Here is a 288,358-nt window from a genome sequence, read left to right on the forward strand (position 1 = left end):
TAAGCTTCAACAACAATGAGAGAATGTTAAGAGTGCAATAAAAATTAGGAGCAGGATCGTTTTAATAGCTGAAGGTAATTATACGGAGGGCTTGATTTTGAAGCTAGCGAATGGATGAACGATGTGTATTGTATGTGTTGCTCCAAGATGACACGCAATACGTGAGGTGACTATGAATGAAGAAAAAATGCAACATCCAAAGGGTGCGGAGTTCAAAGGAAAGCCGGGCTTTAATTATCACATGAATACCAAAAGTTGTATTAAACTTAATGAGTTTGGGATGATGATGAAGTTTTAATTTATGATTGAAAACTACACAAAGAAATATAGAATCCGACGGATATATAGTATGCGTGCCTAAGCAGTACTGAGGGACAGGAATTAGTTCTTTGCTGCGGGAAAGAAAAACTATAAAGGCGGCCTTTTTTGGGTTAATTTATATTTGGTTGCTTTGGCAGCAATCATGAATATTCAGGAGGTCAGTGTTAAAATTGGGAGTCAGCGTATGTACATCACTAGCAGTCAAAAATGGTAGTGTTGTCATATGTCTGTATAAAAAAACTGAACTAGAGTAGTTAAGTTATTTTGGCATTTAAATATGAATATATAAATGCGCATTTAAAACCTCGTTTGAGTTGATTTTCTCGCTTTGCACATTTATAAAATGGCGTCACTGCGCACGGTATCTTCAGCGAAATCAAGTTAACTTCTACTACATCACCAAATACAAACAAACAACGTCTGTATTTGACGCATAAGAAATCCAAGTGAAGCCATTATATAAACATGCAGTGCGCGAACTCAACAATCTTTGAAATGAACATTTCGGCGTTCGATATTTCAAAACATGTTGCCATTAAAAAAATTTCAATTTGAAAACGGGGCCGATTTTAAAAATTTTATTTCGATACATTCTAGAGGCAATGGTTAGGTCCGGTTAGGAAGGGCACATAAATACAATGTAAAATCACAGCAACAAAAAATACACTATTTGTGAAAAATATCAGCGGGAAACTATATAAATACAGTAACTGATGTTGATGTTGACGGCCTTTAATTTTGCAATATGAGCTTGCCCCTTAAAAAAAATTGATTAGTAAACTTAAGATGAATAATTGTCTAATTACAGATGCAACAGGTACCTTATGTTCGCGTTGCTGCACTATATAGGTGCACAAACCACACCGACGTGTCTCTCACATTTTCTAAAGCGGTCACTGAAGTCTAGCATGCGGCCTAATTGTCATCGAACAACTTTACATCAGGACTAGCCGCCGCGGTGGCTCATGTGTTATGGTGCTCGGCTGTTGATCCGAAATATGCGGGTTTGATCCCATTTCAATAGAGGTGAAAGGCTCTAGAGGCCCATGTACTGTGCGATGTTATTGGATGTTGAAGAACCCCAAGTGGTATAAATTATCCTGAAGCCCTCCACACCAGCGTCCGCCATAGTCTGAGTAGCTTCGAGATGTTAACCTCATAAAACTAAACGAAACCAACCATAAAGGTGATCTCCCTTCGGCCATCAGGTTAATACTGCTCGTACAACATAAGAAATCGCGGCCAGTGCCCTTAGTAACGAACTATGTAAAGATACTGCGGTCCCGGAAATCGCTTTCAGCCGCGTAAGGTCCCCACTCACATTGCCACCCTTTATGCCTTATTTATAAAATTTATGACAGGTATTTGAGCCCTCTGTGTGCCACCTTTAGAACCAGTCGATTTTGTAGTCTTCGAAAATGCCGACAGATGGCGGCAGGCAATTGCAAAACTCCTTGCGGGCGCCTTCCGCGCCGAGCGCGCGAACGGTGATCCTTGGCTTCCCGCGGGCGCTTGTCCCGACACTGAACTTCCCGATCGACACTGAGCCGAGCCACAGTGTTACGCCGGAGGCGCTCATCGATGCAGGCCGTGGAGTTGGTGAGCCGTTGTCAGCGGCGCTATGGCGCAGAAACGCCTTTGATCAGCGACACCGAGCCATGCGGCGCGCAACAGATGACTCGAGTCGCCGGCGCGTGAAGCTGTCAGCGGGACACTCGGAGGTGTCCGACACGGGACGGTTATGAGCTGTGCGAGCCGATGCTCGTTCTGGTGAGGAGGAGGACGATGACACTCGGACGCGGTCTTCGACGGCGAAGTGATTGGACTTGGCTCGTTCTAGCGGCACTCTTCCTACGTGGGACTGTCGTGTTGGGCCGCTATCAATCCCTGACAGGTAGATTATGCCTTTCTGGATGTTTGCGTCTTACCTGCAGCGAGTATATTTAAATGTTAGAAGTCAAAATTCCGCTGTGAATGCTGGCGAAGATGCGCGAAACCTCTTTTAGGGACAAGCGTAACATTGGTGCGGGGTTACGCAGTTTTCAAGACAAAGTTATTGAAAATTTACTTCACTATTTTTTTTTTTGCAGAGGTTTTCGTTGCGAAATCACAGCGAGAAAGCTGCTGAATGGATGTGTTTGTTTATAACTTTCAGATCGAAAAGGCAAAGCGAGATCTCCCGAATCGCGAGCACTTATGGGCTCCGCTGTCACTTTTTCGCTGTCTCGTAAAAAAACGAAAAATGGAAGCCATATTCGATGATAAGTGGCGAGGCTCAGCTTAGCTATTTGATGAGGTTGTTTTGAGGTAGTTGTTTTATTTAATAAGACACAGTGAAGGTGTAATGCTCTAACAACTGGTTTTAGGAATAATGAAACGGTTCCGGCACTTTTGCTGGCCTACAGTATTTACCACATCACTGATACTTTATTGCGTACCAGTTCAGGGTGGAAGGCCTTGAGATAATTTGAGGCATCAGACCTTGCATTGATAAAAATTGCTCGTTGTTGCTGAACAAAAATTGGAACAAGGGGGAGGGGGGGGGAGGGTTTTGCACCTTCGAGAAGTCTACAATAAGGGACATTCCTCAACGAAATATAGAAATGCTTTTGCGAAGTATTTTTATCTTAACGTTCAGCATATATTAACTAACGCCTATTACACGCCACTTGGGTACCACTTTAAGGCGTGCATTCATGATAACTATGCATGACGCGATATTTTTTGGATACACCGACAGCCGGAAAACTGCATCGAAGACATCGAGATCTGCGGAAGCCGGCTGTCGTTTTAGCATGAATATCACGCGTGGTGTCTCACTGCGAATGCAAGGTCTGGCGCTCAGCGCTTTATTGCCTCATCGTGTATCTAAAAGAGGTGCCATTCGCTTGTTCACCCGAGATGTGTTTCGCGTACTCGTTCAGTTCTCCTGCTTGGTGAGAATTTCGAACTCGCTTTGGCGTAGTGGCAGTGAAAAGAGTGAATGCGCAGCTCGGTAAAATTGCTAAATTGTTCATTGTGACATCCTCAGCCGAAAGTGCGCAGAGGCTTTGTACTATTCCACAGAAGCGGCTTACTTCTCAGAAGAGCATGCGAAAGATATTGATGAGTGACTCTTCTCCTGTTTTTGGTTTGCCATTTCAGTGGTTTAATACTTTTATCGCCAGCCTGTGCGGCAGTTATGACACGACTTTGTAAGCGATGTTTCTTGCCGACAGGGGCCCCGCGGCCACTCAGTTGTTGCGCAAGCCATTCGTTTCGACCAGCTCGAGGCTTAATGTGTGCTGTGTCGAAGAGAGTGCTTCGCTCGAACAAGCACTCGACATCTGCGCTCTAATGCGTGGCTGTGTATAGCTGCGCCGTGTTTCGATATAGAAGTAATGGGTGTCTCTGCCCGTTTCATTGCTTTCCCTTGTACAAGCGGTCCTGGCTTCGTTATTCTTTTGTGAGTAGTTTCGTTAGGTGTCTCCCACACGCAGTACTTTTAACGGGTCACAAATAACAGCCGCATTACGTGAGGCGACAACAGAAAAAGAGGCATGGTTTTATACAGCCGAGCAGCCGAGAGCAACGAGAGGAATTACACCCGGGCGGCCACTACAACGATTTCAGACAGGAAAAAGGCGGATCGCAGTGCAGGGTATTGCACGACTCGTATGTATTAAACCATTCACAGTGGCAAAGGCAAAACGCTTTGCGTTTCATGTCCATGATCATGTGCGTCCGCCTAGCCTAAAAGTTACGGTTGAACTTTATATCACTTCCGTCAGCAGTGCAACAAAAAAGATCTTTCTGTGTATTCTCTGAACATTGTATAAATTTACCGTCCGTGGTCATAGCCTTTTCATAGCATTCGGATGGAGGTTGAACTTAAGTCCACGTTATAGCGTGAAACGTTGAGCTTAGCGCCACATTTAACATTTTATTTTCCCATCAGTTCAGGCTGTGTGTCTCTTCCGCTGGTACCAAGAAACGGAATCAGCTTTAGGTCACGAGTGCACCTCGGGTCACGAAAAATAAGGGCCCGTGTGGAAGCCGAACCTGCCGACATTGCTAGCAAGTTCTCTGCCTCCGCGTTTAAACATTACACTGCAACGTATGCTTATTTACTGAACGAACTCAGAAGACGGTCGAAGTATTTCGAACGCAACAGAAAACCTTACGCTGGAATCAGCCGTTAAATTGTCTGCTCGTGTAAATGAAGGTATTCCTGAGTGTTCGAGTTCTCTTTATTCACTGCGTCAAATGTGTCACATCTGGGTGTAGTTTTAACATGAGTGCTAGCATCAGAGAGCACAGTTCATTTCAACAAGCTGGGATTACGGCACACGCGCCTAGTGACATTATCGCTACGGATAAGTGCGGTAGGTAGACTCCTCAAATACGGAAATAGAAAGAAGACCACGATTTTCTGAAAACAATTCGGCCCCTGTAGTATAAATTTTGGCAGAGGCCTTTGAAAGCAAATTACCTGAGAAGTTACCTGAGAAAAATTACCTGAGAAATTACTTGAGAACTACCCAAGGAACCACCCTTTTTCTTTTCTCTTGGCGACTACTGTTAATGCCAGATTGGTGCCAGTACATGGTCGAGTACTATACTGGAGAAGACACATCTTCGACAATACCGCATCCTGGTTAGCCAAATGCAGGATTTGTGATAAAACTACGTCGCGCATTTCATTGCACCGCAGAGGTAAGCTCCTTCAACTGAAATTTCGGGTCGATTGCATTATTACGGCTGGTTACTTGCAGCCATCTCAAAGAAAAACTATTACCAGAAATGCGCTTTCCGAACAGGAAGAAAAAAGGAAACAGGGCTGCGTCGGAGACTGATAATTCCTCACATGTGAAGCAGAACTTGTACAACGCTTAACTTTTCTTTAAGAGTACAATGAGACAGCATAAGAGATCCCTCCCGTACGAGTACTCCTTTTCTTTAATAGATCCACAGATCGCCAGGTGCCCTCATATCGTACTGTCGGGCGCAGTGGTGTTGCGGTTAAGCGGTTAAGCCCCTGCAGGTGGCTGTTTAAAACGCTGCCACAGATGGGGCTTATGGGACCCAGGTTGCTCGTCCTGAGCTCACCTAAGGCTTGTTCATGCTTGTTCTTCGTGAGGCTGTCTCTCTCTCAACTAATGAACTGATGCTCAGTGGCATGGTGGGCAGGTTGCAATCGCATTCAGTTTGTTTGAATTAAGTTCATTTCCACCTGCCATGAGTGGCAGGTTTCCTAGAACCCCGTGGACAAGTGGGTCATTTGCTTTTTCCTGACGTGGACAGTTGGATGGCGGCTTTTCTCACGAACGCGACCTCTAATGCTGTCGAATTACACTTCTTTCAAATTTTAGGAATTTCGGGAATCTCTTGCGGGCACTCTGAACAGGAACAATGACGACTGAGCACTTTACTGCGTTTTTAAAGCGATAGCGTTAAGGGTCCCATTCAGCGGAATTCCCGGCGTCATCGTTGTTCCCAAAGACAAAAAATACATATCGATAAAAAAATAGGTTTGGTTTGGTTTAAGGGGTTTAACGTCCCAAAACGACTAAGGCTATGAGAGACGCCGTAGCGAAGGGCTCCGGAAATTTCGACCACCTGGGGTTCTTTAACGTGCACTGACATCGCACAGTACACGGGCCTCTAGAATTTCTCCTCCAAAGAAATTCTAGCCGCCGCGGTCGGGATCGAACCCGCGTCTTTCGGGTCAGCAGCCGAGCACCATAACCACTGAGCCACCGCGGCGGCGATAAAAAAAAATAATAAAGAAAAGAAGGGCAAAGTGGCCGGCCAGAAAGGTAGATATCTGGCCTGCTACATCTCCACTGGAGAAGGAGAAGAGTAGAATAAAGAAGGTCGTTATGGTTGACGATGGGGTGCGAAGGAAGATGAGAATATGTGCACGCACATTTCATGGCATCACAGCCGCGAATAGAGACCCGTGTCGCTCACAAAACGTGAAAATGCCCGCATTGCCTGGACTGCTTTCTAACTCTGCGACCAAGTGCCTAGCACTAAGTCCTCAGAGAGTGGTTTCCTGTCCAAGCGCTTCAAAGAAGCAGTCACCGCTAGTCTTTCGCGCACATATAGTGCACACACCACTAGTATATGCTCCAGAGTCTCGGTTATGCCGCCAGTGGAACAGTCGAGGGTGTGTGCTAGTTCAAATAAATGTAAGTGCTATCACTTGAAAACAGTATGTAAACGAAGGTTATGCATCAAGCATGCATGAGGCCAATTCCGCGTGGCATCCAAAATTTGATTGCCAGATCTAGTCTTTTAAGGCGGATTTGCCGAGCGTCTGGCTTGGCCCAGTATCTCGCCGTCGCACTCTTCATAAAGTCCGAAAGAAGACGAGTGGTGCTCGGTCTTGAGAAAGGCACAACTGTATGGAGGCCATTGCTGAAAGCTCTTTGCTTCAGCATCGGCCTTCTCATTTCCATCTAGCCCGCTGTGTCCAGGAATTCAATGAAAAAATATTCGGTGATCTTGTCCTTGTGTAGATGAAATGAGCTCAGTTATCTCTAGTGCTGGAGACTTGTAGGCGGTGTGGCATAGAAAATGTTCTAAAATTAGTAGCGCGGGCTTGGAGTCCTTGAGTATATATCACTTTTGAAGTTCTTCCCCACAGAGGTGTCAATTCGCTTCCTTAAGAGCCATCAGCTCAGCAGCGGTTGATGTTGAATTGTGTCCTAGAACGAATTTCAGAGTCATCTGCCGAGCGGGTATCACTAAAGGTGCTGTCGATGCCACTGGCGCTACAGGTCCATGTGTACTGACAGCGTATACGTGAACATAGTTTTGATATTCGGACCAGATATCCTTTCGCGGTCAAAATTATATGGAACGCGTGTTCTCGAAAAAGCGTTCATTTCAGCTCTACCTCCCGACACAGTCGCGTGGTATAGTTGTCAAGAGAGGCTACTTGTCCCCTGATACTATGACGCATTTCAAGCGACTGGATTACGTGACTGAGCCGGAAAATTTTTTTTTTTTCCATGGATTTCTTTAGTATTCCGTGAACATGCAGACATACTGAAGGCTGAGGCATCACCCACGGTGGCTGATTCTGATGGGATTTGATACTGATGGCGAAAATGTCATATGGCTGGGCATGTCATATGAGACTCAAATAACCGACGGCCGTTAAGGGTAACGGACTGAACAAGCGTAACAGGGTGAGCAAGAAAGTCAGGAGGGCGCACGAGTTTAGGAAGTTTGCCGTGACTCATTTGCCGCAGGTAGCACAGCAGCGAATTAATTGGGGAGATATAGAAGAGGTCTTTGCCCTGTAGCGGGCTTTGTCAGGCTAATGATGATGACGATAATGTATTCGCGCCTTTCAGTCAATGTACACCAAAACATTCGCTAGCACAAAATCTCCTAACTTGGTGCAAAACTGCACACAGTGTTTAGGAAGGGTAAGGAACTTCTGCACTATTCTGATTTTTTCGGAGCCTCCATGAAACTACCGCGTATATGCAGAATTTTTGGCGAGTCTTTTATTTGCTTCAACTGCGAGTCTAGGAAATAATGCCGGCATCATGACATCAGGATTTCGTACCAAGTGGAAGATTATGAGCGCAACTTAGTTCAGTTCTTCGCACAAGTATGGTCCACAGCACAGCTGCGGAATGTGTTGTTTTTTACGAATGGACAAACAGAGAGCACTGAGGTAGTATTACAGGTTCAAGTCAAAGTGTTAGCCAACATTTGTTTCTTTTGAGTTTACGCCTGCTCTTGCACCCGTGGTCCTTTACGCAGTACAAATGCGAACGAGCAATAAACGAAAAAGGAATATTCAGCGAAGCAAACTCAGCAACAGTACAAGTATTACCTTTTCCATTCACTTTCACCGTTTATATGAGTTTAATTACAGCATTTCATTTTTTTTTTCAGAACGGCATCATACAGTCGTGAGCTGCTGCAAATCGGAGGTCAAAACCGCGAGGTGTATTCTTGAAGCGTTCGTAACTTTGCCATTTGGATCCTTAGTGCACAAGTTAAGATTGCGTAACATTCACCACGAAATAATGGAGTTGTTCTTGGCCGCTTCGAAGCAAATGGCCGCAAATTATATTAGCGTGCCTTTATCAGTCCCGAAGAGTGACATAATTATTCCAGGTGTCGTAACCGCTGCACTCGCTGTACTTCTATCATTAGCTTATATTTTTATGTTCCGTCTTTTCTTATGCAACCGACACATGTCCATTTGAATGAGAAATGAGGAAGTCGTCATATCGTGTCTTATGTTGTGCGTTCGAGTGTTATCTGTTACTAAGCGATCTTTTCTTGCGTTCAGTGGGACCGAAATTCGTATTAAGACTGCATAATTTGAGCATAAGTTCATCTACTACCTAATGAGTTCTTGCTTGGCTGGCTCATACCTAATGATAGGGGAAGCATAATTCAGCTCTGCGAAAAGAAAACAGGATGCAGACCAACAGCACACATACGATAAAAGACGCAACTTGTAGCGCTTGGACGACAAGGACAGATATGAAGCATGCAACACGCGTGTCATCTTCGTATCTGTCCGTGTCTTCCAAGCACTACAAATTTCGTCAGGACGACCTAACTCGCCCGAAGAGCCACCCTGAGAGAAAAAGAAAATGAAGTCTTTTAAAATGGATGGAGTTTTCATGTTTCGTTTCAAATACACTGCAACTGAACATAACCGTGCATTAATAAGGGCCATCGATCTATTGATTACGTTCCCAGGAACGCGACATTAAGCCTACGCTCTCTGGCCGTGCTCCAAGCTTTCCGGCATTCTGGCTTTCGCAGGCCAGAAAGCGTGCCTTACCATTGTACAGTCTTTGTCAAAAGTAACTAGGCTGCATAGTTTGCTTCTAGTTTGTATAGTGGAGCCCTTGTGGCTTTCCTAAAGAACAAAAGGTGTTGGAAGGTAAGAAGACCCCCAGTCCTTACCTTTGACGACCATTTCAGCTTCAGGGAAGCTGTAAGGGCTCCACTTTACGAGCTAGAAGCAAACCATGCAGCCTGGTTACTTTTGACAAAGACTGTACGTCTTTGCCAAAAGTAACCCGGCAGCTATGGTTTGTTTCTAAGCGTCGTAGCGAGGCACCTATGGCAGCCCTTAATCTCCGAATCTGTGCAAAGTAAGGTGAACCCTTGTCATGACGTTCTGGCACCTTTCGGCCTTTAGGGGTGCCGTAAAGGCTCCATTATACGGTTGAGAAGCGAAAACCTGTTGCGCGGTTACTTTTGGCTAAGGGGGTACCTGTAGGCCGCTTGTAGCACTCAGTGCTATCTAGGAAAAAGAAATCGGAGTAGGGTCTGTCGCACTGAAAATGGAATGGGTGAGGAAACCAGATCTGGCGTCAGTAAGTGAGCTGTTGAGGAGTTCTCAAAGCCTCAATCGAAAGCTGGACTGGCAAGCGCATCGCCTGTATTACTTTTGGCTAACGTGGCTGCGTATGCCACGTGCTTAAACCAGGTCCCTCGTTTTTTTTTTTTTTTTTGCTGACCGCCAGCTGTAGCTTTTGTAATATTTTGAATTAAACGCCTCGAAAAAAGTACGACGAACCGAGAAGAGAAGAAACGACACCGGCGCTGTGCTTTCTATATGATTACACTTAGGAGAGCAGAAAGTTGGGCTAGTTGGCTGATATGCATACTGAAAAAAATGCGCAGAAACACGAAGACTAAGCGCTCGTCCTTGTGTTTGTCTTTGCTTTGTCCTCGTGTTTCTGAGCAATTTTTTCAGTATGCATATCAAACAACTAGCCCAACTTTCTGCTTTCCTAAGTGTCATTTCTAGTATAACAGGCTCTTTTTTATTTACTTCTTTAACTTTAACGACCCGGCAGTTATTGTTGCAGCCGTTTCTGTGTGCGCGTGCAAGGCGAGGACCTTTTCAAGCGCTTGTCCTTGTGTTTGTCTCTGCTTAGTCCTCGTGTTTCTGCGCACTTTTTTCATTTGTGCCCTAGCGCATAGCCCGTGTTGTGTGTTTTAGCTTACCGCTATTAATTATTAATTTAATGGCCACTTGTCTCGGTGGGCAGGTTGTGAAGAAACCGCAAGGTGGCGTTATCTAGGTGTCTCACCTGCCTCCTAGGCTGCCTTCTGGGGAGCACATGCGCAGGTGATTTTTCGATCACCACGTTGTTTCAACGCTGTCGCGTTACAGTACGTTAAAATAGGCCATGGCCTTGAAGTAGAGCACCAGATTAGGTTTCGGAGGGCAGTGGGTTCGACTTCCGCTGCGAGCCGAGTGCCCACTGGTTTCTTAAAATGGGCACAAGCCGCTCCCTGGCCTGGTGCTCAAGATGGCTTGAGAAAGGAGCCTGCGACTCCAAAGGCCGCATTAGTGAGTTGAGGCAAATAGAAAAACGTGCCGCAATCGGGCTTTAACGCACAAGGCGGATATAGGTCATTCTAGGGTCTACGATGTGTCGAGGAGGGATTAAAAAGTATACATGCCGGCAAAAAAATATTCCCTTCTGTACACTGAGTAGGACGGGGTCGGGCCAGTTCCGAAGAACTCTCACACTAGGATAGACACATACTAGACACCCCCTCTTGTCTCAGTCTGAGTCTGTCCATCTCCGGCCCAGGAAGGCCATTCGGCGAATGTGGCGGTCTAGTCTACTAATGCCTCCTCGTTGGTCGTGTTGTGGGTCAAATCCACGTGCACCGGAAAAGCAGTGGCGGAACTCCCCGAATGGTCTCCGTGCTGTGCCTCTCTGCTAGGCGCCGCAGCATCCTCGAGCTCGGGTACTGCCTTGGCGCCACGGTTCAAGCGACAGCCCGTCTACGCCTGTTTTGTTTAAGCGTCTTTGACGCCGGCCCGAGTATGGACTTCATCCGGCACCCATATCCTCTCACGGAGGTACGACGCGCAGACGCCCCGAGGAAGCGGGTACCAGTTCTGCTATCCGTTCGCCCCTGCCTTTCTTAGCATGCTGAGACGCCCACACGTAAGCCTCAGCGTTGCCTAGGGACGGACCTGGTTTTGTAGCGAGAGCTACACTACGCTACCCAGTCGAGCATTTCGCCGTGAGCCTGGGAGGCCTATAGTGCGCATGCGCTTCGCCGCCGCCGCCGCGCGTGAATGCGCATGCGCGGCAACCGGAGAAGGGCAGCAGGTGCGCGGCGCATGACGTCAGAGAACTGTAGCTCTTCTTACGTATATCCTGACATAGGTGAGCTAAGCTATTGCCAATTTTTCTTTTTTGCCCCGGCATGCCCCTACTTTTGATGACTTCAGAGAGCGGAGATTTATTTCGCTGCACCGAATACCTGCCCGAGAATTAGCCGAAGCAGCCCATCCTAGGACTGCAGTGGCGTATGAGCCCTCGTGCTGCCTGTCCTGCAAAGATGATTTCCAGCGGTCCTTCCCTATGATATCATTGGCGTCGCCTCCAATTCTCTGAACTACAGGAGAGCGCAGCATCTCTCAGCCTTACAGCTAGGGCCTCATCGCCATTGCCGCACTCCGCTTAGTTACAAGAGGAGGCATTCTCTTCCGATGATAACCGAGCAAACGTCAGTCCAACCCATTAGCAGTGAAGTCACTGCAGCGCCTCGTTAGATAACAGCGGTTCACCATCCCTCGCGGAGATTCCGCGCAGGTCAAATTCAGCGCACCATGCGGTAGGGGCCACGGTGAATCACAATCTGAACTGCCTAACTTCATGTAATTGTGCCCCCTTTAGGGGCACAGGCTCTGCCTTGAGGTTAGACAAGGTTTTCTGGAGTGAGTGTTAACGGAAGACCAGCTAGCCTTCGGCTTTCAAATTTTAGAGCCTCACTTACGTTCTCTCAGTCCGGCAATTGGTTTGGAGATCGTGTGCAGCACAACTGTCCATACCCGATCATTTCATTCCCCGATCACAACCACCTTCGCTGTATCCGGTATATTTCCTCGTTATGTCAGTTAATAAATCTTATAAACGTGTGCACCACAACACTACAAATCGTTTGACACCATCAGGAACCCCTTGCAACAAATGGTTAGGCTGTAATGGCCGTCTGAAGGTCCTAGGAATGCACAGTTTTGGGGAAGGAAAGGTCGTCAGTGTGAATCCACACATATTTTGGGCTTCATCTCAAGTAGTAATTTCATGCTCAGGGACATGAAAAGTCATTTGACACCACTTCAAGCATTCTGTGTCAAACGGGTGGCCCCGAATATTATGCAAATAATAGTCCCCGTGGGGGGGGGGGGGGGGGGGGGGGGGGAGTGCGGTCTCACTTTGATAGCCGCTACACTGGAACATATATAACGAATCGAAAGCTTAGGTATGAACTGAAGCGCTACGCACCCACTGTTGCTATGTGATATAGTGTCGTCACGTGGTGACTGCTTTGGTCAATTTGACCTTCATTGTAGACCAACGCGTCCTTGACAAACGTAAGTAGTAAGGGCTAACGCTCTTAAAAACACGCATGCCTGGTCGATATTGCAATCTATAATCACTTTCAATAGGTTAGCATCGCCGGAAGCTCACTGCGGGGCCACGCCGTACCGAAGAAAATTTAATTGTGGGCCACCGGTTGACCACGATGGACCGGAATTAGGGCTCTGAAAATCACTAGCAGTGAGTATTCTAAAGGAATTAAGAATTCTTAGAGCAGCTGCGAATGGAACAGAAATAAGAACGGAGTTAATTAATTAAATAACGGAGCTAAGGAATTATACGCTAGAAGCGCCACAGCCTGCCACTTCTACTTTATCTCAAGTTGTTACTTTACCTTATGCCCCAGGGATAGCTTTCATCTTTTTTCTCATTACATTTTTAAGAAAAATGACTACTCCTGGGTTATCGTTAACTATTTCTAAGAGAGCTAACAAAACCGGGAATAATTCCTTGGTTATAAGCACCCTCCAGCAGTAAAGCGTGCTGTGAGAGCAATACAAATATTAATATTATACTTTTCTTTCTTACTTGCAGGAACGGTTTGCAGAAACGGTATGCACTATGGGCAGAAACCATCTATCGAAAAAATATCATTTAGAAAAGTTATATGTGGTAGTCGTACTATATTCCCCCGAGCAGCACGTCTTCATTAATGAAAGTTAAGCAGAGCGTCTAATCAGGGCAGTGTGTTCGCTTAGAGTCTTCATAATTAATCTCTTTAACATGACAGTTTGTTCCCGTCCCTTTTTATGCTTTTGTCCTTTTCAGTTTCGCCTCAGGGAGGTCTTCTCCGAAGAAATAGATTAGCGGGACAACGCAGCAGCTAAGGCGGTCTTCAGTCTGCCTTTAAGTGATGTGGTTGGTACTGGTATTGCTGCTCTCAGCATAACATAGAACGGCCTGCAACTTTATTTATGGACGGGGATTTCTTCTGAGAAAAATTTGCCCTTGTTTACGGGGAAAGCAGAAATGATTTTCGGAACATACCTCTGAATTTCCACCTTCAACGCTGTTCTGTTCTTTCCGTAATATAATAAAACGAGAGTCCTTTTTTTTTCTTCCTTTACTATTGCGCCAGAAAGGTTTGTTCTAATGGAGCATTTATTTCGCTTAAAGGGACTAAGCAATAAATAATTGAGATTAAGTAAAGCAGACGGGAGATAGGCATTCCATCACTCGTCACCCCAGAACAAAAATTTTTCAGCTGGCATCAATAACAACTAAGTTATAGACGATTAAAAATTACGCTCCTCTTCTCCCCCCTCAGCTCGTACACACGGACCACCACAAAAAAAAAAAAAAAAAAACAGCTCTACGACTGGGCCCCGCCTATGAATACGTCATTCGCTGACGTTCGGTTTGCGACTTCCGGTTGTCGCACCCAGCACCCCAGCAGTAGCGTCGGCAGCGTCTCTCCGTTCTCTCTTCGCCTTCCTGGATTACGGTGCGCATGTATTTTTTTTTTTTTTTTTTAGGATTTATTCCTGCGACAAAGGCACTGCCAGTGGCTCCCGAACTTCTGACAGAAAGAGGCGGCAGAGGTAAACTGAAACCATATGCGCGAAGGCAATGCCGAGCTGGCTCGCGCTTGCCCGAGGGGGTCGCGCGGCGGCACGAGCAGACGATTTTCACCGCTACCGGAAGTGTGCCCGTGACGTCGTGGCTGCCGTGGCTCCGGCGAATGACAGCGTGTGGTGGCCTGCTGACGTCACGGGACTAGTGACGTCTATTTTCACGATTTTAGTTTCAAAATCGGTCACTACGAAGACACCAATCGGCCCGAAAATTAAAAAAAAAACACGGTTTTTAAAAATTCCTAATAAATTGCCAGCTCAGCTCTGAAGACTCACACTTGGTGAGAATGCTTCTTAGCATCATTTCGTAGCACTGAAAACATTGACAAGCGACTTTTAATGCGCTGCACAGTCCCTTTAACTCTGACACGACTAGCTTCAGAACCGTAGCGACACGAGCCATGACGGCAAAGAGTTCAGGTTGTAAGGGTAGTCATAATTCGGCATTTTTGGACACCGTCTTCTGATGGGCAGGGCACCCTAATAAAGGGCACTTGAGAAATTTGCAGTCGTTTTACTGTTTTGACATCATTTTCCTGATCCATCCTTTAGCGAGCCAACAACTGCAGATATTCCGCCACGCGCACTTTCGTCAACGTTTACACCAGGTATAAATCACCGCATACCATTAACCTATGCTATATATGCAAGCTATGGAAAGAAAAATGATAGGTGCAACGTTAAGAGATCGGAAGTGGCCGGAGTGGGTAAGAGAACAAACGCGGGTTAATGACATCTTAGTTAAAATCAAGAGGAAGAAGTGGGCATGGGCACGGCATGTAATGCGAAGGCAAGATAACCGTTGGTTCTTAAGGGTAACGGAGTGGATACCAAGAGAAGGCAAGCGTAGCAGGGGGCGGCAGAAAGTTAGGTGGGCGGATGAGATTAAGAAATTTGCGGGAATACGGTGGCCGCAACTGGCGAAGGACAGGGTTAATTGGAGAGTCATGGTAGAGGCCTTTGCCCTGCACTGGGCGTAGTCAGGCTGATGATGATGTTGATGATCATGACCATTAACATATAGCATGGGAAGTGATGCAATGAGTCCCACACTTGTTCAGTATCGAATTTCCTGCAATACTGAGCCCTGAAAGTGTATGCCAGTAGAGCGTGGCATATATACCCATGGTAGAACGTACGTGTAAGGGCGCTCGAGAGCAACCATTATCAAAATGTAACAGCAGGCTCGTGCGCTTGCCGAAAGAATTCAGAAAATTCACTTTTGGCGAGCATAAAAGGTTTGAAAACTGGGTTTTACTGGCCGACACAGAGCACAATTTTATGGCTCCTCCCTACAAACTTCAGCCTGCTGCTCTCGCATAGCACGCGGCTGTGGGCGGCCAACCTAAAGGACATAACCGGAGGACGTGAGTGGAAGAGCGACGGACCTTGGTATAGGTTGGGAAATTGCAAGGCCAGTCACTGCGACGTCGCCTATCTTTGTTAGTGCTTAAAATATGCAGTGTACACAAGAGTCTACAGAGACGCTCCTTCGCAAACTCGCAACGCTCACGCAGCCCCTAAGGATATACGAGCAGGTAGGATGTAAGTGTACACACTACAGAAACATATTGCGGCTGCATACTATTGCACAGGGACGACATGATGCTTTCCTGAAGCTGGTAAGCACACCGCAGCTGTTTGTAATATGAAAGAGATAGAAATTTAGGCGCTGGATCGAAGGGCTGTACAGAGTACAGGGATAACATATGGAGTTTCCGAAAGGTTTCTTCGTGCATCTCGTAAAGTTTCCTTCTTAAACTCTCCGGCATAACACGAGCAAGGCTATGGAATTTGGTGATAATACTGGAGGCGACAAAAGGAAAAGAAAGTATAAATAAAGCTTGGTAAGGAAACCTCCGAACTCCTGGCGCTCTGCAGCTTATGGTGTTAGAAACCTCGGTCGTTGATATTTGTTCTTTCAGCATAATCATGCTGCACCAATTGTTAATTCAATAGTACTCTGGACTGCCATATAACGGTTCTGGTAGCTGGCGCTGCGGCTTGCAAGGTGCATGCAAATAAAATAGAGGCAAAAAGAGCGAGACCAAGGTGAGATGAGACTCTTATGCAACAAGGCGCTTCACGCAGCTATGCTTCATATCAACTGGCATTAAAGAGTTCGATAGGACTTACCATCGATGCTCCAGTGCTCTAGGTTATTACGTGATCTGAAAAATATCTTTCGTGCAACATTCCTGAGGACAGCCGACGTGTTCACATATTGTAGCCCATGCAGGTAAGTATACAAAGGGTGCATTACAACATGCAGCGAACCCGAATAGTTTGGTTTATGGGCTTTAACACTCCAAAGAGACTCAGGTTATGAGGAACACCGTACTGGAGCGCTCTGGTTAATTTCTACCATCTTTGACTATTTACCGTGCTTTGATATCGGAAAGTACGCGGGCCTTGAGCATTTCGCCTCGATTGAAATGCGACCACCGCGGTTGGGGTCGAACCCGCGTCTTTCTGGTCGGCAGCCAAGTACCATAAGCGCTGAGCAACCATGGCAGCTCGTCGACACCAAATGCCCTTCTTATTTGCAGCACATTCAGAGCAGTGGAAAAAAGACCGCACTCTAAAATGGAATTCGCGTTGTTTTGTTGGTACGAATTTATCCCTTGAACATTTTATGCTAAGCTGCAAGGAACGGAAAGAGCGAAGAGATGAAGCACGACCGAGCTCATTTGAAACTCTTGTGCACGGTGTCCTGTTTTATGCTTTTTTCGGTTTTTCTAAAATAAAACTTTTCCCATTTCTTGATTACTTGAAGTAAGCATACTCCCATGGTGCAAGCATGTAAATATATTTGCTGGTTCATGCGAATGGCTCTTACAGCCTGGTGCAGGCGAGCTGCAGCGGAGTACTAGGGGTTCCGTGAACAATTTTAGCACAGACGCGTCATGTATTTCGTTTCATCTTTCTTTGTTTTCAATTTAACGAACACGATTACATGATTCGAGTGGCGGAAGGGGTAAGTGGGTTCGTGGCCCCTCCCACGAGATCTGCTTAAGTCCCACGGCCATTAAAGGGCTAAGAATTATTTGAGGTTTTTGCTCTTTATTAAATTCGATGGGACAGTGCGTAATTATCAGGCACCTCTCTGAATTCCGCACTTCGTTTCGTGGATTTATTTTATGAGACGCCAGCGTATTTCATCACAGCTGATATTCGCTCTTTTGTACCTGTCGTCTTAGGGAGTGCAAGCGCTTCAACCACTCGTAATGACTGTCCTGGGCCGACATGAAAAAAAATATAATGAATAATAGTAAGATTAAAAATGAAACAAAGGCTGCACTTTTAATTGAATTATAAGTCAATAAATACAAAACACGTAGTTTGTAACTTTGTGCAGGATAACAATAGACTATGTAGCGGCCTACCATGCGCTTGCTACGATGGTCCGGCCGAAAAAGAAGACTAGCGACAGCTTACGCGTGCGCGCGGGCAGAAGATATTCAGCACACAGTCTTGTGTTCCGCCTGGCGAAGTGGGCATAAAAATATGTATTTGTGGACACGGGGCAACGATTTCTGCCTGGTTCTCATACGCCACAAACTGGTGACCCGAACGTGATTCGAACACGCAACCTTCTCCGCCGAGGCGTCTTCGATGCTCTTCATTCTTTAGCTCATCCTGGAATTCGAGCGACTCAGCGGCTAGTCACGTGTGGCTGCGTTTGGCCCAGCATCAATGTAGACGTTCGTCGCTGGTCGCGCGCTTGCCTCCGCTGTCAGCAAGCTAAGGTGCATCGCCACACTACGAGTCCTCTGTGTGAATTCCCGACCCCGGACGCCCGCTTCAGCAATCTTCACGTTAATATTGTCGGTCCTCTTCTTCCCTGCCAGAGTCATCGATTCCTACTAACCTGCATTGACAGATATACCCACTGGCCCGAAGCGATGCCCCTCAAGGACGTCATAGCGGAGTCGATAGCTCAAGCGCTACTCACTCTCTGGATCAGCCGCTATGGTGTTCCTTCCACCATTACGACTGACTGTGGTCGTCAGTTTGACTCCGCATTGTTAGCTAACCTCTCTCGGCTGTTCGGCGTGAACCACATCAAAACAACCTCTTACCATCCGATATCAAATAGCGTCATCGAACGTTTTCACCGACAACTGAAGGCTTCACTTTTGTCTTCGACTTTCCCTACAACATGGCTTGAGCGTCTTCTTTTCGTCATGCTTGGCATCTGCACCACTCTTCCTCCAGTGCCGCCGAGCTTACGTTCGGTACCACTCTTCGCGTCTTAGGAAATTCTTCGAGCCCTCCCTAACACTTCCTACTGACATATCGAACTACGCCTGCTGTCTACGCAGCGCTATGCGTGACGTCGTTTCTCCTCATCCAAGACAGTCTACTCGTAGTGTGCACGTCAACCCCGACCTTCAGAGCTGCCCGCACGTTTTTGTGCAAAACGACGCCGTGCGTCCTCCCTTACGTCCCCCTTACGCCGGCAATTTCAATGTCCTCAGGCGGCACAGCAAGTACTTTCTGCTGCTTCTATACGGCCGGGAGGACAATATCTCCATTGATCGCCTGAAGCCCGCTTACTTCGACTCTGAAGACTCATATAATTGTGCTGCCGCATCCCTTCCTGACCGGGCCGGTGCATCTCGCCCTGTTTCCCACTCGACACTCTCACGGCTTCCTCGCTAGACGGGGAGCCCTTTGGCGGCCTTCCAGGCATTTGCTACGACGATCCGGCCCGAAAAAGAAGATGAGCGACAACTTACGCGTGCGCGTGGGCAGAAGAGATTCGGCTCACAGTCTGGTTTTCCGCCTGGCGAAGTGGGCCAAAAAAATGTATATTTGTGGACACCGGGCAATGATGCCTGCCTGGTTCTCATACGCCACAACTACAACTGCGCCGTTTCAAATGCGCGAAGAGTAGCTTTGGCGAAGTCATGTGGCAGCTTACTGATTTCAACTGGTTGGAGACAAGCATTGCGGTGTTTGTTCCAATCTCTCAATAATTTGTCTATCCATCCGTCGGTCCTTGCGTCCACCTGTCGGTCGGTCGGTCGGTCGGTCGGTCGGTCGGTCGGTCGGTCGGTCGGTCAAAATGCGGTTTTATGTGGAGGAAGATTTCAAGGAAATAGGTCACCGGTAGGCTTGTGTCTTGCCGAAACGAATTGAGTGGCTCAGCTAGTCGGAAGGCTAAGTTTGGCTGACCGCAATATTTCTTCAAAAATGCATCTCAGATTAGCGTGCACTTGAAGTATTTTCATTCCACGCGTGAAAGGAACATTAAAGCAGAATCAACTAGACCACGTAAATTGAAAACTAGACCTTGAGTTTTGTTCCACAGGAAGACTCACGCACCTCAAAACTCGCCCGTCGGTTCGCAACGGGACATTAAAATGGCTGCGAAACCTGCAGTGACGGATATGCCACCGCAAGCCTAAGCTGGTACTTCCGGGGCGCACGTGTTGTGATCGATGTTGCTAACAAGCAAGCTTTAGATTTGTTTTGCAGTTTAATTTATTATTTGGCTGCGGAACGTTTGCTAATTAATTACGTCCGTACTGAACAAAAAGAAAATTCCATTTGATGATGGCCTGTGTATACGGCTCCAAAGTGAGAAGGCACAAATTCCAATGGGAAGAATCGCTAGTGCTTGGTCATACACAAAGAAGCGCCCCAAGCACGCACACGCACGATTGCGCAGAAATAATAAAAAAAACGAAAGAAAACGCAAACAGTCGCGCGTGAAGGGACGAGCACGCATGGCAAGAACACGCTGGAGCTTTCCATCAAAAGGTATCAGGCTAGGCCGGTTAACTCGCGGGGACCCAAATAACAAGCTTCCGGGACTCGCAAACCAATACCGATAGAAACCCGCTTTCCAGCACCCATACACACGCAGACACACACACACAAATGCGCAAGATGAAAGACCGCAAGAGAGAGGCGGAGTTGAGTGAGGTAGAAAGCGGCGCATCAAAGGCAGGCGGCGGAAACGTATTGCTGGATACCGACCGAGATTATACGAGTCGAGGGAGGCACAGCCGCGTGCTTCCGGCAAGGAGGCCGTGTTAGCGGCACGAATTCGCGGCCTTTCTTTTCCCTTACTTTTCCTGCCGGGAGCTTCCCCTTTTGGGGAACATTCCAGGCCCGCGAGCGAGGGAAGGAAAGCCCGGGACAAGAGCGCTGCCTGGGCTACGCGCAATGGCGGCAGGAATCAGAGGCGTATAATGGGGCGGCACGCTGTTCGGTAACAACCGCGCGTCCGCGCTGATCTCCGCGGAGACGGACCAGCTGATTAAAAGGCCGCCGGCGGCGGATGGCGAAACAAACGCGAGGCCGTAACAATCGGGCCCGCGGGCGGGGAGTTGCTCCGTCTTGCTCCTTAAGGCTTGCTCCCTTGCTCCGTCTTGCTCCTGTGTAGCGGACGGCCAGGAATCCTCTCTTGTTTGTCGGCGCTACGCTGGTGCTTCAGTTTTGGAGAAAAGGGCATTAAGGGCGTCGTCCTTAGAGGCCTTTTATCCCTCTGGCTGTTATCGTACGAGATCATCAAAAGTAGCGGTTTATATCGATTTGCAACTGCCTTATCTCGTAATTTTATTCTGCTGCGGTTGAACCTTGTTATTACGAAGCTGAAATGGCCCGACGATTACTTCGGTACAGCCGTAGATTCGTTATAGCCCGTGTATGACCGAGCTTTCAAGAGGAATCGTCATTCCTCAGAAGGAATCGTCATTCCTTCGTTATATCCATCATTTCGCTATAAATAGTTTCGTTGAAACGAGATTCGACTAGTTTATTTCACCTGCGATTGTTTCTCCCGGTGCCTCATAATGTAGTAATGACAAAACGTGGCACAGCAGGAAATAAAAAGGATAAACTGTAAAAATTATGATCTGTGCTGTTGATCATGCAACGCGTGCGGTACGCCATAAACACAGTTCAGTGTGACATGTAACTATATACATTTCATAGAGAAGCTGAGCCTAGTTTGCGTTGTTAGCACTCCAAGTTGCTTTGCTAGTTCTGCTACAAGATCGAGCAAAGAGAAATCCACTTCATAGCACGTAGGAAACCACTGCTATAGCAAATTCATATACCAGCATGACCAAGATTGCTCATTTTTCTTATGAGCTCCTGCACTGCTCGTCAACATGATGTGCGCAATGCGCGCAGCTTGGAACTCTCTAAAAATTTGAAGCGTGGTCTCTCTTCCCTGCTTCACCATGCCTTGTTTTCTGTTGAGCCAATTTTAAATAACCACAGCTCACTGACTGCACCACCCTTTTGTTTTTCTTCCTTATTACTCAGAAATTTTCTGGTTGTCATCTCATCCAGTATCTCCCCGAGTAGCCAGCTTGCCTGGAACAAAATATTGTGATCTGAGTGAAATGCGTTTCCGGGAAGAAACAGACTGTTTAGCTCTTTTTTCAACGCAGCGGCTCTGTCTCACCAAACACATCTCATGATTTGTAGCAAGCTAGCATTTACCAAGAAATTTGCAAGATAGCGCATTTTTTTCTTTTTTTTGTGCAACACTGTACCGAATATTAGCCACACTATTTCAATATTCTCATTTTAAAGGAGCACAACCTTTTTCTCTGACGTGCACACAATGTTACAAGAGCAGAGCTGACTTTTGTCAAACCATTCCCATGCTTACACTACGTTCAGCTTCTCCCACCTCCTGCAACTTAACACAAGCTCACAAGCCCGAACCCATGTAGCAGCAACTACGTTCCCTTGCGCGACATCATTCCAGTATTCTTCTGTAGAAAACCTTCTTCCAGCACGCGTCAGTTAACGTACGTCAAATGGCTGAAACCACTCTGTCGCAACCCTCTCCACAAAGACGTCGTTGCAGGCCAGAGTTCATTTAAGACTCAAATTCCGCACCGATTGTTTATTCCTCCCCCGTTTAGAACACATATTGTATCTACAAATGACAATCGCTTGCGGCCTTTTCAGAATGTAGTAGCCGCTACAAAGACATGTTCTGGACTCGCTTAACGACCGAGCGTCCCGGGCTCCTAAACTGCGCTTTTCGACGATCTAAATTGCGGAGTCTTGGTAAACTGGGCAATGAGGAAAGAACTGCGGCGAAACGAACGTTGCCGTTCCGGCCGCTTCTAACGTGGAGTGGTTTATCGGTTATGCCCAACAACACGAAAAGAGCCGTTGCTCTCAGTGATGGCGCACAAGAGGGCGTTTAATTAGGGCCGCTTCAGGATGGAAGGGAGAACGGCGCGATTCAGGTCGGTGAATAAGTTTATTTTTTTTTTTATTTCCCTGTTCTTGTAAAGATGCCCTGAACGGAAGGGAACGTAACGGCGATAATAACGTACCAGGAAGAGGCAGAATAAAAACGGTTGCGAGAAAAATCAACGACCATCGTCTGCCCTTTCTCTTCCAGGATCGCTGGCCTAGCCTTTAGTGCATTCGCGCAACAGAGTCATTCCACGGGACATGACGAGACCAGAAGCGGGTAGTTTATGAATTATGGAGCGGGAATGCATCTTTTGCTTCGATTAGTTAGGGGTTGACTGCTGGGAACCTAGTGTACCCTTCCGCGTTTCGAGTGGAGGACATCGTGGTTTTCCTATTGCAGCTAATGTACTGTAGCTTGTGAGGATTGGCGCTTACGAAGAGAAGCACTACGTTGGGAGGAGAGCCGAAAATTAATAAAAAAACAAATTGTTCCGATTAGTATAAATATATGGGACATTTCACGATTATGCGAGTGATCTTTGAGTAGGATTAATCGTAACCTTCTCGGTACACTTAAAATTTCAGCATATGAAGTTTGGAATTTGCTTGCGAAGGCAGTGAGTGATTTTATCCTAGTTAATACTACCTAATCAGTGGCACACATAATCACAGGCACAATCCAAAAAAAAAAAATGAAAGCAAGCCCACGAAGGAAATTTAATGCTGCGACGATCTTATATCCCGTGTGGTTAGCAAGACAAGGTATGGTTCTTATGGAAAGATATTACGGAGGCGTTAAGTTAATGTATAAAATATATTCTAAAAAACCCTCGAAAAAGCTTTTTTCTAGAACTCTGGAGGCTCCAACTAGGACGGAATGCTTAAAGAAAAATAGCGTATTCACACGCGCTTTAGTGGTTCTCTCTCTTTTCTGAGTTTTCTTACCGCCCACCACTAGAGAAACCACTCGATAAAAAAAAACAAAAACGTACCAATGTTACGTGAAAGTCAGCGCTAATACGGCCTTTAATCGAAGTTAAGAACACGTCAGAGATTTATCCTTCACTTGGCACAATTTTCTTTCTAACTATCTTATCGGTCAATCAACTTAATCGCTAATAAGTTCAGGAGCCTTATCGAACACTCTTTTTTAAGTAAGCTATTTGCGCCGTAAAGAAGGATAACTCATGCGACAAGCCTGACAGCAACCATAAGACGAGGTGGCTAACCACCAGTGTAGCGGTGGGTATAAATGGCGGCTACGCAGGCCGCTGTAGGACCCCGCAAAGACAAGGGTATACTGATGGGAGGGCGGCTGCACTGCACATACACTATCTTTCTTTATTGTTTCCTTGGACACAGTCAAGGAGGGGGCCGAGGCTGAAGGCGACAAAGCACCTGGCAAGGGTCCCAGCCCCCTTCACCAATATACGTAAAACACAAATAGCGTAAGAAAGTTCCTTCAAGCAGTGGCAGGCAATGGGAACCAATACAAAAAGAGACTAGCTACTGTCAGAATAAGATATCATTACAAACATTCACCCTTTCTATACAATAAGATAATAAGTGCAAAATAAAACAAAACCGAACGGTAACCAAAGTAATATTCAACAGGCTAGCAAGAGAGCAGTTCGCAATTGATGGCGTGGTGCCGGAAGTAGTAAGAGAATATGTCTGTTTAGGGCAGGTAGTGGCAGCTGATCCGGATCATGAGAGGGAAAGAGCTAGAAGAATATGAATGGGATGAAGCGCATATGGCAGGTTCTCTGAGATCATGAATGGCAGTTTACCAATATCCCTCAAGAGAGAAGTATACAACAGCTGTGTCTTACCGGCACTCACCTATGGGACAGAAACGTGGAGGCTAACAAAGAGGGTTCAGCTTAAGTTAAGGAGAACGCAGCGAGCTATGGAAAGGAAAATGATAGGTGTAACGTTAAGAGATCGGAAGCGGGCGGAGTGGGTGAGAGAACAAACGTGGGTTAATGACATCCTAGTTAAAATCAAGAGGATGAAGTGGGCTTGGGCAGGGCATCTAATATGAAGGCGAGATAACTGCTGGTCCTTAATGGTAACGGAGTAGATTCCAAGAGAAGGCAAGCGTAGCAGGGGGTGGCAGAAAGTTAGGTGGCCGGATGAGATTAACAAATTTGCGGGAATACGGTGGCCGCAACTGGCGAAGGACAGGGTTAATTCTAGAGACATGGGAGAGACCTTTGCCCTGCAGTGGGCGTAGTCAGGTTGACGATGATGATGATGATGATGTATAGAACATCAAACCAAAGCACGCACCATACAACAGTTTTGAATCAGCATTTTCTGCTCCATCAGGCGCGACCATGACATTCATCGCGAAGCTAAGAGGGTAGATCAGATCACAATTACCAAGATATGGTAATACTTGTGAGCGAGAGAATATAGTTACACTTTTTGGAATAATTACAGTAATGAAAATTTAAGACTGCTATTTACAAGAAATTTCTGGCAGTATTTCTTAGAAGTTCGTGCAGCTTTATAAAAGTCCATATGCATATCTTTTCTGTTCAAAGCACTCGTTATTTGAAAAGGTAATGCTTGCCTTCCGTAGTTAGTTTTAACTTGCGGTATTTTTCTTTTTGGGTTTATAAAGCTGTATGAGCTTAAACTGTGCACCGGAGAATTATGTAGCCTGTATCTATGTACCCCTGCAATAAATTAAAGAAGTACACCTGGTTAGCCTTCAACATATTATATTTGACACATAATGGTCGTGTTCTAAGAGACCGCTTATTTCCTTTATAGTATTCGAGTATGCGTAATATTTTCTTTTGTAATACATTAAGTCTGTGGTAATTAGAGTCTGTTGTCGTTTCCCAAATAAGGATTCATATCAGCATTCGTGTCTACTTTTTTAAATGGTTAAAATTAGAACGCTGAGATGGTGTTCAAAGAGTGCCTTTGTAAGGCGAACGCGTCTCATAAATATTTGCCAGCAGTGATCCCATGACGAAGTACGCGTGTAAAACATCCGACACCTAACTGCAGTTAATAATGTGTTATCTCTTTAAAGCATTGAAGATTAGGCATCTTCGACCTTAGCGGTTATCAGAAGCCTCCAGCCAGAAATTTCATACTGAGGACGCCTGTAGTTGAAACACCAAGACGGGCAGACAACGCATAGATTAGTAAATATCCACACCATCCCGAAGCATACAACGCGTACCTCAAGGGCGTCACTTAATGCAGCCAAATCCTTGAATTCACGGAAGTGATCGTTTTTTTTTTTTGTTCAGTGGACTCATGTTAATAGTATCAGCACAGATTACCTATTCGTATTCTATGAGGGCTCGAAAGAGGGTCGATTGCTCAGTATCTCCTGCCAATTTTGCTTTGTATTGTGGAAACTTTACATTTGTTTTAGAGATTGCGTTTCTGCGCCTTTTCACGTTTATTTTTACAGTACAACGCAGCACTAGATGGCGGCATGGTTTCATTTCTGAGAAGTGATCGTCGACTTAATCTTGGCGTGGCTTATTGTCCCTGGAAATCAATCAACAAAGATTATTCTGTTAAACACAATTTTCATGCGTTAATGAGTGTTCAGAAACAAATCAAAGTGTTGAATTTGTCGTTAGTAGTAATATAATAACGGAACTAAGCCAAGAAATAAAAAGGCATAAACATTCAGAGCTATGGCAAATTCACTTGCTCCATTGGCTTTTCTAGATTTTTGATACACAAATCAATCAATCAATCAATCAATCAATCAATCAATCAATCAATCACTTTTTGCCATTTATTCCTCTTAAAAATTGTTCATTCCTGAGATGGCACGCGTTTCTTTGGTTGTACACCACATGCGCTGCATTGAATGTTTCCTTTAAAATGTTAGCAAAAAGTAGATCAAACTCACTTTTTTCAAATTAAAGAGCAATGTGGTCTTGGCCAGTGCGTTAAATTTAACTTGACGAAGTTGAAACCACCACTCCTGCGAAACCACCACTCTGTCTGTGAAACGAGACAGCTAAAGGGTCTGCATACACTCTGAATAATCTTTTTCCGAGTTATTAGCACTTTATTTGAATTCGTATCGGTGTAACGCGCAATCATATACTCCTTGAAGACTCGTGCGTGCTTTCACGAGGATGAGACAAAAGTGGGGGCGAAAGCTGCTCCACCGTAATCAATCAATCAATCAATCAATCAATCAATCAATCAATCAATCAATCAATCAATCAATCAATCAATCAATCAATCAATCAATCAATCAATCAATCAATCAATCAATCAATCAATCAATCAATCACTTTTTGCCATTTATTCCTCTTAAAAATTGTTCATTCCTGAGATGGCACGCGTTTCTTTGGTTGTACACCACATGCGCTGCATTGAATGTTTCCTTTAAAATGTTAGCAAAAAGTAGATCAAACTCACTTTTTTCAAATTAAAGAGCAATGTGGTCTTGGCCAGTGCGTTAAATTTAACTTGACGAAGTTGAAACCACCACTCCTGCGAAACCACCACTCTGTCTGTGAAACGAGACAGCTAAAGGGTCTGCATACACTCTGAATAATCTTTTTCCCAGTTATTAGCACTTTATTTGAATTCGTATCGGTGTAACGCGCAATCATATACTCCTTGAAGACTCGTGCGTGCTTTCACGAGGATGAGACAAAAGTGGGGGCGAAAGCTGCTCCACCGTAATCAATATTTCCATCACGTAGAGCAAACAGGTCAGACTGAGCAACACTCCAGGCTCGTCAGAGAGCTTTGCTTCAGCACGTGGAGCACCGCCTACCATTCCATTTATCTTTTTGACTCTGTCCTGCCTATTCCTTCTTTCTCCTTCTTTCTTAAGAGCCATGAAAGACTGAAGATGATCTCCACCATTTGCCAATAATGTTTTCTATCGTAGTCCCCTTTTCCTTTCGAGCAATCTGAACGCATGTGGGTCGTGTGCTTGTAAACCAGCCGAGTTCAGTAGTGGTCCCTTATTTGTGATTGGATCTTCGCAGCCAGGAACTCCATTGTGCTTCAAGCGAAGTACCTTCGCGCGTATCCCTGTATCCCGTCTTTCCTTCTTCTCGAATTGTCTCGCGCGCTTTCCGCTGTTCCCGTCGCGGCGCGTCTCTTTATTCCGTGAAAGAGAATGTCATCCCTAGTCGCTTTCCGGCGAGAGCTTCGCGACAATGGCACTTCCCAATGATTTCACTATCGATAATTTGCGCTGGAAGGGAGGAGGACAAGACGTAAATGTAGCGAGGAAAAAAATGCAAAAACTAAACATACGCATGATAGCAAGGTTTGAAACAAACGGCAACAATCAGGAAGCCGACGTGAAGTGGGGAGCGCTAGTGGGCTTAGGCCGCACTTCTTTCTCGCCTTTTCTTTTTTTTTTTCTGGCTGTTTCCGCACGCATTCGGCGCCCGCTCGCTCGCAGCGCCGCGGGTGGCGACGCCCGGCGCGGCTTTCAAGAAAGAAGGTTTTCCGCTGATAGCCATTCGCTGATACTCGCACCCGGTGCGGCTGAAAGGACCCCGTCGAATCAATCATGGCGGCCCATGGAGAAGATGAACCAGCAAGTAGATGGGAGAGAGGAGTTGGAGGGGGGGGGGGGCGGAGGGAGTGGGGGGGGGGGGGGGAGGTCAACGCAACGCATGGCCATCTCGTCAGCAGCGTTCGGCCATTCTGGGGCTTTTCTTGGAGGAGGACCACTGTTTCGGCTTCGTGCAGAGATTTCTTTCTTTCTTTCTTTCTTTCTTTCTTTCTTTATTTAAGACATTCCGTTACAGAAATGCCTTAGGGGACGCGACAAAAGGCAATAGACATGCCTGACGGGGCCGCGCCCCCCTTGGCTGCGGCGGAAACAACATAGCATAAGCACAATAATTACAAAGCAAAAGGAACAACAATACTGCATGATATGAAGGTGCATGAAAAAACACAAAAAAATACAGGTACATAAAAACAATAAGTTGGGTCAGTGGTACGGTGTTATGAAAAACAGTGATGTATGTGCGCACGTCTTCAATCATCAGAGTGAAGGTAAAGATCCGGAGTGAAGGCGAACGAAGTTATCAACACAGCATGGTCTTTAGTTTTCATTTAAGAAAAAATCTCTAAGTGTTCTCCTCAGTCGTTGCACCTTGGTGGCAGTAAACAGTATCTCAGCTAATTCAGGGTGCGCATTGAGGAAATCTGGAATCAAATAACTTAGTTTTTGATCACCGTATGTTGTACGCGAACGGGGCCTTGGTATTAAGTTTTGTCGTAGATAATAAGGACCAGGTTGCGCATGATATTTAGTTTGAAATGTTATATCTGTTTGGTGATGACGCGAAATTTCCAGGGCCAGTTTGTGTTTATGGAGTTTGTGAATGGGCATTATTTTATTACCTTTAAAATGAGGTGCAGTGTCCTCCGAAAGATCCAAATTGCCTATTGCTCTCACTGCTCGCTTTTGCAAAGAGAAAAGACGATCCAAATTTGTCTTAGTCGTTGTAGCCCATACTAGGAAGCAGTAACAGAAGCGTGAATGTAAAAGCGCATAGTAGATTTGCTTTTTTACAGCAGACGGAACATGGTATCTTATCTTGTTCAAAATTCCCACGGCTCGCCCAAGGTCCCTACGCAGTGCGTCAACGTGAGGCGTCCATGAAAGGTTCTCTTGGAATATTACCCCCAAAAATCTAACTGTAGTCGATTGTTCGATAGTAATGTTATGAAATTTTAAGTGCAAGTTCGTGGGTGGATGGATTCCCCTCGGTCTAAACAGTATGTATTTAGTTTTACTTGTGTTTAATTGGAGTCTGTTCGAATGAAGCCATAAGTTCAGTCCAGTTAACCATTCGTTGGCCTGATGAAACACGTCCACAACGTCAGCGCCCGAGAAAAACACATTCGTGTCATCTGCATATAAAATTAACTTAGTGTTATTTATTATGTTTACAATGTCGTTTATATATAGTAAAAATAATGTCGGACCAAGTAATGACCCTTGAGGTACGCCCTGTTTTAGAAGTCTGCTGTCGGATTTTGCGCCATTTATACATGTGAACTGGGATCTAGATGTTAAGTAGCTTTTTATTAAAGACCATGCGTTGCCACGAAAGCCATACAATGGCAACTTCTTTAAAAGCACGTCGTGTTGGACACAGTCGAAAGCCTTTCTAAAATCCAGAAATATTCCGAGGGTAAATATTTTCCTTTCAATGTTTTCGAGTATATGTTCTTTCACTTCAAGAAGGGCCATTTCGGATGACTTCGCCTCCTTGTCCCCATTCCTTCGTCTTTCTTTGGTTTTGTTTTCTCTGAGTCCCCCTTGCCGATACGTTATGTTTGGTTTTCGGTTTTTCGCCGCGGACATTTTCCCGCCAACTCCACTGAATTTTTGTATCTCTTTTTTTTTCGCATTCTTCGCTTTCACCGTGGCCCTGTTCGGATCTCCCTCTCGTACTCACGCTGAACTTTTCTTGCCCCCATTTTTTTTTCATCTCTCGGTCTCTCACTCTTCTGTTCGCGCTCCGTTCATAACGCGTCGGACTCTTTTCAAATTTCTCTGCCTTAGGACCCGGCGTATTGACCTGGCCCGTAGTGCTCTTCTGGTCTCCGGATTGGTTCGTTTGTTTACTTCGAAGTCCAGGAGAGCTGGCACCGCGACGACAAGGCGTCCGAGTATATTTTTTCACGCTCTTCTTTGTCATCTTTCTCTTTTCATTCCTTCTGGGTCGACGCAGTGTGTCCTCCGGTGTGTTTAGGAGGAAATGGTGCGCGAGCATTGGTGGCCTCGGCAGTGTTCGTTGCTTAGCGAAGAAGAAAGAAAGAGTGGAAAGAAGCAAAACTCTTTCAAGAGTGCGCGACGCGCGCGCACTTGAAGCCGTGCACATATCAAAACAACACGACGACTCGGGGGCGACGCAATAAATGCCGGCCGAGATTGCGGCGCCTGCGCTGACAGGGGCTTTCGCTTTACGACTTGGGCGTTGTCTTTCCCTCTCTCTTTTTCTCTTTTTGTTTGTCTCTCCTCCTCTATGCTCTATATACTCGAAAGGGTGCCCGCATGGCACCGCATTTGCGAAGTGTTACTGTTCGATGACCTTCCCATGGTTCTTCTGCCCTGGCCTCTGTCATGATGCTAGTGGAATGTCCAGTGTGTGCAAAATGCTTTTCGCTTACTGCTTTTGTGTAAAGGGGAGAGGGGAGAGAAGAAGGCGCCAGTAAGCACGCCTTGAGTCGATATACGTACAGGCCTATGTTTGTCTCTAAGGATCAGCACTGTGCGTTGGCGAGAGAAATACGACGCCTACTTAGATCGCTGCTTGAGAGACAAATGACCACGGTTTTGTGACAAACGATCCGGAATCATTGGCACTTGAACGTCAATACAGCCTATGGTCTTTCTTCAAGAAACGAAACATGAAAGCCCCAGATGGAGTTGGTAACTTTGGCGAAAGCGCGATAAGAGAGTGTTCGATGAACAGCGAAGCTGTGCTGCATTATCCAGCAGTCAGAAGCACGAAGTCAGCAGTTATAGGAAGGAAGGCGAGTGCTTTTATTTGGTCGGGCTCCATACGGCAGGTGTCGACCGACACTAACGAAAAGGGTGCGGTCGAATAATATTGTGTCTTTCAAGCCCCTAAACGTATACAGAGGAAAGTCGCTAAAGTAAGTCTGTAGTTTTGAGCCTCAAAACTTTTGAGGAAATGATTGCCTGGGCCATCGGGTCCGTACACTGCGCACTCAATAAACACGCGATGATCGACAGCACAACGCGCCATTGGATAACCAATGCGCGTGCAAGTTTTCACTTGGACCTGTCGTCGAATTAAAGATGTTAAAGCGCTACTGCTGCTCGCATGCTTTTGAGAATACCTATAAGCTCGCGTGTAATCTGCACGGCAGCACACACCTCACCGAAAACCAACCCGCTCGTTCCATCGTCGCCCATGCGTGAACGTGTTTAGCAGTTTGTTCTGCAGTCCGCGGCTACTTTCTATAACTTCACATAGTTTATTTCGCAAGCACCTAGTTTGTTTTTGCAGTACACGTGTTTCAACGAAACGCAGACGAGTCTTAGAGCATCTGCATATGAGAAGGGGGGGGGGGGGGGGGGGGGGAGTGGTAGGGCGCACGGTTGCGTCTCGCACCCTGCCGCCTTGACGGGTGACTCGGCGGTCGTGCTACAGTTCCGGTTTCCAGCCATGTCTCTGGTCTTTGCAAGTGGCCTCTCTGATTGGGCAAAGAGCTCCATCGCAAGCGTGTCATAGACAGAAAGCAACTGCTCGCTTTTCGCGGATGGTTTGAACCTGGAGTGCAAGAGAGCATGCTGCCGGGCTAGTTGGTGCTGCATGATGGGAAGAAGTCAGCGTGAAATTTAGACTGTCTTATGTGTATTCCTGTGTCCTTCGTCTGGTTTTCGCGTTGACATCTTCCCATAATGTGGAGGGGTTTCGGGAGTTTCATTTTTGCGATTTTGTCAGCAACACAGCCACATTTCCACACATAAAAATCGTCGGTAATGTTCCGACAGCAATGTTCCGACCCTATAATTCCCTTCTACTCGTGCTTATTGTGCCCCTTTTGGAATTTAGCAATTATACGAATATTTGCACGAAGAACAGCTTTCAAACTTTTATCACTGGTTTTTAGATTATGGCATGTTCGAATACCGTGTCCAGGAACTCATTTCAACTTCTGTCAGTATCTCAGCACTAATTCGGCAGAGAGTTGCTGGCGCCCCGACGCGCCTCTGTTTGTAGCTTTGCAACCTTTCGAACATTGCTTGCGTACCGTCAACCGCATTTGCGGCGATATCAGCAACAGGTCTAGCTCTTATACACCCCTGGATTAAACTAGCACGTCTTTACTTTCTCTCACCGTGCGTGAAAAATTCTCAGAATGTTTGTCGTGTTGGGTATCGTTTAAAGTGTCACGTTCTTCGGTAGATGCCGGCAAAGATACTCTACTTTCACCGTGTGGAAGCACGCTTCGCCGATTTGCCGAAAGTGCTCCCAGGATAGTGTTTCCTGTCAAGGTTGCTAAGCGCCGCGGCAAGCCGCGTCATAAGCCGGGGAAGTTTGGCGCTCTCCAGAGATTAGGTGAAGCGCGCAAGCTCGCATCGCATGCGTGTCGCGACCCAGCTAGCCTAGCGTTTCATAACTTGTCCGAAACAGAGACGAAGCTACGAGCGCGCTCGCTAGCCATCCACCCGTATCTGGGAGACATCGCCTCCCGAGCTCCGTGCTTCCACTCACTATAGAGCAGTCCTTACACGAACTGTACTGCGAACACGTTGTGCGACGGTGTACGTCACTGAGATGCATAGTATTTTGAGTAGGCCTCGCTGCAAACTACAGCGCAGTGTTCATGCGTGAACTTATGACATTACAGCAGATTCTTATCTATACGCATGAGCCAGAAAACGCGTTCACCTCGTGCTGTGCACAAGGACTGTAAAGATAGAAACCCAGCATGCGTGTCAGTATCTTTTCATCTTGATTTTTTACCCCATAGCTCGATGTGGCACAGCGGGCAACAAATGCCACAAGCAGCGCAATGTGGCGCTTCTAACTCTATCCCTGTAAAGTCAGCACTAGCGATGGATAGCCTTGTCACAAAAGAGCCATTTACTCGCGTGTTTTCAGGACAGTCAGTTTATTATTGCGTAACTGTCTTTTTTTATTATCGTTTTTAAAATTTTGCCTTTGCGGATTTTTTTTATATTGCTATTGACATTTCTAGCAATGCAGCCAATATATATCCTGGTATTTCTGTCACCGCCTGGCAGCATATGTGTTTTATGGAGCTTTATCCTTTACTTCCTTGCGTGAGTACCTTTACCAAAACACTTTTTTAGAGTGTCGTTCTGCGTTCCACCCTCTCAGTTGCTCCTTTTATTTCCCGCTTTCTGACTCTCACCCTGCCTTCTTCTCAGCCTCTCACTACGCCCAAACGCGGCGTAGTCTATTTTTGACGCAACGGGCAGTCTATATCGACAAAGAAAGAAGCCAATTTCTCCAACTCCGCGCCTTGTCTCAATAAATCTTTCCACCCTTTCTCTTCCTTTCCTCCCTCTATGACTTGGAGATTCAGCGTGCAGCGTCTCGCTTTGCAGCGTTGGCTCCGCCAGCCTTCCTCGGGCGTACACAGTTCGTGCCGCTCCAACCAGCACAGCAGCTTCGGTTGGGAAACCTCATTTTTAGGCGATGGTGGTCGCGACTTCGCCGCGACGCATTGGGTGACGCAAGCAGTGTGCGTGCGTGTATGTGTGTGTCTGTCACCGTGAAGCGTATCGAGCCGCTACTGTCACTTTTGGATCCTGTTGTCGGAGAGGATATTGCCTCTCTGGAAATCGATCGCGGCGCCGGAGGCGGGTAGCGGCGGCAGCAGAAGCATCTCGTCGCCACCGCGGCCACTGCGCGGTGGTTGGCGGTCGCCGCTATGTGTACTACTCGGAGGAGAGTATGAAGTGTACACCCTTCCGGCGACTGCAGCAACTTGGTAGCGTAAAGTACAGACACCACCGGTCGGAAGCGCGCCGTCTGTCGGCGTTGCGCACTCTCCGCACTCGTCCCAGCCAGCCGTCAACTTCGTGGAGTGCCGTGCCGTCACCGTCGATTTTCGGTGCGCGGAAGCGGCTCTCCGCGAAAAAAAAACCGCTCTCCTCGGGCAGTGATTGATGCGCTCCATGCGTGCGCCGATGGTTTATGTGTGCGCTTTCTTGCTTTTCTTGTTTCCGCGTTTTTTTTTTTTTCATTTTTAGCGGTCAGGCGTAGGGTGGAAGCGGCCTGCGTAATGATATCTCGTGGTGAGATGACAATTTCATTGAGTGGCAGGACGGCGCACCGAACGGAGAGAAAACCCAATCTAGAACGATTTCTCCCCCCCCTCTCCCGTATATAGAACACCAGCGTGCCGCGCCGCCCGAAACATATGCAGATGGGTTTGTGCTGCCCAGTAGGTGTACGGCTCGTATGTTCCGGCGGCCGCGGGTGATGCCCAATTTTGCGCGGGCGCGGTGTGTTCTTTTCCGCGAGATGGCGAGATCTGTCACGTTTTTCGTGAGATGGCAAATATGTGCCACATTTTCCGGCATCGACGCACGACCGGCGGAGCCAATATGAAAATCTGAAAGCCTGGCGTAACATATTTTTCTGGTACTCCGTCCTGGCTGCCCAGCGACGTTCGTATTGATTAGGCTGCAACTGGGATGTAAAAGTAAGCACCCTCCTCTGCTGATGTACCAGCAATCGACTGTTGGTGTTGCCACTATGCCCAAACACAGCGATAGGCCGTAGCTAAAAAGAAAAAAATGCAGCCTATCTCGTCGTCAAGATCAGGTGGAAGCATGAAATGCATTGCAGGAAAGGCGTGGCATAATATATGACGGCCTCCTGTTGAAAACGGCCTCCAGAGTGGGACGTCCTTTCACAGTGGTGGAGAGAAAGGCGATGGGGGGGGTGACATATTGAGTGCCAGAGACACCTACCGGAGTTGTGGTTGTTCGAACCTCGCACAATGAATCTACTGCACGAACTATTTAACAACGCTAAGTACCCTTCTTTTGTAGACGTGCGGGGTGTGTTCGTTGTTAAGACCCAAGCGTAAACGTAGTCGTCCTCTCACCCTCCAGTTGAAACCAGAGTCGTCTTGGGGCCCCGAAATCAGTGCCTTTTTGTTCGTTGTTCAAGCTGGTGCAGCGAGCGCCCAACTGCATACCGTTCGGAAGGAAAAATTCCGGAAAGTTTGATTTTGTCTTCTGCGTCTGGTTCGGATGATGTTCGCCTGAACCTGCTTCAAACTGCTGCTAAATGCGCTTCATGCTGAAACTCGCACACATCAGACACGGCGTTTTTGCAATACACTGCTCTGCCAGTTATAAAGGCTGCTTAAAGTAGAGTCAGTATAGATAGGTATATTACCTACAAAGCACACTATCAAAAATTTTTTTCTCTCTCTTGCAGTGAGGAGAAGTGTTTAAAAAAAATACATTCTTAAGATGACTTGGCTGCATCCTTTCTTTACAACGAAGGGTCAAAGATTCCTGTACAGCCAGCTTATTCCTGGTGTCCTGCGCCCCTAGCGTTTTATTGCTGTTCGTTCACAACGGCTAGAACCATACCATCTTCATAGTCGCTTTTCTGAACACAGAAACTATGGCTCACAAAGAAATAGCAATCGGTCGGCTCCACATGACGAGTCAAGAAATATAGGCTGAAAAGCTTCGCAAATCGTAGCGAAAAGCGTTGAAAAAATTAAGCTTAAGCTGTAGAATTTTCAAGAAAAACAGTGTTCAAGAAACAGTTATCGCTTGGAATAACTATCTCCAGCGATTGGATGCATCTGAATCCCTTGCGATGACATTGCAGCACCCAGTAGTCTCCACACATGGCCCCGGAGGGCAGCGTTTACGGAAGCCGATTCCGAACGTTCCATAGCTCTCCGCAGGCCTCATTCCTTTCAAATCAAAAGCGCATTAGTCCCCCGTTTCCCCAGTTTTTTTTTTTCTCTCTCTCTCACCGCCTCTAAAAAATCTCGAGCTCGCGGGAGAAGGGTAGCGAAATGGAGTTGTCCGCCGCGGGGCAAGAAAAAATAAAAGCGACGTTTCATTCTTCCTAAGCGCACTCGCGTGCCTCTCGCGAATGCCACCACCCGCCACTTTCTGGCCATCACTTTCGAAATATACACACACGATGATGAGAGAGAGCGCAGCCGTCCGAGCCACGCTCGCCGCGCTTGCGCTATGCGCTTAGGCAACCAGGACATATCGAGCATAATTAATGACACCCAGGACAGGAGTCAGAAGAAGAAAACAAAAAAAAAAGAGACGGGAGACATTATCGACAACATACACACACAAAAAAAGTCGCTCGACGGCGCTTGAGAACATAAAAGGGAGTTTGGAGGGGGGAAAGGGGGGGGTAGGAAATTCGATCGCACACCACCAAGCTTATGTATCGCGTCTAAGTAAGTAGTTCGTGTGTGTTCCCATCGGCCGTTTGTCTTTGCTTTGCCACACCGCCGCACTAGTGTTATTAATGGTCGCCGCTCGAGCCGGTACCGAATGAAAGGAGAGAGAGAAAGGAGGAGGTGAAGGCTGGCAACCTTCGCTTTGCTTCGTTTGTTAACAGCGCGGGACAGCCTGCGTCATTCGCTTTTCATTAAAAGGTCAACACGGTCCTCGCGCGCGGTTGATAAAGAGAACTGCCACCACTGTCGTCAGAATCCATGAGAAACTGAAACGATCAAAATATGTTGTTGCACTTGCCACCACTGCTCGGTCACGTGCATTTCTCACACCCAAGATCGCACAGGCGTACTTGTTATGTTTCTGGGCTCTCTCGGCGTATAATTTTTCAGGACGCTTCTCTGCAGGAAGAGACACGGTGTCGCGAAGTATAAGTATTGCGAGTAAGCCAACATTCGAAAGGAATCAAGCGACAAAATCTCTTCCGTATTTCCAATGTGATCGTAGATCACTAATCTATTTTTAATTTTCTTGGACACTAGTGCCTTCTATACGTGTGCGCAGGAATACTAATTTGAATAACGCCCGCATAATAGCTGCATCGTTCATATACAAGTGGTATACAAATATGCGGTCACTACCACCTTTCCCTTTTGTAAAGAATACAGTCATATATATAGACACACTAGTGATGCAAAGCTATCGATAGTACTATTGATACTATCGATAGTTGATTCACTATCGAACTATCAATAGTACTTTCGATAGTACTTTCGACAGTACTTTCGACAGTTCTACTGATAGTACGATCGATAGCCCAATCGATACTACTTGTTATATATAGTTCTATTGATTATATAAAATTAACCACGCGTACCCACTGCATCCTAAACTTGGTTTCCTGAGTCTGTGGTATGGAGGTGATGGTATGAGTATCTGACAGGACTCGCCCGTTTTCGCGGCCTATGCGTCACCTAGCTCTGCAGACGTTCCCTACGTAAAGTTGCTGGATAAAATGTTAGCGTGCGAATGTCCTAGTTGCGAAGCATGTGTGCGAAAAGCATTTCTGCAGGGGTTACGTCAGCAAAACGACGTCTACTGTGCACGATGTCGTCGTGTAAGCCAGCGCAAGCAACTTGTGCTGTTTGTTCTTTTATCGGATGCAGTTCCAGGCATTCTTCCGAACTGTCCCTGTGCATGTTAAAAAACCACAGCTGGTCTTAATTTACCCGGAGACCTCCACTATGGCATCCCTCATAGCTTGAGTCTACCTCTTAGAAACTTTAATTCTCATAAGACAATGAAACCAATCAGGTATCGCAAATGTTTTGGTTATATCGGTGGCCAACAAATGCATAATATCAGTATTGTTACTATCGATAGTGTTACTAGCGATAGTACCGCTATCGACAGCAAGACTATTGATAGCGGTACTATCGCGAGTAATACTATCGATAGGAACATTATCGATAGTAATACTATCGATAGTAGCCTATAGATAATACTATCGATAGTCTATCGATAGTAGTAGCACTATCGTTAGTTTATTTACACTATCGATAGTTTCAAAAAAACTATCGTTACTATCGATAGTCAATTTTCCGATAGGTTTGCATCACTAAGAGACACTGAATAGCCCATACATGAAGTCGGAGGTGTTGCAGACGCATAAATTTTCTGTATCATGTTTTCTGGAGTTCAAAACAAATTTAAGAGACTCTTCTCGTCCGCACAACTTTGTATTGACGTTCCGACGCCAGTCCTCGCTAACGAAGAGGCAGTTCAGGTCACTTCGATGTACATTGCGGGTCAAATTGAACAGGAACAAAATAACTGAAACGTGAAAAGCAGGAGGATATCTGAGATGAGGCAGACACCAAATTACATCACTAGATTTGAACGAGCATTTTCAGTCCGGGAGGACACATTTATGTGTTTTTATAAGTCTTGTTTCCTTTCATGGCCACTGTATACAATACACCTCGGCTTTGTGTAGGGCGCTCCAGTGGCTCACTTCTGTGCTAATTTCATTTCATTTCATTTCATTTTATTACCTTAAAGGCCCCTTAAAAGGGGTGTTACATAAGGGGTGGCAAGAGTAAAAACACAAATTCACAATGACAGGAAAGTTTCTACGTTATCGGTGAAAAGACTTGGGCAAGTGATGATGGCAACGTTGTTCGGAAGGCCGTTCCAGTCTGCGGCTGCACGAGGAAAGAAGGAATTAGAAAAAGTGACGGTGCGTGATCGTGGACGGGCAACTTGTAGGCGATGGCTGGTGCGGTGAGATATGCGTGCGGGTGGAAGAATATAAGGTACGATGTGCATAGGGCTGTGGAAGAATTTGTGAAATAAAGACATGCTGGCAATGCGACGGCGGAGCGATAAGGGTGACAATCCGGATGCTGTTTTTAAGGACGAAACACTGATGTCATAAGAGTAGGATGAGTGAATGAAACGAGCAGCGCGATTCTGAACAGATTCGAGGGCATTGATGAGATATGCTTGATGAGGATTCCAGATGGGCGACGCAAATTCTAGTTTGGACCTGACTAATGACTTGTAAGCTAATAACTTGACATGATGGGGAGCATGATGAAGATGGCGCTTTAGGAAACCTAATGTCTTGTTTGCTGACGATATTATATTAGTAACATGCAGGCTCCAAGAAAGATCGCTAGAAATAGTTATGCCTAGATACTTGTATGATTGAACTAGTTGTACGGGAACTTCAGATATTACGTAAGAGAAGGTTAAAGGATTACGGCGACGGCTAATGGACAAAAGTTTACACTTACATGGGTTAAGTTCCATTAGCCATTTATTACACCACTCCTGAACGGCATTAAGATCATTTTTAAGAGAAGATTGGTCAGCGGTGGTAAGAATAGCACGATAAAGTACACAGTCGTCAGCGAACATGCGTATGTTAGATGTTACATTTGAAGGCAGATCATTAATGTATATAAGAAATAGTAGTGGGCCAAGCACAGATCCCTGTGGGACGCCCGACGTTACTGAGAGTGAGTTAGAGTTCTTATTGTTAACGGAGACAAACTGCGAACGATTAGTCAAAAATTCTTCGATCCACTTCAAAATATGGGGGTGCAAATTTAATCGAGAAAGTTTTATCAGCAGGCGTTTATGGGGTACTTTATCAAATGCTTTGGCGAAATCTAGAAAAATGATATCAGTCTGTAGATTAGAATCAAGGTTAGCATGCAGGTCATGAATGAATGTGGCAAGTTGGGTAATAAAGCGACACCTAGAAAAAAAAAAAGCTACTCTCCTTAGCGGCAACGCTTGAGCAAGCTTGAAGTCACAAAAGTCAAGAAGTCCGATGACCACGAGTGCACATGCGGATAACATCAGTGGCTGTCTAATTCTGCTTTTTTCAGTCCACTGTGCGCCACTATATTGCCTTACACAATTCTAACGCCGACCGCACCGTCAGCCTGATGGTCAGCTGTGGTCAGCTTAGGTTGATCATGCTAATCACATCAGCGGGCATTAAACTAGGCTAGTTAGTAAAAGCTAACCAGGCTGTAACAATAGCCCGAAAATACATGGCAGTATATGACGGAGTGCGCACGGTCACGGTAAAGTCGAAAAATTTCCCCTTTTCAGAATGCGCTTAAACTTCAGCGCGTTGTTCTTTTTGAACTGATGTCTCGCATTACGTGGCCCTCCCCGTATAAGAAAGAATCCTGCACTCTCCTTTGCGCGTCAGATGGGACGCAGTGCTTCTGATGCTCTCAAAACGTGATTAGAAGACGAAGCGTCAATAGTGCTGCCTGAGATGGTAACAAAAGGCCGAGTGTAAAGAAATTACTCTGTTCGTTCAGCGACACGTGAGAGCGGCGCACCGTGTGGCCAGCGTATTGCCGTAGACAAGACGAATTTTGTAAGTACCATTTCCGTCATATGTTAATTTTGCAAAATACTTATATTTGTCACATCGGCCTTTTTTTGAACTAGCGGCTTTTGAACTAAAATGACGCTAAGCGCTCGCATGCTTACCCAATGGCATGTAAGCTCGCTCGTTTTACGGTGATAGCAGTAAGAGTGTGGCACTTGGCGAAAATGTCAAGTGAAGGCAAGAGTGAAGACAATAAATTTTTTTGTGTGTGTCAAAGCGCGGCGAGTGAAACCCCGACCTCCACAAGCTCCACCCAACACCACCCCACCTACCACTACCCTGCATAAGGTCTCCAGGCAGTAGAAACCCACGCAGCAGCAGGGCGAAAAGGAGACGGCAAAATCAAATTCAAAGGCGCAGTGGAAAGGCCAGCTACTTTCCTGAAGCACCAGCCATCTCAAAAAACCACCCTGTGACAGGGGAGCTGCACGCCTACAACCACCACCCTGGATAAACCTCCAAACCCCACCTTCACCACCCAGAATCACTACACACCATCCACTCTCTAACCTCCGCCCACCCTCACCCTTCAGAAAAATTCTGTCACTGTGTGAAGCCTGTACTTAGTAGAACCCGTCAGAAGAATGAAAACATCAATCATCGAGGATAAATTAAACTGGTATCGCAGCTTTCACACACTTGTTTCACGAATGCCCTGTTAATGCCTTTTTTTTTAAAATAAAATGCACTTGAAGTTGTCTTTCACATTTCTCTGGCACCAGTCTCTTTCAGCACCAATTTTTCTGTGTGGTAAAATTGGGAACTTTTCAGCCGACGCGAAGGAACACTCCATAATTGCCACGCCCATGTGATACATTGCATCCATGTTAGACACTCTTTGATGATTCTGTGTGCGTGTGAGTGCGCGAGTGTTGTGTATGCCTAATTTCACCTTCCACCTTTTCTTTTCTCCCTTTTTTCCTCTCTTTTTCACTCTTTTCCTTCACCGTCATCTATTGTAGCATGCCAGACTAACAAGCAGACAGACCTCTTCCGTATTCATTAAAATCTCTCTCTATTTCCATAGTGAACGTGACAGTATATTGTTTTTAAAAAGATAACGACACAAAAGTTTTGGGTTTTTCGTTTTTTTTTTGCTTTGAATTGAGCTTGCGGACGTAGCAGTCATGAAAATGAGCTCAGAACACCAATGCGCAGCATTAATATTTGATTGCAAACGATCTTCACTGGCCGTTTCTGTCTCAGTCCGCGCCAGCGTTGAAGGGCACCTTGTCCTCACCGTCGACCAACTAACCTGAGCTACCACATAACGGTGACGTCGGCGTCGCCAAGAAGCACAGGTTTCTCCTGTAAACAGCGACAGGGTTTGGTGACGTCACAATAATTGGTGCAAAAGTGTACGTTGACATCACTAGATGTAGGTGGAAATGCCACGCAGCTCCTCGGACAACATTCAGTATCGTATTAAATTCCGTTCCACTCAACGTCTGTGACTGAACCTTGCTGTAAGGCATCTCCTTACGCCTATGGAAACAAATTCTATGGTTTGTTTGCGTTCTAAATTTTGTTTTCTTGCCCCTTTAACGATCGTCTTTGCCAGGATCGTCAATCGATGTATCGGCTTCACGGGGGAGCAAGCTGTTTAGTATGTCGAAGCGTCTTTTCGCTTTGAGGTTGTTAGCATACGTCCCGTTTTGAAGGCGTCGATAAAACACAAGCGCTCACTTGAAAAGCAATACAGCTGCAGTCTACCGAGCAGCAATGTCAAGGGCATCATCGGCAGATCAACATCAATACTGCACTAATGTTCTGAGCTCGGAGAGAAAGTGACTTGAAGGACGTTGAGGTCGTAGCTTTTTAGCCATCATCGGTAAGTCGACGTGGTTTTTCCTGTTATTGTTGCGTGCTATGAGGCCTAAGAGAAAAACATTATGCGTGTCACGAAACGATGCCCTGAATTTGGGAGCTGCGACAAGATAAAAAAAATTGAAATCAAACTGAATAAGAAGCATAGTGCGACGGCAACCTTTCGTGTTTTTGTTATAGCTCGTATTCATTGGAAAGAAGTGTGCAGCATGCTGTGAACGTGGTTGTTTTCACGACGTGTTCAGAAAGACGACGAACGTGGGGGCAATTATCGACTTGAACCGAAAGAAACCCGCTGATTTTTTTGTTTCTGATGAGAATACGATCGAAGCCAGCACAGTGGTAAAAAAAAAAAATAGATATTTCCCAACGTTGAAAGCTCATGCGTGGGGACTATAAAAGGGAGCAGACATTCAATTCTCGCATGTCCTCAGGGTGGACTCGGTAGTTATCGATATTAAAAAGTAAGTTTTCTTTTAATGGTCTCGCAGTTCGGCGAGATAGCTATAATAGTATTACAAAGGTTTGGCTGTGTCACATCAGTGGCGCTACTGTTTGCGCTGAAATTTGGAAACCTAGTTCTGGATAAGGTGGATTCATAAAACTGGCGAAGTTTACGCCATAAAGCCATTGCTCAATAAGAGGTGCTGTCGACAGATTAGAAAGCCTACCTTTTTCTACCTTTTTTTTTGCCTTTCAGCAGACTTAAATAAGAAAAGTGCGTAAAAATAATGTAATATATAACGCGCAGTGGCCGTTACACTTGTGCACTAACACTTGTGGGTGCTTTCAGCGAATTGAAAGCGCCAGCTTGCCGCAGTTTCTCGCTTCGAGGGGCACAGTTTACGCGAAAGTAAAGACACATAGACTTATGAGTCAGGAGGGCGCAATCATGGCACCTGAAGACCAGGGGCTGTTCTCTTTTCGCTCGTTACAGCTCACTGCGTACTTCTGCTCAAGCCCGACGCACTCTGAGAGCGAGCCCTTATGAATCGCCTGGATTTTTTTTTTTTTTCACAAAAAACGACGTATTTGCGCATTTGAGTTTCGCTTGGGCAACCAGAACCCTTTGATAACACCAACTGGGAAACTACCATAAATACAGTTCACCTCTCAAAATGCAGTATTCTAATTGGTCCATAGCTAGGAGGTCTGCAGATTGTCACGACATTCATATGGCATTGAGATGAACACTTCAGAGTCGCTAAAAATCTGCGAGTGCCGTGCGGATAGGTGAACGTCTAGCATTTAGTTAACTGATTTTTCTTCTAACCACCAAAAAAAGGCGGCAGGTCATGCCCTAATTTTTGTTCATAGTTCTGAAACTGGTCGAATTCCAAACATCTAGTGAAGATAGCTAGGCGAATGCACTTATTAGAAGTCGGCGATCAGGCTGCACTAAATAAGCATGCCTTGTCTTGCGCAACACCGGATATCAGATAAGAGTGACTCCGCTGTTAAATGCTATGAGATATCAGGCTGGTGTGATGCACAGGGCTTCTCAAAAGTCATCAGGCTACACGGTCTGCCTTTAAGGAATGTAATATAGCATTTACGACACTCCCGACCCTCAAAATCTCTCTATTCCTACGAACTTTCATAGCCTATCGATGTACTGCATAACTTACAATAGAGGCCGCATTGAAGAGCTTAGGATCACCTTTAGATCACCTTGGGTTTTTTAACGCACACTGATATCACAGAGCACAAGAATCTTGTTTGCATTCAGCATCTTTTTAAATGTAGTTGTCAAAGCCAGGATTCCAACCCACATCATTGAACTCGGCAGAAGAACGCCACAGCCATGAGCCTTCACTGCGAGCCTTTACGGTTAAGTTAGTGTATTTTTTAGCCCGGTAGGTCACTTCGAGTGCGCAGCCCAAGTTCTAGTCACACAATCGGGCAAGTAGCGCTCAAAGCAAATCTAAAAGACAGAGAGAGTGATCACATTTTGTGAAATGCCCTATGTCAGAATTTCAGAGCCGTAAGTCAGAATAACCAATAGAATGGAAAGATGGAGAATTCAAATAAAACTTTGCAACGTCCTGTTTTCCAATTCGAGTAGCTCTTTGCGTTTAGGCACACCACCAGGGCAGGTAATGCGCTATAGCCAGCTGTGGTCTATGAAGTTTTCTGCATGCCATCGAAGACGGAATTTTGCCTCACCCCCCTTATACTGGCCTGACGCCACTGGACTTTTGGCTGTTGCCCAAGATGATGGAAGGCCTGGTTATTACGCGTTTGCCGTGTGACGACGCCCTTGTTAGTGCGGTTTTGTGCAGTTTATGCAGTCAGCAACCACCCTCATTATTTTACGCTGACATGACTTGACTAGCGTTTCGGTAATGGAAGTGCTTGGGCGCTTTTTGGCACTCTATCAAACGATGATGTAGCGCTGTGAACAAAGCTCTTGAAGCATCCATTTAAGTGCTACATATTTTTGGTATAACTCTTCCTAAACACGTTACACATGTGCTGGAAAAAATTGTCGAAAACATGTCGTAACACGGTTTCAAAGTTAAATAAGTAGTTATAACGATCAACCATGTTGAATTTAAGATGCAGACTGTGTGAATGTATGCGTGTTGCAATGGTGCCGTTGTGTGCCCACACGCTACACCACCTTAAAGGCCAACACCAATGTTTTCTTTTTTTAACATTTTGAGTTGGTAATAACTTTACCTTCCTTAACGTCCCCTCTCTCCGCCAGGAAAAAAACGACCTTTAAAATACAGATTAGAAGTATATTAGAAGAGCAAAAACAAATAGCGAAAGCGAAACTGGGTTTCGACTAACCAATGGCGTCACCATAGACCAACCTATAACGTCACCGATACTGTTACAAAATGTTACAAAATGTATAGTGTACGCGTTCATTTGCTGAATTGGAGACTAAAAGACAGCTCAAAATGAAGCTCGCAATTTGCTCTTTTTGCAAATGCAGATGAAATATCGACGGCCATGCGTCCAGTGACGTCACACACGCAAGGTTGTCCGCAGAAATTCCCCGAATTGAGGCAACGAAATAGAAAAAATATAAAATTCATTTTCGCTGCAACAAAACGCCATCTCGCTGCGAAATTTGACACAAAGGACCAGAACACTGCGGAGAGAGTACCGTGGAAGTTTCATAAAGTTCGAAGATATAGAAAAAACGGTGGAGTTGCTCTTTAATCCCCTTATCCTGCTCGCCAGCGCAACAAGATCACAGCAGCCTGTTCCGTTAACTTCTGACTACAGTAGTACGGGCGCAGGTTTTGAGACTCCCGCCCCCCAACCATCCAGTCTAGACATCTTAGTCAGCCTCTATACTCAAGCTCAGCACATCTTCTAGGTGGTCGACCAGCAAGTTTGCGAAGCGCGCCCAAAGGCCGGCCGTCCCTCTGCGGATTCAATGGCGTACACCCCCATAGGCACGCAGGCACTCTTGAACCCCGCAAAAGTGCGGCGTTCCCTCTTAAGACTAGTGGCATAGTCATCACCAGAGAGGCACTTCAAGCTCCCCGCTATTCCAGGGGCACCTCGCGATAGCTGTTGGAGCATAACGCGCTGCCTGATGTGAAGCGGTGACCGCGGCGAAAACTGCCGCCCGCCCGCTCTCTCGATGACGTGCTCCTAACGATAACGACGTGACGCTCGCCACCGCAATTGGAGGTGCTTTCTACGCAGTAGTGCGCGGGGCGCATTTTCGAGACGGTTCAATGCGGGGCTTGCGTGCTATACCGTTACTTGCGAAATTACAAGCGTGCGCTGCCTTCTCGCGTGGAGGGCGTCTTCCCGTGATGACAGCTATGCATGTTATACATGCGTGGAGGCTATTTGTGTGCAAACGTGCAGGGAGAAGGGCGTGAGCAAAGGAGCTCTGGGCTTCCACTTCGGGCACACTAGAGTATGCTAAGCACCGTGCAATCATCTGACGAATGAATGGGGCTGGCCAAAAGTCCCCAGACTACAGGTGCGCCTATGAGCCTTATAGTAAAACATTCACGACTTTCTCCTGTTCTGATTATCCCCTATAGGCGAGTAAGGGACGCATACCCGACCATACGTGGGCCTTGGTAGCTTCGCAAGCTCAGTGAGTGACCTAATATGCTGCTTAGAAGGAGCTAGCAGCCTGCGCACCCTGGATCAACCGTGTATATGTAATGCAGCCGTATTTGATGAAAGCTCTTGCCAGAAAGAAAAATAAAGGAAATGTGTTGGGCGCAAGAGAATACTGTAGTAAGTGTATGACCCAATTGATTTCGGCTGCTGCTCGTTTTAGGTGAAGTAAACTCACTGGCTAGTGAACAATACTACGGCGAAGCGCTTGAGTGCAAATGAAGGCATAGTACTTGCGTTTTTTTAGCTGCCTAAGAAGGCACCGCATTCAAGACGGTAAACAAACATCGTTTCCAGCGCTCCTTGCGGCTGTTTCCCCATCGCAGTAGCAGTTCTAAGGGCGATTCGACAATCCAGATCATCGCATTAACACTCTGTATTATTTTGATACTTCTCTTAGCGGGCGCTCTTACTAAAGGTGCGATTCCTTGAGTGCCTGCTTGCGGGGAAATTTGGGCCAGTTATAAGTAGGTCACGGGCAAGTACAGCAGCTATCTTCGCGCACAAGACACCGCGCATTCCACTGTTCCGAAAATAACCAAAAGAAGCAATATAGCGGGGCTCTCTGGTTGTTGTCTAGTGGGGCCATATCTTCTTTCAGAAGCAGTAATGAACACTGAGCGTGTGAGAGAGAATCCAGGATTATATTATAGTCTTTCGCCAAGGAACGGAGGAAGCGTGTATATATATACGCTTGGTGGGATGAGGGCACCCGAACTATGCGGGCCCGGGGGGTTCCGAAACCGCGGATGGCTTTCGGACGAGGACCATCGCGGATCGATTATTGACCCATCTGGGCCGCTTTTGTTCGCGATCAATGCGCGCCAGGCCGGTGAAGCTCCCCTCCTCGAGTGCGCGAAACTGAAAGCAAAAAAAGAATAGGGAAAAGGAACAAAACAAAGAACCCAAAAAAGCGCGAACAATGTCCGAAGCTCGGATCGGGAAGGGGCGGCGGCAGAAAAAAAAAAAAAGAAAGGAAGTTTAAGTGGAGACGTCCCGGCGTAACATTACATAGAGAAGAGGAGAAGCCTCGGAAACTGGCGGAGGGAAACAAGGCCGTTTCAGAACGACAAGGAAAAAAAAGAGGGAAGTTCGCACCTAATTCGCGAGAGATGGCGCTTCCTCTTCGCTGCGTTTCATTTGCCCCTTAATTGCGGAAGCCTGTACTAATATCGCGGCAGCAATATATTTTTACATTTCATTGTTTATTCCAGCCTATTAGCGCGAAGCTTTAGCAGCGTGGAGTGCATAAAGGGTGAATGTAGTGAGGACACCACCTTATTTGCCCTTTTCTTTTTGTCATTTTTTTTCCCGGCGCACCAGAAAGAGCTCGTTGCAGGTTTAATGACAGAAGGATATGGGAGACAACCGCTCGTTAGTGCGTGTTTACGATACACTCGATTCATTCACTTTCTTTTTGTGTGCTATTTGGCGTGGACGAGCACAACATGGGGAGGCTGTAGCCAATACCGTTATGAACAGAGGTTTATGATACAAAGTCCCACTCAAGGCCATAAAGTGCGCTTTCAGTACAGCACATTGTATTAATTTTAACCACCTTGGCTGCTATAACTTGCCCCGAAACTCCGGCACATAGTGTTGTATATATTTTTTTTCTCTTTCCAGTAAGTTTTGCGTCCAACTCAAGTGGCACAGACGCGGATGCTGTCAGAGGTAAATGCCTTTGTAATTATCATCAACTGGCGATCAGTACAAATACTTTGCGCTAACTGCTTCTTCGCGCAGTACAACTTGTTAATTTGCTCTCCATTAATAGCGAGGTTCATCTACACAACAATCTGAAACGTAGTGTCAGTTAACTGAAAAACCAAATATTCTGATACAATCATGTGCCGCAAATTGCGATAACAGGACATGCGGCATTTCAACAATGCAGTTAGTGAACTTACGCACCATCATCGCTGGTTTTGACTTCGTAAAAGCATAATGAACTGCCATTGTTCAAGCTATTGTTTAGACATAGTCAAGTGCGAAACTGCGCGGAGCAAAGTGCGTTCGCCGAAATATTATTGCGTAAGCAATACTACTTGCACTTTCTAGCCTTTGCCGCGCCGCGGCGGTGACCACAATTGACCTTCATTTGACCTTGATTGCATTAGATTGGATTAGATTCGATTGGACTGGACTGGACTGGACTGCATTGGATTGGATTGGATTAAATTAGATTAGATTACATTGGATTGGATTGGATTGGATAGTAGTGGATTGGATTGGATTGGATTGGAATGGATTGGTTTGGTTTGGATTGGATTGGATTCGATTGTACAACCGATGCATCACCACAAATCTAACCACAAGCACCACCACCAGCTACACTACCAGCTGAACCATGGCGTAGGTACGGATATTGCTTTCGCAATTACCGGGCTTAACTAAGCTAAGCCACAGCGAATTTTTGATCTTACGCGCACTTGACATCATGCGTTATATGTCTGGCGGCATTGCTTCACCCACGCAGCCTGTTTATTTAAGCCTATTCGCATGACAGCGGGAGAGTGTCAGGATAACGACGTCATATTTTCTTTCCTTTCATGTTTCTTCATTTTCTAACACCACCGCCTAAGGTGACAGTCCACCTTTTTCTATTTTTACTCCTGGTCTTCATAAGACGCCTCTGGAAAGTAAACTTTACTGCTGCTTTCGGTGGGCGGTGCGTAGGAGGAGAAAGATATTCGAAACTTCGCTCTTTACATGAAAGAAGACAAACAGAAAAAATTAAGCACACAAAAAAGCAGGAACATCTGCTGCAGTTACGCATCCGTATCACTTTTCATTTGGAAATCGCAGGCGCTTGCTTCTGGTACGCCTTTCACATTTCTTCTCTGTTCTTGTTTCTTATTTCGTTGTCGTGTCACTACGTTGCGTTGATTAGCTCTTATTGCGTTCGTAATGAAGAAACGAACGTGACAAGCCCCCGCCTCGAACCTCTCTCTTTTTCTGTCACCATCACTTTCTATATATTTTTTTGTTCGTCTTGCGTCGCGCCTTGGTTGACCAACCGCATAGGCTTCACTTCACTGTCACTCTCTAATTCTCGTTCCCTTCTTTCTCGGGATGTCTTGCGTTCCTTCCTGCGGCTTCTCCAGACCGCGCAGTGGTGTCAGGGCTGCAATTTCCGCTGGAAATTTGCTCCCGTCGCTACCCCTGGGGGCGAGCCAGCCAAACTGAGAAGTTCTCGCCCCGCTCCCAGAGCGTAGGCGAGACTCTGAAGAATACTGGGGCCTGTGTACACGGCGAGCCTGTCAGAAGCGGCAACGGCGAATGCCAACGCTTACTGCGATGATTAACCGCTGGAAAGCGGCGCTCCGAGTCCTCGCAAGAGCGCTCTGTGCGGGCGGATGGAAGAAAAATTGTGTTCGCAAGCAAATGATGGTCGGGCCTGTAATCAAATTCACTGGGTCGACCAGCAGGCGGGTGCTGAGAGCTCGTTTTGTATATAGGTGGCCCGGAATGGCCGCCCGCCGCTGGCGAGATAAGTTGTTTCTCCTTTCAAGAGATGACTTATGCCGAACAGAAGCAGTTCCGGTGCACCGAGCCTGGGCAAATGGCAGAATAATTGTAGTTGTAATAATAGAAGAAGGGCGTTTTGTTTGTAAAAGTACCCTACCTTTGCGGTCGTATTTCCAGCAGGACCCATACTCGCGTATGGGTCCTTGTGGTAGCCGCTTCTGCGGCACAGTCGCCCCATGGCATCTTATACGCCCCGCCGCGGTGGCTCAGTGGTTACGGCGCTCGGCTGCTGACCCGAAAGACGCGGGTTCGATCCCGACCGCGGCGGCTGAATTTCGATGAAGGCGAAATTCTGGAGGCCCGTGTACTGTGCGATGTCAGTGCACGTTAAAGATCCCCAGGTGGTCGAAATTTCCGGAGCCCTTCACTACGGCGTCCCTCATAGCCTGAGTTGCTTTGAGACGTTAAACCCCAACAAACCAAGCATCTTATACGACATACACGTCTTGAAGAAATGAAAATGAAAATTAGTTTCCAGGAAAGGAAATGACGCAATAACTGCCTCACATATCCCGGTTTACACCCGAACCGTGCCGTAAGGCAACGAATGATGGAGGGGGCGAAATAAGAAAGAGGTGCCCTAGTGGAGGGCTCCGGAAAAATTTGTACCACTGAGGATCTTAAACGTGCACTGACATCGCACAGCACGCGGGCGCCTTTGCGTTTTGCCTCCATCGAAACGCGGTCGCCGCGATAGGGTTCGAACCCAGGTACTACAGCTCAGTAGAAGAGCGCCTTAATCATTGAGCCACCGTGGCGGGTTATATACGTCTTGTGGCCCAGGCCGTATTGCAACCAACTCCACCTAGTCATGCAAGTATACAGCGTACGATTAACTGTGGCTCTGCCCAGTCGCACTTCGTGGCGTTTTCAAGTCATGAAGAGACTCAGCTACCGTCTTGATTTATTTTATTTTTTTTGCAGTTACTTCGGCGACGAGTTTCTACCGATGTCGCAGTGGTTTCGATGCATCGTCGCCTTACCCTATAACACGCTTCATTACATGATCAGAAGCGTGCCAAATTAGACCACCTTTTCCAAATATGAATTTTACCGCCATGCTTTCACATGGTGAGAAAAGAAGTAAATTGTTTTTCTACGCAACTTAGCTTTGGGGTCTGCTTGTGTTCCTATAATGACAGTCGTGTCAGGTAAAGTGCGTGTCAAACGAGCGTATTGCGGACATTTCATTTGTATTCATTTCTTTTTATGTACGCCCTCTTTTCTTTGTAGACTGAGCTAAGACGTCGCAGCCAAAAAACGATACAAATATAGTTGCATGAGTTCTTCGCGCAGACACCATTCATCGGTGTGGTAACGTATAGAGACGTGGTAACATACCGAAGGCTCATTATTTCACCATGCCCGCTGGCGAAAATGACGCTATAAACCTCTCGCTGAACTTCCATTAAGGCTAGAAAAAAAAAATTTATTCGTACGATTCGTGATTTTCTCTACAGCGCTTGGTTAGCACGACGACTTGCTATTAGGGCACTGGGGAGAGACTCGGGGTTTATACCGACATCTGCAGCCAGGGTATACGTTGTGCATTCGTAAACGTTAGGTGCGTAATAATAGGCACCGCTGCTTCGAACAAAAAGTCAGTGATTGGAAGCAGCAATCAGCGTTTATGGCGATGCCGGAAGCCACAAGCGCATATTGATGGAAAAATAAATGTTTATCTTATCTTACAGCTACTAGCGTGAAATAGTACATAAGATGGGCAAACAGTCGTAAGGCGTTGTGTGGCGCTCCCTTTCGTATCTGTCGCAAACACGAATGCCCAGGTTTGACAAATGTGCCTAGTGCTCACAGATGTAGAGGGAATGTAAATTGTCGCAGTGTTTGCTTTTATGGCGAACGAGGCATTTCTTTAGCAAGCCCACACATTCAGATATAGAGTGGGGACTGAATGACTAATCGCATGATGCTCAATACAAGCGCCGTCCTCATGGGTCGACAAATGGCGATATGTATTGCTCTACCGGGTATACTTTCCGATAGCCTTGTTTGCTACTTTCGGATCGTTAGCTGCCCATGTGCCTCCGTAAAGACGGACGTGATTTATCGCACTGGGCGAACTGCGAGTCTGGTGTACGAGAAACATACGCGAGTTGTCGGGAAGTCGACAAGCAGAAAAGAAAACAGCTCCCTGCGGGAACGTGCGAAATCTTTGTTACTTATCAGGCCCATGAAGCAATTGCAGGAAGTGGTTTGGTTTGGTTTATGGGGTTTAACGTCCCAAAGCGACTGAGGCTATGAGAGAAGCCGTAGTGAAGGGCTCCGGAAATTTCGACCACCTGGGGTTCTTTAACGTGCATTGACATCGCACAGTACACGGGCCTCAAGAATTTCTCCTCCAAAGAAATTCTAGCCGCCGCGGCCGGGATTGATTCCGCGTCTTTCGGGTCAGCAGCCGAGCACCATAACCACTGAGCCACCGCGGAGGCCAATTGCAGGAAATAGCTGTCATAATATTTGGAAGCCTAATACAAAGAGAACACGCTATGCAAAGAGCGACGTAATATATGCGTTCCGTACTGCTGTAATAAGAGCCACGCGCCATCGTAAATCTGCGATTAAATGTCCACAACATAACGCAACATCTTCATAACGTGTCCCGAATATGCCCCGTGAACGCAGCATTAGTGTGAAATGGTCTTCAAAGGACTTCAGAATGTATTCTATTTGGGAAAAAAGGTTGGGTACTTTTGGTGCATTTTGTGAATTGCATTTTTTCTTTCTTTTCGTGACGTTCGATCGTTCGCACTTATCAACGCCGCCTTTACTTTCACTGCCAGTGTTTTATCGCGGTGCTTTGCATTTCGAAGAAAGCATCGTGTCGAATTTGTCAATTTCATCTGCGACGCATTTTAAGAGGATTGGAGAGAGCGCTTGCTACACTTTTCTCATTTGTGTATTAACTACCATCGCGACCATCGCAGTACGTGTTTCCGTAGTCTGTTCTTCAATGCGCAGGTTAAGAAAAATATTGAGGTATATGATCCGGAAATAATCTTCGCCCAATGACCAGAGCGTCTTGACACCGAGTGAACATGCTTTGAACTAGCTATATCCTTTTAGCGTGCAGTGTCTTACGTATTCCAAGACTTCTTGTTTCTTCACTACAAACCATCATAATTGGCCCACCTACATCAAACGCACGATAAACGTATCTACCATTGATCACCAAATGACCACATCTTGCACTAGCTGCAGCCACCTTATCGTATCTAACTTAACCTCATAACTCCCAACGTTATTATAGGCACTATAGAGTGCAAAAACTTGGAAGATTTTCATTTCATCTCGGAGAACTACACGAATTTCTTACATAACCTTGAAAAAGCTATTTTACAACATTTTTATCAAATAAAAGTGAAAGTTTCAGCTGCTAGAGAGGCAGGAGGCTGGCTGACAGACAAACTTATGCATGATCGAACCCTTAACTCCTAGCCGAAACCCTACGCCTAAAATTTCCGCTGACGTAACGCTGCACTGGCAGCAGGTGGAGTAGTTTTTAATAGTGTTCTTGATTTACTGCATGCGCCTGCAAATTTGCGCGGAGTTTTACCGTCCCTAGACATCCACAAATCAACAAAATTAGCTAAAATTAGGCTTCAGCGATCTCTTCTCTTAATAAATCTCTCAGGTTTTCACATTTTTTTCACTGAAGGGACCATCATTGATGAAATCCTCGAATTTCGCAACTTTTGTCAGCCGTTTGCAATGGCTGAGTATTACAAGATTAGAAATCTCATGTTTCCTGTTGACTCTATACCGCCCCTGCCAGAGTAACCTTATCCGAGAATGTATTCCGTTAGCCTAATAACATTTTCGCTAACCGGCACCGGTTTGCACTGGTGCGCCCCAGTGCGAATGAAGGGCAATATAATCTTCGATAAATGCTACTTGAGCACATAGCGCTACATTACCATGCGCTTGACCGTTGCTATTACGCGCCGCACCGGTGACGGGGCAACTCCGATCGAAGTTTATTGAAGACGCCATAAGAGACGATAAGCTCTCCGCATTAGGAGCTCTGCCCGTGTCCATTTCTCCTTCTTGATTCTAGCTAGGAGATCATTAATTCTCGTTTTCTCCTCAACCCTGCTGTTTTCCTGGCCCTTGACGTTACTCCTCTCATACTTAATCATATATATACCATTGTAGGTATTGAGGTAGTTAGAAAGCATTGAATACAATGGTTTGCTTTCTGTGCTTTAACATCCAAAGGCCGCTCAGGCTAATAGGGACTCCGGAATAATTTCGGCCACGTGGGATTGCTTAACGTGTGCTGATATCGCACAGCACACGGGCCTCTAGCATTTCGCCTATTATTAAATGTGGCCGCCGCGGCCGGAATCACACACGTGTCTTTCGGGCCAGCAGCCAAGCACCATAACCACTTTGTCACTGCCGCGTTGAAGCGAGCATTAAATAGTTTGTCGAGTAAGAGGCAATATATATACCTATGTACAGTACAGTCCACTGTTAAAGGGAACATGCGATCGCTTGGACTCCGCGCTTCGCTGATCGCTGCTGCCAAGAACTTGTGGGAATTGTCGGCACAAGACGCATGCGCAGTAAGCATGAAGGCTGGTCATTCCGCGCATGCGCCTGATGCCGCATATTCTGGCCGCATCTAGGCGGCACGGCTTCGTGAAGCGCGGAGGGCACTCGATCGCATGTTCCCTTTAACAATGGAACGTACTGTACGATCATCTTGAAATGAAACGCCAACAAAGTAACCGAAACATGAGCACAAATAAGATAAAATGGCTGGAGAGAAAACACAAGCGTTGTCTATTAGCGCTTGCAAATAGAGCTTTTTAAGCCTTCAGTGCGAAAATATACCGCCATGAAAGTCTGCCTCTTTAGTGTAATGTACTCCAGTTTTATAGCTCGAGCTTCAATTCTCCTGTTCGCGTTTCATTTGACGCTGATAGTTCGTGTGCTATGGCTCGACGATTTTCGAACGTTAATCTCGTGGCTTTTATCGACGTGAGTGAGATTAACTTTTTTAGCCTGAATGTATAGCCGGTGTTTCAGAGAATGCTGTAAGTAATTTTCACAAATAATGCTTTGGGGGCTACAAATATGGCTTTTGAGGTATAACATTACAAGCGTTGGCGGACATCGGAGCCGGAGAATTGTAAGTTGTAAGCTTATAATAATTAACTTTTTAACTGTCACAACTAGGCAGCTGGTTGAAATTAGGGATTTGTAGCCGATCATTAGAAATAGCATTATCGGTTTTTAGAATTTCGAAAACGCGATTATCCTCGGCGCTGCGGCTCAACAAAGTCTGGCTGCATCGTGCCAAAATTCATGCGCTTTCAAAAAGCATACAGGCAAAGTAGCCTTTCTAGGGCACGTAATTAGTAAAAAAAAAAAAAGTCAAATTTTGCCTAGCCACAGCGCCAAAGGTAATCGCGTTTTGTAAATTCTAAAAACTGAGATGTCTATTACTGACGACTGGCTCCAAATCTCTAATTGCTACTAAGCGTCTAACTCTAATAGTTGAGCTGAGAGTCCTTTATTAAGTAAGGCAAGCGCATAACCATTGAGGGCGGGTGGGGGGCAAACAGTTAAGGAGTTAATTATTAAAAATTAATCAAGAAGCTTGCTACTTAAAAACTATTGGTTTGGTTTATGGGGTTTAACGTCCCAAAGCGACTAAGGCTATGAGAGACGCCGTAGTGGAGGGCGCCGGAAATTTCGACCACCTGGGGTTCTTTAACGTGCACTGACATCGCACAGTACACGGGCCTCGAATTTCTCCTCCAAAGAAATTCAGCCGCCGCGGCCGGGATCGAACCCGCGTCTTTCGGGCCAGCAGCCGAGCACCATAGCCACTGAGCCACCGCGGCGGCTATTACTCACCGATTCGCCGGTTTTCTGGTGTCCGCCAACGCTCGTACTACTATGCTGAAAAATCTATATTTTTACCTCAGAAAGCATATTTTTGAGAATTCCTTAAGTTCTTCTTTGAAACGCCTGTTATATGAGTGGCTTTTAACCAAACCGGCCAAGGCATTGCGCATTCTATCTTTTCATGCAGAAGTGCTTCATTAAGCATTTTTATTTTATTTTCGGACATGATTTCGTTTGTGAAGCGTATTAGCTTAGCTTATGTCAAGTCCTAGTCACTTCAAGCAGGTTTGACATTCTTCATCACTTTTCTTCTGAAAACCAAGCAACGATGTCCGGGCTGTAGTCCCCTGAGGGCAGATAATCCGATGCTTCTTTTTATTCCATTTATTGCACAAAGCTGTCATTAGAGGGAGGGCCGCTGAGCCTCCCTTCCTATCAGACACCACTATTCGCTTCAGTATATAATAAAAGCAGTTTATATAATATATCAGTATGTATAATAAAATAAACTGAAACGAGTACAAATCTGAGTTTTCGGTTATCTGTGCAAGTGTACTTCGCCTAACAAAGACTAACTTTGTGGTGAAGCCTATACCTTCTTCACTGTGAAGGTGCGATTGTGGGCGAGTTATGCTAGCGTCGGGCTGTGTAAGAAATGATGAAATCATGTAGAGACGTCGGCCAAGTGTTCAGGAGACGCCCCAGCGTCAAGCTGTTGAATTTACCGGCGGCGAACTGCAGAGCAAACTGCATGAGTTTGCATGAGCTATGTTCAAGTCTCGCAGTGTCAGTAAAGGCAGCAGTTACCTACTTGCATCGTTCCCACATCTTAACGGCGTATTAGCATTCAAAAGTATCTAGTGTTCTGGGCGGAAGCCGCATAAAATATTGTGCCAGTACGTACGGACCCGCACGATACTGAAAGCATCATTCCACAGAGCAGGTGTATATTAGCTAGAACTCCCTCTTTCGCGCTGCTTTTTCGGTCATTGCATAGTAATGGGGTTTTAATCTTTTTATAGCACTGTACACTGAATTTGGATTTTGAATAGTACTTTCATTGTATTTTTTGTGTGTACCGCTCCCCCTGTGTACTGCTTTTGATCCTGAGATGTAAAATAAATGAAATTAACTACTCATCTGCTAGATTGTAAGTGGTTACAAAAGGCAAAACGGGCCAGAATCCCGAAATGACTTTTTTTTTTCGTTTAGCCACTGCTTCAGTTGCACGAAACTCCAAACGAATGCCAAATAAAAAAAAAAGAGAGAAAGGGTGGTTAGAAGGAGTCCAAAAAGAAAAGCTTGACCATATTATTCAAAGAACGCACTAACCACGAAAAGCAAGACACCGTATTGCACATGTTCTCCAGAGCAAAAACAACTGAACACGCTTGGCGTGGCCCTTTTCACGCCACCACGCGCCACAGTTAGGCAGCTGGGAAACAGGTGCGTACGCACAAGTATGAGACGCACAGGGGCGTACCGCGCCACTTTCCCACGCTACAAGAAAGCGAAAAAAAAAAAGAAATAGAAAGCGGCTGTCCCGCTAATCAAATCTGAAGCGACGTGCACGCCAGCCAGCAGATTGCCTCACGACACGGCGTTCCGATAGCGCCGGTAACAACAAAACACGTCGAAAGAGACAGAGCGATGCAGCGACGATACGCTATCGTCCCAACGAGTTGAGGCATACCGCACTGCTACGGCAGCGGGAAAAGCGTCTGCGGAGCAGCGCAAATTATTTAGAGCAGCTGTTCGGGAGGAGGCGAAAAAGAACGGGATAAAAGGGAAAAGAATGGGAGGCGAGGACGGGAGGGGGGGAGGGCAGGTAAAGCGTGGTTTGTGGCCGCAACGCGGCGGTCGTGTCGAGGTGAAGATAAACTGGTCCCACGAGGCAATTACGCCTAATGGCAAGAGAAAGCAAGTGTCAGCGAATGTAGACGGTGGATGAGCGATGGCGGCGAGCGGCGGGCACGATCATGTAATAACGAGCGGCGAAGAAAAAGCGAGGTCGTTCAGCTTGGCCGCCCGAGCGCGATCGGAGAATCGCCACGTGAACGGGGAAGGGAGGGGTGGAAAGGTATCTGGGGGTTGACTGCCCCGCAGGCGCGCTCGGGGTTTTGACTCCACTTTCTTCTTCTTCCTTTTGTTCTGGTTCCCGTGCTTCAATACTCTGAGTAATTGAGTTATAACGGGATGAAAACTGGAGGCGTGGGCCGGCGCGGGGCCTTTCGCGGCGTGCGTTACTGAACACATGTCGCGGAGCCGCCGGCTCATTTTTTTTATTGTTTTACTCCGACCGAGCCTTTCCGTATCTGCTAGCGTGGGTGTGCCCGTCGGACTTATCGGGCCGCGTCTTTAGATGTTTCGGATCACAATGGCATGTTCACTTCCCCGCTCCAAAAAGGTAGCAGAAAGGAAGGAAGGAGACGGTTTTGTTATGACTTTAGAGGAACACTAAAACTTTGTTTTTGTTTGGCTTAGTGCTCTTGCTTTAGGCATCGTCTTAGCCAGAATTTCACTCGGGTTGGCTTTATTTTTGAGGTGTATACGGGCTGGTTTTGATGCTCTTCTGAGCATGGCCCACTTAGCGGACCTCTGCCTGACATCAGGCATAAACGTAAGTAAAGCTGAGATGCAACAAACGTTTTAACGACTGATCTCTTTCATTACTGAGATGGAAATATTTAAACATACAACACGGCGCTCCAGTTGCTACGTGCTACGTCAACGTGCATAAGTTTCAATGCTGCAAGAAAATAGGTCTCAACGACGAAATAAGCATCTCACGAAAAAAATAAAAAAGCTGATTTTTTCAACAGCTGACCTCTAGCCGTTGGAGCCAACATCTTCGTCTTCGTTTTCGCTAGCTCGGGGTATGGCCGAAAAGGGCCTTTCTTATGCCCGGCTATTTATCCTGCATGTTCTTAAAGCGCTCGTCTCCCGCTCCCCCGCCCCTTACCTCTTCTCTTTTTTTTCTTGCGCATCATTTACAGTACTATCAAATCAAATAGTTTATTTGCATCAAAGAGATGGATGGGGCTGATAGTAAAAGCTGCACGAAGGAACGGTAGCTTGTCAAAAGCCCACAGCCCCCTCTTACAAGTGGACAGTAAGCAAAAGAAAATAGTCAAAATACATTATTCATAGCTTCTGCATCACACACACAAATTTTCGATATTTACAACTTCTGCGATGGAAATATAACCTAGGTGTAAAAGCCATAATAAATATGCAAGCCTTCACAAGAAATGTACACATGCAATGGAAACAAAAAGCCAATAGGATAGTTTTGGCATGATTGCATAGTACTCGCATATCTCTTGTTTAGTTTTTGTGAAGAGGTCAATATAAGTTTTACAGCAACGATTAAGGAGTGTTCGCAGAGTGAACGACAATTTTCCATAAGGCAATTAGTGCGAGGTGTCATAACATTCAATTTTTCTTTGTGACTGGTAATTTATGTTGCAATGCTCTCTTCTAACCGTGATAATTCTTGTAGAAACATTTCATTTTCTATTATTTCTCGTTTGAAGGCAACAGTTAACTTGTATTTATATAGAGATTTTGCTCTAGAATTATTCCTACTTTTTGGGAAAAGCTTGGTGTGTGGTTGTTTTATGGCAAGTCATAAAGGATCCTGAAGTACTTTTTGCGAGAACAAATATCTTTTGTAGGTTTGTGTGCTCGTGGTGCCTAGAACCAGAACCTAGTTATTCATATATGAGCAAGAAACACATTTATAGAGAATAACTTTTACTTGAAATGGAAAACACGTTCTAAGCCGTGATATGACTTCAACTAAACGAGTCTACCATGGTTGTCGCATTGTTGTCGATGGTTGTCCCATAAGATGTTTGAAAAAAAATTTATTTCCAGGATTTTGATCTTATCGACTATTTGTATTTTTTCTCCGTATTTTAAACTTAGAGGAATGTTTGTTTTCATTTCTGCCTAAATAATTATAGCTTTTGTTTTATTAACGTTAATTTTTAACTGGTTTCATACTGACCACATTCGAAGGCTTGTAAGAAAAGAGTTTGCTTCGTTTACGAGTGCATTACAATCAGGAGCGCCTGGTCATCGAAACATGGAACTCACTTCCGCATAAAACTGGGAATACCAGATCCGTCGATGTATTCACCGACAAAACTGAAATGTTATTTCAGACATGAAACGTTCCTGTAGCCTTTGTTGCTTTTCTCTCACAATGTATACCGATTGTCATTGGTTCCGAATCTCTGTGAATGTTTGTTTTTGAATTCCCTTGAATTTTGAATTGTTGACTTTCTGTGCTTGTGTCTACGTCAGCCCACTCCTGGATGGGCCTGTAGTCGCCTACTTGAGTTAATAAATAAAAATAAACAAATAAAAATGACATTAGCGCATTCCGCATATAGAACATGATTTCATGCTTAAGCAGAGCAGAAAACAGCACAAAAGGGAGACGGGAGAGGAGGTGAGCGCTCGTGTCGCCTCCCGTCTCCCTTTTGTCCTGTTTTCTGCTCTGCTTAAGCATGGACCCATACCAGCTTGCCCAGTTTTCCGTTCTCGTGAACATGATTTCGCTTAATAGAAGTGTTTGTGTGGTCAATAATTTAAATATTGAATAGTAGTGGACCCAAAGTACTGCCCTTGGGAACACATCTTTTTATTTTTCCTAATTCAGATTGATAGGATTAAGTTTTAACAAATACACAACAGCGTGCTTGCTCATTTGGAACCACACTCTACACTGGCGTTAGCCTGTTAACCAAAGTGTCGGAGAAACGTGCGCGCACTGGGAGGGGCAGTCAAAGTGGACGAAAGCCGCCTGGCGATGTCGAGGTGTGGTGTCGCAACGCGTTCCCCTATGAACTTCCAGTGCAAACCTTTTGTCTGCTTCATCACTGCGCCATCACCAAGTAGTTGCAGAGCCCTTATCCTCCTCACCCTTACTTTTACCGCCTGATGTGCATGCGCTATTCACGCAACAGTCGCGCACAGCCGGCGACGCCTGTGTGCGCACATAGCGCGGAAAGAGAGAGAGAGACAAAGAGAGATTGAAAGAGGAGGGAAAGGAAAAGCGGCGCAGAAATGGCTGTCAAACTTTGTGCCCGAGTCGGATTAGCGGGGCGCGCCAGAGAAAAGCGTTCCGAAAGGAGAGTAATCCACACTGAAGGGGATTAACCCTCCGGGTCGCCGGGTCGTTGCATAGCTTTCGCTACGACTGCATGCACAAGCGAGCGCACGCGCAACGCTGCCTAACTGCTCTCCTTTGTGAGCGCCACAAAAATTCGGAGCGCGCTCGTTCGCTCAAGCGATGGGCTGGCTGGCGCATTGTATAGGAGGCAGGAGTTTGTGTGTACACCCCCCCTACCCCCCCTAACCCCCCCCCCCCCCCCCCTTCCCGTTTTTCCCGCTCGGGGCGGGGATTGGGGAGGGCAGGGGACGTGGAAGAGAAAGTGTTTTGGATGCCAAGCGGACTTTCTGCCCACACTTCGCCATTTTCACTAACTGGCTGCCCGCCGCCCCCGCCGTTCTCGTGCAATGCCGTATTCCGGTCTCGTAATGCGGCCGGTGACTGCACGAGTTTGGCCCGGTCGAGGTCCGCCTATTTTCGACAGCTCGAATGTCGAGGTTGTTCTTCTACGCACTCTCGTGGCAAGCTTCTGCAAACGCTGATGGCCGCGTGGCAATTGTAGCCGCTGGCTTTATAGCGTTTAGTCGGGGCTGCGTCCGTCGAACTTCGCAACCCTCGTTCACGGGACTGACGTTAAGTGGAAGCTTTAATTTGTACTGTTCCCCGCGCGCGTTACTTTACTTTAGGAGCAAATAAATAAAATAAAAGCGGGAGCGGGTGTGCTGTGTTGCGCGACAAGTCAGTATGCGCCTGCCCAAACTACTTTGTGACGCAGTCCAACGGCGCGCTGGAGCGCAGACCACTCTAGCACGCTTCGAAATTTTAACTCAACTAGACCAAGGCAACCTATTCGTTTTTAACTGCCACTTTGGCAGCCTATAGAATGGGTATTACAGGTCCGAAACTGAGCAGGCAGGATTTGTTCGACACTGTGTTCATTTGAGGCGTGGTGGAAAAAACAGCGCAAACTAAGACAGAAAATACAGAAAAGAGGGGAGACACGACAAGCGCTGAAGCGTCTTAGTTTGCGCTGTTTTTTCCACCATGAATTCACACCAACTAGCCCAAATGTCTGCCTTGCTTCCCCGCCAATGCGCGAAAGATTAAAAAAAGAAAAAAAAACAAGGCTTTTCTGTGACGAGCGAACACCGTCCTTCTCATACCAGAAGTTGACCAAAAAGCTGGTGCCTGCGTGACACTTCTATATCCAACTCGAGCTCCTACTGCAGCACGACCGAAGCGCCCAAATTTCCCTAGAAAAGCCACACTTTACTAGACGAATGTTCTCATTTTTTGTTAAGCTCAGAGATTACCGCTGGGTGCAGCAGTAATTGATAATATGAATGCAGTCTGTGGCTCTAAAAAAATGAATCGAATAACGGACCTCAGAGGTGTTGCACTCTTCGGAAACGACCCACCGCGGTCGTTTAGTGGATATGGAGTTGAGCAATAGTGCACAATCTCGCGGGAGCGACTTTCTGCCTGGAGGTGAAATTCAAAAACGTAAACGTGCTTTGTGATGTAAGTTCACAATAAAAAATTCAGGCGGTCAAAATTAATCTGAAGCACTCTCCTATAGCATTGCTCATAGCGCCTGTACACTTTGAGACATTGATCATCACATAACACAACATACGTTTAACGTGACAACGGACGTTCGGAGGAAAAGCCGCGCCCGTTGTCACACTAGTTCAGGATTGGTCGAGAGAACTGTGACGTCACACGTTGAGCTGCGGAATGGAAATGATCAAAACTCCAGTTAAATAATGACTCTTAGGTCGTAGCATGACTCAATTGAAATTACCTCATGTAAGGATGTAAATTAGTTAGTTCGCTGAAAAGAATGCTGGGATAATTAGCTGCGATTAGTCGGACACGTTACTCCTAGTCCACTGAGGCGCATTCCTTCGACTGGGCTAAAGGAAGAACTTGTGTGTCTTGTGGAGAATCACGTGGTCTAGTATGCATATTAATTTATGCTAATTAGTGCTTATAATAAGAGAAGTATTATTTAGTACAGGAAGTAGCAAACAACCGTTAACGCTGTCGCCTCATACCCTTAAGTCGGAGCTTATGTCCCCCTAATATTTTTCATTAAACACTATCTAACCGCGGCGGAACACTACCGCTTCGTTCCCTTCAGCGACTTAGAACCATTTTGTCTCCCCAAACTCATTAAAGCACCCCACCAAAGATAAAAAAGCGTGGACGATGCAATACAGCAAACACATGGGAGCAAGACCAAGGTAAAATTTTTAGGCAAAAGCCTTTAATGACTGATACTGTCATGCGTCTGTTGACAAAGCGTGTCACACGCATTAAACGGGAACTAAAAAAGATAGAATAAAACCAATAGTTGCTTCAGATAGAGAAGAAAAAAATGAAATTACAAGCCAAGTTTGATGAGTATAGATTAGTTGATTAACTATAGGCAAACATGTTGAAATTGTGTTGAAATAGCGCGGACGTCGATATAGCCACGGGCACGGTGTGGTATCCACGGAAGTCGTCACGGCATAGTGAAAATTGTCACAGAATGGTCGGAAAAACGTCGGATTTGTGTCAAATTAGATGAAAAGATGTGCAATTAAGCGTAATTAACACTTAGGATCCCTGAAAGATGCATAATTTGGGCATCGATATAGCCACAGGAACGGTGTGACGTCACATCCACCAGAAGTCGTCACGGCATAATGCCCTCGGCTTTCTCCTCTAAACACTTTAGTTGCCAAAGTGTCGTCGCAATTTTTTCAGGTTTCCTTATCGTCATCGGTTTCTAAAGGCCTATCCTTAGCCCACTTTTTCAAACACTCTCAAACATCGCCGCTCGACAGCGATCATCTCCGGTATTAAAATCAACGACAAGCGTTTCTCCCTCGGATCTTCGTCTATTCTTTCCGCGTTCGCGGCCGCTCCGCATCAACGCACACGGAATCCGCTCAAGTGCTCACAACGAAGCAAGCGGCGCGCACCGGCGCCTCTTCTGACAAGGCACGTCGCGCCGAGCGTCAAGCGTTCGCCGGGTTGCGCGTCCTTCGGTGCATCGACCTGTTTTGTCGAGAGCCAGCCAGGAACAGCGGCGGCAGCACCAGCGGCAACATTTCCAAGTCGACGCCGCACAAGATTTATTTTTGTTTTCTCCTTCTTTCTTCCCGTTCTTCTAGTTCGCTCCAGTGTTCTGCGCCGAGCTGCGAATCCTGCTGGGGTAGAGAAACCAAAGACGGCGAGGCCGCAAGAGGAGAGATCGCAAGCTGTGCTAGGGTATACTGCCTCCACCTCCTCCGCACTCTAAACACTCGCCGCTCCTTCCCAAGCGGCGCAGTCAGTAGAGAGGAGCAGCGAAGAATACACAGACCGACGAGACGACGACGAGTAGAAAGTAACTCCGGACAGGGACACAAAGCAGAAGCTCCGCGGTGCGTTCTTGAAAGATGACGCTGTTTTTTAGATGAGCTCAAGATGCGATAGATCCATATATTATATATAAAAAAAAACCCTCCTGCATCACGCTACACCTCTCAGTCATCACTTCTCTAGTTGCCTTGTGTTCGTATTTTTTCGAGCGGAAGAATAAAGATACTGAAATAAGGGCGTACGAACGAAGAGAGGAAATTGATGCGGGACTCGTGCAACTGAGAGATGAATTCTTTCGCGGAGACTGTATACGTTACACTCGCATAAAGTGTACCGTCTTTTCCAGTCCCGCGAGCTGCTCTACGCTTGCAAAGAGCGGGTTTGATGGGTGCAGCTTCTCGCTCTCTTATCTCTGCCTCTGCGTCTTTCTACATGCAGCGCTGTACTGCGCGCTTCTTGCGTCAGTATTGAATTTCGCGTTTCGTTAAAAAGCACACGAGCGCGTTTTCTCCCTTCTCCATTTTTTTTTGCCCTTTACTTTTCGGTTTCGGAACTCAGCTACGTTGAAAATATGGACGCAGCAACAATGGCTCGAGTTCTCGAAGAGAAAAAAAAAAACCCGAGTCTGTCTACTAGAATATGTTTCGCCTAGATCAGCGAGGCTTTTTTTCACTCTTTCTTCAATCTTTCTTCGCGCTGTGTCCAAACCACTCGATTTTCAGCGTTCTGCGAAAGGCCGTCCCTGCAAAACGGCTCGGTGCGGCGTAGTCCTTTCGGGGAATGTACGAAACGGTGAAACTTGATCTAAATATTCTGGCTGTATATACGCGCGTTGGAGGAAAGACCTAGCGAATTGTGGAAGCAGAGTTCGATGTGCTCTCCTTTTTTTTGCATTCAGTTAGGTTGGTTTCATCTACCATACTCGTATTGTCTACACTTTTTTTTTGGAGCACGGGGAGCTCTTAGATTGAACCGCGGTCACTGACCCTGCATCACCTGCTCAGTGAACGTACATACCTTCGTCATTCAGAGTTAAAGCACAGGTAGCGATGTACCACTGGAGCTGTGCCTGTTCTTGTTCAGTGTACTCCCCCAGCATCACGAATTCGTTTCGACGGAGGCCCGATTTACAACGCTAAACCAGGCTTCCCATTCCAAAAGAGTGCGGTGTGTCAAGTTACGACGTTACTTGCTCTAGGCACCGGGCACTTCACATGTGGAATCTGCTTTGCTCCACACACACACACACACACACACACACACACACACACAGACGCGCAGACCCACACACTCGACATACAGACACAGACACACAGACGGGCACAAGCACGAACCCGCACGCACGCACGCACTCATTCACTCAATCACTCACACGCTCACCCGCTCGCTCGCTCGCTCACTCACTCACTCACTCACTCACTCACTCACTCACTCACTCACTCACTCACTCACTCACTCACTCACTCACTCACTCACTCACTCACTCACTCACTGACTCACTCACTCACTCACTCACTGACTCACTCACTCACTCACTCACCCAATCTCACTCACTCACACTCACTCACTCTCTCACTCTCTCATTGACTCACTCACTCTCACTCACTGACTCACTCACTCACTCTCTCACTCACTCTCTCTCACTCACTCACTCACTCACTCACTCACTCACTCACTCACTCACTCACTCACTCACTCCGAGTGCCCAATGGATCTACGAGTGATGCCAGTGCCCAGACACCGCGGCCGACCGTCGCTGGCATCGAACGGGGAAGGGGAAAGGATGAGAGGGGGTGTGTCCGGCCAACAACCGCAGACGCATTCCGCTTTTTCGCCGCGGTAGTCGATGCACGCTCCGCAAATTCAATAGTAATGGATGCCGCGGTGAGAACGGCAGGCAGCTCCGCGGTCAGCCCATCGAAACGGCGAAGAGCCGCCACATTGACAAGAGCTCTCTTACGCACGCACACGGGCGCACGATGGGCTACATAAAAGAGGGAACGCGCGCCGGCAGTGAGGATCGCACACAGAGAAGCGGCCGGAGACAAGTGCCCGTGTATCCGAATATTGCATGAGACCTGGAAAGGGAGGGGTGGTCCTGGAGCGCGCGCTTTTCCTCTCTGCCTTTAAGGCCGGCGGCAAAGCAGGAAAAGGAAAACGAGGCACTACTAGTACATGCCGCCCAGCTACGCGATGGCATCAGTGAAGCGCCGCCGGTGGCGACCGACCGCTCTTTGATCTGTCTCGCCTTTCTTTTCTTGTCTGCTCGTTTTGTATTCCGTAAGAGGCCGAGCTTCTCCTTCAAGAAGAGCCGGCGTAACGGTAGCGCGCTGCAAACACAATAGGTCTCGGACTGTTTTGCTTCTAGGCTTTACCTACTCACTCACACCCTCCTTGTCCCGCGGCCTCCACCGCGGAAGAAAAAAATTCAAAAAGTATTGTGCGCAGAGAAGCCGAAGACCCCGGGAAAGCGCGAGCGCACAGACAGCGTCTCTCTTATTCGTATTCGAGATTGTGATCACGATGCAGGAACGCCCGTGATTTTTCTTTTGTCGTTCGGTGCCGAGAACAGCGTCCCCTTCTCGCTCATACAAACCCGTTCGGCTACTTGCTTCTTCCGGCAACAGAACTGCGGTTTGGTATGTTTCATATTTCTTTCTTGCGGTGTGTTTTAAAGCCACCGCCAGCTTCGCGGAGGAAACGATGTTTTGTAAAAGGATTACAAGAGATATCCCCGGGATGCTGTTGCTTCTTTTCTCCTTAGCGCTGAGCGATCTTTGGTAGTGCAGTGATGAATAATTTACCCGAGGCTCATAAATAAGCGTGTTTTGATCGGTCACAGAAAAGGCTATATGTCGGAGGAAGAAAAATAACTTTCTTTTCTTACTGCACTTTCGTTCTGCGCTCAGAGAGGCACACACGCTCATAGAAGGCCTCGAAATGGCCAATCGAAAAGGAGTGATGCCCGTGGGGATATCTATGGATCCATTACATGATGACTTTTCTTAACTTTCCTCACTGCAGTCCAGAGAGCAGACTTCGCTCCCTCGCTCGCTCGCTCAACCCCCTCACTCACTCACCCACTCGCTCATTCACTCGCTCGCTGGCTCACTGGCTCGCTCCCTCCCTTCTTTCCTCCCTCCCTCTCTCTCCCTCACTCACTCGCTCGCTCACTCACTCACTCGCTCACTCACTCACTCACTTGCTCACTCGCTCAGTCGCGCGCTCTCACTCACTCACTCGCTCGCTCACTGACTCACTCACTAACTCACTCGCTCGCTCACTCACTGACTCGCTCCCTCTCTCCCACCTTCCCTTCCTCCCTCCCTCTCTCTCCCTCACTCACCCACTCGCTCACTCGCTCGCTCACTGACTCACTCACTCACTCGCTCACTCACTCACTCACTCACCCACTCTAACTCACTCACACTCACTCTCTCACTCCCTCAATCTCTCACTGACTCACTCCCTCTCACTCACTGACTCGCACTCACTCACTCTCTCACTCACTGACTCACTCACTCACTCACTCACTCGCTCACTGACTCACTCACTCACTCACTCACTCACTCACTCACCCACTTTCACTCACTCACACTCACTCTCTCACTCCCTCAATCTCTCACTGACTCACTCACTCTCACTCACTGACTCGCACTCACTCACTCTCACTCACTCACTAACTCACTCACTAAGTCACTCAGTCACTCGCTCACTCGCTCGCTCACTGACTGACTGACTCACTCACTCACTCACTCACTGTATCATACAATGGGTAGAAAAACAATGGGTAGAAAAACAGTACAAAGTCGAAGCTTGAGTTCACAGTGCCGCGACAGAGCTCCGGAACCGTTGAAGAAAAAAAGAACAATGGTCGCGCTATGTGTCGCGCGGAACAAGCGGCAAACCGATACACAACCAGTCGCAGCCATTGAGAAAAACTAGAGGGACTTGCGGAGATGGCGCGGTAGGAAAAAAGGGTTCGACGAGAGGGAGCATATGGTTGGGACGGGTAAAGGGGAAAGGGAAGTGGAGGGGAGCGTGAAAGGTGCCAGAGTATGGGTAATGTGAAAGTGGTGTTGTAGCGTCACTAGTTTTGCGCCGGGCTTTTAGTCGCCTAGTTGCGAAGACGGACGACGTGCCTTGGGCGGCCGGACAGCTGGGCCCTCGTGACATGGGCGCCCGGCCAGGGCTATACGCGACAAAAAGAGGAATCGATGATCCATCGGCGTGATTCAAAAGAACGACGAGTGCACTTAAAGCCGGCCTTGTGTTCCTCCTTTCTAACCTCACCTACTCTCCACACTCCCTCCTTCCCCACCATGCCGAAAATGCACTCGCACTCACGCACGCTCAACTCTTTGCCTGGTGTCGATGAGCTGTATTTCTCTACTGCATTTGTATTTCCGTATTTCTAAGAGCTGTATTTCTCTACTGTATTCTCAAGCTGCATTTCTCTTCTACCTCTTTGCTTGTCATTTCATTTTCTTCCCCTCCTCTGTTAGCTATGGTTTACAGAACTACTTTATACATTTGCTGCATTTAGTCTAATTCGTAAGAGGACCCTTTGACACGCGACTAATTTCGTGGTAACCAGTGAGCACAATAATTATTTTGTATCGCGCGAAGCCAAGAGCCTCCCTTTCTCACTAATTATTTAGGACGCTTGATGATGGCGACCAGACGGGAGCAAAGCATAACATACGGCGGTGACACTAAAAACACGACGTACACGACGGCTCCGTATCGACCATGTTGTCACCTTGACCAAAAGAACGCCCAGCACGCCCACAGCGCGCTTCAGTGCCTTTAGGGGCAGGTCGATGAACCCATGTAAACTTATTTATTAATGCGCACTGGAGGAGCCGACAACAAGTGTAGAACTCTATTGCCATCCTTGCTTCCGGGCTGCGAAATGTTATTTATTCATCTTCGTTCACGGTGCTCGCAGGAATGATGCTAGATCGCAGGGTCGGGTGTGCCTTTGGGTCGGAGAGTCGGAGAAATGAACTCTACTTGTACGCAGACTAACTGACAGTTTGGCTTGCGGTAAAGTGAGCACACTGACCGTTTGTCTGCGTTCAGGTTGGCCTGGGACATAGAAAAAATGAGAACAAAACAATACCCTGTCTCGAGGGTGAATATAGTACTAAGCACAAAATTCCGAGATGATGGGAAGTTCATGCGCCAATGTACGCTCGCCTTGTGGTACCCATCGCATGGTGGTACTCATCGTGAATGGCTCAGACGGTGCAGGGACCGGTGCAGTAAGCGGTCAATGGCTCAATTTTTGGCATAATTATCCTTGATTGACTCATTTTTTTTATTAATTGCACGTTGAGTGCTGATGCCCCGTTTTGGGAGAGGCAGGGTAGCTGGACTGAATCTTCTTGAAGGCGGTCTAAAGAGTTTCGAGGTTTTGAAGCGGGCGTCTTAATTGCAAGACAAATAAAATCAATCTTTAGTTGCACTCTGGCAAAGAATGAACGCGTGAAAATGAAGTAGTAGCGGTTTTAGACGTAAGTTTCAGCAATTAAAATTTTCGGAGCTAACATGCCAGCTGGCAACATGGTGTAGTTGGGGGCTGTCTGGGAGTAAAAAAGCTTCTTTAATGGTTTTGAATTTGTTTAAGAATTTTCGACATTTTCGAGAATGAAAGGAGCGCTCTCGAGACCGCTAAATTCCACAAAATAAAACCAGTTTATTGCGTTCTTATATTGGTTCACATAGTGTTGCGTTTGTGAATGATTCACCCATATATGCTGAAACTTAAAAAAAAATGAAAAAAAAAATTAATATCAAATTTCATTTAACTTCACAATTCAGAATCGTCGTTTCACTGGTGCAAATATTCTCTCAGCACTACATGTTGAATACAAGGCAAATTGGCAAATATTATTTGCTTTTTTTGCGGAATTACATTGTAGCCGATGGGGTGGAGTTTCAAAAAGGCGTCCAGAGAAGTCTGGCTTATCTTTCTGAACGCACACAACGCATTAAACTGAACGCACACAACACAATCGTTGCACAGAAAAAGTTTAGGGCCTCTTAAACCTGCGCTAGCGGGTGCAAGCTTTTACACAATAAACGTGCGGTTTACACAATAAAATGCGGTGTGCTACATGTAGGACGCTAGGCATAAACAGGCATATGAAAAATAAAAATCTGGGCATATGAAAAATAAAAGTCGCCATTTGCTGCATTCTATTTAAATGCATACGCTCGCAAGTGCGTGCCTTAGTACAGTTTGTACAGGCATCTTAAGCCTTGCTGACTATCTAATGTTAACACAACATACGTGTCATCTGTAGTCTACCAGACTTACGGCTCACGACTACCGTGAGTTGCCACCTGCACCTTCTGTCTGTTGTGAACCAGATTTGCTTTGCAATACTTATACGAAATACGCCTTTTTAGTGTGTTCTAGGTAGGTGGGAGATGAAAGCAAGATGATTGTCAAGGGAAGGAAGTATTGTCGAAAGCTCTCCCTTTCAGATGTCAGTATTGGAAACACATAAGCCTCAATCGTCTGCAGAGTGGGGCTTACAAATACACACTTGGCCAGTAATTTAGAGTTATGACCCGCACATTGACATATTTGGGTTGGCCCCACGTCATTTGCTTACGTAAAGGAGGCTGCCTTGTTCATGCTTGTGCACAATCAATCAATCAATCAATCAATCAATCAATCAATCAATCAATCAATCAATCAATCAATCAATCAATCAATCAATCAATCAATTTGTCGCCTTCTGAAGAGAAAAGAGCCTCCGCCTTCTTGTTTTGGGCCGAGGAAGTACTGAGAATAAACTACATGTTGGGTGAAACAAAGGAACCGGACGAAAGACAGAAAGAACAACGAAACAATACAGACGATCACTCGCCTGTGTTCTAGCCGCCGTGGTGGCTCAGTGGTTATGGTGCTCGGCTGCTGGCCCGAAAGACGCGGGTTCGATCCCGGCCGCGGCGGCCTAATTTCGATGGAGGCGAAATTCCAGAGGCCCGTGTACTGTGCGATGTCAGTGCACGTTAAAGAACCCCAGGTGGTAGAAATTTCCGGAGCCCTCCACTACGGCGTCTCTCATAGCCTTAGTCGCTTCGGGACGTTAAACGCCATAAACCGATCGCCTGTGTTCTTTCTTTTTTCTTTCTGTCTTTCGTCCGGTTGCACTGTTTCAGCTAATATGCAACTATACAAACTCGCGCAAGTTTCCATCGTGAAGGTCCACCCTCGAAGCCTCAGTACTGTTGCTATGAGGTACACCCGTCGCGGTGACTCACTGACCGCGGAGTTCGGGTACTGAACACGAGTTCGCTGCTAGATCCCGACCGCAGCGCCAGAGTTTTCGCGAAGGCGAAATGCAAACACATTCGCGTGCTTTGATTTCAGAGCGTAGCAAGGAACTCCAGATGGTTAGAGTTATTCCGCAGCCCTCCCTGCGGAGTTTCTCATAGCCGACATTTGCCTTCAGGGGTAAAAATTTACTGATTATGGTGCTTTTTTTATGAGCAGTGGAGCGCCGTGCTGTGGATTCGTTCGAATGCGGCCCGAGGGTTCTTCATCTTCACCACCCGAGACTGTGTGCACGCCGATGCTTTTGGATTCTGCCCCCATCACTATGCGGGCTCAGCGGCCACGGATCAAGCCTGCCCTATCGTTCTCCGATACACAGAAGCGCCTCCTCTTGTGAGCCACCGCAGTGTGGACGTAAGCAAAAACTAAAGATACAGTCAGTCGACGCTGTCGGGCAACTTCCTTGTTTTCGCGGCAACCCTTCCATTTGTAGGCAGGGCATGTTCTTCTTACTCCTCACGTAAGGAGAATCTATTTCCTCACCTGCGTTCTGCTTGTCGGTCGACCTTTAATGACATGGCACAAAAAATACCGCTCAACCAAATCTTCTCGTGGCACGCAAGTAATGCAGCTCCGTCTGCGGTGTTACTTTTTTTTTCCCGCCGGGTTTCCTGCGGCGATGTTCCTGACAGCTGTCCCTGGTTCCGCGGCAGGCGTACTTTTCTTTCAGTCGTACCTGCAGGTGCCAGGTGTGAGCAGATAAACCGCGAAAGAAACAAGCTCTCAAAATGCAGCAACAAAACAGGCGCCGGTATCATGCAGAAGTTGCCGCCGCTACGTTCGTGTGGGAGGCGCCGAATCTGCGCTTCCACCTGCAAGCCACAGAGGGCGCTCGATACGCCCTTCAGAGCAGCGCGGTCTCATTTCCATCTTGCGTTGCCGTTTCCTCAGCCCGTGTGTGTGTGCGTGTTCCTTTGGGAGAAGGAAAAAAGAACGCAGGAGTGATTGCATTTGTGCTTGATCGTAGCCGTCGCGAAGAACAGACGTGGAAGTGACTTCGATTTTCACACCCTCTACGAACTGAAGCTCGCCGAAAGGGAGGCGAAAAGCAGAGCTGCAGCATTTGCAGTGAAACGTGCTTCTCTTGCGTGTATTTTGTTTGCGTCAGCGGTATGCGCAGCCTGATACCACGAATGGGGAGATGGCACATCGGCATTCGGAGACACGCTTGTTTGTTGCGCCGTACTTGGAGGTTTCTCATCTTATGGCTGACTGATTTTCTGGGCATATACGCGATGTAGCTACACTCGCGAGAGAGGCTGTAATGAAAGTGTTAGAAGACTTCCCTGACACGCAGCGCCATTTTGTCACTGTGCTGTACAGCCGAGTAAAGCAAGGGCAAGAAAACGCTTGTCGTTTTCGCAGGCCGAAATAGAAATGTTCTCGGCTGATGAGACCGAAGGTCAAGAGTGCATCAACGATCCGCTTAGAAGCGTTGTCGAGCTGTGTGCCTTCTGCTATCTTTTCCGCGCAGCGTCATATCTCTCCTTCTACTCATTTGGTTTTTTAAATAAATATTCACCTCTATACATAGTTCCGTGGTGCCGGGATACGAGTCCTTGCCGGTTTCTTAGGGCTGCTAGTCTGATAATTATTATTTTCTATTGTCCGAAACTTGCACTGGCACACAGCATTCCAAAAGAAGTCAAGGGTCGATGGGCTGTAACGAAACTCTATTTTTCTTTCTTTCCTTCTCTCTTTTTTTATTTATTTTCTTCTTTTGATTCGTTCTCCCTTCTTCCTTTTCTTTCGTTCTAACTTCTTTAAGACTAAGAGCCACCCGCTCTAAATAAACATACTCACCTGTTCGTTCGTTCGTTCCTTCTTTCTTTCTTTCTTTCTTTCTTCCTTTCTTTCTTTCTTCCTTTCTTTCTTTCTTTCTTTCTTTCTTCCTTTCTTCCTTTCTTTCTTTCTTTCTTTCCTTCTTCCTTTCTTTCTTTCCTTCTTTCTTTGTTTCTTTTTTTCTTTCCTTCCTTCTTTATTTCTTTCCGTCCTTCCTTCTTTCCTTCCTTCCTTCTTTCTTTCTTCATTTCTTTCTTCCTTTCTTTCTTTTTGTCGTTCTTTCTTTCTCTCTTTCTCTTTCTATCTTTCTTTCCTTCTCTCTTCTCTTTCTTTCTTTATTTCTTTCTTTCAATCTTTATTTCTCTTTATTTCGTCCCTCCGTTCTTTTCTTCTTTTGGGGTGCGTGTTGCAAGCAAATGCAGAAGACAGAGAATACAAGAGCTGTTGGCAAGTGCTTGTTGGCAAAGACTGATTGGAAGGTACTGCATATGTGTGCAGTAAATTATGGCTGAAGGCAATCAATATTTCTCGCTCGAGGCAGCCGTACTAAGGCCATCGCTATGTTCGAGCAACTGTTGCGCAAATCACCGACAAGTCAGCCGCCTGCCGGCGTGTTTGCGAAAGTTGTTGCGAGAGGCGTCATAATTCGCTGCTCATTATGAACGTGCCGCGTCCAGCCGACAGTTTCATTCGTGATTCATCGGCAGCTTCTTACTCGTGCTTTCACTGTAATATTTTCTGGAAAGTCCATTATTTTTCTTTGTTCTCTTCAATCGATTTTTTTTTCTGTTCTAGGGTAAACATTTTGGTTACGGAAAAATTAGAGGCGACACTTAAGCTCAGTCTTCATGGTATCACGTGATAGCGTCAATGAGTTTATTAATGCGCATATATGCGGAAGTGGTCTTTTTCAGCTTTGCATTTGTATGTCCCTGGGAGTCCTCACACCACTCCTTGGGCAATGGTGCCGCGGTTAAGGGATGCACCACTGCCTTGCGACGCGTAGGTGCTGACACGGTGGGTCTTGTGCAACCAGAGTTTTTCTTCCCGAGCAATCTCTCGCAATCAACCATGAGTTTAGCTGCCACCTGCCGGGGTGAATAGTTTGCTCACAATCCGGTGGGTAGGTAGTGATAAACACACAAGGTCACATGACATAGGTTGCACACCTAGTTTTCTTCTCTGTGGTATGGCTGCCTCAGTCACCCTAAGCCACCCTATTTATTGCTGACAACGCAAAAACGCTGACAACGCCGCCGAATTTTTGAGCGCAACGGGACCTTTAACGCTATTTGCCACCGACTGACGAGCACTCTCGCTGCGCTCAACTGCCAACCAAACTTACGCACTATAAGTGTGTGTGTGTGCGTAATTGCGTAGCGAGGGCTCAGTTCTGGCAGCCTTGATGACATAGGAAGCGTAAGGGAGTTCTCGCAGAGCTTCCGCCCTCGCCGTTCGATGACATTCCACAGCACACCAGTGGCAATACAGGACGTACTACATCCTCCGCTCATGGACGAGGGTGGCGCTGGTGAAAACTCAAGGTTATATCACATGTAAACATAAACACAACCAAAAGCAGAAAATTTAACAGCCGTCGCCGTAACTTAGTTGGTAAACCGCCGGACGCGGGATTCGGAGGCTGTGTGTGCGGTTCCAACCGGCGGCATGGCGTTGTTTTTGCATGCTTTCTAATCAATTTTCTTTAAACGGTGACTTATTGTCAAATAATGTTCATTTATCAGCACCACAAATTTAAACAAAAATTCTTTATGCTTCTTGGTTTCTGTGGGTGTTGACTTCTTTCTCACACACACCCACACACACATCCACCCCCCCCCCCCACACACACACACGCACGTACACACGCACGCACACACGCATAAACTTTATTATTATCAAATATAACATTTTTCTGCGCTGAGATAGGTATCAATTAGAATAACACACCCTGTATACCTAAACCCATCGCGTAGCTTGATGCACTGCATTTCACAGCAGCGTTCCTAATTGTCTCATGTCGTGCACATCTTCCTTCTCCAACGCCCACGCAGTCGAGCCACACATTGTCAGCGCGGTGGAAGGAGGCCAAGCGCAGCTGAGCTGTGACGTCAGAGCCCCGTCAGCCGACGACTTCGCGGTGCGAATCCGCTGGCTCAAGGAGCTCGCCGAACCCGGCGATGGGGGGGAGGAGGAGGAGTCCAGCGTGCCCGTGTACAGCGTGGACGTGAACTCGCGCACGGGCAGCCTGTCCCAGATCCGGCAGCGGGCGCACCTGGGCAGCCTGCGGGGCAGGGCCTACTTCTCGGTGATCCAAACGCCCGCGCTGCTCAGCGTGGACCGGCTTAGGAGCGCCGACAACGGGACCTACGTCTGCGCCGTAGACTTCAAGAAGGGATGGACGCGCACCACCACCGTTCAACTGCTTGTCGTCGGTGAGTCGTTGCGTATCTCCCCACACTGCAGTCTACTCCGGTGGCGCCGATGTATGGCCGAACTTTATTAGAACCTCAGGTTAGCCTTATCTTTACTCGATCTAAACAATTTTACCTTGAATTCTCTTGAGCTACCTGCTTTCTTTGAGCACGAATATTTACAAACACAGTGTAAAAATATTTGTCGCTGACGAAACATACTTCTCGCGAATTTTCACTGGCAGAGAAGCAGCCAGTCTTCATTTATTTCGTTTCTTTATTTATTGGTAATACATGCCACGCCAAAAGAGAATTTATTGAGTGCCTGTGCAGGGTGAAGGGGTAAAAAAAAAGAAAGAAGAGGCTGCGCAAAATGCAAGCGAAATGCATGCAAATGAAAAGAAACCTTCAACGGAAAAAAGATAAAACAGCAACCAATGAAGAAAAGCAGCCCGGCCAACTGCTCGTACTGATGTTTGAGACGAAAACTGCACTTCATAATTACGGTTAAAATTTAACATTGGGCTGAGAATGGCAACGTACAGCCTCGGTCAAAATGCTTCGGGTCCCATGGTTTACTTTTGATCTTTTAACCGTCACTAATCACGGCACCACTAAAGGTCAAATGGATTAAAAAATGGAGGACTAAAGTTGTTCACACGCTGAACAACTTTGTAATGACACCCGCGGAGCTAAAGAAACGCTCGTCGAGGACGACAGAGACCTACTGCCCTTTAGTAGTAAGACAATTGGTTGTCACCATTGCTTCGCCGCTGGGGTTCTCTTCTGCAAGATATGTGGCCGCGGTCGTCTTGCCTTGGACCGGTACATGCGTAAGAAGTGTCATAAGTGCCCCACTACATAGTTGGAAGATAACCATGTGGACTGCAAACTTTTGACTCGGGCTGTACAACAAGTATAGGCGACCAGCCGACGCGTCAGGTTGGAGAAAACATCTCGACAGAACTTAACTGTTCAGCGAACCTTGTTTGTCCTGTGAAAAGCGCGCCTGGATAGAATTGCCCTGTAAGGAACAGGTCAGGTGGACCAAAGCGGCTAATATACACAAAACAATTCGGTATGAATGAAGCTTGGCACAGCGGAAACCTTTTATGAGAAACGCTATCGCCAATTAGAAAAGGGGCTCGAATCGGGTGCATAGATAGTGTCTGCAAAAGGCAAATTGAATAATTACTGATTGAATAATTGCATTACAAACAGAGAATGACTCCGACTCGTTAATGTATTACGTGGATGTGGAGGACGGTACGCGCACGAGTTGTGTTTCTGTGCGTGTTGGTATTGAGACGAGCACTAGGGGGTTCCGAAAGCTGAGGCGCTCTTTCAGAGCCGTACTTGGCTCAGTGTCTGTTGGAAACTGAGGAGAGGCTCCTGGCTTCCTGTAGGCAGCAACTGGGCGAGACGCTCTGTTCCTCGTATTACTCGTCTGAGGAGGAGAAGGAAGAAGAAAGAGTAAGCGGAGACGCAGGAGACGACTGGGACCGGGCGGCTGCTCAAGTATGCAATTTGTCGAGGTGGGAGGGGGGTGATCCTCGTCTGCCGTAGAGCCGAAGAGCCGAAGAGAAGGACGAAGACATGTTTCGGGGGTGGGGAAGTGTAGGGTAAGTTGCGTCGGGAGGAGGAGGGATGTAGTTGGGATCGGCCTAAAGCGGCCAGCGCGGTTAGGGAACGGAGGGAGGGGCGCGCATTAGATATTCCATTACGGGCCGCTTCTCCGGCGCGCCTCCAATGTCTATATACCTAAGCGGTTCTCGGCAGCCGCCCCTTCAGCATCGTCAGGTATTCAGCTAAATGCGCGCCACAACCACCGCTTCCTCGCCCTCCCGCTGTCGTTGGGGACGTCGTGTTCCTTTACTTCCCTTATTTTTCTTCCCTCCGGCGACTCCATTTCCCGGCCGTCCCTATACTTCCCTGTAAGCGCAGGTTGGCAGGGGTGCTGAGCGTGCTCTAGCCGATCCACGTCCTCAGTACCCTACACCACCCAGTTTACTGTGCTCCCCGCAGAAGACGCTCACGCCCTGATCCGACGCATCTGCTGTTTTGCTTGGCCGCTTCGCCTCCGCGCTGCGGCTTCCCGTTTCTTCCCTTTTTTCCCCTTCTCGGGGGGCGCGACCAAGCCTGCAGTTCCCCACCGCAGCTTCGCCCCCACCGCAGCTTCCCCAGTGGGGAAGCGTGCGCTGGCCACGCCGCAGGGTGCAGCACCTATACACACTACACTAAGCGGCCGAAGCGAACCGAACAGGCGGCTCTGCCCAGCGTTAACCCTAATTTGGGCGTGCCTAAGTGAAAAGGTGATGGCTGTCGTAAACGCGCCGGCAGGCGAGCGCGCGCGTGCTGAGCGCAAAGGAGGCGGAAGAAGCGAAAGCGCCGGCCGCCGCGTTCTACGCTGCAATTATGTGCGCCATCCTGGCTGGATCGAACGGCCTCAGAGCCGTTAATGCTGCCACCCTTCTCGCCGGCCCTTCTGTGAGCTGGCATCGCGCCACGAGCGGTTATTCTCGCTGCACCTCTCTCCCCCGAATTTATGTTTGTTGCTGGCCTGTTTTGCGCTCCTTTGCAGAACGAATCCACCCCCCCCCCCCCCCCCCCCCTTCAGGCCTTTAATTTCTGGCGCGAGAACCTTGTCGGTTTATGCTAGCATCTCCCCGGAGAAGAGGCGTGCTTCGCCTGTTTATTATTAAAGAGAAGCGCAATGTTGCCCCCGCTTCTGTAATTAAGTAGGAGAAAGGCTTTATTTACTCACTGACTGCCGTGTTTTGGCCCCGCGGAAAACGCAGAATCGAGGTTCAGAGGACTGAGTTGCAAGCCAATGAACGAGCCTGAGAGTTTTGGGGCAACTGTAATTTTTCGGATAGGAACTTTAATATTCAGACTGAGCTCCGGAGCCCCGTTGTTTGCTTTAAGTTCTTTGTATTTATTTATTGAGCTGGATCAGACATCCTTCACGTCAGAAAACTAATGCACAGACACCGGGACAGTTGATGACTTTTATGCTGAGCTCTTGCAGTTTTCTGCAATGCCCTTTTTGCAAAGGGAGCCGCGAATTACCTTTCATTATCTACATCTCACTTAGAGATGCTAAAACCATACTTAGTAAGCCTCTTACCTGGAAGACACAGGAGCTCTTCCTTGATAACCGAATGCGCGGTATTCTTCATTTATGCCCCCTCTTTTTAGGTATCGGTCTGTAAGCTGTAGACGTTGTAAATATTATACTTTGAATGCCCTTGGATTTCTCTTGTTATTTCGCTGTGTTCAACAGGAGAAAGACTAAACCGTGAACGGGCTGCTGTGTGGATTTAGTGTTTATTTTTTTCTGCCACTTCCTCTCGCGTGTGGATGTCTTGACCCTAAAGTGGGTTAAGCAAGATCCAGTAACGTCTATTCACAAATTATAGCGGCGCATTCTCAGAGAAAATAAAAAGATCTTTGTAATTGAGTAAGCAGAGTTTACTCACAAAACTAATAAATATGCGTTATATATCACTGTATTATGTTATTTTGTAGCGTGTCTTTGTTTACCGCTCCTGCTTGGATAAGATCACAGGTGCGCAGAAGCAAGAAACAAAGAGTTAAAGGTGTATGCTTATAAATGCCTGGCTGGTGTTTATTGTTATTCAGGTGGCCTTGGGCCTGTACTGTTATTTAGGTGAGAAGGCATAGCGCTGTCGCAAAAAAGTTACTTGTAAATACTGGCACACAAGTCATAGGAGGCATTTCTGTATTAAAATCTATCAATCTAGGGTTAAATGTTTGCCTCTGGCAAGCCTGTAAGGCACCAGTTTTTGTTCCCAACCGCCTCTGAAGTAACTGTAAGACAGCTACACAGGCATTTGCACAATTCCTTTCTCGCAGTGCCACCGAAACGACCCGTGATCACGGACGAGAACGGAACGGAAATTCGCAACCTTACCCGTCCTTACGAGGAAGGCGAAGACCTGACACTCATTTGCGACGTTTACGGCGGTAAGTGTGAAATACTGTGAACCAGCCTACGAGTTGGCGGTGAGAGCACCCAGAAAAGAAAGACAACGTAGACGCCACCGACCCGTTGCTCAGAAAATGCGGCGTCGGCGTTGTCGGCCTTATGAGAGAAAAATCACGAGCGTGACCATGGTAGGTGGTGTTCAGAGAGCAACCTAGGAGACAGGTGGGTCTCCTAGGTCACGTGACTTTGCAACCTCAACCTTCCCAGCGAGGAAACTGCCCAGCGTGGCAGGTGGCAGTTAAATTAATGATTGGTCACTCGACAACCTGGGCCGCACAAGGTCCAGCGCTGGGAGCACCTGCCATCGCAGGGCAGTGGCGCATCGCTTAACCACTGCACCACTGGGCAAGGAGGGGTATGCGGACTCCCAGGGATCTATGAATGCAAAGTAAAGAATGAAGTTCTGCATATATGGTAATTAACCCTAGACGATATCACGTGACACCTTTAGGGCGGAGCTTAGGTGTCCCCTCCAATTTTTTTTTTTTTTTACTGATCTGAATGCTAGCTGGGCAGTCGCAAGCTCCAGAACAAATCCAAGCGCAAAAAGAAATCCTCGCACTGCTTAGGTTTACTGCAGAGTTTGCATGAAACTGGTAGAAGCCGCACTTCGACTGACATACTTGTCAAAGGAATCGTAAACACAGATCTCCAACAGTTCGTTTCGATACTACAGTCAAATAATGGGAACCTTCGAAATTATGTCTTCGTTTGCTTGTGTTACCGCTGCTGAGGTATCCACGTCACCGCTTTTCCCGATAAAGAGCTTTGCATTTGGTGATGATACGCAGGTCGCATTAAAAACTCACAATTATCTGAACAGTCATTTTCTAAGACCACTAGGCTCTCGGGAACAATGTATTTCTATATACTTTTGAATTTACCCTGGCAATACGGCAGACCGACACAGAGCAGAGAACGATCATAGGAAAGCCCGTACAAGGCTCGTGTGGCCACCTTGTTCGTTATCTAAAGTTCGTACACGTCCACTGTGCATCAACTAGCCAGCAAACAAATTTCTCCAAATTCTTGGCATGCTTTTGGTAACGTGTGCTGCGACATAAAAAAAAAGAAGGGGCAGAACAAGACGTTCACAACCAAACCCACAGAAAGAAAAACAGACTGTCAATAAAGAGGATTTCCAACTGGGCTAGTTGGTAGTTGACATGGTCACGCATAATTGCGCTTTTGAAAAAAACTTGGAACTACACAGGGACGACACAAACTCTGGTGCGCAATAAGAGGGTTTCAAATTGGGCTAGTTTTAGGTTCAATGTTTTAGGTTCAAGTGGGACGCTGCGTATCGTCATGTATCGTCTAACTGGCGCACTACTTTAGAGAAGCCGCCTTCGGTCGGCGCAGGGCAGCCGGATCCTGTGGTGACGTGGTGGCGAGGATCGCAGCTGCTGCAGCAGGCCCTGAGCAGGGCGCCCGACGGTCATCCCCGCGCCACTCTCCTGCGGCTGAGGCTCACGCGTGCCGACTACCGGGCCACGCTCACCTGCCGTGCCGCCAACAGCAACGTCTCCGAGCCAGTGACTGCCAATGTCATAGTCAACATGCACTGTGAGTGGGGCATTCCGATACTGGCATTTGGTGACTCTGACATTGGCATTTGGTGAGGTGTAGCAAAAGCTGACTCAGTCTACTTCATGTCTCTGTCAAGAGTTGACGCCATCTCCTGTGTAGCATTCTGAGAAACACAGCGCTGGCAGAAAGCACACCAAAAACAAGGACAAAAAACAGCGTTGTCTGGCAGCGCTGTGTTTCTCAGAATATTCCTTAACCAACTTGCCCAGCAACACACCTTGCTGCTGTATAGCAGTCTGCTAAAGCTACACGTATATTTTTATGTGTGTTACGATTGAAATGAAGCGCGATGCCGTAAAAAATGTAAGAGATTTAACGCTGTTAAACCGAGCATGACGTCCGGAAGCGCTTTGGTTTAGAATTTGCTTGACTACCTATTACCTAGACATTGCCTTAACCAGCACATCTCCAAGGCAATTTCTTTGAAACTGTCGTACCACGTGACCTTCCCCTAGCCACACCTTATCCAAGTTTTTCATCTCAAAGCTCAAAGGTCGATGTTTCAGAGATCCGTCGGGTTTTTCAGGATGTCTAGTGAAGTGGTGCTTTCGCAGTAAAGTAGTGAAGTGGTGCTTTGTCCTCAGGTCAGTCTTATTATTTTCTGGACAGAACTTGACCTTTAACATCCATTGCTTTGCTTATTCGCAGTGCAACCAGTTTCAGTCGAAATAAAAGGCAACCGAGGACCTCTGTCTGCTGAGATGTCGACACAGGTGCGTACTGTGCCTTATGAAGTGTGTATATTTGCGGTGGCATCCTAATAATATTTGCAGCCATATAACATTGCTTGTCAGGATTGGCGCCTGATAATTTGTTACTAATCAGTTAATATCTCTGAACCTTCATGCGTCTGAAAAACTACTGATTTATTCACAAGTGACAGTGTGCTACTGCGTGCTTGCGCTTCACTTAATAACTTTCTAAATTTGCATCCAGCCGAAGATGGGTGGCACGTCGGTTGCATGGCGGATGGTTTTGGTAACCAGTGGAAACGAAGGAAAGCGTATATGAAGCAAAATCTGCCTCGTTTCATGCCTGTCTTTACAGTAAAACAGTTCGCAACAGATTCTGTCCGTTCGAGCTCTCCAGCTTGTTTTTCATTTCTCCAGTTTGCTCAGAGTCGTAACGTAAGATAGGCTTCATCTAACATACGGCGTTTATGTTATGGCCGCTAAACACATCAAATACGTCACCTAGCCTTGCGGGTAACAAGCGGCAGTGGAGCTTTTCTCCCATAATCTGACGCACTAATCTCACCACACAACTTCTATTTCGAAGGCTCGGCTTGCACGCAGACAACTTCCCAGCAGTTATCCTCTTTACAAGCATGGCGATCTCCACTTCCGGGGATTGGTCAAGTGCGAATTGAGCTCACTGATCGCGATGTCGGCTGCGTCATGAGCCAACTTATGTTTCATCTTGGTGGCAGGTCATCTGCCAGGTTGAAGGGTCCCGGCCGCAGGCGTCGATTCGCTGGTTGCTGGGATCCAGGGAGCTAAGTGACTTCGCCACGCGGGCTGCTTCGAGTGATACCACCCTTAGCGTGCTCAGCTTTGTCCCCAGCGCCTGGCACCACGGGGAGCGTCTTCGCTGCCTTGCGTCCAACACGTTCTGCAGCCGGCCGCCGCCAGCGCCACTGGAAGACTCGTGGACACTAGACATTCACTGTGGGCCAACTTTTCTTTTCTCTCCTAGTACTATCCCCTTCGCGTACTGCGTGCGACAATGGAGAGCGAGAGTGAATTTAGTGAACGAAAAGACTGAGATATATAAAGTAACCGTTCTTAGTCATACTCAACAATTCGGACAAAATCATTTTTGAACGGCAAATAATTTATGATAGCAAATTTTTTCATATGTTGTAAGATTTTCAGTCTAAAAATCAATATATACGCCGATCTCTCGCCCAACAGTTGGCATATATTTGCTAATAACGTTTTTTCTATCGTAAAAACCGTTGCCCATTGGTTTTCTATGGCAGTCTTAACTGCTCGATGCGACCGATGGAAAAACGGTTAAAGAAAGATTTTGCTGCGTAGCGGAAGAATGGACCACTACCGTCTACATTTCCATAACGGTAACCTACAATTTTCCAATATTCAAAATTTTGCTCCGAGAATGTTGGACATGGGTAACACTGGAGGGCGCCTCGCATAGGCAGCATGACCATACAGTGTAACAGGTGCGATACACCCCGCGGCAACTACGGATCTACGTGCTCAAGTGCTCCCTTTAAGTATGTGCGGTCTGTGTGCGTCCAGGAAACCAAGACCAGCTGGCTAACTAAGCACTGAGCAAAGGGAAGGGAAAAAATCTTAACGAGGGTTTGGTGCTTGAACTGCTTATAAGCATAGCGAGCAAATGTTCTCCTGAGTGCTTTATGCTACAGCCGTTCTTTTGAAGAAAACCCAAAACGGCTCCTATTGACCGGTGAAAACGCCATAAGTATGCCCAGTAGTTAAGGTAACTGCGGCTGGTTTTGACCTGTTGTTCCAGAGAACCAAAGATATGTGTGCACTGATGTGGACATGCACACGGGGCACTCAGCCTTTGTAAGAAATACCCATCGCGGTCTTCATTGTACAAAAAACCAGTAAGCTGCAGGCAACCTAGAATGGAATTTCCAGCAAGCGTAAGTCAGTGTAGTAGGTTTTAGTGGCTTCTAACGGTGGGCGGTAGCCTTGAGCGTTGGTCTGGGTATACTTTTAAAAGGTGGCTTTTGTAACTCTTTCTTTTTAAACACCCCATCCAACACGCACACAAGCTGCTTTCATCCATAATAACGGGCACAAATTCGAAATGAACACAGTAGAGATGACAGGTATTACGGCAACACAATTCAAGCAGACACAAACACTTCTGTCATATCAGTGTAGATATTTCAGATGCCAACTAGAAGAACAAAAAAAAATAGAACCAACAGTGAATGCTAAGGTTAAATCACTCAAAACTTGTTCACTCCGACATTTCAGAGTAGCAAAAGAAGAAAAAAATGTTTTAAGGGTGCCAAGAAAGTATGGGGTGGCTGGACTAGTCCACCGACTCGCTCCAGCCATGCACATGACTTGAAAAGGCACAGTGGGCCATTAAGCACACTTCAGCCACTTGTTGTATGCTTATTTTCACCACGCGAACCTGGCACGTTGAGTAATCCTCTCTCTTTCTCCCCTTCAAGCTAAGCTGACTTTAAGTCTTTATTCCCAAATAAGTTTTGTATATTACTTAAGGGAGAGAATTTGAACCCGCGAATAATCTAGCGGTCGTTTCGGCGCATGCGCTCAATGTTTTCTTTAGGGGTAGGCTTTGAACACCGATCTTCAGACACCTGGCTTCTTCGTGAAGAACCGACGCATAAGTTTGCGCACACAACAGCACTGCCGTCTTTCTTAGACAAAAGGCAATTTTTCGGCCACCTTTTCTTTTCCACCCCTCCACCCCCTAATCTCTAGGAGAGCTTGTTTTCTCAAGTGAGACCAGGGCTTATTCTAAATCCGCTTCTCAGGATGGCGAACGAATGCTGTTTTGATGTCGTCATATTGCTCTTGTTATCAGTGAGTCTATTCATGCAAGCAATCGCTTATAACTCATAATGCAATTATACTGCGAACGGCGTCCGGATATTCCACACATATGACGTGACCACGACCTTTCATGCTCTTTCAACGACCTTTTGCCTGTTCTTTCGGAGTTTCGTTGCAGCGTATAAATTGGGATAAATTCTGTTTCAAATGACCACAACATAACCTTCCTCGCAGTCGCGCCGATCATCGAGTTGAGGTTGGGCGTCGGGCTGAACGCGGCCCACCTTCACGAAGGCATGGACGTGTACTTCGAGTGCCACGTACGGGCCAACCCTCCAGTCGGCGAGGTCTCGTGGACCTTCGACGACCGTGACCTGCACACGGACGCGGCGCGAGGCGTCATCGTGAGCAACCAGTCGCTGGCACTCCGCTCCGTCAACCGCACGAATAGCGGCGCCTACGCCTGCCACGCGACGAACTCCGAGGGGGAGGCGAGCAGCGACAGCCACAGGCTGCGGATACAGTGTGCGCCCCCCTTTTGCATGGCCTCTCGTTATGAATGGCATTTCTTTCGGAGCAAAAGTCTGCACTTGGAATATACAACACAGAAAAAGAGAAAAAAAAAACGCTTACATACATAATGTCAAAACAAACGTGGGTCGGGGAGACTAATTTGAATAATTTATTTGAATTGGGCGTCACCTGTTTCAAACTCGAGCGGTGAAAAAAATTTCAAACGAAAGTTCTTTCTTGGTTCCAATGGGTCCGATGTTCAATAATTGGAGCCTATAAATCATACATTAATCCGAAGCTTTCAAATATCTAGCCTTTAGAGGAGCAGCTTGCCTTGCAAGAATTGAGGCTGCAAGGAGCCAAGACAAGTAGGTTTATTTTATGTATTATTACATTTATGCTCTGTAAATAACGCAGGCTTAATAAACGAAGGCTTGTGGAGACTTGAGAAAGGGTCTCAATCCGTAACGGCAATAAATTTTGTGTAAAGTTGTGGCATAAAACCGTGATTTTTTCGTGCTAAATTTTGTAATCGCGCAACACGTGAAATATTTGTGACCACTTGCAGATGTGGTACTAGAAAAACAAAAATCAAATCTTCCTCCTAGTTGCATCGTGCATGTAATTACAGCATGTTATATCATTCCAAAGAAAGCAAGGCCATTTCTGCGCATGTATCGACACAGTCATGATCATCTCTACGATGAGAGGGCTTATCGCAGTTTTGAGCGTTTGATGACATTATCGGTGAGAAGGTTGTCGTTCCGACGCACTTAACTAGTTTTCTTCTCTTTAATTGTTTCAAGGAACCTAATAACTCATCCATGTTCTCTGCATCGTTGGCACAGACGCCCCCGTGTGCCGCACTTCACAGCAGCGACGCGTCTACTCCATCGCCAAGCACGACACGGTGCACGTCATTTGTGACGTGGAAGCAGATCCGGTTCCGGTCACATTCGCGTGGGGCTACCGCCAGGGTAACCGGGACTACCCACTCGGGTCAGAGGCTTCTTTCAACTCGCCCTCCGAACAGCCTCTCCGCTCCATTCTTCGGTACACACCCCGACACGACGCTGACTACGGGACGCTCAGCTGCGTTGCAAGTAACGCCGTCGGCGACGGCAGGAAGCCCTGCATATTCCAGGTGGTACCTATAGGTGAGCTACGCCCGCTGCAACCGTTGCTTGAGGTGCGTTGCTGAGTGACGCACTTGTGGTAGTGTAGTCTCCTGGTGTTAAATTGACTTTGCAACTGTTAGATGTTGGTGCTTGTAGTTACTCATGCTTGACTCCCGCTTCAAACGTGGACATGACCACATTAACACGGACACGTTAATGAAGTACTGCTTGTGCCTTCACTGTTCACATTTCGCTATTATCGAGTTATTGCACTCTTGTATAACGGTTAATCTTTCTGATTACACCGTTATTTTATAAAAGAGAGTGAAGTCCGCTTTGTGTGATATTGTGCCTGGCAGGGTACAGATGCTTTGCATCGTAAGTTGACCGTTTGGTACATTACAACTCTTAAGAACTGGTTATACGAGACGTGTGTGTTATTAATTTCAATTTAAATCCTCTGCTCGCGCTTTTACAGCTTTTTTCTTTTTGTTCAAGTTGGACAGCTTTCGTTACGACATGTCGGTTTTTTTCCTCGTAAAAAAATGTAAGAAGTGAAGAAAGGACATGAGCATACAAAACGCAGCTCCATTGCGAACTCGAATTTATCCGCTAGAAAAAAAAAAAACATCAGGACATCCAACGAATGCCAGTATGGCATTCTGTTATCATCTACCCAGCGTCACTGTGAGATATAACACTTTCTCCACCAGATTTTCAGTCAGCTTGTACTTTCGCTGTCACCTTATCTTTTTTTCTGGATATGTGAATATCAGAAAATTTCGAACAGCAAAGCCAATATCATTCTACTCGATTTGTCAAATGAATTAAATAGTTCATGGTAGGGCATGTAATGCGAAGGCAAGATAACCGCTGCTCCTTAAGGGTAACGGAGTGGATTCCAAGAGAAGGCAAGCGTAGCAGGGGGCGGCAGAAAGTTAGGTTGGCGGATGAGATTAAGAAATTTGCAGGAATGTGGTGGCCGCAACTAGCGAAGGCCAGGGTTAATTGGAGAGACATGGGAGAGACCTTTGCCCTGCAGTGGGCGTAGTCAGGCTGATGATGATGATGATGAGTTCGTGTACAAAATTGATCGGAACGAATCGATTAGGTCCTTAGCCTTCCGAATGCTTTCTTTATAATTGGCCTTAAGTTCTAATAAGGGCCGACGTGTTTTTTTGCTTCCACTAAAATTTCTAAAACAGGGACCACACACGTCGCGTGCCATGCTGCAGAGATCGATATACGCGGCATGGAGGGTTCAGAGCCGAGGCACGGTCTATTCGCGTGTCACCGTTCATAATGCTCATGGATGTCATCAGAGACTGGACGATGCAGCAGACCGCAGGCAGATTCAGCAAAACTGACTTTGATGCCCGGTATCGGAGGCCATGCTTCTTACCTTGATCTCGCCCGTCTCATTATCTGAGATTTGGCGGTATTTATTCTGTTCCGTCATCAATACCAAAAAGTACCTTTCCTGTGCGTATAACTTGTTGATGATGAATTTACTGCACTGATTTCTTGTTGCAACTCCCTATTGAAGATCGATGGGTTTTTCAACAGCTGTAGCTATAACTGCCTAAGTATTAGCCGCGTTCCGCATCCCTGCTACCAGCTCTTTGATGTTTCGCACGATTGCTCTGCGAATACTCGCGCAAGTAGCAAATAGTCGTAAATATATTCGATTCACATTCGATTTGGTTTGGAAAAAGCACTATTGGCACACCCCTACTTTTCCTGCAGCCTTTAATTCATACTGAACAGTGAATATCACGCGACTGCTGTATTTGAAACATGAAGACAAACGGGACAAGCGGTTGTCATTAAGAAGTCAAAGCTTGAACTGGAATACTGTGAGAACCCCTTGGTTCAAGCTTAGCATGAGAAGGAAGAAAGTCCAGATAATGCAAAAACTGAAATAATTCCGTTCTATTTCTTTCTCTCATACGAAACCGTAATTTGAGCGCTTTCCGGCGCTCCTCAATTATCACCAAAACAGGCCAGCAAATAAAACGTTAAAGAAACGTTAAATGTTGAAAATTTAAACGTTAAAGAAACGAAAAATAAACAAAAATGGTAGGGTTTTCACTTAGCTAAACGGAGTAGGACGTTCGAAAGCACTTGAGAGAACACCGCCTCAAAGGCGACCGCATGCAAGATCATATCGTCAGCCGCAATCGGCAGCCGTGTGTGGGGAGTTGGGATCAGCTGCGCAAGGCCTCTGTCAATGGTGCTCCGTCATAGCACAAAGATTGAGGCTCCGCGCATACCTCGGGTTTTTCAGCTTTACTAGTTAAGTAGCCTTGTAGCGCTAAAAATACACTGACGCCTTCCAGAACGAAGCGACCAAGAAATCACGCGCGGTTGTGTAAACGGATGGGAGCTCGTTGAAGAGGCCTTGTAAAGTTCGGGCCCATCCTATCCTGCTGTAGAGTTCTGGTAACGTTTCTAGAATACAGACTGTAAAGTCGTTCACGGCACCTCGTAAAATGCTTCTCTTGGCTGGACCACTGACTTGTTCGCGCTAAATTTTTTCACAGGGATGAAATATGATGGTGATATTGTTTTCTATTATATTTGGGTTCGGTACTTATCTGATGCGGTGGAAATTAATTGCATGTCCACATCGCATGCGACGATGCCGAACCGAAAAATAATAACAAATGCTTTCGCAACCGCTGTACTCTGCGCGTCTGCTCTTGTCGACGGCAGAGTGGCGAAAGAAAACAAACGCGAGACTCGAAACGAAACGGGCTCCCCATCTCTCCGGGGGAGAGTAACGGCGCTGCCGGTGCAGCTATTGCGAAGGCACCATTTTTGTTCTTCGTGGCTGGAGATGCAGTGCACGTCCGATTAATTGTCATCGTATCAGTCAAGTACCTGACCCAAACATTGTATGAAGCAAAAATTTTAACGCAGCCACGCTAGAGATGCAGACGAGATAAGCACTTTACGAGGCTCTTTGAGCGATGCCTCGGGGAATAAAACGCTCCTAGTCACGTGACTCTTTAATTTCAAAGAATGAAATAGATGACGAAAGACGGTTCTAAGAGGTCATTTCGTATGTTTGACGAAATCCTAGGGGCAAGGCTTCACAGTCAATAAAAGGAGGAACCCTCAGCACGTTCAACCGGCTGCAAAAAGCCTACAATGTCGCTTTATACTGGTTTACTTCGGCTTCACGTCTGCCTTCTTGCGGCTGTTCCATTTATAGAAGTTCTGTCAGACAGCCACGAACCCACTGTTGTCACACAGGTTAGGCAGGTTGTAGCGTATTCTCTAACATTTATGACGTGTAATAGAACAATATGAGATTATTGCCACTGTTGGCCTAGATGTTACTACTGACACGCTGCCAACACGCTGCGAAACATCGTGGCGAAACAAGTGAGAGATCATCTTTTTCTTTCTCCGTTCTTCCCGGAAAACTTCGTTAAATCGGATTTCATGGTCGTTTGTTTCATTATTTCGGGTCATTGAGAGCATTTAACCGTATGGGCACTTGCCGGGAAACAAATTTGTTCGTTATATAGGGAACTTCGTTAAACCGGGTTTCGTTATATCGAGTTTTAGCTGTGTGTCACGTTCAGTTGAGTCAATGAGTGTTTTGAGTTCTCTCTGCACGCTTTTATACCGGGAGCAGGCGGCCCCGTGCAGCCGTCCAACTGCGTGGCTCGCGAGGCGACCTCGGACGCGCTGCTGGTGTCGTGCCAGCGGCGCAACGGGGCGCCCGAGAACCAGCACTTCCTGCTCGAGCTGCGGGACGGGCCTCCGCAGGCGCCCATCAGGGCCAACCTGACCGCCGCGGGGCAGCCCAGCTTCCGCGTGCACTCGCTCCAGCCGGGCACCCTCTACCGCCTGGCCGTGTACGGTGTCAACGCCAACGGCCGCAGTGAGCCCGTCCACCTGACTGCCTACACGCTGCCCGTGGAGCAGGAATTGCTCGAGCAGGGTGAGAGTTAGGCCTAAAAACAGAAACATACCCAGCAGTTCCGGACAAACGCATTTTTCAACAAAAAAGAGTTTATGGAAGCAATTTTTTGAAGCGAAAAGATTCACTACGCTAGTCAATGCCGCGCTTCGCGTGAGCCGCCGTATGTCGGAGCACGAGTGATGTCACGCACGGAGCAGGCTACTGTGCATGTGCGCCGCCGCTTCTCCTCCTCGCCACCGTTTGACCTTTCGCCGCAGCCGTGCGCAGTGCGCATAAAAGGGTATATAGGGCGCGCTTTCCCATAGAACAGGCGCACGCTGCCACGCGCTATGCGTCATCGGTTGACGTTCGCCGCAAGCCAGACGTATAACATAGCCATAAGCTAACCAAAGCATAACCATAAGCTAAATCGTAAGCATAACCATAGGCTAAATCATAAGCATAACCAAAAGTTAAACCATAAGCATACCCATAAGTTAAACCGTAAGCATATCCATAGGATAGAGCATAACCATAAGCTAACCCGTCAGCATATTCATAGGCTAAATCATAAAGCATAACCAAAAGCTAAACCATAAGCACCACCGCAGCTTTTTGCTTCGAGATATCCTTTGCTAAGCCCCAACAAATTTTTTCGTATCTTTTGATATTTCACTATAATGTTCAATATTTCCGCAGATATCGCCTCGGCAAGCTTGCTTTCTTCTGCAATGAACGCTTGTAGCGCCACCTTGTAGCGCCCTGTAGTGGCACGCGCGAAGAGAAACAAAGACGTTGAGCGCGATTCGAACAAAACAGGTTAGGCTTTGTATCCGCTATGCACCCTGGTAAATCCCCCGCCGTGGGTATGTGCCATTCAGCCCGAGGACATCATCATCATCATCATCAACAGGTTAGGCGGCCGGCTCGAACGGCAGCCATCATCTTCATCTCTTCAAGGTTTGCACAAGCCGTCTTTGTCCATAGAATGACATCAGCAAGAATAAACGTGGCGGCACCGCTTCTGGTACCACTGTGCGCCACACGTTTTTTCTGTCGTCAAATACACTCCCCATTGGTTTTATATGGTAGTCTTAATTACTAGAAGCGCGCGATGGAAACATTTTATAGAATATATTTCGATACGCACCGGAAAAATGGACTATTACCTTCAATATCTCCATAACAGTACCTTGCAATATTACGATATTCAAAATTTTCGTCCAAAAAACCTGGGTAGTACGATGAGTGAAAATGCTGCTAAATGCAATCCTCGCAGTGACTTCCTGAAGGAGCTCCTGTATTCTACTGAGGCTATCTTCTACTAAGCGTAATCCTTCTTTTTCTTCATCTCCTTCTTCTATCAAGCCTGCACTTCTACCTGCTCAATTATCGTACCTTCGCAGTACCTACGTTTTCGAATACTAATATGACTAATCCTTCACGAACGACAGGCGGCGGCATTCAATGCTCGTAGCTCAGCCACCTGTACGTTTTTTCTGCAGCGCATGACGCCGTCGCTAGCTCTGGCATGTTAGAGATTAAACTCAGATTCCTCTTGCCCTGACTAAACATGCTTCGTCGGAGACATCTTTTGTTATCATGCTTTTCAACACAAGCGGTGCATTTATTTTAATTTAATTTGTTGCCGCAGTCACGCATCGGGCATTGTGATCGTTTCCAAGAGCGTCCGCCGTGCACTTCCACTCTTATTTTAGGTTATCGCGGTGCAGCAGTCCATCTCCCTGTCTCTAGCCATCGGGCGAGCGCTTCTAGCTTCTCTTCTGCATTTAGATGCTGGTCAGTCTGCTTCGCAGCTCTAACAGTTATCCCTGTTCTTTAGCTCTGTTGGCAGAGGGAGTTTCCAACCATGGCCGTTAATACGGGCTCGTAACTCCTGAAACACAAATAACTTTATTTCATTTGTGAAGACTCCCCGAATCGGTATAGGTTTCATCCCTTATGACTGTTCATAGATATCTGTCAAATGCAACCATTATTTTTTATTGTTCAAAATCGCCAAGGCGCATTGGAATAAGAGGTCTCTTAAAACCGCTACTTCAGCTGCTCGTATTTCGCAGTTTTGCATGGATCTTGCTGCTAGCTTGGAAGAACATGCTGAATGGGGATTTGGTCCTCCGTGAGAACTAGCACTCAGCAAAGACCTTAACGCATCCGTTAAAGGCTGTCGGTTAAGTACCGAGCTAACTCTATTTGCAGCTCAGCCGAACTTTATTACCGCACTGTGTCTCCTGCTCCTTTATTTTTTGCCTCCATGGCAACGCTAGGCTGCGTGATACTGCATAACTACTGTTAGAGGGCGTGTTTAATGTGTTGCATGCAACCGCCTTGCGCTTCAATGCGACAAACATGCGGGTGCGTTCACGCGTTTGTGGACAGCTCTGGATGATTGCTGTAGTTGCGCACCGAAACTTGGTCACGCAAACCATAACTCGCTGTTTTGTGCAAGAACTTCAAAACTCTTTCGCCAGAATTATTGTCGCATTGTCCCGCTCTTCTTTGCATTGCCCATTTTCGGGACGCGGCATTGAGGCTTGCTTTTCTGTTGTCATCAACAAAAAGTAACGGACGGTCTAGTGCATGGATAATTACTCGTTAACGTTGCTTCTCCATCACACTCCGTTTTCCCCACATGCGCAAGGTTTTTTGGGCGCATAAATTAATTCCGACTTTTGCCTTTCATCTGAAAGAGATGATGGCCTGGTGTTTGCTGTCCCCGAACCAGCAACAAAGCTTTTTATAACACGGCACCATTCGGCATTGTTTTTTTCTTAAACACGTGCAGAGAAATTCCGGCCGCATTAACACACATGAAAAATTCGTGTAAGGTCTTCCTGCGAAGGTGCGGCAAGAAGGGGGACACTTGTTCTAGCCCTCGTTAACAGAGATTATCTGAGATTATGCTTATACCAGGTGTTTGCAACAGAAACCTTTATTAATATTCTATAACATGCCTTTTTTTCTGTTCCAAAAGTTGGTTTTTTTGGTATGGTAGTGTATGCCGTGATGGAGATCAGAAGATGGGCAAGCAGGTCAGGGAAAACATAATATTTACATTTTAAACTGTCATACTCAGGCGCCTCATTTCAAGTGAAGGTCTGTCTTTAGGATGTTAAAGACTTAATTATTCTTGGTGCTGCAGGCCAAAGAATGAATTTTAGCTGTCCCGAACGCGACTTTTATATCGGGCTGCTGAATAGCTCCCGCAGCTACACCCAAAATCGCATATCACTCAGTGGCGTGCATGGCACAGTTATGGCACCTACACAGGACAGAAGAGCCTTTATTCAGCTTGGTCAAGCGACCAGAAGTCTCGTAACGGCGTCTAGAACTGCTGTCAACTAAGCATTTTCCTCATTACGTGGTTAATAAAATTCCCGAGAACGAAGAAGCGCAAAATGGCGCACCTTTATCAGATATAACTTGAGCTACGATGACTGGAAAATAGCATGCTTACTGCGCAAGGGAAAAAAAAAATCTGAAATCCGCTGGGGAGCGCTTACATTTAGCGCTAAATGAAGAAATATTCACTTCTAGTTTTGTAATTTCCCCTTTCGTTATACAAGAGGCTTCATCATCGATGTCATTGATTGTATTGGTCCATCTTTTCTGCAAAGCGTGCGTCATCGCCTGCCGTTAATCTTTCACGCCGGCCCGTTTGGAAACGCCAGAGAGCGACTTTTTTTGTCTCTTGGTTACTTACTCACACATCAAGAAACGAAAGTATGGCTCATACAAGGTTACCACCATCGAGGAAAATAGCGTGAGGTAAGCGTGAAATTTTAAAACAAGCGCGATTATACCTCGGCTGCCTACAGAAGATGTCTTCCGTAACGCCGTCATATTGAATTATTTTAGGCAAGTCCCCTCCCCCCTCCCTCTCCTTTTACAGGCCGCGAACATCGCCAATTGCAGAGGGCCCTCAGTGTACTGATCACGCAGGAGTGCACGTGAAATCAGCTTTGGCTTTCTGTAACGCGTGCTTTGCCGCACAGTATTGCTTAATGCGAAAAAGCATCTAGCAGATTGTAGTGGCCCGTACTGTTCCCGTTAAAATTGCAAGCGTATCTACCTACCCGAATGCCCGTTTGCTCACCCTGTATCTCATGAACACAAGTGTAACTTTCTTGGTAGAGTGCCCGCTTACCAGCGTAGATATCGCTTAAGCTTATGACCACGTCAACAGCATTGTTAATTAGCGGCAGGGCAACACTTCAGCTTTTGGCATTATACGAACTACCGAACCGAAGTAAACGCTGCACCCCCCCCCCCCCCCCCCCCAAAAAAAAAGGCCTCTCCTACAGACATCGCTATAAATGTCTCAACGACAAGGTTACTTCCAGAGGAAAACTAGTTAACGACAGAAGGTGGATTGAATGAGAAAAATAGGACAAGGAAGCAAGACCATTAGGCAGCACTTTCTTTGGTTTAACAACCATTACAAACATGACTTTCGAAAACGTCAATCACTCGACCGTCATGCATACTACGTTCTGCTTAGTCACAGTAGGCTGTGTACTTAAGTTAAGCTCTGTGATTAAAATTAGAACGCTAAAACAGTCAAGAGTGTACCGGAGGCTACAATGTGCACTGCACATGCTCGTGCATATTTAAGAGACACTGAAGAAAAATTGAAGCTGCCTTGTATTGATCGATTACCACGTTAAAATGCCTACACCATGGTCTATCTTCACAACCACGCTGCAATGACGTCAAGTACTATAGTTGCGGATCTTTGAGGCTAGATGATTCCGCCATCCACTTCCTGCCAGAAGTGACGAGTACATAGTTCTATCGATGCTTTCCCCACCGTCAAAAGTCATAATCGACTGGCGGGAGGAAAAAATTGTTTTTCATTTCGGGGTTGTTCAACAATAGATACACCTTCATGGAATTTTACTGAGAACAAAATTAGACAGAGTGTCCCTCACTGGCCCTTTAACGCGCTGAAGCAACGTGCAGAGTTATCACACCGCTGATGGTGGATGGTATGGTGTGAATTGGTGTTTAAAAGAAACACGGTGCACATTGGACAAAGGAAAGCTGCTAGGAACTATTTCCATTCCAAGCTGCTGCGGTACAAAATGAGATTCTAAAAGGAACTACAGAATTTCCACCCGTAACCCGGGAGAGGAATTGGCGACTGCAACTGCGCAGCAACTGACTGGCGATATTCCTACATGACTGCACACACTCCAACCCACACAGGAACCATATGACAAAATCTGGCAGATAACCTAGAGTGGTCACTTTCAGATTCAAATATTTTTCGTTTTTCAGGTCTACCTAGGGGGCATTTCTGCTGTGGCATTTACCTCTGAGATATTCCCTCGGATAGCTACTGAAGTAAAAGGAGAAAAAGCACATGCATATCATAAGCATCTACTTTGGAGTAATTAGGACGCATACTTGGGCCTAACATTTGGCAAAACTTCCGTTTTGTACGTACAGGCCCTTTTACACTCTACATAAGAGGCGAATAGTGCGTAGGATGACGAAACCAGCGGGCCAGTTTCCCTAGTAGCGTGACTAACTCGACTGGCCGTTTCTTCTCTATATGTCGGAATGAGCTAAGCCATTGAATGTTAGGCACCGTCTGCAGTTTTGTGCCTACACACCATATTTTTTTCCCCTGGCTACGTATGGGAGTACGCTACTTTGCATATATAAAACCAAATGTATCCCTACATTGATCCACGTGCAAAAGTGAGCACGGATATGCTAATCGCTCGAGCTTGACCTTCACACAGCTCTTCCTGGTGCATTTATCAGAGCCGTGCTACATTGGCTGCTTCCAGTGCTTTTGGGTTAATTCAAAGCTTTCCTAGAAATGGCAGCACGTAGAGTTCTCATTTTACTAATAACCCCACCGTGGGGGGAGAGAGAGAGAGAGGAAACTTTTATTTAAAATGAGGAAGGTTGCTCGAGCAACTTGGGTGGCACCCCTAGTCCAAGGCGCCACTGACGGACTTGCTGAACCAACTTAAGTTGCTGATCCAGGGTCTCGCTGGTCAGGGCCACCTCCCACTGCTCATATGTCGGGTTGGATACAGTTAAGTGTTTTGGTTTCGTTGTGCATTCCCACGATATGTGGTAGAGCGTAGGGCAAGCTCCACACCAAGGGCATGTATTCTGATATTGAGTGGGGCTAATCTTGTGTAGGATGAACAAGTTAGGGAAAGTGTTGGTCTGAATTTTCCTCCAGTCTATGGCTGCGGAGGAGTCTAGTTTTATGTGAGGGGGTGGGTATTTTCTGCGCTCCAGCCGAATATATTCTAATCTGTCACCATAGGTGCTAGGCATGGGCGTGGGGTAGGGATGAGGATCCGCCCGGTGGGTTAAATCTCGGGCTAGATCGCTGGCTACCTCATTTCCAGCTAGTCCTTCGTGACCAGGTGTCCATGTTAGTCTGTGTGTTTGGCTGAGATTGCCAAGTAGCTGTGTTGCTCTTGAGGGAAGCCTGCCATTAAGAAAGTCTCGGCAGGCTTTTTGGGAGTCTGTTATAACGTGGGAGGACTCTCCTCTTTGGTCTTTATGTTTGATGGCGATAGCTATTGCCAGAGCCTCTGCAGAGGAGGGGTTTTCTGCATAGATAGAAGCTTGGAGAGCCGGTTTTAGTTGGTGGTCAATCGCAGCGACTGAGAACTTTCCCGGCGTGGGGTAGGCCCCAATGTCTACGTAAACGGCTTTACGGTCGTTTTCTAGGTGTTTCTGAAGTGCCTTTGCTCGCGCTTGTCGTCTGCCTTGCTGATGAGCATGATGCATATGACGTGGAATTGGACTAACGGCGATCTTTTCTCGGGTTTGGAGTGGAAGAGAGGTTTTACTGCCTCTTGTCTCCAGCCCCGGCCATGTCCCTAATTTAGTCAGGATCGTCCTTCCCGCATTGGTTGTTAGAAGGCGTTCTTTTTGGCTTTCCAATAGGGCTTCTTGGAGCTCGGTAAAAGTGTTGTGCAGACCAAGCGCTAGGAGTCGTTCTGTAGAAGTGGTTATTGGAAGATTGAAGGCAGTTTTGTAAGCCCCTCTTATGATTGTGTCGATAGCTCTGGTTTCCACAGTGCCCAGTTTTTGGTAAGGGAGGCCGTATGTTATCCTGCTCAGAACTAGGGCCTGGACGAGTCTAAGGGTGTCCTCTTCTCTCATACTCTTGCGGTGCCAGGTAATGCGGCGGATCATTCTTGAGATTTGATTAACTGTTGTTTTGATGGTTCTGATCATATGGTCGGATCTGAGGTTACTTTGAAGCCAGAGCCCCAGTATCCGGATCTTGTCCACTTCATTAATCTTGCGTCCTCCCAGGAAAAGCTCAACTTCTCCTGGGGATGTGTAAGGGAGTTTGTGGAGTCTAATGACCTCAGACTTCTCCGGGGCACACTCCAGACCACTTTCCGCAGCAAATTCTTCAACCCTGTGTATGGCTTCTTGTAGGGCTTCTTCTTTTTGGGCTAAGGAGCCGTGTGTGGCCCATAGAGTTATATCATCGGCATAGACCGTGTAGCCTATGTCGGGCTACGTTTGAAGCTTTCTTGCTAGCTTTAGCATGGCAATATTGAAGAGGAGGGGGGATATTATAGCCCCTTGAGGAGTACCCTTGTTAGGCATGGGGAAGGGATGAGAACGGACTTCACCAATACCTATGGTGGCGGTTCTGTTGGAGCTCTGTGATGTGATACACGTGCATAACCTTTCGATCGCCGTGCGCTTCAACGTTCTGCTTCGAGTTCCATGAGGAAAAATAAAGTAAATTTATGTGCAGTAAATATATTTGCAGATTTCCAGAATTTTATATTGACATCTCTGCGCTGTTATAACCGAGGTAAAAAAAATGCGGACGATAACGTTACTTCCTAATGCGAAATTTGAGCGCAGCTCATCAGCTGTTCCAGCTTTTCCATAAACTGAGGCAAATAATTTGAGCAAGAGATGTATGTACAATTACAGACAATTTGTTATTTTTCACACATATTCCTTCAAGAAACACTCCACTAACAGTTCTTGATTTTCATTATGGAAGCTTGGTAGTCGGAGAAATAGATGGATATATGCTTGCCTTGCTACACCAATGCCTGGTTCTTAAAGAGGAGGTGTGTGCAAGTATTTCGCGAGGTTCTTACAGCCGTGGGAGGCGTTACGAGCGAGAGGAACGGGATGTGCTCCCGCATAAGTGGTAAGAAATTCCTGTTTCTCGTCATATCAACATTAAAGTTCCCAACCACCCTGCCACCCTGGCAGTTAGCTCACCGTTGCCAGTGCTAACGCATTCAGTCCACATCTCTCTCTCATCACCCCACGTACCTATAAGCGCTATTAGGCGTCCACTGACCCAGGAAGCCAGTTATACGCACTTCCTTTCCTTAAAGTGATCCGAGTGTAAAAAGTTGTCAACGCCAAACACAAGCAGAGAGAGAAAAACCTTTATTGTAAAAGCAATTCGGGGCACGCCCCAGGGTCCCCGCACGACCCCACTGCACTCAAGTGTTTATGTTCCTAAGGTCCATAACACTGGCAGCCCGGCCAGTGACGACGCCGCCGGCCTTTGGCTTCAGCAACGCGTTTTTGGCACAACGCTGTCAATGCCAACGCATGCAGCACACATCTGTCACTACCGCCACGTAGGTTAAAGCAGGATTGAGGTGTTCACCGTTCCAAAAGGGCAGTTATGCGCCTTCCATCTGGCTCATGTGTCCACCGAGATGTGAGACAGATACTGCTCCATTTCCATGCCTAAAAAACAAATTTACCAATTTTACCCTCTGCTTTCCAAGATCCCGAGATATGTGAGACAGATACTGCGCATTTCCTTTCCTCAAAAACCAATTTGCCAATTTTACCCTCTCCTTTCCAAGTTCCCGCATTGGTTTTGCAGCTTAAAGTGCGACTAAGGTGTCCACTGCTGGCTACAACGGGCAACGGTGGTGGTGGTGAAAAGCATTTATTACAGGTTACTACACATAGAGAGGTAGTTTGGGAGGTGGCCCCTAGTGCGCCACCCCCTCACAATACTAGGTGGGGTCCCTATTCCGGGACCCCATTTGACTCTACCGCCGCTCGGGTACGCCGGACCATGGCCTGTTGGGCTGGAAGGTCGTGGCAGCCGAGCAGGGCCACCTCCCAGTCCTCTCGGGTTGGGTTGGGGTTGGGGGTGAGGGAATTTTTCTGGCATGCCCACACCATATGGTAGGTGTCAGCCACCTCCGTACAGTATGGGCAGAGGCCAGAAAAGGAGGGGTTGAAGTGTTTCATGACTGCCGGGCACAGCAATGTATTCGTAAAAAGACATCAGAAGACGCTCACCTGCTTTTCCCAGCCCCTTGAGGGGGGTCGGGTACTTGCGGTGAGAGTCTTGATAGTGATTGACTATGTCTTTAAATTTTAAAAGGGGTTCGTTGTCCAGATCCGAATCGGTAAGGTCATCGCCAGGGGCGACGACAACGGTGACGGCAACGGCGACGGCGACGCCGCAAAACGCAGAAACGGACGCCAAAGAGCTGCGCTCTGAAAAAATGGGTGTTATCCTTCTTTATCGAATGAAAAGACAATACCCACTTCAAGCACGCGAAAACTTTTGTTATTGCAAAAGCCATCCTGATTGATAGCAATAATTTTTGGTCCCATTTTCCTCCTTAGGCGCTGAAGTTGATTTTTGTGTTAATATCGCGCTGACGTAAACGTAAAACACTGTGCAGTGTTACCGAACAGTCGCGCAGGTGAATGTGCTAGTTGTCGGAACTTGTTTTTGTGATGCCAGATGCGCTGGCTAGCCTGGGGCCGTATTCTAAAAGCTGTTCATTTTCCGTTGTCTATTTCGCGTCCATTCAGTTCTTTGTGAGTGGTCACTCAGATATACCGGCGGCTTTCAAGCGTCTGGGGCAAGCGACCATGCCATTGCGAGATTGGCGACAGGATTTCACCGTTGACTGCATATCACAGCCAATGAAAGCCAGTGAAGAGGCCCGGTCGCCAACTACCCAATGGCCGAGTCGCTTCCCACAGACGCTTGAAAGCAGCGGGTATATCTGAATGACCACTGATAGAGGACAAAATGGACATGACAGGGACACGGAAAATGAACTGCTCGTAGAATAAAGCCTGTGTAGAATAAAGCCTGTGTAGCATAAGCCCGAGCGCGAAGTGAAGACTATAGCGTAAGACTCAGCTCATTCTGCGCACCTACCTGCATTCTTTGCAATTTTTACACACAGGAGCTGTTCGTACAAACAATTGTTTACGAGTGCGTTCCTTAACAATAGGTCCAATAGATTGCGCCAAATGCTATTATGACGCAGAATGTATCGGTTAACTTCTAATAAGGCTTGAAAGCGGACATTTCAGGCCCCAGCATGCTGTTAAAGTCCTAGAATAAATCCTACTTGGTCCACTAAGGACAACATATTCCACTACAAGTTGAAAATTATGTTAGTAGGCCAGGTGAAGACCGTTCAGTCTTTCCTGGAGGCTTTCAGTTCCAAAGACAATGTTGCTTCCACTTCCACTGTAAAAGCACTTCGGGAGTGCATGTAAATTGATTCAACGTTGGCTCGAGCAGCTAGGATGTTACATGATTGTTTAAAGTATTTTTTTTTTAAGATCTGCGAGAGTGTTTAGAAATCACTGTCAGAAATAATTGTTTCACTGCCACACTAACAACGTCCAAATCGACACATGACTTTCACTGCAGCTTGATCCATACGTCGTTGCACTGCGAACTGCGAGAATTTGACGGAAGCTTCCATATCCACTTAAAATGCCATACAAAAGTTCCCCATGGAGTATGAGAGACGGCGTTGCGGATTAATTTTGGTCACCTGGAGTTTTTTTTTTAAGTTCACTTACATCGCGTAGCATATCGCCTGCATTGAAATGCGGTCTTGCATACCTTGGGTAATTCAACTGAGCGTCGAAGCTACTGAAGCATTAGTCTTTCTTCAACCTTTAACCACCACATCGTGCAGCTTCCTAAATACGATGTAAGGTAAATGCTGGCAGGCTGCTATGACCATGTATCTCTTTCTACACTCAACGGCAGGAGCTGTGCTAAAATTCTAAGGCTTATACAACGCAAGCGGGGCAAGCGAAGCCCGTGGCATGACATACTTGGTGTACATTAACGCTCCATGTGGCCTGCGAACTTTTCATGACATTTGCGTAATGCGGCAAAATTGGGCAGTTCGCGGGCAGCGGTACACAATGGCTAGGGATTTCTTTGCTGCTGAGCAGGAGATCACATGTTTGATCAAAGCTGCAATGGAGGCTGCATTTAGATTAAGGCACGATGCAAAGACACTCGTGTGCTGGCATTTTAATGCGATAGCGTTAAAGGTCCCGTTCACCATACATCGGGTGTCGGCGTTGTCGGCGCCGTGAACGAAAAATCACGGCTATGGTTCTAGCAGGCGGTTTATAGAAGGCAACCTAGGAGGCAGGTCACGTGACCTTGCGGCGTCATCACCTCTCCAATGAATAGGTTTGGTTTGGTTTGGTTTGGTTTATGGGGTTTAACGTCCCAAAGCGACTAAGGCTATGAGAGACGCCGTAGTGGAGGGCTCCTGAAATTTCGACCACCTGGGGTTCTTTAACGTGCACTGACATCGCACAGTACACGGGCCTCTAGAATTTCTCCTCCAAAGAAATTCAACCGCCGCGGCCGGGATCGAACCCGCGTCTTTCGGGTCAGCAGCCGAGCGCCATAACCACTGAGCCACCGCGGCGGCTCTCCCCAATGAATAGTGAGCGAACTGCCAACCGTGGCAGGTGACAGTTAAATTAACGATTGGTCGCTCGGGAAGAGCCACCCGGGTCGCACAAGAGCCACCGCTGGGAGCATCTGTCACTGTCGGGGAGTGGCTCATGGTTTAACTGCTGCACTGCTGCACCAGTAAGGGTATGACGACTCCTAAGGATCGATGAATGTAAAGTAGAAAATGACCTTCTGCACATATGGGAAGTAACCCAGTAGGCTATCGCGTCATACGCTTATGTCAGAGCTTAAGCCCCCCCCCCCCCCCCCCCCCCCCCCCCCCTTTAGCGACCCTTAAAGAAGACCGGCGAGCGGAAATTAAGCCAGATCAATCTGCTACAGCCAATCTCTTTGCTGACAAATTTGCTCAAGTGCGCACAACGGTAACTAATTTTCTCGCATATTATTAGCCGTTTCACTTTTTTATACTGGCGGACTACTCTGACATAAAAGCCTGCTTCTGTCGCAATTTCGAGGAGAACTGTGCATATCACATGCAATACGAGGAGCGGAAAAGCTCCTTGCAACGCGTAGCCTCGATAAGCAGTACCTCAAACGCTTGGTCTAAATTTTAATTTCAGCAAAGTTGGTCAAGCCATGACATGTGGTCCTTGTACGAATTGCTATATAAGCTTGTGATGGCAAGTTTTAAGGCAAATTTAATGACACGGGGAAAACACATATCCTCTTCACATGTTGTGCGGAACCGGTGGCGCGACAGAAAAATTTAGTTTTCGGTCTAAGTTAACAAACGTAACTTAATAATAGCAAGACCGAAGGTGCTTTAGAACTGTCTCTTCCAAGATGCAAAGAATGTTGAATTTCGCAGTCTTAAAGCGTTACCGTCACCTTCAATTGCGATTCATAGATTTTATGTCATCCTTTCTATTTTTATACTCAACTTTTTAGATATTTGAAAAAATACTTGAAAAAGTACTGTAGGGTATGTTTGCCTGTCAAAAAATATTGGCACCGAATGCGTGCGGGATGGTGTTTTCAATTTAAAAAATGAACCCGCTTATAAATTATTGAATAACAGATAATTTGAAGTTTGCGGCGCGATGGAACATTGTGCCCATTTTATCAAAAGGTCCGGAGATATGAACAAAAACATATTATAATAAGAAATAGAGCTGAGCGGTGTACACAATTGAGAAGAGAAGAAAAATCTATACATGAATAATGGGTAGCGTAGTTGTGATATTTTGCAATGAGTTAGAAGAGTTAACGAAGCCATTTTGAGTTTATTTATATTATTTATATTGTGTGCAAGCTTTCCATGTTGTAATAAAATAAAAGTGCAGCCAAAAAGGGAGAAAATGTAAGCATCTCTATGAGTCAACACTCTGAGATAAGACGGCACACTTCTCACAATATTCACTATGTCCTACTGCTATGGTCGGCATTATATTGAAATTGTGTTTGCTTCTTTGCTTTTTCCAGAAGCCGGGTTTATTGTCAACACCGGAACCCTCATCGCAGCGGTCCTGAGTGCGGTTGCCGCTTTCCTCGTGGTCTTTATAGCACTCATGCTAATCAAGCTTCGGCACAAGTTTATGACCAGTAACGGTATGCATTCAGCAGAGTTCACCTTTAATCTCCACCTGAAGCACTTTGGCAGAACATCGTTTTTTTTTAGGGTGGTGCCATTAAATATCAAAGTCTATTACTTCCCCAAATTAACTTCGATTCCTCATGTTCTCCGAAAGTTAAGCTGTCGCTCTTAAAAGGGTTCAATCATAATCCACACATGCTTTCCATTTCTTATATACACTTTTAGTTACCTTCTGCAATGATTCATAGTGTGTCTTGAGGCGTAGGTAGGGCAAATAGATATTTTCTTGGCTTTACTTAATAATGTATTTCTCACGGATTATTCCCGTGAGAACTTGCTGTTTGCTTAAGATCATGGTTTGTAATATCACCACATCGATAGAGGGGCTTTAAGCAGAGGTCAAGCCCAGGACCTCCGTCCGGCATGGTTTTGAAGATCAATTGCGCCGATATTGAACTGAGTGCATGTGCTTAAACAATTACTCACTTTAGCGCACTAGACAAGGTTCAGCGCAGCGCTGGGCCAAGCTGAATCTGATTGAAATCGCAGAACTCTCAAGATGTTACTACAGACGGGGGCCCGAACCCCTAATTACTCGAAAGACAGGCACTAAATGCAGTGCATTTTTACGTCGTTCTTTCAACTTTTATTCATCTCTAACGCATGCAGCGACGAATAGATGGAATCAAGGTGACAGGTGAGTTTCATGCGCAAAATATTACTTTCCGCAAAAAGTGACTGCCTTGATATATATGTCTACTATGTTGTAGTCTAACCTTTTTTTTTTTCGCGCACATATTCAGTTAACCTAATTGGACATAAAGTATGCCTTTTAGGTTGCCCCTTTTCATGTTTATGTACTTTTAGAGAGCCCAGCATGTAAGCGTTAAATAACAAATGGTTCAAGTTTTGTTAATTTAATTTTATTCCTGCGTTGCGCAGTTTCTGAGAAAACTTGCAAAAAATGCCATCTGCTCCGTTATGTAGAAATTGATTGTAAAACATTTTATTCGCCTGAAAGAGCTATAATTGCACTTTAAAATAATCCCCATCTCCTCAGCATTTGAAAACATACCATTACATTATTATCCTACAAGAAATTCGTTTTGCGAGCTGATATCCTGAGCGAGTATTTTATTAAGTATGCACTTACATAGTACTTTAGTCACTAATAACTTGTTTACGGCGACTTTTTCTTGAGGAGGCTGATGATTCTAATACAGCTGCGCGCATTTTCTCAATTGTCTATTTTCGACGAAAAGGTTGTTTCCTGAGGCTCATAAGACTTGCTTCGAATGTTGTACTTTACCAGATCACATTCCAGCTATCCAGCTGAAAACGAAGACCTGAACACTGATCTCAGAGGTAAGAGAGCAGAGAATGAAATATATATTTTTTAATTTACTTTCTGATCAATCCTATTTCAACCATAAAGTTTACTTTCTGATCAATCATATTTCAACCATAAAGTGATTACTCTATTATTTCCCACTGATGAAAACCTCGAACTAAGAAAAAAAAACATTCTCCTGTGCTTTAATTCGTTTCGATGGACTGTTGGCTTTTGTCATATACACACTGTAAATATATGAAGGATGGCAACACTGATACTAAACGGGAATAGCATGGGGGAATGTTTTTATTTATTATTTTTATCAAGAGTGTCTTCCAAAAGGTGATTAATAGTGTAATCGTTTTTACCTGTTTGATTGTTTTTAACACTCTAGAGGTCGTGAATTCGACCCCAACGGTAACATGTGGTTGCTTCTTGTTGAATTTTCTAATCAGTTTTATTTTAGGAAGGCAATTGATTACGCTGCTGATTTACCATCGGTCGGAGAAAGAAACAATATTAACAGTAAAAAAACTTTCCTATGCTCTCCCTGTTTTCAGTTATCGTTGACTTCCTTGAGACTTGTCTCTGAATGAGCAGTTCGTTTTCTTATATATATATATATATATATATATATATATATATATATATATATATATATATATATATATATATATATATATATATATATATCCAAGCAGGTTTATCTTCTATGCAATATATATAATACTTTGCACAAGTTTCTTCACAGGCGAAGCAAAAAGTTAATAGAGACATCAGTATTTGTTGCCTAATAAGAATTACCATGCATGTGAAGAAATTGCAGTTAACTTGCGCTTGTGATAAATATTGTGACGAAGACGAAGCTGGCAGTGGCGCGGGACGGAGCGTCCGTGCTAGGCCAGCGGCCATTAAATCATCTCATAGCCATGGTTCACCATGTCTCATTCTTCGGCTGGCCGCCACGTAACATTTGGTGTGAGGTGCTGGGGTCCCTTCATCGCCATCCTGGTCACGGAGCTTCGGCGTCCTGGGCCTGCCGTGGACATCGGCCGTGAGTACCTAGTCAGCGCCGCACGGCCATGCCCAGCCCGCCCGACCTGAACCGACCTCGACGCTCACCCCAGCCCCGTCCCCCGCCCGGACCACACTACACGACGACCCAAGACCAGACGGACCCAAGACCCGACGGACCCAAGACCCCACCGACCCAAGACCCCACTGACCCAAACGTGAAGACACCGTCCCCCTGCCTCTGCCGTACGGTGCGTCCAGAGACCTCGGCCGTCAGCTCCTGGCACCCTACGGCCCGGATGCTTCGTTGACCGGGACTCATTCTCTCATCTTTCTCATCGTGGCGGCCAGCACTGCACCATCTTCTACATATTGTTCGATCCTTCACTCAAGACCATCGCCATTTCGCCGTCTGTTCGTCACCGATCGGGACGATCGCTCGGAGGCCCCGGGTAGTGTGACGAAGATGAAGCTGGCAGTGGCGCGGGACGGAGCGCCCGTGCTAGGCCAGCGGCCATTAAATCATCTCATAGCCATGGTTCACCATGTCTCATTCTTCGGCTGGCCGCCACGTAACAATATGTACTGCAGGAAAGCCAGGCGAAATAATTTTACAATGCATTTGGCACGCTTGTGTCAAAACATCAGATAGCATCTTTGGTAATTTACACCGCGCTCTATTTTCTGTTTTTTTTTTTTTTTACCAAAGGTAGTTGTCCATTGCAGCTATCGGCGACGTTCTCCACGAGTTTAGAGCAGTGGCGCCACCTATTGGAGTCAAATCAATACTGACAGGCGCTTGCATGCTTGCAAGTCGGCACCAGATGGCGCCTGCTTCCGACTTTTCAGTGGAGGAGGCCGAAGGCGCAGATTTTATGTGCAAATTCTGCGTATTAGGTGCACGCCTGGACAGGGCTGAACAGGCGAACAGCGAACTAGTGCTAAGGATGGATGCTCTAGAAACAGAGTTACAGATAGAGAGGGCAGAGAAGCGTAAGCTTCAAGTACAGCTATCTCAGATCGAGTCAAAAACGGCTGACACCGCCATTGGAAGCCACAATGGCGGGCATTCCAGCGCCAGCCACGTGGATGGGGCTTGCACTGGCATGGACAGCGAGGGGCCAGTAGGTCAGACATGTTCAGGCAGGAACAGCTATGCACAGGTGGCAGCTGGGAATTCGAGAGGCGGTACTGAGAAGGGGTCCGGGCTACTTCCAGGAAATGAGGGCACAGTCGCTGATAAGAGGCAGCGAGATCCGGAAGTTAGGAGGGAGTGGCAGAGTACCCTAGTGCTTATCGCTGGTGACTCAAACATGGGGCGCTGCAAAAGAGCTATTCTGGACCGGGTGAAGGGTGATAGGCGGGTAGCAGTCGGGGTGTTTCCAGGAAAGACAATGGACGATGTCCTGACAGCGACTAAAAGTGAACTTTCCGAGAAGGCTGCAAGGCGTAACTTGGTAGTGGTAGCGGCGGGGCTAAATGATGTCCTGAATGGTAACGCCGCACAAGTAGGGAAAACATTAGCTGAGGGAGTTGACGGTATAAGGGCGATAGCACAGCAAGCGCAGATCGTGGTGTGTACAGTGCCTGAGGTACAAGGAAGGAATGCAGAGGTTGCTAAAGACGTTGTGAATCTTAATCGCGAGATAAGACAGTTAGGCCTCGAGAAAGGCTTTGAGGTGGTAGAAATAAACAAGGAAGTGCACAGGGCAGGTTCGGGCAGAGACTTTGGACGAGATGGCATCCATTTCAGTGGAAGGGTAGGAGAAGAGATAGGCAGGCGCCTGGGAGGCCGAGCGGTAGCTTTTTTAGGGGGTCCACGGTGGCTCAGGGCGTAGGTGTAGGTAGAAGCGATGTAAATGTAACAATGGCGGCTGATCCCAACAAAATGGCCACTAGGAGGCCCAGAAAGAAAACTACGAAAAAGAAATTTAACGCCAGGATCAGTTACATAAACATGCAAGGGGGTAGAAAGAGAGCGAAATGGCTAGAAATAGAACAGCAGTTAAAGGACGAAGCAGTAGGTGTGTACGCTCTATGCGAGACACATCTGAGGGATCTAGAAGATCCACCTTTCATCGATGGCTATGTCTGGGAAGGGTGCAACAGAACAACAACGGAGAAGAAGGGAGGAGGAGTAGGTATGCTGATACATCAAGGAACAAATTGGCAAAGAATAAAATCAACTTGCAAAGAACATGTCTGGGTATCAGGTACAATTGCTGGCAAAAGGACATGGCTAGGGGTAGTTTATTTAGGGACCGGGGACAAATGCAGGCAAGATAACAAGGATCTAGTTAAGTGCCTCAATGACGATATAAAGCAGATTGGAGACGGTGTCGATATTATTTTGCTTGGAGACATGAACGGCCACATCGAGGATCTGGATGGATACACAGATTGTAACGGGAAGTTAATGCTAGACTTGTGTGAGCGGCACAACTTAGTTATTGTCAATAGAGAAACTAAATGTGAGGGTCAAATCACGTGGGAATCCCGTAACAGGCAAACAACCATTGACTACTGTCTAAAGTCGCAGGGCATCTATAGCAAGCTCGCAATAATGGAAATAGACGAAGAGGGGAAGGACAGCCTAGGAAGTGATCATAAACGTATTAGTCTACAGTTGGGAGCCCTAGTCAAAAGAGAAATGCAACGAAGTCCAAAAGACAACGCAAAATTAAATGATGAACAAATAGCGCTAATATCAGCCGATATAGAAGAAATAATTGAGAAACGCCACATGGAAAATTGGGATTATAATCAGTTGGAACTGCTCATCGCTACAAAAATGAAACAAGTGAAAGGAGTTAACCGCTGGAGAGGAAAGAGGAAGCCACGAAGCTGGTGGAATATGGAAATTAAGGAGGCCATCGAACAACGACGGGTGGCTTCAAGGGAACACAGAGAAGCAAAGAGGGCGCAGTTATCTGTAGAGGAAATAGGAAAAAAATGGGAATCTTATCGACAAAAGAAACAGCAAGTTCAGGTCCTAGTCCAGGCTAAAATAAAGCAGTCCTCTGATAAATGGCTGGCTGAAGTTCGCGAGGCAAATAAAGGGGGGCCAAGAAAATTCTGGAACCATATAAGCTGGTTGGGAAAAACAAACCAAAGAAAGCAGGAACAGATTATAGATGCTGAGGGAAAATGTTTGGAGGGAGACGATGCTGTGGACTACATTACGTCATTTATAGCTGCGTCTTTTAGCGACGCCAATGGGGTAATCTCCCCAAGTGAGGCGGCAACACAGGACAGCACAAAAGAGAACAGCTTAGAACTGACTAGTCTTAACTGGGAAAAGGCGGAAGCGAATATCCCTAAAACCACTTCCGCAGGGATAGACGAAATTCCAATTAAGCTGATTAATGAACTTGGCCCAAGAAGCAAGGACGCGCTGATAAAAGCATTGGAGGCAGTCATAACAAATCAGCAAATTCCGCACAGCTGGAGACAGAGTAAAATGAATTTGATTTATAAAGGGAAAGGAGATAAGATGAACATAAAATCCTTCCGTCCGATTACGATAACATCTGTTATGTACAGGCTGGCAATGCAGGCGGTGAAATTAAAAATGCAGTCATGGGTAGAAGGGAATAGGATACTCGGAGAACTTCAGAATGGGTTCAGAAGGGGTAGGCGGTTAGATGATAGCCTGTTCGTGCTTACCCAATGCATAGAAATAGCTAAGGCGGAAAATAGACCTCTGTTTATAGCCTTTCTAGACATAAGCGGTGCATACGATAACGTGAACAGGGAACTCCTGTGGAGCATATTGAAAGATTTAGGTATTGGTGATGAGGTAATTGATTTTCTACAGGAAATCTACCGAGATAATGAAGTTGAAATTACATGGGAAGGGAAAAAAAGTACCACAACTGTAGGGGTGCACAAAGGATTAAGGCAAGGTTGCCCTCTATCACCGCTGCTGTTCATGCTTTACGTGATAAATATGGAAAGAAGGCTAGAAGAAAGTAATCTGGGTTATAATCTATCGTACAGATTAGGCGGAAATGTAGTTGAGCAGCGACTCCCGGGTTTAATGTATGCGGACGATATTGTACTGTTAGCAGATAGCCAGGAAGATTTACAAACTTTGGTTAATTGCTGTGGAGACGAAGGAGACGCTCTAGGATTCAGTTTTAGCGCAACTAAATCAGGTGTGATGATTTTTAACGATACAACTGATCAGGTGCTTACAATACAAGGCCACGAAATACCCAAAGTGGCCGAATACAAATACCTCGGGATATGGCTAAACGAAGGGCAGATATACACGGAAAAACATGAACAGGCTCTTAGGGCAAAAGGACGAAGAGACGCCGGGATAATGAAACATAGGGCATTATGGGGGTACAACAAATATGAAGTACTAAGAGGTATTTGGAAAGGAATAATGGTGCCGGGACTTACTTTCGGCAATGCGGTTCTGTGCTTAAGGGCAGAAGTTCAGTCGAGATTAGACGTAAATCAGAGAGCTGTTGGAAGATTAGCACTAGGTGCCCACGGCAAAACCACAAACGAGGCAGTACAAGGGGATATGGGCTGGGCATCATTCGAGGCACGGGAAGCTAAGAGTAAAATACTATATGAAGAACGCCTGAGGAAATTGGACGATAACAGATGGGCAGCTAAGGTATTTAAATATTTATACAGAAAGAACGTTGACTCACAGTGGCGGAAAAGAACTAGAAAACTAACCAGTAAGTATGCCGGTCATGAGGACGGAGAAAGAAAGAGCATTAAACGACAGGTTAAAAACGCGGAAGTTAAAAATTGGATGAATTCAATGGAAAAGAAACATAGTGTAGAACTATATCGATTCTGGAAAAGGCAGATCAGGAAAGAATTTTTCTATGATAACTCAAGAGGCAGTGCCCTACTTTTTGAAGCTAGATCAGGGTGTCTTAGAACGCGCAGCTACAAAAAGAAATTTAACGAAGAAGATGACACATGTGCAGTGTGTGGTAGATCTGTGGAAACAATTGAACACCTCATAATCAAATGTGATGGTATCCATCCGGATGTCGATGCAGGCACAGTCACTCTTTCTGAGGCCCTAGGGTTTAAAGATAACAATGGTCATGTAAATAAATCTGCAGTGGAAGTCAGCAAAAAGCGATTGGAGGATTGGTGGCTGAAAAGCAGAGATGTGGCATAAGGTTAGAATAGTAGGAAACCGTAAGTTGATGGAGAATCTTAATGAGAATTGCCAACACAGTAAACAAAAAAAAATAATAAATAAAGAAAAGCTGAGCATGGTGGCAATTGCCACCACCCCGTTTCAAAGGGGGCGCTCCTATCCATCCATCCATCCATCCATCCTCAGCGTTCCAGGGCCGCTGGCTCTGGTTAGGGGCAGCGGAGAAAACGTTGCGAATTTTCGGTGCCGATCCATGAAGGCTTTATGAAATGAAGTACTGCAAAATAAAAAAGTGCAGTAAGAAAACTCGCCGCTCGATAATACGAAACAATGCTGAGTCAATCCAGCAAAAACTGCTACGGAGTTTGAAAAACCGATTTTAAGAAAAGGCACCGTAACAGCCGCACTTCTCTGTGGACACTTCAACTGCGCCGTAAGAATTGAGGACTGTGGGAAAGAAAGACTGAGAGGAGAAATAGGTGTCATAGTGGAGGGCTCCCGAATAATTTCGACCTCCTGGAGATTTTGAACTTGCACTGACAATGCATAGCACGCGGGCGCTTTTTGCGTTTCGCCTTCATCAATACAAGGCCGCCTTGGCTGCGATTCGATGGAAGCGAAAAGCACTGACAGTGACAGTCCCAGAATCTTTGGTCGAGTCTTACTCAGCGCCTTCACAGCAACTTAGCTTCTGGGCGTGGAGCAAGGGGAAGTTTTTCCTTCATCTCTCTCTCCCGACGAAAAAAAAAGAGTTATTGTATTCTGCATTGCATGTCTCGTGGTTTCTTCATTTATGCATTTTTGTTCGACAGCTTTTTTGCTAGGGTTGTTTAGGCTTGTCTGCATGTGTTATCTTAGGGAAATGCGAAGGAGCATGCAGAAAGACAAGGAGAAGGTACACCCTTTGCTTCTACCTGTCGGTATGTTTCTTAGCCTTAAGCTTCTCTGATATAAAAAAAAAATTAGGAACGTGAATACCGTAATCGTGTTCGCAACCATTTTTCTGGAAAAATACAGTCTATTGGGCCTGTTAGACGTGTCTTAGCGCAAGATTCAAGCTGAGTTTCTGATAAACAATAAAGTGGTAAGCAAGAGGTGCACTCAGAAATACTTAGGTGTTGCATTGTCGAATGACTTTTCCTAGAGGGTAAATGTAGATCACATCACAGGGCGCTGAATTTCATTTAAAAAATCTAAGATGTTCGTAGTCAAACCTAAAGGAAACGGCTTTCTTGGCCTGTGTTAGACCTATCACGGAATATGTCTATCCCTTCGCGCCAATCTTTAATTGATAAATTGGAAAAAAAAAAATCAGGGGGCACTTTGACTGTCTAAAGTGCGTAGAGGCGGAAGCGTCTTCCGCACTACTTTGACTGCTTCTGTGGCACTGGTGGCGTCACATGTAATTGAGTACTAATTACCAAGTGATGGCAAATCACTAATTAATGGTTAATTACTGATTAATGCCTGAATACTAATTAACTGCTAATTAATGACGCTTACGCTTCGCCTTTAGGAGTGGAACGCGACAGCGTGTTGTAGGGCTGCCAGGGAGTCCACGGAACGCCACCACCCGTTCGGCGCGATGCCTTGCCGTTTGAACGCAACGCTTTTTTGAGGAAAGGAAATGGCGCAGTAATTCTCTGTCATCTCGGTGGACACCTGGACCGCACCGTAGAGGAAGGGAGGAAGTGGGAGTGAAAGAAGAAAGACAAAGATGGCCCGTAAAGAAGGAAATATAAATTGTATTTGAGGAAATTACGCAGTAACTGTCTCACATATCTCGGTGGACACCCGTCAAAATTCAGGGTGCGGGGTGCACTTTTTTGACCTGAAGTGCGGTCACTGATGTGTGGTTAAGATGTTAAGCTTCGCCTGTAAGAGTGGAACGCGACAGCGTCTTGCAACGCTGCCAGGGAGTCCATAGAACGCCATCGCCCATTCGGTTCTACGCCTCGCTCGTCGGTAAATTGGTTTTTGAGGAAAGGAAATGTATCTGTCTCTCTTATCTCGGTGGACACCTAAACCTCGCCGGAAGAGAAGGGAGGAGGATGGCAGTGAGCGAAGACACCGTATTCACTAGACGTGTTTTAGAGCGCAGCTCTTTGGCGTCCGTTCCTGGGTTTCGCGTCGTCGTCGGCGTCGGCCTCGTAACCAGCTCCGCCCCCAATGTAACGCTTTTCAATTGGTCGAAATGCTCGTTACGTCACAGTGCGCGAATTTCAAATGGGGCCAATTGTACTTTGGCTAGTAACCATGCAACCAATCAAAGGGATCGTATAGTGATGCTGCAACTAAGTTGGACTGAGTTTAGTTAATTGCTTAATTAATCAATTAGCCTAATTAATATAGAGGAGAATGAAGAGGTCAGAAGAAAAGAAAAGAAAAGAAAGACGCGCGCCGCAGCGACAACAGCGTCCGCGGAAGGAGACGCTGCTGAAAAAAAACAGGTAAGTACGAAGCCGCGTTCCCTCCACCACCACGCACTTCCCCACTCAGTAAGACGTTGCTCGTTTCATAAACGTTGTGTCGAACATCCTAGACAGTTCCAACAATTGACAGGTTAATGACAGAACACGATGGATAGAAATACAAGAATATAAATATGAAATAGCCTAATTAACCTTTCTAGTTAGACCGCATAAATCAATAAAACCGAGAACGAAATTGGTCGAGTTGGGGAATCGAACCAGGGTCTCCGGAGTGCGATACGAGCACGCTAGCCACTCCGTAATGCCACCTGAATGGTTTGGAATGAACAAAGGCGCGTCTAGCTAATACGGCGTCTTCGTTCACTCCCATCTTCCCCCTTTCCCTTACGGCGAGGTGCAGGTGTCCACCCAGATATGCGAGAGAGATACATTTCCTTTCCTCAAAAAATAAATTTACCGTCCAGCAAGGCGTACAGCCGAATTGGCGATGGCGTTCTGTGGACTCCCTGGCAGCGTTGCAAGACGCTGTCGCGTTCCACTCTTACAGGCGAAGCTTAACATGTTAACCACACATCAGTAACACACGCAGACAGCCAATGGACGCGTCATTCGCTGGCAGCACTTGATTCATCATTCACAACCACATTCTTAACGTACGCTCCCTTGCCGCACATGCCAAGGACGTACACCACGATCACATTCTGCGACATTCCTCTGTACTTTGCTTTGCTGAAACCTGGATAGATCCCGAAGAGCCTCTCGAAATCATAGATTTCCTATACTGCTGTGGTGCTCGCAGAGACCACAACAGAGCGGCGGGAGTCGCTATGTACTTGCGCACAGGTCTCTCTGCAATACCAGTCGAAATGTTTGGCACGTCACATGAAGTTGCCGAACTGTGCGCCGCAAAGTTGCCCAACGGCTTGCTGGTAGTAGCTGCCTACTTCGCCCCTACCGCACTCACGAAAGACGTCGTGCACTTCCTGCAACTCGCATTAACCATCCATCGATCCACACCGATGTTAGTAGTGGGGGACTTTAATGTTGACATAAAGACAAACAGCAATTTCCTAACACTTATGCGGGAGAACATCCCGTTCCTCTCGCTCGTAACGCGTCCCACGGCTGTGACAACCTCGCGAGGCACTTGTATAGATCTCGTCTTTGAGAATCAAGCATTGGTGTACCAAGTCGAACATATATCGGTCTATTTCTCCGACCACAAAGCTTCCGTCATGACTGTCAAGAACTGTTAGTGGAGTCTTTGTTAAAAGAATACGTGTGAAAAATAAAAAAAAAAAATCTGTGATAGCGCATACATGTGCTGCTCGATTTCATTGCCCCAATCTATCGAAAAGGTGAAACAGCTTATTTGCTGCGCTCAAATTTCGCATTAGGAAGTAACGTAATCGTCGGTAATTTTTTGTTCATTCCAAACCATCGAAGGGCATTTTTGTGTCTACCGTTAATTGCCGCCTTTGTGATGAACCAGAAACAATTGAGCATTGTTTCATCAGTTGCAAAGATGCAGTACTCTTCTGGGATATCATGCAACGCACATTTAAAAAAAGAATTAATCTGACTCCACATTCTGTTCGCTATCTCACTGCGCTGACATTTGTTGATGAACCCCTGGACATGTTCTTTCTGATTGGACTGCACAGCCTCTGGAAAACCCGCATGATGGACAGACACTGTGAACCTGTTGTGTCTACAAAGGATCACTTCAGTCGAATGGTTGTTCATATAAGAGACGTGAATGCCCAGACTGAGTACGAACCGGAGTGGCACTCACTATTAGTGATGTGCTCTGCATTGCCCCTTTTTTAGTGCATGATCTTTTGAATATGTATTGTTTACCACTCTTTTCATAATGGCTTGTATATAGTTCATGTACATAGAACATTACATCACTGTAATAAATACCATGTTGAAGAAAAAAAAAAAGCAGGCATGGCGGAGTGGATAGCATGCTCGTCTCGCACTCCGAAGACCGGGGTTTGATTCCCGAGCTCGACCAATTTCCTACTCGGTTTTATTTGTTTATATGGCCTGACTAGAAAAGTTAATTAGGCTAATTGAGTAATTAAGCAATTAACTAAGCTCAGTCCCACTTACTTGGAGCATCAATTGGTTGCATGGTTACTAGCCAAAGTACAATTGGCCCCGTTTGAAATTGGCGCACTGTGACATCACGACCGGTTCGACCAACTGAAAAGCGTGACATTTCTGTCGACAACTGCTGCTTACAACGATGAGACATTAAAGGCTTTCGCCTTAAAATTCACAACAGCGCAGTGAAATTCGTCCTCAGCAGGTAATGGAGAAAAGAAAGTTAAAACAGCAATGACTTAAGACTTACAGTGTGAGCCTCTTACTTCTGCTAAAAGAAAGTTGCACTTAAACTTTTGTACCTTATGTTTTATGAAAATAAACAGGAATTAATCCAGAAATATACTTCAAAAAGCTTTTTTATGGTTATAAACGGAACGACCACTCTTGCGATATTCGAGTGTACTGTACCAGGACTAACTTGTTTGCCATTTTATATTTTTTTATTTAAACTCGGCCACAATGAAACCTGCCTCCAGATATGCAAGGGTGCGCTACAAAAGGTGTTTTTTTCTTTCAACTGTAACCCCTCTGCTATAACGCCTTCGGACAATGCGGTGTACTTGTTGAATAAGGAATAAGAGATGATGCCTTCCCTCTTACTACGAGTGTACATATCTCATACGTTGGTACTACAGCCGGTAGCAAAAATTTACGGAAAGCGGGTGCACGTAAATTCTTATTTTGGAGCAGTCACGCAAGATCATCACCAGAATTGCCTCCAGTATTGACAAGGTATTCATGTTCCATCCCTTGGCGACAAGGCGACCTAGCCGCAAGGCAACTTCGACAATACATTTGGTCCGAAGCGTACACAAATAAAAACTTTTGGAACACTTTTAAAGACACAGTCAATAAAATGTGTAACTGAGGCAGAGGAATTGCCGACAGGCCAGTGTAAGGCTAATCCCGATTGCACATTCTCAGCTTCACCACCAATCACCCTGCACAAACCTGCTGCTCCTAGGCGCCTTACAGGTGCTGAACGCGGTTATCTAACAAAGAGAATGAATGCCTATGAAGAGCTTTCTTCACAAGCATTCATGCCATGTGACATAGGCAAAGGTACATCCTGCTTCAAAAGTATGTAGGGCAAGCGAGCGGTGAAGGAGATTTTCACACCATTCACTGCGGGTAGCCTGAAATAGAAAAAGTGCAGTCGGCGCTTTAGGGCGCGGACACGCCGCCATTCCTGCACTTTTCGAGCTCTGCGCATAGGCTTCATAGGCAAAAACAGCGTTTTCTAGAACACTGATCATGCACCTTGGCATCGTAAAGAATATAACTACAAGTCGCCATTGAAGTATTTGAGCATCCGCACTTCCTTCGCGCGATGATGTGCTGCGATCAAAAAAAAAAAAAAAAAGAAAATACTTGTTTCGGGCATTCGAGATATCGTTCTCAGAATTGACCAGATTAACGCTACAACAAGACATGAGCTTCAATTAGTTGTACGCAATTCCACTCTGACCATTGTTTAAAACTGTGGGTTTCGAAATTAACAGTGTGCAAATACATCCAAAATCGTTCGTCTCCAGGAAAAGTGTGTTCTATTAGATTCGCCTATATTAATGAGGGTTACATTAACAAGACATGACGGCAAGCAGCTCTTTATTTTTTGTCTTACCGCGCTCTGCAGCACCTCATTAAAATTAGCTTCAAGTTAGATATTATGAGGAGAGTCACAACGCGATGAATGCCTTATTCTTGGGGGACACTAAAACCATGCCTTAAGGGGAAGGGATAAATAAAATGAAGACAAATTACCATCAAGGGCTGGTTTGATTCGTGCGAGTTTCGCAAACCACAGGCCCGTAGCCTTAGGGGCGCGTGCTTGTTTTTTCAGGGAAGTTTTTGTTCATAATCTCTTCTTCTACGCAGCCACGCAGATGCCAGACATGATCTCCTCCAAGGACGCTGTTCTTGTGAAAGCAGGCGCTGACGGCACTTCGAAGATCGCTCGCTGCAAACTGCAGCGCGCCCCATCGCCGTCTTAACCCCGGTCATCGTTCCCACTGCCTTGCGGCACGCGTCTCACTCCTCGCCAAGCCCACAAGAACGGTCTGTGCTGTGCTGGGGAGGCCCGCCACCATCGTTACCATCGGACGTCGACAAATGCTCAACCTCGCGTCGTGCCTTAAAGAACGCCGCTGTCCTTCGCGCCACTATGTTGAAACCCCGTTTGGCGTTAACATATATGTTCAACTGCGCTCTGTCTGCGGTGAAAATAAAGCGAAATGAACGATGACGACGACGCCAGCCACCAGGATCTTTTCCATTTTATTTCCAATATCTCTGTGCTGCAGAGGGTTGCTCGCGGTAATTAAATGAAAAAAAAAAGGCGAAATGCATTTCCAATGACTGCCCATGAAACCCCTGTATAGCTACCGAGACTATCTTCTTGTTCCTGGTGTACTATTTGCAACTGCCCTTCATCTTCCTGTTCTCCCAAGCTCTAACTGGACAGCATGAATAACTTATACGCCTACCTTCACAGCAAAGTATGCAGTGCATGCGGTAAGTGGTCAAGCGTACAGTGTGTGTTTTAAATACATAGGTTGATTTATTTTTATCCAGGCGTCCGCTGCTATGCAAATGCAGAAGCGCCATTGCGAAATGCGGATGTGAATGTAGTACAACATTCTTCACAGAAGCCCTGAAAACACAGTTCTGTACTAAAAGGTTACGTTGATACTTTCCAGCGTACAAATGCCCTCGTCAGGAACAGGGACATCAGGCCATTTTTGCTCCGGTGCGGTCATTACGGAGCGTATATCGTTTCTGCTGCGAAACTAGAGGAAACAGGAGAAATGAATAAAAGTTGTGAATCCCTGTCAAGGTTTTGGTTGCGCATGCGGTATAGATTTCATATGTGGAGGGAGGGGAATATGGCGCAGAAACTTGGAAGCTAGCGATAAGGCTTCAAATTAAGGGGATGGGAAACAGTAAAAATAGCAGCAACAAAAAATACTGTAGCAATCTTATATTAAAAGGTTAGTTAATAAGGCTTCGCACAAAAAATGCAGAGTAGCAGTAGTTACGAAGAACATTTAAAATTATGAAGGAACTGAATAACGTTAATTTTAACATTACTTTTCAATTTCTGCGCATTTGTACCTCTTTCTCTGAAATACGCATTTAGACATTGCTGAAATGAGCAGTGTGGAAGCGCCCATTTATATCACAGACCTTGAACTAGAATTGGGTGTCTACAATAAAATTACCTGTTCTAACCTTTTCTGTCTTCACTTAGTGAAATCACGGTGTGTAAACCAATAAAGTTTTCTAGAAAATTTGGGAGGTATGGGGTAGGTTCACTAATGCCCTTTTCGTCAGCTCTTAACTCCACTTCATTAAGCACCCTGGAGTAGCATGGTAGGCTCATAACCAGGCAGACCTCTCCTTTATTCATTAAAGTCTCTCTCTCTCTCTCTCCAGAACAATCTAGCACAGGGTTGGAGAAATCTACCTATTAGAAATCCTTTTGGTATTCGGTGGCCCCGGGAATCGGAATCAGAACTTCTGCAATGCAAAGCTGATGCTCTTATTACTTGGCCACAGTTTCCTTGCTTAGTGAATTCACTAAGTGAAAACAAAAAAATTAGAAATTGTAGTTTTCATTGTGGGCTTATAATTTCAATTCCAGGTCTCTGAGATAACTAGGACTTTTCACCCTGCTCATTTCAACACTAAGTTGAGCGCCATTCGACAGAAAGTACAAAAGTACAATCATAAAGTAATTATTCTAATGCATTGCCTCGTTGATCATTTTTAGTTCTCGGCAAATACTTCTGCGGATCATTTTTGCCAACATTTATTACCATAACTGCGATCATACTATCCGTGTAGCAAATATATTTTTCTTGCACCTTGCATCTTTCTTGCACACCGCCTTAGATTGAGGGCAACAGAGGGAGCTATAAAAATAAAAATTAGGTGGTACTGTTAATTATGGAAAGACAGAGATGTGTATGAGCAAACAAACAAGAATTAGTGTTTACCAAATTGAAATAAAGAACAGGAAATGGGGTATAAGGTAAGCATGTCAGATTGGGAAATTTGAGAAGATACGGCGGCCGCAGCAGCCTCAGGACAAACCCTCTTGGTCTTATGAGGGTGGTTATGAATATACCGGGTCCTCCTTGCCTGCGGCCATTTTATGCAACGCTGTAAACCTATTACGTTACACGCTGAAATTATATGCATCTCAGGCTATTCGTGGTGCCTGACACAAGGTCCACTGCATGTGTCGTGAAAAGAAAAGTGCGCCATCTTGCTTTTGAAAAAGGCACCAAGTTACTTCGAAGAAAAATCGAAAGGTCATCTAGGATGTTTTTCTACGAACTAGTAAAGTAATTAAAAGACTGAAAAGGACGGAAGTGCATTAAAGGATAAGATCGTAAGGGGAATGAAATGATGAAGCGGTGAGGGTGAGAGGGGAGAGGGTACGCGGTTTTTGTTTGTTGCAGGAACTGGAAGCAAGCATTCTACTCCGTGAGAGATGCCTGTGCGCGGCGTTCATGCCTGTGCGTGTACGTGTTTGTGTGTGCGTGTGAATGTGTATGTATTTCAAAGGTAAAAGAGGCGAGAGCTAGCAGCCTGCAAAAAATGGCTTTCTCTACGCTTTTCTCTTAAGAATAATGGCTGACATTCTTTGTCGCTATCGACGACACTGGCTTTTCAGTAGGACCCCTTCTACTCCCAACACCAGTAACCCACTTCCACCTATATGAAGATGAAACAGTTTCCTGGCAACCTAGGTGAACCCCACAAATCACCATGCTCTCCCTGACCTTATTTCGACGGTTTGGCTAACGTAAGAAAATAAACTGGCTCCTGCAGTCGAGACCACGATAAATGTGGTCCCACCGCATGTACATCCTGCGCCCTTCAGAGATTTGTTAACAAGATAAACAAAGAGAGATTAGAGAAAGACGAAGCAGGTACATGTTTAGCCAAAACTATCTAGGCCGTCCTATCTAGGGCGCTATGGGGCCTGCTGGTTGCGAGCATGGACGTTGCCGCTGCGAAGATAGACGCTGTAATAGGAAAAAAAAGGTTCTCTGAGAAACAAAGGCAATGAATTTTAAGAAATAAAATCTCGAATTGCTTCGCATATACAAAGAACACAAAAATTATCTGAAATAGGAGCGCGAAGATGTAAATGCTTAGTGGGACCTTTTGGTTGCATGGTTTTATGAGGCTTAACGTTCCAAAGTGACTCAGGTAAAGAGGGATGCCGTAGTGGGCGGCTCCAGGTAATTTCGACCACCTGGGGTTCTTCAACGTGCACTGACATCACAGAGTACATGTGTTTCGAGTACGGGGGCGAAATAACTCTTAGTTTCTAAAATGTTTCAGAAATGCGAACACTTTACGAAACGACACCATTCAAGCGATATTGTTCGCCTTGCAACGCTTCAGTGCTCCTTGACGATGTAGTTTTTGCCATCTCTTCTTACTTCGCTGGGGCTCCTTGATTGATTGGTTTATTGATGAATTAGTAGTCACAGACTTTCATTTGCATAGGGAGGGGCGACAAAACACATCTAGTGTAACTGGCCCACTGAGATCTTCGTTGCGCCAAGCGGCAAGTCTGAGTGATCTCGATAAATAGCGTGTAACTAACGCAACCACTACTAGGCAATGGTAACATATTGAACATCCTGGTATGATCATTACTCATCAGTCGCATCTACAAAAGTAAGTTCGTGGCTGCGCTTTTCCTTTCCCTGTGAAATTGGGCAAATGTTGCCGAAACCTCTTGCCCAATGTTTTACAAAGATTCAAACGTTGAATCCCTGAGATGGCTTCGAGTATGGCGCAGTTAGCAAGAGCATGTGCGGCCGAAGACAGGACAGAAGTGAGTTGCGAACTATGATCAAAGTGATACTCTGCTGACATGGCGTCATCAGAACTTTTTGCCTATTGGATGTATAATAGCTTTCAAAAGACGTTTTTTTCAAGCTACTAAATAGTAGAAGCAGATTGAGAAGCCCGCCGCAGGAAGTGAATCCTGGAAAACTATAGAATGAAAATTGGAGGGCACACTGAAGCTTTGCCTTAAGGCTTTGACGCGATAGTTTTAATGGGTTGATGCCCATGTGTACGGAATTGTTCATTCCCGACTCTTGGCCCCGTGGTGCAGCCGCTAAGAAATGCGCCACTTTCCTGCGCTGGCAGGGGCTGGCACCAGTGCGGCTTGAGCGAGCTAGGTTGTTCTTCCCGATGAACCGCTCGCTAACAATCATTAACTTAATTGCCATCTGCCACAGTGGTCAATTTCTCCACAATCCGGTGGGCAGGCTGTGACGAGTCCACAAGGTCATGTTACCTAAGTGGTCCACCTAGGATGCTTCTCCGGGGATTTCTTGCTCAATCAATCAATCAATCAATCAATCAATCAATCAATCAATCAATCAATCAATCAATCAATCAATCAATCAATCAATCAGCCAGTCAGTCAGTTGTAACTTTTTTTTATATAATGCGTCAATAAACACCATGATTGATTATTATCCGGGCTGTGTTCAACAGTTCGCGCCTTTTTGGCTATTTTTAACATACATCAAATACTCATACTCTCCTTTTGCCAGCTCACCGCCTAACCTGCGGCGCGATCTCACAAACTCGGCGAAACTCCCGCCCAGAGTGCAGACTACACATCACCTCAAAACCTTCGGAGCTGATAGGCTCCGCCTGAGGTCGCTGCATTTTTCACCGATTCACTTCTAGACTGCCAATATTGTCATGATCTGAGCGGTCGTCCCATGCCTAACGCAATGTATTAATAATAATATAAACAACATTAATATTAACAGTAATAATAATAATAATACCATTAACTTCCTACTTAGTGACCGGGGAGATAGGGAGAAAAAGATTAGCAATCGCCTTCACGAGTTCAAATGCCCCCGAAACAAAAGCCCAAAGTGGAATTACATCACCAGGAAAGTGTAGCGTCCACAGAAAATAAAGGTGCACTCGAGGACACATCCCAATCATGGGTTTTCTCTTCTAGAGTCACAGGAAGGAAAAAAAAAACGACAATGGTTGCATGGAACATTCCTAGAAATTTGATGGCTCAAACTCAAAGAAAAAGCGATGTCACAGTTTGTGTGTAAACAAAAAAAAAAATCTCGGCCTCTCCCGTAACCGAGAGTAGAGTAAGCATGAAATGTTTACGGGCATAGCACATTGGTTGTAAATGGTACTAGTCAAAATCTTGAAATGGGTCTAGTGTTCAACACACCACACTACAGCACACCATGCTCTTCTTGTTGCGTCGAAGCGATCGTCTGCAATAGTACGGGCAGCCGCGAACCGTGGCGGCCTTGTAGCTTTCGGGAGCGGCCGCATAATCATGGCGTTGTCGGCAGGGGCGAGCAGTCTTCTGGGCGTATCACTCGCAAAGCGATCGCTTTCCGCAAGACCCTTCCTATCTCTCCTTTCATCAGGCTCCATTGCTCGGCTTAAGCAGCTGTGACGGTGGCGGCAATGAAATGCAGGACGATGCAGAAGCGTACGCGGACACGACGAGACGCAGGCCTGACAAGAATGTATCTTCAGCGCGTACGAATACTCCGCGAGCGTGTATACATCTGCCTGCCAAAGGGGGAACCTTCATGAGCTGAAGTCCAGCGGCCGGTCTTTTACATGCGTGAGTGTGGGACCGCAGCGCCATCCTTGGGGACGGCGCGGAAGCGCGGCCCTCCTTCTTAGTGAGTCTCGTTAAATCTCGTACGGTGCCAGGATGCTCTCGTTTCAGTGCCCGGATGAGTGGAATTCAGTGCCCGGATGTTGGCTCTCTGTCGCGGCGTGACGTCACCACACTGCCGGCAACGGGAGCAAAAAGCATTTCATGCTTAAAAAAACACAGAACCGAGTTTGTTTCTAGTATCAGCAAAATATTAACACTCTAGGTGAAAATCCAAGGCTATGAACACGCGTCAAGCTTTTTCACCCAGAAAATAATAAAATACAATAAGACAATGCCACGTATTAATTAACAACATGCAGATTTTACAGAAAGAGAAAGGAAAGAGAAAAATCACGATCGTGGTAAATAAAGCGCACAAAACATTTCCTAGCAGAAACATATCAAAGCGCGAGCATGCAGTCTTCAAAACTCTTCAATAAATCACTGCCCGCTCCCTCCCTTCCATTAAGACTGAGTCGTCGGGCTTATGTATGTTTATCCGTCGCCAAAAATTACCGCACGTGCCCAGATGTTTCGAAACGTTGCTCAGCGGGCAGTGGCGTTCCTCCTTATCCTGGATCAAGTATGCACTGCTCCAAAACAGTAAGACGTACAGAAGAACGTAGGCAATATACTTCGTGAAGCGGTGACACGTGCGCCCCCTGAGACAGCGAAAACAAAGCGGCGGGGTTGCCATGACATACGGTCAACGACCAGCAGTTCCCGTGCATTTTTCATTCTGGCGCAACCGAACCCAAAAGAACCGACGTATATACACTCCTAAAGCTACAGCGCTAAGGTTCCCGTCCTGTGGAAAATCCGGCGTCGTCGTCGCCATCACAAGATGGCGTTGTTGGCATCGCCGGACGAGTGTTCCTATATATGCGGGAGACATATACAGGACCACTACGCCGGTCTATCATGGGCTGTACGCAGGACGGACTCAGGCGCACTTCGTTTAATAGCCTCGATCTCTTTATATCTGTACTTACACTTTTCTGGGAATAAAAATCACCTCTTTATTGCAGTGCTTATTCGAAAACAATGAAGTTTTTTTTGTAAATTTTGGAAAATAAGTCTGGCAACCGGCTCTTACATAAGCCATTAACGTCGAAACGGGCATTCGTAGAAACAAGTGGCGGATACGAAAGGAAATGGCTCTCTATAAAACTTTGCGGTTGCTGGTGGCGGCACTTTCACCTCCCATTGATATTTGGACTTCAACTTAATACTGGATTTACTGAAATTTGGCGGATCTTGGGGGATTTGTGGAAGCAAGTGGCTAGTCTTAAAACATGGAGACCAGCGTGAACAAGAAATATATACGATCCATATGCCCCGCAGGGGAGAGGACATTTATCCATCGGCATTCTATCGGCGCACGTGAAGACTAGAAAAATGCCGCATTTGAAACCTAAAACATTCTTGGCAATGTTTCGGCTCAATTTTTTTCTTATTTTCCTTTCTTTTATGTTCTTTTTCTCCGCCTCTTCTTTTTGCTATTCTTCTTTGTCTTCTAATTCTGCTTTGACACTATCTCTACACGTGCTTGCTCAATACACTGCTATTGTTGTTGCAGCTCAGCGCCTGGGTTGCTTCTTCGAGTCCCGTTCATTACCGTCAGACCTTTCAGAGAGATCTGCCGGCTTCTGAGTTTCGCAGCTCGAGAAATTTCAGCGTCTATAAGTTATTTGAGAACAATTGCAATACACTACGAATTTCCCGCACTTCTGTTTTGTCCTGGTACAGTCCCCTTTCAGAAAGAAGACTGACACTTAGTCAGGCATTCGTTGCCTTCTTGTCAGCCTCCTCGACAGACCCTTTGTTTTGCTGTCAAATAAACATTCATACATTCAAATAGGCAAGAGTTGTTCTTCATATAGAAACTCAGTCTTCTGATCACCCCGATTGTGCAGAAGTAGGAGTAATTGCGGACGGACAGGAAGGGATGGTCGGTTGATGAGACTCTATTCTGGCGACACCACGGGCTTCAGCCCTTTCATCGTTAACACTGCCAGTGCTTAGAAGTGAATTTCCTTTAGTCAGAGAAGGAGGAAGAGGCAGAAGATAGGGACGAGAAAAGAAGTAGAAGAAGAGCGTCAACGCTTCGCGCACACGCGTTGACGATTACGTGACAGCGTTCTGTCATCTATATAACGATGTCCAAGGCTGGGGAGGACCCGCAGCTGTGTGAGGCACCTCGTGCTGTAACCGACACCAGCGGTATGTAGTCTGATTGCTTTTGTTTCTGAAATACAGGCAGACTTTTCTCGTACCTACCTTAGAGTAATGGCTTGAAGATCGTAATTGAGCGCGGTCAATCTATTTAACGCAGTTCTCAACATGTGTACGTGCGTTTTTTTTTTTTTGTGCGCGTGGGCTTTAACGTCCCGAAATGACAAATAGGCTACTTGGGACGCCGTAGTGGAGAGCCCCGGATTAATTTAGCCCACCTGGGGCTCTTGAACCTTCTCTGACTTAGCATAGCACACGGGCGCCTTTTCTAACCCACCTCCATCTTTGCTTTCCTCTTTCCCTCTCCCGAATTTCATTCCGTGATATAACCTCAGGTGGTCGAAATTTCCCGAGCCCTTCACTACGGCGTCCCTCATAGCCTTAGTCGCTTTGGGACGTTAAACCACATAAACCAAACCAAGCCAAATAAGATCAGCTGCCGAGCACCATAGTGACTAAGCTACCGCGAACGATTCAAGTCTTGAAGAGCATAAAAACAAAAGCGTATCGGTTGCTTGCACGTGGCGTAAGAAGCTCCATAATGCTCTCGTGCATACTTTCATCGTCGCTTTGTTTACTGTCATGATCGGGTGAAGTACAGGCTCGACTCGTCAAGATTTCGAGCTGCGTACGTAAGGTACCAAGCATCGGCCGCGCCAATCTGATTTGCGTCCTGCGCGCAGCCTCAGTCGAAAGGACTTTGGTTGAGCTCGTTGGTGACGAGGCATAACTGATGAACTGCAATGGCGTGAGAAAACAAGGACGAGAACATACGGTAGACGGGCTCTCGTCCTGCTTTCTGTGAGATTTCAGACTTGTTTTCTGGCTCCATTGACTTTTATCAGAGTAGGCAAAAGTTTCAATGCCACGAGTTTCGCTGTAAAATCTTCTAGTCGGGCACTTGCGGTAGCCATAGAGCTCCAAAGGCTGGAAAGGTGAGGGCAATAGTTCGCTCCACCGCTTCGAAGACTTCTCTTGGGTCAGCCGTGCGGCCACCTTGTCCCAGCAAATATCCTCAGCTCGGGATTTCATCCAGTCTCAGCCGCACTGGATTACGTTTCCCTGCTGTTTGTATAATCGTCATCATCATTTTGTGCGCGTGGACATGTGCACTTTGTCTTGCACACCACTTGTAACTAGTTTGATTGTGCGATCCTCACCTACCGTTCTCGCTCTCTTCCTCTTACTGATCTTTCCTTTCCCTTCCGGTGCGTGGAATAGCATGCGAGACACAAGTTCCTCCGGTCGACTTCGCTGCCCTTGGCAGTAAAGTTTACCAGTCACTTTCTTTTACTGGCCGGTCGCCGGCTGTTATTACGGCACATCGTACGTCCTGCCGGTCATAGACACGAAGTCTTGCGATGGTGGCCACAGAAGTCGTAAGCTTTGAAGGTTTACCAGGCACTATTGTCGTATACCTGCAGACGTTGCGATTGCGTGATAAGTACGACTCAAGCGACTCATCATCATCATCCACCTGACTACACCCACTGCAGGGCAAAGGCCTCTCCCATATCTCTCCAATTAACCCTGTCCTTTGTCAGTTGCGGCCACCCTATCCCCGCAAACTTCCTAATCTCATCCGCCCACCTAACTTTCTGCTGCCCCGTGCTACGTTTGCCTTCTCTTGAAGGCAAACGTAACATGGACGTCTTTAATTTACGTCTTTGCTCCTTTCATCTACCCATTGCTTTGCTTTTTACATTTCCCCTTCCGTTTCCCAGGTTACAGGGCAGCCAGCCGGAACACTTATGATAACCTCCCCTTATTTCCTATCCCTCTGTCCCTCTATCTCTTTGTGTTTGCTAAGCTACATGGGTCAACGTGAAAGAGGGCTTGTTGGAAATATTACACGTGTCGTAGAGCAAACGTTTGAAAGAGGAAACAACCGTGTGGCGCGCACAGGCGGCAAGATGGACGAAGCCAAGACCTGCACAGAGGTGACTTCGGCCGTTCCATCCAGCGGCGCGGCGCCGCCAGAACCGCGCACGGAGAGTCGGAGCCTGCCTTCACTGGCGGTCAGCGATCAAGGGCCTACGTCCTCGTTTTTGACGTCGGCGCAGATGTCGCGGTCCCAGTTTGACGCGCCTTTCGTCAGCACCTCGGTGAAATCCAGCTCTCCCATGCGCACCTCGGGTATCTCGGGCAGACCGCGGGAGAGCTCTTCCAAACTAAACACCATCGCCAGAAAGCTAAAAGTCACATGTAAGTGGCAAGTCTACTTTAAAGTCTTATTTTAAGAAGCCTAGTCAGGCTTGCAAGCATATCGGTAAATGAATGAGCGGGTATAAGTGGACGGTTATTAGTGAGCTCGCCGCTTCGCAAGCTCATTTGTTTAGATGTTGAAGACAAACTTACTAATGACGTTGCCGCAGTCATTCGGGTAGAAAGGAAAGCTGTACAACTTTTCTGATAATATTCGCAGTTGAAGGTGAATTCGTTCTTGCCTGTAGATTTTCTTTTTCTTATTTTCTTCTTTCTTATATGCGCATGACTGCGCTCGAGTCGATATTATTAACTCCCTTGATTAAAATCTACTCCACCAGGTAACGATACAGATCAGCGTCGTTGTTAATTTTTCAGCGAGTCTTGTCCCAACTATTTGTCAGAGCTATTATTATATAATTACACTCTGAGAAATAGTTGTGAAACTAACTGCCGTAGACTGTGGGAAGAGTGGTGTGTTGTGGGCTCCTTGTGTGTAGCATGCAGTCATTTTGCCGTTCCCGTCAGTCTGACGCTGAAGACAATCTCGGTAAGCCCGCAATCGCGCGCTACGTAGAACTTTTCTGCCGTGTCTTATATACCTTTTGAAATTTGCCTTTTTGGGCGCAGCCATATTTCCACTTTGCTGCGCCTGCTGCGTCCTGATTGGTGGATTTCATACAGACATATACTACGCATGCGCAGCGCAGTACAACACGCACGCGCGCTCAAACAAGCTGTGGACAGTGAAAAGGTCTATACGGTTGATGAAGGTCAAACTTCGCGACAAGGCGCCGGAGCTGCGTCACCGCCAGCGCCGATAAGAGCCAGATCATCATGTTTGTTACCTCATTGTATTTAATGTAAAAAACACGATGGAGAAAATAAACTGTTGAGTTTTATAAAATTCGATCCAACTTGCGTCATTTAACTGTGTATGATAGCGGGTGAGTTCTAGGAACAATGTCACCACTACGAACATTTTAGGGACAGCTGCAGTTTTCGAGGGATAATTCGCTCTGTTCGACGCAGAGGAAAACGATCGCTTGTGGGCACGGTGTTATTGATGACTGAGTGCTATGGCGGCATTCTTTTGTGACCAAGTGCGGCGCGTTGATTTGTGTGAGAACTTACGCAAGTGATTGATGCACTGTCTGTGTTATATGTCACTACTGACTATTTCTAGGTTTCCTTATCACTTTGTCGATTCTTATATCGAATTTTCTTCCAGGTTTTCTGAGCTATTGCAAAATGAAGCAGCACTGAAACTGAGTCGGCTGCATGCAATTTGTAGAAGGGTGTTTACTATCTGCCCTTAACGAAGCGTTTATCTGTTGTTTTTTGAGCATTGTTCTTGAGTTATTTACCAGCCACTTAGGCAGGAGTCAGCATCAGAAGAAAGTAAAAAAAAATGGTTGTGGCTTAGCTTGGTTAAGCCCGGTAATTGCGAAAGCAATATCCGTAGCTACGCCATGGTTCAGCTGGTAGTGTAGCTGGTGGTGCTGCTTGTGGTTAGACTTGTTGTGATGCATCGGTTATACAATCAAATCCAATCCAATCTAATGCAATCCAATCCAATCCAATATGCTAATATGGTAGCTACTGGCCTCGCTACGCGACGGGCTGAAAGTGCAACTAGTATTGCTTTCGCAATAAAGTTCAGCCGGCGAGAAGCAAGCGTCTTCAGTGTTTGGTTAATTTGTGTCTTGACGCTCCTGCTAACGACGCTGGTTGTTTTTTTCTCGCACTACTGACGTTTCCTTCCTGGATTACGCTTCGAACCTGACTTCACATTATTTAGCGGCTTTATCTCGCCCTGATTGAGGTCGACTACTGCTTTACCTTGTAGAAGATTACTGCGATTGCGCAGTGAGGAGTGGCGAGTACCTTCCCTTTAGCAGCTGGAATGTATCCTTAAACGAGAAAAATTGAGAAATGTCCTTGATTTCTTTAACATGCGGTGCGCTCAGATCGCGGAGAAACAGGCACTAAACTATTGATATAATAAGCAAAACAAATTCTGCATCTAAATCCAATAATAGCCGGAGAAACTTCGTGCGTGATGAGATAATTGCGATCCTTGAGTCGCAATTATACACTCGTGCTTGGTGACCGTTCTGTTCATCTTGACCACACTGAAGCGCGCTGAGCTACGCACAGCGTTCCTAGCAGTCAGGGCTTCTTGTCATGGCGTAATGAAAGGCATTCTTTGTGTCCATGTGAACGTCGCCCGGCGTTCGTTAACTAGAGGTCGAGAAGTTCAGAATTGTTCTCTTTGCTTGAAGCTGAGCAGCCATGCTCAGTGACTCTTCCGAGAGTGTAGGGGTATTAACGCTCGCGGTTGCGGCTGCCGTCGCCGTGTACAGACGGCGTTGGAACGGCGCCAACAGCGTTTCGGCCTAGCGCGCACCCTGATACGCCACTTAGCGCCCATCACGGCGACTCTATTGATGTCCTCGTGGGAAAATTAGGCATTAGCATTGTGGGAGTCATCCACAGAAAAATATCTGAGGAGCAATTTTGTGGGAGAAAGAACGAAAAGAGGAGAAAGGAGATGCTTAAAATGCTTTGTAGCTTGTGTGAGAATGAACGAGCAGCTCGCTGGCTTCTCGAAGCCCAGAAAACACTGCTTGTACTTTGTTCAGTCAGGACTCCTTTCAAAAACTTTTCATGAGTGATTGCACAACTTTTTTGCAGAATCCCACGGCCCTAAAAAAACGATTCAAGAGCAAGGAATTATCAAAGCGCTTTCTGTGAAACATCACAGAAAGCTTAGTTTCTTCTCTATTTGTCAGACAAATGATCACTCATTAGTCTCAGAATCATAAGAAGAGTTTGAGCCTTTTCCGGTATTCATCTTTACAGCAATGCACATTTCCCGGCTATGCGGCGTCGGCATTGATGGAACAACGCGCCAAGCTGATTGGTCAACATACATTACATCACGCATGACGTCATTGCAACGCGTCGTGACGACTTGTCACGCTGTGTAGTCCGAGCAGAGTGACGCCACGGTTGATAGCTTAATGATGTCATATATACTCTGCCATGGAAGAGACAAATAATAACAGTTAAACAGCAATATATTAAGCACCATGTATACTAGATGACATTCAGTCTCGCGTTACGCAGTGGTAAACGTCTTGCAAATCAATTTTTTTGCTCGCCCGTGGCCACTACAGTCGGCAAGGTCAGCTTCCGCGAGTACACGGCATCGCTCGGCACAGCGGTGCGCCAGAAGGCCGGCCGCACCATTGCGTCCGTCGTGATGGCCTGCGTCGCCATCGGTGCTATGGTGGGGCTGCTGCTGCTGCCGTCCCGCCCCAAGAAAGAAGTGGTCGGAACGGAGCGCTGCGCCACAGACGAGTGCCTGCGCGCCTACTACTACCTCGAGAGAGTCGGCGACCTGCTGGAAGACCCCTGCCACGACTTCTTCAGGCAAGGTCAAGCGGTGGTTCAGGCTAGTGGATACAAAGCTATTCAGTCCCCGCAGCTCTGGACCCCCGTTTCGAAAGCCGACTACTCCCCGAGACCACTTCGCTAAGGTTTGCAGATAGTGGTGCCGCCTATTATCTAGAAAGTCAGCTATCGATGGCACTCTCCTTCTTTAATTTTCTCACTCTCTCTGTTTTTTTATCACCGCTAAGCAGTTCGTCTGAATCCACAAGTGGCGTGGCAGTCTGCTAACCTTAGAGCTTTGGCTCAGTCAGTGTGACAAGTTTTGATGCGTGGGTTATATGGGGGGCTTTGAGCAATTTCATAATGAAAGAGCTTCCAGTGGGCTATCCATGCGGGGAGTTCGCAGGCAAACTTGATAGGAGGAGACGTGGGAGAGATTGTTCCAGAAGTGGTGCGCACGTAACTGTCATTTAACTTGGAGGTTGCTAAAAGCAACCACATATGAAGCAAGCTATATCTGTAAAATGTTAAGAATCTGTTGACAGATTCATAGGCCCCGGGAGAGTTTATAAAAGAATTACCGACAAAAATTAGCTTTCTAAGTATACTGGTTTAAGGCAATCGTAGCGCGAAAAAAAGACAGGGATGAGAGAGACACAAGACACAGGACCAGCGCTGGTCCTGTGTCTTGTGTCTCTCTCGTCCCTGTCTTTTTTTTTTTCGAGCTACGCCTCCCTTAAACATGCTTTAACAACTGGCTCAGAACAACACTCTGCTCAAGTATACTGGATGTGTCACCGTAACGCTTAACGCCTCACGTCGTCCAGGTACGTCTGTCACCGTTGGCAGGAGAGCGGCGACATGGTGCAGGTATCGGTGAGCCGCTTCTACGATAGGCTGGACAATAACCTTCGCTTCGACAGCGCATTGGAACTGGGGAGCGAGACCGGGGCCCTACTGTTTGCCCACGCTTACAGGTGGGTTCGGGTACGGAAAAATAGGAATTGTGCTTAAGTTAGAAAGAACGCCAACCAAAAAATTGAAAAACACGATGTTTCAAAACCTAATCGGTTCGTTCATCAGTTGTGACTGCGGGTGAGTTGCAGTTTGCCTTCTTAAGCCCTTGTTTATTCATCGGCCGAGTCACTGAATGTAGACCGTGGATGTTAGAGGGGGGGGGGGGGGGGGGGGGGGAGGGCTCTTACGGATGGATGAACCGCAGACACGGGGCAATGCTAACCACTCCCTAGATTCCTCTCCCAGCCTTTCCGCTCCCAACCAGGCAGACCTCTATGTTTTTTTTTAATGAATTGTATTCTATCGCTAAAGGCTTGTTTTCTTTAATACTTAAAAAGTAAGCACTTCATAACATGTTACAATGATTTTTAGCAATTGAAAATTTGATTTCACTCTTCAAAAAAATTTTACTGGACAATCTTTTTCATAGTTTTCTTGTTCAGAATTCTTGATTTCTCAGGCATTCAATACTACGTGAAGAAAGCAGTAGAGCTGCTTGAGTTGCTGCTCTATACAACAAGTGTTTGGTGGTACTCAGGCCATTGGCATGATTTTTTGAATTTATCGGCGCCGCTTTTGCTATAGTGGCGCATGACAGTGAGTGTAATCTTCTGCCCCTCCATTGAATCATGCGATTCCTTTAGAGCGTAGAACCAGTTTTCAGCTTTATGTCACAAAGCCAAAAATGCTTTAGCAATCGTAGAAGTCAAGCGCGTGAAGTTGTGTTCTTCTCACTGCCTTTAGAAGGTTCAGCGATTCCAGTGGCAAGTCTTGGCTTTAGTTTTCGTTTGTGGCAGCTTTAGTCGGGAAAAAAATTTTCAAATACCTACTCTTGACATATATGCAGGTTGCCTTTCAGGTCCTGCCATCAATTTCTCAGCTCTCCAGTCGACGCTGACATTCCACCGAGAGTGCTTGATCGCCTTAACACAGTGGTTAAGCGGTTCTCTGCCGCTTCAACGCTGGACAACCTCATCAAAGAAATCGTCCGCACCTCGGTTACCGATGGCATCGACGTGCTCCTTGACGTCAGTCTAGCTGTCCACGAGAACGACACGTACCCGATCATAACGCCGGGCAGGTCTCTGCGTGAGAAACTGGGTAGTCACTTTCAACACCACCTAGTAAAAGACATCGTGAAGCCCTTGGTCCCTCTCTCAGACAGCACACTTTCTGAAGTGGTGAAGATCGATGCGACCATGCATAAAGCGTTGTCCGGTGACAAGCCCACGACTCTGCTGCACGACCTGCGCACGCTGTCCAGTCTCACGCCGACCGTGACACCATCACTGTGGCCGTCGCTACTTAAGGCATTCCTGAACGTGTCCGACGCTGTCAAGGTTCTTGTAACTGACGCCGACAAGATCCAGAACGTGACAATACACCTCGGCAACGTCCTCAACAAGACTGCACCGCTTCGGGCGTACCTGTCTCTTCAGGCAGTTGCAGACGTGATCTTGTTCTTCATAGAGAAGAGGTTGCTGTACGCAAATAGCGCGGTCGTGGAAAGGAACTGCCTGCAGAGGACCTGTCTTGTGATGAGTCACTTCTGCGTGCATGTGACGTCTCGAGTCTTCGGATGGTCGAGCCAGACCAAGAGGACTGTCGAGGGACTTTACAATAGCGTCCTTAAGCATTACGTCAGCTCGGGCTCGTTGCTGTGGGCGGGTGCCGGCAACTGGTCGCTGCTCTCCGAAGGCCTCGACACCATGCGGCTAGTCCAGCTGCCCAGTGAATCGACTGATGTCGCGGAAGAGAGTGTCGCTCGTTATCAGGCCAGGCTCAAGGAGTGGCCGGAGAGCTTTCCGGAGGTGTACATCGTCCTCTCGGCTACGCATAAGGCGGTCTCCATTGAGCTGCCCCTACCCAGCACGCAACGGTACGTCATCGAAGCCTACCTGAGAGGCCTCATCTTGCACACTGACCTGCTGCCTGGACTGATGGTCCCAACCGCGCTCACTTCGGCCCACATGCTCTACTCTTCTCTGGTGCCTGTGTGAGTTTCATCCTATCTATATGAGTAGCGGAAACTCTGAGTAGGATAAGTAATTACCGCAGCGTGATTTTGCGAACAAACTATACACAGAGCAGAGAAACAATTATAATTATTGGATTCCAAGCACATATATAAGCTTCAACATTCTTGTTTCACTGCGGAGTGAAATCGTAGCTAGCATCACGTTTTATAATGTTGACACTTCGGGGTCGGTGGTTTTTCTCTCCATTCGCTTCCGAAAAATAAGCGGTACGCTAGTAGACATATTTTCACGTGCCAATTTCATCCATTACTATGGATTAGTGCAAGTTATAAATTTACTCTTTTCAACCCGTTCACTGCGCAGAGAACTAAACCTGGGAACTATGGGCGCACTAATTGCCCACTCGCTGGTGATGGCGAACACCCCAGCGCGCAGTGGAAGTCTATGGACTCCGAACATGCGCCAGGAATTCAAGGTTAGGACCGCGTGCTTCTACAAATCGCACAGGTAAGTGAAAAGTTAGCAGACCCATCTCAGCATCTCTCCGCGCTGGCAAAGAAAGAAAGCCTCAGGAAATAAGTGAAGCTTGTCGACTGTATTCTTTATTCTTTCATCGTATATTTTTCAAAGCTAGTGTAATTCAAATAAACAAATAAATTATGGTTTATTTTTCAGACTGAAATATGTAACTTAGGCCCAAGCTCCACTATCTTGATGTGTTTTTCAGCGTGTAATACAAGACAACAAGTCAGTAATCTCTGAGGGCACTAGGAAGGGGAAAGGCTCTGACAGCTTGCGAACATTTTGACAGGAGGTCTTCTATTTGTCTGGGCAAGCATTTCATGATTGGCGGGGTTTAAATAAGGCCTTGACTCCGAAGAGAAAAGCCGTATCACCGGACTTTCCTCCTCGGAGTAAGCACTTTATTTAAACCCCGTCAATGATGACCATTTCGCCCAGAATAATACAAGTCCTCTTGTCCGGGCGTTGACAAGCACCCAGAGTCTTTCCTTTCCCTTGCTCACTTTATGTGTGCGAAGAAACCGCCTGCCTGCCCTCTCTCTAGCTTGAATGGGTTAGGTCCTTTTCCAAATGAAAAAATGTATCCTCTTGTCGATGCGGCGCCACGATGCCGTCATTCTAGGCACGTACCAAACTATGTGATGCCGTTACGCACACGATTCAGGACTGATAGGAAAACTGTATATTATTCTGATAATCATGGTCATATGATACGCCTGTATGCCCAGCTCTAAAAATCTGGAGAAATGTTTTTAGTTTGCCCGACTTCCACCATGCGCAGCCTCAAACAGAACATTCAGAATTAGCCGTGGTATTACGAATGTTCGGTACGCCCCACTGATGTTCTGTGGAATCGCGATTTGCCGTTGCGAGCGTAAGAGCCATAAGAGCGCTAGGAAATTCTTCCCTAGTGAATTAGTTGATCAATGGAGAGTGTGAGACAGAAAACTTCGTTTGCTTGCTAGGTTCCGGTTCGGGTCACTCAATAGGTGACATGCAAATTACGCTCGCGTGCTTTACGATGTCAGAGAACGCTAAAAACATGCGCTCGAAATTATTCCGGTGCGCAATACCCTAAACCATCACTTACTTTCTTTTGTAGCGAAGGCTATACTACCATAGCTGGGACGCATTTCACCGTGAGCCTCCGAATGACCTGGAAACAACCTTTGGATAAGTCGTGGCTAATGCTGCTATGTCTGATTACACATTGGACCACCTTTGACCTTGAACTTAGACCTTCAACTTTGACGTTGACCTTTAACCTCTGATCTGAACTTTGACACTGAATTTTTACCTTGAAAGTTGTCCGCAGAGGCAGTGAGAAAGCCACGTGGTAATCAGGTTGTGTCACGTGATTCATCATCATCATCAAAACGTTTATTTCCACCGAAATGAGACTCCTTTTTGGACCCCCCGGCACGCAGGCCTAAGGGAGCCCTACTTAGGAGCCTCGCAAACTAAGGTCTGGTGAAGACACAATGTCTCTTCACGGCCTCAGCCGCCAGGCGCATGGCTTGTTGCTGCTTAGCGGGGTCCTCGCTCCGCAGCAAGGTCTCCCAGGCTTCTCTACCTTCTATATTTTGCTCGGCGCCCGGGCTTCCAGCACATTCCCATATGACATGGTCGAGAGTGCCCCTCTCCCCGCACGTTATACAATATTGGTCTTTCTCCTCTTTGGAGATTGTTATGTATACCCAGAAGGGGCTTATATTATTCCCCCCTTGCAATGTTGTCACGTGATTCAATTCACAGTTGTGACGTCAGGTATGGGGTATATACAGTGTGACGTTCCGTGCGTGAGCTGCCAGGGCCCATATCTTCGGCGGAATCTTCTCTGTGCTCAACCGTCCTACTCCCTTGTCTCCCCTTAAACGGTCCGCGTTCGGCGGCGCCGCGTAGACGGAGCCCCCAGCGGCGGCAAAGCCACTGAAGGGGTACGGTCCGCGTTCGGCGGCGCCGCGTTGACGGAGCCCCAGCGGCGGCAAGCCACTGAAGGGGTACAATGGTACAAAGGCGCCGGCGGGAGGGAAAGCCAGCCCAATTAGGCTGCCTGGCCGTACAAGGACACAGGAGAGGCTGACAACCCGACAAGAGAAGAAAGCTGCCGGCGGGAGACAAACGACATTCCAACGAGGGAGGTCGGGGGGCCGCAGGCGCCGCCGTGGAAAGGAGGAAGAAAGAAACAATCCAGCCTGGGAGACAGGAGATCGGGCGTGGCCGGCGGAGCAGATATAGCTGGCGAGTGCGGACGAAAGACGCTGAGGACGACATCGTTCACGAAAAAGGGTCCTTGAGCGCCGAAGCCGGACGGCGCGCGGTTTCTGCCAGCAACCGACGGATCGCAACTCCGGAGCCCCTCCATTGCCCCCATGACGGCGTCGTCACGTAAGCTCGGACACCCCAGCATCTGATGTACAATGTATAATTATTGATTACATCATTTTGTTTAAACTGAGCCATACGGTGTCTTCTTGCCTCTCCGTCCCGTGTGGACCTGCGCATTATGTGGGGTCGTCACACTGGTGTCAGAAGTGGGGTCTAAAAAGCAAATGTCCTCTGAATGCTGCGGCATTCATGACTTCAAAATTGTAATGAAAGGGGAATCACGGGACTGATTGTGGGACTTTGACCCCCATTTGAGAGGCTTGAGGCACCGGAGGGCTGGAGCGGAAAAAAAATGTCTAACTGACGGAGCTCCCACTCCACAGCCGTCGCTCGGAGCAAGCATGCTGGCATTAGGAAGCGTCATTCCGACGTTTACGGGGATAAGTCAGGGGTTCCAATCTGCTATTTCTTTTCCATGCTAGAAGAGATTGGGAAAATGGGGGGATGGTCCGATGCTCAAATGCTGGGAATGGCGAGGTGTAAGATGGCTGGAGCTGCTCATGATTTTGCTTGGCGAGACTAAAAAGTAAAATCCACAAAATCATTTGCGGAATTTAAGAAGCTCGCGTTCGAGCATTTCGACACTGAACCACGTCATGTGCGGGTACAGAGGTTCCGTGACGCCGGACAGATGGTAGGTGAGGACGTGCGAACGTTTGCGTCGCGGCTTCAGCGCCTAGCGCGCGATACGCTGAGTAGGGAGGAGGAAGGAGACCAGCTAAAGAAGAAATACGCGGAGGATCTACTTAAAGAGGAAATGACCGCTTTGTTTGTGGCTGGTCTGCAAGACCCCGTGCGCCGGTTCGTGCTCTCGCGCAAGCCGAGCAATTTCGACCAAGCCGTGGCGGCCGCATTGGATGAGGAACGAAATGAGGCGCTAACGGTGGCCGCAGCGAGAGTTCGCGTCATAGAGAGAGCGGTGCCCAACCCTGAGGTTGCTCTCTTGACAGAGCGGTTAGATCGCTTAGAGCAGCTGCTATCTCAGCAGGTGGAACGCCAGGTTGAAGCGGGCGCTCAACGGCGCCCATTCGCTGGAAACCGGAGACCGCCACAAAGCTACAGGCGCGGTATGCGAGATTTTGAAGAAATCGTGTGCTTCGCGTGCCAGGGTCGCGGACACATCGCAAGGTTCTGCCCAAACGTGCGCCGTGGGGAGCCACAAAGAGAAGCAGGCGAGACACGCCCTAAGCAAGCCTACAGCGAGGCTCCAGATACAGGGACAAAAAACTAGGTTGTCCTCCCCATCCTGATGAGTGTGGGGAGGGAGCAGTGGGTAATGAGGTGGTGGTGGTTTGTGTGGCCGACGAGGCATGCCCTGTTGTGCGTTGCAAGTTAAACGGTTGTTGCATGGAATTGTTGATAGACACGGGGTCAAAGGTGACCTTGCTTAAGGAAATCAGCTTTAACACGCTTCGAAGGAAAGGGGATCGCGAGGTGTTGGAAGCATCTGGTGGTATGGCAACCAAATTTGTAGGCATAACGGGGGATCCTCTTGGCATAAGTGGGCTCTACCGGTTACACTACACTCTCGGCGGAATTGCATTGGAGCACCCCTGCTACGTATGCCCGGACACGGTGTCTCTGCCAAACGGAGTGTCAGGTATATTAGGGCAGGATTTTTTGAGAAAAGGGAAGGTAGTAGTCTCATTCTCTGAAGAAGAAGTTAATGCGGGGGGCTCAAAAGTTCCGTTTTTGAACAGGAGCAGGGCTGAGGTTCGCAGTACCGATATTGACACCCGTCAAACAGTGGGATCATTAGAGAAGGTATATTCGCGGGTTGCCGTAAAGCTGGTCGATGAGGCGGTCGTCCTTCCGTGGTCGGAGCACATTTTGTACGCTTATGTTCCTGCAGATATAGAGAGCGGCGCCGTGGGAGTGCTTGAACCGGTCGACTCTCTTAGTAATGGCCTGAAGGCAGCCGCGTGCCTCGTGACTGTTAATGACGCCCACAGAGTGCCTCTGCGGGTGGTTAACTGTAGCCAGCAGCCACTGGGCCTTCCCAAGAACAAAACATTGGCTTTCTTCACCTCTGCGATAGAGAAACATGAGCCCACCGATACGGTACTCGCAACTGTAGAGCATGCTAGTCCTTCGGCTCCTCCAAATGCGTTGTTCGATCTTTCCCACGTAAAATCCAGGGAGAGGGAGGCTCTGGCTGGTTTGCTGAACGACTACTCAGAGGTATTCGCCGCGTCCAACCCAACCTGGATTTGGGCTGCTGTGGCGTTATAAAGCACAGGATAGAAACCGGCACTTCATCGCCCGTTTACCAACGTGCGTACAGGACTCCTTACTCCCAACGTGAGGAGATGGAGCGGCAGGTGCAGGACCTTATTGATCGCGGCATTGTCGAACACTCAAAGTCACCATGGGGAGCACCGGCACTATTGGTGGAAAAGCCAGATGGCTCGTATCGATTGGTGGCGGACTACCGCAAACTAAATGCCGTAACTGGCATCGATCCATACCCCATTCCCAATATACAGGAGACGCTTTCTCAGCTGGGCTCTGCCAGGTACTTCACGGTAGTGGACATGGCGGCGGCATTCTGGCAGATAGCAATGGATCCGGCAGATGCTGAGAAAACGGCATTCAACACGCCCTCAGGGCACTATGAATGGAAAAGAATGTCGATGGGTCTGGTCAACAGCCCTGCTGTCTGGCAGAGAAGCGCTGATGTTATCCTGGCGGGTCTTCTGGGGAAGCTGTGCTTCGTGTATATGGATGACATAATCATATACAGTGACAGTTTTGAGAACCACTTGCGCGATATTGAGCAGGTTTTGGTGCGACTAAGAGGAGCTGGTCTCAAGCTGAAGCCTTCTAAGTGCCAATTCCTCAAAAACGAGGTGAAATACCTCGGGCACGTTGTTTCAGCTGACGGCGTGCGACCGGACCCTGAGAAACTAAGGTGTGTCTCGGATTTTCCATCCCCGACTAGTGTCGGCCAGGTCCGGCAGTTTCTCGGCCTGATCGGTTACTACCGAAGGCACATAGAGGAGTTCGCCAAGCTCGCTAAGCCGCTCACTGCCTTAACAGCCAAAAATGTCGCCTTTCGCTGGTGCAAAAACGAGGAGGATGCTTTTGGGGCCCTGAAGAGGAGGCTAATGAGTGCACCGCTGTTGCGCCACCCGGAGTTTAATTTGCCCTTCGTTTTGGCCACAGATGCGTCAAAGTTCGCAGTTGGTGCTGTGTTATCTCAGGTTATCGAGGGCAAAGAACATCCCGTGGCTTTTGCTAGCCGACAGCTGAGCCCCACAGAGCAGAAGTACGGAGCTACAGAAAGGGAGTGCCTCGCCGTTGTCTGGGCAATAAAGCACTTCAGATGCTACCTTTACGGCCGCCAATTCAAGCTAGTCACAGACTGCCATCCTCTGAAATGGGTGATGAGTGTCAGGGACCCTAGCTCGCGACTCGCTAGATGGAATCTACAGCTGCAGGAATACTGCTTTGAGGTGGAGCACAATTCAGGAAAGACACATCTGAATGCTGATGCGCTCAGCCGTACAGCTGCCGTGTCAGCTATAGATGAGTTTGTCCCCGTAGTCGACCCCGCCGAATTACGCACAGAGCAGTGCAAAGATCCTGACCTGAAGCGAATAATCGAAAGCTTAGAGGGCGCACCATCTCACCCCGAACAGCTAGGTTATTTCATTGGCAAAGACGGCACCCTGTGTCGGCGCACGAGGCCAACCAGGAAAGGGAGACCAGAGAAAACCGCTTGGGAGAGAGTCGTCATACCTCGGTCGTGGACAGAAAGGGTTCTTCGCGCGTTCCACGATGCGCTGTGCGCCGGTCATTTTGGCGTAGCGAAGACACGCATGCGCGTCGAGCGTTTGTACTTTTGGAGTGGCATGCGACAGGATGTTAGAGACTACTGTGCGAAGTGTCATTCCTGTCTCGAAAGAAAAACACCCAAGGGACGCAGGCCAGCACCAATTCAGCCGTTCCCTGAGGTTTCGGCTCCTTTCGAGCGGACAGGTATGGATATAATGGGCCCATTGCCCACGACCACTTCTGGAAACAGGTACATTTTAGTATTTGTCGATCACCTTTCAAAATACGCGGAAGCGGTAGCACTCCCAGATCAGAAAGCAGACATGGTTGCAAGAGCATTTGTCGAACAGATCGTGCTCGGACATGGATCTCCGAGGCAACTCTTGACAGATCGGGGAACGAACTTCGTGTCGCAGCTAATGAGGAGAGTTTGCGAGCTGCTTAAGATCACTAAGAAGCAGACAACACCGTACCATCCGGCTTGCAACGGCGCAGTGGGGCGACTGAACCAAACCGTGGCCGGGTTCCTGTCGCATTTTGTTTCGCGCGACCAGCGGGACTGGGACTTGTGGCTCCCGTATGCAATGTTTGCCTACAATTCCGCAGCACACGAGAGCACGGGCGAATCGCCATTCTTTCTTCTCTACGGCCGAGACCCGGACCAGCCTAGTGAAGTGCCAGAGGGCCCCCGTCGTGTGCCATACGCTTCACTGGACGACTATAAGGTTGAGCTAGAATCGCGCTTGCAAGTGGCGAGGGACATCGCAAAGGAGGCCTTAAAGAAAGCGGCGAAACGCAGGAAGGAGGTGCACGATCGCGGTGCTAGAGACGCGCCGTTTGATGTGGGGGACAGCGTGTACATCGAAAACTGCCAAAGACAGATTGGGTTGGCTCGTAAGTTCCAGACGAGGTGGAGAGGACCGTGCGAGGTTGTCGAGAAGCTTTCTCCGGTAAACTTCAGGGTCCGAGACGTGAACCGCCGCTTGATAAGGATACACGCAAATCGCCTCAAGTCGGCACCGGTTCAGTATTCACGAAATGAGGAAGGGGAAAGCGCAGATTTTGATGGGGACCGAAGTGAAGCGGAGCGCGCAGATTGTTCGCAAGAAACGCCCTCTCCTGCATTTGTTCGGCAAGCGCCAGAGGTTACGGCAGGAATGCCACCGGATTTACTTCATGCATTGCTGGAGGAAGGAGCGCGCGAGGTTGCCGCGCAGATAACGCCAAGAGAGGCTCCTGCCACGAGCCCTCGCGAGTCTCAAAGCAGACAAGGGGTCACAGAATTACTTGGTACGACTCATGAACGCCGATATCCGCTTCGAAATCGGAAAGCTAAGTCGGACTAATGGCGTAAACAGAGCGGAGTTGGGGACTGGTTAAGACTGTGTAATGCTGCAGCTCATAACATTGCTATGTGCTTATGTGTTAAAATATCGGAGTTGCTAGTTAAGCCTTTCTGTCATTAAGTAACACTTTTACACAGGATGCAGAACATGCCCGACTTCCTTTCGTTATCTATATATTTTTTGTCTGTGCCGTGATTGTGCTGGAAGTGGGAGCTCCTTTGTAACTGTGGTAAATTTATTTCGTCCAGTTTGGACTAGCAAGGAGAGGCTTGGGTGCTGAGTTTCATGTTTGTCTGTGAAAGAAGATCAGTGCTGCCCCTGGAGACGCCAGTTATGACAGCTGCGGCATATGGTGCAGTGCAGTGGTGTTGTGTGCAGCGAAAAGTGTTTTGTCGGACGGAATGTGCGAGGCGATTCAGAAAAAGAAGGGGAGCTGCCTGGACTCAAATGTTCGGAGAACATTCTTCTGGAGGGTGAGCGAGTGTGACGTTCCGTGCGTGAGCTACCAGGGCCCATATCTTCGGCGGAATCTTCTCTGTGCTCAACCGTCCTACTCCCTTGTCTCCCCTTAAACGGTCCGCGTTCGGCGGCGCCGCGTTGACGGAGCCCCAGCGGCGGCAAGCCACTGAAGGGGTACAATGTTACAAAGGCGCCGGCGGGAGGGAAAGCCAGCCCAATTAGGCTGCCTGGCCGTACAAGGACACAGGAGAGGCTGACAACCCGACAAGAGAAGAAAGCTGCCGGCGGGAGACAAACGACATTCCAACGAGGGAGGTCGGGGGGCCGCAGGCGCCGCCGTGGAAAGGAGGAAGAAAGAAACAATCCAGCCTGGGAGACAGGAGATCGGGCGTGGCCGGCGGAGCAGATATAGCTGGCGAGTGCGGACGAAAGACGCTGAGGACGACATCGTTCACGAAAAAGGGTCCTTGAGCGCCGAAGCCGGACGGCGCGCGGTTTCTGCCAGCAACCGACGGATCGCAACTCCGGAGCCCCTCCATCGCCCCCACGACGGCGTCGCCACGTAAGCTCGGACACCCCAGCCTCTGATGTACAATGTATAATTATTGATTACATCATTTTGTTTAAACTGAGCCATACGGTGTCTTCTTGCCTCTCCGTCCCGTGTGGACCTGCGCATTATGTGGGGTCGTCACAACAGGTATAACTAGAGCTGGGCGCCTGACAGCCAGACGCTATGGAGGAACGAGAGAGCGCTGAGGAGCGCACGTATAGTGAACTACATCTTCGGACATTGCGGCAAGCTGCTTATGGCCAACTTGCAGACATCGTTCGCTGTGAGCGGGAGCGTCAGCGAAAAAATGAGACTGGCAAGGCTGATGCCTATATAGCTTCCGCAACGTGAAACTCGTTTCGGCAGATTTGAACAGTTGCCTAACCTTCCTTCCTTCCTTCCTTCCTTCCTTCCTTCCTTCCTTCCTTCCTTCCTTCCTTCCTTCCTTCCTTCCTTCCTTCCTTCCTTCCTTCCTTCCTTCCTTCCTTCCTTCCTTCCTTCCTTCCTTCATCTGTCTCTCTTTTTGTTTCTTACTTTCTGCTCTCTCTTTCTTTTTACTTTCCTTCTCTTTTTGACTTTTTTCACTCCCTCCTTCAAAAAGCGCTGTTAAAATGTCCCCTGGGTATTAAACGGTTACGGCACCCTTTCCTTTCCTCACAACAAATTATCCACATGCTCATGCAGTGTTTGTTTCTGCCTGCTGACAGATGGCGCTAGTTGGTAATGTACAATTGGCGGCTTTGGGTGTTAGCATTTTGTTACCGCGCACCTATCTACCAAAGAGATCGGAAGAGGGCGGAGTGGGTGAGGGAACAAACGCGGGTTAATGACATCTTAGTTGAAATCAAGAGGAAGAAATGGGCTTGGGCAGGGCATGTAATGCGAAGGCAAGATAACCGCTGGTCCTTAAGGGTAGCGGAGTGGATTCCAAGAGAAAGCAAACGTAGCAGGGGACGGGAGAAAGTTAGGTGGGCGGATGAGATTAAGAAGTTTGCGGGGATACAGTGGCGGCAACTGACAAATGACAGGGTTAATTGGAGAGACATGGGAGAGGCCTTTGCCCTGCAGTGGGTGTAGTCAGGCTGATGATGATGATGATGATGATGATGATGATGATGATCTACCCATTTTGAAAGAATTGGCCAATAGATCATCGTCATCATCACCTCCAATAACATCAGGAAAGAGGTACTTGTTGATTACCGACTGCTGCGTGCCCATCCCCACAGCAACCTAATGACAAACAAGACGGTCCAGTGGGACGAGGCGACGGTTTCTGTGCTCTTCGCGTGGACCTTGTCCGTTCAGCTGGCACTCGGCTCCCTGCTATCAACCGACTGGGGGCTGTCCTCCGAGGGCGAGCATCACCAGAGGGCGGCCGAGCGCACCCTGCTGCGGCGCTTCTGCCTGCTCTCGTGTGGTGCCCAAGAGGGCGACGAACCAGAGGCGGCGCTGTCGGCGCGTTCCCGTTGCCTTGTGCCACTCATCGGGCTGTACGATTTCGCCGAGGCATTCAGCTGCCCCCTGGGCTCACCCATGAACCCAATCGACAGCTGCCACCGCAACAGCCGCCTGGCAGTGGCTGCCTCGGCGTAGTGGACAAAAGGCGGCGCATTAATTATTTCATATTTCTCACGAGGGCATTGCCCTCATTCAGACGTAGTATTTGTGACATATGAAAACTGCGGTGCAGCTTGTGGACGCAGTTCAGGACCTTGTGCAGCGGTGATTCCTGCACTGCCCTAAAGAAGGCTCGGTGAGCACAGGTCTCGCTTATGCATGGTCAGCAGCTGTGAAAACCTTGGTATTTTTTTCCTCTTCGCGAAAACAGCTTCACTTTCACACAATCTGACCGGAAGAAATCTATGTACCTTGTTGCTAAGCTTTAGGTCTGTTATAGTATTTTGGTTCCTTTTATTTTCTTTTTTGCCATCCAAATATTGATTATTTACATGCTTAATCAAATTTGAATTGTAATGGTTAAATTTCGATGCTAGCGCTCTATACACAGGTCATATTACTTGGCTTTTTTCTGCCAGTGTAATTTTTTGAATGACGTGTTTTTTTTAATTTTGTTAAGGAGAAATATTTTCGCCTAGCAGAAAACATTCCTCCAAGTAGTCTACTTTCTGCGTGATATGTTTTGCTTCCCGCTCAAGTTCTATGGTTTTCCTTGTCTGACTTTGTCTTTGCACATACTGATCAGCCAATTAATTAATTTAGGTGTACAATGTGTTACGGAGGGCTTTTATCCCACTTGATGTCCAATTTGTAAAATTCTTGTTTCTTTTTAGATCAAGAGCGTGTCCTTGTTAAAAATAGCGAAAATGTTCTAACAGCTCAACGTATCTGTGTGTTGCTATGTGCCACGACAACCCAGTTGCTTGGAAAACGTTAATCTTCTCTCGACGTTTTGCTCACTTACTACATTTATTCGCGCATTTTTTGTTTTTCGTCAGAAAGCATGCCCGTCAAAACTCGCAAAACATTTCGATGCACTGAACCTTTGCTAACTCCATTCCTAATGCCAGGAGCTTGCTAAAAAGTCTTCAGCAAACAAGTGATTTTTAAAAGCGTCCAAACCTGCGAAGCTAACGAAAGTCCGTTTGTTGTCGAAGCAGTTCTTGCGTTAGGTTTGCTTAACAAAGTTTGAGGCCACGGGCAAATGCTGGAACTTTGCGTTGGACTAAAGAGAAAAACTGTGAGCAGTTTAGCGCTCACTATGGCGATAACTGGCTGCGACAGTATTCAGAGTGTATGTCTAGTGTGGACTCTGCACCACGTCGGCACAGGATTCAGCGACAGAGTGGACACAATGGGCGATAAAATCATGCTATTATCTTCCGGAAATCATTGGGAACGGAACCACCACAAGCAAGCAGATTAATAATCCGTTCACCTAGCTTGAACAGGAAAGCGAACGGTGCATCCAACGTTTGCCTTCTAACGCTTTGTGCTTCATAGTGCTGCCACGCCCAAGGCTGCTCTTTCTCAAGTTTTACGACTTCGCGTGTTTTCCCATGAATTTCCCACTGCTGGCTGGAGAGGACAAAACCAATCCTGGTCCAAGCATAACTCCGGTTTCAAAACAATTACAAGACATTGCGATGGATCTCAAGGAAATAAAGGATGATAGCTTAGTTTCTCTTCATGCAAAGTGGATCAGTCCTCTCAACATTGAAAACTAGATCGCATGCTGCATGGTCGAAGTTACAATTTCGCAAAAAGTTGTGTCCGCTTTTGAGCACTAGCATGATGTTTAAAACCTTTTCCTTATTTAAATGCCTCACAATCGAACGTATTGCGGATTTGGAAAGCCGGCAGGGCTATAAACTAGGCCGCACAAGCCCACTTGTGGCTTCGGCGCCTCCGTTTCTTTGTATGTTCAGATTATGCTGAATAAATATTATTATTATTATTATTATTATTATTATTATTATTATTATTATTATTATTATTATTATTATTATTATTATTATTATTATTATTATTATTATTATTATTAATGATGCTCCTTTTTTTTCGAGACAAGAACAGTACGAAAACTGCTACGAGCTAAAGGATACGGACTTCGATATCGGTGAAGGCTTCTCAGCTCTTGCAGGAGATGCTAGAAAAAAATTATGGCATCTTGCTAAATCAAGCAAGTGGCAAGGTTACGCATCAACGCGTAGTTATGCCGCTGGGATCATGAAACAAACAGTAAGATCTCAATCTCTAAGACACTGTGCTTTTTGCCGACGATTGTATGTTTTATTATTTTGAAGACCATTTAGTACTGGACACTTCCTTGCGGATTATATCACGATGGTGCACTGACTGGCAAGTGTTCACGTAAAATCAGCTGTGTTAACAATAAGCAGGGAAATGCAATGATCAGATTTCCGATGTAGTATCAGTATAACTTTTGCTAAGATGATCAGTATAACATCATATTCACTACAGTCTGCGAGCATACTTATCTTCCTGTCATTTTATCGCAACATTACAGGTGGTACTCCTATATTAATGGCATCACATCAAGCGCTGCAAAATGACTGCTCTTCTTTAAAAGACTCTTTTGACTAGCACCACGTGATACAAAATTGCTAGCCTCGCATACATTCATCACATTCATCCTGTAGTATGCAGACATCACCTGATTACTATTTACCAGATAACGCGTATACAAACTAGAGCGAGCGGAAAGGAAGGCGGTGAGATTAATTTTTATTAAGTAAAAATTAGCAGACCCCGCTATTGAACTACTCAAGAACGTTAATATTCTCGCTCCCAGAAGAAGAGCAAAACTAACGCAGATGGGATTGGCCATATCTCTAAATAAATAAGTATACTAACAAGGAGCATATCCATGCAGTGTGCTCGGAGGAGGATGCATACCACTATTCGGCTGAAGAGTTGATGGGGCCAGGGGGGGGGGGGGGGGGGGGGGCTTTTTTTTGCGGGCAATGAGCAAGGATTGGGTGAAGATAATTTTGAAACTAGTGTTAAAGCTTACTTCTTCGTAGTTTTCCTTACGGTTTCCTGATCCACACAGACACACATGCGGCCGTTTAGAAATTTACTGCACAAGAGGTCTCCGGCCAGCCAGTGGAAAACTTCGATTCTGTACAGCACATCGCAAGTTATAAAAGGTATTCAAAAGGTACAACCCCTTAGCGTACCCTTAGCGTATCGTTCCCTGGGGCTGCAAGCATGCACACGTGCCGTCTTGTCGTGTACCTGTGTGTTTTGTCTGCTTTTGTTTTTGCTCCGTTAAAAATTTGAATATTTTAAGGACACTTCGCGCAAAGTTTAGAGAGAGCGCGCGAGCAAGCTATTGGCCTGGCCCCTTCCTCTCGGATTCTCCATTGAGTTCCGTGGAGTTGCCCTCAACTACCTCTCAAGCTAATTGCGGGTGAAAAATCTTAATTGGCCACGCCATCCTTTACTGTAACCCCCTGTCGCTTAGCGCGTTAACGCCACGCGCGGAACGTTGCATGTCGGAAAAATGGACGAACGTTCGGTTACGCGAAAAGTAACTTTTCAGCCAGTTGCTCACGAAAATAATTCGCAGCGAAACTTGTGCCAGAGCTTGGGCGCTAGTATTTCAGCGCATGAACGGCAAAAGAGCGATCAGTTCAAGCGCCATTAGCGCTGTAAATGATTGCAACAGCGCGAAACGTAGCGAAAGTGTTGACATGTTTCAGTGGGGAATTTTGAAACGGCTCCTTCATGACAGCGAATGCGGTGCGTGCTATCCTAATGCGCAACTCTGTTTTTAAGCAAAATTGTATGCATCCTAGACAAGCTGGTAAGCGACAGTTAGTTGGAGCAACAGCAACAACACAACGCTAACCACTCTGCCGTTGTCGAAAAACTCTTCATATCAAGGCATACGCTTTAGTGGCCGCGGCTGAACAACATCGCTCAGTAGCCAGCTGCAGTCGAACAGCAACCGTCTCAGCAGAAAGGCAGGCAGGAAAGTTTTTTACTAATTTTTATAAGCAATGCATTGGTTTTTATTGCTTTAACTGCACTTTGAGTGCACGCATGACTATCCCACTACATGTAGTGAATGTATGAGGTGCAACTCAACAGAGCACTCAAGGTTACCTTAACATAAAAGGATGAGAGTTGGGGAGGGTGTACATGTCACTGTCGAGCTGTTATCATACCTGTTTACATGCCGTCCTCTTCTTAAAAAGAAAAAAAAACATAATTATAAAGAGGGTACCGATTTTTAAAACGAAAATGACAGCAATGGTTATGGTGGCAAAAAAATCAAAAATTTGTGAAATGCATTCTTGGTCCTTATTCTGAGGAAAAATATTCTTCCTCCAGTTCAGAAAATAACTGACCACAGTATGAAGCAGAGAAAGAAGTGCTATAACTAAGGAAGTCCACTAGACGGCGATCAGGTTAACACACAAAATGACGGGATTAGTGCGGAAACTTCAATGAATGAAAGGGTTCAATGTAGATGAAATATGTACACACAGGACAGGCGCTGGCCCTTTCCTGTGTGTTCTACTTTTGTCCTCGTTCGTCGCCCCGATTTAGTTACATCTTCAAGCATGAATCAACTAGCCCAAGCATTAATTTTACTTGAGCACATTTCCTCTGAAAGATCACTAGAACAAGGAGTACCTGCTGGCTCGCTATGGCCATCTGAACTCACAAAGGTGTGAAACGAGGTGCATGTTTTAGGAAACGGAAGAAAACTGTTAAAAAAATGTTGAACTAGACGCCATCCCTTTTAAATTCATTCCACAAATCAGGTATAGATTTGCATACAATTTCTGTACGAACCCTACGCAAACATTTCATTAACAATCCTTGCTTACAATAACAACTAAAGCTGTTATCTTGCCTTTTGTTATTTACCTCTTGTGACTATCAAGTGTGCATGCATTAATTTTGAATATTGTGCTTTCTACGAGTTTTTTGTTGTTGTTCTTGTTGTTGTTCCATCGCTGCCTGCACTGTAGGGAGGCTGCGGGCTTCAGTCAAGTCGCTTGTTGTCAAGCGGCTTTTATCCGCAGTCTCCCCCATCACTGATGGAAATAAACAAGTTGTTATTATTATCTTGTCTGCGTGCTCTGCGAACACCGCCAGGTGCGGAAGTGGTCGTTCGAGTAGAAATTTGCTTTTCAGGCGGTAGGTTGAAATTCATAAGGCATTCAATGAAATTAAGTTTTGCATGCCTACTTAACGGGCTTAGCTAAGAAGCCTCCTTTCGAACCCGTGCGTCCAATCTATGTCCGCGCAAAAAGAGGTAAAGCACGGCAGTCCTCTGCTGGCATTGCTCACCTATCAGAGCCGCAGCAGGAATGAAACCACACACCAAGTCCATTCCATTCTAAATGCATTCCAAAGTTAACTACATTCCATATACGTCCCAGCCAATGAACCTTCTACTATTGGCCTTCTATATTGGCCTTCTACTAAAGAGAGAGTATGAGAGCAAAGGGGAAGACCTCCCCTCAAATCATGACGTCGAAATGGACATGGGCGGGTATGCAAGATTAGTAAAATGAGATGAAGAAACATAGCTGATGGGAAGTAAATGGAAGAGGCCTTTGTCCTGCAGCGGTCACACTTATGGTTGACTATGATGACGGAGATGCTATCTTTAAATCCTTACTGTAGAGGATGGAATTAGTGTTCTAAAGTTTTAGGAACATGCTTGACATTTCGTTACACGCCACGGCAACGCCCAACGTTAGGGGCTTCGCCCGGGTGGTTCGCGCAAAGGGTTTGTCGAGATGCTAAATCGGTAGTCTTTGAAGTGATATGCGCGCTGAAGCGATGAAACGTGTAGAGCCTGTTATATTCGTGACCCGGATAAGTTTCCGCATTGAGTGGATGATCGTAAACGTAAGGTTCTTGAAGCGAAATCTTATAATTGGATAACTTGTAATAGGCTTACTATAACCCCCACCCTGACAAAGTACATTATTTTGTTTGTACTCCTTTAATGAAAAATTATTTGCGTCGTATTGATGCCTCACCTAACTGCAGTGCAGGCTATACCCCTCTTTTCCGTGCTCGAACTCCTGGCTGTTAGTCTAAAATATCCTAGAATTAGCCAAGCTCTCGCGCAACTTCACACCCACCGGACGGTAATCACTGTGATAACAGATTCGCACTTTCGTCATCTTCGTCGGTGATTTTACAAAAAAAAAAAAAAACACAAAGCGAGGATCGTTAAATTAGCCATTTCAAATCCCCGCGCCGACGTACCGTACGGGAGTTTCTGCTTAGGAAATGATTCCGCGCCCGACCTAATTGGATCTAGGGCACCGCCGTCGGAACTAGGCCGACGGACCGCCTCTACGCACCATTCTATACACTTCACAACGCCAGCGCTTCTTTGGCGCGGTAATCCTTTAGCGACATGCCCGGAAACGCACAGCTCAGCAGCGCTCGGGTAGTGAAAGTGTGCGTCTGGATTTCACGAAGGAGGAAGCTCTCAAGGAACGGCCGAGCCGCGTATGCGAAATTGGATCTTCGCTGCTCATTATTCGGCGCGGCACCGACACAGACTCAATCGAGGTGCTACATGGGGAACAGTCGGGGCCGAAAAGGGTGTAGCAGTAGCAGCAGAGTTCCGAGGCCTGCTTTTGAGCAGAGATACGAGACCATATCCCTGGCTCCAAGACGATTTTATGCCTTGGCTGTCGGACATGGAGTTAAATCAAATTTACCGCTAGGTACAGCCTCGTACCTCTGTGCATATTGGTTTATATTTACTCTGCTTATGCAGCTGCGACAGTATGGAGAAAATCTGAAGGAGCAGTTCATTAGGATGACGTTCTTCGGCTTCAAGTCGGGGCGAATTTGTTCAACAACAAGTCCAGACATGAAATTTGGTGAGTAGCGAATAAATGCCGAGCGCAAGTGTGAAGGAAGTAGGGATTCTAGGAGTTCGTTTATACCGAATGCGTTCGGGGCTGAATTGTACGAAACGCAAGAAAAAAAAAGAATCTCGAGAGTCAGCGTAGATGCAGCAATAAAAGTATCAAATACTCATACACAGCTTCGAATGAATTTTCCAGTTAAACTAACGAATTAGTGGACCTGCACTGCGCATGTACCGGCGAGAAAGGCGACGTTTACACCGACCGTAGAAATATGTGTGAGCTAACAGTGAGGGGAGCGCAGTACGTATATGTAGTAAAGGATTTCTTCTTTTGATGGTGTGACAACTAGAGCAGTGAAACACGCCGACAGAGGAAGAGAGCAGGACACGGTGCGCCGTTTTTGTCCTCTTCTTCCTATTTTCGTGTTTTTTACCCAGGCATTTTTCAGGAAGGAAATTCCAATGACCAGCTATCCCAGCTACACTGCTCGGAATATTTTATCTGATAATACACTGTCACAGTTGAACAACGTCCACTCCTGCAAATTACTCGGACATTTGCAGCCTAAACCTTGTCTGATGAAAGCGGCAGATTAACATTTCTAGTGTCGGCCATTTTGTCCCCTTTAAAACATCGCCGGGATCAGGGGTTCGAGCACCTGCCATCTTGTTCTGAAAAGCGTACCATCTCGGACATTGAACCACCGCTGAGAGGGAGGAAGACAAAGTAAAGTAATGGCTCGCATGGCGTCTTCTGTAAGCGCCGCATGCACACGTGCCGGTCGTCAATATCTATACCTTGCGGCAGTACTGCTCTATTTCTTGCACGTTTTGCAGTTGCCTTAACTCGTGTGCTACGCTATCCTACAAGGCATCGGCCAGGGCTGGTGTAGTATCGATCACTGCTTATGAGCTGCCTAGGCCCCCCAGCTGTTGCAAGAGCCGAGACATTGTGATAAACGGACTCCGCCCCGGGTAGGGAGCCTCCGGAAAAAGAGAGGGGGGATCAGGTTGTCCACTTCTCAAAGCCGACGGCGCCGTTAATATAATACTGTTAACAAAATCTGATTCCTTTCATTTATATGATTGGCGCGTTATTTGTGATATTTTTGCAGAATATAACAAGCGGGCTGGTTTGTTTAATACACTGCACATATAGCTTGTATCGCAAGTATCCCCTTACTTTTTTTTTCGAGGCATGCACTGTTGTTGAGATTAATGATGTAGTGAGATTAAGGTTGTAGCGGCTATTGCAAAGTTTAGTTAGCACATCGTTACATTAAGGCGAACAAAGCTCAGGAGTGGCCTGCAAATGTGAGTAAGGTTATTTTTAATGCAGAAATGCAATCTTTGGCTCTGTTTTGCAATCCGCACGTGCGGATACACCTCTCGGTTTTCGCTGTGTCTGCTCAGTAATACAGTCGGTTGGCAATCAATTATTCTGTCAGGTACAGATTACACATTATAGGAAAAGGTTATACCATTGCTCTCATTTCGAGATGTGGTATTTCAGTAATGTGAAAATTCATTCTTGGACTTCAACTCGCGCTTTCTGAGTTTACAAAAAGTTGCTGAATTTTGTTTTTTTTTAGATCAACAAAAGAATTTTTTTCCCATCTGTAGGGAGTGCGCATTGTTCGCAATTTGCCTCTCGGAATACGCTTCAAACAAGGTAGAACTATGGAAAATTATGCAGTCATTCACATGTTTACATAGCGTCCATTGTGACAATAGAAGACCCAAATGACCTTTAAAAATGCTTTTTCAAGAGCGCAGGATTTGGCGCTCTTGAACATTTCAGAAAACTCGAATCATTTGTTATCCAGAGCACTGAGGCCTAATATGGTACAGATTAATACCACAATGTACAAAATCTTCCTGTTTCGTTAATGATTCCAGAAAAGCTTACAGTTCTTCCCGTATTATTTTTTAAGTCAGAAAGGAAAGTGATTTACACACAGGTATGCCTTATCTGTATTCGCGCAAATACAACCTGACCAAATCTGCGGCATTTCCACAGTCTTCCTAGGTCGCTTTGTTTATCGTTCAGCCTTTTTTGTCTGCTAAGCATTATGAAAAAGGCGTTGTTTTACTTTTAAGAACCAGTATTCCTTAATGGAAATGGCAAATGCAATTAAAGAGATTATTTGGTATCTTCATCGGTAGAAATGATGCATTCACAGGTCCCATATTCCCTACTTTCACGGGCTATAGGGGGTGCAGTAAAATGAAATATGGGTGCTCATAAGATGGTCCGGCCGGTGCGATAGCCTTGTGTTGTGCTGGGCTACGCTCCTTGAAACCGCCTTAAATTATTCGTGCGAGTCTGCTTCCTCCGGCAAAGAAGCTCTCAATGTCGAATATTGTGTGGTCTACGTTAAGATATGCACCGTATTGTCAGCCAGCATATACAAGCAAGCTGTGAGGAAGCGTCACCGGTGCCATAGAAACCACACGACGCAGGTGTGCCTGGTTTGGTATGCAAAATATTCAGCTGCTGACGGCGCCGAGGGGCAGATGTGACACGTGCCGAAGCGCTTCTAATGGCACCATGAAAGGCGGCGAGGCAACGCTAGACACATGGGCGTAAACACGAACACCGAGAAAATTTTCAGCTTTTATCCGTTTCAACGGTACGCGTGGACTCTAACATTTCAAGATGTCGCGGTGTGTATGCACGTACGTAGTGCAGATATGCCAAGCACGCATACAGTGTGGCCGCATTTTCAATCTCGCTTCAGTACATACGCCGCCGTATCTGATTACCTCCGGGTACAACCACACAGGACAAAGTAGCGGTGACGGTCTCTATAGTGCACATTTCAATCCCTCTGACTTCTTTTGGAGCACCATCAGTAGGCAGCGATTTTGATTGACGTGAATCGTGAACAAACCCGGAAGGAAATATTTTTCAGCAGTGATCGCTTCACAAGTGAGGCAGCTCTGGCTTTAAAACGGAGCCGCAGCTGTTCTGTCTATGTGCTACGATTTGCGCTAGGTGCTAGTATCGGCCGCGGCTGTAGATCTACGTCTTTCTGAAGTTTAGTACACGCTCCGAATTTAGAGTGTATCCGGAAACTACAAGCGTTACATAGAGTACAAGCGTTAGATACAGTGAATCACGCAGGGAATAGCTCCTTTTGATTTCCCAAAAAAATACCCACGCCGTCGAATGGTCGCTGCTCAGAAATGTTCCCCAAGGGTGTTTCACAAGTTACCTCAGTCAAGGTCGCTACTTAAGGCACAAATGAGCCCTGCAAGTGATCGTAGTGTTGGTCACAGGCTTTCGAATGTGATTCTTGGTATTAGGATGAATATTTAGAGCAGAGAAAAAAAAAATGAAAACGATGATGAAACACAGGAACAATAGAACTGCTACAGCGCTATTTTTTTCGTTTTGTGTTTCTCATTGCTTTCGTTTATCGCGCTGCTTCAACTTTTCGTGGTGAGTAACCGACTTTAACGCGCCGAGATTTCAATGAACTTACTTATCCACTCATCCCTTAACCCTAGACTCTATGAAGAACATATGCAGGTTTGTCTCGCCTTTCACCGCACAGTTCGAAAAATAAGATAAATAGAACATGCGATTGCTTTTAAGTTTTCGCCCTTATTCTGTGCTTCACCCGGGGACATCGATGTTACACAAACCTACTGCTATCGCTGTTTGAAAAACGCTACTCAAACCACAATTATGCATTAAAAGCACTACTTCATTATATAAAATGTACACAAGTTGGACAGGAGACGCATCGTTGTTGTTGTTGTTCACCTCGTAGAATGACGCATACACACGCGTCATCAATCCGGGTGCTGTTCACCGGTATTACATCAAGGGTGGTACCGCAGGTGACCGCGCGGCGGCGCAACAATACGTTAAAGTTGCGGATAAGGCCCTTCGTTTTCGGTTAAAACCTATTTTGACCACTTCTCACGCACCGAAAAGATTACTTAGTACGCGATTAAACCCGATTTCCACCCAAAAACGCGCCTTTCTTAAAATGTGCTCGACAGTAAAAGGTAGCATTCCATTGGAGATAGGCCTATTTCCTACGCGAAACTCCCGCTTTTCGTGGAAAAAAAACAGACAGCCTCCTTTTAATCTCCGCAAAATCCGGAATGTCGAAGCTGCCTTCAATGTGGCTCGAAGTGGCGAGCTGTCGAAACGGTACAGTGTTTTTTTCGTCTCCTCATTCTGAGTCACCACCCATCTCAGGTTTCTATGAAAATCAGATGGAATGCACTATCGGCTTGGGTTCGATTGCTTGGGTCCGATACTTCCCTGCTAGACAAAAGAAAGCTCATTCGCTGCTGACGCCGAAAGCATGCTCATGTTTGGACATAGCTTAAGGAAGCACAACTCGTTTCATTTAAAAAACTAAATGCCAGTCGAGCAACACCGTCTGCTGATCGCGATTGCCGCGTATGTCCAGCTTTTGTTTTCCAGAACGGGCCTTTTTATCTGCTCTTTGTTACGTTTCCTTTTTTTCTTGCGGGGATGTAATGGAAAATAAGAAACCTGAATTCTTTGCCAAATTCTGGAAAAGCCCAATTTCTCTCCGAATGTAAACACAAAAAAATAAAACCCAAATACCCCCCCCCCTTCAAATTTAAAAAAAAAAAGAATGGCTGGAAATTCAGCATTGCTAAACACAAAATATCCTGTGAAAAGACAGCTTTTTGAAGGTTGACACCACCGCCACGTACCTTAAAGCGCGATTGAAATACCCACTGACCCAGGGAGCCAGCTATGCGCGTCTTCAACTTTTACATCGACAGTGCTAATTTCACCCAAAAGTACACCGGCGGCCTATGCTACACTTCAGTGTATCTGCAGCAATGTTGTCAACGCCAACGCGTATTGCTCTAGTGCCGTGTTTCTGCCACAGCGTTGTCCACGCCAACGCATGCAGCACCCATCTCTCTGCCACTACCACCACATAGCTCAAAGGGCGATTATTAGTATTACTTGAGAAAGAAGACGATGTGCAGTGCACAGCTCGAGAGTATGCTGCAATTTAACACGAGGTGTGGTCGGCTGCGACGATAGCGTAGTGCTCTCGCGTTTCGGCATAGCAGGACATTTCAAAAAAATAACAAACAATACAAAGCAACCAAGGAAAAAGGAAGCCTAGTGCTTTGCGCAGTGACCTGCGAAGCTGATCAATGCGCTCCGCTGCGCGTTAAATTCCTAGTCGCGGACCTTTGATTTAGTTTCATTTATTTCACTTGGCACCAACCCTTAAAAACCGCAAACATACTGACATCGCAAGATCTTGCTCGGGGTATACCCACCGGAAAAGTGCTTTCGCACTTAAACCGGAAAACGAAGGGCCCTGCATATCGTCTATTATGTGGCGTTCAGGTTGTTCTCTACTTACCCATCTTAGATACTGATGAAAACTTACTTCTTGGGAGGGATAATGAACTGTAAGGATAGCAAAAATCTTGCGAGTGTTTTGTTTCGAGCAATCAATCTGCAAGAATACTTTTTTTCCTGCTGACGCTGCGACAAAGAGAAAAGCCGTGTGGATATTTACGTATGCTATTTACCTTTGTATTGAAGACTTGATTCAGAAGTTCAACTGAGATGGAAAGCATTTTCTTGTATTATTTTTTTTTCCAAATATGGATGCAGGCGAATAAATGCTTGTGGGGAGGCTGACGCGTTTCCCTACTGTCTCACATTCTTCAGCTTACGAAGTAGACTTAAGAACTCCCTCATGAAACGCCCACCACGTTGCTTTCATAGAAGTACGCGCGCGTACCCCAGATGCGAACGCGAATAGAAGCAAACTTAAGAAAGCAGGGAGTGTCAGTAGAGAGCGTTTGGGCGTTACAGCTTCATTGCCAGAAATGCTGGAAACACAGCTTAATATACAAGGACTGTCAGGTGGCATGGAGGTTATCGTCTTTTCAAGCCCGATAATATTGATGCTGAAGTTTCTTTTAATTTCGAAGTTGAATGAAATAAAAAAAACACACAAACTCTGAATTTTTATCGCACGTTAACAGCTTTCACAGATATTTTAATGCGAGAGCGTTAAGGACCTCTTTGTGCAGAAAATCTAGTGCCGTCGTCATCGTCGTGCGCAAGAAATCGGCCGGCGTAGGGTGGCCCATGTGGGCACCTTGTCCGCCGCCAATGTCCACCATATGAACAACCTGACCAACCTGGGCCACACGATTCAGCTCGGCCTTGAGCAACCCGCAATGATCGAAAAATGGGCCGGTCACCTGACTGTGTCGTCATCCTAGGTCACGTGACCTTGAAGCTTCCTCCCAACCTGCCCACCCGATTGTGACCAAACTGCCCACCGTGGCAGCTGGCTGTAAAATTAATTATTTTTCGCTAGAGGGTGCTCGGAAAGAGCAACTTGGGATCAGGAAAGAATTTTTCTATGATAACTCAAGAGGCAGTGCCCTACTTTTTGAAGCTAGGCCAGGGTGCCTTAGAATGCGCAACTACAAAAAGAAATTTAACGAAGAAGATGACACATGTGTAGTGCGTGGTCGATCTGTGGAAACAATTGAACACCTCATACTCAAATGTGATGGTATGCATCCGGATGTCGATGCAGGCACAGTCAGTCTTCCAGAGGCCCTAGGGTTTAAAGATAACAATGGTCATGTAAATAAATCCGCAGTAGAAGTTAGCAAAAAGCGATTGGAGGATTGGTGGCTGAAAAGCAGAGATGTGGCATAAGGTTAGAATTGTAGGAAACCGTAGGTAAAGAAGATGGCGAATCTTAATGAGAATGGACAACACAGTTGAATAAAAATAAAGAAAGAAAAGCTGAGCATGGTGGCAATTGCCACCACCTCTTTTCAAAGGGGGCGCTCCTATCCATCCATCCATCAATCCATCCATCCTGAATGTCAAAATCTCCGTCGATGGATGGCAGCACCTGCCATTCCAGGGCAGTGGAGTATTGCTTAACCGCTGCAGCACTGGGTCAGCATTAGTAGGAGGTCTTCCAGGGATCTATGAATGCAAAGTATAGAATGGCCAATTCCACATATATGGGTGTTAACCCACTATAGCTATCGCATGAGAGTCTTGAGGCGGAGCTTTAGAGTCCCCTCGAATTTTTTTCTTTTCTGCTCTCAGTGCAGCAAACAGGCGCGCCGTGTTTATACTTGCATCCGCTTGAAAACTATATTTGTATTTGAGACTTCGCTAAAACAAAAAAAAAGTGCGAGGGCAAACATTTCCCTCATCATTTGAATCTCAAAGTGAAAGAAACCGCTCTCGATTTCCCGCAAGCCCAGTCATTTTCTGAAAATCCTGGCACCAGTTCTCCGCGCTCACCGCGCAGGCTTTAAACGTGCACGTCCACTGGAATTCGTCTCGCATAGGGAAGAGGGGGGGGGGGGGGGGGGGGGGGGGGGAGGGGGAGGAAAGCACAGATTGTGGGGCGGGGAACAGCCGAAAGGGGGGATTGGGAAAGGCCGAAAGCCGGCCTATGCAATCAGCCGAAAAATTCGACAGTGCAGCGTGGGCGTAAGTTTCTGCGCGCGTTCAGACGGAGTGGACGAGGGTAGGGGTCGCCAGTTCTCGTAGTAACGCCTCTGTAAGCGGAACGCAAGCGGAAGTGTTTGCTTCGAAAGCTCTGATAATCAGCTTCGCGGGCCACGCATCGAAATGAGTAGGGCATTTGTTCGATGCCGCGGGAGCCCCGCTCGCTGAACGTGCTCGCCGCCAGTGGCGCGACCGAATACTCGCCCCGACGCCCTACTGCCAAAGGCGCGTTGCTAGTATTGTCATTCCTGTACGAATGGTTAGGCACTGCTCATGCACGCTTCACCTCTGGGGAGGCAGTCGTTTCGTTTCCCCCAACGTTTAACGAATTTCAACTTGCAAGACTGAATTTATATTTCATGTATTAAGCTCACCCTGTCACCTTCATTAGGTGGAGGCAAGCGCCTGCAAGTGCGAACTCAGTAAAGCACTGTCTGTGGAAGAGCAACTTTTGAAAAATTTTTTGTTCGGACTTCTGTCCTCCGTCATTTGCAGCATGGGCAGAAATGGAAACGTAGTGCGTTGGCTGCAGAATGTCAAAATTGAAGCTTGTACTACGGTGATGTATAGAATTCGAGAAATTGCATGAGCCAGGTCGTACATTGTTTGCTCTAAGTGGTCCTAAAACTTAATTTTCTGGCTGTGCACATTATGCAGCTCTGCAGTGAAAATGTGTGTGCAGCCAATACCTATTATTACCGCCGGGATTTTTTTTATGTAAGGCTCTTTCGTCAAGCCACTGTAGAATATTTACGTTACGCGACAGCTGCTATATCCTTAAATTTGTGTGATTAAGAACGCAATCACTTTACGCGGCCCGCGAAACGCCTCCGCCAGGAAGCTTTAATTTGTCCAGCTGCATTAGGCGAAGCGGCTTTTTTATGTGCCGTTCTTCCTTCAGAGCATGGTCTTGGTAAATGGAACCCACGAAGTACTCCTCGGCTCAGTTCGTCCACGCGACTGATTGGTGATGCTACCAATAACCATTAATTGAATAAGCGTTTACATTAGAATGTAAGCAGCGACGCAGTAGCAATAGAAATGCGCTAATGCTAGTGCAGTGTAGCTTAACAGATGAGCGAGACCAAAGATTGGTAGCAGAATTTTTCTCGACCAGACCATGTTTTCAGCTTAGCAGCATACAGCTGAAAAGCAAGTTTGCTGAGAAAGCATTCCGTTCGTTTGAAATCTAAAGACCTCACAGAGACACATATCGCATTGATACAAGGGACGGAGGGCGGGGGGTCAAATGAGCACGAGGCTTCCTCTGTGCATCCATGTGCTTTGCGAAACGCATTTACAAGAAGACATGACCTTCATCATTTCGAACAATTATCTAAACAACAACCGCTCTTTTTAATCAAATATTAAACCAACAAAGACCAAAACCTTTAGAACAATACCGCGTATCTTTTAGGCTTGATAAATGATTTATTCAGTGATTTAATGTTTATATCTTTCAGCAAACTTTATCTTCTCTGGGTGGTCTAATTTCTTCGTCCGACGCTGACAACTTGCTCGTTCACAGCAACAGATAATGACGACTTCCTGCTAGCAACCAAAAAAACAATGCAGACGAACGCGGCTTGCGTTATCTCTAGAAAATTAAGGAAAGCGTGGAAGCCCAGCTGAGGCATAAAGCGCATCAAGGTAATTACTCTTGCCTGTGTTCTGCAGCGCATTCCGTTCTTGTGACTACATAGTCCAACGCCTTTCGTGCAGACACCTTGCATGACATTAGGGGGACTTTTAGCACCAAAATCAGCTTATCTTACGAAACGCTTCGATTGCGGTCCCGAAAAAAAAGTAGCAGAAAATTACTGCAAATTTAAAGACAACCGCTAATACTGCCGCGTTAAACTGAATCGTCGCCGCTAGAAAGCTGCACTGGGGACGACTTGATGCTGTCATTCAAAGTGCTTCTTTCAACGAGAGCTGAGTATTTCAGCACAGATATCATCCCTTTATAATTACGTATTTGGGGTCACGAATGTATATACATTCATTGTACTTTGAAAATATACAAAATTAACGTCGCTGTCTGCGGTTCACGAGGGACGAAAACAAATGAAATACTCTTCAGACCTCTGCTTATCTTCTCAAACTCCAGCTGTAACTCTCAGTAAGCACTTCCTACTGAAATTTTCTTACTGGAATGTGTCCCCTTTAAAAACTGCTAGTTTGCACGATTTCCACACTGACAAAATCATGAGGCTATCGAGGAGCTGATTAGTGAAAACGACTTTTGACATACATAACGGAATAGTGCAGGGTTTTTGAAATATATGTTCTACAAATACTAAAGAGTCCCAATCAGAAAAAAGAAAGAAAATAGCAGTTTTCGGCGCAGATACTCCTGCAAGGCCATGAAGAATAAAGTCTGCGTGTAAACGACAACAAACTATAACATTTTCTTGTAGTCAGAAACAAAGGGACATTACGAAGCAGTTTAAATATGATTTCTGACTGTTCGTTACCTCCATGTCACCCCCCCCCCTCTCCCCCCACCCGCTATGGTCTAGATATGCGGTTTTCTGAAGATTTCCTCACGTTTTCGTTTCTTCGCCGCGTATGAATGTAGCATCACGTACCTAAATTTTTACAGCGCAACTAAAAACAAACAAACTGTTGCAATAAGGAAAGACTCGTGCGGCAGAATTTATTTTGCGGGAAATAAGAAATTGGAACCGAATTCGAAAATCTCCTGTAGGAATCGCTGGCAAACTCCCCGGCAGAAATGCCTGGCCTTTCGTCATCGCCAGCTGCGAAAGAGCGCTATGACGCAACGCTCGTTCAAAAACGATTTCACAATCAACAATCGCGCTTGCTTGGACCCAGCCAGTATTAGGCAAAATAAATAAATACACGAGATTATAATAAATGGAGGGTTCGCTGCTCCTTCATAAAGTTTGTGATATCTTCGGGCAACCGCAAATGGACCGTGGTTCGACGCAGGCAGTCTATTCCAGACAGCCTGCGCTCGGAAGATATGGATTCTAATGCGGAATTTCATTTCAAGCATCCCGTCAAACTCGTCTCCGTCTCGCGCGCTTGTTGGACGCCTGTATATATTTGCGGCTATCCGTGCTCCCTTCACCTGTGCGTGGCGTCAAATTGGTTTTTACTGAGGCCGTCAGGGAGATCGTGGGAGAAGTCTAGGATGGATGCGGGACGATTGCAGCAAAATCGAAAGAGGTGGGCTACGATTTTTACCGCTGCTAGGCAGTACAAAAAAAAAAAAACGTTGATAAATACGCGAAGTATATGCGCTCGCTGAAATCCCGACCACGCGTACTGGTAACTTGCGAAATTTGCACAGGTAGGTTCGGGAAGAACGCTGAAGGAGACGACCCTTTAGAGCATTACAAACTATCAGCTCACGATCGTTCCTCGATCTTTCCTCCGTTTGCTGGGCAGAGGTAGAGTATTCGGTCCTTCGTGCTCTCTCAGATATGCGAGTGGCGTGGTTTCGAAGAAGTACATGCGCAGAAATTCTGGACTAGTGAATTTTTCGCAGGAAAGTTGCTTATTAAAGCAAATTTTTGCGTATCGTAAGTTTGCACCACAACGATCAATGTATCCACTGGTAGCACCACGGGAATCTTCTTTTCTGCTCTTTAGTGCTAAAGAAAGGACGCCGTTTGTTTTTTATGGCAATTTAACTATCGATGCAAACACAGGCGAGATTAAAAAGGAATGTTTTGCTAATTATATAAAGGCTAGACTATTCCCATCAATATTTTCATAACAGCATCTCACTTTATTCCACAGTTGCCCAAATTTAAAAGCGACGTCAAAGAAAGTTGGACTTGATAAAATCTCAAACGTTCGGCGTTGCACTTGTCTCAGATATCTCAAGGTTTTCGCTGAAAAAAGCTGGTGCCTGTTAATTTTGTACGCTTCATAATTTTTATCTATTTTCGAAACACAGAAGAAGTGTTATAGTAACCTCGCGTATGTTCGCATAGTGCCACAAAAATAGTATGTTATGATATGTATAGCTTAGCTTCACAAAGCTGCATATATGTTGTGAGAAATGCCTTAGTGGAAGCCTCCTGATTAATTTCAACCTCCTGGTGTTAGTTAACATTCACAGACATTGCACAGAACCTGCACGTTTTTGCAATTGCATGCCATCAAGATGCCTCGCCGCGCACGGATTAATCGAGTTAGAAAAAGACGAGCGGTGCAAGCATGTGTAAAATATGTCTTTTAAATTGATGCAGTTTTTGTTTTCTTACCGATACATACGAAAGGTCGACAACTATGTTTTAGAAGATGTATTGTGATACATACGAAAGGTCGGAGTGACAATTATGTTTTAGAAGATGGATTGTGCTGGTTCGCTCAGCCTGCAGCTACATGTGTTATCTGCATTCAATTTTCAGTTTTTCACCCAAAATGTCTTCCGTTGTTAATTAAAAGACTAGCGCTTAAAACTAGGACAAAGACAGGTCGTGAGATTTGTGAGGCTTATCACATTATCAGGGAAGGTGACAAGTGTGTAAGCACGACGTAACTTGCCCTGACCAGGAAAGAAACCATGTATCTTCGAAACAGTTTGCCACTTCTTGATTAGTTTTTTGTAACTCAGTGTGCGCATGTGCCACTGAAGTGTTTTTATGTACATGTTTGGTGTAGTAAACCTTCAGTTTATGTTTAGCGCTCGTCCTGTCTCCTTCTCTGTCTTTGTCCTAGTTTTATGCGCTAGTCTTTTAATTAACTATGACAAACCAACTAGCCCAGCTTTCCGCCTTGATTGTCTTCCGTTATTGTTGCACTGACAATACTGAAACTGCTTTTGTGCACACTCTTAAACAGAAAAGAGTAAGCTGTCGTCTAGCGCACTAATCATAAAAGAGAGTGCAATAGAATATAACTTACTCCTGAAAAGGGAAAGCTGAAAAGGGAATGCCGATCGCACATGCAGGTGCCGACTCAGTGAACAAGCACAATCCATCTTCTAAAACTAAAAATTGTCGCTCCGACCGTTTTTATGTATCGTTAAGAAAAAACTGAATTATTTAAAAGTCATATGTTAGTACACTTCTCATAAAAGAGAGGGCGCTAGAGGACATCTTGACTCCATTTTTACTCCTATATAGCGTATTCGTGTTTAGCGTGCACTGAAGCTAGCAGCTCAGCATGCGGCTTTATTCTTCCACATTACCAAATCGGTTATTTGAGCTTGTAATCGCAGAATGATTTAGCGATCGTAAAAAGATAATATCTCAGCACAAAAAACGAGGCATTGCACTCGACTACGCAGGCGCGATAGAGCTGAGTGTCTGTGGGTGTCCTGATGGGCAGATCGAGCTGCTCTAATCTCCTCGGACCTCCATGGAAATGTAAGAAAGGGTTTACACAACGCTTGTGCGATGTGAAAGAAAAAAATACCACACCGGTACCTTGCAGCAAACCATGGATTCCCACACCCACAACTGAGGTCATATAAGGGAGCATTGTGTTTAGGTTATGCTGAAGCATGAATACGTGATCCCAAATTCGTGTAAGCCGTCGCTGTCGTGTATTTTCTTCGCCTTTAGCGCTTCATTCTAGAAACACGGAAATATAGTTCACACTCCATAACACTACTGCCTATATCTAAAAAAAAGACATCACAAACGACTACGCCTCTTAGCCAGGGAGAAAGATTCTCAGGGTGCGTGGTTCACTAATGCATCCATCTGAATGCACCGGCCGGGTGTCAGTATCTCCTCTTCGAGTTTGAAAACAAAAATAAAAGCAAGTGCACTCCTAAGCATCTACCCACTGATTGCGTCGATCAATCATTAGCTGTCACTACGAAGTCTCATACGCTGCGCTCTCTCCCTGCACCGGCGCTAACCTCAACGCTAGCATTAACAGCGCCCAACGAAACCAACTCTACAGGAACCATGACCATACTTGAGTTAAGGAAGAAACCGAAACGTTCAAAAAGAAACAGCGCACAAAATGAGAGATGGCAAATGAGCAAAAGTGTAGAGCGGACGCCATCGCAGTCTCTTCCTAACGGGAGGGCAGCAAAGATGAGGGGAGCATGCCGGCGTGGTCTGAGTGTCTTCCTCTCCACCCGCAGTGGTGGTGGTAATACCGGTCCTCGTCGGGCATCCACTGCAAATGTGCGCTCCTTCGTCGCCGTCTTGGTCGTCGGCGGCGGCGGCGGCGGCGGCGGGGCGTTCGAAGATGAGTTGCCGAAGCAATCTAGCGACAACAGCAGCACTGTCGGTTCCATCTGCTCGGTTCTCGCCAGGGTGACACCGCCAGCCAGAGAGAGCCAGCTATATAGCGCCGCGGCCGAAAGCAAACACAGAGTGGCAGGAGTCCTTCTTGGCAGTTTATTTTCTTTCGCTTCTAGCGGACGGGATAGGGAAGGGGCAAGAAGCAAGGGCGCCTTCTTTGGGCGGCAATATATCGGAAATCTGGATCACTGCGCACTCTGTCTTTCAGTCAGAGCTCGCGGGCACCGCCACGCCCCGCGCGTCGATCTGTGCCTCGGGTCGCCGTCTTAGTCCTCGCCCGTCTTCTTTCTCTTTGAACAGATAGAGAGAGAGAGAGAGATAGAGAGAGAGAGAGTAGAAGAAGGAGGAGAGAGAGCTCGGCGCGCCCAGTACGCAGTCTAATGGTGATCTGCTGCTGCTGCTGCTTGCAGTGCTCTGCCACGACGAGTAGGGAACTGAGACGGTCTCTGTCGCTATGCGTGCAGATATGCAAGAGTAAATGGGTGTGTGTGTGTGTGTTCGCTCTCCGTGGCAGCACAGGCACTGCACCAACGCTGAACGACTTGGCGTTAATAGAACAACGTGCCATCTTATCGCAAATTCAGGCTTCAGTTTCTCGACACCTGCCCACCAACGTAAACAAAAAAATATCAAAGTTCGAGCCTGTTGTAACCGTGGAGCTAACCTTACACCCGCTCCCAAGCGTCGGTACTTGCCGTTAATAAGACAGAAGACGGTGACGGTCTGTGCTGGGTATACTGTGGCATTTTTGAGTGTTTTGAGGCAGGTGACAAGTTTTCTGAACTTCTCACCTGCCTCTAAACACTGCAGTCCACTTTACTTTGCATGGTACCTTTGAACATTAACGTATTTAACCTGGAACAATTTGTTCCCTAGTCTGGGTTTATTTACAGATCGGCAGAACTGCCTATGTTCAGCATACGCGCCAAATACACGAAAATCGAAAGAAAGAGGAAAGGAAACTTGGGCGGCGATTCCCCTACGCTTAACAGTGCAATGCTATAGCATTAGATATCCCTCCCGCACAAATACTACTTCTTTTTCACAGATCCCTAGATCCCAGGGAGCCCTCATATACCACTACTGTCGCAGTTGTGCATCGGTTAAGAGATGCGCCACTGCCCCGACAGGAGACTGTTTGAAGCAAAGCCACTGGTAGGGCTTGTGAGAACCATGTTGCGAGCTCCCTAAAGGCTCATTTTTGCACAGGTAGTTCTTCCGGGGACTGTCTATATTTGCACTGAATTTGTTTGAATTAATTTCACTGCCAACTGTCACGTCTGGCAGAATAACGCACGAAAGGTAACACATGAAAGTCCATTATATCGAGATTAACGCACGAAAGATCGTTTTATCCGAGTTTGGCATACTAAGGTTCGTTATATCCGAGATAGTATATTAAGTTTGTATAGACTGTATACGAAGTTCGTTCGTAGCTCGGTGGGCAGTTTGGGCAGGTTGACACCTGCCACTGGCTACTGACAGACGGTCTAACGCCATTTGCGCAGTCCTTTCTAATGCTGACACATTAAAAAATAAAAGAGAGCTGGAAACGCTCTTTTCAACACGTGTCCCCTGGATAGAGGTTTCTTTGTAGTTCCCTGTATGGCAATCGAAATCGCTCATCCGACTGTCACAGCGTGCTAACGCGAAAAGCTTTGCCGGTAAAGTTAAAGCAAAGGACTATCGCAGCAGCCAGTCTCGTCAAAGGCTGGTTCGATAACCTCGGCGAGCGGGGACAGCGCCAAAGCCGTGGCGCAGCACCCGACGCCCGCCAGGCCGTGTTGTGACCGTGGCCCCGAGGCCGCATTGATTGTTCCTAACCGCAAGGGCGATCGCCCCGGCGCCCAACGATCCGCGGGAGGATTACATTATCCTTAGCGAATCGGCCGTGAATCCAGCCAGGACGCAGCCTTGACAACAACGAAAAAAACAAACAAAAAAGCCGAGGGACGTAGACAGGCTTGAAAGGCGAGGATGAACCGTGAGGCCCGAGGTTCTTTCCGGCCAAGGGATCAGAACCAATCGGTCGTTGAAAGCCACCTAAGCACAAACATAAACTGCGGTTCGGGGAGCCCGAAAGGAAAATCACAGACCGCGTGGGAGCTTGTACGGGGCTCGGCGTACTATCCCCCTGCCTGAAGTCCCATTTCGAACACCGTTTAGAGCGTTCATTTTATTGCTGTTGTAGTTATTTCGTCTTCTCTGTGGGTCCGCATGATAGAGTGCTTTGGTACACGGTGACTGGATGTACATTGCTCAACCTGTCTGGAATCAAGCTTAAGATATAACAAAACGATGTAAGTGATATATCAAAGCTTCAGCGGCTCCACAGTGTTACACGCTTAGCGAAGTTCTTTGGTAATGTCTAACGCCGCACGTCTTTCTATCTTTATTTCAGTAATTGTTTGTTTCAGTACGATACTTATTGCATTTCGTGTTCTTTTCTCTCATGGTACGCATTGCACTCCGTATTTTGCCGAAGTTGTAATGATCAGTGAGAGAGCCTGCGGGTTGCTTTTGAGCACGGTTTATGAATGAGAACGAACACTCCCCGCTTGAGCTTGATCTTTATCACATGCGCAGTAGCATTCAAGCACTAACGTAGTAAATTATGAACAGGGTCCATTCCTTGAAGTCTAGGTTGAGGTTTAAATGCCAAACGTGACAGAGGGAATGATATAAACAGCAGCGGAGGACGATTTATACCGTTGCGGCTAGATATTTGTTTGTCAGCGCAGCTTCGTCTACAACGAAGTACACATATGTTCTTCGAAACAGCGCCGTTACTATGTCCCAACGGTTTTATCAGAGTCGCCCTCAGTGACAGCCCGATATACGGGCGTCCACTCTCGTCGAATCAGGTTGCGGTAATAAAGTTTGCGCCATCACGCGAGACTCCGGTTTTCGTCTAACCAGCCATGGTTTATCTCTTACAATTTCCCTTCCACGTCAAGCGGCGGTCAGGCCGACGAATCCACGAAACCCAGAGCTGGTCTGGTATATAGCGCAGCGCAGGCCCAATATTCTGCCGGGCCTGGACAGGTTCTGGCTTTCCCCGTTACCCGCATAACTTTCGGATAAAAGTAGCAGTGGGGAAAAGGGACGGTGCAGCAGCACAAACTGAATAGGCAACCGGGGAAACCGCACGTTGAGGCCGCTCGTCGATAGAGGCGAACCTGGTAACCCGGAAGGATCCATCATTATTACGCCAGGCGGAACGGCCGCTTGCCCCAGCGAGTCTTGACTGCCGGCTTCGTTCCTGACAGCGTTGTAGTGACGGCGTGGCCCTTCCCGCAAAGAGAAAAATACTGCCTACAAACGTTGTGCGCAGCCAAATCTGACGGAACAAGCAGCGCGTGTTAGAAGAACGAGCGACCGGGTGGTTGCCGTGCGCCCATCATTTGCCATTAGTGAAGCGGCAGCGTGCATTGAGTCCCCTTTTTTTTTCATTGATCTGTCAAAGTTTTTCTGTGCTCTACCTCGCTTCTTCATATCGGTCTTTCAGGTCGGTATCAAAAACGCTGTCCTGTGAGGTATTGAAGCGGCTGCGATGGCCGGTATGCATGAGTAGCCTACGCAGAATACAACATCGCTGGATCTGGATCTGCGTTAGTACATTGAAGAGACGTAGTGTCAAGCCACACTTAATTCTCATCGGCCTGTGTTCCGCGTCAGCTTCGAATGTTGTTTGCATCGGGAGTATCCCAGGATCCCCTAATGCAGTTATACTAGTTCTTGGGTGCTTAAAACACGTGTCTGAGCAAGGATATCCTCAAAACTTGCAACGAATTATAGTCTTGAGAAGGCCGAATAGGCCGCATTGCAAGACATACAAGGGAACCCGCTGGCTGAGGAAGTTTAAAGAAGGCAGTACTTCTGAAGCGGCTCCCTTGACACTGCTTCGCATTCAAGGATAAGGAAAAAATAGTTTCAGACTTGTAGGCTGCCATAAGTGTGGGCCTTCAACCTGAACTGTCGGCAGCGAAAGTTTCTTAGTTAAATGATTTCACAGATTTTCCCCCTCAACTGAGTCTCATTAAACCATGCTAATAATATAAGGCAACAATTTGTGGCGCCGCCTGTCGACAGTGGAGTACTGCGAAAGTTTATTTCCGTTCTTTTTCTGGTACTCAGGACTACATTTATCTTCAAGGACATTATTACTTTCCTTTGGTTAGCTAACCTCAGCAATTACGCACGTACTATCATTCGAGGTTACGCAAGTGGTACTTATTGTGAATGTCGTTTTTTTTTTTTTGGAGGAGCCAACGCTCGTAGAAACTGACCAACGGTATTCCTTCTCTCTCGGATGAGCATTTAAATTTCGCGAACTATCTATGCAGGCGCTTCTCAACCTCATTATATGATCGATACTAGAGCGAGAAATTCCATGCACAGACATCTCTACTTCAAAAACAAATAATTAGCGCAAAATGAGAGGGGAGGGAGGGGGGGGGCGGGGGGAGCGTCAAGATTTATAGATGCACAACCACTACCTCGGGCTTTCTACTAAAAAGGGAGTTAGTTGAAGTAAAACTGCGATTTTTCTGGCTATCAAATTGCAAAAAATATCGGCAGGCACTAGAACATGATGTCTGGCAGTGGTGCAAAAACTCTTTGATCTGTTCATAACGTAATGATCCTGTTTTAGAAGCACAACTCACTACCGGGAGGAATGCTCACGCTACCTAGCTGCACGTCTGCTACAGGATTATGGCAGATGCGCAACACACTGCAAAAAACTAACTCACACAGTCTGCTTATCATTTTTCGGCCTTTCCTTGTTTGCAGTACCCATAGCATCGCTTCAGTTTCCTACTAAAGCCATTTTCCCCATGACATTATTTTTCATGCTAGAAAACACCAAAGATACGCGCGGAACAGTGGCGTAGCCAGAAATTTTGTGTGTGTGTTTGGGGGAGGGGGGGGGGGGGGGGCGCTCATGTTGCAGCGTGGCCTCCACATAGAACTTCTGGAAGGATCAAACGCAAGAATAATAACTGCATTGCCATTGACAATGTCATTGTGTATTAGATAATCCTACGCACTGTGTAGACAAGTGAAATATGTATTTTTTAAATAAAAGAACGTATTAGTATGTCTTAATAATCATGGCAGATATAACTGATGCCAATACTTCCATGATTTTGTCTAAATAATAAGTAAAGAAAATATCACACGAAGTCTAGAACTATATCCGTCCGAGACCAGCGAAACAATAAATGCCGCTGACATGAAAAATGTAAATGCCATGAAATGAGCAAGTAGAGGACAAGTATATTAATGAATCTTTGTCGATCACGAACCTTTACGTTTTTGTACATATGCAAAGGCCAGGGCAAAATCTCAATGACGTTGTCCTTCGTTCCAGAGTACTGCGCAGCAGCAGCTGTCACCGGTCATGTATTGCGAGTAATTGCACCAAAATTTTAGTCGCAACAGGGAGCAGATGCATAAACGAGGAGTTCTGCCAAATATACATTAGATAGAAGTGCGAAGATAAAATGGAGTATTATAAATACGAAGATACAACCTGATAAAGGACAAAAAAGTGTCACTGGAATGCGTCAAACAAGGCAACTAAAGATCTTGCGCAATAACATATAGTAAACTTTGCACACGGAAAGACAGACGATCCAGGCAAGAACAAAACTATGATTGCAGAAGTCGCGATATGTACTTGGGCCATGTTGCGGTCGTGACACTCGAAAAAATTTCGGGAGGAGGGGGGGGGGGGGAAGGAAGAAGCCCTATAAGCACCCCCCCCCCCCCCCTGGCTACGCCCCTGGCGCGGAACTCCAGTCAGTGGAGGTGCGGAATAATGGCGACGCTATTTTGTGGGCTACTGATTGCTGCTCCAACGGTTGACGTTGGGGCAGTAATCCCCCTCCCCCCCGGTGTTTCAGTTGCACACCAATACGCCCCCTGAGCGATTAAACCTTACAAGCATTTTTTTAAAGTAATGAAATGTGGAAACGATAAGCAGTTTCACGTTTGGATGCAAAGTGAGCTGAAATCAAAACTATTTTCAAAAACAGTCTACTAATATTAAATTGTGCGCTACATGAAGAAAACAGAAGCTAATTTTAATTGTCAAAGCTACAACGCACTATTAAGTCTCCAGTAGATCAGAGGTTCAGATTGGCTTCGATAATCTGAAGTTCTTTACTTTCCCCGATGCCTTGTCACTCGGGAATTTTTTCTATTTTTGCGTCACTGTCTCGAGAACAGTTCAGTCACAGACACGCCGAAGTCCACCCTACACCTTGAGCGCTGTGAGTACGCGCATTTCCTTTCCACTCCCCTCTTCCCATTCCTTTCGCGTCCTTCAAAGCGTGGTTGTGATTCCGCGTGAAATAGTTATTTTGTCTTTCCTTTCTTCATAAAATAGTCTAACCTAAATTTAACCTGCGACAGGTCGTAATGTTTGCGAGCTACCTCGGCGACTGCTTGATTAAAAAACTGGACAGTCAAATTCCATCCAAGACATAAGCAGACCGGTAACTTTCTGCTGTTTCGCTCCGAACCAAGGTACAGTCGTTCCGACACCTGTGTCGAGCACTCGAAATGCGCACTGAGAAATACACTTGCGTCATTTACGAGTGGCCTAGGGCTCTAAACATGGCCTTGTGTATGTCCATTCCCACTGATAATGCTAAGCTCTTCATGTTACTGAAATCCGTTTCAGGCCAAACAGGCAGAAGCAGTTGTCATAAATGCACAACAGAGCGTGCCGCTCTGTTGTGCAAATCCGGACAAATGTGGGGACGACTGTGCATCTGCGAGAATTCAGTCACGCATCATGCCGTGCACATGGGAGTTCTCCTAAGAATACCCCATGTGCGGATATGCCATGAACAGTGCTAAAAAATTTCGTAAAGACAACTGTCACCCTTGAGACGATTGAAAAGTTAGAATCAGCCTCCTAAACGTAGTCAAGAACACTAATAATCCTTCCAGTTCGTCGCCTGGCGAACAGAAAGGCGACAAGCGCTTTCGGAATTTCTTCACTCACTACCCCAAACAAACTCCTGGAACGTCTCTGAAACACTGTCCTTGACATACTCTATTCCAAGCCCAAACCCTTCGTTACACTTTGCCAGTCTCTCTCCTGCTTTCAAGCTTCCCCCAGTTTTAACCTAGAAAGAATGCGACACTTAACTCGGGCGTAAGCCTTCTGATCTTGACGCGGTGGCATTCTCCAAGTGCTTCCAACGTCGCATTTTGGAGATGCTTGTCGTCGCTCCCTTCCACACACGTCTCCTCATTTTACACATTTGTCTTAGGTCCCGTCATCAACCTTGCGCCTTTTTGCCACTCTCTCTTCTTCTCTCTCTTTCACCGCCTCTCTCACGTCTCAGATTTGCGAGTCTTTCACGAAGGAGGCCTCGGTAGGTCCGGACGGCTCGCTCTCGCAGTCGTATCGCGCACGCATATTTTCGTAATCTGGCCTGGTCTAAAAAGGAGTGACAGAAGGAAGCGCGCGCTCCAGAGAGACAAAGGCCCAAGCGTCGCTCGTCTAGTCAGAACGAGAGAAGAGGGGATGGTTCTGGAATTTTTCCAATTTCGGTGGAATGCACAAGTGAGAGTCTTTTGTTCGCTAGCGAGGCGTAGGCGCTCTAGTGGGGACCTCTCGCTGCACTCGCTCTCCTAGACGACTGCCGCGCTGTATACTAGTAGGCGACTGCGATTTCGAGCCCATCGCCGCATACGTGTTGTGACACCAGTACGCTCGACGAATAACTCGCGGAGTTGCTCTTTCGCTGCAACTAAACTACGTCCCGGAAAGTCGCCTCCCATGCCAGTGTACACGATGCTCCAGTTGCACCGTGCTTGTGTCTCTGCGTTATGCGCTGTCACTGAGTAGAACCGTTATGCAGCTCGTCGCTGAAAACGAAACTATATCGTTTCAAATGAAGGGTGTGAAACGATGAAGTACGCGGTTAAATGTTACCCAAACCAACTTCGTGGGACGCGCATAAAGCGCTTCTACAAAAAAGCCGGCAAAATCCCGCCGCGTTCTTACCTGAGTGACGAGCCATTTATATACGGTCGGCGAATCGCTGAAGCGTAGCTTTGCGACTCCACTGAAATAAGCGACTTGTGGTAGGTGCGTGGCCCACATCGTATGTAGCTGTATATGTACAACTGCAGTTTTATTCCGACAACAAATAAACGTTCAGTGGTGCAGTCCTGAGGAAGCTACAGGAATTATGCTCAGTTCTTCAGTACAAATGTCGACCGTGTGTAAATACCGGCATAAGATCTGGCGAAAAGATCTAAACAAAAACATGCCTCTAGATTTTATGCCGAGACGTGGTAGCGACATCGCCTACCGCACACACGATGCTCACGTTTAAAAAAAAATTGAACTGCTTCGTCCGGGTCGATGATGAGGCCAACATCAAACGCATAGCACTGTTCCGCCTTATGTGCCACGCGTGCCCATGCTGTATAAGTTCTCATCCGCTGGAAGAGCACGCCGCGACTCATGTTGTTTTACAATCTCGTGCTCCAGTTTAGCTTTGGGGCACCTGTACGTACTTTACTCGATCTCGCAACTGGCTCCGGGTTACATTGGAGGTGTTGCAACCCCTGAAAGGCACATGAAGATGAAGGTAAGTATGCGTGGAAACGAATTCCTCACGTATGCTTGTTTGCTGTTGTTAGGAGTTGCAGCAACCACACAGACCTGGAAGAAGTCGTCGGCTCGCGCTTGTAACTTCTCTTGTTTCGTGAACAAGCTGTGAGACGAAGTATGGGCGCCTTGCTAAACCCACGTGTGCAACGCAGTACTTCTGCTGAGAACAGTCAAGTGCTGTGACTGTTCGTGGAGCCAGTCTGCCGCATAGAGTATCGACAAAACCGATTCGATGCTGAATTGCTTTGTCAACTTCTCCTACTTTTTTTACTGTGCCATACTGCCCCACCCCCCTCCCTTCCTGCAATCTTAAATGGGCAAGTCATGTCGGATGTGTTAGGAAAGCTTGTGGCGTGGGATTACATGCCGAGCTCAGGAAAGTTTTCGCTAAAGTTCATGTCGCATCCATTGCAGCATCCATTCTAGAAAGCATTTGTAAAATTTTCATCTCAGCACAACCGATGATTCTGAATTATCCTGGCCCTGATATGTTTCTTTCGAATAATGCAGTGTTACCCTAATTACCGTGTGGTATTTTTGGTCTTAAGGTTAATCTGTACTTGTTGCGAAGAGCAAGGGGGCACGTCTTCCTCCCCTCTTCATCTTTGATCGGAAAGGTCACAGTTCTGTTAACTACTGAAACAAAAATACACACTACAAAACAAAGCAGTATAAACAGGCCCGAAAAAAGCAAAACAAGGCCTGGCACAATCTCAGCGCCACAGCATCGACACAGTAAAAGCAAGCGCTGGGCTAGACTTAGTGTCGCTGATTTACTTATAACACACGACATTCTAAAATCTGTAATGAGCATGCGAGTTTCTTTACGGCAAATACAAAAAAAAACATACAGTAAACTTTTTTTTTTCCTGTGCGTTTGAGAATTCATGTTGAAGACAACACCAAATGAAGCTACTCGCTGACAATCTCTGGCCCCCTTGAAACTCCAGGTATACCAATTACCGCAGATAACTATTTCCACAGCCGCGGGGGATTTCGTTTTTAATCTTTATGTGCTCACTGTCCAATGACACGCGCTTAGAATATCCGAACGCTCACTTGGAATGCCCAGAGCTGAGTTAATGGACTTATTACAATCACCATGGCTGCAGGTTCAAAACAAACGCGTCGCACACTTTGAAACCAAAGCGAAATTCATATGCATTCGATTGCGAGCACGAGACAGTTGGCACACATTCGATGCGAGCACCATTCAAACTGCTGCCAAGTACCGGCGTATCGAGATATGGATTTTAAGAGTGTCTGCTGGTGTGCTTGCAAACGTTCGAGTCCTCGACAGTCCTCCCCCACATTTTCCGAATGCCCTACTTTACAATGCCCATTAAACTGTCTATTTGTTTGTGAGCTTGATAACAGATCACTTTTTAAATATTCATTACCTCAAACCACGGTCACCGTCTCCATCATTACAATAATTATGCTCCTGAATTCTAATCGTGCAGCGCAGAAAGCGCGTTCATCTTGCTTCCGGTCACGTGTTTCGACTACTAGCCATGCTCGGGCGAGTAAAATGCCTTGTTGCTCAATTCGATCTCGCTTTGCGGCTGCCTGCATACATACCGTCTTTGTCATAAGTAACCGGACAAAGGGGTTCGTTTCTCAGGCGTATAATGGACGCCTAACGGCACTCCTAATGAGCGCAACGTCTTCAAATAATAGGACAAGGGTTCTCTTTACTTCACACAGATTTTGAGCTGGAAGAGTGCCATGTGTGCTCCTATACACGGCTAAGAAACGAGCCCCGTTACTTGGCTACTTTTAGTAGAGTACACATTTCGCCAAAAATATACAGCCATTGCCTTCGCTTTTTTTTTCGTCGTACTGTACAGCCCAAAATATTAGGAATAGCAAAAGCGTTTGGAAGACATGGGAAGAAAATAAGAAAGTAGTGAGTCAAAATGAAATAAAAATAGGGGCGATCAGTTGAATTGATATGAGGAAGTTTGATAGAATTTTGCTTGCGTACCTAATTTGCATTTGGCCTCACTACGCAAAAAGATCGGAAATTGTTTTGTTTTTTGTAGCGAAAGCTACACTGGGCTAGCAGAAGCGCATTTCGCGGTTCCTATCAAAGGCCACTATTGCGCATGCGCTGTCACCAAGGCAACCAGTACCATGGCAGCCATGGCGTCGCACTGCGCATGCCCAGAGTCGCGCCGCGCAGCTGGGATATAAGCCGGAAGCAATGCGCTCGCTCCTCAGACGCGCACCATGGACGAAGGAGAGAGGACGTGCTCGTTACAGCATCAGTACAGGCTGCGTGAAATTCAGTCTTCCGATCCAGAAGTCGTCACATGGTACAAGGCCGGCCGACAGCGTGAAAACGAGGCGAGAAAGGCTAAGCGGGCGGCCGAGACGCCCGAAGAACGAGAGGAACGTCTCGCGAAGAGACGCCGCCAAGCTGCTGAACGACAACGACGGCGTGTCGCTGCCGAAATGTCAGTAGGCGAAACTGATTTCGCTACGTATATCCTGGCCTACCTGGGCTAAGCCACTGCCAATTTTGTCACGAAACCTATGCGTCGTTGTATCTGATACAGCTTACCTTAATGCTTAATTGCACATTTTAACCTTTATTGCACACTTTTCTCTAACAACTCGATAATCTTGAGAAAAAAAAACACGCACTTGAAGAAACTTTACGTTCGACATGATCGGCGTCACTTTTTGGCATGCAGGGTGCTTCAGTAGGTTTATTACAAAATCAAGTACTTGTTTTTAAACATTTATTTTTTCACGTGCCAGTGAATTTGGGCCTATGGCAATATGACGATTTGAAAGCTTAGGTTTTGGGATTTTGCAGGCATATTCATGCTCTGCCGACGTGAACCTTTGGAAAAATTTCGTGACGAAAAGCAGACTATTTAGTCCATCAAACAGAACGGGAGCTCCCCTGTGCAACTCTAGGATGAATAAGCAAATTCTCTTTCGTGTCACTGGGCGTGCTCTTACAGTTTTTCTCCGAACAGACCGTGCGTCCGATGTGGTTTCAAGAAGTACAGTTATGGTAAAAAGTTTAGAGGACGTGGTTGCGCACATGCAAAAAAAAAAATGCTGCTGGGCGTTCTTGACCAATCAGCTAAGAACCGAACGTGCATGCCCTCTCAAGCTTCCAGGCTTGAAGTCATTAGTGCGAAAGCACCATACGCTCACTAACACCGGTCATGAATCTTCTCTTTTGAGGCGTTTTTGAATGAAGCGTTTTTATGCCGTTGTCTAGCAACAGCGACGACGTGTCAAGTTAAAAGGAAACAGAATACATATCGGCGACTGGGGATTAGGACCCGCGGCGTCACAAACAGATCAGCTTCACAGGCCGCTGCGCGAGAGCAATAGGCTATCGCCGCTTTTTTTTTTCAACATGGTATTATTACAGTGATACGATGTTTTATATACATAAGCTATCTAAAAACATTAAGAAAGCAATGGCACATAAATACACATAAGCAACGAAGCACGAGAAAAGACTCATTTCGGAGCATATAGCTAATACGTCACAACACGACACATCTAAGCAACAAAGAACTAAAAAAAAAGGTCTACGGTGTCTACGGTGAACTGTTAACTTTGTGATGCTCCTGAAATAGTTGAGCATTGTTTCATTATTGGTAAAAGTGCAACACTCTTCTGGGACATCATGGAACGGACATTGAAAAAAAAAAGGCAATTTGACGCCCCATTCTGTAAGATTTCTCACTGCAATACCATTTGTTGATGAACCCTTAGATATGTGATGTTTAGTTGGACTACACAGCCTATGGAAAACTTGCATTGTGGGCCGACATTGTGAATCTGTTGTTTCTGGTAAAGACCATTTCTGTAGAATGACCGTACACCTAAAAGAATTGTATGCCAAGAACGAGTTTGAACCGGAGTGGCATCACTCTTAGTGCTGTGTTATTCAGACCCGTGTGATGTGCGATGTCAGTGCACGTTAAAGAACCCCAGGTGGTTAAAATTTCCGGAGCCCTCCACTACGGCGTCTCCCATAGCCTTAGTCGCTTCGGGACGTTAAACCCCATAAACCAAACCAAATCAAACCAAACCAAACCAAACCAAATCATTGCCTTTTTTACTAGGCCATCGCCGCAGCCGACACGCCTTGCGTTGAACTGTAACACACACGCACGTTGTGCATTGCACGTCGTCTTCATCTACTTCTATCTGCGGAACGAACCGATCAGAGCAACTTAACCTCGATCTTAACCTGAGTCTAATATCGTGCCGACGACCCATCAAAGGAAAACCATCAGCCAACCAAGCGAAAAATATGCTACTTAGTTTAGCTACTTACTTAGTTAGCTACTTACTTAGTCTACTTAGTTTAGCTACGTTAAACCTCTACCTGTCTTTTTGGTTTGCTCAACTGCATGAAAAAACTCTTGTTTCCGCCGAGCTGCACACCGTAAATATAAGTTACAACTCTAGGTTTCACTCTTTCTCAAGTCTCAGGAGTTCGACACTCCATCTCAAGTCTCCCAAAATCCTACTTCGCGTCCCTGGGCTCTTCTTCGCGGCGCTATTCCTCCACCGCTACAGTTTTCCTTCTTATTTAACGTCTGAGCCGAGGCGGAATAAACGATTTAGTGGATCAGTGCATACGGCGGAATTGCACGTGTCCGATAATCGCAGACGCCATTCAAGGGAAATACCGTGCGAGGCAAGTACGTCCCTCAGCAGAACAGAGAAGACAGGACGGTGCGACGTGCGATAAGTGCTCGCCAGGTGGTGCGCGTTTCGCAGCAGGCCCAGAATATAAGTGCGCGTTGCCGAGAGCGAATCGGAAATCGTTATCTCGGTACGAACGAATGCCACCCCGCTGCCATGTCGTGCGAAACACGCCTCTCTCTATCTCTCTCTTTCTCTAGTTTCTTGCACGCTCACGCTCTATTCTTCTATCCGCTTCTCTCTTTCTTCCGTTTCCTTTGCGCCCATTTTCACCCTGGCACTAAGGAAGGCTTAAGAAATGAGGAAAAGAACGAAAAAGAAAGAGAGGTCGAAATTTTTTTTTCCACGGACTAAACCCGCTGCTGAAATTGGACTGCGGTCTGTGCCGAGCTCCTTCGTACCATTTCAATGTTATATTTGCACTGTAAAATGACGGCTAGAAGAAAAAGAAGCCGATAATCAGAATGCGTTTCACGCGAAAAAGAGGCGGTGCGCGCGTTCGGAGAAGGGGTTGTGCATAAGTTATACGGGCTTGTGTGATACGGACTCACTGCTTGCAGTTAAGATGGTCTCGGGCTGCTCCGCCTCGCCGACTATCTATTTTTTATCTCTCGTACTATCCTGTGGTATATATTGTTGAAAGAAGTGAAAAAACCGTGGCATGGCTCCCTAAAGAATCGGTCGCATCGATTGAACGCTTCGCCTGTCGAGGCGAAGAGATAGCAAGTTGCGAATGCAGTGGCTGCAATACGCCCTTTGGTGAAGCGCTGTTTCAGCACTCGCTCCGGGTTTTCGCACCTCTATTTTTTTACCGCTGTGAAATTGATAGTAAAAAAATAAATGGATCGCAAAACGACGTTCTCTGAGGCAATCGCATGCGCACTTATTGTGGCGTCATGCAAAGCATTGCGCGAATCCAGGGCGCTGAACAAACGTCCGCGAAAATACTTATTCGGAAAGCCGCCTAGGTCTTCCTAAGAAAGTTCAAGCTTGCCATACGCACAAAACAAAGCGAATGCTGGTGTGTTATACTGAAGGCTTTCTTTAAAGCGCGGAATGTTGACCAGAAAACTGCTGAAAACTGCTGGCAGGAGACATAGCGCTGGAATCGATCCCTCTAGCTCTACTGTTACTAAGTGCACTATCCGCCACCCCCCCCCCCCCCTCCCCCCGTGAAAGCAAGTTAGTACCTTGTTATAGCTATTAATACGCAAATGCTATTCGTCATATCATCGCGTATGATGAAACAGCACGCGGAGCAAACGGAACGCATACCCGCTCACTGCAACAAATACTTATAATCGTTACGGCCGCCAGACAAAACAAGAATGCTAGCAAGGTTCTGAGGATACTCTGGTTGCCGTGGGGCCTTCAGATTTTTCAGACTGCTCAGGACGTCTATCTTCAAGCATAATATTTCAAGTACTTTATCGATGATTATGGCGTTCAATAATGATAATTTCCATTTTGATGATGCCAGGAGACCAACATTTCAGTTTTCTTGCCATTAGAACAACAGTAGAGGAGCCTGGCTCGTAAGAACTTATTGTCCTCAGAATTGATCCGCGCCCAACTCGATTCCACTCACGTTTGAACACGCAAGATAGCGTCTTGTACTTGGGAGCCACGTAGAACAGCGCAGTGCTTATCACCTTTCTACAGCCATTTTGTTACACTTACTAAAGCTTACGACGGCGGCATTCAAAAGATTTATGCTTAATCATTTGCAAAACATGGGGGTAAAAGGCTTTCTTGTGTGATTTATTCAGTCGTTTATCTATCGTGGTTCCACACGAGTACGGTTAGGGAGCACTTTGGGCAGTATGAAAAGGCTCTGTTTGGAACAGGCCTAAGGGGAGCGTCCTATCCAACAAGTTTTTTGTGTGGTAGCAACTGGCCTTCCTGAAGCCTTGAGGAGAGTTAGAAGGTCAGTCCGCATGGCAATATAGATTACATCTCCACTTGGTTTGCGGGCTACAAACAGCGATAGCGCGGCGGTCCTTATACGGTGCAACATTGTCTTTGGAGTGTGCCATTGACTGCATAGGTGGAAAGGTCAAACATCGTCTTGTTACCTGGTATACGCAGACGCTATACGCGGCTGATGTCAGACATCGGCCGCACGTCTATTTGTCAATACTCAAATGCGCTATCTCCGTGTCGCCATTGACTTCCGTCGCCAATAACGCATTAACCTAGCAGACCACAACTAGATATAATGTTTTTTTTTTTTTTTATCGTCTCCGGGAACATAAAACAGCTGCCTATGTAAACAGTTTTAGAAAAAAGTTTTCATAGTTTCCATGTTGCGATCCTCATTAATGCAACCAAAAGTGTTGCCGCTGGATATTTCGACTTAGCCCCTGGTTAGAATGTGTATGAAAGAACACTGCCCGAATTTATTACAGTCAGTATATGGAATGAAATACGAATAGAAATGAAACAAAAACAACAGCACACTATAAAATCAAATTTACTAAAGCTAAATCCAGGATTTGATGCATCTTTGCTTGTATAGTATATTATTGTTTTATAATTTATATAATTGGTACAAATCATTATCTTTGAAGTAAAAAATGAATATTCTGTGCTTATAATGTGCTGCAACTTTCGTCTTGATCCTATGAAATGCTTTAAGTCATCTTGTATTTACTAAGAGAGAATAATGGCAAGTTTTGCGCCCGTACCGAAATGATAGCCGGCGGATATTAGGTCCAACAGTGCTGTGGATATGTTCTGCATGACATAGGATTAAATAGAGATCTTCTTCAAGCTGTACACTCAGTCATCTTTATTCACCGCGCCTGAATGTGATCTGTGGGATCACAAAACAATGTCGTAACCACGCACATCCACCCTTAAAGCGAACCGTGAGCTGTACTGTGTACCCCTACCTTTAATTTCTCCCTCCATCTCACCGTTTGATTGTCTAGAAATTTTGGACCGAAAGAACTTCAAGAGAGCCTTTGGCTTTCCACGAATCCCCTGTGAATGATCAAGTTGTTAATGAGACGCTGTCACAGCACCTTCGCAGTCTCGCTTCACAAAGGCTAATAATAATGCATGGTCGCCTGAGAGACTCGATCACCAGGTAGCCCTCCCCATGAGTCCCCGAAAGAGGACTGGGTACCGAGCTCCCTGAGCGCTTTACACTCTTTGTGCGTTACGCCTTCATTTTCGGAGAAGAAGGCAGTAGTTGAACCTGCCTTTGACAGTTTAGAGGCTCCACTGCTCACTGACTATTTCACGCGCTCGTGCTAAGTGGAGTACACTTTTGGCAGAAACAGGTTTGTTGCTGCTCGAACATTTAGATAATGTAAACAATAATATAATGAAAGTTTTTGCAGCGATAGGTGTTTAGGAAGGTTATACGCATTCGCACCGACCGTTGTCGCCCTTGCGCATTGGCATGCAGTCAAAGATATTGAAATCTTATAATATTCGTGGAAAGATTACAAAACGCACTGCTGAGCATACAGGTAGACGCCACCTTTTGAAGTTATAAAGTCAATTCCACTTCTACTGTTTTAAAATAGAAAAGAGTGGTAATAACGTCTTGGCACCACAATATTGTGCTTGCACCTTGACCCTGCTGGTTTATTTGGGCCGAAGAATGTTCAACTTAGTCGATTAATTTATTTGTTTAAATAGCTATACAAGCAGTCACCAAGGTGCAAGTTACGATTAGTTCCAGGTCTTCCCTTCTGCCTCTTCGCTAGCACAACTTGAGCACTTGGTGACGGTCGAAGCCAACTATAAGTACGCCGACCACCGAAAAACACAAGCTTAAACGCCACGAAGACTCTACGTAAACAGTGCGAAACGTAAACGCCACTGACTTTACCACCAACGACTGCGAAATGGTCGATTTAAAGGTGAGGTACATGTTTTTCCAGCAAAGATATTCGCCAACAAGAGCAAGAAGTGAAAGCGAGATAATAAAAGCAAAATAAGAAGCGGGGATGAGGAGAGGCGTAGGCCTGGGATGGATAGGGAAGCAGTGCAGGAAAATAAAAACGGGCAAAAAGACAATAAAACAGGGGACCCGGAAGTATGCCGCCCCTCAAGACCACACAAGAGCAAGAAATAAGCTAGAAACGTCCCGGGTGAAAAGAGAAAACAACGTAGACCGGGACACAAAGTAGCAGCGGTCGGGGGATTCGCGTTGCGTAAGGGAGAACGGTGGAGAGCCCGTCCGTCCGGGTCGGCGCCGGCTCACGTCGCAGAGGCGCACGGCGTTGTCGATCTCTTCGATCGTTCGTCAAAACGAAGACGACCCGCGATCGACCGGTTCCGGAGGTTGCGGTGGTGGCACTCCGCCGCGTCTCCGACTGTATAATATTTTCTTCGTCCTAGGGCGCTGTCGGAGCCTGCCAAAACATGGGCGGCCGGATTCGAGCCGGTCGATTCCCCTGCGCCGTCTCCTCCTTCTTCGAGGGTGGGAACTTCGTAGCCCGCGTTCACCGGAGGAAAGCTGTGCTCACGAGTACGACACATAAGGACCCACTTGTTCCCACCGACCCGCGTTGCTCGAGGTGCTTTGTGGGGACGCGTTGAGCCCCGCTTAATCCCTCCAGTATGCACTCGGTTGAGTTATCAACGTGATGTAGTCGATCCGTTTGACAAAGGCGCAGAAAACTCACGGTACCGTTACCGCTGTGTAACGCGAGATTCAGCGACACCTGTTCACGATGTTAAATACAGTATTGTTTATTTATTATTTGTCCAATTCTCTAGGTGAGTGCGCGTGACGCGGCTATGCTGTCACTCGTGAAATCCCAATCCCTCCTAATCCCAATCCCAAACCCTCCACTACGGCGTCTCTCATAGCCATAGTCGCTTTGGGACGTTAAACCCCATAAACCAAACCAAACCAAACCCATTCAGTGTGGTGCAGTGCCATGACAAGTTATAGTGACGTATGCATGATGTCACTTCATGCTAGCCAATCCGTGTGGCGTGGTGTCATGCGAACTTTGGCGCCGCGGAACCTAGAAACGCGCCCTTTAGCAGCTTCTACTGCAAAAAGACCTTCAAATAGATATATTCCAGCGAAGTGGGCAAATACAGCGCAGTGCTCTGAAATGTTAATAAGATAGGGAGCCGGGGAATTCTCACTGTTTGGAAACGGATAAATACAGCGCAAAGGGATTCCCAGTTAACATTTATGCAATCATGGCACTGCAAACAGAAACGTTCTCATGCCTTCATCAGCGGCAAACAATATGTTTCCTGGCATGCCTATGCAAATGAATAAATTAAGTAAACTCGTGTGTCGCACGTGTAAATATGCTTCATTGCACACTAAGTTGTGCTTAAAGACACGTTGGCAAAATCTTATATTTACTGCGTTCAAGCTAAGGTTTCTCTATGATATTTTTAAGCACTAAGCTCCGGTGGAGAAATCCTCCCGGGGATTTACATATATATACCAAAGCTGTCGAAAATAGTCGGCGAGAGGATACCATAAACAAAACTGTGGCAGCACAGATTATTTTAACTACGTCTATTATTCCTACCGCGGAAATAACAAAGTAGACTGCGAGATTACTTTAACTCCTAAAACACAGTACGCCCCGCCAGCGCAGTCGGCACCAAAACAAGCTTCAGAAAGAGGCAGCTGTGAGTCGACTTCCTCATTTCGCACTTTACGTGCGCGGTGACTTCTCGGTCCGCTATATATTTTCTTCTTTTTTTTTTCTTAAGTCGTTTTCGTCTAAAGCGTTGCCGTTGGCCAGTTTCCTTGACTGAATGGCCTTCAACGTTTGATTTCTCGTTGCTTCTTTCTTGTTAAGCACTGGCGTCGACACAAACGCCACGATGTGAAACCTACGGCTGAAGATGTGTGCACGGAGAGCGCTTTTACGTTCATGTCGGACTGTCTGCGAAGTCGTTTTCCGGTTTCCAAAATTTACGGCGGTCTGAAAATGCCGCGCGCTGCGATAAATCTGGCTCGGGTGCCATCATGCATTTAGCTGTTTCTTAGGAAGGCATAGTAATATACGTTTTATGCATATTACGGTGCGCATATGAAATAGAAAATACAATTTCCAAGGAGGAGGCGGAGATAAAACTTTTCTTATGGCGGGAAGCACTGGCGTTATGCGGAACTTGGTTTTTATGGCACATCTTAATATCTTCTCAAGGGACGGTCGTTTCGAAAAGGTCCTAATATATCCCTCATTTGAAATAAAACAGCAACATGAACGGTTTTTATAGGGAATATTGAAATACATTTCAGAGAAAGTACCCTTCACTCCAATTCTTGTGAAATTGATAGCATGAAGTTTGCCTTTTTAATAAAGAAATCGCGAAGGTAACATTTATACCAGCTTTCTTCTTGCAGATCGTCCCCTACTTTTTTAGTTCCGCTAGTCATATTCAGAGCTCTTGCTTCCGCTTTTATTGCGTGAACTTTAATTTTGATTAGCTGAAAAGTGAACCAGGCCATGTTATAAATTATTTATTGTTTTCGGTAGTTTAGCTTCGTTTGGTATTGAGCGGACACAAATATATTAGAAACAAGAGCAAAATGCGACCTGGCACAATTTCCTTGTCGTCCACATATACTGCATGATCTCGGAACCAGCACGGTTGTGACAATAACTGCTCGTTCGTGGAAACCTTCGAGAAGTCACCAATACCCGTAACCCTCTGTCATGCATACTCTCTTATCCCGAATACAGCTGAGGGAATTTAAACCACGCATACTGAATCATACGATACCATGTCCTACTATGCCGTACCGTACCGTACCGCAACGTACCGCACCTACCCCAAAATACCATACCATACTATACCACACCACACCACACCACACCACACCACACCACACCACACCACACCACACCACACCACACCACACCATACCATTTGCGTGGTTATTACATAGCAAACCTCTGAAGATACATTACTGTACACAGTTCCATAAAATCAAGAGCCAAACGCACCATACATATTAGAGCAACTAATTACAAGGCAGAGCATTTTCTGAATTTTTTTTCCGAGTGAGGACAACTGATAAGTTTCACAAACTGCCCTATAAAGTTATCAGCCCTGGAGCTAAGAGCTTCGACTCCCCGTTGCTGGAATATTCTGAGTTAGCCAAGATATTTTGTGTACTATTCTTGCTATATGTCACCGTTTAAATCTTACTTTGCTTCTTTGTTTCTTTTCCTTTGAAAACTCATCAGCTGGAGCAGTTTTTATTCCAATTAGGAGTACTTTCGTTACTTCGGCACCGTAAGTTTTGACTGCGAGCTTATATTTGTGTACTTGATTTTTCATATATTTGTACATGGCTTTACATTTATTCTGACAAACAATTTACATCGTGTTGCGAGTTTTGATCTACATGCCAGATTTCCTGAAGTCGCAAAATTTCGATTATTTTATTCGATTTTGTTGCATTAGACGTGCAGATGGTTTCCAAGTTGTGTGTTTGAAAGATGGCAGCTCCTATTGTGGCCTGTGCCGAGAGTATGAATAAGTAAATAAATAAATAGCATACCGTACCTTAGCGTACTGTGCTACATTAGAGGATAGCACATCATACCGCACAATACTCAACCATAATGTACAGTGGTGAGCAGCCTTGTCTAGAGCGCTCGGGCGGTGCACTTCCTTGCAAACAAATCCAGATTTTGTGGCAGCCTCTAGGGTCCAGTTGCAACGCTTGCACGGAAGTAGCGCCAGATAGCCTCATAAACAAAGCAGGCACGAAAACTTTGCCCTGTAATGAGGGGCTGCTCTCTAATTTCGGTTTTTGTTACCAAGTGCGCACTGCTCAAGCGCTGTAGACAAGGCTGCTCACCACTGTACTGTACCATCCCATACCAGGCCATAACGTACCTTGCCTTACCGCATCGTACCTTACCTTACCTTACCTTACCTTACCTTACCTTACCTTACCTTACCTTACCTTACCTTACCTTACCTTACCTTACCTTACCTTACCTTACCTTACCTCACCTTACCTTACCTTACCTTACGTTACCGTACCGTAGCGCATCATATCATACCAAGCGGAAATAAATGGAAAAGTGTTGTAACCAAGTAAATGAACTGGACAAAATGGATGGAGAGTATTTAAGGAACAAACAAGACATGGTGTGCTAGAATGAGACGCAACTTTGATAAGTAGTTTTGTTGCTATTGGCGCAATAATATAGACAAGCGCATATACGCTGCTATACTCTCTCAGGCCACTAAGAAAGTTTTCAAGAAAGCACTGCAAAAGCAGAGAAGAAGTGTGCAGAGTGAATTTACTGGAAAAAAAAAAGAAAGGCAGATGTCTGTAGAATTTACACCTAACCTGCAACATCTTGAACACCAGCGCACAGTCTTACTCTGTTCTTCGGGTTCCGTACTGCGCGTGGATTCTGCGCGTGGAGCAGGAGGCAGTACCTGTTAATGCTCTTTGTTTTTTCTCTTACGCCGGCTTCCCTTTGTGAGCTTCATCATGCCGTTTTCTGTTTTTTACTCATTCCGGCTAATGTGCAGCTTATAGAAAAAAGCCTCGGTATGGCTGCAGGTGTGAAAAATTTGTACTTACTTCCTGTATGCGACGTGTATCACACTCAGAGAAGTGGTGCCCATCTCTGGGTGCCTCTTTTTCAGTGCAGACTGGTGACCCATGGCTGTGAATAATGTAATTTCTTTACGTGGATCATATGGCATTCCGTACTTTCGATCGCTAGAGTTCGTTAGAGTCAGTGGCCTTGTTTTTGGATTAGCCAAATGGCTGATTGTTTTCCTAACTTTGAACAAATTATTTAGCTTACATCAAGAGATTTGCCTTTATTGAAGACCAAGTCAGTGGTGTAGCTGCCTCTTTTTTTTTTCCTTAAGAAACTTTCTAAAATGAAAACAAGCTAGAAATAAAACAAAGGTAGAGGAAAGGGCTTGAAGCAAATGCGTCATTAAGGTGATTGGCCACAAAAACTCAATGCTTTCTTTTTTTAAGTCTGCGATCACCTGCTCCTACAAAGTTAACCGTTTTAATTTGGACTTGCATTTACATGCTTCTTTAGCTACATAAATACGTCAGCTAGCCGGACGCGGACTCATACTCAGGTTTAAAAAGTCATACTCGCGTGAAAAATGTACCCCTTGCTCATGCAACAAACGATAGTCGAGGGCTGCAAATTAAGTTCGACCTCATTGGCTCATTATCATAAGCCTAAGTCTTTGCAAGCAAGAGTCGCCGCTTCACGGCTTTGGCAAGTCGTTTTGATGACGTTGAATATCGGGCGCGTCGAGGTGCTATATATAGGCCTGACCGACACAGTAGGCGAGACCTGGGCAAGGGCGGAAAAACGGGATAGAGTTTTCCTCTGCGCCACCGAAAACTGCCATCCAGTCACATGAAGTCGAGCGTACACATAGCCTTGGGCAATATCAAGGCGAATATAAAAGGCTCATAATAGTGACACTGTTTCATTTAACGCGTAAGGGGTCAGCAGAAATTTACAGCGTGAACTAATTACCGTACCAGTTCGCAACACGATAGCACTAGAAGCTGTTTATGCCTTTACCGTAACTGACGTCATTTATTGTCTGGTGATGCTACTTCCTTCCAGCCAATGGGCGAATTTTGTCACCGACGACATCTTTTTCCCTGTGAGGCGTCTAATCCTCTCACATTAAAAATTTCAAAAGTTCCGGCTGTGGTGCCACCGCAGATTCGTTCCCTGGAGTTTAATTCTTTCCACTAGCATTAAATACCTGCTGCCAAGCGGTAGCACACTAAGCAGCCTCATTAGAGCATCTGAAACTAACCTTGTATTACTTTACGAAGCCTGGCTAAACTAATGGATTAAAACTCTGAACTGCAATCCTGCTTTCCTCATTTCAATAACTTCGGATGCGACCGCATCGCTCAGAGAGACCGGTGGTGCTCTCAAAGAGGCTCACACACAGTCCCGCACTCCCAGTCTTACACAGTGCCACACCGGAGCAGTCAAATGTAGCACTGTCGTGCTGGGAACTCGGAGGTCAGCTTTCACTGCTCAAACGGGCTAAAGCTGCCGTAGGCGCCGTAGGAGTTCTGGACTAGGGACTCTACCCATGAAGATTCCAAAGACACTATGAACAGTGTACAAAACGTTTTGCCCCTCCCTCTCTTTCTCGAAGAGGCTCATTACTGTCTGCGGGGCTCTCGTGTCCTATTGAATTCCCCGCTAGAAATTCTATCCATCACATGCAAAGCAACGTCAAGAGCAGGCAAGAAGCGAGATAGCCCTTATCAGAGAGAGAAAAAACTAAGATATCTGTACCTACTTTGAAAGACTGGTTTAACCTTTTTGCGCTTTTTTCGCTGGTTTTATGTTTACGCCAGACGTGAAAGGGTCGGTCCGACCTAAGCATCTTTGTAGCATAGGTAGAGAATGCGTATCATAATAAACCTGAAGACGCTATAATTCTTCCGAAAGATTCTTGATTTCTAGTTCACAGCAACGCCGCTCTATCCCACTCGCATTTCCCAGCTTTGCATCTCAAATTGAGTGACATACACGCATGCTCGAAATATCTTTGCATTTTGGATTTGTTACTCAGTGTCTGTGCCTTTCAGTGCTTCAGGTCCTCACGAAAGCTCGCATAATCCTATTATCATGACTGAATTCGGAGCTGCGCTCGGGAAAGGCTCGGCACCTTTCTTCACTTTCAGGTGCCTGAAATGCAGCGCTTCAAAAGACGCCGACGAGTCGGTGTTTCGATTAGCGCTGCGACTAGAAGGGAGCGGCAATCGAGATATGCTGAATTTGATTTCCGATTCCTCTGGCTTCTTCTAGCATCCTTCTCTTAACTCTCACTGTCTTGATGTCTCCTCCATCTCTTGGAAAAGCCCCCTGAAGCACCGGCGGAACTTACCTCTTACTGCTAACAGCTTCAAAGCACATTCTCGATAAGCATATGTTAAAGACAAAGAATAAAGTGCGTTCTTGAACACCGTCTAAGAAAGCACCAGCTTTACCTATCTATTGCTTTTAACTCTTTCTTGTAAGCGAAAAGCTACATTTGTGACACGTTAATCTCGTTTGCTAGCTTGGGTTTGGGGTTGGAACCGTGGGATAACCCGAGGCTTGGACGTTACGCTTTTCTTCAAGGAGCGTGTAGCAAGCTACATGGTTCACCTTTCAGTCGTCAGCTTTTCTCTTCATGCAATGCTGAGAGAGAAGAAATGTCGCAATAAAGAGAATATGGCTCTCCTATCAAATAAATAGCGGAGATATGAATATTGTTGGCAATACCATGATTCCAATCAAGCTTCGCATTACAACATTCACTTTTCCCAGAATTCAGTGGTATTTTGTTTATTTTGTGAGCACGTGCAGACATCGCGATTCTATGCAGCAACTTACATTTCCTGGCCGAAATGTTAGAACTATTGCGTAGTAGGCACTCTCCATACTTCGACACGCAGAAACGCAATTTCATTGGCATTAACTTAGGCTACGTATTGGTTACCTTGTGCAATATGTCCTCGTCTACTCGGCATTTTATATTTTTTTATTGCGGGAGGAAAATCCAATACTTGTCTCGATTTTTCTACTTGTCCTGTCCTCGAAAGTAATTTGTGACGTGGCGATATTCTAGTACAAGGACCCGCAAGAACTAGCCGTCATGAAAACGTAGTTTCTTGGTATTTTCATTTCTTATTACTTTCCTTCGAGCATGATATAGAGCAGCCAGACGCTTTATCACGAAATACAGTGCTGACTGTTTTATTTATTGCTGTCCCTAATGAAAACTCCGCCACGCTGTTAACATTACTTGTTCGTGTACCAGAAGCGGATCAAGTAACATATCGAAATAAAAAACCTTGAACAATGCGGAATTTCCTAATTAGGCGCTTGTTGGTCCTATGAGCGCTAAAATTCATCCACTCACACATCTCACACTTCCTGCTTCATAACTACTTGTAATTCGAACCAGCTTAAATTCATGCAACGGCTGCACTGAAAAACCCCATGTGTGCATTGGTCTATATAGATATACTGCCTTGTTTCGAGCTAGCACAAACAAGAATTAGACCCTCCAACCTTGTGGCATACATGCAAAATTCGATTCTGTGAGTATGCAGGTCCACCCGCTCCCAACTTGTCTGTAATCACTTAATGCTTAAAGAGAAAAACCAATATGTTCCACAAGCGTTCATAGGAGGCGTGGAACTTCGCCTGTCGGACAAGGACCTTACAACTTTGCTGCGAAACTACGGGCTTACTAGTGCAAGTTCAGAGAGCACATTTGTTGCTCAAGAAAGGCCGCGAACGCGTGTCGCTTTCCTCGCCTCAAGAATTTGTATCACTAATACTACTCAGTGCTCCTGCTTGCTGAGTGGTATATGGCGCTCTTACTTGAGTGGTGAGGCAGCCAGAGCAACATGGAGCTAGCATGTCGGCATGTTTCTTTTACTGTGAACCAATAAATAATAGTATCCGAAGGTATTTACAGTTTTTCACATTATGTTTCCTCACACTACGGCACAGTTTATTTTTCACCCGCAAGATATTAAATTTTTTGCGTGTTTTCTTTATACCTGTTCTTGTCGTTCAACGTCACCACCACAGTATACTTTCCATTACTATCATTTGTTCAAGCAAACGTCGTGCAACACTCATTTCATTTTCTTCTGACTCAAGAAGCTTGACACAAAGCCTCCTGAGAATTGGTGACAGAATATACTAGATAGTGCCTGTACATCACGACCAACTTAAAAGTCCATTTACCGCTACCATGCTTCGAACATATCGACCCTTCCTTTCGGTTGCGATCAATTCTAACAGTTTTCAACTAGTTTTTATTGCACAGAATAGCTTTAAGGCAGCGTACAAAACGTTTGAGCCGAGCTTTCTGAAAGGTAGTGCTTACGTATGAAAAAAGAAGAAATATCTCCTATATCTGCCATATCCACAAGCGAATTATTGAACAATGCACTCCTTTGTCCGAAGTATTATACTCAGAAGTAGCTTACACTTCTCCTACAAATCGTCCTCTCAATTCTTATCTATTCCCTTTTGAAAACTGCGGTTTCGGCGCTTTCGCAACGAACCTCCGAGAGAATCGCGGATTTGTCCGGGAATCGACAACCAGCCATCAGGGCACGAGGGAAGGATTGCTTCAGAGCGTGTAAGAGGCGACGCACATGCCTCACGTTTGCGCAACAATACAGATACCGGAGTCGAAATCTTCGCCGGTATACCTTTGGACCAGGCCAGAAACAACGATTAGTTCTCTTTCTCACTCATTCCTTCCTTGTCAAGTACCTTTCATCAATGTATTTGTTTTTGTTTTTTGCCGCAATAGACGTTCCAGTGTTAGTGACATGGATAAGTGAACTGGAACAAAGAAGTGGCTGTCAGAGATTTCGCAACTTTAAAGTGGAAAGATTTCTCCTTCAAAGTGAAAAGGAACGCGTAGGCAGCCGTTGAAGCGTGGACACGAGTGCTCTTCGCTGTGCGCGTTCACGGTGCACTGATTCTCCACGAACGAGTCTTAAAATAATCTCAGACTCTAGCTGCCTTATTTTTTGTTTCTTTTCGAATGCAGGAAAACCGATGTGAAATCAACCGTCGTATGAGAAGGTGTCTTATGCTTTCATGAGCGCCACGCACGCCCAGTTTTAGCCGGCTCCATTGATTACCAATGGCCGTCAAGTAACGCTTGTACACTCCTCCACAGTCCTGTTAAGAGCGCTTGAACGGAGTACCGAGGAGTACGCTTGTGTCATTGGCGAGTGGCCTACCCAAGCAGCACAAGTAATTGAACCAATATTGGAAATGGTTGGTTTCACTCTAGTACTTTGTAGGAACGGACTTTGCCATTACATTTCCAAAGTGGGCCCATTACCTGCGGTGCTTGATACGGCCGGAAACATGGCCTCATTGCGCGTGCACATTCCCGTGGATCCTGTTCAACTCTGCATGTGTTTAAAAGCTGTAAGGGAGCCCGCCTGTAGAAGCGGCTATGCATAACAGACAGCGCCGCTCGAGTGCTCTATACAAGTCTGCGGACAACTGTGCAAAATTTGCGTTTAAAGTCTGGTGACTACATTCGTTAGAGAACTTAGCGGGAGAGACGGAGAGAGACAAAACGTTTATGCATTGCTCGTAGCGTCTTGAAAGCCTTGGTAACGCAGATGGACCTAAAAAGATCCAAAGCGGCGCTCGAAAGACCGGCCACGGTTTGGTTTAGTGGCAAGAAAGTCCGTGCATTCATAAACTTCATATCCGTCCCAGGTCTGGGTTACTGGTCTACGCTTGTACAACAAATTTTCCTTGCCAATGCATTACACGGCACGGGTTGATCAGTCATTCGTGTTGGTCAGGTTAGTACACAATAAGGAAGTCTAAACGCGCACACAACCAGTTTTGCAAGCAGGCAGACCTAGTGCGCGTGACAGTGCCGCTGTTCTCACGCTTTTCCCTCTCGCACGTATGGCGTGCCGAGAAACGGATGCCTGCTACTGGCGACGGCAGTATTGACATCGCTCGGCGTGCTGCTCCTACTCTTTACGAACGGCGCACCTCGAAGGTGATCGGCGTCACGCATGTTGGGCCGTGCGCTCCGCCGTCGAGCGCTGCAGCGCCGCCTCTGTGCGAGGCGTGCGGAACCACGGGATCGCGTGATGTAGAGCAGCCATATCGCCAGCGCTGCAATCGAACATAGGGGGAAAAACACGAAACCTGTTTCTCCCGTTGCACCGAGACGCGGGGTGTAAAATTATGTTCGCAGGAGCCGCTTCCAGCGTTTTATGTCCTCGTTCTTCTTTAGTTTGTTTATGTTTGTGTTTTTCGCTTCTAGGCCAGAAGACCGTAACAGCTGCCTCAGGTCTTTTTTTTAAAGGACAGAAATGCTTTCTCGGGCTTGCACACATCAGTATAATAGAGGGACTTCTACGCGCAGTTGGAAGAAATGCATTTCAGCAGCGGTTGGATTAGGCGTTTATTCGTTATGGCCTGTAGGCATAAAAGCAATGAATTCTACATAGGCTTGGCATGAGGATGAACCCCAGCAGAAAGCGACAATCGGCTCCTTGCGTTAAGGCAATGTTTCAGTCATCCACAAAACAGAATTACACACCCGTTGACGCCAGGCGCCAGCTACTGGTTGGTAGAAGTACTTAACAGACCCGCAGCAGATGGTGGATATCTGCCTCTACCACGTATGGATGGATGGATGGATAGGAGCGCCGCCTTTGAAACGGGTTGGTGGCAATTGTCACCATGCTCAGCTTTTCTTTCTTTATTATTTTTTTTGTTTACTGTGTTGGCAATTCTCATTAAGATTCGCCATCATCTTTACATACGGTTTCCTACAATTCTAACCTTATGCCACATCTCTGCTTTTCAGCCACCAATCCTCCAATGGCTTTTTGCTAACTTCCACTGCAGATTTATTTACATGACCATTGTTATCTTTAAACCCTAGGGCGCATGGCAAACACATAAAGCGCCCCCTAGGGCCGGTGAACGCGACTCAAAAGCGAAGTCAATAACTACTGATGACTGGAGTTTCGGCGTCACCAAGCACTGATTGGTTGCCTCGCTGGAAAGTTTTATTTTGAAAACAACCTTCCAAATATTGAAAAAGAAGTGGAAGCGCTAGCCGCGAGAGCTTTGCTACACCAAACAGTATTTAATTTGGTCTCCAATCCTGTCTCGGTTGTTTGTGATCACGACTCGGCCTATCTTGATTTTGACATGGGTGGCCATTGTTGGACAATCTTGGCCTCGGATATCTGATGATTAAAAACATTCTCGAAGATTTTCTTGCTGTGGATCTCAAATCCTTCATTTTAACCTTATCGATTAATGATGCGAAGTTGTATGCCCCAAGATCTACCCCTACAGATGCCACTTGGTGCCTCACGAGTGGAGTTAGGCCGTCGCTCATAAACAAGGCTTTTAAAGACACGTACACCGTACGGAGTGCTTCGTGGCCTTGTTTCATTATCACAACGAAGTAGAGCTCGTACATGTACGGCACCTAGTTCGCAACGGCCGCCTTTCACCTTGAGCGGAAACTTTGCACCTCCGCGTGCAATGCGCGGCACATCTTTGGGGCCTCGTGCCGCGCATACGTGTCCGACGTGTGTCCCGTTCAAACGTCCCGGCGTAGGGTCATTTGTGTAGCCTGGACGCCTGGCACGGGACGCCCATCAGGCGCTCGTTAGTACTTCCAGTTTGAAACGCTCGCGAGCGTTACGTCCACTCTTCACCCTCCCTCTCTCTCTTTCTCTACCCTTTCCACTCTTACTTCGCCGAGTCCTGTCCGACGCCCCGTAATGGTTTTTTCGCAACGTCCTAAAACTCGAGTCTCGCCTCACGGAGTCATGTAAACGACCGGAAAACGGGCCACGACTGATGGAAAAGTTGAGCGGACTTGACTTGGCGTTGTACACCGCTGTCTGCCGCAGTTGGCTCGTCCGTCTCTCTCCGCACGCCGACACAGTGTGACAACAAAAGTTGACAGTTTTGCTTTTGAAGGATAGAAACCAGGGGCTCGGAAGCAAGGTCGCTTTGCCTTGGAGTGCGTGAATAGATTTGAAGTTTTTTTGAGCCTCTGCGTCCTGTGAGCTTGAGGGGGGCATTAGCAGGTACTAACGGCGTCATATAAAACATCATGTTGTCAGAACAGCTCCGAGAAGACGAAAGAAGAGGGAAGATTTCGAGAGCTATGAGGAAATTGGTGATTTCGCACGCCGTGAGGTATACGAAGAGAGGAGACGAGGAAACCTAAGTCTGAAGTTATAGCACCATCATCATCGTAGTCATCATTATTATCATCAGCCTATCTGCACCCAGTGGACAAACGTATCTGTCATATATCTACAATTAGTCCTGTCGTGTGCAAGTTCCAGCAACCTTATCCCCGCCCCCACCGCCTACTAAATATTATGAATATTGCCAACTAGTATTGCCAGGTGGCGCATACGAAGTAGGGCGACGACGACGAAGTAGGGCTCACGCCTTGAGGAATCTGTCGCCATTGCTGCCCAGCTTGCCTGGCCGTCTCTGTCTTCGTGCCTGCTATTAAAGCCCCCTTCGTCAGTAAGTACGCTACAATATTATGAATATTGATAACATAATATTATGAAAAAAATATTATGAATTATCTTACGAAAAGAAAGAAACAATGAAACAAAAAAGACAGCGAAAGTTTCTTCTCTCTCTTAAACATCGCTTTGCGCATGCTGCTTTGCGCATACTTTGCGCATGCTTTGCGCTTTGCGCTGAAAGCGCATGCGCCGCAACTGGAGAACGGCAGCAGGTGCGCAGCGCATACCGTCAGAGCTCGGCCGCCGCCGGTGCCGCGTGTGGAGTCTTGTGGATAAACTGCGTATGTGCGGTTGTTTGTATAAAAGCTGAGGTGGTACAACATGCGTAACCAGGGGGAAACTGTAGCTCTTGCTATGTATATCTTGGCATATCTGAGCTTATCAACTGCCAATATTTTTTTTCCTTTTTTTTTTCTTTGATCCGTTAAGACACCTGTTCGAGAAGCCTGCGGTCAATTCGCTTGCTGCACTGCCAGAGAAGGCTGCAGTTGGAGCAGTCAGGTCTCGATAAATGACCTATGGTGCCCAGATCCCCGACAAAAGCAAAAAAGCAAAACACAAAAACGACCAGTTCAGAATTCTTAGACTAACCGCAGCAGCAAAGAGGTTTGAAAAAGAAATAGCCGCCACATATATCCCATCGTATTTTCCTTCTCACGCCGTCGGATTTGAGGCGCCGCAAAGCATTCCCAAGAATGCTTGCATGCACAAGGCGAGCCGGTGATCGGGTTTTTTTTGTGGGGGTTGTGGGGGGGGGGGGGGGGGGGGAAGAGGTCGGGATTCGCGAGGCTTTGTTTTTCGCGGTTACGTCGTTGCTGGCTTTCGCAGTCGGCCAGCATAACTTGGCGCTTGTGCGTGGGACCGAGTTGTTTATCCCCTGAAAACATTTCAACAGCGCAGCGGCGGCTCTCTTTTCGCATTCTGCGCCTCTTCCATCTCCCTCACTTTGAACCCGGACCCTGTTTCGAAAATTTCCTTCTTTCTTTTACCTTCTTTCTGTGCCGTTCCTTCTGTTTCACCATTGAGTTTTCCTTCGTTTCGCACGTCCCTTTCTTCTTTAAAATTCACGCTCGCGGAGGCCGCCGGCTCAGCTCCGGGTCTCACGTGCAGCCGAGAAGCTCCTTCCCAGCTTTATTTACTGACTTCGCCGTACGTAACCGGTCTTTCTGCTTCGCCGTCAAGAAAAACACGCCGGAGGAGGCAGGAAAAACAAAACTTTTTTGAAGGTTGCTTTAATTCCTTTCGCGAGAAAAGATGAGCGGAGACGCTGTAACGTGTTGGTTCTTATTTTTTCGCTGGCGTAACTTCGGGTGCTCTCAGTTAAGTCTTTAATTGTGTTTGCGTGTTTAACGTATTTTGTTTTTGTTTTTGGCGCAAAAGCATTCGTTTATTCTCTCCCCCTTTCTCTGGCTGAGCGTGCGCGCGTTGCCGAGCGCACACCGACGAACTTGGCAAAGCAGACTTTGGCGAGTTAACCGTGTATGACCTAGGACGAGCTGGGAGTCAAGAAAGACCGCGAACGCGCGCCGAGCGTTGGGAAACAAAAGTAGAAACAAATGCTAAAATTTGGAGAAGCGCTCAAAACACCAGAGAACAGAAGCCGACCGGCCTGATGTCACCCGTGGGGCCCATTTCTTTAAGCTTTGGTCTCCCTATGCAGTCAGTATAAGCCCCTCCCCTCTTCCCCTTCCTGCCAGCCGCATTTTACTTTCACCCCAGGCGCATTTCGCTGGGCCGGGAAGCCATTTGCATCATAAAGTAAGCTAGAATCGCCGTCAAAATTTCCCTCAACTGTCTCTGCTTTCTCAGTCGTTACCGCTTCGCTAACTTTTTCTGCGTTCTCGTACCATTTCTGAGCGATTTTGTGCGTTTTTGCTGAGGCTTGTTTCTTGCGCAACGCAGCAGCAATGAGGGAGACGCAGAGGTCTGAGTTTCTCGGGTCGCGAGGAAGGCCACCTCCAAAATCGCATGCCCCAGAGGCACAGACGGAGTAGGGTATAGCGTTTGTTCCGGAAAAGATCAAGTGAGCGGACGCTGGTTTTTCTTTCTAAACTGTTTTATTGCTCTGTCGTTTCCTTTCACTCCACTTTCCCCCTCGACTTTCTTTCTTTCTTGTGTAGCCGTATTACTTTAGGGCTTAGGGGCGGGAATCCTTGTGACTCTTAATATCTTTCTTCCGAGCGAGAAGCGAAAGTGGTGTGTGCGCTCAAAAACAATAAGTGTCGTCTTAGGAGCTCAAAATAGTGCGCTCATTCTCGCGTTGGAAGGAACGGCGGGTCGGGAGCGCAGTCGGGCTCACGTCGGTCGTACGTCATCTCGATGCGGTTACACTGTGTGCGTGGGAATAGTACCTTCACTGAAAAAAAAAGTAAAAAAGGAGAAGGAAAGGAGAAGGTTTTGTGGGCGGTGGCAACTACGGAACGTGCCCTTCTATTATCCCGTCGTGTGGGCCGCTCTGCGGTTTGCCTCGTCGCAAACTGTATGCGTTAGAAGCTGGACTGAAGGTGCGTGCGAGTGGACGCAACGCAGGGTCAATAAACCTTCTTTTTCCTGTTATGTGGTGTTGGTGCGCCTTTGTCGTCATTTCCAGTGATGTAGGGGCCAGAAGTTGGCTTATATCTTTTTATATACACTCTAAGAAAAAAAGGTGTGATCTTAGTCCTTTAAGGGGGTAAATCCACTGACGCTGTGGCGAGCCCCTTTTGGTGCAAATTTGCACCCTCTTCGGGGGACTAAGTGCGTACGGTGTAACGTTTAGGCTGCAATAGGACTAATGTTATTCCGTTTGGACAAGTGTAAGTATAAGCCCTTGATGACTACCGTTACCCTTCCTAAGAAAGACTAACGCTTAGGCCATGAAAGTGCAAACATATGCTTTACTTTCTGGTGCATGTTTGCACCCACTCGGAATAAGCTTATGCTCTATCCCAAAGCGTAAACTTATCCTCGCAAGGGCTAAAATTAAGCCTATCAAATGAGCTTACTACAACGCTCCTGAAGTGCAACTTTACACCTTATCAATGGGCGTAACATTGCTCTGCAAGAGCATATGGTTTTGATCTTTTGAGGTGCACATTTACACCCTGTTAGAAAGGGTAATGTTAAGCGTACACCCTTAGAAAAAAAGACTAACAGGGGACAAAGGGTGTAACTGTTGGTCCCCTGGAAAGGGTGCAACAGTTAGTCCCCGGGAGCAGACGTTTAATGAAAGCAAACTACACGTGATTTCCAGCGTAATTAAGAGGTGGAGAGTTTCCGACACAGCTTAACACACATAACAACGATAAAGGAAACAGAAATAAACATACATGAAAACACCAGGATTCGAACCGACAACCTTTGGATTTCGAGCCGAGCGCGGATACGACTACACCACCACAACAGACGGTCCGAGGCAGAAAATAAAAGCCTTATATGCGAAACACACACATTGTATGTCTTTACCGCTCAAACTGTTATTAAACATATTGCTGTTTAGAGCACAGTATGGTGATTTTTGTGTCATATGCTTTTGGAACAACCTGCGGTAAGCTTTAATGCGCACGCACAACTGTCTAAATCGTGTTTTGGCCAAAGAAGAGGTGCTGAACTGTGTGTACATTACGGCCGGTACTTCACAACCACAACAGTTGTTTTCTTTTCGTTTCTTTTTTTGCTTATAAGGTGGTCTTACTTCTAGCAATTGGCAGCTGCACATTACAGCCTGTTGAAAACAAATATAGAAGGCGATGGTTCACCTCGTTTTTTGTTACTGGCGTACAGCGGTAACAGGGAATTGACTGCTTGCCACTCTCCGGTTCGCTGAGTGTCGCCGATACTTGCACAGTATCACATAAGCTCGTAAACAAACGGCAACGATATGAAACTACGTGTACTTGCCCAACCCTAACCTTTACTACTCACATTCGACACGTATTGAAGCTCGTAGTATTTGTTTATGCACTTGCACAGCTGCCAGACGTTTCAGTTGCACGAAGCCTTTTTCTCACGCGAAAGGCTATCCGCTTCGTCACAAGCAACAGCGGTGCTCTCACTGGCCTTAGACCACGCCCTGCGCTTCAAAAATCGAGTACTATTGCAGTCAGAGTCTTCTCGCGCGATTTTCGCGTGTTGCTATGCTGCGGTTCGCCCCCCGTTAGTCTCTTTCTCGGCAGTTAGTCTGTTAAGTTTGCGCACGGCGCGCATTTGTGGCAAGAAGAGTGTCGTGTACAAATTTAGGGACTAGCGGGCCCTTTTGAGGACTAAAATTGTCTGTACTCCCCTCTGGGCTGGTTTTTTTCTTAGAGTGTAAACTTACGCTCACAAGGGTTATAGTTAAACCTACCTAATGAGTTCATAACGACGCTCCCGAAACGCAACTTTGCACCGTATCAGTGGGCATATCATTGCCCTGCAAGTGTGTATGTTATCATACACCTACAGAGCAAAGCTGCTTGCTGAAAAGACATGATAACTACCTCATTTACGCGCAGTTCACAGACGTTTTTCTCTTCCACAATCCTGGTTATGTTTGTGTTAGTGCGATAAGTTTATGGCGTGCCGTGCAGCACATCACAGGGCAGTTTTGCACTCCAGTGACAGTACACCAGTACGCACGACAGGGTTTATTTCGTATTGAGTTTAAAATAACAAAATAATTCTCAGCAGTCTTCTGTCAACGTCGTGATGACATCCATTCTCCAAGCGAACCTGTGTGAGAAAAAAAAAGATCGTTGAAATATGCCGGTAAGTACACATATTTAAAGTTGCAGTGAAGAGGAATCTGAACTCGTCTTTTTGCCACGGGAACTCAATCTACACGTTCCGACCATTCTTAGAAACTTCGATTTATTGCCCTTTGTGGCCGATTTCCCTAATTAAACCGAATTAACGTCCGGCTCCCGCCTTTTTTTTAATTCTCCCCCGTACGGTGGGCGGAGTCGACCAACGCGTGGAGTGCCTTTCACCCAGTTCCGTGGCGGCTTGCCGCTCTGCCATCGGCGGAGTAATACGTAGTAATCCGTAGAAGCAAACAGTCCGCCCGTATTTTTATTTCTGCGGGCTTATTTTGCGGATGTATCATCTGCGAATGAAACTATTTATTCACGGAAACCTAAAAAACGAAATAAAGCGAAAGCAAAGCCTCCACAGAGCCTCCACAAACGCGCATGCGCACTGAGATCTTGCGTTTCTTTCTGCAACTTGCAAAATTATATAAGTCAGCTCCTCAAGAAGGATGGTTTCCGACCAAAAGCACTCGTTCACAGCGAACAGTCTCGCATTCTTTCTAGAAAAGGAAGGTTGGAGAAGCCCCTAGTCTATTTCGGGATCGACTGACGCATTTCCCCTTTTGTGGGCCGAGCAGGAAGTGATAATGCAGTCTGGGGGAAAAATCTGCTGTGTTAAAAAATATCTTCTAAGTCAGCGGCAATTTTGCAAGTCGTGAACTGTTGTGAGGGTTTATTGACGTGAAATAGCGACAGAAAAATGTTTGCGGGTGAAGCTTGAGCACGGCTATAGCGACTTGGAGAAAGAACTGAAAATTGGTTTTGAGGAAAGGAAATGAATGACGCAGTAAGTGTCTCACATATCTCGGTGACCACCCGAACCGCGTGCGTCTGGAACAAAGATTGCCAAATGGCTCTGGGCCGCATAATAAAAAAGTGTTGGTCTCCAGTTCAATTATTTTCTTTCTAATTTCAACCATTCAGAAAAATCATCAAGGTTCATAAATGAAAGTAGGACTCAATCTCTGAAGCTTAAATGGCCTAATAGCTTCACTCATGCTGGAAGTTGCATGCATTTTATAACATACATCCGCCGTCAAGAGCTCATGAAAGGCGACTGCGTCGAAAACATGTAAAAGCTGAGCGTCCAAAACTTATTGCTGGAGATATAAGGGTGCACTGTGCAATTTTCACCATTACGATTAGTCTGCATATATTTATTCTAAGATGCATGGAAAGACGGTGACGAAATTGAATTATTTTAGTGAAAGTGTACATGAGCATAAGTAATTCCTGACCCTTCTACAGAATACAAGCAGATAAACGTTCGACAGTACTTACCAGGATTGATGACGTCGTCGCGAAGTAAGCCTGTTGGCAGGCTATCGAAACGCGTTATTCCCTCGGCGACTGCACACCACAGAGTTCGCATAGCAGACAACATGAGAAGCACGGTCCAGAGGCGCCAAGTGCAAACCACATCCGGCAGCAGCTGCCAGTAACACGCAGTACAATGACGGGTTGCGCTCTATTCGCGGAAGGACAAATGAGCGAACCCACGTGTCCCTTGCAACCTTTCTTCATGCCCTTCACTATTTCCTCCTCCTGCAGACAGATTCTTGCTTCTGCTCTTCTTTTCCTTTCCTGAACCGGTTTCCGCGTGTCCCTCGTGTCTGCTTTCTTGGTATTTCACCTCTACCGTTTCCGTTTCCCCCCAGAACAGCCGAGGAAAGACAGATGAATACAAAAAATATTTTTTTTTACCCTTTTCCCCCACCTCTTTCGTACATAGGAAAACTGTGAACAGTGATACAAACCGCATTCCTTACTCAGAAAATGAGGACACAGATGACACAGGTCGGTTATAAATCAGTCTTGTACACCTTACAGAAAATAGCAAACCGATTACAATTAAAATGGTTCCAACTGAAATATAATTGATTATCGTGGTGAATTTTACCTGTGCTACACGGATACGTTAGAATGAGATCCTAGTCGAATGGCATTCGTGACTTGGAATGCCATTCGGACTCGACGGACCCCCACGGTGCTGTATGACACTTTCCAAACGCATTCGAATAAGCCTCAGCTTGTTTTAAGAGCACAACGAAGACGCCGGCGGCAGTCACACTAGTCGGACAACGACACTGTCATGGTCAACAGCAGCGTGTGATTATAGTGAACTATCTAATGCACTATAATATGATTGTGGTGGGAAAAGTTCCTTACGCCAATGACACCGACGAATTCGATCGGCGGACAGTCAGCCTTCGTGTTCTCGGCTGGTCGGCGGCTGAGCGAAAACACCCTGATGAGGCGACGGTGTGAAATATATTCGCGCTTCTACTTTATCCGTGTTAGAAATGAGCGAAATGAACGGCTATATTTCAAATTTGCACAAGTGAACACTCACCAACGATAAGCGCTGGCGAAATTTCAGTCGACGACTCTTCCCTTTCGCGACAACTAGGCCTAGCTAGTCCGCAGGGTTCGGTCTGTGACTGCGGCGGTTGTGAATAGCGAATTCACAACCAAATGCAAATGGTCCGCGAGTGTAGTTACGACAGCAGTGACCTGAAGTCCACCAGTGCTTACATCGCAGGGCGCACATATCATGAACGGGAAGCGCCGATGTGATCCAGACAGCCGAGCAGGAGCAGTCGTCGCCGACGCTAGCTTGTGGATACCTAGTTAGGCCATTTCAGTTAACGCGAACGATCACCAAACATACTTCTGGATAAAGTAGTTTAAAACAGAGTACTGCTCACTTCAGAAGAAGCAGGGACAATTAGCGAGAAGTGCCGATCCTACGCGATGGCAACAACCCGGCTGTCATTTTTTTTTCAGGCGAGCGATCACATCGGCGCTCCCCACAGATTCTCGCACTCCCTAAACAAGCACGGGTACAACCAGTACAAAAGAGAAGAGATTGTTTAATAGAACTAAAGCGCAGATAGCGTTTTATTTCATGAAAACGAGCAGTAGCTGTTCGTACGCAGCGATGTAAACAAGAGTATAAGTGCAGTCGTCCTCATCGGCGCACTCCTGGGGAAATTTCATGGTTTCAAATTTCATAAAGCATCTGAAATTCATGAAATTTGAAATTTCATGAATTTCAGATGTTCATTGGTGTACTTCCTCCAAGCGCCATTATTAAATAACGGCCAAGAGGGTGTCCCAGTTACCAAAACAATGCAAATGTCACATTGTAGTTATCGCAGGAGAGCAAATCAAGCCAATCTGTTTTAAACATGTAGGTACTAGTTTATGAAGCTTTTTGTAAACATACATACATAATCGAAAAAAGGTGCATGAAGAGATGGTACAAAGGATGATCCACAGGTTATGGGACAAACATGGATATGTGCGCTTATCTGAACGTATTGAAATTTTTTATTAACATACTTGATAAAGATAAGTTTTACAACGTTTATTTATTGCAGCTTTTACACATGTATCTAGCATTCGCACTCACTTGCGCTTGCAGTATCAAGTCAGTCGGAAAGCTCGTAATGCGGGATAACTTCAAACCGTTGACTGTACTCGTGCGAACAGGGAGTCAGCATTTTGCACAGACAGCAAGGCAATCGCACGGAGACTGGAGAGAACGGAGTTATTATTTCCCAAGCGGTTATCAGGGCTGCGAAACTAAAAAGCTCTAGAAAGCTGAGCGTCCGCGTCTCTTTCGCTCCTGTACTATTCTCTAACGACAGCGTGCTTTGAAATATTCGTTCGTTCCTCATTGGGGTCACAGAAAAATTACAATAAAACTGTACACATAGAATTGGAAGGTCGGTCTTCGCGTTTAGACGTCCGGCAAGGCATTGGCCTCTGGAGTGGCGCCGCTAAGCCTTCGTTTCCATGTTTTTGGGGAGAGCTCATCCTATGTTTGATAGTTGAGGTCATTAAGATGTCGCAGTTTTCGGCAGGGGCAGCAGAAAGCTACGCCGTCGGCTCAGGGTAGATATCCTTCGTTGCTGGGGTCTTTTTTTTCTTTGCGCTTCCCGCTTCATTCCGTGCTTTTTTTTTTCTATTCCCGACACATTTCTTTGGAAGCGTGGCGGACGCCATGGTGCCGGCAGCGCTGGTCGACACCTGGCCGCACCTGACTGATCTTTTGTGCAAGTGCTTCCGCGTCGGGGAACGCAAGAAAACCCTCACGGGAATATCTAGAGGGCTTGGAGAGGGGAGGAAGAGTAGGGGGCGAGGGTGGACTGGATGCAGCATTTCAAACCTCCAGGACACTCCATGAGTAAAAAAAAAAAAAAGAAACGAGACCAAAGAAGCAAGCAGCCTCTTCGATAGTGGTTTAGGCAATGGGAGATGGACGAAGTGATCTTAAAAGAGCTTATGGTCTAGACCCTTTGTTCATAATTAAGTTGGAGAGAACGCCAACCAAAAAAAAAAAAAACACGTTTCGGAACCTACTCGGTTTTTTCACCACGTGCGACTGTGGGCGAGTTGTAGCTTGCATTTTTAAGCATTCTGCTAGTCATCCGCCGGGTCACTGAACGTAAACCGTGGATGTAACAGGGGGGAAGAGTTTCTTGGGAGTGGTTTACATTGCGCCGCGTGTGGCTGATGACTCAAGTAAGTGCCTTCTGCGGCGGCGCGATCGGCATCGTACATCGGCGAGATTACAGCCATGGCGAGACCAAAAACTTCGCTGAACAAAAGGATGTCAAACAAATGAACAGGGAACGAAGCGCAGTGGCGGACACTGTGAGTGAGGTTTGTGACCGCAACATTGACTTCGAGGGGACTATTGCACTGGACAGCGAGCCACGCCCATGCAGAAGGCTCTTATCATGATATATTCAGCAGACACGGAAACCAGGTTAAATGACGAATGCGCGCCCTTCCGCGAGCTTCACCGGTTTTCGAGCGAAGCGCTCTTGCCCCCTTTGGTCGTTTATAAATGCGGAGTAGTGGACTCGCGACAAAAAACTATTCGGACTACTTGCTGCAGTCATACGTGGCCGAAGGCGCCTTCCTTTCCCTCTTTCGTACACAGCCCTTTCTACGGAAATTTGTTTGCGAGTGTGCCATGAGAAATATGACATGTAACAAAGTTTGAGCATTCATTCATTGATCACGCAATAATTAATGACAAGCAGTATTTCTGCTCTCTGTTTTTCTCCTGGCACATAGTATTCAAAAGAACTTTTCAGATTTAGTGGAGAAATAAATAAAAAACTTGCAGTGCTAGGGAGGAGGATAAAGTGGCCGAGGAATCAACTTGCTTCCCAAAAATCATTAGTTTTTCTTCTGTTCCTATGTAAAATATTACCGTAGGCTTACCCCCGCCCCCGTCCTCCTAACAGCAAAGTTGTCAAGTGCGAACTGCGTTTAGGTTATTTAAGCACTCGCAACATCGACTGATGCAATACGTAAACCACGAATGTCCTACAGACAAACGTGAGCTTATTATGTAAGTGTAATTATCACACTAAATCAAGACCCGCCGATCTTGTTGTTACGTGCAGCTGAGCGCGAGGTGTAAATATTGCATTTTCTTGATAATGGACACAGATTAAATGCGCATAGAACCTGAACGTAGGAGTTTATCGTCGCATCATGTCATATTAAAGCATCGAATATTTTTTGTCGTACTAGAAATAGCCTATAAGAAAAAGAGCTCTAAGGATTTGCAATCCGTTTTCAGCATAGACTGCTCAGCTTAATCTTTTTACTTGATGTATTTGCCACACAATCAAAATCGACCATTATATACGTTCTTCGTCGTCCCTCTATGAAGTAGAACGTTCTTGTGGCCCAGTTGGTTCATTGCAGAAAAGCATGAATGGGACAAGACAGGAGAACGAGGAACACAAACGATAACTCTATGAAGACGCACTCCGCACAAAATGCTGCACGAGCGCCCCGTCATGGCACACGAGCAAACTATAGCCTTCCCGCTGTTTTAGGGGCATGAACGGACGCGTAGTTATCAACACTGGTAGAGAGTGTAAGTAGGGTGCAAGCTTTCTAAAAGGGGGTAAGTGATCGGGAGCGTTTTTAACGGGTGTAAAGTTATTCCTAGGGCCCTCTAAAGGGTGTAAAAGTCCATGCTATGCCCTTTTTACCCCTTTCTCACACCCTTTTTTCTAAGAGTGTATATAATCTTTTCTGGCCTCACCAGCGACGCAGACTAAAGAAACCTGTTATCATTTCTCGCTCTATACGGGACGTGCGCGACCCGCTATTCTTGTATTTGCTTTGTGGACAGCTTTTTCGGAACACCACAGCAAAAGCACCGATGCTTGCTGTGGATGTTTTCGTGCATTCGTTTTGAAGCGTTGAATAGCCACAGATGGTGACCGCTCAGGCCTAGCAACGTTTTGAATTTCAGCCCCTATTTTCATACAGGCGTTTAGCTGCAGGTTTCTTCGTAATGTATTTTCGAGGCTTTCTTCGCAACGCCAAAATAAATGGCGTTTCATGGGTTTGTTTAATTTTTACTAACGCCGCAAAGTCATGTGCGCAGCTGTATAACCCTAAACCGATTATTGCTATTTTGGGCTGTACTCTCACTGAGTTTCCAGTTTGTCACAGTACCACGGATAGGATGAACTGCGGCAGAGTATAGCTAGCGACAACTCCAAACACCTTCAGAGAGAACACTTCTTTGTGAATGAGCACCTTCCTTACGGGCCCCGGTCCTTGTCAGCTGATGCTTTCAATACACTGGCAGGCCAACTGTGGAAGGATTTCTCTTGGGGCATAATTCAACACTAATGGCAGCAGTGCACCAAAATTAGAACAGTATTCAGTGCGTTTTAAGCACCTGTACAAATAGTGAGGCAAATACACCTTTTACAATAAATATTTGCTGATTATCCCTCAGGCCAAAACTCAGAGACTCAACAGATCTTGTGTAAAGCTTGCATGATGCTAGAACGCGTATAGGGCTTCCGCCATTTATTCTTTACGTATCGTTGTGCGGCATACACGATGTAATCTTTTACAGACTTTTTTTTTTTTACACGTGGAAAGCTTACTAGTGCTACATGCTGGCCAAGTCATGTGAAGTTCTGGCAACATTGCAATGAATTCCATGTTTGAAAGACAGACGAGCTTATTGGTTTGAAATTTCGAGCCATAGAGGTTGCCCCAATAAATCCTGCTGTCAGATTAACTGTACAAGGGAGATAATTAGAGCCCTTGGAGTCAAGGAGATTATAATAAATAATTGTAATGATTGAAATAGCTTTGCGAAGTACCCGCTTTTATGCAGCATGCCTGTGCAAATTCGTGCGTGATACATGCATATGTATAATGTGTTTAGTGCGTCTTAGGAACCATTAAATTGGTCACATAACTCATTGATGTCAAAAACAGAGCATGAACAATGAGTCTGGATGATGCATTGATCAGGCAGAAGTTGGCAATGGATCGTCACACATTTCGCTCACATGACCGGGTAATGGCGTTACTGATTCTTGTCACATGATGATTCCGTCATTATGCACGAACGATTCGGTCTCCGCGAAACAAATCTATATAACTGCAAGCTTTAAGGTGCCATGAGAAAAGGAAAAGGCCCCTGAGGAATCCACTAATATTGTCATGTGTGTTATTTTCCACTTAACGTCATCTTCAACCAGCGGGGAGCCGATCGCCGGCAAAGAGGAAGAGGCTCGGTGGGAAATCGCTCGTGAGCCCGGCCGCGACCGCTTGGACCGTCCCTGGCGCCTGCTCTCCTGTGGTCTCTAGCGTCCCCACGACCCGCGTCGTCTGAACGACCCGTGACAATATAAGCTGACTTCAAGCAGCGCGCTTTCTTGCCAAGCACGAGTCTCAATGCCTCCCTTTCCCGTCTCGCTCGTAGACGTCCGCGGGTAACCCAACTCTATCCTTGCGCTCGATACGTCAGTCTGCCTCCTCCTTTTTATTCCGTGCAGCTTCACCTGACAGCACTGGTTGAATGGCACCTAATAGGAACAGAAAACCAAAAAGCTAACCTCGCCGTCCAAAAGAAGCGGAATCAGCCACAAAATAAAGGAAACAGGACCATCAGAAGTAGAAGGAACGAGTACCCAACTCACATTTCCACGCGCTCCCCCCATAGCCGGAGCAAGTCACTCGTATCCACGCATTCGAGCGGCAAGACCGGAGGGAGGAGTTGCATTTTCGTGTCGGCCGCGTTCGGCTCTTGCGGCTAATGTGCTCCCCCGGCCATTGTGGTGCACCGCGGACGTGGAAAAGTGCTTCCGACCACCCTCTTCGCCCTCCTCTCCATCTCTCTAGACTCCTTCTTTCCTCCCTCAACCCTCTCCCAAGCACTTTCTCTCAGGTTGCTCCTTTCGCGCGCTAGTAGTGAGTGCCCGGCTCCTTTCTCAGTAACTTGTTTCATTCCGGATGGCACGAACTTCCTGGAGAGCTGCTTCGCTCTGCTGGCCGCATCGTTCAGGACGTTGTTATCTCGCCTTTTTTTCTTTCTTCAGTTACCTAAAATTCTTTCTGGAAGTTTTTCTTTGTTATTAATTTTAATTTACTTCATTCTTGGCAGGAATGAAATCATGTAAGAAGAAAATCGAGACAGAAAAGAGCGCTTTAGAATAATCCAGAAAGTTCCTATGGTTGCCGAGGGCCTGTGAAGCGCAAAAACGGCCATTAATATGCCGCCTGCCTACAACCTGAACTAAGTACTTCCACGCGTGCTTGTGTGGAACCTTAGCACCTAACGCCTTCCAGAGAAAGTCGATCACGTGACTGGCTGATCTGGCCTTCAGAAGAGCCATGGCTCGCTTAGTGGAGCTTCTGTGCTCGTTCCACTCGTGTTGCAACAGCGGCGCGGTCGTGGAGATTTACCGTCGTCGGCGAATGTATGGCGTTTTTTCAGGAAGGAACGAGACCACGTGCAGGATATATGGCCCGGATTTAGAAAGAAGTCCCAACGGGGCGCATTCGCGTGTCTGCAAATTGTAAACGTATGCAGCGTCACCTACATGGTGAAGTTGGAAGTAAAAATGACCGAACTAGCACAGGCCCTGGAAGCGTGTCTGTCCTTTTCATACGTGCAAATCGGCATGCGACAAGCGTAGCTAATCGGCCAGTGCGAATATAATTGTAACCAGGTGCGTGTTGCGGGAGCAAAGCATACCTCCTCTCGTGTTTATTACTCCAATTTGTAGTGTTGAGAATACAACATATTCTTCGCCGTAAACAGATGAATAAAGCATGAAATAAAAAAATAACAAAAACTTTGAGTTCTGATGCGCGCCTTGCTGGACTTGATGTTGGATGTTTCAAGAAAAAAATTGTAACTCAGCAAAAGACGAAAGATAAGGCAGCAGACACTAAGAGCACAGGCGCTAACTTCCATAAAATTATAATTTCCCCAAGCAGCATATCTATACTCCAGAACGTGACTACACGTTATAAAGAACTGGCACTTCAAATAGCATTTCATCTCTATTCATATGGGATGAGAAGCTTGCTTTTCTACGATATTGATCCTGATAGCGCATATGACAGCATGCAGTCATGTTCTCGCGTATATATATGATACGGCGAGGGACATCTGCAAAAATTTTGTCCTAATGGAGCCAATTCCCAGACTCTATAACCGAAACAGGCGAGCCGAAATAAAAATGCGTGATATGCAAGTCAAATGTCCACGATATTGCTCCTTCAGAGTGTTAGAATAAAAAAAAAAACGTAAGCTTCGTGAGCATGGGAAGGGCGACGGAACTCAACGATGCCGTTTACAGTGCAGGACGGGTTTGCTATTCTGTTGTAACAGTTCTACGATGAGACGACAGAAGACGTGGAGTCACGAATGGAATATGCGCATCTTAAGTTTTATATATGGTCGTCTTATGCTTCAGCGCTCACGGCTGAGCGGAGCAAAAAGCAGATGAAGCCGGCGTGCGTCACCGATGAGTCTCCAGAATTAGGAACTGCACAAGCCAACAGAACGACATAGACAACAACATTGCAATGTTGACAGCACAAATTGAACAGCAGCACCAGAAGAAAGAGCGCATAGCAGACCGGCGGCAGGCAAGATCACATCGGCAAGATCCCAAAACTCCATGCACTGCCGAGCCAAGCTTTGCGCTTGTGCCGAAAATTAAACCTGCTTCTAACCCTACAGTAAGGGTTACCCTTGCGCAACTCACACGCCTTATTCAAAGCAATGTATATCATGAGTAGAAACCGCCGCTACATTAAGCAAGAGATTACGCAATGGTACTGTCGAGGCCTCTCCAATAAGGTTGGAGAACATACAACAAATTTATAGCAGGGCAAGCTGCACTCATGCGTGTTTTTGATACAAGACATAGTCGGTTGTGTACCATGACACGATATATTTAGTACCAGTTCCATTCCGCCCCTGATAAACGAAAGATAGCACGCACAGAAAACGCCAGTAAAACCTGATACATATATTAAGGGCAAAATTCCTCAAACTCCAATCGGTTTGGGCAAGTGGCGCAACATCCCAGCAGAAAGTCGTTGCTGTATTAACACGTACGAAAAAAAGTTAAAACCGAGTAAACGTGCAAAAGCATGTGTTTAGCCCGACTGGCTCATGGTTTGCATTGTTGGGTCCTCAGCACGTGTGGCGATGATATTAAACGCAGGTGAAGGTCTGATCGAGGTTAAGCTGATATGACCTGTTCGCGTCGCAGATGGAAGTTGATTGAGACTATGATATACAATGCACAGTGCGAGAGCGCTTGCAATTTAACACGAGGCGTGATCGACTCCGGCGATAGCATAGTGTTCTTGCGCGGTGCCCTCGTGCACAAGACAAGATTATTGCTGCGCTTGCACAAGACGAGATTCTTGCTGAGGGTTGGTACGTCTGGAGTAGTGTTTTTTCAATAAAAACACCACTGATACTAGCCCCCCCCCCCCCCAAAAAAAAAAAAAAACTAAAAACATGGTCTCAAATCTCGGTTGGGTTAAAAAATTCAGGGGGGCACTTTGTTGACCTAAAGTGCGGTGAGGCGAAAGCCTTATGCGCGGTGTTGCTGCTTGTGTCACTGATGTGTTAGTGAAACGCGACAGCGTCTTGCAACGCTGCCAGGGAGTCCACAGAACGCCATCGCCCGTTCTGTTCTACGCCTTGCTCGTCGGTAAATTGGTTTTTGAGGAAAGGAATGGTATCTGCCTCGAATACCTCGGTGGACACCTGAACCTCGCTGTAACGGGAAGGGAGGAAGATGGGAGTGAACAAAGACATCGTATTCACTAGACGCGCCTTTGTTCATTCAAACCATCGAGATGGCATGGCGGAGTGGTTAGCAAAACTTAGCATGCTCGTATCGCACTCCGGTGACCGGGGTTCGATTCCCGAACTCAACCAATTTCCTATTCGGTTTTATTTATTCATCTGGCCTCATTAGAAAGGTTAATTAGGCCAATTGGGTGATTAAGCAATTAATTAAACTCATTTCCACTTACTTGGAGCATCACTATACGATCTCTTTAAGTGGTTGCATGGTTACTAGCCAAAGTACAATTGGCCCCGTTCTAAATTCGCGCACTTTGACGTCATGACCATTTCGACGAATTGAAAAGTGTGACATTTCTGTCGACAACTCCTGCTTACAACGATGAGGCATTAAAGGCTTCCGCCTTAACACAGCCGTCTAACATATCCCTGAACGCCTGCACTAAGAGGCAGCGACGTTAACGGTCCGCACACTATTTGGGGATACGACCATGACTCGAAAAGAGCAGATCGAATTTGCACTGTATTGAAAGACATTGAGTTCAGACCGCTAAATCGACCCGGGATCGTAGCGCTGCCTGCCACGCGAATGCACATTTCAGATCTGACGTGATGAAAGTGCCCTGGTGCATGGGAATGGGAGGCAGAATTAGATGCATGGGGTAGCGACCACATTTCCACAAACACAACTTTCAGTGAGACACAATGAAAAATCTGAATAAAAGTCTCCCTAACGCATTGGGATGGTGTTCGGCAGGATACTCGGACCGAAAACGCATACCCATATACGACTGTGTCAACATTGCAAGAGGTTATCAAGGGTCACACCTTCAGTACAACAGTAAACGAAGATGAGCCAACTCCCGACCTCCACCTTCCACAACTAAGGGCACGTAGAAAACAAGAGGAGATACAGACTACTAGGAGCTCTGAGGAAATTGACAGAAAGATAGCGGTCAGCCAGCTGACAGCTCAGGCACGCCGCCATGAAAAGCAACTATAGCACAAAACAGGTGGACTGACTGATGGAGTAGTTTGAGAACAAGAAAAGATACAAACAGATACTTCTGGAAAACTTTTAGAGCTATGGAAAAGGCGCGGCAGATTAAATAACATGTCAGAAGCATCCGGTTTGGCCTACATTTGACATAAGAGGAGTTTACTGATCACGCAGCAATCTTTTTCTTTCCTAACCATGCACAGCGTCCCGCCCTACCATCGTCGAAGGACGCGGTGGACAAAAAACGTGAATATTATTTCTCTTCAACACATTTTTATCTATTTATTTCATTTATTAAAAATACCTGCACCACCTGTTGGGCATTATCATAGGTGGGTCATTTGCAAAAACAAAGGTAAAAAGAAGAGCGCGAACGAAAGCATTGATTCAGTTATAAAACAGAACATTAGAATACAGTGGGCGGTGCAGGAAACAATAAATAGAAGCACACTGCGCACCATCACGGCCTTGCGAAAACCTCAAGCCATCCCGTTTCTTCAGGAATATGCGCAGTTGAACACAGTGACTGAACTTATTGAACAGCAAGAGGCAACAAGAGATCTCAAGAGAAAGTATCTTACTCCCATCGCAGCTGTGTACTGCGAGGTGACAGCGCAATCACCGAAAATGATAGACCCTCCTCCGTGGGCATATGCGACAGTATCACGAACAAGACAACCAAGCTTCATCGCAAAGCGAAGTCCACGATTTGTATGGTCGTTGATATAAGTCCAGAGAGAGAGAGAAAGGAATTTTAATGAGAGGAAAAGGTGGAGAGGTTGAGAGGTGGAGAGGTGTTAACTTTAGTTAACACTTTCTTATGGCCCTGGCCTGCTACTGCACAATATGTCCAAGTACGCGTACAACTTATACGGATGCATCGGTCGCATAAAAGGGTGGAAGAACGGCGACTATAAGTCCTACACATTGTGAATTAACCACACATCGGGAATACGCCTCCGACCACCCGTATCAGCTTGTGATTAAGTTATATACGCTATCCGTGATGCGATGGAGTCTATAAAAGCTGACCGTCTATAAGACAATCCCACGTGTACATGGAGTCCTTAGCGGCTATTAAAAACTCAAAATAGTTGCAAAGACACTACGCATCATTTAGGAGACACATGCTCTCAATATGAAAGTAAAGAAACGCATCCAGATATATTCGCCACAAGAAGCTACTCACAAGCATGTACAAAATTCTAAGACGAAAACTCAGCCACCCGCCAGTGTGGCTGAGATGTTATGGAGTTTAGCTGGCAAGCCGGAGGTCGCGGGACCGAGTCCCGGTCATGTTGGCAGCATTACGATGCAAGTCAAACGCAAAGATGACTGTGTTCGGTGCGATGTCAACGCAATCTAAAGAACCCCAGATGGACGAAATTGGCGCGGAGTGCTGCACTGCGGCGTCCCTCATTGGCCACGTGTCGTTTCGGGAGATTATTTTAAATAGGCCGGTTCTATTAAGCACCAGGGAATAAATTACAGAATAAAATGCCGCAAAAGAGAGAAATTGGGGCAGTTTGCTTCAACTTTGAGGCAACAGTAATTGGAACGAACTTTCGGAAGCGTCGCTGGCTCTCCCTTTTATGGTGCGCCTACAGTGTTGAAACTAAAGAGAGCCGCTGGGTGCGGTGTTCACTTTAAGAGTCAAAGTAACGACTCAGAGTTGAAACAAAAGCACACAAACAAATTGCAGAGTGCAAGAAAGGTGGTCGTCCACGCGTCTTTTGGGAAAAGAGAAAATAATAGCTCTTGAGAGCAAGCGAGGCAGCAATTGAGGCTAGTTAGTTGTACGATTTTATGGAGGTGTGTACCCCTTTCTGTCTCGACTAATTCCCTTTGTAGCGCGTTAACCTGATCAAAAAAGCTCTTCAGAGACATCTACGAAAAGATTGTTTTAAATACCGTCGTTCTACAACAGTCCTTAGTTCAAAAGCTTCAAGGTATATTCGAAAGGAACAAAACTAATGGGTGCAGTTTTTATCTACCATCGAAGTCGAGGTAGGCTTTTTTTACGCCGCCTTCTCTTAATAAGCACTGACCTTCAAAAAACTGGATTGCTATCTATTGAGATTACACGCTCGATTTTACGAGCGATCTTTTCTGCGATGTGTTCGCGTTTTATTTGTGAACGTGGTGGTTTTTAATTTGACTCGTATGCAATGCTGACCTCAGCATTTCCCAGTCCGCGACCTTACTTCCTCCAGCTTCACATGTGGATCGAATAAATCTGATCTCATGTCTATTCATGTCTATTAACTGGGTATCAATATGTTCTGTTTGCTGTACTTTATATTTCCACCCTTCTGTTTCTCTAACTTGCGTGTGCTGAAGAAATGTGGACCTTTGGCCTTGAACACGTGGTACAAACTTTGTCAGTGGGCAAATTATTACTAATGACAGAAGGACGGCAAAGCTGAGATGAGAGAAAACATTGACATCGAACAGGGGAACGCCGGAAGGTTTTAAAAGACCCTAGCTTAACTGAATTGCACCAACCACTAACGACAAACGGCATTCTAAAAATAAATTGCCTCTTTCGTCTTTATGTAAGTTCACACGAAACGCCACTATTGACGAGCGAACACTAGATCGTGAAAAATATATTTGATGTCTTATCTCATATCATCTTGGAAAACGCTCATTCTTTCCCATATTATATTCATTAGTAAGGCTATTGTCGATACCGCCTATGAATCCGAGCATTTCTGCATTCTATCTAAATACTGTGGTCGTAAGCAAATATTTATGCCGTATCTCTACAGGAATCAATTACGTTCCTATTTGTTGTAAAAAAAAAAATTTCTTACATACTAATCAAAATAATGATTTGTTCACTCACCTTATACTGCGCAATATAACCGAAGGCAAGTCGAAACTGTTATCAGCGCACAAATGCTTTCCCTCCTCCTCTTGTCAAAGTTTACGCTGTCACAAATTGAAATTTTCCTATTCTTTACATGCCGCGTGCCTTCACCGCAGGATTTCATCGCGTCTTGGCACGATTACCGGCTTCAAGTCCTGCTCTATTTTCACTCCCGTTGTAGGTGCAATTACAAGCTTACAAAAAATCCTGTTCTACATTTCGAATGCAACGTCTGCGGGACTTCTAGTACTGATTGCTTTGTTAAATGACTTCACCTTGGTCCTGTTCACCGCATCTGATAAAGTAAAACAGTTCGTTCATTCTGCGCCATAGAGTATTTTATGGTTGGCACTCAGGTACCTAAAACATGGTATCTTGGTTTAAAATGTGAAGCTTATGTACTTACATTGCCGGTTTATTATGAAGAAATCCCTCTAACATATTGCGTGGCGCGCCTTGAGAGTGGTCAGACAATAACGCAAGAATGATTGCAGCAAGAGTAAGTATTGAACTTGAGCACAGCATTTTTTATGGATTTGTTCAAACGGCCCAAGCTTTCAAAAGTCTCAATGCCTTCACTAAATACGCAGAAAGGAAGAGACAGCTGCCCGACAAAATGCATACTTCAGGCTCCGTTAGGTCCTTGCTACATAAAGCGTACTGTTTGGTATTTCATAATATTCAAACCAGATTTCATCACAGGCACTTTGCAATTAGACTGTGTTGTAACCGGTAACGTAAGTCACAGTGGTATTCCTTCAATTTCTAAGTCCTTGCAACATAAAGCGTACTGTTTGGTATTTCATAATGTTCAAACTAGGTTTCCTCACAGGCAATTTGTAATTTGACTGTATTGTAACCTGTCCCGTAAGTCATGGTTCTATTCTTTTCATGTTCGCCACCCCGACTTAGATTGTCTGAGCAATCGTTGTACTTTGTTCGATGTTGGTCGTGTACACCGAGTCTGCAGTGCCCATCGACAAACACCTGTACATCTCCAGGAGAAAAATTCAGTGATGTATTGTAAATTTGACGACATACAAAAACTATTTTCCCTCGATCGCTTACTGCCACAACTTTCAGTGCCATTCCCGCTGTGCCACATGCCCAAATGTATGCCTTACTACCATTGCCTACCTCCTAATTCTTACTCTGGTACTCATTGATCGTGCCGAAAGGCACGTAAATTTTTTTTATCAATATTGAGCTTTCTATCGAGTAGAAAATCAATTATTTATAACTTTCAGTGAGGTGAGAATCCTCTACTGCATTTTAAATGAAAATGACTCCATTTTTACCGGCGATTCTGACAGGTATTCTCGGGCAGTGTGCATACAAGCTGTTTTATGTTACTTTTTTCGTATTGTTAACTGCAGACGGTAATGTCAAGATGGCAAGATAATTTTAATATTACATTACAGCAACATTTACGAGTTTTTTGTTCATGAGCCCTGCTTATAATGAGGTCATATGTTTGACTGTCTTCCTTGCGTTATTGTTATCATGACGTGCATAGAATGAAAATAAGTCTTGAGCTTAGCACCAGATAACAAAATTATGTCGTTAACTATTTATAGCCATTTCTTGTGAGCACGTGGTACGGGTATTTGATTGTGTACAGGTGCTTGTGCGGATATGCGGACGTAGAAGCGTCATGAAAGTGAACAGTGTTCTCTCGCGAGAGTAAATTCTGCAGCTACTTCCGGTGTACTGAATTCTGAAGCATGCTCAGTGCGCGATGTACTGAATTCTGAAACATCGCTCGTACAGAACAACTCATGCATGCGGTCTTTCATTCGTTGAATGCTGTTACTGTTTTCCCTTTCACATTGCTACTTCCTGGACATATGTACAGTCAGGCCGGAATGAAACGCGAACACGCATATGTCATACATTTCTGCTTTGCAGCGAGATATTCCTTTACAACCTGTTTTCGATTATGCATTTCAGTAGGCCCTTTACCCAGACACATGAATTAGGCTAGTTGTACACTTCAGCTGAAAGTAGGCAGGTAAAATATTTTGTTTTCTTGACATGCTCTGCTCGCGTTTCATTCCGGCCTGACTGTACCTGTGCGCGCGCGTGTGCACGAGTGTCCATACGTGTGTGTGTTGTAAAAGAAAGTCAAGAGCGATATCTGTTCGGCACGAAAGCTTTTAGTTGAAACAGTATAGATATGCTGCCGTCAACACTTCGATCCCTGGAACACCGACAAACGCGCGTGTAAAGAAAAGCAGCCGGCCGGTGGAGCAAACGGAAGAGTCGAAAACTTGGCCTCGTTGTACAGTACGCGCCGGGGCGTTTTCACCGATATACAAAAAAAAACAAAAAACAAAAACGAAATCCAACCAAGCGAAGGAAAAATCGGGAGCAAAGTAAATCACCTACGCCCTGGTAAAGCAATCACTGATCCGTAAAACATCCGACTGCTCACAGCTTCGCCGCGTCAGCAGTCGGTATAGGGTGCGCTGTCGCCGCTTCCCTTTATTTCTCGACCCTCTCCCCGCCCACCCTTCTTCGCTTCTGCGTCTCCTTCCCGCTATTTCGGACGGTATTCGAGCCGGATATCGGTCGGTTACAATTGGGTCCCCAAAGAGCGGCAAGCGATGCCCGGGTGCGTGCCTTTGGGTGCCACAAGCGAGAAGAGGCAGCGCCATGCCGCGCTCTTACCAAAACGTCAGCGTCCATGATCTTATGTTTACACTCACCTCGGCACAAAATAATAAAAAGCGCGGGCAGCCGGCGTCGTCGCCCCGTGTGCCTGCGGAGAAGGGGCGCACGGGACGCTTTTGTTTCCAGCAACGTTCCTTTCGGAATCAACCCAGCAATGAAGCCACTTTAGCCGACGCTCCGGCGTCTCTTATTAGGGCGTGCCTGCTTTCTTCCGCTCGCGACCAAAGAGAAAAAAAAAGAAAGCGAAGTGTATATATACAAGGAAACAACGCAACAACGACCCAGAACACCCAAGCGCTCGCGAGCGCGCTGTCACAATGGATGCCAGACACGGAGATCTCGCTCGCTCTCTTTTTCTTTTCGCATTCATTCTGGCACGATACTCCTTCCGCAGCGTCCTTCTGTACGTCCTCAGCATGTTCTTTAATACCTTTGTTTTGTTCGCTGGCGCGGTTCGGGCTCCTTGCGCGCCGTCCGAGCATTTATTGCTGGGCCCGTCGTCTTGCTCTGTGTGTCTAAAAGCGGGGGAAGATTCCTCTCGAGAGTGTTTGAATCAGCATCGGTGTCTGTTTTCGGAGGACACGATCGACCGGGCTCTTCGTGTTTGCGGCGCCCGCTCGCAGCAGGCGTCACCTTGTTCAGCGGCGCGTGGGAGGAAGCAGATCGGGACCTGAGACATCGGAGGAGAAACAGCTGCACTACAGTCGCCCGGCGAGAAATAAGAGTGGTACAGTAGTAGTAGAACAAGAGACGGTGAACGAAGATGAGGACGAGAACAAGGAGGTTCGTTGACGCTTTTTTTCGTATTTCTCTCTCGGAATCGGAGAGAGGGAGACAAAGGGTTGTCTCGACCGGAGATTCCTTTGTTCATGGTCAACGGAGTTGCACCCAAAACAAAAGTAAAAAGGAAGAAACGTACACCGCGAATTTCTGGGCATTGCTTCCTTGTTCACTCGAGAATTTGGCTCTGGACAAACAGAATACCTCGAAAGTGGACTCCGACAGAGGTGACATGAAGTCCGCGCATTCATGATTCTGGAATGTAACTTCTATATGTTTGCGTAAGCGCCGTTTTTGTTCTTATTTTGGTCTTTTCAACTACAAAGAGCTCAAAGCTGCTCTGCTCGCAAGCGTTGTAGCTCTTTTTAGGTTAGTTTTGAAGAATTTATTTCTTTGGACACTCGTACCCCCAGAAGAATAGAAAGTGTTTCAATTAATGTTTTTCGTGGCAGGAACCCAGTATTTATGATGAAGAGTTTGTGACTTATTGTGAGCAGTTTTTTGCCTTTTTTATATTTGCATCTCATCTATAGAAGGATCTCTTCAAGCACTTGAACTGCTAATTTTATCCTTCGACCATGAGAAATGTGAGCCTTAGCAAGTATATTTTTTATTAAGCGTTTCATGTTTTCGCATTTTGGGTGTATTTATACCTCTGAGAAGCTCAATAAACTTCAAAGAATTTATAAAATGATAAAGAAACGACACATGAGTTGACGTCATAATACACAGAAGTTCGAAAAACTCGCAATTCGTCATCAACGCTGCTCAGTTCTCATAACGAAAAATTTATTATCTTTTCTAACCATTTTATCTGGTCCACTTTATGCAACTCTCTCTCAGGTATGAAATTATCTCTCCAAGAGCATGCACAGCTAATTCCTTCCTTCGATAGCGTTTGTACGTGTAGCAACTGCAAGTCCTTGTTATGCGTTCGATGTTTTTGTATACAAGGGATAGTTATACCACTCAGTCGCTGAGGCGATCTTCAAAGTAGTAATAGAAAAGTGCAGGAATGATAAAGGAACTGCAAGAGCTTCAATGATATCGATGCTTCTTCATTCTCTGAACAGACCCTTATAAATATTAAACTGCTTTGCAAACCACGTTCAATGTGCAACGTAAATCAAACTATTGAATGAAGAATTTCTTTGAAAAGCCGTGAAGGGTATGCCGGTTCGTTCAGTGTAGGTGGGTTGTACGACAAGGTAGCGATTACTGGAGCGGTGGAGAGCAATAAGAGGAATAATTATGTGAAACTAACTAATGAACATTTTATGTTTGGTTTCATGGCGCTACATTGTATTGAGAAATTAATGGCCGCCAACATCGAAGGCGAGCTCATTTTGCAGAATTTCTGAATCGGCATCGTACCTCAGAATATCAAGCATGGAAAAAAGTTTTAGATGGCACGCTTAGTTAGCTTTGCCGCATTGCAAATTGCTAAAATGGTGTCCTAGAGCGTGCTCACGTCAAAGTCTTCTACTTAGTAAAAGACACAAACTGCGTCGATATCTGATGCAAGCGAAACCATTTTACTCATGGCAACACGGAAACGCCAACTTGAATAGCTTTCAAAAGCGCTTTTTATTTTGTCGTTCAGACGTTTGATACCTGGAACCACTACGCGGATTATGAAATTTCGAAAACTTTACTCGTCTTGAATTTAGGCGGCCTTCAACTTCCCATTACAAGTATGCACCCTAAAACCAAAAATAAGAAAGTCAGTTTGTTAGTATTAGTTAATTTTACGTGTGTTTCTTTAGAGTCTGTCATCTAAATAACGCGCGCCAGACTATATAATCAACCTGTAGAGACTGCACTGAAGAATCTTTCCCAGATTTGAAAGAAAAATTTATATTGAATAATTTGAAAATCCCAGTATAATGAGTGTAGACGTCCTTAGCGCAGTATAATGCCTCTTGAAAGTATCTTCGCTGCAAGGATGTTAAAAAAAATGGCAGCTAATGTTCTATTGGCACATTTTAAGTCTCACGCTGCATGCAAGCAAACGCGCTTCCCGCCAGCATAGAATCAATAGAACGCGACGCATTTGCATTTTCCTGTTTCGTTCTTCAATGATGGCTCTTTATTGATTCTTACGCGACATAACCGCTGGCAACCAAAACAAAACTGCAGTCATGAAGAGTTCAGTTTTGATACAGCAGCAAGTATCGTGGTATTGCAGTCGCGTTTTTGGCCGTTACAATCGCTTGCCCATGTTTTTCCGATAGAAGGCCGCCCATCCCAGGGACGTTACTCAAACTGGATTAGGAGTTAAAAACCGGCGAAAAGTTGCGAGTTACGAAAGAGCGCTTTAGAAAAAAAGCATGTTCTCGTTATCAGACTTTTCATAAATCTGCATTCACTTTCTCGGAGCGTTGCATTTTTTTTTTTGCCGATAAGATTGCGTTAGTAAGCCGAAACATTAAGCAGATTTGACTGTTCTTTCAACAAGCTCATGTAAGCAACATGCACATTGGTCAGTAAAAATTGTATAACATATTTAATGCACTGTGTCCTCGTCTTATTTTTTTTCCCCCATTGGCTCGGCATTTTCGATTCCCGCTTTCTTCAAATAACGCTACATAGTGTAGGTCTTAAGTAAACTAAAAAAAAAGACAGGTATTATCAGCTTCAAATGTGAATGGCGCTAATAAAAAAAATAGAAACTGCCTTCGATTCCTTCTGTTAAATGGATAACGAAGGAGCAGTGAGGTTTTATTTACGTATAGCTGATTGATAATACCTTGCGAGAGCGCAAAAGATAATGCGTTGTTGTTTCTGTTATGAAAAAGAATGTCTTCAGCCCGACTAGAGCCCGGCCGGACTAGTGCATGCAGACGAAAAAGTGAACCCACGTTGGAGGAGCTCCTAGCTTAGGCGATAATCTCTATCGACTAATGGAACTTAACGTCCTAAAGCGGCACACAGACAGCGAACGACAGCGTTATGGAGGGCTCCGGATTCATTTAGAACACGTGAGGTTGTTTAACGTGCGCTGACATCACACAGCACACGGCATAGGAAGCCAAATTCCAACGTCACGAAGCCTACATTTTTTGAGGAGTTAGGATGTCTGTTCGCCACAGAGTAGCGAGGCCCAAAATATAAACTGCTAAAGAGATGTTTAGGACAGAAATTCTACCATAGTATATTCAAGTTTAGGCTGCTGAAAAAGAAAAATAGAAGCAAAATGTTCAGGAGGAACTTGAATTTTTTCTGTTTTTTTGCTTGTATGGTAGTATGGAAGTGAGTCAGCTTGGATAATGAGAGAGCAGCAGATGACCGGTTTATTGTAAAACAATCGAATCATCCATTCAACGACGAAACCATCGGCTCGCTTGGCAACGGCAGTAGATTCTCTCCTTCAGGATTTGGTCCCACAGACAGGAAACACGCACACGCACGTGCACGGGTAGACGCACGCACGAACACACGCACACACACTCGCACAGATGAACGCACACAGTCACACTCAGGCACGCACCACACCACCACTGTCCTTTGCCAGGCTCGACGCTCGCTGGGTATGTACAAGTCCAACTGTCTTTCCTTCCCCGCTGCCTGCCTCTGCTCCCGCCGATAGTCACGTGACACGTGCACGTCAGTGCGCTCGGCGTAAGCATGCTCTGAGTCATCTGCTTCGAGATGTCTTTCTTGTCTCCTTGGCAGCGTCGACCAGCACCGGACGTTATATTCCTGCTGTGTCCAAGTAGAGTAGGCCGGTATTTAACAACCACCACTCGGAGAAAACAACGACAAGGGAGACACAAGAAATGAACGGCGAGTTGAGTAGAGGCAGCGATAAAAAGGCTCTCGCGGGTATAGGAAGCGCGCTGGTGACGAAAATAAACTGCTTCTCGCGATAAAAAGGATAAGCTTCTTTTCCTGGACGTGTACAGCATCATGTCTTGAAAGGGGAGCAAAGACAGGATAATTCCAAGAAACCCTCGGCGATGGACCATCGTGTACACTATAATACACTAAAAGTAAACTGCAGCGGCACCATCTGCTAGCTTTACTTTTGTTACGTCAACTTCCGTGGCAACCTTCGAGATGAGCGTGTTGTTTTCTTTTGTAACTCTTGCAATTTTCTACCGACATATCATTACAAAATGGTCAGCTCACGGGTTCCGACTGATGACTTCTGGACTCCGCACATATATCTGAGAAACGGTCAGACTTCTCTCAGTTGTATTGAAAGCACTGGCTACTGCCAGCCGTACCGAATGAATCCGCTATACGCCTTTACTGCATGGGCATTTCTAGCTTTCAAGAATTTTGCAGCTCACGTAAAATGATGACAAAACGTAGTTCTGTGAAATGTGACGTTATCGTTAAGGGCTGCTTATTCGATTTTAGCAAGAATATATCTGATCTGTGTCATTAGTGGGAAGCAACTTAAAGAACACCAAATAATCGTCGTTTTATTTAGCTAGGGTACAATTGCATTGTATCGCACACCAGCAGTGCATTCCAACTGCAAGAGGCAATTATCTCCAGCGCCCTTTTAGTTCATTTACTTCACACATTTATTTCCCGATGTCGATTCTGGCTGCTTTATGCAGAGGACATTTAGGGAAGCTGACGCATGATTTATAACAGTTTTGTTTTCGTCAGAGAAGCTTGAGCTTGCACAAGCTTTGGCAAGGCGCTAAAGCACGAAACAGTACACAAGCTCGCAGCCAGGTTAGACACCTGAAGGAGGACTTGCTCGCAAAAAGGGTAAATTCGCGACAGATGGCGCATGATGTGCGAAACCTCGACTAACCAAGATTTCAGGCAATAAATAAAGGACATATTGGAGGAAGCGAACGCCTTCGTGGATTGCGTTGAGACGCACCGCCTTTCTGTACACCGGAATAGTCAGAGTCGATCTTGAGCGATACAGCGAAGCGAAAAGTTCGCAAACAAATCAACTGGCCGGAAACCGTTGCTTAAAGGCGCGGGTCGTCGTATACTACACTCACAGTCAGTTTATTTTTCTCGAAAGTCGCGGCGGTGCGATTTCTTTTAAATTACCCGCTGTTTTCACAGCGGTGTGAGTCAAGTCTCGACGGTATGGACATCTTAAGATCCTGCTATGCAAACTTGCGTTACCTCCACTGCCATCGACGGATAACGTGTACCCTGCAAGCACACTGTGTTGATGTCTCCATCTTTACTCTCTTCCAAAAAAAAAAAAACATCACATTTCGTCCGCATAGTCTGGCCGGCGAAATGTCCAGCGCTGCTATTAACAGCGAAGTAAAGTTCCGATGGGGAGGAAGTGGATCCAATTCCGGCGCGGCCGAGCAGCGTTGCGTTCCGACGCACACATTGGTGTTCATGTAGCCGCGTTCGAAAGCGCTGTTCCGCCCTACTCCACGACTTCGCACTTCTTCCACGTTGAGCACGTGAAGCGCGTTGAGAACGGGGGCGAAAACGACCTCAGCGCCGCACAAGTCTTTTCTCGTCATTCCACAGTCATCCGCTCCCTTTCCTGACGAGACTGGGTGGAACGAACAACTCGTCTTCGACCGGGCAGGTGTAGAAGGGATGCGACGCGCCGTTATCGGCTCACGGGCACGTCGAATCGGCGGCCTGCACTGGTTCTGGCTTGGCAGCCAGAGGGAGCTGCTTAGGACGGCGACGGGACTCGACCCTTGGGCTGAGACGCCAGTCCCAAGATGGTGCCGTTGCTGCCGTTCAGTGGAGGCTTCATCGAGAGCGGGTCCTTGAACGTGATCATGGCCGGAGGGTCGAATGCTGCGCGAAACAGAAAGGACCGAGTGCTGATGTGTCGGCATACTGACAGCCACGCACTCATACACTTCGCTTTTCATGTCCAACATTCTCGGAGGAAAATTTTGATAACTGAAGCATTGTAAGATATTCTTATGGAAATCTTGAAGGTAATAGGTCTTTCTTCTAATATCTTGCAAAATCTCTATTTTAAAGCCTTTCCATCAATCGCATCGAAAAGTTAAGACTTCCATAGTAAACGAATTCGGAACGCTTTTGACAATATCAAAAACGTTAATAGAAAAAGAAACGCGACTGCCGCCGGGTGATCTCTGGATACGTTGATTATTATAGTGAAAGCTTACATTAAATGAAAAAATTGCGTTCCGAACCGGTTTTGCGATCAAACTTTCTTTTGTCCAGAATGTCAGTCTGGATCTTTGAAAGGGCGCAGAAAAAGATGCATGAACGGATCAACACGAAGAACCGGGAAATACAGATTACGAAAGCGACTTAACTACTAAAAATACTAAAATATTATTGCCTCAAATGGCAGCACCTGGTACGATAACAGTGTAAGCGACATTAGCCGTTTTATAGGGTGTTTCACAGTCTTTGACATAGTGGTCACTTCAGCGAATAACGTTTTCTGGGCTACGCCAAATATTCAAAAACAATTCGCCATGAAAGTAAAGGGAGTGACACCGACTCCCGTTGGCCAATGTAGTCGAGTTCGCAGGACACCGCACGCGCTGCGAAGCAACCTGTAGGCTTGGCTCACACTTAACCAGTGGAATACAGACTTTTTGTGCTTGCCTTGATCCGTTTTTCTTTCTTCTATGCGCCAACTGTACTCGCTGGTTAAAAAAAAAACCCTAAAAATTATTCCATAAAACCGCTGGTATTCACTAATCATTTAGATTACTTTCCGCAACATTCAATTATATGGCGGATTGCATCGCCGTAGTTACGCCACACGTCTCAGTAACCACCGAGTAGCGGGTTTTTAAACTTTGCCGTGTTCAGTAGGTATCGAAGATGCAGAGCATGATCAATATACCTTTCTAGTTCATGCTGGCGGTTTCAGGACTCCGCATATGACCACTTTATGACCCTCACGAGGCGCTAAAACTGCGACCTTTCACTCACCCATGAGTTCCGTCCCCAAGTCCAGGTTTCCTTCGACCAGGTCGTGCGGCACATGGTTGCACTCCCTGAAGGTACAGAGAAAAAAATGCATATGCAAGACCGGACGACATGTGAAAAGAGGATGGATGTATATCAGTGAATATTCCAGATGCTGCCATAGTTTCGGTTCATGGTGAGCCCGTCGCATGACGAACAGTGGTGATCAAGGCAAGTAGTTGTGCACAATGCAGTGCGGCGCGATCCAAAAAACTGACACTGCTGATCTTCCTCCCTTCCCTCACGGCACGGTTCAGGTGTCCGCCGAGATATGTGAGACAAATACTGCGCCATTTCCTTTCCTAAAAAACTAATTTACCAATTTACCTATGATACGAAACCGCAGGCATTTTCAAAATACATTTCGCATTACTTCTGCCGGTGAACGTTACGCAGAGAAACCTGCCAACCTCCTTCGGCAATGAGAGCTAAGCGTTCTGACGACCACTAAAAACGCGCGCGTGTGTGTGTGTGTGTGTGTGGGGGGGGGGGGGGGGGGGGGGGGGGGCAGGAAGTGCTTTCCGCTCAAATATTGTCCCAGAGGCGTCATGTTTCCGAGCAGAATCTACCAGGCTTGCTCACTTTCGGGCTCCAAAAACAGAAGTCCTTTACAAAAGCATCTTAAACAGGGCTTCGTACGTGCAACAACGCCGGGAAGCTCTTCCGGAGAAAGGTGCCACGCACTAAGCAAATCGCATCGAAGAGCAAAGTTTGCTTCGCGACGCTAAAAGTTTCATAGCATTCCACCAACACTTACTCCAAGTCTCTGGCGTGGAATAGGCAGCACATATACCGCGCAACGCCCTCACATTAAGGCGTAGGCCTGCAAGCCACCTCCGCAACAGAAAAGGGAATAAAAAGAAAGTAAGATGCAACTAGCTAACGAGGAAAAGGTAAAGAGAGAAAGATGGAAGCACGCACCGTTAACGGTGCGGAGCGTAGAAAGCCGTAAAAACTTTTCTTCCAAAGTCGCGAGGAGCTCAAAGCACATAGAATCGCAACGTCTATAATTCCCGGCGTAATCCTTCCTGCGTTTTTTTCCTCTTCCAGCTGAGCCCAAACCAAGATTGTTGAGGCCGCTTTATGCGTCCCTTTTATTTCTATAGAAGGGAGGAAGGGTTTAGCAAAACATATTCATCTTTGCGAATATAGCCCCATTCTCGTTCCGGAACCCCTTTACTCCCCACACGCGGACCGTAGGACGAGAATTGGGAGATTCATTCTGCGCACAGCACTTCCTGGGCGCGAGGACTAATCTACACGCCCGACTGCCGAGTGTCTATGAACAGGGCCTAGCGTTGCGTCCTAGCGTTAAAACATCTCACTCCCCGACTCGCACGGACGTCGCAGCAGCGGGAAAGGGAGCCTCGGACGAGCTATCAAGACTGTTTATGGAGCCCTGCCTCGACACAATGACCAGGGTGTGGAGCGCGCGGCAACGCCTTCTGGTCAGTGTCCTCTCGAGCAGGGTAGCACGCCTGCCGAGGAGATCCCCTAAGGCGAGCAGAACAGGCTAAGTGTTTGGAGACAAATGGTCTCGCTGCGCTTGCAAGGAGGAGCGGCGGGGAGCGCGTTTGCATCGTCAAGATCGCGGTCGCTTTTCGACGGAAATTCATGCACGCGTAGATGATGCAAGCGCTGCATCCCGGCGCACCACGCATGCATATGTGAAACATTTCTCGGTTTATGTCGGGCCTGCGCGGCTCGGTGCAGTGCTGAATGTATGTAGAAGGCGATGCAGAGATAAAGCAGTTACGGCTGCGAGAAGGACACGGAGGAAGGGAGAGAGACAGAGAGAGAGCACTCCCTGCTGCTTAGCAAACTGGCGCCACTGCGACGATGACGACGCCGACGACTAATGAACTTGCATCGTCCCCTGGTGAGCTTGTGGTTAACGACGCCCGAGGGGCATACAACAGGGCTGGTGAGGGACAGGGCGGTGGTTGGAGTGTGGTTTGCTCCCGCTGGCTTTCGTTCGCTCTTAGAACAACTCCCCGTGACGTCAGTGCCCGACAACTGTGTAGAGACCGAAAGATGCCTGCGCTGCTTTTCTCCCCCCACGATGCATTCATGACTCGCGAATCTCAAACACGCGCGAATTCGTGTTTCATTGTATTTCTTCTTCGTATGTTGTGCATATTTAGCTAGTTTTTTTTTTTTTTTTTGCCTCAAACGTAGCAAGTGACTTTTCCGTGCTATTTGGAAAGTGTTGGCTGTGCACTTCTATGTCCTGCGCCTCTAATTTCTTGCAGTGCGTGAAGACTTCTTGTAAGAAGATCTGCAAGGTTTCTTCACCCCTAAGTAACGCTTAGAGCAAGTAATATTAGCGTGCACACACACTACGTAAGCGTTCTCGCCACTCAAGGGAGGGTCATGATAAACTGACTCGACGAAGTGCAGCCGCTCTGTTCTCATCCACTATTTGCCGCAACCGTCTCAAGGGGGCACGCCTTGCCGCTTTTATGATTCTAGTCTACACTCATTTTCAGCGTTATGCCCTAGGTCATCGCGCGATTTATAAAAACAAAAAACACGTGGTCAGCCTTCTGCGTGTGAGGATTTTTTAGCTTAAAAGTACTCGGGTATAATAATAGGTGGAGCACTTGTTTCAATACAGTGCCGTATGTCGGATAAGGTAATTCCCCCTCAATGTAACACCTTATCCTTGAAAATCAACCTTCGTGTAAATCCATTTTACATTTGCTAGCTACCTTTGAGATATTTGATGTGTTTCAAAATTTTCATTACTTGATATAAATGGTTTAGCTTTCAGAACCTACACCTGAGCTAATGAAGGATGCCTTACTAGAAGGGCTGGAATTAATTTCAACTACATTGGTTGTTTTGAAGTTCGCTGAAATTGCATAGCACGCGAAAGTTTTTGTATTTCGCCCTTACAGAAATGCGGTCACGGTCGCCTGCATTCAAACTCACTACCTGGTGCTGAGCGAAAAAAACACCTTAGCCGCTTCATCAACGCTGCGGTTTTAACGCTTTTATCTTGTTGTATTACCAACCTCGTTTGTTACTAACCTTTTACAAATAAAAAAACGTAGAGGCATCATAATTGCGCAACGGACACTACATCATTACGTTTATTGTTCTCTAGCAGGCGTAAAGTTTCTCTCAACCATCAAGTTTAAAGGGTGAAAACTTGTTTACCTTCGCGGGCTCCGAGCTCTCTTCTAACGTTCAGTCTACTTATTAACCTCATATTTCTCAGTCATTGCACCATACCAACGGCCGCAAAAATGCGCGTCACATCAACTATCGCTCCAGGCTTGCGGCATATCCGGCAATTGTAGACTCGTGACTTTGAGCAGGTCTTCAAACCCAGGACCACATTTCTAACTGTGTCTGTGAAATTACTTTTCCAGCCTAACATTCCACTTCTCCATTCGGGAGTTTCGTAATAAACATGTCAAAATCACGGGTGCCCGACGATCGATATCGTTCCTGCGATTAGCGTTCGCCGCTCTCTCTACAAGTGTAGAGCTCTTCAGCTGGGAAACTAATGCAGCGCCTGTTCTCATGCAGCCTGTGCTTTTTTGTTGATACCTAAGACTCACATGTGCCGCGTAGTAGATATGCTGCTGACATGTTCTCCATTTCGTACTGGATTATACGAAATTAAAGAGGCCTACGAAACATGGACAGGAGAGAAACGATGAAGCAAGCATATATGCGCCTGGTTTGTGCTATTGGTGCAAATTATATGAACGGCAACAAGAGAAGACATTCATTCACGTAGTATAACTACTTTCATGGCTACTCATTCCTAACGAACAGGTCTTTACCGCTATTTGAAAGCTATTACAAACCACTTTCGAACTTTTCGTGCTCGAGTTATAAACTTTGTGTTTCTGTGTGTGGCACAGCGATTGCTTTCACTTTAAGCACCCTATTTAGTTTCTAATACCGAGAACGGACCATACGCCTGTCCTTCAGCTGTTCTCATTTGTTACTGACTTAATCTGAGTCCTTCTTCTGCAGAGACGCACTCGGAATGTTGAACGTACTTATTACAGTGGGCACACCAAGGTTCGGTCAAACTGGCGCAAGCATCTTTTGTTTCTTTACTTTTTCGCTCAAGCAGTTGTGTACGGTACGCCAGATTTCCTTTCTTTTAGACTGCATTTACCATAAGTGACCATCAGCGCTGGAGCACCGAGGCAGCCGTCGTGGACCAAAAGCCTAAAGATATCCTCTAATGCCTATGCTCTGTACGTGGGACCCAAGCAAAGCATACATGCGAGGAAGTCGACACAGCTGTTGCTGCGATTTCGATGCAGTGAAAGGCGACTATAGTGCGAAAGCTTTCTTGATCGAAGAAACTTTCAAGAGGTGGAAGACAACAGTGCTTTGCAGTTTCTGCTCCGCTACAAAAAACGTCGGATTGTGACCGCCACTTCGTTTCATACAATCCTTCCTTGCATATGAGCAGTAAGATAACCCTTTGCCGCGAAGCGGTTGTTCTTCTCTTATTAATACCTCAACTTCTAAGCATATAGAAAATATTGCAAAGAGCTAGCCGTCAAGTGAAATGTGTTTCCTAAACATCGTTTGTTCGGTCGTGAACCTTGCAATGAGCATTTGTCTTTGTAGAAGGCACGCTTGATTAATGAACTTCAGGCCAGGCGCCTCGCTAAGCTCCGGTGTGCCCCACAGAATCCCACCGCTCCGCGCTGCGCGGAAAGCTGTGACATGGATGATAAAATAGAAAGAACGGTCGTACCGCTGAAGATTATGGGTGTCTCTGAGTGTGTGTTTCCACACTGTGCGACAACATTTACCGTTCCTTGAGAGAGAGCCACCATGCAAGAGGTGCCCGAAAAGATACAACGTTCTTATACGGACGCCTGGATAGCGGTAACTCTTGAGGAAAATAAGCTTCAACGACTGTTTCTCGAGGAACTGCTCGCGCTGCTAGTGAGCAACGCTTTGTAACCTACACCGCAAAGCTTTCGGAGAAAAGAATTCCAGGCCGTCATGAGCACAAAGGTCGAGGCGTTCTTATTCAGTCGCTTAAATTCATGACGAACTTTGTCCTTCGTGAACTCTTCTGACTTAATAAAGCACGTCGTCACCAGGGATACGCAGTTTTTTTCTTGCTGACTGGGGAAAACAAGAAATAGAATTAAGTAAAATGCGCAAATATCTTACTGTTGTCATTTAGATCCCCAGCGCAGAATGCCGCACGTGCCGTTAATTTGATCAAAATATCGGCATTGCGAAAACCCCAACACAAGTTCCTATGTAGCTCCTTTTACCAGAAAGGTTAAAACTGCGCAAAAGACGAGGGCGTACGCAAGGAGAAACACACAAAGCACCCCAAAACTGGGCCCGTGGTGTTGTGTACATTCCTCGTTGCCTATTTCCTCGTCTTTTGCACAGTTTTAACCCTTTTCAAAATTTGAACCTACTAGCCCGCAAGAACATGTCACTAAAGCTCCTTTTAGTTCATTGGAAGCTCGGGCTACCGGAAATTTCGATGTGTGCTACTCTGCATGAGTCAATTTGTAGAAAAGCGACGCAGACATAAAATCCGTAGGTTAAACACGAACGCTGGTACAATCTGGCAGGCAAGTGCCGTTTGTTTCTGAGGAGATGCCTTCAAATCTCATTTATTACTTCAACCGGGAACGTAGCCAGGATTTTCTTTTTTTTTCTGATTTTTGAATCTTTCGCTTCCTTTCGAAGGAGAGTGGGGCGAGCCCCTTCGCGCACCACCCATTTTTACTTGTTTTATTTACATGAATAACGTTATTCCAGCGGGTCCAAGTCCACTCGCAAGAAGGCATTTATTATTCAGAGCATCGTGATGCGTTACTCGAATAGGGTTCGCGCTGAATGCGTTCTATCAGAATGCGTTTACACTGCAATGCAGAATTTTGTTCCGACTGCGCAGGTTCTCCTAACTGTATTCCTCACTGATACGGAACGACGTCTTGCTTTGATGTTGAAAGTACGCTCATTTTTATTTTTGTTGTTATTGCTCAAAAATCATGAAATTTTTGCCTGTTTTTAACTAAAGATTATTAACATAGGAGTAGCTAGCTCGTGTAACCTAAACTGCTTCTTTTTACACGGGATTTCACCCCCGCTTCACGCAGCTACACTCATACCCAACAATTCTGGACAAAAGAATTTTTGAGTGGAAAACAGTTTATGAAGGCAATTTTTTCAGATAATGTGACATTTCACTATAACAATCAATATACCCGCAGATGACCGGACGGCAGTCTTGGATATATTTTTTTCTATTGACGTTTTTGCAGTCACCAAAGCGTTCCCCATTGGTTTTTTATGGCAGTCTTAACTGTTCGATCGATGGAAACGATCGATGGAAACACTTTAAAAGAGAACTTTTGCTACATACCAGAAGAATGGGACATTGTCATCAATGTTAATGTAAAAGTATCTCACAATTTTTCAATTTTAAAAATTTTGTGCCAAATTTTTGGACATGCAAAAAGTTTCTGAGACACATATTTCCTGAAGATTATCCGTGATAGAGGGCACAGACATGCGGAGTGAAAAAAGAAATCTATGCGAGCAATTACCAAGAGGCTCCATGTTTTGAGTAAAAGTAAGCCGAGCAATCGAAATGGAAGAGAATGTGCAAATAAGACAAGCATGTGTTCAGTTAGGGTAACCGGATCAGAGCTTGTACAGGTCTCGTAGGGGTTACCACGCGGCCCAGAGGAGAAGGCCGTTAGAAGTAAGGAAGACTCTTCGAAAGGAAAAATTACACCGAGACAACCCACAACAATAGAGGTTGCCGCCTACGCTTCCTTAACAAAGGGAGGTCCACAGCATCTCGACTATATGAGCACGCCATGCTCTCTCCTCGACTGGTAATGAACGCGGAGCCAAGTTGTGTGCCTTTTTATCTCCGGGACCTCTCCACGGTGACACTAAAGGCCTCTGCCACCGGAAGCACTGATTAAGCGGTCAAGCCATAACACCGCGAAGGAGTGCACGCCTCGTTCGCATCTTTTCTCAGCGTCTTAACTCCTACGACTTTGCCCATGGCCCGCCCACATTTCTTTCACCCTTACCGAGCCAGAAAATGCGGCCGCGAACTGCCACGGCTCGTCTAATGGCTCATTTCTCCATTCTCCGTCTTATGAGGCGATGTCAACACCAGCGCGGTGTACAAAAGAGGAGGTGTTGTAACCAGATTATAAAAATACAAAAAGCAGTGTATGAGAGGGAACTGAGGAAGCCGGTGGCACAGCCCGTCTCCGTGGCTACTGCGCTGGTCTTCGGCGACAGCGGTCACACTAGACGTGCCTCCCCAGAGCTTTTCAGTCACAGGCCGCTGGCATACAAAAAGAGCCTGGCAAGCGATTCCTCTTCCCTATATCCCCGTCCTCCTCACCTCGACCAGCCGCGTCTCCCTGCTCCACTCCCTAGCTTCCTCCTTCCCTCTTTTCTTCCATGATCCGAGCCTCGCCCGGGAGATTCACGCTGTTCCGGCCCATTTGAGCTCTGGAGCAGCCGCGCCCGCCAACGCCGACGCTGGACGTACGTACGTCCCGGGGCCTCGAAGCTTCAAATGACCGTCCGCGAGCCTAATGACTCGCGCGCGCCAGCGCTGGCCACAACGCGGCTCGGGCTGCTCGCTGCCACCCGAGTCGTCGTCGTCGTCGGTCTGACGCGTCGCTCCGTCGCTGCGTGGCGCGTTTGCATAATGGCTGCAGGGCCCCGCGACGCAGGAACCTACTCGGATGCCGGCTGCACCCCCCCCTCCCCCCCCCCCCCCCCCCCCGCACTCGAGCTCTCACGTCGTGTGCAGCAAAGTGGGAGCCTGCCGCTCCGGCCAGCAGTCGGGGCACAGAGAGAGAGGAGCAGTGAGGGGGGACTCTGTCGTGCCTGGTGTTTTCTTTCAGTTGTCTGGCAGATCTGTCTTGCTTCAACTAGCCTCAGCGCTCGCAGCACTGAACTGTCACGCGCCTGCGTCTGCGTACGCTGAATACAGCTCACGCGCGCGCTTGCGAGCGAGCGAGAGATTGAGCGCGTGCAAAACGCGATATTGTATTTTGTGCGTATTCAAACTTTCTTCTTTACTGCGAGTTCAACACCACCGCTACTGCCGAACAGCGAACTCGCTATAAACCAACGCGTGCCAGCGAGCGAGGGAGCGAGTGGGTGAGAGAGCGTGCTTTAGAGCTTCCGCTTGACGTCGCCATTGGCCTGTCCCTTGCAGGCACGGCGGACAAATCTGTCCCCGTTTTGCTTGCATCGCTGCTGCGAGCACGCCTCTTGTTAGCAGCACTCGTATGTATGTAACGCACTAAATGGTTCCGGGGAAACATACTGACGCATCGTGGCGGTAGCAGTCGCTGCGTGTGTGCGTGGCGGCAGTGTTTTGGAGTACGTGTCTCTAGCATGGCGTGCGAAACAAAAGGCAGCACAGTTTGTCGCGTGTTGTAGATGAGGGAAAGCACGAATAATCTGCGAGACCTCTGGTACCGCCTCAGGCCACGCGCTATGATTGGAAACACTTTCTATGTAATGTGAAAGGTGGTGTGGCAGTGCTTTTGCAAATCCCACTAGGATGCCCGTTATCTTGACAGTTTGTTATCTTCAACCTCCGTCGTCTTCAACGCTGTCAGTGAAACTAAAGTTAATGTAATTTTTACGTTAACTCGCATTTTAATAAACTGCGAAGTACAAGCAAGATTAATGGCAGCAATAAGCACAGAAAAACAAAACAAAAAACATCGGCAATCATGAGAGCCATACAACTTGACCTAAAACGAGATCTTGTTCCGCGCCCCTTTGTTCTCAAAACTGAAATCTCAATACCAAGTTGTCAGCATTTGTTGTACATACTACTGCACGCTCTGAAGATAGAAAAAACAAGAACTTCTGAGCCTTCCTAACCACACTCTTAAAGCAGCAAATGTGATATTATTTATGTTGCCTGTTACGGCGTCTACAATGGCAGTATTGCACTGAAGTTGTACACGATTCCACTTTTGCTTTATTTTGCTTTTATGTTAGCCACTGCCACAAAACCGGAGCTCAAGCAAGGAACTGACGGCAGGCGCCGAAAACGTGTGCCGCCTTTCGCTTGTCTGCGAACATTCTTGAGCCTCCGAGCAAGCTCCTATTGTTATACCCAGCAAAGAGCATGGCCTTCTGTACGTTTCAAAGCCATTGTTTCTGCGTTACGTGGGTTACACGGCGCCTTACTGTGTGGAAGCCCCAGCAACATTCCAGTACTTTCTCCGATTGTGTATAGGGAAGAAGGAACTAAGGCGGCTCGAGTTATTAGAAAAGATTGCCTCGTAGAAGAAAACAATGTGGCGCAAGTGCGTGTTTGCGCGAAGAAGGTTTGCCTCCATTGAACCAGCCGACCTTATTTTTGTCTTGCTGTCCCGGCGCGTCAGGTTGCGTGACAGGCAGCGAAATATGAACCGCGTTCAATCGACCACGGAAACCAGGAGAGAGCCAACACCACGCGAACAGCGGGTCAACACAGCTGGCTGGTTGGCCGCGGAACCAGCGGAGAACACTGAAAATGAAGCGTCCGCGGGTTCGGGACAGCCACACCAACATCCTTGGGTCGAAGGTCTGTCCTAGCGTTCGGTGAATGCTTCCTATGATGCTAAACACTTGTACATCGGACTAGTTTAGCTATCATTGTAAAAGCATTTCTGCAGTTCATAGCTCATCTCGTGTTTATTACCGCTTTGCCTGTGAATTTGCCTTTGTGGTGAAAATGGCTCTTGTGCTTTAGTGAAAAGTTACAGCGCAAGCGCAGACAACCACAGGGCGACTGCACACATTGTACTATTAACTCAGTCTCATTTGGTGCCTTACAAACGGCGAACAGCAAGCTCTTGATGTTTTGCAGAGGCTGTCAAAATTATCTAATGAATAATTCCTTTCTTTGTCACCTTATGTAAATCCCACCGCACAACTCACACCCTTTGTGCGCGAGTGTGCGGGCGTGCGTGCGGGTGCGTGCGCAAAATAATAATATTTATTCTCTCTAAATCACAAGCGTGATTTTCCTACATTTCCCGATTCCTCTCGTAAGACGCGCTTTCAAGGTTTCAAGAGACATTCTTGCGTACTGCCATAAATAAATATATTCATTATCGTTCTAGTCTCGAGGTTGTTAAAGCAGAAAACTACATTTTCGATAGATTACGCTGCACTTACAGAAGCGACAATTTGAGGATGAAGTTGGTTGCGCCGAATCATGAATTATTCCGGGCAGCGACCATAGCTAAACGGAATCCGGAATAAAAAAGGTGTAGTAAAGAAACGACGCATAAAAACGATAAAAATTAAGAAAAAAAGAAATAAAAGTACTGCCTGTTTCTCAGGGCCAAATTAACGCGCTTTTTGCGTAAAAATACAACACTGAAGGAAACAAATTAATGCGACAGCAAAAATAATTTAGCTAAATGAACACGGATTTCTTAGCGCCAAATTAAATGCCTAACAACTTCCGCGCCTTATAAATTTTTATCCCCGAGCTTACTTATTATTTGGTGGAATTTTTCTTGCTGGTCAAGAAAACGGGCTCATTAAAACTGCGGAAGCAAAATCCTTCCCTCGATCCCTTCGCCTCAAGAATATGTTTACTTGGTGTTCACTCATTTTGTTATCTGCCTCTGCATTGCGGTAGCAAATCTCCACCATAGGCAGGCACGCGCACACATACACAAAGAAAAAAGCAAAAGCCAGAGCCTAGAAGGCAGATGACTTCGTTTTTTTATATATATTTAACTCAAACAAGCTTTAAATTAGGAAACTCTTTCGTGAGTTTCTCGTTTCACCTTGTTAGCCTGCCACCGCACGGGGAAACAAATTTGTTCGTCGAGTGCGCGGCCCGTTTTTGTCTTCTTTTCGCTTGTTTTTTATTCTTCTCATTTCTAGTCTTCGAAGACGACCGGCATTGAAAGAAAGCAAACAGATAGCCTGCACATAAGTCGAAAAGCTGAAATGATGGGTGTCCAAGACCAGCGATGCGCAGGTCATAAAGGCCCCGGTCGCCTACCCTCGGCTTTAAAATTTGGATGAGAAAATACACGGTGGGAATGAAGATGAGCTTCCGAGTATAGACATTTTATTTATATATTTAGCAAGCTTTTTGTACTTTGAGCGCAGTTTCGCGTACTCGTACTTTGTAGCTTTTACTCTTTGCTTGTTAAATACATGGCGTGCGGTAAGAAGCCGGACACATGCAACTGACGGAAGACAAGTGTGGACCTCAGGATGCTTCCATTACTGCAAGCCGCTGCCGCATGAACTAACCTGACTGGACATTGGAGCTAACTGCACTTGTAGTGCTTCGTTCGTTAGCCTTGTGCGCGCCTTTTATATACGCACGGAGAAAAGTGCACTTTAAAACTAAGCTTATTATCCATTACGGTATTAAAGCGGAAAGCAAGAAAAAATGTACAGTAGTTTTTTTTTTTTTTTTTTTGCTCCTGACATGAAAAGGAAAATTTCTCTGGCCGTCCTAGAAATGAGACAAGTTTTTAGATGCATCATGGCGTTCCGCTTTTCATCGCAGGCTCTCCTAAGCTTTTTTTGTGCTACCCCACATGCTTTGCCTTAGGTGTGACAAATTTTCACGCTGAAAGGGGAAGGATCTGGGTCGCGCAAACAAACCAGAATCAAAGCAGAGTCCTAGTGCTAGCTAATGAGCTTCGCGTCGCTGATTAATGGAGTTTTCTCCGGAGCCGGCTCTCTGTGATTTCCATTACAGTTATGAGCACTAAGCTTTTACATTAACAATGTTTCAAAATCCCCGTACGGCTGTGTAATTCTTACTAGTTCTCCACTCATGCTAACTCTTGCGCTCACTGTAGTAAGATGGACTGGCAGGCGAAGTAAAATGGTCCTCCAAACACGCACTGGAATAATCTGCGGATGTGACTGAACTAACAAGATTTTCGATCAAAGTCCTGAGTTCATATGGTATACTCGCACACTTTTGCATTGCGAAACCACAGATCTCAGCTCGACAATCAGAAACCAGGAACTCGAATGCGGAGCCTGTACAGGAGACGCCTTTTTATTAATCTGGTAACAAGCTTCAGCGTTTCACTTTAACTAATTACCAACCCCGTCCTCATAATTTTCTTCCTCTTCTATTTTTATTTCCCGTGGCACTGTTCTTGATTTAAGATTGTATAAACCGGCTCTCAGGGTTAATTTCTCCAGCCAGATATACTTTGTGCTGATTGTTCTCTATCGTTCGCATTACTATTCTCGGTAAGCTCGAATGCATAGAACATAAACAAAATGCCAGGGAACAAAGTATCGAATTCCTGATTAGGATGAACACAATGAATCGTCTAAAGACAGGACAGACTACAGAAGACAAGACAGACTACAGAAAGAAGACAGACTACACAAACAAGACACTATAGAAGACATACCCGAATTACGTCAAGACTACAGACTACAAAAATTTTCTGTCGTAGAATCCTGTAGTGAGTTTTGACTGGGTAGATTTGACACTTCGGCTGCCAGATGTATCTGAATTGCATCAGTTTAACAACGTGCTCATATGCTTGTACCGATGTGCTTACCTTTCATTCCTGTTCCAAACGTTTTGAGCTGCATGCGAAAAAGAAACATCACGCACATAATTATCCCTTGCCTATTTATGAACTTACACCGCCTCGGTTTGACATGTAGGACTGCGCGACCGATATCAAGAAACTCAGTTTTCGAAGCTTTTCACTCTATTCAGTGATTCAGGCCGTGCAACTATTGAGTGCATGGAAAATATATCTTACCACTCCAAATCCTATCCAACCACAATCGTTGCGATGAAGTACACTCTTACAAAATTTGTCTTTTCAATGATCGTTCATTTCACGGAGTATTTTATAATTTCTTATTGAACTAAATAAATCACTCTCTTATACACACAAGTGAAGAAATATTATTACTATCATTTTTTGTTTTTGTTTTAGAGCTTTCGCTATAGAGCCGCGGAGTAATACAAAAAATTAGATTAGCTGCTAGGTAGAGTGCACAGAAAACTCTGGAACGGCTGCATACGTGCAGTCCCACCTCTAATAAATCATCAGAAGAGAAGCCATTTTGCTGCCTTGTCGAGATTTGCTTTATACACGGCGATGGCAAAATAGACTAACCTTAACTTTAGCGTGAACTTACACACCTACATAAAAAGTTAGGAAATACTGGACGCGCTACTACTCATTAACTGCCGTATAAGCGGTGTACGGCAAAGTAAAGAGCGTCGGAACGTCACCCGATTCCAGGTACTAAGTTTAAAGGCTAGGTCGTTTCAATGAGTTCGAACAAGAAAATTTGCTCCTCATGCTTTATTTTCACGTGAAATCGGTGTTTCACTGCAACGAAAGTAGCACCCAATGCTACAGCCGCACACAGACTTCACACGAATGACGGAACGCGTGGCCTATAGACTACCGTCAGCGCCACGAAGCGATAGTCATCGGGTGCGAGATAATGCTCCCGGCATGTTTACGGTGGCTGACGATAGCTAGCGCGAATCGCGGCAGCTTAGCGCGCAATTTCTGGTTGCCGCGATAAGAAAACTGAAATGAGCGCAGTCGGCGCCGTGGAGGCCGCATCGGCGAACAAAAGGCGCATAAACACCCCGTTACGAGCGCGCTGTCCGCGCGGCAATCAGGCACAAGCGGAAAATCAGGCAAAGGGAGCTGCGCACCAGCTATCTCCAGTCACCGTAAACATCACCGAGATCAATGTCTCTCACCAGTGAGTATCGCTTCGTGGCGCTGACGGCAGTCCAGGCCGCGCATTGCGTCATACGTGTTAAGCCTATGGGCGGCTGTACGTCCACACTATGCCATTCGGCGTCAAGGACCAGCAAAATCCTCCAACACAGCTCAGTTTCGATCGCAAAGCCCGAGGCAAGTGCAGCCGTCAGAAAACCGTCTTCAGCTGACGGAAAAACCGGTACCTCGCTACGAGCCAGTAAGAATGCAACGATAAGGTAAGGTTTGCCTCCTTGTCTCTCATAATATTGTCCAACTCAAGTAAAACTTTTTGTGGGGCTAGTTGGCGATGCATTCTCGGAAGAAAGATTTACTGCGGCTGATAAGCACAGTGCATGCCAATATAACCTGTTTGTAGCTCAATGACCGAATCGGCTACCAGTAACGCTTTGTCTTGTGCGCCTCCCTCGTTAACGCTTTCCTAAGCAGCGCTAACTTGTTTCCCAAAGGAACAGCACCACTGCACCGTCGCACCGATGGCACGGCCGCCTCAATCAGTAAGCGTCGCCGGATTTGAGCGGCGGCGGCTTTCAATCGATTTTGACGCCGAACGCTCAAGTGCGAGCGTACCGAAAGGAAGCGCGGCGGTATTACTCTCGGATTTCCCAGCTTTGCATCTCACCTCGGTTGAAAAGGATCTTCCGCCTGAACTTGCCCAGTGTGAGCGCGATGAAGACGATGAGGAAGGCGGCCACGGCACTCAGCGCGGCTGCCCACAGCGTGGTCGACCCTAGGGACCACTCTGTGTCTGTTGCGCGATAGGAGAGGGAGAGGAGGGTTGGAGGAAGAGGAGGGTAACACAGCGTGGGAAGAACAAGGAATGTTAGGGATACTAACACGATAGTCAGCCAAATCAGCCACCGAGCATTGTTTTCTGACAATTATTATTACAGAGAAAAATACAGGAGAAGATTCTATAAATAAATAGATATGTAAATAAAAACACACATATTATGCCTTACATTGTTTACTCCAGCGGCTGAGAATAAATGCATGCCAGCGCTTTATTTTAAGTTTTCCGTGCTCCGACTTAGTTATGGAGCCATATTTCGTTGCTACCCCTACTGTATTGTCTGCAAAATACAGGCGAAGTAGCTTTAATACTGCCTGCGCCTCAGGTCCTTCCTTCGCTTGCGCAGTGATGTCATTTCTGGCATTTACTAACAAGGCGCGTGAAGGATATGAGCCCCCAATGTTGGCGTGTGAAGGATATGAACCCCCCAGTGTTCATTATCTGGACGCGTTTTGCAGGCAGCTGTTCTGTCCTTCATTAAGCGTCGGTGCCAAGTTATCTCCACCATGTGGCTCCTCCGAACCGCAAGTTAACTCGCGAGTTATTTTCAGGTGTAAAACTAAGCGTGCAGCAGTGATTTCGTCAAAAGAGACCGCGCACCTTTGCTGACCAGCCCCCGTCCAAGGGGCAGCGTAAACACGGTCAAATGGACGGGCTCGCTGCGGCCGTTGGCGTTGATGCCGTACAGCGCCATCTGGTAGCGTGTGGCCGGCCTCAGCGAGTGCACGCGGAAACTGGGCTGGCCCGAGGTGAAGTTTGTGACGATGGGCGTGCTCTGGCCGTCCTGCAGCTCCAGCAGGAAGGTCTGCTGCTGCCCTGCCCCGCTGCGCTGGCACACCACGTGCACGCCCTCTGACGTCACTTCCTCCACGCTGCAGTTGTACGGCGTAACCGGCGGACCTGGTGGAAAAACGGAGCCTAGTGTCTGGGCCGGCACCACGGTGTAAGAATGTATTTAGGTGTTGACACTGGCCGCCCGCCGCGGCGGAGAGCGCGCACAGATTGTGTTCGCCCTCTAGTACATGCGCCGACCGCAGCGGCGCGGGGGCGCTGCGGAGCAGAGGCCCTTCGCTTTCGGTGCGGCAAGCGGCGTGCCCAGAGCCGTATATTCCCTTCTCCGGCGTGCCCTGCTTTAGGTGCCCTTTTAGGCTGCGTTGGTCGATGTTTTGGGCTGAGAGAGTGCATCACAAGCTGTGAACACCACGATCTCAGCTTCCACGTCGTCAGCTTCCATCGTGGACGAGCAAATTTTGCTAGAACTAGCTTTTTGTGTCGCGGTTTGGCACAAGCCGGATTGACAGTTGTGGAAACGCACGTGGTGGCGCGGGCCGACGCCATGGACGGTCGTCGCGGCCTATGTGCATTGTGTCTGTGATCTGTTGTTTGTTGCTGTGACACACATGTCAACTTCAGCCGGGTCCAGAAGTCTGCTAGACGCAATTATGGGTAAGAAGTGCTTCGTACCCAACTGCAGTTCGGGCTACCGGAGTTGTCCGGATCAAGTTTCACTTTTTAAAGCTCCGTCGGAGCCTGCTCGCTTAGAACTTTGGCGTCGGGCAATTCCCAGAGCAGATAGGATATTGCAACCGAGCGACCACGTCTGCGCGAAGCACTTTCCCGAGCATATGATATCAAAATCGTACTATGCCGAGTTCAATGGCAAGGTACTTTTAAATGTACCGAAGAAGATCCCGGTGCTGTCGGCGAATGCTGTGCCCAGTATTTTTCCCGGGTGTCCGAAATATCTGACAAAACCGACAAGGTCAAGAAAGCCTCCTAGAAAACGGCAGTCTACGGCCACGTGTGGCGATCAGTCAAGCAAGCGGCCCGCTCCCGCCGCTGTCGCACTGCCCGTTGGGACGGTCTGTGAAAAACAAAAAGGCACCGATCCATCATCGAGCCCTCAGAAGAAACTGCAGACATGTGAGTGGAGTGATCAAGGAACGTGCCCTTCTCCCACCATGGAACTTGGAGGCACCTCCTCAAGTGCCACCTCCGTCTTCCTTGGCGTTCATGACATTAAGGTTTGTTCTCTTCTGCACTGCTCCGGGTACTTAATATTCTAGGTGCTTAGTGCTCCCTGTACATAACTTTCTGCTAACCGTATCGGTCCTCCCGGCATGCCATAGATACCTATAGGTGCCCCTGGATAACGAGATACAGTTGCTTGCAATACAGGTTAATAGTAACTGCCCAGCCCAGGACATTAAATAATTTAGCTGTTGTTAACATACAGCATGATTAAGCCCTTAGCTTTTGAAGCAGTCCGCGAAACTTTTGCCTGTAGCTTTTTGGGTTTGGCTGCTTTTGATAGTAGCATATGTTTTATAACAATACCTTAAATCCATTTCCACTGATATAATTTCTCTCATTTTTCGTCAGGACAACCGCACGAGTCCGCATCAGGGTGGTCCAGATGGATTGTGTCACGTCCAGACTGAAGCACCATTGGCAGCATGCAGCAGCCTCGGATTAGTCGAGGAAAGTCACGAGGGAGTGTCTGTCAGCGGCCAAGATGAAAAGGAACCGCTCACATTTTCATGTCTCTCGAGTTATGTATCCAGCATTCAACTTCCAGGAACCTCGTGGGCAACACAAGTTGTTGATAGCTTTGGTGTGGAGGCTGTAGTCTTCACGGAAGTGGCTTTGGCGAAGAAACGCGACCAGGCACCTTTCCTGAGGAAGTCATTAGATGCTACAGTTTCATCCAGCGGAATGCTGTCACTGCGTGCCTTCATTTATGGTCACCCTATAACTGTCAACGCCATAAGCGGCGATGTTGTTCCATGCGGCCTAAGCGACTTGGAGAGTGTGATTCACAAGTTTCACAACCTGCACGTATGCGCTGGTGGCCCCGGTGGCGAGATGTACCACAACATCCAACCCGAGTGTGCATATATCGACGCATGTGGCGTGTGGCGGCACAGAAACTGCATGTTATTTTCTGAACAAGCAAGTTGCGACCGTTGCGAAAGATTGAAAGACACACTCCGGATACATTACTCCCGTATGAAGAAGAGAGGAGAAATGAAGCACATTCGTCTTTTAAGCAGCCCTTCCAAAAAAGCCCGCATTGACCTTTTGCGGAAGGCAAGAATTTCCTGCTACAGGTCCAAAGTGCGACTTCTAAAAGGAAAAAAAAAAGCTTGAGGCGGAACTGAGCAAATGCAAAGCCAAGCTTAAACAATGAAGTGATGAAACACTTGGCCGCATTTCTCGTGATGCGAACCTTACTGAGGCACAGCAGCTTGTGTTAAAGGAATGTGTGGCTGCTGGCAAGACTGGTTCTAAGAAGGGACGACGATACTCGGACAGCTGGATCCTGCTTTGCTTGCTCCTTCATATCAGGTCACCAGCAGCCTACAGGTTCCTGATGGAAAACGAAGTGCTCGCATTGCCGTCAGTCCGAACAATACGCCGGTATGTCTCTATGGTGGGATTTAAGTCGGGATTTGACAGCAAGTTCTTTTCTGCTCTGAAAAGGAAAATAGAAAAAATGGACGACTTCAAGCGACATGGGATTATCATGTTCGATTAAATGCAGGTTAGAAAAAGTAAACGTGTCAATTCTCGCACGATGACATATGTAGGGCTGGCAACAGACGCTGGAAACGCTGATGAGCTCGCTGATCACGCCCTCGTTTTCATGTTCTGTCCTTTTGGCGATAGCTACGCTCAACCTATAGGGGTGTTCGCAGCAAAAAATGCAACCAAAGGCTCCATTCTCGCTCAGTTGCTTCTCCAAGCTATTGTGATGCTCGAAGAAGCCGGTGCAAAGATTCATGGGTTTGTCTGTGATGGCGCGTCAACAAACAGGAGCATGTGGAACATTCTAGGTGTTAATGGAAGCCTCAAGGAGAGCTGCAACTCGTTCACGCACCCAGTTGACCCTGAAAGAAAAGTTTTTGCGTTTTCTGACACTCCACACTTGTTTAAGTGTGTGAGAAATAGACTTAAGCAGCAGCGATACTTGAAAAACGAAGGGAAGTGGGAGTACTATGCTGAAGTCTACAAGGAAGACGTTGCCAACACGGGGGGCCTAAAAGTCTGCCCGAAAATAACGCACTCTCACATATACCCGAGTAACTGTGAGAAGATGCGTGTGAAGTTAGCCACCCAAGTCTTTTGCCGCTCCATGGCGGCGGGTATTCACTTTTATCGGGAACAAGGTATCCGCAAACTCATAGGCAGCGAGAAAACTCAAGAATTCACGTTGTTTTTAAACAATTTGTTTGATGCACTGAACAGGCGATTTCCAGCAGAAGGGATCACAAGGAACAGCCGAGACCTCGCAATTCTCAAGCATGGAATTGACTGGCTGGACAGCTGGGAAAGAGAACTGGAAAGTGGCAACATTATAAAAGACATGTTCTTGACAAAGAGCACTTGCGAGGGACTTCGAGTCACATTGAAGTCCACTTTGGATCTTTGTGAGGTGCTGCTTGATTGCCACAACTTCAAATATGTCCTAACCAACAAAATGAACCAAGATCCTATCGAGCGGTTCTTTGGCAAAATACGGTTGGCAGGAAGCCAGAATGATCACCCTTCGATGCCCACCTTTATGCAGCTTTACCAGACGCTGTCGATCTACAGTATCCTTAAACCTCCGAAGTATGACAATTGCAAAGTCGTCGAGGGTGAGGAACCATTGCTGGATGCGTCATATTTCAGGGCCCTCATTAGAACAGACGACAAAGTGGCATCATGCCCTGGATTCATCAATCAAATTAAAGAAAAGCTAGACGATCTAGTTTCAGTAGAAGACTGGGAATGTGAAGATATCGTTCGGAAACACAAATCAGACGGAGGGCAAATTACAGACTGCATACTTTATTATGTCACCGGTTTTTTGTGCAGAAAGATGCGAAGAGTTACCAGCTGCGCTGCTTGCTTGTCAGCCTTCAGCGTAAAAAATAATTCTTTTGCTGAAGCAGCTCTAACAAATGTGAAGACCAGAGGGGGTCTTACCCACCCTAACGTCAACATATTTGACCTTCTAAAGCATACGGAGCGGTTTTTTGTTGACTATGCAGACTGCCACACGGTGTACTGGGACACCATAGACGCAGTGATAGATACATACACGATGACATTCCCATGTGCTGATCACAAGGAAGAAGTACTCGCACAGCTCCTCCACTATTACGTCAGCATGCGTATGAGGCAGCATTGTAAGCACACCAATGCAGTCATGACAAAGCAGTGTCAAGAAAAAAAGAAACAGGCCAAGCTGTGCTCATCCTAGATGATAGAGGATGATTCGCTCAGTGTATCGTCCAAATAAACGAATGCAGTGATCATCACAATTGCAGTCACGGTCTTGGCTCTTGATTACACGAAAGTAGCCCAGTAGGTTGTGATTCACTGTGTTTTGTGCGTAACCTAGTGACTACAGGAAATCACATCTCTCAGAGAGGCTACTTGTAGTAATAAATTTGTTTGTTCAACAGAATGGCTATTCAGGCCGCATTTGAGCAAAAAAAAAAGCAAATTGTGCTGTTAATGTCCCGAAGGGGCATATGGGCATTAATAGATGCCGCAATGGAGGGCTCCAAACTTAGACCACATGGGATTCTTCACATCACACAGCACACGGGCACCTTTTGCGTTGTTTCGCGGCCACCGCAGCCGGCATTACACCTACGTTCTCGGGCCTAGTCCTAGAGACAACCACTCAGCATCGTCGGTGCCGACCTGAGGGATAAGATTGGCAGAAACAACGCCAGTGGCATTTCCAGTAACTATTTGCGTTTCGCGTACCTAATTGTGGACTGCACTTGCTATTAAAAAGCCGCAAATGCACACTTGGATTTTTGTTTTGGTCCCGGCGTTCGCGTGTATAGCGGCAGTGGCGTTCTGCAATACAGCACAAGAGCGCGGGTTCTATTCGTGGCTGCGGAGTAAGTATTTCTGATGCAGGCGAAATGCGGAAACGTCCTTGAGGTTTCTGTGCAAATTAAAGAACTCCAGGTGGCCGAAGTTAACCACGTTCTCAACACGGCGGTCATCTCGCAGCATTGGCGCAATACACTGCTCAAGCAATGTTTGAATGTACGCGTAGGCTCTTCAGGCCAAATGTGGGCGCGTTGAGTCCGACCTTTTATATTTAAGAGGCAGTGTAGTTAACTATGCTCACAGCAGTCGTGCGGATGAACGAAAAAAAAATTTGCTATGAACGCATTTCGATAACGAGCTCGGAAGCAGCACAGGGCTGCGTCCTCGCTGCTGTTCCGCCCATTCATGCAGTCTCAGCAAGAAAAACACGAAGTAGCCCAAAATTATTTGGTGTCGACAGCAGTTTCAATCCTTCGTTGTCTTGCCGCACTTCACAAAGCACGCGTACACGCAGCGGCACCGAAAGATCCCGTGGCATCTGCATTACGGCTGCCGAAGCTCGGCGACTAGGGGCCCCGGGTGCGTAGCGCCATCTGTCAGCGTTCGAGAGAAGCGCAGGGAGCGGCGAACAAGTCCTGGTCGCGCCGCCGAGCGCAGTGTCAACACCTAAATGTATTCTTACACCGTGGCCGGCACCAAGGCTATGCCAGTGCAAATACAAAAATCCGCGCGAAGTGGCTACCATTTCCGATGTCAAACTCGCAGACGCTCTGCGTAGCTCTTAACATTGGGATGCTGTCTCTATTTGCAAATTCAGAGCCCAGTGTTTTTGTAATGCTGTTTACTGCCACGAAGATAGTATCAAGTGCTCCCTTCTGAAAGTTCACGTTCTTTTTCCTGGTTCAACATCATCATGAGCAGTAGCACCTAGGCTGATTTAACCGAAGGACACATAACCTGCTCCCATTAGTATTCAATTAACACCATGCTACATGATTCGCCGTCGTCAAAGCCAAAATATTTCCTATTCTCATGTAGGCACCTGACTCTCGTCATCATTTCGGTACCGTTTCTCACTTTGCTTGGCCGGCTGTATATATTCTTTTTCTTTTGTCTTTAAAAAAAAAACGAATATGTACTTTCTGGACGAGCATATTATTAATCTGTGCTGTAAAATGACAGTGTTTAATATGGCTTAAAGTGTTGTTGTAAGAACCATTCTCTTCCTTCAAACTGTGATAGAAATACGTAAAAAGCCTCTCTATCGGTAGGCCGCCTTTTGGTGGTTTTCTGGTATTCACTTGAGCCCCGAAATAACTCCTATAAAGACAAGTTACGTGATTATCTTAGTATTCAATAAAAATTAATCAGTTTAGCGCAGATTTAAAGCTATGTACAAGTACTGGGCGTAGTGACTAAAAAAAGGAAAACGAAGAAAAAATCATGGACTTAAGACTAAGTGTTATTACTAGCAGCCACTACTGCTTCTTTCGAGAATACTCCAGCACACTGAAACCCATGTTTATATCTGCGATGATAGCAATAATAAATGGTTGTTGACTAAAACGTCTACAGACTTGCTGGTTATCGATGTTTCCCACTTTGACGTAGAATACCCGCTTTCTCTCACAGAGCTTCACCGAAATTGTCATCCCCATTGGGGATTTGTTGAAATCATCTCTGTTGCATCCACCGTTTCCAGATTCATTTCACTTTTTTTTTTTAGCGTGTGCTTCAAAAGTGCATCCTATACATAGCAAAACTATCCGCGGCTCATTTATTGTGTCTGAAAATGTACGCTTTCAAGTACTTTTCATGAGTATTTTACGTCACTTATCGTTATCTTAATGCGTGCGCGAAATGGGCTACCCTGCGTTCTCCCGACGCGGAACAGCACAGGAAGCGAAGTGGTCTTTACGACTTCCCAACTTCCTAAATGTCAGTTTCTCTAGAGCAGCTGTATACGCCAGTGGCTCGTGACCTTGATTCGTCCGCCGGAGCCATAAAAGAGGCTCTACACCAACGGCCATTTTCTATTCTTAAGAATAAATAACGCGCGAGCTTTAGACAGTCAGGCGTGGTCCTGGTGTCGTATGCTGTACAATCTCAGGATTTATGAGTGGGCGTCAAGAGCGGCCGTGGTCCGTTATGGCCATACACGCATTCCTTTCCAGACGGGTTTACGTCCTCTGATATAAGCCTTTCCTTCACAAAACTCAAGTCCAGTGTTCGCCGCAGCGATAAAAGCGTCTCTTAATGCTGCGCCAGCAAGGAAAGAATTCTCTATACAAATATCAGTTTCGTCGTTAGGTTAGTAAGGCACACTTCATTGAGCGTCGTATTAAAACCAAAAGACTTAACCGAGTTGTAACGCTCATCGCGCTCCGACATGTTCAAAAACCCATCATCGCTCGACGGACTCTAACGAAGACATCGCATTAAAAAAAAAAATACACTACCCCGATTTGTCTCTGACTACATAATCGAATTTTCCCAGCCTTCCTTGATTTCGCAGCGAAGCAAGAGAGATCGAGAGAGGGGGGAAGGGGAAGGGGGGGGGAGGGATAAGGAAGCTTACGCAACAACAACGTAGGCCGGTTGTAAAATGAACCCCGCTGTTTTTTCATCTTGCTTGCGACCACTCGTGCCTCCTCCTTCCTCCTTACTTTATTTTTCAACCCGATACACCAAGGCCATCAAATAACCATGCATCTCGACGTCACGACCGCTATTTCGAGGGCCTCCTCATCCTTTTACACTCTTCTCTCGGCCTTTGGCTCCGAAAACCGCGTCTCATTCTCAGCTCAAGAGGCCGCAGAAAGCACAGCCCCCCCCCCCCCCCCTTTCCCTCTCCTTCCTACAGCCCTTCGACTTTCTTTCTAATTATTTACCTTCTTTATTTTTTTCCAGACCCAGGAGTCTGATCTCTTGCTGGGTGAAACACTTTAGCACTGTTCGATCGGTCGATCGTAAAGAAAGGCCGGCAACTCGCGCGCAACGTGGCGGCGGCGGCGGGGCCGGGTCACCCGGGAACCTGGGAGCGCAGGCAACATTGGGACGGGTCGTAAAGCGCCAGCGGGCCGCGCTGCCGCCAAGGGTTGCGTGTTCGAATCCTCGGGCTCTTCGAACAAGTCGAGCGAGGGTAAACGCACCAGTACCCGTCGTTCTCCTCACCACCTTTTTGTAAGCGGGGTCAGGGCCAGGACAGCGAGTGGGTCGTTGGCAGCGTGATCAGAAAGTGTTTTCGATCCTGTCGCAAGAGCTTTTTCTTTATCTTTTATATTTGACCTTTGCATCTTTTCTTCGCATTTTCGTTATCTAGAATTCCCTGTTCTCCTTTTATACTTTAACTTTTTTATTCCCTCGCCCTCATGCGATGTACTTCGAGTTTTAAAAGGCTGAGGAGCCGCTGTTGGCTTTTTAATCTTGTCGAGGCTGGGGCTTAGAATGTCGGGCTCACAATGTTCAGAGCTCCGGCTTCTGAGCTGAGGCACAGATATTTGTTTCTCTACCATGTTTTGCGAGCCTGCGCAAGTTTGTGCAAGCCTCAAATATTCCAGTCCGGTCCACTGGATGTATGCTACTAGGATAATACAGACTACCGATATATTTTGAACTGTAGCCCTATTGCCCTTGCAGTCGCATGCGCTTCTTGCGCTTCTTGAAGCCCCAGTTTGACGCATTTCTCTTAGCGACCTTTCATTTCGAAGCAGTAAAATGCAAGGCAATCATTTTGATATACACCGGTGACATAAGGCACAAGATAGCTTGACACTGAAGTAGGTCTTAGAAGACGGCGAGTACAATCCACGCTTTTGCACAATCACCACACATAGTGATGCTAGTGCTTAAGACATTTCAAATAATCGTCAGTGGAGCAAAATAGAGCCTGTGGTTGATTCCGCGGATTTTCTCAAAGAAGTCTTGTTCTTCGCTAGCTGGCATTGACTGTTTCACATACAATTATGTACCACAGAAAAGAAGAAAATGAAAGACGAACGTCACAGCCCGTGAACCAGTTTCTTGGAAAAAAAAGGCCCGGATCTGGCTGGGAGACCCTGGCGATTACAATTGCTCATGTCGACAATTGTTCAGCGGCCTGAAGCTTCCATCCAGCCACGCGTTCAGGTTTATTTTTACAGGTGCACATTTTGAATTGGAATTAGTCATTTCAATGCGATAGCATTACAAGCCTAATTCGGAAACAAAAAGTTTGTCAGCGGAAGCTAAGTTCGCTGATTGACTTGAGGGAAGTGACGTCACAAGACCGGAGTTTTCCCATTGGCTTGAGGGTAGTGACGTCACTTGGCTGGAGGTGACGTCACGTCTGGTAGAGGAATAAACACCTTTAAATGCTGTCGCGTTGCCAACAAAATGTAATCAGTTGTCCCTGTGAACTTTTTTTGTTCCACTTAAGTAAGACTCATATGTAAGGTTAATGACGCTTGTTGTAATCGTGCAATGAATGATCAAACTCTTCCTGAACTGAGCTGAAGCCCGCTGACGTCAGGGTAAAAAAGTAAGCTCAGTGAATAGGCCCTCAGGCGTAAACGCGTGCAGCCGGCTGGTGAGTACGAGAAAGGGGCTCTCACCGACGGGGTGTATCTGGAATATACACGGCTCCAGGCTGTCGCCGACGGCGTTGCGCGCCCGGCAGTAGAGCGTCCCGTAGTCGGCGTCCGATCGCGGCGTGTAGCGCAGCACCGAGCGCAGCGGGGCGCCCGGGGGCGTGGAGAAGCTCGCATTGGGCGTGAGCGGTGCGCTTCGGTGCGCCTGGTGGAAGGTCCACGAAAAGGTCACGTTGTTCGGGTCGGCCTCAACGTCACACTGCACCTCGACCGTCTCGTGCTTGGACACCGAGTGCGAGTGCTGCCGATGGGCCGAGTGACACACCGGTGAATCTGCATGCCAATTCACAGCACAGCGAGTAATTAAGGAGGGCTGAGAGTGGGGACATATGAAGCAAACAAAGCTCTATAAAGCGCTGCGCCAAATTAATGACGTGTGCTGACATCTTAGCGGTCACAATGGTGGTGGGCTTGAACCACGGTTAGAGCCTGCGCACTAATCTAACAGATTGCGGGCTAGTTGGTTCATCACAAGGCAGAACTGCGCAAGCTACACAGGGACAAGAAAGTAGACGAGACACACACAGCGCTGTGTGTGTCTCGTCTACTTTCTTGTCCCTGTGTAGCTTGCGCTGTTCTGCACTAATCTAATCAGAGTATGGACGCTTGCTCTCGACTGCACAGTGGAAGTTACCCCCGCATTGCCATTATGGCGCCCTCGACGTTACGTGCAATCCAGCTGTGTCAAGGTAGAAATGGTTTATAGTTTATCGTGGTTCAACGTCCCAAAGCGACTACAGCTATGAGAGACACCATAGAGAAGGGCGTCGGAAATTCTTGCCACCTGAGGTTCTCGGAAGATATATAAGCGCTGAAAGGCCGCTCGCTCATTAAGCGTTCTATTGTGCGTAGATGTAGGTAACATGAAACCAGATTAGCGGCGCTATGCTGCAAACACAAATAGTTTGCTTTTCTAAATAGGGAAAATTCATGCTTAGTTCTTTTCCTTTAAGACAAGCAGGCTTTGTTGCAATATGCGTGTGTTTGTGACAGTGCACGCTTCACAAGAACAAATGAGATGCATGTTCGACGCTTAACTGCAAAATATTGTCTGCTCTCTTCGACACAGAGAAAAATTAATTGCGCGCAAGTTTCTTTACCAAAGGGGTGCTCTCGCATGTCGCATACGTCAGACGATTAAGTCGTTATCCTCTGGGGTTGCGAAATCAATATGGTATTGAAAAAAAAAATAAACAGCTCTAATCTAGCATAGGTGAATGAAATAAATTCATTACATGAGTGATTACAGGCCTAACTGCCGAATTAATATTAGTTCCGTATGACTGGCGATTATTACATGAAGCTACCGAAAACCTATGGGGCGCAGTTTGTTTTGTATCTTAGCCCAGTGCTCAGACTCCCCTGTTCTCGCCAGATGATTACTACTTCAGGGCTCACACGTTGTTGAGCTCTCAAAACCGGGGCCACGACAATCAAACGCGCGTCAGTGTGGCGAGCAGGACAAAGGAAAAATAGCAGAACTCACGGAGGACCTTGAGACCCAGGCGGTTGCTATCAGCTTCGCCCTCCGAGTTGGCGGCGTGGCAGGCGTAGAAGCCGCTGTTTGTGCGGTTCACCGATCTCAGCGCCAGCGACTGGTTGCTGACGATGATGCCCCTGGCTCCGTCCGTGTGCAAGTCCCGGCCGTCGAAGGTCCACGATACTTCGCTCACCGGCGGGTTGGAGCGTACGCTGCACTCGAAGTAGATGTCGATGCCCTCGTGAATGTTGGACGGGCTCAGTCCGCTACCCAGGCGCAGCTGGACCACTGGCTTGTCTGCGCTCAAGCAAGGCACGGGAAACACATCGTGAGTAGCGTGCCACTCAGTGATTATATGCTCATAGCGCTCAAAGGTCACTGCGCAGTTAAAGACGTAATATTTGGGCGCGTGAAGCGGTTGAGCCATATGTTAATTAGTTTTCATTAGTAATCAGAGGAATAAAATTGTATAAATTCAATAAAAGAAGCATGAAAAATTGTGAAGAGAATAACTAGAAAATGAGCCTAGATCGGGATAGCACCAAAGCAAAATTTTTTATACCTTTCAGCTCATGTTTTAATACTGTTCGCAAGCAGCTGCAAATTCACCAGTATCCTGACGTAGACCGGGTAGTAGTAGCCTGGAGTTGTATAACATGCTGTACGGTACGTGGGGCTTAACGTCCCGCAAATGCACACAGGCTATGAGGAACGCCGTAGTGGAGAGCTCCAACGCCGTAGTGGAGAGCTCCAACGCCGTAGTGGAGAGCTCCAGATTTATTTCGAACACCTGAGTTTAGTTGAGGTACGCTGACACCGCACAGCACACGGGCATCTTTTGCACCTTGTCCGCGTCAAAAACAGGCCGCCGTGGTCGGGATTCGATCCCGCGATCTTGGGATCAGGAGACCAATGCCATAGCAGCTGAGCCCCCGCATGGGGTCACTACTTGATGTGCCTAACAGGCGAAAAATATTTTAGGGAATGCATTTACAGCTCGTATAGGAAAAAAGTGTATCAAGAGATGGCTCCGAAGATTACATATTACCGAGCTGTCCTCTGGGACTGCGTTTTCGGTATTTATTACACTGTGTCACGCAATAAACAAGCAAATCTTTTCCGTGGGCAAGCCCGGATCATAACGCATATTTTGCTGTTGCGAAGTGTACCCGCTCTTGCAGTTTATCAACTGCTAACACAGTTTTAATTAGTTTTCTACTATAAGAAAACACCCTGACGCGAGGGTAGAGACAAACTCCACGTGTGTCAGTTAGCGGTGCATCGCTGAGAGTTAGCCTGTTTAATTATTTCGTCGTCCTTGGAGTGTCCCTTGCAGTATTGGAGAGTAGATATTTCCTATGCAGTGTACTGCAGGAACTAGCATCACGAACAAGGGTCAGTTAAGACACAGATATTATGCCCCGAAGGGAAGGCTCATGCTTAGCGGTGTAGAATCGCCGAGTTTTCGTCCTAAGCTTCGAAACGACAAGTTTACCAGAATTGCATACGTGAGATGTTGACCGCCGCGGGTCTGATCCACGATTCCAACTGGACAAGGTCTCAAGCGTGTATGCTCGTGTCTTTTCTGAAAACCGCTCAGGCGGACTACCAACACCGGGACAATATAGCAAAACACTTTAAAGGCATTGCGATGCATGGTTCAGCTTAGGGCGAGTTTCAAATGGCGAGCAGTCGGGAAAATCCTTCACAAGTAGCTTTTTCGGAGTGCTGCTCTCGCGCCATTCGGCAAGCGACGGTTTGACGAGTCGCTTGTCGAAGCGCATTTCGCGAAAGCTTACGGTACTGCTGCTCCCATAAGTTATTCAGCGGCAAGAATTCAAACTCAGACTCGGCATCCGAGCCTGTTTACTCGACGAACAAACAGAGCCGGTGGCCACGCTCGAGTTTGAAAATTTAATGACGAGCCTTCTATTCGCCTTCCGCCCAAATGCACATTGCATGCGTTCCACTGCGCTGTAGATGCGTGCAGCGTTTCTTGCCAACGCAGAACGCAGAACCGCAACGCAGAACAGTGCTTAAATTGCGTGGAATGTAGGTTGGTTACTACGATATTTCTCTTTCTCGCTTCAGCCAGTACGCCACATCTTCCTGCGAACGAAGCACAAGATGGTTTGACCGCGAAGGAAATGCTTATCTTCGATATTCGTATTACCCTAATGCTGTGCAAGCCTTCAGGATGCCCAAGCATATAATTAAGCAGCCCAATACTGGAAACGTATTGGCAATGGCCGGTTTAACAATGGCCGAGAGTGAAACAATCCATTTGCAATATTGGGTCGATTACTTTCGCTGCTTAGGTAACTGCACCCAACTTGTGGAGTGAGCTTTAGTGCCGTTTTGGGGACGTGCCGGTTTACAAAGTTTAGTGCTCATAGATGCCGTCGGAGGGGCAGATCAAAATCGCAGAGAAAGATTGTCTGAGAGCGCAACTGTGAGACTGTTCCACTCCACATGCCTACTTGCTTGTTTTTTTGTTTATAGTTCTGCTAAGGCATGGCTTGCAAGCAGGCAGCACATATTGTAGAAAAGGGATGAGGCGCAGCTGCCTCTCGCTTGGCAAGTTTGGAAAAGGGATCTCCAAAATGTAAGCGGACGCATAAAGTGATGACGAGTTAAATTCCAACAGACGCTAACGCCGCTGAAATTCTGTTCAGAACTGCTACCGATCAAAGGCGCTCTACAAATCTAAAGATCAGGGCTGTCCAGATTTGGGAATCTCTCTTTTGTTTCTCTTTTATTTCTCGTTTTGACAACGTTTGTGTCTTTCTTTTTTTTTTTTGCGGGCGCTTATTTAATGAGAAACACTCGATATTTTCAAATGCGCTGTTTGCTCGATGTGTGCCAGCCAACGCATAAGATATTTTTCATTTATTGTTTTCCGTTTTGCAGGTAGCTAGGGACCTAGGCAGGCCCGACATAACACTGAAATTTCCATACTGCACGAAAACATGCAAGACTGACACTTCCTTGTTTTCCCGATTGCACTTTTGCACTTCTATGTAGGGCCCGCAATGTTCAATCATTGCTGCCGCTGGTGGACAGGCTTACGGGTTAGGCAAATGAGGCAGTTAAACAAAAGATTCAGCCATGCTGGAAACTTCAGTATGAGCATTCAAAAGTAAGACGCTGTACCAGCAAAGACGATGGAGACCCAGAAGAAGGAGCAGGCAGTTCGATCGCTGAACGTCAACTGAGGGAATGACTGACATCCAACAATTCACCTTTCTTCTCCTTATTCTATGTTTACATGGTTCATGCCAGTACATAGTTCCAGAATTTGAATCACCAACTTTTCGTCCATTCTGCTTTAATTCAAAACTTTGATTGCCGACCAAAAATTAAATTAGCCTTTGAAACAATTAGTGCTAAGTGGGAACAGGACCGGGACCATAAGAAACTCGGTTTACATACACAAGACGGAGCCCCACGTTGTGTGCATGTCAGCAGTGTTTGCTTCCTTCACTGTCCCGTATAACATAGTGCTAACTGTTTCAAAGACGAAAAACCAACTAGCCTCGTTCCTTGTTGTTCTTTTTTTTTAAGGAATCCACAGCCTAACGATATATGTACATCCACGAAGCATCTGTAAAGATAAGTACACTGGACTAATCCGTAAAATGAGGGGAAAATTTGGCGTATTCTATGGAATCCATTAGAATTGAAAATGTGCTCACAGTGCACGTCGAGAATCCAGGAGTCCTCCAGAGGTGGCGCAGTGGCCTGCGCACCGGAGGCCGCCGAATTGGAGGCGAGGCAGCGGAGTCGCGCTCCGTGGTCCCGGTCTCCCGGCATGAAGTTGAGCACACCCAGCGTCGTGTTGGGTGAGATGACGTGCGTCTCGGTGTCGTTCAGCTGGTACGGCCCCAAGAACCAGCGTATGAGCGCCTCCGGCCGGGAACCGTTTACCTGGCAGATAACTTGCGCCGGAAGCTCGGCGGACAGTGGGCCTCGGGGACCCTTGATCTCCACCGAGACAGGCTTCACTGCATAGCGGTGAGTGGAAGGTCGGTTTAACGTTTGATCTTTGCAATTTGTGTAGCGATTTTCTCATTTTAAGTGACGAGAAAATCTTTTTTTTTTTTTTGCTACGTACAGTGTGATCTTGAACACTTATATACAGAAGACATTTGAGTACAAAATTTTACAGCTCTAGCTGTACTTTCCTTGTTCCCATGGTGTCGCATTGTGGTTGTCGTCGTTGTCCCGTCCGCAATATCGACTCCGCAGTAAAAAAACTGGCAACTACACTAGGTGTTTTGCGGAAAACCCGAAACTAATGTTTAAAACAGGCTCTTTGAGTTATGAAGATAGCTTCTGCGGCAGAATAATACTAGCGTTAGCGGTGTCGAGTCACAGTGTCAATGGTAATTACGCTTTCTAAGTTCTAAACTAAAAGTTCTAAAAAGTTCTAAAAAGCGACCAGCTACAGATCTCTAACTGCAACGAGGTGTCTAGCTGCAAATAGTTAAAAAGTTTATTATCAGAAATAATTAAAGCGGCTAACTAGCAAATCTTTTTCACCTGTTTTTTTTATGTCCGCCAACTATAGTATTATTGAGCCTCAGAACCCACCTACATACATCAAAAAGCCTATTTTCAAAAATTGGTGGCTATCTTCCCTGAAGCATCTCTGGTATATATATTTACAAAGCTACCAGCTCGGGCACGGCCTCCACAAGGCCACCTTATCCCGGATTCCAGCCTCCAGCTAAAGCTAGGTTTGGCAACCAAACTCTTACCACACACCCTAACCCAAGCCATGATGCAGACTGTAGTTCCCCTTAGCCACGTATCTGCCGCATCATTCACACACTCTGAGCAGAAGAGAGTAAAAAGAAAATAAGTTGTCCTCTAGCGCACTCTTTCATAAAAGAGAGTGCACTAGAAGACAGCTTGCTTCCTTTTAACTCTCTCAGAGGCGTATACGTGTTTAGAGTGTACGCTACTGCGACTTTTTGAGAGTGTTCAGCGGCGGTGGCACTCATGCGTGGCGCCACCACCATGCAAATTATTTCCCAAACCAGCTAACGCTGATCGCTTGTCATGCCCTCACGGTAAGAAGCTGTAATTCTTTTGCCCCCGGTTTCTTCCAATCTAATCCATCCTATCTGTTTAACAAACCCCGCAATGTACAGCGAGCCACTGCGTGTTTCGCTCGTGCTGATATGCTGCTTCGCGGTGGTGGAAGTTCCATTATACAGCCGTAAGAATCCCCACCTGACCGCCATTCCTTTCAACATTCAGCTGACGGCAGATCAAAAAGTACTCGGCATTGTTTCTTTTTTTCTTCAACGCCACAAGCAAAAAGTGCGGCACCGTACAGTGCAAACGAGGAACCTCGCAGCATTCAATTAGAACAACGCTGCCGCGTCAAAACAATCGCCAGAAGCGCACGCTAAAAACCGCACCTACATCTCACGCGCTTGACGGCACCGGAACACAACTCGCGTACACCTCGTCCATGCCTGTGCAGCGCTCCAGTTCGCACCCGCATCGTGGGGTCGTTCATCGCTGCCGAGAGCCCGGCGAACGAGGAGCTAAAACGTGTCCGTCCGACGTTGGTGGCATTTCTATTTCTGCGTCGTAAAAAAATAACAGAAAATAAACAAACGGCCCACTGAGAGTTGAGGCGCCTAGTGTGTTTCGGGTGCCCATAATGCAAGAAACGCTCTTCGTGCGACGTGTGAAAGAGCCTCACACTCCTTCCCGCTTCTCCCTGCACCGAAACGGGCGCCTGCTTGTAGCTCTCAAAAAAGCGCCGTCATCCCGTCAAGCAGCAGGGCCGTCTATCCCGCTTCCCCTCACACTCCACGCCAGGCCCGAGAGCTGATGCCGTTGTGTTCCTTCAACGAGAGAGAGAGAGAAAGTGCGTCCGCGTGCTAGGTCGACGGCGCCGGTATACAGTGTGGGACCAGCGGCTGAGGCAGCGGCGTCCAAAAGCGCTTCGCAACGACCGCTTTTACGACACGCCATTCAGACATTATGTCCACCGCTGCGCGGCGACATATCTCCCGGCGCGGACCAAAAGAACCGCTTCCCTTTGTGAGGACGCGTAAATGCGTGGCGCCGTGCCTCCTTTTCCCTCTTCTCCCACCTTCTCCCCATTTCCCTGGCCACGCAGGACCCTGTTCCCTTTTCTTCCCGAGCCACTGTGCACTCGTCTTCCTTTTCTCTCCGCCTCTTCCCCTCCCTTCTTCCGTCACCTCCGGTCTTTCTTCCACTACTGCCTTTCCGTCCCTCTATCGTTCCGAAGTGGGCGCCCATTTTTCTCGCCATCGACCATCGGGATGCCAAATCTTCACCAAGTGTCGCTCCTCGCGGCCAGTGGGGACGAGTTTCAGCACGAACTGCTTCTCGGTTCCGTGTAACATCACCTTCGCTCTGCGAGGTACGTAGAGAATGCATACGTAACGGAGCGTGCGTAACGGAACACCTCACTGCTCCTGTGAAGACCGTTTTCCCGTAAAAGGCGCGCAGATGCACGTGTTCGGGTTGAAAGAAGCACGTATTCGAACTTTAACGCGAAAGCTCCCCACAGGGAAAGCCCACAGATGCTTGATGCTTGTTCCTCTCCTCTCTTTCCTTTTTTTTGTTTTCTTGTATTTTATGCCTCAACCCTTGAGCGTTGCTCGATGGCGAAACAACGTACGAGGTCGTCGCATCCGTCTAAACTACAAACGTTGAAGAAAAAGCGATAACAAAAAGGAGAACTGAAGACAAACGGAAACCGAAATACCGCATCGCAAAGGTGTCCGAAAAATCGGCGCCTGTGAAGAGAACACGTGAAACCTTGTGTGCTACTCACATCGCACCCGCCCAAGAATCGAGTGAGGAACGGGTACACATTTCGGCCTGCCACTGTTTGCCGCTGGTATAGGGAGAGGCGGTCCGGGAGGCGGGTGACAAAAGTTTGCAAATAGCAGCGGCGAGGCAGCAACGTTCTCCACCACTTTCCTCCTCCCTTATCTTCACTCTTCACCCTTTCTTCTTTTCTAGCGGGCCATGCATAGCGACGACGACGGCTCTGTTCTGAATACAAAAGGAAGCCGTGTTTGCTCTCCGGCGAAGAACTGAATCGGCCGCCTCCTCTCAACCTTTGCCCCTCTCCCCTTTTGTCCTCCGCACTGGTGTTCGCACTGCCCTCTCTCAGTTACAGCACCCCTGCTTTCTCCCTCGCTCTCCTCCTTCTCCCCACTGTCACCCATTTCTTGCCACACACGCACACAGACACTGTTCTTAGAGAGTCGGGTCTTCCTTGCCATTCTCTTTCCGCTGGGAAGCCCGGGCCACGTTTGGAGGCAGTCCAAAATCTAATTGTAACCCGGCGGCAATTCAAACTGCTCCTCCTAAGCTTCTCAGGCGCTCCTGGAGCTCGCAGCGCCCCCTCGGGAAAAGCGGCAATCGATTTCCAAAGCGTTCTCTCTCGCGCTCAGCAAGCTCGTGCGAGCGCGTCCTTCTATTTGTTTTTGCTTTTTGTATATCATGCCCTTCCCGGAGGGCCCTGTGGCGTAGGAAAGCCTCACTTGCCTCCGCTGCAGAAAACCATCCGAGAGCACTGAGCCAGAAATATTGCCCTAGCGATTTGCCGAATTCTGGGGCTATCGCATCCAGTCACGCGCAAATAAAGGAAAAAAAAAAGTATGGAACATAACGGAAAGTCTCCTCGTGCGCGAGCCCGCCGCACTCGTGTGTTAAGGGTTTTTTTAAATGAATTCCGCCAGCGGTCTCGTGATGGCGCTTCAAGCACCGCCATTAGAAGAACCGTTGTTGGTCGGCTCTGTTTCATCTTCAGCACACTGAGCAAGCAGGGTCGCAGCACCAGCGCGACGTGCGTCTTTCCGCAGAGGTATTCCACTGGCCTCAAGTCGTCTTATATTAGAAAGTTAAGAGCGTCAGTATAGGAAGTTCCATCATAGATTTGTGTAGATAAATCGAGCATACTCAGAAAATCCAATTCCTAAAGGCACTTCAATGGCGGGTGTAAACTTTACAACAGATCGAACTATTTTGTAGAGACGAAAACGTCCTCCTCTCGGTTACTGCAGTAATCACTGACGATTGTTTTCAGGGTTTTTATACTGCGTGGAAGCATAAGCCGTTATTTTCATCAGGGATAGCGAGAATACGCAGAAAATTGCGCAATGTGACCAAGGCTGCTTTTGCAGGTGTAAAACCAACACCGCGAGTCGGGCGCCATCATGGCGGAAAAGTTGGAAGGCATGCATAGCACTCGCATTCCCATAGACTTAGAGGCTCAATATAATGCACGCCGTGAAAAGTAATTCCTGACTTTGGCGAAGTTTATATAAGAGGTAAAGCTGAAGCGGCCGAAGCGGAGTGGCCAAGAAGATACCCATGTGTCCCCTGTGACATTCCTTAAAACACATAGCCCGCGCTTGTGTTTTGGCTGGAAACAGTACATTTCATCCGAAGCGCTAAAATCTCGCTCTTATTGGGATTATGCTCGAAAGAAGCTAAGTACAAAATTTCTTCAGGCGGCAAATTGACAGGAGTAAAGAACCGGCGCAGCTTGTATCTTAGGAATAAGAATGAATCTTTGGAAGCAGTAAGAAAGAAATAGAAGAAGAACGAAAGAAACAACGAAAGAAAGAAGGAAGGAAGGAATAAAGAAAGAAAGAAGGAAAGAAGCAAAGGAAGGAAGAAAGGAAAAAGAAAGAAAGAAAGAAGGAAAGAAGCAAAGGAAGGAAAGAAGGAAGGAAAGAAGGATGGAAGGAAAGAAGGAAGGAAGGAAGGAAGGAAGGAAGGAAAGAAGGAAGGAAGGAAGGAAGGAAGGAAGGAAGGAAGGAAGGAAGGAAGGAAGGAAGGAAGGAAGGAAGGAAGGAAACAGAAATTATACAGGAAGATGACATAGCAAAAACATAATAACCAGAGACTTCGAAAACAGAGTATGCACTTTCCTAAAAGTTCATCTCAAGTTTTTAATAGTGCAGAGCCGACTGTCGCGGGGCCCAAAAAAGCCCCACTCACTCCGCTCAAAAGGGCAGAGTCCCTATCCATTACACGAATCCACTCCAGAGACCCAAATGTATGCAGGCAGCTTCTAAATAAAACACACACGCAGAGAAAGCCTACACACGCTCGACTTTCTACCGCGCGGGGGAGCCACCAAGTGAGCGATTGCCCGAAGCACTCGCATTCAAATCGGCGGCCGTGTACAAACGGAACGGAATTGGCGGTGGCGGCATGCAATTACAATTATCGTCGCCCAGCAGCCGCTGCCGCCAACATTTCGGGACCAAAAAGCGGTGCGTGGCTCACCCGCCTGCCCCCTCATCTCTCCTCCCTGCCTGACCGGCAACGATCACGGACGTCCAGCGCCTCCGCTGAAGCAGCGTGTGTGGCGCGACGCGTGCTAACGCGCTCGCAGCGGCGACGAAATGAGTTGCAAAACCATTTATTATCGCCGCCGAAGAGGCCACTTCCTGGGTCCCTCTCCCATCGTCGAGCGACGTAACGAGAACCGCGTGGTCGACGCTCGAGACCGCTTCTCATCGCTCCAGCCCCTCGCCCGTCTCTCCTCTCCCAGACGCCCGCACCTGTCTCTGTCCCGGAACCGATATTCGCCGCGCCGGCTGCGCAGTATGCGTCCGTCTCCTCCTGAACCGATCCTGCTTGCCGCTGGGGGGAGGAGGGCGAGGAATCCATTAGAGAAGGGGTCCGCCTCGTCATTAGAGGAGCGCGTCCAGATTGAAAGCCGAGCCTTAATGGAGCCCGGGCCGTTTTGGGCACCGTCGCCACCGCGGCTTTGGCCTCGCGAGGGGAGGGCTCAGGCGGGGGAGGGGGGGGAGTGGGGGAGGGGGGAGCACACAGATGAAGCGACGACCTCAAATCGGTGCGCCCCCAAACCTGACCGACGGACCGACACACACACGCACGCCACGGGAGGAGTGAAGTAAACAAGATGAGAAAATTCGGAGGCACCGCCGGGGCGTGAGGCTGTGGCGTGTAGCTGGCGTGGGTCAGGGATGCGCCAGTGCGAGAGACGCCTTCGTTTCCGGGGCAGATCGGCTCTGGCGTTGGCAGCGAAACTTCGCTCGAGAGACCAATAAACATCTTAAAGGCGGCCTGGCTTGCGCGATAGCGCCCTGTCTGAAGACAACAGAAGGCGTGCATATTCGGAGGTGGTGAAGCGCGAGTGCTTGAAACATCGCGAGAAGCAACGTCGAGAGTTTGTTGACCTCTGCGGATTTCAGTGCAAATTATAAGAGGAACAAAAAGAAGTGATTAGTTGGCACATTGATAGGAAGGCAAATAATTTTTGTTCAGTCTTGTTTACACCAGCGTGCTTATTTATACCGTATATACGTACTACATTAAAGCGACATATTAGGGGAAGCGGTGAACTTGGTTCATGGGGGCTTAACGTCCCAAAGTGACTCAGGCTATGAGGGACGCCGTATTAGAAGGGCTCCAGGTAATTTCTACAGACTGGGGTTCTTTAAAGTGCACTGACATCGCCCAGTACACGGGACTCTAGAATTTCGCCTCCACCCAAAATTCAACCGCCGCGGCCAGGATTGAACCCGCGTCTTTCGGGTCAGCAGCCGAGCGCCATAACTGTAGCGTTTTGTTGGTTGCGGAAGAAATGCCTAAATAGATAAGCGAAGACAACACCTGCGCTACTAACCACTGATGCTTTTGTTGCAAGGCAGAACAATAAACAGGAAGCGTTGCAAACAAACAAAAATGCACAATAAAAGATGTGCCGCTGTTTTATATCCTCGTCTGTATGTTTTTGTACGCTTTCAATTGTTCCTATTTATTGCTCCACCTGCAATAAAATCTTCAGGTTGGCATGTTCTTCCGAATGGCTACAAGCTTGAGCACTAGCGGAAGGACAATCTTTCTACCTGCTAAATTGATCAACACTGCGATAAAAACAGGAACTGTGATACCTGTTATAGCTTGAAACGAGAATGGCTTCGGCGTAAAAAATAAAATAAAACTTTCTTGCGCTGAACTGGACGATGATTAGAAAATTCATCAAGCACTGGAGTTATGAGCTAAACATTCAGTCTTACGTGAAATCACTTTGACTGAAAAATACTTTCGATTTTATTTAATGTGGTTGCCGATTTGATTTAACATGGTGGCTGTTTCTTCAAATAAGATAGGGGGTTCACCTTATGAATTCGCCCGTCTCAAGCTATTTGTGAGCTGGTCTTGCCAGTGCAACAGAGGAGCTACAACATTCCTCCCTTCGGGCACGCAGCCTCCTTCTTTTAAATTACTGTTCCACCCTATTATTCATATAGTGATCTCTACTGCTCATACGGAATAATTCTGGACAAAAGCATTTTTTAGAGGGAAACCGTTCATGAGCTCAATTTTTTCATACAATGCAAGACTCCATCATAATAATCAATATATCCGCAGATCACCCGACGGCATTCTTGTCTTTTTTGTTTTCTATTAACGCTTTGGGTATCCTCAAAAGCGTTCCCCATTGGTTTCCCTTGGCAGTCGTAACAGTTCCATGCCCTCGATGGAAACACTTGAAAGGAATGATTTTGCTACATTACAGAAGAATGGGCCATTACCTTCAATATTTCCATACTAGTAGCTTATAATTTTCTAATTTTCGAAACTGTCCGATAATGTTGGACATCAAATTTCCTAAAGTCAAGTTTCATGGCACCGTGGCTTCAACTTTGATCACCCCAGAGCTACCACGAGAGCACCTACGCGATATCTGAATCGTACGTGCATTCAGTAGCCTTCTGTAAAGCATTTTTTTTTATTCCGCGTAGCTCATGCCCTGCCTCATAATTTCTTGTTATTCACCCTCCAACGCACAAGGCAGCCAACTGGGCGCCTGCCATACTGTCTTCTCAGCATCCCTACCCCCCCCCCCCCCCCCCTCCATCTTCCGTTTTACCATCCAGAGGGGTGACCTCTGTTTAATAAACCGGCGTTTAGGCACAGCCTTTGCTTTTCGGTTCCGCTTTTCCTCAGAAGCAAGCGCAGGAAGGCGGATGTCAGCGAATCCGTAGATGCACTAGACGCACTGTTTTCTGGGGAGTGACAATCTTGGTACCGGCATTTGCACGACATTTATTCGTGTCCAACAGCCGTAAGCCCTCTTTAAATGCTCGCCGAGCCTGAGACGTCCGATGGCCGTTTTCCTGTCGCTGACAAGCACAAATCGATGACTCGGCCAACTTTTATGCCCCGGAGACGGACGCGAAAGCGGGAATGAAAAAAAAAAAAAAGAGAACTACAAGGCAAAAAACAAGAAAGAAAAATGAAACACGGAGTCCTATCCGACTTGGCGAGCGTTTTCAGGCGATCTCCGGCTGGCATTAATCTCCATACGCCGACTCTGTCAGCCATTTCGCCGCGCACTGCCACTCATGCCTAGCCTCGATTCAGACTAATGCTTCACGTTCATTGCCAAATGGAGTGCTACGCACTACTCGTGCTCTCGAACTGTAAGTGGAAGAAATAGGCCCTTCGGCACCAGGCTGCGACGACGCCGTCGGAAACGCAGAGACTTCTTCGTCGACGTACACGTATTTGTTCAGCCGAGTGGCTCCGTAGCAGCACGCCCATTCCGTTTTTGATCAAGAATAATTAGGCAGATTCGGCCTGAGTGGTCTCGCGTGACTATGAGAATGGTGCGCTCGTGCGCACCCGCTCGCCGAGAAACTTTGTCCTTCTCCTCTTAACCCTTTCCATGTTCTCATTTTTCTTTCTTTTCTCTTTTTTTTAAATTCCTGACCTATCATTCTTCACGGAGAAAATCAACGCTGCCCCCTTTTCACCTTTGAACTATAAAGAAAATTTAAGATGAAGATGGACGAAGAGCTGTGATCAACGAAAGGACGCGATGAGAAAGGCTGAAGAGGGTGGGGGGGGGGGGGGGGGGGGAGTATTTTTTCAGATTTTTTTTTGCTTACGGCGGAAAACTTCTGATGTTATAAAGAGAGCTAATATGTCGGATTGTTTTTTCCGCGCCGTCGCTCTTACGGCCGTGCTGGTTCTGAATATGCACGACGTTAATCACGGAGGCCATCTCGAGAGGAACTTTCTCAATCGAGAGATGCGTAAAGACGATAGGAAAAAAAAGGAGGGGGGGGGGGGGGGTCGAATCGAAGGCAGTTCACTGTGGTGATGTACTTCGTCATATGAGCAAGTATAAATTCCGCCTCACCGCAGATGTAGCTTGCACCCTCTTCGGTTAACGTCCTTGGGGAGAAAGAAGGAACAAAAAGGGGGAAAAAAAACTTTTCCGCTGAGGTTTTATGACTCCTTCGCTAAGCATAAAGCAATCGCGAAAACTTTACTCTCGCAAGAAATGACTCGGATTGCTAGACGAAAAACGATAACGTTCATACATGTAGGCGCAGCAATTATTTTATGGGTCTCCTCTTCCTTCTCTCTTCCTTCTCTCTATGTTTTTAGTCTTCTGTACGCCCATCCGTGAGATGAAAAAGAAGGCAAGAGCCAACGCTTAACCTCCGGCCCATCGATCGCTCGGGCTGCCTTTTCAACCCGTGCATCCATGATACGACCTGACCTCGCAGGTGGCACCGCCAATCTGACGCAGGGAAGGCGAGATAAAGCATTGATTAAATTTAACTCCCTGACACGAGTGATTGCTTCTCAGATCGAAATTTGCGCATGCTGGAAACAACGCGAGTCCGCGAAGCACCTTTATTTTTCCGGTTTTGTTCCCTTTGTGCATTGCACTGAAACTTGAGTCTGGCAGCTGTTTCGAAAGCTCGTTGCCTTGTAATACTGCCGCTTCGGTATGTATTGTTTTTCGGTGCAATCGGTTTGAGATTTACCCGCAGAAAAATGGCGGCCGCTAGCGGCCGCTATATTTGAAGTAAGGTTACTGCAGTGCTTCAGAAAAGAGAAAACCAATAATTTGGCCGCGAGCTATTGCATTAATGTTCGCGCTGTGATAGACGCACTGAGGTTTGTTTTCATCTATCATCATCAAATGGCGCATAAGGTAAACGAATACAGCATTGTTTTGAGGCTTTTTTTCTACATTAATGAACTGAAAAAATATGGATGACAACACAGAGCAGCTTCTTGTTTTGCTCCGCCGCGTTTCCGGAACACTTTCTTTCTTTGGCGGTGATTAATTATTTCTCGATATATGCATCTTCCATCCAAGAGAATACGGCACTTGTAACGGTGGCAACATTAACCATTCACATTCCCAGATCATTGAATGCAAACATTGCGCGGCTCATCTAAATCCCACTGTTGCTGGTGGCGTAATCTCGAAAGCATTAGAGTGTTCATCACCCTGGTCTGCATGTCGCTTAATCACCTCAGAGACATTGTCTTCCAGCACCAGCAGGGCGCGGCATATTTCGATTGCAACACATCATAACGCTGATGCTGATGCGGATGCCATTCTTGTGTGAGAAATTTCCATGTACACATTTCATTATGGGACGTTAAACCCCATAAACCAAACCAAACCAAACCAAACCAAAAAAAAAAAAAGTCAGGAAACCAGCCGGACAGGCTGCCACCCTGCGGAGCAATGAAGTTAACACAATGTACTTATGATCTGAACCTCTTTCTCTCTCGATTCCCTTCAAACAGAAAATCAAAAGAAGAAAACGAAGTTCCGAGTTTCACATAGCATATGGCTCGAGCATAACCTAACCTAACCTTACTTAAGCAGATGCAGGCCTGCGTTTTCCATCTCCTCCTGTAACCGAGTTGTACAGGCTAATCGAAAACAAGCGCAAACTCAAACAAGCACTCCCATTTTATCCTATAAACAAAGACGCGAAAATGGTAAAATGTTGATTGTGTGTCCCGGGGCATGCAGCTCACTCCAAGCATTGATTATGCATTTTTAAAAGCAGCCGAGAAACCAAGATGACAAAGCCAAAAAGTGAAAACAAGAGAGGCGAGACAGAACAAGCTTCCAATTTGCGGGATAGTGTGAAAGGGGGGAGTGGGGGGGGGGGGGGTGGCAGTACGGTTTATTAATTGCCTGTTTACATAGCAAGGGGTCATGAATCTATGACATGCCACTTTCGAGCAGACTCTACCTCGTTTCGCGTTTGAATTTTCGTACCTTCATTTTTTTCTATCGTACTTAATTACTTCTCCATTCTGGGCTATAGAGAAAAAATTCCTCGTGCTCTCATTACTCAACTGTTTTCTCACGTGAAGCGTGGCTCCGACATGCAGAGTAATTGGTGCGGTAGAAGACGAGTTTGTTCGTTAATCGCCAACACCGCGTTAGTGCTAATGGAATATAACGTTTATATATTGCACTTAACAAAACCGGAGCAATCTCATAATTAACGTGCCGTGTATACACTTTAGTCAGACTAACCAGTGCATTTTCCACGAGCGAACTTCGTGCACGCAATTTGCCTGCCTAGTTTAAGCTGCACGTTGACGAATTTGCAAAAGCTAACTAACATAAGCGGCGGTTTTATTCTGCCCGTGGATCCGTATTGTAGCGGTACCAATGCGCAAGCAGTTGCCTAGCATTGCTAGTGTTAAAGTGGAGGCTCGAAATGAATAAAAATTACCGACGATTACGTTACTTCCTAATGCGAAATTTGAGCGCAGCAAATAAGCTGTTTCACCTTTTCGATAGTGAGTCAACCCCAGCTGCGGAGTTGGTTTCAGGGACAACGCCGCCGATGCCGACACAAACAATATGATACCCTCGCTTCCGCAGCGCTAAGAACCAGGTCTAGCCGTGGGAAGGTGGTCACGTATTCGTCGACGTGCCGGGGCCTACGTGAAATAACCGGCGCGTCGACAACTGAAGAGCACCCTATCCGCCACACAAGAACAGGGGGGGGGGGGGACCCTTTCCTCCTCTTTCTGCATGGCGGCGACGGTGTTCTATGCAGTCACGTTATCTTGACTCTCTAGCGGCGTCAGCGGCATCCAGCGGTATCAGTCGGTCGCTGCTAGCGCTGGGGGGATGAAAGGGGGGCGGAGCTGGTTACGAGGCCGACGACGACGCCGACGACGACGCCGACGACGACGCGAAACCCAGGAACGGACGCCAAAGAGCTGCGCTCTAAAAACACAGCGCGGCTAACCGGTACTCCGGTGGGCCAGAAAATTCGGCTGATTACCGTACATTAATACACAGTAAAAGTTGAGATGAAGGAGAAGACATGCAGCAACACGCGTACAAAGATATACAGTCCCCACGATGATTTCATCGACGGAAAGACGCACACCGCCAAGCGTCTTGACCTCACGTCTTCAAGAATGTGAAAAATATGCAGGGCGTTTCACCTTAGACTTCACGCAATTTCTGAAAAATGGGCATTTTGAGTTAGAACAACACTTTTTCGGCATAGCATCGTCAGTGGTGCAGTACATCACAATACTGCTAAAACGTGCTAACAAGCAGGCTTGTTAACTACTATTGAGCAGTTGTTAACTATTCCTATTGGCCTCTTCAATTATTGAGAAGCGTTTAGCCCACCGTAAATAATATCCATAGCAGTTTTTATAATTTTGAAAACGCGGTTACCCACGGGCGCTGTGGCCCAACAAATTTTGGCTACATCGCTGAATAATACATGTGCTTTCGAGAAGCTCGCAGGCAGAGCAACCTCTGCAGTGCAAGCAACTCGTCGAAATGGCCGTGTACTGTGCGATGTCAGTGCCCGTTAAAGAACCCCAGGTGGTCGAAAATTCCGGAGCCCTTCACTACGGCCTCCATCATAGCCTGAGTCGCTTTGGGACCTCAAATCCCCATAAAACCAAAAATAAAAACAAAAATTTGTTGCGTCATCCCCAGCACCACAGGTAATGAGCCCAATATGGGAAATGCATTAGAAAAGGCTGGTCCTGTGCTGCTTGGGACAGCGCCGATGGTAACAGATTTTCGAAATTCTAATAACTCATATGATATTACTTACGGTGGGCTACCCGCCTCCCAATAATTAAGGAGCCTAACGGTACCAATTAAAAGTTAACTGTTCAGTATTAGTTAGCGTGCCTGCTAGCTCACAGATTTTAGCTGTATTCTGATGTACTACCCCGCTAACAATGCTATGCCGAAAAAAACCGCTCTTCTAAATTAAGAGCCTATATATAAAAATTTTGTAAAATCTTATTTGAAGCACCCTATATACAAAAAAAAAGGAAGATGTACATTTTTCAGCAAAAAAAATAAAAAAATTGCGAAGACACTTTGGCAACTGAAGCGTTGAGAGGCGAAAGCCGAGGACACTATGCCGTGACGACTTCCCGTGGATGTGACGTCACACCGTTTCCGTGGCTATATCGATACCCAAATTATACATCTTTCGGGTATCTTAAGTGTTAAATACGCTTAATTACACATTTTTTTGCCAAATTGGACACGAATCCGGCGTTTTTCCGACCATTCTGTGACAATTATTACTATGCTGTGACGAGTTCCGGTGGATGTTACGTCACACCGTTCCGGGAGCTATATCGACGTCGGCGTTATTTCGACGCAATTTTGACTTTTTACTATAATTAATTAACTAATTGCTCTAGAGTCGTCAAACGCTGCTTCTAGGTCCATTTTTCCCCCTCTATCTGAAGCAACCATTCCTGTCCTCTTATCTTTTTTAGTTCCCGAGCTAACACGAGTTAAACGCTGTCAAAGTTGTGACACCCTCTGCTAACAGACGACAGTATGAGCCATTAATGGCTCAATACTTCTAAAAGGCCTTAATACTTCTCAGCGGCAGCGTGGACAATATAGGCTGCTAGGGCTACGGTCGATTCGATCTCTACTCACGGTGCATGTTGACCACGATTGTAGTGGACACTGGCTGGGTGATGTTGCTGTTCGTGGCGCGGCAGGTGAGGCGGGCCTGGAAGTCGGCCCGCGTGAGCCGCAGGCGAAAGAGAGTGGCACGCGGATGGCCTCCGGCCGTGCGGCTCAGCGCCTGCTGCAGGAGCTCCGAGCCACGCCACCACGTGACTACGGGCTCGGGCTGGCCTGTACAGAGAACGTCCAGCAGGAGCATTAGGCACACGAAACAATTCTTGCAACGTAGAAATGCATTCTATTGCTTGCACACCAGGGTTTTGAGAAGCGAAATTTGAGACCGCATTGCAGAGCTCAACTGGGTTGCAGTAAACAACGCTTACGCTTTTATATGCGTACAGACTGTGCACGACTTTGTGAATCTTGCGCTGCCCACATGCGTGCGGAGGAAAGAGGATAGGTTAACCAAAGCTGTAAAACCAGTGGAATAAATAGATAAATAATTATTGCACTGACTAGGACCCGAACCCGCGGCGGCACGAACAGGCCGGCTTCGCTGGACAGTGCATGAGAGCACTATGACATCGCCGCAGCCAATCACGCCTCCTGTTAAATTGCAACGCACTCTCGTGATGATGATGACGATGGTGTCCTCAGGCTTAATGGCACATACCCGCGGCGAAGGATTGGCCAGGATAGCGGATTCGTGATGATGATGATGATGTCCTCAGGCTTCGTGCTGTGCATTGCACATCGTCGTCTTCATGAACTTCCATCTGCGGTGTGAACTGATCGGAACACTTAACCTCGATCAGAGTATAATACCGTCGAAAAACGTGCCGACGACCCATCAAAGCAAAACATTGAGCTAATAAGGCTCAACACATGGTTTCACACATCTATTCGTTTTAATTACGTTAAAACCCTGCAGTTTTTTTTTATCGCCATTACAATGGCCGTTCTCTTTTCTAATGGCCAGCTTTCAAAGCGCTAAGTGTAAGCTTTGCGGTGAAAGTTTTAGTCAAGTCTCTCAAGTCCTTCGCGGCTGCTTCAAAAATGCCGAAGCGTTGCATTTTCGGCCGCCAGCATACCTTCCACGGAGGCCCACGAATGAGAATTGGGTGCAGAAGAGCAGACTGCTACAGAAGTCTAGTAAATGAAAGGCGCCACAATGTTCTGAGAAAAATGTTTAAAAATTGCGCGCCTACTCTGCACTGTCGGAAAGTACAGACGCGGTAGAATACTGAGAGCAATTTGGAAAGTTCGAAAAGCTTTTGTTTTCACTTTAGCTTAAACATCACCAGAAATTATCACTGTGTCGACCTTATCGTAGCAGTGAATAGCCAGATTGGACTCGAGCCCTTTGCCTTCACTGTAGCTTTCGGGAAAAAATGTCAACATACCTTGGGCGGTAACACTCTTGTTTTTCAGAATGACGCGTGTTGAGCTGTACTCCTGCATCGCTTCACCTAGCTTGCTAATTTCCTTCTTTCTACTTCTCTTTCTTTCTACTTTCCTTTCTTTCTTTCTTTCTTTCTTTCTTTCTTTCTTTCTTTCTTTCTTTCTTTCTTTCTTTCTTTCTTTCTTTCTTTCTTCCTTTCTTTCTTTCTTTCTTTCTCTCTTTCTTCCTTTCCTTCTTTCTTTCTTTCTTTCTTTCTTTCCTTCTTTCTTTCCTTCTTTCTTTCATTCTTTCTTTCTTTCTTTCTGTCTTTCTACTTTTCTTTCTTCCTTTCTTTTCTTCTTTCTTTCTTTCTACTTTTCTTTCTTTCTTTCTACTTTTCTTTCTTTCTTACTTTCTTTCCTTCCTTCTTTCCTTCTTTCTCTCTTTCTTTCTTTCCTTCTTTCTTTCCTTCTTTCTTTCTTTCTTCAAGACTTTCCGTTACAGAATTCATTGTTTGCATGCGGTAAACGTGAATACGTTGGCCACAACTGGCACAGGACGGGTTTAATTGAGAATATATTAGTGAGGCACTTGTCCTGTAGTGAGCCTAGTTAGAATGCTCCTGCTTCTGCTACTGCTCTTGATGACGACTGTAAACGTTTAGTATGCTCCGTCGCACGAATGACGACCGAAAAATGAAAGGGAGGCTGGACTTTGCGTTTCCAGCCGCTGTCGTGTAAGACTAACGGTGTATTTAGAAGGAGATAATAAAACAACAAAGTTAACCGTGTAAGCTGAACTGCTTGCTGCGACAAGATTGTAGTATAACAAGAAGCAAGAAATTTGTGCTCTGTCAAACCGTCGCTTCTACTTCTGATGTGATGCTGTTTCACTCTATCAAAGCAGGAGATTAACATTCCGAATCTCTCAGTTATCTATAGTATCTACTCAGTTTACACTGCGTATACAAGAACGGAACAATTACATTAGGACCTCGTCAAGCTCCCAGTCTCTGTCGTCATCTATTAAAAACCAGCCATCCTCCGAAAAAGAACATCTGCTTTTTGCTTCTTCAGAATTTGCTTTCGTTTTTTTAATGAAGACAAGCCCATAGGCCTGAGGGTATGTCATTTATGTTTAGGAGTGATACGCCGCTCTGTAAAGTAGTTTAAGAAACAGTCCTATAGGTATCAGTACATAGCCTGACTAAAGAGTGTTTGTACACTCTCAACACGAATACGCCTATATGCATTCCAGTTTATCAAATAGGAGTCGCTATAGGACAGTTTACTCCCCTTATACTACTTTCTGTTTAGAGCGTAAGGACTAGCCTGTCTAGCGCAGAAGACAACGTTAGCGCACGCGCAGTTACCAGGGCAGTAGCGAACAACTACCGCGACTGCGTCTTTAGAACCAGACAAGTCAAAATCTCAGCTGCTAGCCATTTCAGATAGAGATAAATAAGCGTACGGAAATGCCTACATCAAGTTAAATATCCACAGGGGGTGAAAGAAAGACATCTTATTCATAGCGTCCTCGCACAGACAAAATACGGAGCAGCAAATGCGATCTGGGGTTCGGCAGGTCTTTTGAGTTTTAGCCTGTCAATTTAAGTTCACGCGCGAACGAGCGAAGCCTGATCGTTGCGTCTATTCTGGGAACCGGGGTGGGGGAGACACTCGACGACAGGGCGGTCACATTAGGGGGCTTCGCCCGCACGGTCGTTTGCGCTATGGATTGGTGCCCATTTAAAAGCTATATCCTTTTTTTTTTCGACCACACAATGGTGAATTTATCATCTGAATGCGACGAGAATTTCGCCGAATCTGCACCACAGTGCCGCCAGTGTTGGTGGCTCTGAAGTCTCAAAATAATAAACGTACAGAGGCATTCTTCTCAGCGCGACAAAGGTATTGCACCATTTCTCTATGCGAGCGTGCACACTACAAAATGAATTGGTATTGATTGCATGGTTAATTTTTTTAAGTGTTTTGTTTTCTGAAATCTCGATGACTGCATTAATAGCATGGTTTGATAGTCAGTGAGAGAACAAACGCGCGTTAATAATATCTTAGTTGAAATCAAGGGCAAGAAGTGGGCTTGGGCAGGGCATGTAATGCGAAGGCAAGATAACCGCTGGTCCTTAAGGGTAACGGAGTGGATTCCAAGAGAAGGCAAACGTAGCAGGAGGCGGCAGCAAATTAGGTGGGCGGATGAGATTAAGAAATGTGCGGGAATATGGTGGCCGCGGCTGGTGAAGGACAGGGTTAATTGGATAGACATTGGAGAGGCCTTTGCCCTGCAGTGGGAGTAGTCAGGCTGATGATGACGATGAATAACTTCAGTTAGTGTAACCTGATTCTTGTTTCATCGGCTCGTAAGATGACAGCTTATTACGTCATATAACATTTCATGTAAAACTTTGAACTTCTTCGTTTCTCTTCATTCCTTTAAAATTCCTATAGGAGTATATTGCGTGAAGGAAGAGTTTACATAGCTGCGGTGTCAGAGAGCTCATCCCTTGAACGCAGCTTCACGGGCAGGCGGTAGCAGTGTTCTGATAGAGAAGGATGTTCCAGGAGAAGACTGTTCCAAGAGCTTGTCAAGTGGGCACTGTCACCGCATGGGATTCATAACGTGGAACTTGAAGTGGCTGACTGGCGTTTTGTGGTAACCGCTAATTCCAAATACAGCGTACTTTTTCCTTACGATAGTCTCTGCCATGTGCGCGTTTAGGACCATTTTATTGCACTCATAGGCCATCCTCGATACTGATATACTAAAAACCTTCATGGTATGCTGCATGAAGACACTATCACATGTCTCCACTGCTTGACGAGGCACAGCTCTTTGATGCGCACGTTCCAAAGTGGCATCGATATCTGCGTTGCCCTCTGATAAGTTCTGAGACTCGATGGCCTACTCCTGTCCTGGTCCCCTACAGGAAAAGTGTCATATGTTAAACAATCGCCTTAAAGAAGCTTGGTAGAGTCTATGCATTGGAATGCTTATCAACTCCACCCTGCTCTCGAATGAGCGCGGCACTTACCGATGTACCAAGAAAGTGGTCTCAATTTATCGTGGCAGAGGAATGCGCAGAAGACACCAGTCTTTTCAATCTCACTCATAGACCCATCAAGCATATGGGTTCACTTCCGGCTACAGAGGAAGCTTTTCCGGCTACAAAGTAAGATTCACAATTTTTGTTTCTCCTCTCCGGTTTGTGTCCATATAAAGCCGCTGTCAACCATTCAGAACGGCATGTCCGTCTCAAATGTACACAAAATATGTCCAATTCTAACGCCAGCATGACACCAGACTCCTTTTCTTCTGGACAGCGCATCAGCGCGCGTGCAGTCCATAGGGCCATAGGTCTATCCTTTGCTCAGACCCGCTCGAACTCAAATCTACAGCCGATGCTTATGCCAGTCCTCCATAGTTACGAACCGCACTCGCAAACACGTACGCAAGCAGGATAAGAAAATATTTTCATGCCTCACTGCTCAAAAGGACGCAAAGGAAACACATAAAAGTAAAACGCAAAACTGTCTCTGCCAGGGCCACTCGCATTTCAGAAGACGGCAAACGCCGTTAGCAGAAACAGACGAGCCAAGCAAGCCTAGCCAAGCCAAGCCCGGCCAGCGCAAGCCGAGGCCTCCGAGGACTTCTGCCGGCAGCTTGCTCGCCTCAATAACGCCCCAGCAGCGACGCGCGGCGGGCGGCAAACCGCATCGCGGTTCTTGAAAACGCTTGCGGCGTCGGGGAATCCGATATTCGCGAGCCACTACACAGGCTTCGCCGAGAAAAATCCCGGCCATTTATAATGCAGGCCCCGCGCCAGCAGCGCGCGCCGCCGCGGGAGCACCAGGAAAGTTATTGGTTCCAATAGGACTGTCACTTGCAAGCCGGAATAAAGGGCTCTCCGCCGCCGCCGCCGGGCCAGGGCAGAGCAGACGCGGCCAGACAACAAGAGGCCATATTCGGCACCCTGTCTTCATATCTCTCCCCACTAACTCCATCTCCCCCTTGCCCTCTGGCTCTCCAAGAGGCACGCTTTCTGCCAGTTTTCTGACTGCCGTCATCTTTTTGCTGAGAACAGCTCGTGCTGCGCCGGGCGAAAGGGAGACGCTGGTGGAGCCAAGAGGAGGATGGGGAGGGTTAAAGGAGGAAAGGGTTCGGGTGCACCCGGGAGCGCGACCTTTTTTCTGCGGCACTGCTTCGCCATCGGACGCTGCCGCAGCAGCGGTGGAGGAGAGAAGAAGCCCGCCGGAACACTGCCGCGTGCGCGCAGGCTCGCAGCCACCCCCCTCCCCCTCCCCCCCCCCTCCTCCTCCCCATCCCCGCCGCCAACAACGAAGACAAATGCGCCGCGAGCGTTCTTCTTCGGGAAGCCGTCAGCGCCAGAGATCGTATACTTGAAAACAATGCTTCCGCCGCTCATTCTGTGCGCGCCGCGCTTGAGGAGTCCGCGCAGCGGAAACCTCGGGCTTCTCTTCGGATCATAACTTCTCGTTCTGCGCTGCGGGAGGAGACCCCGGCCGGGGCGAGCGAAAGAGTGGGCGTCCGCTTGTTTTCGCCCATATGTTTGCGAGAGAATGTTGCTGAGGCCCCTTCTGCTGCGCCGCTTTCGACCGCTGCTGATGATGGGCGGCAGTTTCTTTTTTGCCCCGCTCATTCCGCTTCTTCGGGAGCGATATGCGAGCTGAGAGTGAGCGATGCTTGATGTCTTCTCGGATAGCCGCGCCCTCAAGAAGATGCGAACGCAAAGCTAGAGTGGAACTCGCAACGTATATCTTTCTCTCTTTCTATATCTCCCTCTCTTTATCCCTTGGGAAAGAGAGAAATATAATGATGGCGTTGCACTTGTATCCCGCTGATTCTGTTCGAAGCGACGCGCTAACACGACGTCTTCAAGAATGTGAGACCATATCGTGACACGACGTGAAGCCGTAAAGCAGCGCGTGTTTATGGTTATATTTTTTGTTTGAAAGCCTGTTTACGCGTCTAGGAGATCAAATGACTTGCAAGACCGCTTTTCTGAATGACGGAAAAAAGAAATATTGGGAAGGCAAACTCAATAGCATCATGTTAGCACTTTGGTGTCATCTACATATTAACCGGTCATTTTTTTCCGAGAAAAGATGTAAAATAAAGGTTAAAAGTTGATTACTTAAGAATCGATGTCAATGTCTGATAACAAGGCAACAGATTTAGCAAGTGCTGATTTTAAACGCTTTTTTGAACTCTAAGAAGAAAGAGTATATGTGCTGAACCTTTTAGTATGCCCTTCCGCGCAGACTCGAAAAGGAAAAGAAAATACTTGGTGTCTGACGTTACCTCTTCATCGTAATGAAGTCATGAACTTCGTTTTGAGCGTAACCACCCCAAAAGAACAGAAACAGGCGCGAAGCTCGGAAAAGCGCCTTTACTTGTGTCTTTTAGGAAGTCCCAACACTTTGTGCGCAATACCTAAAGCAGAAACAGGGTGAAGCAGTGGTCAGCAAAGAAAGAAAGGACACTTCACAGCTGATGTTGATGCGTGGGGAAAACTTACGGGATTGCAAAACCATGCCATCCACAGCTGGGGCGCAATGACACTTTTGGTGCTCGGCGCTGCGTCGAATCATTTGCACACAGAAGGGCACGGGGAAAACATGAAAAGCGGCATCTTGCAGTGATGCAACTCCAAGGCGAAGGCCACATTTTCTCTAGTAAGTGCCCCGAGACGTTTCCATTTTGCCTCCCCCCAATTTTTTTCTCAACGTCGGGACCAGCTTTGCGCCGCACAGCCAACATTCCTCCCCCCCTCGTCGCAAATATCCCACCTCTCCATCCCCAGTCTTGAATTATATTCAAGAGTCCTGGAGACGGTCGAAGACGGTCGAAGATTTAACGCGAAAGGTTGTCTGAAGGCCGCGGACCTGTGGACATCGCGGTGAAAGCGATGCCCGCGTGATGCTTACAGCGATCATCTCTCGCCATTGTGATGATGAAAAGCTCAATGTCGATGCCAGAAAAATCGTTGTTATGCACAATGCGGCCATTGCTCAATGATTATTCCTGCCCGGTCAACGGCTCCGTGATTCTAGATCTCCACCGCCCACGTCCCAATGTATATGCAGCGCAGGCGGCTCAAGGACGGGCGCTGCTTGCAGCTGACATTTACATTCAGACCAGTTCAAAGAAAAAAAAATTTCTTTCTTGAGCAACGTTCATGTCTGTTATTACTTGGCACCTAGCAACCTCAGCGGTCCTCGAGGCAACAAAATGTTGAAGAGGAAAAGAAGTATGCAGCTGGAAGCGGTACACGAGAATGTTCGGAGTATTGTTAGAAACTTAGTTTTACGCCTGGTTGTCCAAAGTGGGAAAGTCGTCTATTTTCTGCCTGGAAGCTGCTGCAGTGTGTCTTTTTAATGGGTCGCACAAAAAAAAAACCTATATTTTGGCTGATGTCTAGGCCTGTCGCGATTGCAGGCCAAAATTTCTCACCTTGATCGTCTTGACACCTTCTATCGAATCAGTGAAAGTAAAGCAAACGACTGGTAGATTTTCCTGAGAGAGAGGAGGTAATGCTAAACATGCATGCTTTTAGAGAAAAGATAAGAAATTGGAGAAAGACACAAATCACTGGCCTATTTCCGGCCGATAATTGCGGACGCTGGCCGTGCTATGCCCGGCATGCGCTGCAGGCTTCCGGACGGCACCTCTGCCACATGGAGGAGGAAACCTCAGAATCAGATGAACGGTGCTATCAACGAAGGCCACAAAATACCAACTGCGTGATGCACGATATTCTAGGAAAAAGAACAAAAAGAAGCAAGGCATGACGCCGTACTTAATGCTTGCTGTCCCGTGTTCCATTTGATTTCCTTTTCCCTAGGTACAGCGTTTGTGACCGGTTCGCTTCAAAGCAATGCAGTAGAATTCTTGCAGCATTCGTTGAAGTCTTTACTTTCGGAGGGGTGACTATGACAGTACAGCCCACCTTCAGGAGATTTTCAGCGCTGAAGATTCATAGCGAATCACACTGCACGACCCGGGAGCAGATCTCTCGGGCTCTGCACTTCTGACAAATACTGCCAACTACTTGATCTTCGTGCGTCAACGCGGGGTATTTTAGGGGCACCTTTAATAAAACAATTGCGACGCAACATGAATCACAGCTAGGAGCCAGATAAAAAAGGCAGAAACGAAAACTGCGTATCTCGGGCAGAGAAATGAGAAGGCGAAGCAAGGTGACATGGCACCCCTAGAAAAATGTCAGCACAGAACAGCATAAGAGCACAGAGACATGGAGAGTATGATTGAAACAAATAAAACGTTCATGGCGAAAGAGAGAAAACCCACCGTCATAAACATCGCAGGTAAGGGTCAAGTCCTCGCCTTCCTGATACGGCCTTGTGATGTTCTCAATCTTGGTGCCATTTTCGTCCATGATGACTGGTCGTTTCGGAGGTACTGCATGTAAAAAAAAAGTAAACATTAAAAAAATGGCTGGGGTTCAACGTGGCTTGGTCCTAGTTATACGAGTGAAAGCTCTCTTAAACTAGGACTGCACTGTCTCAGATCAGATGCCAAGGTCAAGACTTATGGTCATAGTCATCATCACGTGATATATGGTGGTACGGCTTGGGACATATGACCGCGCAGTTGTGTTTGACCTTGTGAGTCGTTGAAGGTCATTGTCGATGAGGTGCCCACTGGCTCAAATTGCATGTCAAGGTCAAAGGTCAAGGTCGGGTACCCAGGGTCATAGTCATATGATAACGTGGTCATACTGTTCTAGCTTGGGCCATACCACCACGTAGTCAAGTTCGGTTTGACTTTGTGAGGCATTGAAGGTCATTGCCTCATCCACACCGAAATCACAAGTTGTACCTCGAGGAGAAAAGCTCTCGGTCTAAAAATAATCACCTTAAAGTGCAGTTTTGTCGCGGTTAATACGCGAAGCACCTAAAAGCATACGCCTGACAAGAAGATTCACTCCACAGGCGTTCAAAATGCCGAATTTTTCGCAGTAGAGGTTTCTCACTCAAAAACTCACTCCCTCGTTCTCCCACTTTCTTGTCAGGTCGCACTTACGAAAAAAAAAAACAAATCAGAGTGCTATCTAATCCATATGGTGCTGCTCGAATGTCTCGAAAAATTGGCAGCCCACTTCAATGTACTCATACCTTAACTATTAGTTGCGCTAATTGCGGTAAGCGATTCATACCGACTAATACTCTCTACAAGAACACAATTAGCAGAATAAGAAGCGATGGGAAAGTATTTGACCTCTGATGACACACAAATCTCAAAATTCATTATTCTTCGAGTAAGACTATCATTAAAATAGCTTAGAAGTGTACCGCTACATTAGTTGTCAGCACTGCTGCACGAATGCTTGCAAGCAAGCTTCGTTTCTTCTTTTGTTTCCATCTCTACGACCAAGATCGAAAACCGTTTATCCCTCCGAAAACACAAGCACCAAATCATCTATGTGTGCACACAGCACGCACACTTCATATTTTCCTGTGGTTGTTAGTACTTAGTGGGCCAACATTTAATCATTACAGGATGCCGCACCGATGTTGTTATCGCACCAGCGCGAACGTAACTCTTGGACATGGGTAACAAAACTCAACCTCAAAAAAAAACCAAAGCCATGAAGTGACTATGCTCTACAGTGAAGAGATAAAGCATGAGAGAGAAAGGACACAGCGAGACGCCCGGGCTATCTCTCTTCGCAACGTCACACCAACTAGCCCAAAAATGCAACATTACGTACGCTTTGTCAGCGCCTACGGAATAAAGTTCGTTTTGAAGGTTTTGAAGGTCTCCTTGCGCGCGTTCCGGTTTATCTTCAATTTCCCAGCCGTCAGAGTAATTAATACACCTTACGGCCACTGAAGGTGCGGCTGCGTAGCGGCGCTCACGTCGCCTCCTCCTTAACTAGGAAATATGAGTCGCATTAGAGTTGAGGAAATATGATCCTCGCGGCGTAGAGATTCTGTAATTGCGTTAGTTTTTTAGACGCCCGTAAACTGTCGAAAACCGACTGGGTTTGGGCACTTGCCAAAAGTCTACATAATCCCCAGCTTAACTCCGACCCGCTGTGCAGGTTCTGCCGCCGTGGGTGCGCACGATAACGGCGCTACTATTTTACAGTTAACTTCAGCAGCTCTGCAAGACTACTCAAACAGCGTTAAACCATCGGGTTAATGAATGCCCTGGAATATTTTGGACGCTAGAGACGCAGTGCATAATAGAATAAACGTGTCATAATTAATTTTGACGTCCAGTATGCCACACAAGATATATAGGGGCGAAGCACACGTTACTTATAGAAGCACACGTTACTTTATATACACAAAAAACAATAGAGGTAAATAAAATAAGACAACTGAAATACGATACTAACTGCACAAGGCTCACATAGAAAATCCAAGAAGCCTGCTAAATCTAGTCGGAAAAAGAAAATAAAGGGGAGAATGAGAAGTTAACAAGACAGAACAGTTTGGTTTAGGTTTATGGGGGCTTAACGTCCCAAAGCGACTCGGGCTATGAAGGACGCTGCAGTGAAGGGCTCTGGAAATTTCGACCACCTGGTGTTCTTTAACAGGCACTGAAATCTACTTTTTGAAGCGTTGCAGCCTTCAAAAACCTTTTAAACATTGTTACACCAACTAGCCCGCAACAGCACTCTCGTACCAACGCTCTCACGTTGGTACGAATCGTTGGTACTAACCCCAGTGGACCAAAACGATCGAAGTTTCCTCCACTTCCAAAGCACAAAGCTCGTACAAAATCTACTAGTCATCAGACGGCTTCTTTTCTCATCTGTTGTCGCTAGACCAGAGCCGCTGATGGGAGGTGCTTAAACAGTTCCTGGCGTGAACATTGCGTTAAACAAACACTAGGCGGATAACTAGTGCCCCGACATTATACAAGCTCATTTCTATCACCCGATGAACTTAGACACCAGGGGCTCAGAACGCACGATCCTTTGTATTTAGATAAACGCGGTTTGTGGGACTGGGGCGTAGGTAGAAAAATTTAACAAAAAACAACATTAGCATTAGTTCTTTGCTCCACAAAATTTCTACTGAACATGTCGACGAGGTCAAGCCTGCAGTGAATGTGAGTTCCGCAATCGGCGTAAGCCGTGACATGCCTAACGTTATCGCAATTGATATCATAAACCGATACGTGTAAGTACACACTCTGTCTGTCTTGAAATGTCGCGAGAAACATTTCGGTTATTGAATATTTCTGGCCTCTCTAAACATAGTGACAATAGAGTGCAGCAGTTTAAATAATTTATGCACGTTTATATAAGTTTATACAGTAAGCAGAACAATGTATTTGTTTAGTGAAATAACAGAAGCAATGAACTGACTTTAGCTGGTAAGTCATGCCGAAATTGTGCGGTGCATTAAATATTGTCCGGCCTTGACAGAGACACAGAATTGAGTGTCATGCTCTTAACGGTGTAGAACTGTACTGATTTAGGTACCTGAAGCTTTCGCTTAGGTTGAGTACTGTCCCAACTTTTGCTACAAATGCCGTCATTATGGGAAAGGCCTGCATATATCTCTTTCTTAGCTTCCCCTCAGTGTAGTAAAGCTGTATCTAAAGTGAGAAGACAGCATTAAATGACAATCCTTCCATCCTACCGCGTTACTATTAAGCTTTATAGCGCTCGCACGCTTAGCTTTCAAACCACGAAACCTATACAGGCTGGATTCATTCTTGCTTCTGCAAATGATGGTAAAAGTACATTGCGCCTTAGCCTTATTCCATGCTTCAAAAGTGTCTTCATTGCATGTCGTCTTGTACACTACGATGCTGTTATCCACGTTTCAAAGTGAGAAAAAAGCACAAAATGACACTTTGAGGGTTCGTTATCTCCATTTTACTTAAACCTCAATGAAGCCACAGGACACGAGCTGAGCAGCCTAAAGCAAGGGCGTCAACCCACGAGCTCGGTATGCCAAAATGACTCAAAGGCAACATTCAAAGGAAAACATGTTTGGTTTACTCCTCGATTTTTATTTTCCAGCTTCTCGCTAGGGCGCTCAGTTTTAAGGATGTACCAAACTACAGGTTCACGTGTATGCGCACCAAGGTAAGAAATTGGAGACGCAAATACCAGCGCCGAAAAAAATGTTCCATTTATAGAAAGAGAACAATCTTTCGTCACCTGTGTGCATTCGGTTCAAGGTCTCGCTGGCGCGTGTGCACGTGTGTCTGTTACTTCGTTTCTTGTTTAGCGACTCCTTCGGAGCAAAACCATCGGCTATAGGAGCGGTGAGCAGATCAACACGCGCTGAAGAGGACAGTCTATTCAAATAGAGAGGGAGAAAGAAAGAAGATAGAACGAAGAGATGCGTGCTCTCAGCGGTGAAGAGGGACTGTGCGCGGCTCCCTTTAAGATGCGCCAGATTGCCTTCGGCGACGGATTTCTTTTCTGCGCACGAGATTTGCCGGCTCCCCCGAGGCTTGTTTAACAACTTCCCATCGCTCCTATGGGCAGTGGCGACGACGTCCTATTAACGCTGTATAAACACGAGTCGCGATTTCTTGCCGGTCCTTATTTCCGGGAACGACAGAGGAAGCGTGCAACCGGAATGAACGAAGAAAAGAACACACGAAAAAGAAAGATAGAAGGGATGGGAAACGACTGAAAAAAAAAGCGATTCGCGAGTGTCGGTGCCTTTCTTTCACCCATTTGTATGATAATCAGAGAGCCAGAGACAGGAGCGTGCAGTCGTAATACGCTCTTGAGAAGTACACGCGTACACACGGACACACACACGGGCAAGCGCACACATCGTTCCCCCTCCTATCGGGCACGCGTACAGGCTCACGCTCATTCACGTACGTTCCCATACTCACGCATTCCGGTACAAAGGGAGAGACAGACGCACGGACAGAACTCCCGTTAGCTCGATTCTCGCGGCGTCCCGTCAGTCGCGACTGCCCGAAGAGCTATAGGCGGGGGGGCCGTGGCGGCGGCTCGTTTCATCACACGAACCGGCCATGCGTGATCCATCGGCACTCGCTTTCTCTGCGGACAGACGCCGGCTGAGTGTACGGGGAAAGTAGGGTTGGGGTGGAGGAAGAGGGAAGTTAGAGGTGGAGCAGGCAGTCGAGACGAGGCGCACGGCCGAAGCCTACGTGGCGGAAGGATCAGCAGGCGGAGACGATGTGTGCGAGTGGGTGACGGAGGCTCGCACGCACACACACACTGGCTCCCGGCTGAACTGGCGGTGGGCACAGTCTTCTCGGCTCGGCCGACCGACCGACGGCTACACGTGAGCGAGCCGTGTGGCAGCGTGATCGATAGCAGGTGGCTGCCCCGTTGAGCGCCGTGCGGCTACCCCTTCCAGCCAGAGGCCGATGCCGCGCGGCTGCCAGATGGATCTTTTTTTTTTCTTCCCTAGCGAATAGCGAACACGGGGGCCCCGATTGATTCGTGCGAGCTCGCACCCTCAGACCGTACGTCGGTGAAGGAGAGCGAAGCTCCGTGTCTGTCTGAGCGGGAGCGGCTCTGGTCGCGTCTGCGAGCACCCGTTACGACTACGCGGAAGCGCACATCACTGGCGTGTTAATGGGAAATGGTGGTGATGGTCGACAGGGAGGACTTTTATTGCAGGATCCTGTGTACCCCGGCCGCGAGTGCCTTGTTTAATCTGATGTCGAAGGCTGCTACGACGGCGGTAAGATTATTGGCCTCAAATAGCCCGGCGCGACTCAACCCAGGCATATAGGGGAAACTGGGATTCGATCTGACATGACATTTAGGAGTCTGATTATACGTGGTTAGCTGCTTGTGTCTGGTCAGAGTTTAGTTAGCGGATGTAGTGGCTTAGCTTGGTTGTTGTTAGTGGCTATTTATTGGTAATAAGAAAATAAGAAATGAAGGAACAGATGTTGCTAGCCGCGGCATCTGCCATCGAAGCCTGAAGCACTGACCTGCTTTTCTGGAAAGGGTAAAACAAACAGCAGGTGAAAGGGCTAGGGTAAGAGAAAACTGGTATATATTAAATTGAATTGAAAGGCGACAGTAATTACACTAGTTACAACCTGTCAGTTTCATCCTTCTATTAATATTGTTTCTTTAAAGTTTCTCCTCTCCTTCATGCGTATTTCTCTTCTTCAGTCGTTTCTCCTCTACTGCCGTCTTCGCAAGCGTTTTACGCTCTACAGCAGTACAAGTTTGCGCATTCGCGTGCTTTACACAAAGTTGTTTTACTTTCCAGGGATCACCTTAAGAGTACAATGCCATAATATTACTGATCACCCCCCCCCCCCCCCCCCCATATATTTCAAGATTCGTATATTTAAAGATGGGGATGCCCTTACACCCCTCCTGGCGCAGTGGTGCAGCGGTTACGCGATGCGCCACTGTTCCAGCAGGTGACTGTTTCAAATGCTGCTACCGGTAGGGCTTGCGAGATCCAGATTCCTCTTCCCGAGCTTCCGTAAGGCCCATTTTGGCGCAGAGAGCTCTTTGGCAGGCTGTCTGTCTGTAAACTATTGAGCTTTTGCGCAGTGCCACGGTGGGCTGGTGGCAACACCATTGAATTTATTTGAGTTAATTTCATTGTGACCTGCCATAGTGGGCAGTTTGCCACCTCCCAGCGTGCCACGAAGGCTACCTGCATTTTCGTGACATGGACGGACGGACGCCGGCTCATCTCATGAACGGTGCCTCTAACGCTATGGCATTACTAAGAGCTCGCGCTTATTTAAACCGCACTATTATAAGATAAGTTCCGTTTTACTCATCGCAGTAAAGTAGCCAAGCCATAGTCCAGCCTCTGTGTCGGTGGTAAGAAATCAAGAAGATTATCACGTAAATAAAACGACACGCAAAGGTAAATCATCATCGTAGTCCTCGGCATAATATACTAAGTTAAAATCAGTCTAGAATGAGTGCCTCTCCAGATGGCCTCCAATTACTCCGCTGGCGTACACTGAACATTGAACAAAGTAAGCGTTCGGAAATTAATATTCTTCTCGACAGACAACACTAACTCAAAGATCAACACATTTAAAGTCGCGTCTCATTCACTCATGCAAGTCGTTGTTCTGCTGTCAACCGTGTGCTCCTTCCTTGGAGCTATCGTTGCCTCGGCAGAACCTGTATTTTCCTCCGGAGAGATTGTATTATTGAAAGCACAATAAACTGCTCGAGGAATTCAAAAGAAAGCAGTCTGAAATAGAAAATGTGATGTTTGACAAGAAGGAAAAATTAAACAAGAATTACTAGAGCGCAATATAATATCTGCAAAGGTGCATACAATCAAAGCTAAATTTTGATAACGACACAAATTTCATGAAACAAAACAAAGAAAACTAAACAAGAAAAACTATCGGAACCAAAAATTTAGATTACAAATCAGAAACAAGCTACATTTGTTTAACAGGTGTTGAACAGTCGATAGGTTTTTACTTCTTTAAGATAGGCGGAACATGTGGTGCAAGACTAGAGCTTGTAATAAGTGCGGAATGGGCTATGTACTACCAGCAAGAAATGAAACGCGAACAAGACAATTATGCAGCGAACAGCAAGACAACAAGCTCTTAGCCAGGACAAGCTCAATACTAACTCGGGTTATTTTAACTTCGAAGGCGCGAGGACTCTTCTTCAGAAGTGTTGATGAACCTAGCCTGTATTTTCTATTCAGGAGCAAATATGTTGGTGTTCTTGTGTCGCCGCCTCAGCTTTCTTGTTCGCGTTTCATTCGTTGCTGATAGTACCATGAATTCCTGTTCAGCGTCTTTAGGATGTGGCTACGGTGCTCTCAAGGACCAGGGATTTTTATAAGTGACCAAAATCCGGTGCGTGAAAAGTAGCGTAACCGTAAAAGACTGCATTCATGCATGTGCTTTATGCGAAGAAAAATGCTGGGTGATATATCCGTGATATATCCTATTCGTGATATATCCGAAGCTTTATTTCCATCGGGAGAAATGCTAGGCTTCGTTACAGTAATCCACGTCCACATGGAAGTTTATAAGATATTTTCTCAGCGCACAAATCCCATGTTTATGTAAAGAGATGTAACATCAAGGATGATGTGGTGCTTAACATCTATTTCCTGTCCAACGCATTTAATTGGGTGCTCTATCGTGAATAACTTATTTGTAGTCGCGAAAAACGTGACCATTTTGTTTGGGGATTCATTCTGAACCGATCTGATTATCACCAATGACCAATTTTATCGAGCATTTAATTGCATCTAATCACCAAAATATTTAAATCAAAATCCGAAAGAGGAATCGTGCCATAATCAGCGTAGAGTACAATAAATTTTATTGTATGAACGACCACAATGTATCAGTTTCATTTTAAAAACCGCGGTTTGGAGGAAGTGGCTCGGCATCCTGATAAGCTGCTGTCATGAAACGACGCGCAATACGACACCAGCAAGTTAAGATTTCTAGCGCAGGTGTTTGTTGGCAGCTGGATTTATCAAGCCAAACAAACAAGTATTGCAGTGCTGTAAAAGCTGATATCTGTAACAAAAAAGGATACTTAAGGAAGATTCCGGTAACTAGAATTAGCGAACTCATTTGAAAACAACTGATAGGGGAGGAAACATTGTAGTGTTCTATGGATAATCAAGGTGTTTAATCTGCAGGCATAACCCCCAGAATTGACAACCACTCATACTCCTACGGACAGCACGTGCAGAGTTCCTTTTTTTTTTTCCCCTGCTCTGGGCACGTGTACACCGGCAAACAGTCGGGGGAAAACGCACTAATAGCGGTCGAAATTTGTCGAATAGTCTTGAAAACTCTTCCTCCCTTCGCTTCACTAAAATTAGAAAGCAAATAAGCACCTATACTTACCACGAATCAACGGAAGTTCGAAATTGGTTTATCGAAGTCGCGAGAGTTCTCGTTCCTTCCAACTAATTTTTTTTTTCGCTTGCCCGTTTTGTAGAAAGCAAACTTTGGTGCGAACCGGAGAGAAACGGAAGCAACGCGAGAAGCGTGCCGCCTGAGAAAAACTCTAATCAGTTCCTGGTTTTTCGCGAGGGGAACAACAGAAGAAAAAAAGGGAAAGAAAGAAAGGAAAAGCGGCACGGACAAATGAAGGCCTAGAAGCTCGCGAAAAGCCGCCCCTCTGCCTAATTGGGCGCTTGGCACGAGCTCTCGAACGCACTTTGCGTAGCGACGTAGCCTCGGACGCCCAAGAGCCCGTCGAGGCGAGAGCCGGGAGAGGCGCGCGCCCGCGGAGCGGACGGCCGTAATTTTCACCTACAGGAAAATCCCCACCATTGATTTAGTGCTTAGAGTTATGGCCGCCTACTAGTTAATAAGCACATGAAGGCACATCAACAGCAGCAACCGAATAGTTGGCGTACCAATGCTTTCAAAATAAGCAAGAGCAAAAAGGTTTGTTTTGGTTTGGTTTAGTTTGTGGGGGTTTGACTTTCCAAAGCGACTCAGGCTATGAGGGACGCCGTAGTGAAGGGCTCCGGAAATTTCGACCAGCTGTGGTTCTTTAACCCGCACTGACATCGCAGAGTACCCGGGCTTCTAGAATTTCGCCTCCGTCGAAATTCGGCCGCTGCGGCCGGTGTCGATCCCGCGTGTTTCGGGTCAGCAGCCGAGTGCCAAACAATTGAGCCACCGCGGCGTCTCCAACAGGAAAAAGGGGTGGACCGCAAGACCACATCCTTGCATTGCAAAAAAGCTAAAATGTTCACCAGGTGCATCATAACGTTTGGGCGCATAACCTAAAACTCAAGTCCTACACTCTTCGACAAAAATTTTTAATATTGGAATGTTGTAAAATATTGTTACGGAGATAC

At 46.6% G+C, this 288,358-nt stretch overlaps 2 protein-coding genes across 4 annotated transcripts in view; one reads left to right on the forward strand and one right to left on the reverse strand.

The window, feature by feature from the left end:
* The first annotated feature begins 1,868 nt into the window (after positions 1-1,868).
* Positions 1,869-117,953, forward strand: LOC149342785 (synaptogenesis protein syg-2-like). Of its 2 annotated transcripts, XM_089542236.1 has the most exons (13): positions 1,869-2,215; positions 75,329-75,709; positions 79,565-79,675; positions 81,060-81,263; positions 81,936-82,000; positions 82,717-82,954; positions 85,043-85,333; positions 86,170-86,478; positions 90,086-90,394; positions 103,557-103,682; positions 104,338-104,365; positions 104,981-105,033; positions 117,581-117,953. In XM_089542236.1, the coding sequence occupies exons 1-13, from the start codon at positions 2,080-2,082 to the stop codon at positions 117,694-117,696; spliced, it is 2,367 nt and encodes a 788-aa protein (XP_089398362.1). In that variant the 5' UTR covers positions 1,869-2,079; the 3' UTR covers positions 117,697-117,953. The 2 variants fall into 2 exon arrangements, with proteins under 2 accessions (XP_089398362.1, XP_089398363.1); XM_089542237.1 differs by lacking the exon at positions 104,338-104,365 and having other exon boundaries at positions 117,581-117,716.
* A 104,330-nt stretch (positions 117,954-222,283) lies between these two features.
* Positions 222,284-288,358, reverse strand: part of LOC149342786 (synaptogenesis protein syg-2-like) — a 318,879-nt gene continuing 252,804 nt past the window's right edge. Inside the window, exons 3-12 of one of the 2 annotated variants that reach the window (XM_089545244.1) lie at positions 278,892-279,002; positions 270,191-270,394; positions 256,113-256,421; positions 252,424-252,714; positions 250,902-251,210; positions 241,072-241,371; positions 240,301-240,426; positions 238,479-238,506; positions 225,877-225,941; positions 222,284-224,751 (exon numbers count right to left, since the gene is read on the reverse strand). In XM_089545244.1, the coding sequence (XP_089401370.1) occupies positions 224,624-224,751; positions 225,877-225,941; positions 238,479-238,506; positions 240,301-240,426; positions 241,072-241,371; positions 250,902-251,210; positions 252,424-252,714; positions 256,113-256,421; positions 270,191-270,394; positions 278,892-279,002 (1,871 nt within the window). In that variant the 3' untranslated portion in view covers positions 222,284-224,623. The remainder of the gene's footprint in view (positions 224,752-225,876; positions 225,942-238,478; positions 238,507-240,300; positions 240,427-241,071; positions 241,372-250,901; positions 251,211-252,423; positions 252,715-256,112; positions 256,422-270,190; positions 270,395-278,891; positions 279,003-288,358) is intronic. The other variant, XM_089545245.1, reaches the window with a different exon arrangement.

Source organism: Amblyomma mixtum, chromosome 5 (assembly GCF_055824585.1).
Source record: "Amblyomma mixtum isolate Tamu chromosome 5, ASM5582458v1, whole genome shotgun sequence".
NCBI lineage: Eukaryota > Metazoa > Arthropoda > Arachnida > Ixodida > Ixodidae > Amblyomma > Amblyomma mixtum.

Excerpts from the sequence above, each read along its gene's own strand:
- LOC149342785 (XM_089542236.1), top strand. The coding sequence starts at position 2,080 with ATGCTCGTTCTGGTGAGGAGGAGGACGATGACACTCGGACGCGGTCTT. Across the intron at positions 75,710-79,564 it reads CGTTCAACTGCTTGTCGTCG|TGCCACCGAAACGACCCGTG; the intron begins GTGAGTCGTTGC and ends CCTTTCTCGCAG. Across the intron at positions 104,366-104,980 it reads AGATGGAATCAAGGTGACAG|ATCACATTCCAGCTATCCAG; the intron begins GTGAGTTTCATG and ends GTACTTTACCAG.